This window comes from Microchirus variegatus (assembly GCF_963457635.1).
Source record: "Microchirus variegatus genome assembly, chromosome: 12".
NCBI lineage: Eukaryota > Metazoa > Chordata > Actinopteri > Pleuronectiformes > Soleidae > Microchirus > Microchirus variegatus.
In genome coordinates, this window is record NC_139813.1 from 16561544 (window position 1) to 16849901 (window position 288358).

Below are 288358 nucleotides of genomic sequence, written 5' to 3' on the forward strand. Positions count from 1 at the left end.
TCATTGTGAATTATACATACATGGTGATAGAATGTGAGGAGCACATACTCCACTAAGCACGCTCTGAATCAGGGGATGTTTGTATGCGGAGAAATAATAATAAACCACGATTATTGGTTGTATGAATACTTTAAATTAAACTGCTACTGAGTCTCATGATGATAAAAACTAATAAGGAACTGATGGTTTTTTCCCCATTGTTTTGTGAACCATGTTGAGTTTTCACGCTGCAGAATAAACAGTATCATTATGATGCATTTCAAAAACTCTGCTGGAACACAGTTCTACTTTTAGTTCCTCACTTTGCTGCTATTATATATACATATATATATTATTAATTACCTACCTATTAATTACCTATATATGTATATTATTAATTACCTACACTCTGTTGTTTAATGTGAAGTATCGTGTTTTTCCACATTTTTATCCATGAAAACATTTTTTTTTTACTTGGAAATAAGTAATTCCTATGAATTTAATATATCAATGGTGGGTAAATGTATTTTAAGTTAATGCATGACAAGCAGAATTTGAGGAATTTAATGTGAATTGACTTTCTCACATCGATTAAAGTAGTATTTTATACTTTAATCAAATATGTCTGCCCCTTAAATCTCACAGAATGTACAAATGCAACCAAAGAAAAAGACAATAACATATTTTATGTTGTACTGAAAATATCAGCTTCACACTATATTTGTCCTTATTCAAAATTCAGTCTCCTCACTAATAAATAATCAAAGCAGCTGCTCTGGATTGATGATTCTGGAGCCTGTTTACTTTGCTGCTGCGGTGTGATTTGTATGTTTCAGAGCCACTGTGCTCCAGAGTCAGGATGTGCTGGCACAGCGCTTTAGGTGATGCCCTTTAACGCGCTCTATCTTATCATCCCAGCATCACCTCCTATTCAAACCAGAGTCTGATTGAGCCGGGCGATGTTGTTTGGGTCTTACATTGGGAATAGTTTACAGGAGCACCGTCACTAATTTGTGAAGTGAGGTATTACAGAGGAGACAATTAGACGGGGATTCGATTAAAGTATAGAGGCTCGGGTGCTGACAGTCAAGAGAAGGCTTTCAAATGTCATACCAATTAATCTATCCAGCCATCAAACAATATTCTGGAAACAAAGTCAGGGGGGGCGATCAATCCGCATCACTTTTCTCCTTACCGGGTTATGGGAAAATTGATTTGTCAAACAAAGCATTTTGGAAGCAGTGCATGGACTTGTTCGGGATCCATTAGCCTCCATTGAGCATTTTGTTTAACATAGGATTTTCATCACAGAGAAAATGCAGTGTCCTCAATAACGTGAGCTCCAACTTTACGATTTTAGATTTCTTTGTTCCTGCCTGTAGGAAGGAAGCTTTGGAAAGTGCTGATGAGGAGTGAGAAGGACAAACTTCTAATGCATTCGAAAATATGAGGCTGTAGTAGCACAGTTTCCTGTGCTGTGTGTACTGTGTGTTCTGGAGAATCGATTAAAAGGCTATACGTATATTACTAACACACCACACAATTGAATGATAATGATAATGAGTCTCACCCCTCCCTTCCAGTCAACACCAGGCATTAGTCCCTACCGCACGCTGTGGTCTTATCCTGCCATCTTCTACAGCGTGGCTGGGCTGTACCATGAATTCCCTCTGCAGTGTATTGTTCTAAGGCAGAACTGTATCACATTGTGCCCGTCATGCTGTTTTAGAGGGGAGAGAGCTTCCTCTATGGGATTTCCTCACCCCCATCCCCTGATAATGTATCTCTCCCTAAAGGCTAGGCCTCCGTGACCTTGTCTTATTCATCGAGGGCGTCTTAAGCGAAAGAACTGAATCCTGAATGGGCCATTTCCCCTCTTTTAACACCCCTTTAATGTCATCAGTGAAATATGAAGTCATTAGGCGATATTAAAACACTGCTGACAAACTAATTAACGGGAGACATTAAACAGGACGGGCTTGATTAATCCGCTTTAACGATTCTTTTTAAGTGGTTCTGGTCAAAATTAATACAGATTTAATGGTGATCTTAAGACAAAAATACTCTTATGTGTATCAGGCCTCAAGGGCAACCAAAAGTCACTGGTCTTTTACCTCCCACTGTTGTCCCTCCCACCCTGCCCTCTCTGTTTCTATACGCCACAAAAACACAAAATCTTTTCAAACACACTGAACTCACACAGATGATCTCACACAAAAACTACTAAGATTACATATACTGTACGTCAAATACTTGACACTTGATCAAAAATGGTGTAAATATGCTTTTTGTGTATTGTTGTCCTATGACATCACTGACAAATTGTAATCTCTAAGAAATACTGTATATTTAGAGTTTAATTCATAAAGAATGTTGTTATGGCTGTTGTTGTTGCAGTCAAGCCTTTGTGAGCGGTGCACACATGTCTTTGTGAATGTCTCCCTCTTGTGGTAAAAGCATGGACCCAGTGGGGTAATGTACTCTGGAGTATGTTTTGATTTGACACTTTTCCTCAATAATATTATCACATTGTTTTATAGAGGTTTTAATGTATGACTTGCAGAAATGTATAATTTGTAGTAGAAGTAGTAGTGGCAGAAGTATGAGTTATTTATTGATTGGTTGGTTTTTATTATTTTTGATGGTGTTATTGTTTATCATTATCAAAAAGAAGAAACGGCAACAACAGGGTCCAACAATGTTTATGGGAATCACAGTCAAATCTCATACAAGGTTATAAATGGAAAACGTTCGTTTTCCAAATTTAAATGTTTTTCTTCCCAGAAAACTGGATTTTTTTTAATGTAATTTTATTCAAGTAAAGCCTTGAGAAGAAAAAAAAGAAAGCCCCTCAATGGCATTCGACTGGAAAACAAAGAATTAACATTATTCATCATAACATATTTAATAACACTGTCTAAATCATTGACTACAACATAAATACATTGAAAAATATACTTTTTCCTTTTATATTATTTTTTTTATTGTGGGTATTATGAAGAAACTGCGAAACGATGTTTACAACTTGGATGTATTTTTGTTGTTTATTAGACCGGATATTAGTTTAAAAAAAAAAAAAAGGAAAAAAACTACAGCCAGCGGAAGCAGTAGCCACACGTACGTGTGACGTATTTCCGCCGTTGCCTCGGTCCTTCGCCGACGTCGTGATGTTAGAATGTTTGTGTTACACATTTATAAGACTTAATTTAATTTGTCTTTGAAGATATTCATTTCCGGGGGTGATTTGTATCATCTTTATCTAGCGTGACCAGGTTCTGTCGGGACATGAAAACGTAGCTGTCAGTTATAGCTAGGTCGTCGTTGTGTGTGTTAGCTCCGGTGTTAGCCACTCGGGCCCGGTCGTCTGTATGTGAGCACAAAGGCCGAGCACAGCGCCTCACTGTCCAACAATGTATCCCTCCTGGGGAAACTATGGTGGGCCCCAGTCCCAAAACTTCAGTGGACCCGGGCCTCGTAAACAATCTGGTGCCGGCCCAGCACCGGGTTTCGGCGGCTTCGAGGCTCCGTCCAGTGGCTCGCTGTTCTCCAGCCTGCAGGAACAGCACCTCCAGCAGATGCAGCAGCTACAGATGCTACACCAGAAACAGCTCCAGTCTGTGTTACATCACGGAAACAACGCCGGGGCGTACGGCTATTCGGGCCAGCAGTGGCAGCCTGAGGGCCCGGGACATTTAGACAGTACAGCTGGAGCTCAGACCTTCTTCAACCCAGACGAGACTCAGGCGAATAGAGCCCCCCCTGCTCACCCTCCTCCTGGTCATCCTCCTCCTGCACATCCTCCTGCTCACCCTCCTCCTGCACATCCACCTGCTCATCCTCCTGCTCACCCTCCTCCTGCACATCCTCCTCCTGCACATCCTCCTGCTCATGCTCCTCCACCACCACCTCAACCGCTCATCCCCGAACCACAACCATGCCCTCCCCCTCCAGAGCCACAGAGCAACAATGCCCCCGAACCTCCAGAGACAAACAAGAAGGATCCTTCCTCCAAAGAAGAAGACAAATCCGTATCCCTGCAGGTAATGTCCTGCACCAGTTAATTCTGACTGTGATCATTTTAACAATGAGGCTCTACCGATAGACTGAACCTGAGCCCATCACTACCCTCATGAAACATTTCTGTTAAATGCAGGGCTATCATGCTTGTGTTGCTTAGTCAACTACCATTTATGCAATCTCGTATTGTTTGCAGACAGCATATGAAATAGAGTAAAAACAAATGTGTAGAGCAAAACAACTTAATTTATAAACCACTTATCAAGATGAATTCTAGGAGTTTGATGCAAATCGGAAAAGCGGTCATAGCATTTAAAGCAAAACGAAAGAAACCAAAAACACAAGGTTATTCACGTGCTTTTTCTGACCCTCACATTTTGTGGTTGTTTCATCCAGGAACAACAGCAACTTTGGTACAAACAGCACCTTCTGAATCTGCAGAAGTTGAAGCAAGAGAAAGCCAAGCAGAATCAAAAAGAGAGTGAAGGGGCAGTGGCTCCATCCCCTGGCCAGGCAGTTCCTCCTCCACCATCAGAACCTCAAAAAAATGCACCACCTCCACCTCCACCAAGCGAGGAGCCCCCAGTACCTCCTCCACTACCTGATGAATTGAGGGTAAGCATTCATAACATTAGAGGGACGTTTATACAAGGATGTCAAACCTGTCTTGGTCAGATATTTTTTTCTGATGTTAAGCTTGAAAGTCTCAAGCATCAATGGGATGTGAACGCTACAAAAATGAAGCTACATATTATTCAGTAAAACTGGAAATAAAACTAGGTCATATATGCGTATTTATTGGCCTTTGCCAGCTCTGGTTCATTCAGAGTCAATTATAGTAAAAGCAGCTGATCAGTGCCAGTACCTCCAACCCATTATGGTAGTGTACCATTACATAGTTAAGCCCAAATGTGTGTTTGTACAGTAAAACAAATGACTCTTTGAAAATAATTTGTTGTTCTTCTTTTATGGGGTTTCAATGTTTTGTTTTGTTTTTCGTTTTAAACGCAGCAGTTTCTTTTTGACAGTTAATCCAAAAAGCTCCCTTCAAAATCGGTTTTGAATATTCCATACAGATTCTATTGTCATTGAATGTAAAAATTGTTTACATGGTTTGTATGAATTTTCAGAATGAAAAAGTAGGAAAACCACCTACATTAGCAGATGCAGTAAGTCAACTACTTACTCTCCCATCATCATGCTGATAATTTACCCTCAATTCTTGGAATAGCTTCCATGTCATGCATGAGAATCCCATTGAATTCTGGCATGTTCTTCTTTACATTTCTAATTGTGGTTGGTGATTATAATCCATTAAATATATGATCATGATGTGTTGCTGCATATTCCTGGTGAGGGTTACAGAAATTAAAGTAATTAGCAATTAATCTTTAAAGCAGTAAAGCGTCATTGTCCAGGCCTGTTCAAACAAATGTTAATTGAATTACTGTGTAAAATGTTATCACAAAGTCCTTCCATCTCAAAAATGTGTTGTCCCTTCCATCACAAAATGCTCTATGATATGTCAAAAACATTCTTTGTGAGTTACAAGCCGTGCTTTACTTAAATCTTGCCTTGTTTCTTTTCAGCCTGAAGTCATGGAGGACCCAGTAGAGGCTGCACGCCTCCAACAGTTACAAGTGGCAGCAGCACAGTGGCAGCAGGTTCAACAGCAGAGAGTGGGCTTACAATATCAGACTCTCATGCAACACCATGAGAAGCTGCAGCACATCCTGGAACAATACCAACAGCTGATTCAACAACCAGCAGATCTTCAGGTAGGTTAATCATTGTTTGACAGCTGCTATCAGTCTGGTTTCTCCTCGGAGATGGACCTGACCTGTACATGAACTGCAAGGAGAAAGTAAAGAATTGTTTGACTAGTTGAACCAAAAGAGAGTTGCTACAGCTGGGCTCTTCAAAACATGCAACATCTAGGAGTCCCATAATTTCTAGTATTTTCTTCTCTACGTGTAACCTGTTTATAATAATCCTATTGCAAGAATTAATGGGATCCTTTCTCTGATGTTGTTTGTTGCAGTCGATGTCTACTGAATTGCAGCTGAGACACTATGAAACGCAACAGCAGCAGTTCACACCTTTATTTCAAGACTGGGAGCGCTCATTTGCCCTGTGGTTTGAGCAGTTCCAGACCTATCCCCACAAAGACCAATTGCAGGACTATGAACTACAATGGAAGCAGTGGCAGGAGCAAATGAATGCCACCAATGCCCACCTTCATGAAAGGAAGGCCACTCTGACTGCTATGGTGCCGTTTGCCTCAGGCCAGTATAATAGTGGGATGACTGGACAATATGGCCAGTTCCCTGGGCAAGATTTGCATCTGCACCAGCAGTCAATAAACTCGGGTGTACAGCATCCTACAGGTGCTCTTGGTCCCGGATCTCAAGGTCCACCGCCAGCTGGGTTTGGGCCAAATTCAGAGTCAGAGTCACCTGCTGGACCACCTGTGAAAGGAGTTGGCCCTGCTGGCAACACAGAAAGACCGCCAGGTCCTCCCTCTGTTCCACCACCAAGTTTCAACAATGTTCAAGGTCCAAGGTTAGTGAGGATTTTTTGCAACTTATAAAATTGAGTTTGCATGGAGTTTGCATGTTGACCCCATGTGTGCATGGATTCTAGTTTCTCCGGTTTCCTCCCGCAGTAAAACACTTGCAGATTTGGGGATTAGGCAAATTGTTCACTAAATTGACCATCGGTGTGAGAGTGGATGGTTGTTTCTCTGTGTGGTCCTGTGATGGACTGGTGACCTATCAAGGGTGTACCCCGCCTATTGCACAATGTCAGCTGGGATTAGAACCAGCGCCTCCATGACCATCATGTGGAGGATAAAGGAGATGAATGAATTAATGACTGGCTGATTAATTTGAAGTCAAATTCAATCAATATACCACATTGTCCCCCACATGCTATGATCATTATAATTTCTTAAACTTAAACATATTAATATGCATATAAACTTTGCTAACTTTTTGGTATTAATATGTCATTGTGGAATGGGAGCTTTTTAATGGGCCTGTGACTAGAGTGCATAGTAAAATCGCATTTCATATTTCAGGCTTGCATTTTATGTTGCTGTTACTGAGTCTAATTGAAGACAATTTAGCACCATAACTGACGTTTTCTTGTTGTTTCTGTTCATCTCAGTGGAAACAACCAGAGATTTGACCAACCGCAGCAGCGCTTTGATGGTCCCCCAAGGTTTGATCAACCACAGCAGCGTTTTGAGGGTCCCCCAAGGTTTGACCAACCACAGCAGCGCTTTGATGGTCCACCAAGGTTTGACCAACCACAGCAGCGCTTTGGTGGTCCACCAAGGTTTGACCAACCACAGCAGCGCTTTGATGGTCCACCAAGGTTTGACCAACCACAGCAGCGCTTTGATGGTCCTCCAAGGTTTGACCAACCACAGCAACGCTTTGATGGTCCTCCAAGGTTTGACCAACCACAGCAGCACTTTGATGGTCCTCCAAGGTTCAACCAGCCACAGCAGCGTTTTGATGGTCCCCCAAGATTTGACCAACCACAGCAACGTTTTGATGGTCCTCCTAGATTTGACCAACCTCGACAGCGTTTTGATGGTCCTAGATTTGACCAACCACGACATCGATTTGATGGCCCCCCTAGATTTGATCAACCACGGCAGCGTTTTGATGGCCCCCCTAGATTTGATCAACCACGGCAGCGTTTTGATGGTCCCCCTAGATTTGAACAACCTCGACTTGGGCAGCAGCCTAGGTTTGAACAACCTCTAAGGCACCCTGGCCCTCCCCCTCATTTTGAACGCCCACCTTTACCCCAGCAAAAACAACAGGGCCCTCAACCAAAAACAGAAATGTCCATTAAACCGACCATGGACCCAAAGACTGGCGGAAATTCGGATGTGCAACCAAAGCTTGTAGAGGAAAAAAATGATTCCAGGCCAGATAATAAGGACCTGATAGAGGACAACTCGCTTGGAGAAGAAGGATTTTTTGTCCAAAATGACCCCATTCCCCAGACCTTAAAGACAACACAGGAAGCTAAGAATTCAGATTCCAATGCTCCTGATAAAAGTGAAAATACTAATCCTCTTAACAAAAAGCCTCCAGCCTCTGATACTGTGGCACTGCAAACTATGCCTGCAGATAAGCCAGACAAACCATTGATAAACAACAAAGCCCCAATGGTTCCAAAGCCCCCGGGAATCAAACAGGAGCCACAAACATCTGACCAAACGCTGTCAAGACAAGATCCTCCAAAGCCTATTCCTGGAAGGGGGCGAGGACAGCCCAATGTGCCTACTGAAATGTGTGGGAGAGGTCGTGGGCTGAGGGGGCGTGGAAATTTCAGCGGACCAAACATGGTCCCGCATGTGGAGGTGAAGGATGAAATGTCCTATAATTGTATACCACCTGAAGAGGACTTGGGAATGCCGGAAGACCAGCAAGAATGTCACTGGGAAGATCCTTCATGTGAGGAGTATGGTTTGGAGGAATCTGAGGTGCCCCCTGAAGAAATGTGGATGCCAGAACAAAATTACTTCCCGACAGAGGATGAATATTATGAGGAACCAATTGGGGGACCAGCTATGGGGAGAGGATACCACCCAATGATGAGAGGAGGACCCCCAATGATGAGAGGGAGACCCCCAATGATGAGAGGTGGACCACCAATGATGAGAGGTGGACCCCCAATGATGAGAGGTGGACCCCCAATGATGAGAGGTGGACCCCCAATGATGAGAGGAGGTCCACCAATGGGTAGAGGAGGACCACCTATGTCTAGAGGGGGCCCCCCAATGGGTAGAGGAGGTCCACCAATGGGTAGAGGAGGTCCACCAATGGGAAGAGGAGGTCCACCAATGGGTAGAGGAGGTCCACCAATGGGTAGAGGAGGTCCCCCGATGGGTAGAGGAGGGCCACCTATGGGAAGAGGTGAACCAGTTGACATGCACTGGGAAGAATCTGCTGAATATTTTGAAGAAGGTGACCCTTACTGGGACGAGGGGAGACCTTTAATGAGAGGAATGAGACCTCCATTTCCACCTGGCCGAGGACGCCCCCCACGTGGTCATCCTGGTTTCATGCTCCAAGGTCGAGGGCGCCCTCCTCATCCAGCACATGGGCCAGTGGATCATGTAATGGACACCAATGATGAGGAAACTGATCCAACAGGACGTCCCATGTACCATGGACTAGATCCGCACAGCCATCCATTGCATCCTGATGTAGAAAGAGGTAGGCATCGTGTGCCACCACCAAACTATAATATGGAGTCTATGGAGGGGCCTTTTTATGAAGACAATATGGAGATAGAGGGAGGATGGGAACCAACACATGACAGGGGTCCCCCCTTGCCTCCACATGAGATAATGGATCGGGGAGGAATGAGAAGGAGACCTGTGGGTCGAGGAATGGCAAGAGGGATGTGGCGGTCAGGTCCAGGTCATGAAGAATTTGAAGAGGGCTATAAAGAGGATTTTGTGGAGGATTATGGTCATGGAGAAGATGGCCAACGCTGGCGGCCACCACGGGATTATCCTCCTGATGACTTTCAACATGATGCCAAGAGCTATGACTCTGAAAGGGACAGAGACGGTGCTCTTCCTGAGAGGGACTATGCCCCACGCATACCTCCACCAGAACCTTACAGAGATGGCCGTTGGCGAGAGGAGCGGGAAAGAGATAGATATGATGAGCGTGACAGGGCAAGAGGAGAGCTGAGAATCCGTGAATACCCTCCCTCAGAATGGGATAGGTCTTCAAGACCACCTCCAGATAGAGAGTATCCTCCTGACTATGAAGATCGCAGACCTCGATATGATGAGCACAGGGAAGCGCCTCCTTTGGAAAAACTTCCACCATCACTCCCAGCTGCATCTGTCAAAAACATACCAGAAAGTTCAGTTGAACCATCACAAGAAACAATTGCAGGAAATGTACTTGCTCTATCCCAACGTCAGCATGAGATCATTTTGAAAGCTGCTCAAGAGCTTAAGCTTATAAGGTAATTTTTAGACTTTCAGCTCAAATTAATGCATCAATGTTTAAGGGAACTTCCATTCCATACTTCTACCATCTTCCACCGTATGAGGATTCCGTCATCTTTCTTTCTTTTGGCATTACAGGGAAATGCAGGAGGTGAAGACCCCTGATCCTAAACCACAGCCTGCAAACACTGACATGTTGCCCGAGCTTCCTGCTGGTCTTCTTGGTTTGGAGATACCAGCAGACATCAGGAATGTTTTGAAGGTAAATGATTTTTACTCATATTTAATTATCTTTGCCTCATTTGTAGTAGCACCATTTTATAATTAAATGTTAGATCCATATTCTAACTAATCTTTTGTCCTCAGGGCATGAGTGCAGCAGCACAGACCGCTACACCTGAATCTGTATCTTGGGATTCAAAGCCTGGTGCCACAGATTACAAGCCAGTCCTCCCTGCTGCACCTATAGCTTCGGTGATGCCAAAGACTGTGGATTACGGGCATGGACATGGTATGTGCCTTCAAACAAACAAACAAAACATTTTAAGTTTACAGAAGTTGCTGATATTAATACTCATTTCAGAACCTGGTGCCACTGTTGAGCGGATGTCTTATGGTGAAAGAATCGTGCTGAGGCCTGACCCATTGCCATCAGACAGGGGTTATGAAAAAGGTTAGTTTCAGTATCGTAAAGCTTTTTCTCTCCTCAATTAGATCTTTCCTCTTCCTGACACCTACCATATCATTTCGCTGATGTTTTTTTTTTTCAATTCTCCTCCCAGAACCTCTTGGTCTTAGAGATCCATACAGCAGAGACCTATATTATGAAAGACGATCAGACCCTTACATGGACCGCAGAGAGTACAGTAGAGAGAGGGAGTTGTACAGAGAAAAACACCCCTCTGAATATGAAAGAGAGAGACATGAGAGGGACCGCTATCCTCCAAGAGAAAGAGACAACAGGTAAAATGTTTCTTCTCCTTTTTCCAAACACTCGGGAAGTGCACTGCTTCCAAACACATGTGATATCATTTTCTGTTTGTCTGTTCTTGATTCAAGCACACAGTCCGTGGTTGAAGAAAGGTACTTTATCACATTGTGTCAAACATTGTGATTAGTCATGAGTGTTTGCCAGCATGAAACAAGAAATTTGGTTGAGGTGACTGACATTGACATTTCTCCAATGCACAGATCTCCACTGGCATCTTCTCTGCGCTCGGGATACAGGGAGAGAGAGTGGGATCCTCGGGACCGCGACCGAAGTGGCAGCCGTGATCGAGAGGATCATTATGGAAGGTCTAGCTATGATAGACCTTCATATGAGCGTGCTGGACTTGAGCGCAGTGGGCCTGAGCGTTACAGCCATAGCTCCTCGCCCTTTGGTATGTTCCACCCTACATCTCTTAAACAAGTATTCACAAACCACAGCTGTTGGGAAGAATTTCATCACACTTCTCACACTTCCTCACAAGATACAATCAAAATTCAATGTCTATATACATACAGTGGACAGAAGAAGTTACCCAGAAGATCGAGGGCCTCCTATTGCACCACCTCTACCACCTCCGCCTCAGCCTCCCCCAAGAGTTGAGAAGAAGCCAGAAATCAAGAATATTGACGATATCCTCAAACTACCTGGCAGATCATCTCGACCTGAACGGGTAGGGTAGCCCAATAATGAATGCATTTTATTGTTGTTTTATGTTATATTGAGTGCTCATATAAGGCATTTATTTTAACAGATTGTCATTATAATGCGAGGACTTCCAGGAAGTGGGAAAAGCCATGTTGCAAAGCTTATACGGGTGAGTGGAATTATACCAACAACTACTAACAATATTCTTATCGTCCTTTACGAGACCTGTAAATGCAACAAATCAAATAGAAATATGAAAAAATATATGTGTTATATCAATATTGATATATTAATATTCAGGACAAGGAAGTGGATTGTGGTGGTGCCCCGCCGAGAGTTCTTGTTTTGGATGACTATTTTATGACGGAGGTCGAGAAAGTTGTGAAAGACCCTGACACGGGCAGGAGAGTCAAAACCAAGGTGAGTCTAAAATACACCAATAACAAACTTTAACTGACGAGAACATTTGGTTGAAATTAATTGCTGCGATTTCTAATGAATAATCTAAGACAAACATTTGATTTGCAGGTTCTTGAGTACGAGTATGAGCCAGAGATGGAAGAGACCTACAGGAGCAGCATGCTGAAGACCTTTAAGAAAACACTGGATGATGGCTTTTTCCCCTTCATCATTTTAGACTCTGTAAATGACCGGGTCAAACATTTTGATCAGTTTTGGAGTGCAGCCAAAACGAAAGGTTTTGAAGTAAGTTGTGTTCATGAATGGTTCAGAAAAATGTTATTCCCAGTTGGCCCTGTGCTTAAGTTTCTTTTTCAATTAAAGGTATATCTGGCGGAAATCACTGCAGACACTCAGACCTGTGCAAAGAGGAATGTCCATGGACGCAAACATAAGGAAATAACGAAGGTGTGCAAGATTGGTTGGCTTTCCTGGAATGTCCTTTAAAAACTTGTGTAGGAAGAGATCATGCACTAATGTAGTTTTGTACACAGATGTCCAACAGCTGGGAGCATTCACCGCGTCATATGGTGCGCTTGGATGTCCGGTCCTTGCTTCAGGATGCTGCTATTGAGGAGGTGATGTCTCCAATATGGGATAAAAACATTATTGTCCGTGATTATTAACTGAGATAAAACTAACATGTTTTTGTTATTAGGTTGAAATGGAAGACTTCAATCCTGATGATGAGCCCAAGGAACCCAAGAGAGAGGAGGAAGAAGAGAGTGATCTGGTAGGACATGAGATTTTTTACTTAATTAAGACATAGTTGTCAGTCTTTTAATTATATTGTTTGTTTTATTGACCAGGTGTTTTTTTACACCAATTAAACAGACAAGATAGGTGAAATTCATGAAAAATCATAGGTTAAATATTTATGGTTTATTCTCTATGTTTACAATCACTACAAAACATAACAAACAAAATAATTGTACAAAATGAGATCACAGCCACCACAGTCAAATAACCAACATTTGTTGGTCAAAACATTCTAATACTTAGTCCATTGTGATAAGTCCCATGGTTATGAAATCATAACAAAACACTAAAGCTATAAATGAAATGACAAATTCCTCCTCATAAACATTGTTTAATTTAAAGGTCTCCTTCAGTGGTAAGTCATATGTAAAAGTTGACTCAGTTCATAAAAGAATCAAAACCTATATGTATCCTATGGTTCAACCTAACCTTAAAGGGGATTCTCCCCATGTGTAATACACAGACAATATCTTCAGTTTGTGACCATGACTTTTCATTTCGTTAAGAAAACATGAGAGAAAGCTGAAGAAACAACGGGTTATCTGTTCTTTCACCGACCACCTATCTGTGTAACAGATATATAACAAATATTAAATATTCTCAGTGACATTGATTCAAATTTTGTATCAACAATGGAATGGATTTCCTACTTGACACTGGTGCCTGTCTATGCCACAATAACAGTTGGCAGTGAATGTAAACACACAAAAAGTTTCTCATTCTTAATGTCATGTTTTTCCCTTCTTATTTAACCATTAAGTGTGATATTAATACGCAGTCCAAAAAATAATTAATAGTGAGTTGAAGTTAAAAACTGAAGTCTTTTTTCAACCGTTCTTCTTCATACCAAAACACTTTACACAGACATTTACAGACATTTGCTCCTCATACTTTACATTACTTTTGAGAAATTCAAAAGTTCAAGATTGCATGGGAGCCTCAAGTTCCCATAGAGTTTAATATGGTTCTGCAGTAGGAAGTATTGCTTATTGCTTCATATTGACATACTCGATCACTCTATCGTTTGGTTTCCCTAAGTGGTAGAACTAAATGCACGTTATTAGTGATTAAAAAATTATTTAACATATTAAAATTGATCATACAGTATTATCTGATGGAAATATCAATAGAACTGAAATGCCTTTAGATTTATTTATTAGTGCTGTCAAACGTTACCGCGTCAATTTTAACGCACATTGCGTTTCCATGACGACTGTCATGTTTACGTGACTCCCGATTGTTAAAATGAGTCTCTAAAGTAACGCTAAACTTTAAAAACAGAGGCACACATACGCAGTAAACGGGTACGCTGGTTATTTGTAGCACTCCTCTTTTCCTTTAATAAACAGACCGCTCCAGTTCGACTGTAGGCACGCTAACGGCGCTAAAAGGAGCTAATGCAGCTAACGGAGCTAACTGGTAAACGGTGCCTGGACTCCGGTGACGCGGTACGCAAACATGACGTCATGCGCTTCTATTTCCAGTCAGTCATCATGGAAACGTGTCATGTGTTAACCTTTTGCACAGCACTATTATTTACTCAAGATAACCAGACACATATAAGCTTTTTTCGGGTCTATGAATGAAGTAAGTGACCTACTTTGTTTTTTAGGTCAGGTCATACTCTCTGAGCTGCTATGCATTTCCGCATGTATGTACACGGCCAGATTCCATTTATACTAAAATCGAGGGACCGCTATCAGTCTAGTGTTCCACACATGCACGCTCAGTCTTACTTTTCTATGTCCTTGTATTTTGAGCACTGATTTGTATTTGTGTGGGTACCTGCAGACCTCAACACACAATCTCAAGCAGGTTTCCATGGTGACCATCTGTTGTTTCTTTTGAGCATTACGAGACCAATGTGCAGATGACAAAATCTGTATTGCACGGAGCCTATCGCACCACTGCGAATGTGGAACGTATGACCTGGGTCTTCAGTTATCCAATTCAGACCTGCAGTTTTACACAGTGCATGCTTCCTTTTCTCCCAGCCCCCAGGTTTATTTTGTTTTTTAAGCCTACCCAAACTTTAACCCAAACTCTGTCTGAACTGCAGGTCGACAACTGCTGCATTGCAGATTTGCAGATAAATGGCACTGGGTTTGACTTGGAAGTCGACCAGGCTTTTTTATTGCTGTCTTTGCATTTTCAAATATAGCCTCAAAAAACATCATGGCAGTTCTAAACTTGTATTATCCCAAACAGCAAAATACCAGTGAACCTCAGTAAAAATTAGGCTTTTCTTATAGTCAAATTTTGTTGTCCTGAATCCCTTTGCTCCCTCCTTTGTTGTAATCCTTCCCAACAATGAGAAAATTGTTTTTAGTGAAGTCAAGTGATTTACAACAAAAGAGGAGTGTGAATGGTTGTGATTTATCATGTATACTCGCAAAACAAGATGCAATATCTTAGCCACTTCAGAGATCACTGTTTTGGCTGCGGGAATTAATGCAAACATGTTTTCAGTGTCATTAAACAACAGATAATACAGTAAGATATCAGTACACTTATCATAAGTAATCATATACCAGGGTACTTGCAATAATATACAATCAAATTAAGAAGAGATCCTTCCACTCACAACAAGAACACACAAGCTATATCTAAAGTATTAGTTTGATAAACATACTAAATATCTAATTGTTGTTCTATATGTATATATAACAAAACCCTACACTACTTGACGGAAAGTGTAGTGGTATTATATCATGCTAATTTGCTGAAGTACCACCATTCCTCACCAAAGCATCAATGTAATGCCCATTATCTTTAATTATTTTTCTTAATTTCATTAAAATGAGATGATGTGGTGGCCACACACCAGATTTATGTACTATTTTACTGCAGTGTATTGAGTGTCTGTCTTCGGGAAAGTCACTTTGATAATTTGAGCAGACCTTGGCAGTTAAAGCAACAGCCTTTACAATCCAGCTTTGTTAAACTTGGATTAACCCAGTGCAGATGCTGCTTAGAGTTGGATTTCTGCAGTTTACCTTTATTATGCTTACACCTTTTTGCATTGTTGACCCACATGTGCATAATCGCATGTATGTATTGCATAATCTAATATAATACTGTTGTATCCAGTAGATTTTTATCCCTTCGAAACACTGTTATAAAAAGACTGTTTGTGACTTGGCTTACTGCTTCACTTATCATATATATAAAGTGTTACCATTCAGCAACTGCACTTCCTGAGCAGCACAACTGCCATGTCACATATGTTCTCTGCTACAGTAGTGTCTGAGTGTGATGGTATAAAAAGTGCTATTCCTGTCATGTGTGCGCTGTTGTGTCCAGCTCATGGACTGTCCTTATACTGAAGTTCCACCTTTTTCCTCATATCAAGCAACATGTTAAAAAAATAAACTAATACAGTTGTCTGGAAAATCACAGTAAAGACAGACGGCGATTCCTCCGTTTATTGTAAGAAATAATTGACAACACATGTTTACAGGTGTGCAGTGCTTGAACGTTTTGCAAAACGTCAAAATGGCAAATGACTATAATAGCTAGTTATTACATATAAATATTCTGCAGCATACAGGCAATTAAAATGTACTGCCATATTTAATTTAATTTAATTATACACTTTCTTACATACATGGTGTCTTAAAACTTGTTTTAATGGTTGGCCAGTACCTTGATATTGTGATTTTCAAAAGTAGATTAAAACACTGTCCAGAGCTTATCTCAAAATTACAGTTTTAAAAATACACTTTTATATTGCAGTTTTCTTTGATTGTGTGAGAAACTATCATGAATAGTCAAAAACTCACTAAAACCTGACTGAGTTAAATTAGAAGTGGATAAATGAACCTAAATTCTTTAACACCCATTGAATAATGAGTTGAACCGTAATCTCATGATAAAGAAGAACTATAGATGCAACCCTCACTTTTTATCTTTGCTTGTAGCCCCTGTGCTCTGGCACATGATTAAAGTTTTTGTTTCACAGCCCAGACTGCGTTCAAATGATTTATCAGATTCCTTATACAAACAGTAGTTCAGCTGGAATTAAAATGTGCCAATTCTCATTCTCATATAACTTATGACTCTTATGTTACTTTGCTCTCATAAATTAAGCATACATGTATCCAAGATGACCTCTTTGTTGACACTCTTCCCTCCATTTAGTTGATTACGAATATATTGTATTGTAGTTAATCAATATAAAGCATATCTTAATCCAAAAAATGTACTCGAAGAATTAAATAGGGTGTTTTTACTTAAAAATTGGCTAATGAAGCTTAACAGTGGAGGGTTGGTTGGCTTTTTAACAAAAGCACATGCTGTGCATTTTGTTTTAAGATTTCAGCAAACCTTTGAGCAGCAGTTTTGCTTTTAATACTGTTATTTGAATAAATAAAGAGGTCATAATGCTAATGAAAGTGCCTCACTATGATCATAAGCTCCCATGCAAACTTCATATTCAGAGCTTGAACGACGGCTACTTTTGCTTTTTAAAGTCTTTGACCTTTTTAAAGGACGAAACAGAGGTTGTGTTGCCAAACACAGAGCACAGCTGTTGTTCCTTCTTACTTTCCTTTATTTATGTGACCAAGAACAAAGGCTCGCTCTGAGCACATTTATCTGAACTTGCATAAAGGTTTATTTTTGTATGTTACACTAACCGGATAATCTCTTTCTCTCTATGGACGTGTTTCTCAGTTGTCTCTGTCTTTTTTACCTCTAATAAACCAGTCTCCTCTCGTTTCAGCCAACCACTTTCCCTTACCATCTCTCCTCCCCCTCCCTGTATCACCCATACGTTTAACCATTGCAGTGTTTCTTTGTATAATATAGGGCTACATTCCAAAAAGTAAATGGGAGATGGATACATCCGAGGCAAAACTAGGTGGGTATTTCTATTTTAGTTTGTTTTTTATACTTACTTAGGTGTAATGGAGCATGATATTTGTCGTAAAAGCTACTTTGTTTCTATTTTTTATCTAATTATTTATGTGAGTTATGTTCTGTTGTGTGCATGATTCACTAATGGACAATTAGGAGAGACGGTCCATCAGTGAATCGCATATTGATTACTGTTTGCCAGATTTCACCTCCACTACATTGACCTGAACCTACATTGTTCACGTTGTTCTAGATTAAGACTTTTCACATTCATCAATTTGTTAAACCTTTTTAAGGCAAATGGGTGGAATGTGCACCTCCTATGCCCTTCTTATTCCCAGTATGTGTCCACAAACAAACATTTTCATGTCTTCAATTTCCATGCTGGGCAAATGCAATGATGTGGTTGTACTTGGTTGCCAGATATTGGCACATTTGGATTTATAGATTTTTATTTTGAGTGAGAACCAGCTAAAATGGATAAAGCCAATTTCCTAAATGTGGCTTTTTATGAAATGTCAACATGAGAAAGCTTCTTTTATTGGAGGGCAGAATAGACCTGAGCTGTAATCTTCGATTTAAACAGACAAGTTGGACGGTCTTGGTAGCGGTGGGAAGAGGAAACGTGAAAGTGATAACGCGGCAGACCTGGATGACTATCTTCAGCTGCCAGACGACTATGCCACGCGCATGTCCCAACCAGGAAAGAAACGGGTAAATTGGCTACAAAGATTTAGACCACAAAATATCTAGTGCACTGTTGTTGCGTGTAATATTAATTGCTGACTAATGCGACAGATTTACCTAAAATTATGGCAATTCATTAGCTCACACCCTGGTTGGATCGCCCTTTTCTTTAGGTTCGATGGGCCGATCTTGAAGAGCAGAAAGAGGCAGATCGAAAGCGCGCTATTGGCTTTGTTGTGGGTCAAACTGACTGGGAGAGAATCACGGACGAGAGTGGTCAGCTGGCACAAAGAGCTCTCAACCGCACCAAGTATTTCTAAGAAGAAGAAAGTCTTCTAGCCCTTTTTTTGCTTCTTTGAAAGGTAGGTTTATCATTCCTCTTTTTAACTGTTAGGATTGCCATAATGTTACCGAGTCATCATATTTGTGTATAACAAATAGAATCAATACCCACTTGTAATGAGCTGAAGAGGACATGTTTGAGGATTTTCCTTACGACATGCCCTCTGTCAAAATATACATCCAACTGTTCAGTTCAGAATTATAATATAAAAGATCCTGCAAAAGTTTTGGTTAATCCCTTCTCGGAATTTTTCAGTGAGCCTTTGTCTTCAAATATGTTTAAATGTTTAAATTGATGCATACTTTTTTTAATTACTCATTTTAAAACGCATGTATTGACTTTTTAAAGTTCTTTAGATAAATTTGCCTCAATGTACCTGGATTCAAAAGACTTAAATCTTTCTTATATAACATAAAGCCTACAAGTAAATTGCATTAATTCCTTTCACAAATCTGTCTTTGGCCAAATTATCAGTGGTTTATTTTCTTTTCTGCAGGCGCCCAGAATGTGAAATGTGTCCCCGAAGCTCGAGACTCATCAGGGCGACAACTCCAATATATATATCAATTTCTGAATTAGTCATGGAGAAGGATACGGTTTAATATTTTCCACTTCATTTTAAAAAGACACTCTGAATTTTCCAATTTATCCTTGACTACTTCTGATGATATATCCTGTTTTCAGTCATGTTTTTTTTGTTTATTTTGTTTTATATTGTTCATGTTTTATTTGCTGTTTACCTGTAGCACTGTTTCTTAGTCAATGCTTACTTGGAAAAAAGACAATAAAACCTTTTACAAAAATCATCAATTCGGGGGGGAAATCTTCCTGGAGGCTGTCATCTGCACATCATCATCAGAAGCTCCAAAAATGAGATTTCACAGCTCAGTAAGAGCTTAGTAAAATACTTCTATCACTCTTGGATTAACTTTTTGTCATCATAGTGCAGCTGATATGTGATGATGCTCTTTGTTGTTGTTGTTTTTTAAATGTTCTCATCCTTTATATTTTGCATAGTTTTCTTTTTCTAGTAAAATAAACTTATACGTTAAAACATTTGACAACAATGTTAAGCTAATGATTTGAATTCAGTTTGACTTGTTGTGGTATTTTCATTGGCTCTGCTTGTGTGGATTTGCATTTGTCTGTCTGAGTATGGAGTGTACTGCAAGTACACAATTACAAAACTACCTCGCTCCTGTGTCCTAAAAATGTCCAAATATTATCACATCAAATCATTTTTGTTGATTAACAAATATGAGTGATGAACCTTCCCAGGGTTTCTGGGCATTAAAAGAAACCTTTAAAAGATACATTATCACAAAACAACTAGGAGATGCAGTGGTTAAAGATCCAGTGAGTAAGGATTTGTGAGAATGTAGATCAGAGGTGTAAAAATCATTTCTGTTCGGGGGCCCAAATGCAGCGCAATTTGATCTCAACTGGGCCGGACCAGTAAAATAATAGTATAATAACCTATGAATAACAACAACTCTGAAATGTTTTCCCCTTTTACATTCAATGAATGAGTAAAAAAAACTGCAATTTCAACAATATTATGCCTAAATTTACCATTTACACATCATGCTGGTAGTATTTCAACAACAAGTTAATTATGCGGGCCGGATCAGACTCTCTGGCGGGCTTGAAGAAGTTCTGGCCCACGGGCCGTATGTTTGACACCCCCGGTGTATATTGTAACAAACCGTTGGTTTACTGCTCACCCCTTTCTTTCCTAAGCATGTCGTTGAACTATGGTGGTCATCTCAAACAGACGACATGTCATTCTTCTTGGGTTACGCAGAAAGCTTATGCTCCAAAAAGCCAAACGCAAGCTCTGGCTAATCTTTCTATTCTTGCTGCTCTAGCAACATGACAGGTCCAAAGGCCCCTCCCCCCAAGTCCATGTTAAAGACTTATTCTAAAGCAATGAAAACCAAACAAGGTTATACACTCATAGGAATATATTTATTGGCAGTAAATTCAATTTTTGCCAATAAACTGCACTCATTGTTACACACTGGAACTGGTTTTCTCAATGGCACATTGTAGCTGCTTTTCATGACAAGAATTGTCTCTTCATTTTGATGACCAAATGTCTCCTTTTGATTCAGTTTTGTAAATGTTGGCTTTTACCTTCAAAGTTAAAAATGTGATCTAGAACTGCCTAGTCTGTTAAATGTACAGTCGCATATTTAATGTATTTGAAATAAGATATTTTGCACAAGAAAAAACTGGGTTTTTTTATACTGGAAGAGTTTTTTGAAGTAGTGTTGGAAACCCCATTTTGACCTGGCATCATGAATGATCTGATCACATGCAGATCATTCCAAGAACAGGTCTGAAATGACCTAATCCATCATGATTTATTCAAGCTGATCAACACATTTAGAAGTTGTTTACGAAAGCATGTGACCAGATTTCTAAGATTGTGTGAATGCTCTCAATCATCACGTTAGAGACCGCCTCCTCAGCTGATGTCCTCAGTTTCAGATTTGATTAGATTTTTTTTAACACTAATCAGATCAGCTAATACAGTCATTTGTAGCCACTGCCAAAATTTTCACACTGATGGTGACATGATTTTCTTTTTCCATTCCGTTAAAATTTCATGTTACAGCAGCGTGTGTTGAGTCACTCAAGCTCCTCTCGTCTTTCTTTCTCTCGGTCATTCGCACACACATACTAACATTAACGTCAGTCTTGTTTAAAAAACACTTGTGATGTCATAATTACATTATTATGACACTGAATATTTCAATCAAATGCAGTAAGAAGCCAGAATGGATACGTTTTAATGCCAGGATCGATGTTCTTACCAGGTCTGAGTGGGGCCTTGATTGCAAATGCGTTTGTGCATGTTGCAGATAAATGGTAATGTAGATTGGTAATATAATTGTATCGCATTGTATGGAAATATATTGTGCTTTCATTTGTCAAATAAATTTTACATCTACATCCTTTGCACTTTGGAATCGGAGCATCCAGAATGATCACACTTCAGTCATTTTGACCCAGCATTTCAACTCTGAAGACAAAGCAAGGATCATGAGTTATGAGAAAATGCGGCTGATGAAGACCCTGATGACCCCAGGGACAACCAACCCACTCCACCATGACTGAGAAGCTGAATGAATGGATCCATATGGTGAGTAAAGAAGAGATCAAGAAATTCCATTTTAACTGTTACATCTGTGAACATATTACAGTTAATGATAATTCTCTTAATGAATTAATCTATTTTGTTTTTTACATACCTTGTATATACAATGACAACAATGTTCTCTGTTAAATATTAAAGAAATTTTTCCTGATGTGTGTTAACCTTACTTTTTCTGTTTCACGTTTTTCCACATTGTACAGTTAAACAATTAAACACAATATGTATTATTGCTATATTATATGGTTGATATAGCAAAAATACATGTACCAGTCTATGTCTATGGATATGCTATACTTAGCCATTGTACTGCCACATGTATGGTGACTCCAGATGTGCAGACATTCACTTCATTCTTCACCTAACAAAACAAAATAGTTTCTTCACCAATGCTTGAAGAAGTCCATGTTCTTTTTGGCCTTTATCTGGACTGATGATGACTCTTGAATTCAGTTGGTACATCTCCGTCCAGTTTACAGATCACCTTGTAAATCGCTTTCTTCCAGGATGGATCGTGATCTTTGCCCATTGAAATTGCAACGTAGAACTCTCTCAGTGTAATTTCGGCAACCTCAACAAATCTGTCAGGGACCTTTAAGTTCAATGGAGAAAAAAAAAAAAAAAAACCTCGACATTAAACCTTTTGTCTGTTTTTGTATTGTATCTAATATTCCAGATTTGCATTATATCTTAAGGTAGAATTAGACCTGATTAATGTCTGACACCTTACTGCAAACATCCTCTTTTTTTTTTTACTTAGAATTATGCTCAGCTGAACTCTCTGGTCTGGGCACTTTCAAAAAGCAGAAAAAGGCGTACGGTTGTCTTGAATACCTAATAAATAAGCATATAGCTATTAAAATAGTTGATGGAATGGAAAAAGGATTTGACCAAATAAGCATCAATAAAACTAATCTTTTCTTCACTTCTGACTTGATCAGATAAACATTTTTTCTTTAGTTAATACTAATATTAACTCATTCTCTTTTGGACAATCCTTGTATTCAGATGCCACATTTGCCACACGGACAAATTGCTGACGGGTTGTTGGCCTTTTTTAGCTGCAGTGTGATTCATTTAGGCGAATTTAATCAATATAAAATCACAACAAGATGCTGAATTATTGATGTTTACACTTATTCAGTCTGTCTAATGCAGTTGCATTAATTAAATTTTAATGGTTACTCAAACAGCATGGAAAATACATTTTTAGGGTGGCATTAAATGTACAAGTTGTTGCTTTTGTCTCCAGTAATATTTTAACTTAAGATGGCATCTCGTATCCTAAAAGAAGAGAAGAGCAAATTCTCTAACATGGCAACCACATGGATTTAATGTATAGCTTTTAAATGTTGTGATTTGAAACAAAGAAAAACCATTCCTTGTACCTGTTCTGTTCTCTTATATGAACACACCACAAAATAAGTGTAATCTCTTTGATTTGACAACAGTCGGCTGTGCAGAAGTGACTCACTAATCACACAAAAAGAATATCAAAACACTTTGACACAACAGTGGCAGTGATTGTGCAGAACAAATCATTAAATGTCGGCTGAATTTAAAAAAATATATAATTTCACTCTCATCTCTGCCCTTTCATCACTGCTCCTCTGTTGCTTTTGTCAAATATCTATTGTAGAGCATTTTTTCCTTACATGCCCTTCATTTAATAAATTATTTTCAGTTGTACATAGATTTTTGGAGCAAGTTCAACAAACATGTAATTAAATGTGTCACAATGCACGACTTCACATACTTTAGAAGACGATTGGGAAAATGCTGTAGTTAAACTATACTACTTCTGTAATATTTGAAGCCATGTCTTGAACCTTGGTATTAGTCTAGATTTTATAATATTAAGGCAGATGAGCATTATAGAAATTGTCGACATGGTAAACACTTAAAGCTCGATTAAAAATGAATCCCTATATCTTTTTATCGTCATTCTTTTGAACATGGAATTCAGATTTAATTAGAGATGTAATTTACCGTGGAAACTGCTGTTTGAACGTGTTCTCGTTGTTACATGAACTTGCTTGTATACTTGTCACACGATCAGTCAGTCTGTCATTTAAATATACTTCAGAGAGTGTCAACAATAATGTACCTGTATGTATAAAACAGGCGTTTTGGATTGCATTGGACTGTACAAGTGTGCCTCAAAAATTGGTGATCATTATATGTTTAACATTGGAGGAAATACAAGAGGATGTATTTAACATGAAAATGTATTTAACTGTAGTTGAGAAAAGTTCAGGGGAAAAAAATACTGATCTTTATATGACTGAAAGACCTCAATGAGAGGTTAACTTAAACTTAATGACATCTAATTCATCTAATTATAGGTTTGTTAATCATCAATTTTCCTCTGTCTTAATTCGTTTTGGACCTACTGAAATTCCAGTGTTTAAAGAAGCAGAATACACAAAGCAAAAAGTATATGGGTCAATTGTGTTACTTTTTCTGAGAGTGTTTGGTATTTTTAGCCCATAATAATAATACATTAGTTGTGTGATTGAGTCCTGGCTATGAGTAAATATATCTATTGTGATGGCTCTTTAACTCCTTTGGATGATATATTATCTTGGAATTTCCTGCACGCATTAACACATCTAAAATAACGTAGCCGACATTGTTGACACGCGCAGGAACTCTGGCTATGGAGAAGCATGGATTTACGTTCTTTTTTTAGCTCTTCACTTGAGACAATTCACTGAAGTAGTTCACGATGTACTAGGTTGTGGCCGTATTATACACCGTGTGACCTACGATGTAATAGATTGTTCATTAACTTCAGGGAGATAAAGGATTGACTGATCAAAGTCCAGGATGTTCCCTGCTGTTCATCACACTGTGAAATGGCACAAAAATGAATAACCGTGTACATTCAGAACAACACTAATCACCTCACCTGGAAGTCATTGGCTTTGTTGTAGTGCATGTTGAGAGCTCTGAAAAGTTCTGATTCTCTTCCCACTGTCAGATCTCTCACGTCGGCCACTCCCTCCACGAGCGCATGGCGAGCAAACTTCTCGATCTGGATGTAGTAGAACTCCCTGAAGTTGCTGAACCACTTGATGAGCTGAGAGGTGATGCAGCGCGTGAACTGAGGAGGTAACAAAAACAGGTAACTGGGGTTGATTAAATGTAAAAAAGATTACATATATATATTGTATTATTTCTCCGTCTTTTTACATTTCACAGAATGTGTAACTCTGTTGACCAATAAAATACAGAAATTATGAAAATCTTTTGCATTTTTTTCACACTTTACTGCTCAAGATTGGAAGTATTTAATCACCTGCACGTCATGGAAACACGTCTTCAGGACCAGTGAGCTCGGGTAGCGAGTGTAAAAGAACATGAGCTTTGCTTTCTTCAAGTGGTTTGTAGTCAGACCCTCCTAAAATGCACCAGTGTTAAGGATGAAACATAATGAAATGTTTTGGGGGTAATGAGTGATCTGAGGTCATATTTCCTTTACGTGACCATGTGGATTATTTTATCTTTAAAAGAGGTAACATGAAGAAGCACAGGCTTTATTGATAGCACATACCTGATGAAATAAAAAGGATAAAATATTTAAATACACTAATGTGAGAAACTGGTAGAGGATACGTTCAGCATGTATGGGTTATTCTTCACCACGCCGCCAGACTCGATCTTGACACGAGGGAAGCACAGGCTTCCATAAAGCACTGGATCCACAGTGGCAGTGTGCGGGCTCCTCGCACGTCTGGAGTTGACCTTTGGTTTCACTTTGACTGAAGTCCACTGTGTGTCAAACATCTCAGAATTTGCTTGGACAACCTCAGAGGATCCCAGACGGGGAGTGTTGTGGTTCTTCTGCAGCGGCTGGTTGTCATGACTGAACGGCTCGTGGGGATAATGAGGAGCTCTCGATCTGGGTCGAACGATAGGCTCAGATCTTTCCAGTCTTGGCTTTTGCACAACCAGTGACAGAGCCTCAGATTGAACATCTGGTGTCTGCACCTTTTTTGGTGCCGTCTGCAGAAGAGGCACACTTTTAAAGACCGAGTCAACACTCCTGCTCACAGCTCTGGACAGTTCGTACTTTAAAACATCTGCCATGAGCTTTACTCTCTCCGGTTTGGATTGGAAAATATTCATGAGCTTCCCCTTCCTCCAGCTTGGATATTTCTGACTCTCAAAGTCAAATGAGTCTGTAAAAGCATCTTTTGGAGACATGTCAGGAGAAATATTCCAGGTGGGGTATTTCTCTGCCACATGGTAAAACCTTGTCCTGAGCTGTCGCAGGTGCTGCTGTCTTCTCTGGCTGTGACCTGTGCTGCTTCTTGCCATGTTCCCCTCACGTAGAGGCCGTTCTGGATTCCTCTCGTCCTCCTTCGGGTGTTCTGTCTTCTCATACTGTGGTGTCAACGCATCTGTGTTGTGCATACCAGGAGAGCTCGTCATGCCTTTGATGATATTTTCGACTCTGGCTCGCTTTGCTTGGTGGCCACTGCTTAGATTCCAGTCGTGATGACCGCAGGAACTGGATGCAGGAGATGGGTGCCTTCTTGTGGAGCTGTCTCTGGATGGGTTGACCTCAACTGGGCTGGAACTGAAGAAAATTGAATCAGCTTCACCTCCGCTGTAATAATCACTCCCCGTGAGCATTTTTGCGTCCTTGTCGTCTCGGTGAGGAGTCACAGAAACATTTGATGCACCTGAATTTGAATGCACAGGATCGGGTTGAAAAGAATGGAGATGCTCGGCAGTGATGCTGGTCGAATACATGCCTTTACAAACAAAACGAAGACAGCAAATGGGCAAATATAACCTCAGGTGTTAAATAATAATAATAAAAACAATTAAATGACAATGCTCCAGGAATCTTTGTTAATGTCATGATAGCAACTGTCAGTCTGCAAGTACTTAAATTGCATTTCAAATCAGTATACAAATTTTTCCTTTATTTTTTTATATTTAGAATTAAATACTACAAATTGTAAGTTGTAGTTCAGATATTAAAGATATTTGCTGCTCACCTGTTGGAAAGGAACCAGGTCTTGAACTTGCAGCAGGAGGGAAAGGGCAGGACTATTTGTACTGGTCTCACTGAAGGGTCCAGGGGGGGTGTGGTCAAATATAATACATCAACCAATCCCATTCCCACCTGCCATAAAATAACATTAATTTTAATATTAAACTGGAGCAGCTCACTGTTGACGACCGCGGTGAGAAAACTTTTTTTCCCCTAATAAATTATTGTTTAATTCGTTTTATTGTTTTATCATGTTGAAATTTCCCTTTTAATTCAGTATATTCGCGATATTTGACAGTTTCTAGTTCATGGTGAACATTTTTTTTTGCTCCCGCAGCTCGGTACTTCTAACCTCCCCCTGCCAGCCTGCCACAGTGGTTCCTTCCACTTGGACCGCCCACACACTTGGGAGCGGCGCGAGCTTCCGTGGACTGTACGTACAGCTTCTCCGCTACAGGCTTCAGCCGACAGCTACCGTCATGTTAGCACGAACCAGAGGTGTGTACCGGACGCTCGGCCGTTCCGTGTCAGCGGTTAGCCAGGTAGGTCCAAGGAGGGCGGGGCAACACCACCACCACTGAGCTGTGGTAACACACACTGTTCATGTTCATTTGTATGTCTGTTATGTTCTGTAGTGCTGACATTAGCTTGTTGAGTAGCAGGGCCTCGGCTAACAAGGACAAAACACACTGACAGCTTCACACTGAACTTCGGGTCTGTCGCGAGCTAGAAGCGGTGTCCTGTTAACTATCTGACTGTTGGAAATGAAGTTAAACTTTAAAATATCTAAACGAATAAAACACTGCACGCAATCTCATAGTTGGCCTGCAAGTCAGAATAAACTTGCTAAGCGAGTCGACATTCTGTTCTGTTGTCTGTAGCTATAATCTTTGTTTTAGTTATTGTACTGCTTCAGTGACAGTGACCGGTTAATGACGTGTATGTTAAGTGCTGGCTTTTCTCTCAGGTGTTTAACTGTCTACTTATTACTGTGAGCAGGTTAAAAAACAAGCTGAAACAATTTTCTTTACTTTTCCCTGCTTCACATGGAGCCTATTGTGTCAGTGTTGTCAACTGTATAAACACAGGCAAATTCAGTCAGCACACCCTTGCAATTTAATACAACTGTCCCACATTAAACTTTATTTCATGGAGAATCCAAAGCCCATTTAAGTGTCTTTAAATACCGAAGAACATTTAAGTTTCAGTTCTATTTGATGTGTTAAAGCCCAGCCTTGCTCATATAAAATGTGATACAACAATTACACAGATCGAGATTCAACTTTGAGATGTAGCTGTTTAGATGCATTTTAATAATAGTACACGGTAAGGTCTTTTGGATTAGACTGCATCAGTTTGATTGAAATAAACAGAACTGAGCATGCAAAACCTCTCAGTTTCCCACAGATTCAGTACAGTACCCTATCTTGCAAGATTAATATTTGTTTTTTATCTTTTTCATCATGTATTTATATCTGAATCCCCTCCTTAATCAAGTTATCTTCTTCTTTGGTGTTTTATAGCAGTTGGCCTCTGTAATGCTGCATTCATGCCTCTTTCCAAATCAAATTATCTCCTCCTTGGCCCATAATCAATATCCCCAGAAAATTGCATCTTTGTCGGTCCTTGACTTTTTTAATTGTGTGCTGCTCTCACTAAGAATGTCCAAAAATGGCAAAAACATGACCTCCTTGGCAGCTTCTGAGTGTAACTTGAGCTGTAACTAATAACTAGATAAGCTGAATGTTTTGAATTGCATCTTCTTTTAGCCAAGTCCCTCAAGAACATACACACAAGATAACTAAAAATCAAAGAATAACTACTCGAGCAACACTTCGAAAAAGTTGCAAGAAGACAAATAGAAAAATATAGCTAACTATTATGGTACACGTGATCCTTCATGGTGTGGTATACGTTTCCCTGTTCTTTGATTCATTGTGTATGATTAGTGCTTAACTGACAGCTCCACCCTTTTCTGGCATCCCTTTGTCACAAGCAGCTATACATATAAAAAAAAAGAAGTAAAAGAGCAGCCAGAACAAGATGGGCCCTGCCCTCAATACCCACATGCATAACTCATACAGTCTCACAACACACAGATATTCAGTAGCCCTCACCAGTCTTCCTCTCCTTAATTTGAAAATACACTATTGTTCATCACATTGTCTAGACTAAAGACATTTAATGTTAGAAAAGTTTAGTTTTTACATCTATAGACAAAGACTAGTGCATATAAGACAAATAGGTTTATGTAAGAGTCCTTGCCCCTTGACTCAAAACAATAAGTCAGACTCAAAAATAGTTTACCTGAGGTTTAAAATAACCCAGATTTTGATGTATTTTTTTATAGTGACCAAACCAGACTTATTTTCTCTCTTATTTACTCTTTTCAGGCAAATAATGTTCTACTGCGGCAAAGTGTATCAGGTAAGTGTGCTTCCACACTAACCACACTGACTGTTTCTTCAGCAGGGTAAAACTGTAGTACATTATTTGTTTTTCTTTTTCAATTCAAACATTGTCAAATGAGTCCAAACAAATCTCCACATGGCTTTCTTTGTTTTGGTCAGTGTAGTTGTTGTGTGTTAGTGTCAGGAAGTGATGCATTTTATGTTAAGACGGACGGTCTGTCTCAGTTGAAGCTGGAAGTACAGATTGTGTTGATTTTCTTTCTTTTCCTCTTTTTTCACCTCTCAGGGATCTCTGTCTGCAATCGACCACTTTACAGATATTCTCAGCTGTAAGTCAACACTCCAGTTTTGATGGGTTTTTTCAAGTGTTCCAGTAAACACTTGATCTTTAACAGAGCATTGTCTGAGGCATTTTTCTTTTTATCATAATTGTGCTTTTTACCTCCACTGTCATATTAGCTTATACTGCATGTGAATTATTCTTATTTGTATTTGTTTTTCTGTACTTTATGTAATTGTAAAATAATTATCCTTTTATTCTTCTTTATTAGATAAGATTAGACACAAGAAGAGAATACATTGAGCTTTAATAAACTATATTTTGCTTCATCACTAAAGTAATGTGTAAAATTGCTAATATATTTATGTAATTAAGTGATGTTTTTCTTGTCCCTTTTTAGATGTGAATTTTCATCATCAGCAAATGTCTTCCACATCAGATACTTCAAGACATCTGCTGTTCATAGTATGTACTGCAACAGCTCTCTGTGTTTGTAACTTGAACTCTGCAAAGTGTTTTGACTCATAGTAACAACAGTTGTTCTTTTCTCTGTGCAGGGGATGAAGTGGTCACAGTCAACACTCCTGCATTTGCAGAATCTGTTTCAGAGGGAGATGTGAGGTGGGAAAAAGGTGTGTATTTACATGTTAAATAAAATGCAGTATCTGAGTACATTTACGTTAATAAATAATACAAAAGATGAAAATAATCATGTTTCTGCAAATTAAAAACACTCTTGCTTGTGTTTTAGCTGTGGGGGACTCGGTGGCGGAAGATGAGTTGGTGTGTGAAATTGAGACTGACAAGGTAGGAATAAAAAAACCAAAATCAACCGTATCATTTGTACATATTTAACATTATGGAGGAACACGACATAGAACTTGTGCACTTTGTACTCCTAGACCTCAGTACCAGTCCCTTCTCCAGCAGCTGGTGTAATTGAGGAACTGCTGGTGCCAGATGGCGGGAAGGTAGAAGGAGGAACCCCCCTCTTCAAGCTCCGGAAAGGAGGTGTGCTCATCTGAACATCACTCATCACGTATTTATACTTTAGTATATGAACTAGAAGGTTTAAGGTTTAAGTTTTCACTTTGCTGGTGTTGGTCCATACTATTAACAACACAAATAGCCCATTATGAGTGCACGTGCAAGGGATTTGACTCTAGTTTTTCCATTTCTCTGTATTTGCACATAAAGAGACAGGAACAAGTAGTGTAGTATTTGTGACTTGGAAGAATCAAGATACACAATTGAAAGCGTATTATTTTCTGAAAGCTGAGTGAACACACTGAAGCAATTTGCATGTTTGGTGAATCATTCATACCGTTAAATTCATACCACATTTGTCCGTCTGTCTTCTCTTCTCAGCTGTTGCTGCTGCCAAAGCTGCTCCCTCCGCAGCTCCAGAGGCACAAGCTGCTCCTCCTCCACCACCACCACCACCTCCAGCTTCAACCACCACATCCATGCCTGCAGCGCCACCACAGGCTGTCCCAACAAAGCCTGGTGTGTTTCCCTCCAATTAATTTGAAGTAGAACTACTCCCTGCAAGTTTATTCTGACTTGGAGGCTAACTATAAGATTACATGCAGCACTACTGAAGCATTTATTCATTATCACAAAGTGATAGTGTCTGGAATCTGGACAAATTTATAATGACATTTAATTCGTTCTAATTCATTCAAAACCCCCCACCCACCCCTGTGTGCGCATGTTACCACCATCACCGATCCTCAAATATTCCACAAAAGTCACGGTTTTCTTTGCTTAATGAATGATTCGAATAATTGTTAGATTATTAATGACATACAGTAATATAGTGGGATGAGATAAACACTCCACTCTGAGCCCTCTGACTCTCCGCTCTTTATCTAAATTGTAATTATGTTGTCCTCGCTGCTGCATATCGCGTTCGTACATGTAATAACAGTTAGAAATATTAATTCCACGTTTGAAATAAATGTGAATTCATAACAAAAAGTGATAGCCCTAATATATAACCGCTGATGTGACTAGTTCTGGATAAATTCAGAAGTAAAATTTGAGGCCAGTTGAGTCGTTTGAGAGCATAGCAATACTCTCCATATAGTAATGACAAAAAGCCCATAGAGTATGAGTCTAACATGGATATAAAATGCTCACTTATTTACCAAATAAAACCTTAGTGAATCCCAGTATAATTTGTTTCTCCCTCTTTTTCTTAGTTTCTGCTGTCAAGGCTATGACTGCACCTCCAGCACCAGCTCCTCCTACAGCAGGAGGCAGAGGAGAAAACAGGGTAACACACACACACACACACACACACACACCAGGAATAATTAATTTTCATAATATCATAATAGAACACCATTGTTGAGCTGATGATTGACAGACCTTTACTTTTTTTTTTTTTTTCCTCCTCCTGTGCAGGTGAAAATGAACCGTATGAGGTTGAGGATCGCCCAGAGACTGAAGGAGGCTCAGGACACCTGTGCTATGCTGACCACCTTCAATGAGGTGGACATGAGGTGAGATACAGTAGCTTTTTAAAGGGGGAATATAATGCAAAATCAACTCTTTATACCTTTAAATCCTTATATTTGGGACTCTGGAGGTCCTATCAGTCAGCAAAGTGTGAAAAGAGATGACTGTTTCTGTGGTCCTCCTCAGTCTAAGTACAGGAGATAAAACACACGATGTTGACTTCCGTGCTCATTGGGACGATACAATGCGCTAAATTCCTGGAATTGTTATCTCGCGGAGCCCGTTTTGTCCATAAAACACGCGAGAGTGCTGGCCAGGGCAACAGTATCTGAAAACAAGTCCACGAAATCTGCGAAACGTTCTATTCTTGGCTCCACAGTGCAGCACAGAGTCCTACACAAACCTCCAGCATGTTATATATGACAGCAATGTGCATGCTAGAGCCTGCAAATGATCACGTTTCCAAATGCTAACTGTTGTTAGCTCCTAGTAGAATCTGTGACTAATGTAATTTCCTGTCCCTTTCGTTCGTTTAACTTGACCTACTTGACCTCACTAAATGTTTCCTTCAGCAACATTCAGGAAATGAGGAAGACCTATAAGGACGCTTTCTTGAAGAAGCACAACACCAAACTGGGTTTTATGTCGCCGTTTGTAAAGGCAGCAGCACACGCTCTGATGGACCAACCTGCTGTCAATGCTGGTGAGACGATTGAAATGACCTACAATTATTACTTGTATTGCAAATGGTCAAAGATTTCCATTTGTATATTTAACATGTTCTTAATGGTTTTTCTTGACAGTCATTGATGATACAACTAAAGAGATAATATACAGGGAGTATGTGGACATTAGTGTTGCTGTGGCAACGCCAAAGGTACAACATTTGAGTTTAAACGTCACATTCGTGTGTAAAACCTATTGCTATAAAATGCTGAGTTTGTCAATTTCCGTTTTCAGGGTCTTGTCGTACCAGTGATCCGTAACGTTGAGACAATGAACTTTGCTGACATTGAGATGGCTATTACAGCACTGGGGGAAAAGGTAAACACGCTTGTGTGCTATAGATGATAACCACCATCTTACTTTCTTTTAGAGGGAAAACAAGGAAAAATAATTGTGTTTTGCACTTCAGGCTCGTAAAAATGAGCTTGCTATCGAAGACATGGACGGAGGCACTTTCACCATCAGCAATGGTGGTGTGTTTGGCTCTATGTTTGGTACACCCATCATCAACCCTCCCCAGTCTGCCATCCTGGGCATGCATGGCATCTTTGAGCGACCTGTTGCCATCAACGGAAAGGTAAGAAAACAGTGTTTTATTTACTGGGGAAACCAAAGTTTAGAGAGAGAGACTCGGATGAGGTATGAAATGTAGCTTTTCATGTTGTTGTATTCAACTTATTAAAACTCCCAATTGGCAGGATCACAAGAAATGTAGCTGACTGAGGAGTTCCATCACACACTTTGATAAAGATGAAGATAAATGTTTGTCAAAACAGCATGATAATACAATTCTGCAGTGCTACAGAAATTTAAGCCTTGGCTCTTCAGATGAGAAAATGTGTTTTGTTAACAAACTAAAAAAAAGGTAATTTCTTATGAATTTGATATGTTTTTGGGGGGTAAGTGTGAATCTTATCACAATTGCAATATCTCTCAAAATAATTGTTATATTCATGTTTTTTCTGCCATATTATGCAGCTCTAATCACCAGGTTGTTGCATATTAACAGTTTGGGGTTGAGATTCTTTGACGAGATGAGTTTGACAGACCATTCTTTGGTCTCTGGAACACTGTTGATATTTACCTGTATTATATTGTATTGATTGTACGTCTCTTTTTAAGTCTCTTTTGGACTAATTTCCTGTTTTTTGGGGTTTCTTTGCAGCATAGGTGGTAGTTGCCAATGCTGTTATAGCAACCTATCCACTGAAAGGATGTGTACATGTTGCTTAGTAAAATAGGAAATAGGAGCCAGTCCCTCTCATGTCATCCCAAACATTTTATGCTCTAAGGTTATTATGAAATGTTCTCTAAATGAACATTCTCAAACATCAGTAAGTAATGAAACTACTTTGTGTTTTGGCAGGTCGAGATCCGGCCTATGATGTACGTGGCGTTGACGTACGACCACCGGCTCGTCGACGGCAGGGAAGCTGTTACTTTCTTGCGCAAGATCAAAGCCGTGGTGGAAGATCCCCGAGTGCTGCTTCTGGACATGTGATGTTTCTTCCACCACATTACTCAGATGCATAAAAAATGAACTCCACACCACAAAACACGCACAAGTCACACCAAACCTGCCACCACACAACTGTTTGTTTTTTTTCCTCTGTGTTACAGGGGATACTATGCTTGCATTTTAACACAGCATTCAATTTAAAGTGCCCATCTAGTATTTAACCAACAAAACAAAAAAAGACAACTTCTTGTCTTTTGTAATTGTTTTGCTACAGGCAAGTCACACAGGTGTTTTATAACATCCATGTGCTCTTCAGGTATGAAGCGGTAGATAAACTCTTGCTGCGTCCTTGACACTTGAAATGTAAGTGGCTTTTCCCGGCAACATTTGGCTGCAAGTGAACGGTCTACCCCAGTAGGTCTACCTCGTTAGTTTGTCCTTCCTCCTCCTGGCCACTTTTTCCACAGCCGGGCGGAGCACAAGCTCGCTCCGATGAATTCAAGATGTTTTAATGTTAACACAGGAGTGAAAAAAAAATGTCCTTGGGTTTGCTGCTGGTCATTGTTACCAGCTACAGTCTGGAAAAAGGGATCAGGAAACTGGGATTTTGAGCAGAACAGATGTTTGTCGGTGCTGTGCCTTGAAATCCATGATGAGCGTCTGCTTGCAGGTCACCAAGTTCAGTTATATTTGTCTTTTATACGCTACAATCTTGTTTTTAAACTTTCCTTTCTGTTGTCCAGCCATTGGAGTCCAATCATGTTGATCAATTCTGATAATCTCTTTGTAAAATTTACATTCATTCACGGTTGGTTTTTTTGCGATAATCTTTTGGGGCAGTGTTCTGGGTGGAGATTCAAAGAAGCGCACAATTTGCTTGCACATTTTTATTGTCATTGTGCTATCCTATATATAATATACTTGTATTTAAAGAAACATCTCAAGCCTTTTTATGTAATAAAACCTGTCTCGCATATGTCCATCATGACTTTGACTATACGTGATGTGTCGCTGCCATCTGAAGCGATACTCAAAAATCACACGTTTGTGGCAGGGCACGTCTTCATGGTTGATCTTGGCTACAGCATTTTATCTCATGCCAAATCTGTTTTTGCTACCAAACTCTCCACAGCAGATGAATTGTGTGCCAGAGGCCAATCTTCAAAGCCTCATTAGTCGGCCTCCTGTTCGCCTCTTGAGAAGCTCCAAATAATGTGATCATCTCTGACAAAGTCTTGAGGGTTGCTTTGCCCTTTATACCACTTCACAGACACGGGCTCGAGTGTGTGCAGCTGTGTATGATGCCCCTTCACTATTTCTGTTTACTTTAATAATCACGGCGCACAATGGGATCCTAATGTACGTCTTTGTTTCTCTGCCAGCACCTACACAAATGTCTGAACAACACTGTTTGGAGCAAAAACACAGAATTCATTATGAAAACACAAAAAAGCCCAAACATTAGATTACCATGAGAATACTGGAGGTCCTAATGGGCCTGAATACAGCAAACAATGATACAAGGGTTCCTGTAATTTAATTATTTACTTTTATTACCGCTCAAGATTCCATTAGCGCTTTCGAGATCATGCTAATTGGCAGCGTGTGCCAGGAGGTGCATAGATATCTGAAGGGCTTGTTGGCAGGTTTTTTGTTTCGTCTTCAAATTTTGGCGAAATCTGTGAATTTCCAATTGGACTGCTCAATAAGATGTGGGTTTTAAGTCTTTGTGTCCATTCACATGAAAGATGGCCCTATTAGAAATTGGCAGCTAGCTGTTTGTTTTCATTAAGCCACATCAGAGGGATAATTTACCTAAATTATTCTGTTATTTTTTTTCTGTCTTTTAAATACGCCAATTATATCAATGTCATTATATAAAGCATTGTTGTTGTTTTTTTGTAGTGCAGTTGGTAGAAAAGTGTTGAGAGTAGATGAAAGCATGACTAACAGCTGGAATTCTACATTTATAAGACTTAAAAAGTTGAATGCAGCCTATTGTCTTTTTTTTTTTTAGTATAAAAAGGCTTTTGAGTACTTTTTTTGAGTAGAACATCTTCATATGTTTGCCAAGCGCAGAACTGTCATGCACATACAAACTTATTCTAAAAGCCTCCAGCCTCAATCACATTTTCTGTGTTTTTTTCCCATTTTTTGCCTTTTACTTAAGATTTATGTGTATATGTTTTCAATGACATGCATAAAAATGAAATATTAGTTGTTACAGAAGTAGTCCGAGACGTTGTAGTATGCACATCATGACGTGTGTGTGTTTGCTCTTGTCACAATTTACAGTGTGAAAAAATGTAAATGACGGTTGTTATCTTTAAAAGATGGGACCTCGTGTAAAAGGTTTGTAAGATGCTATGTTAGAGATATTTCCATCTTTTACAAGTTACAGTTTCAAGACCACAAACAAACAGTGTGTGGGATCTTAGGTTGTTCTGTGGGAAATTATCCTTTTGTTTTACAAGTTATAGTTAAAGCTATATTTTTAAATAAAAAAAGAAATATTTGAAAGTATTGTAATCTGTAGGCCTTGAAACTGTTGTGATAGACGGACCGCAAAATGTCTTCAGGCCTCTGGAAGTCGGTTGACTGGAAGACATTAAGGTTAACGTCACTTTATTAATCTCTGTGGGTAAATTTTGTCCTTCTCCTACTTAGGAACCTTCCTAGACCTTAGGAGCAGCTACTCCGCGACAGCGCCCAGCGACCAACTCCAGATTAAATGTCGGCAGCGTTACCGGAACACGGGAGAAACCAGCTCATGCAACATCTAAACTCGACACAGAAAGGTCCTGGGACCTTCAACGTCCCGGTAACATCAAGGAAAAACAGAATGATTGACCACATGTTGTAGACATCATTGTTGTGAAAATTCTCTGCTGCTGGTCAAGAATGAAATGGAGAAATTCTGACCGCCGACAAGTTTTATTTTCTTTGCAAGGAAAAGGTCAATCTTCACAGGAGTGATCCTAGCTGGAGAAAGATCCAGAGCATAGTGAGCTCTCCACATTTATACTTGAGCAATTCCCCTTTCGCATTCCTCCAATAGACAAGAAGTCTACCTTTCCAGGCGGTGTTTTCACACCTCTTTGTCTACTGTAGGTATCGGGGAGCCGACTCCTTGTGGATGTTGTAGGAAGGTGTCAGTTCAGGCTAGATCCTAGTTACACAATAGACAAAAGGACCTGGTATTCTGTGTTGGGCAGGTATAGGGTGATGGGCAGTTGAAGCTCTGAGACAGAAATTGAATTTACCATTACATTCACAGACCATTTGGATTAGGACTCCCTGCCTGAGACGTACAGAGGTGATGGTGGACATGACCTGGAAGCAGTGAAGGTAATGAAGCACCAACAATTCGGACGATAGTTTGCTCACAGTGAGTCACCACTGCAACACATCATCATCATCATCAGTGTAGTGACTTTAAAGTTAATCATTGAACAGGGACTTTACAGTCTGTCAGCTTTTGTTACCACGTGTTGATCAACACCTGTACCTGATGATATCTCTTATGTCTCTTAACATAAACATGTGCTTAAACTGATAATGCAAAGCTCTTCCCGGGCTCACAAGTGACAATTAGACAATTCATTAGCAGCCCCTTAATAATCCCACTGTGCCTAAGTAATGCTGCGTGTGCATATTCATTAATGTGCCGTTTTTCCTTTACAGGCCATTTCATTCATAACCGGTGTGGCTGAACACAACCAGCTTGCATCTGGCCCTATTCTTCCCTCTCCTCCCCGGTCCTTTGATATGGAAGCAGCTCTCTCTCTTTTTCTTCCTCCTCTTGTTCTGTTGTCATACCAGAAGATTATTTTTGGACGGAGCAAATGAGGTTCAGGACCCCCAAGGATCGACGCGCTGAGGTGGGTGCAGCTGGTCGGTGTCAGAGGTTCAAGTGTTCACACTGGACAGAGGTGGTAGCTGTAGTAGTAACAGTACGTTTACCGTCAATACAGCTGTGTACACTGTACATGGTCAAGCAAAACACCATTTATGATTATATTTATTTTATTATTAACTGCATTTAGCAGCACCTGCTAACTTAAGAAGCAACAAACATTCTCTTGTACATGATATGTGCTAATGTCCACTTCAATTTAGACACATTTCTGACCGATGTGCGTTGATTTTTTAAGTATTGTCTCAAGAAATGTTTTACTACTTTCTGTTATGTTGATTTTATCCAGCACCAAAGTGGCAATTCAGGTTGGATGTTTGTCCCTGTGCATACTTATGTCTCAAGAAATAATGTGAAGAAGTTTTAGGTTAAAGCTGAAGTGTGTAACTTTTAAACCTACCAAATTGGCATTGTCAGATTATGCTGCGTTCCAAAGCCCATCCAAACAAATGGGATGTGGGACTTATCCTACCTGAATTGTACTAGCTCCTACTTCAAAGCGTTCCAGCAATTGAAGTCAAATGTTAGAAAACATGGACGATCGCGGTGCTTTCGATTTATGTTTGAAGAGGCATTTTGACTGTCAGCAATTCAGTCTACTTACATGAACAAGCAAGCCGTATATGTAAAAGCCATACATATAACGTCATGAGTATACTTTTACCGTAGCCCTACATATCTTCATGCTAACGGATAACGACAACATAATTTCAAATTCTGGAACGCAGCATAAGTTCCACACGGTATGGTAAAGACCCCGGTCAGGCTTGTGTTTCGTACAGTAACTTTACTTCGTAGGCGTGGTGTGCGCTGTGCCTGATGGCCGCCTCAGTGAGATACGTAGTGTGATGTCAAACGCGACAACAACGGAGGACAACGGAGCTGCTCAGTTTGTGGCTGTTTAGATCAAGACGTCACACTAGATCACGGGCGTTGAAGAAACACCGGTCGCAGGGGAGTAACACATTTTTGTCGCTCATACAGCTGTCGACTGTCGTAGGTCTAGCTCCTCCAGTACCATACCATTACGCTGTTACCCAAAAGGAATGGTAGCGAAAAACTGGAACTGTAGGGGCCAGATATTTTGGTACTATTCCTTATGGAAATGCAAAACAGTTTAATGCCGAACCATTCCACTCTGGAAACACTCCTTCTGTGTTTCAGGAGTTACATACTGGAGCTTTAAGGAGGTAAAAAAAATCATTTGGTACTGGTTTAGCTGCAGTAATTTACACACACACAAAACAATAGTGATAATCCAATACATAGAGTTGTGTTGGATCACAGCAGTTGGAGAAAACAAGAATGTTCCCGTCCACAGACAGGGCCTGCAGGTACAGCTCAGCGTGGGTCGACAGGCTTCTTTGTTGTAGCATCTGAAACAAAGTGAGACGAAACTGAAAACAAATGATGTGGGGAAAAAATGCAAATGAGACCTGATTTGTTCAGGGTTACAGTGGAAAACTACTTAAAACAGAATGTAATACCTGTATCTGCCTCATGATTGTAGAGATGAGAATTGTTATGTAGAAAGGAGAAAATGTGATATACAGTACGTGGTATATAACTCTAATGTGACATTTGTCATAGGTGCTTCTGCATGTACCTCAAGGAGAAGAGGTGAGGTGATACATCTGTTGTTTCTGAATATTGTATCAATTTTTACCATCTGACTGCAGATCATCGCTCCATCTCCACATCACTGTCCTGCTCTTGACCCTGGGTGGACCTCCGTCTCGACACATACCTGCTGCTCCTCCTCGATGTCCTCATCAATCACATCCATCACAATAAAGCTGCTGCTGCACACGGAGGTGAGTTTGACTGCGACACTGTTGCAGAAATATAGCATGAAGCGGCTTTTATGTACAAGTTAAATGGTTTCAGATTTTTACAGTGTTAACTTTACTGAGACACTTTTATGAATGAGGCAACTGTGTGAGCGTCAACCGCAAGTCTTGCAGTTCACAAAACCTCCAGTAGATGGAGGTGTTGGCTGTAAATTGTCTTATAACTTTGGTACATACACTGCATTAACAGGCCCTGTTTATTGACACAGTGTATAATAAAAAAAATATAATAAAATATGACTATAACAGTAATAATAATACAATAGTAGAATGTTCTCACAGCAAACCTCCAAAGGTGAAGTCTTTTACACTATTTGTTTTTTCGCTCTTTTTTTCTCGTTTAACTTATTTATTACCTTGTTTGTCTGAAATATAAATGTTAAAAAGTGTGTGTGGGGGGGGGGAGGATTTTGCCAAGTACAAAGTGTGAAATTAAGTTGTTTATAAAGGCCATCCCCTCCGCCCTTGTGCGGTGACACTTTTTCCACTGTCCAAAACTTAAATGTCAGTGTGGTGAAAACGAGGTGCTGCTGTTCCTCCTTTGACAACAATGTCACTGGTGTTGTATCACATTACAGTGCTAAATCTTATGTAACAAGCAATTATACCACACGGGAATGGGAAGTCGAGGAGAAGCACTAACTTTAATTTCAATCTTGAATAAGCAGGATTAAAATAAATGTGGAAAAGTGTGACTTAAATAAGAGGCAGTGGCTGTTTGCTCTGTCTGCAGATGGAAGATAATGCGTTTCTGATGCTGAGCTCTGAACAAAGATGAATGACTTTTTTTAAATGAGCGGCTGTTTGGCTCGGCTGTGACGGATGACGATTGCATAACTGCTGTCGTTTAATACTCGTTTAGTGTCACAACTTAAGAGGAACCAGTAAAATTACGTTGATTTCAAAGGAGGAACTGGCAGAAAGATGAGGGTGAAAGATGACACAAGGCGTGTAGTTTGTTGTAGTTAGAAAATAAACTTTATACCATTCATGATAACAGAGTCATACATAGCAGATAAAGGTCAAGAAGAGACAGTGAAATACTGCTCAGCTGTAGAGATTCCTGCTTGTTTTCTCAGCTGTTTGACAGCACGACATGACTGGAAGAGGACTGACAAGACGAATCACATCAAGTGATTGACGAGCATTTTTTTTCCATATATGTTTATGTATACAAAGCCGTATAAAACAAGTACAACAATGGACAGACAACAAGTCCAAAAAACAAGGGTGTAAACATTTTTCGTGTATATGTGCTTTTTCATGACGCCAGCGTCACCACAAATCGGATCAACCGGTATCTGCCATCGTCAAGGCAGGGTATAGAAATCAACATTACCAAAACTAAAAAAACAAAAAAACTCCACTCCTTCTATTGCGTATTGTATCCTAAAAGCTCTAGGCCTGTATATTTCGACTAGCATACAAAGGAAAAAACCTGCAGAGCCTCTGCACTGAAACACTGCCGTTTAACTCAGGGCTTTTGTAACAGAGCACCGTGTTGGTATTCGTGCGTTTCCTCAGTGTTGTTTCCAGTTGTACTCCGTGGTATACATTGGTCCCTTTTTTATGTAGAGATGGTTGATGTAACAGCGAGGCACAGTGCATTAAGTGTAACCAAAAACCCTTAATGTGGAGATGAAACTGGATCATTCCAGTGGTTCAATGCACAGAGCCAGCTCTTGTAGCAGTGCTGAGGATGCCCTACAACCCCAGGTCCTTGGGCAGAGTCTCCAAGAGTCTCCAGCTTGGAGCTCAAGTGCTTTTCTAGAAATGTATTGCCAGTTCGATTTTCATTTAAATGGCTGCTGTGGTGGTACTGGTTTGGCTTTCAGGGACTTTCCCTGTTTCACTTGGTGTCGGCGGACAGCTGCTCCAGCAGAGGGTTGGCCTCACTCTCGGGTGTTTTGACGCTGTCGGTCCTCACGATGCAGGTGGGCCGGTGTAGATTGAGCATCACCATTAGCTGCTGCCTCTCCATTCGGAGCTCCTCGATCTGGGCCTTCAGGTCCGAGTTCACCATCTCCAGACGCTCCGATTCCTGGACAGACATGTTGAATTAGAAGTTGCTACTGGAGTAAATTCAACACAGACATTTTTGTAGCAGCATGGCTTTCTGGTCTGCATGGACGTTTAACCAGGCTTGCATCAGCCACATTCTGGTCACTTGGAATATGCCTGACTGTCTTTAACATGAGTCAGCAGCTCTGGTTTACTTTTAGTCATAAACTCACTCTCTGAAGGAAGTCGGTCCGTTCCTTCTTTTTGTTTCGGCATCTCGCTGCTGCTACTTTGTTTTTCTCTCGTCTCCGTTTCCTCCTTTCTTCATCTTCATCCATCTAAAAAAAACAGACAACAAAGACATTTTATAACTATTGTGTATCTGAAAGGAGTTGCAAACCTATTAATCAATAATTGTTTTTAAAATTAAAGTTATCTGATGACAAGCTGAGACACATTTCAACTACAAACAGGTTAATCAACTGTCAAACATTAATTTGATTCATTAGAAAAACAGTTTACCGAGTAAATGGCAACAGAGGAGAATAAATCATACCACTTCTGACATTAAATGCATTCCCATTTCCTCCCATACCAGGCATTTCAAGTGATATATTTTTTAGTCTCCTTTCTGACAGGAAAATTTCCTAAAATCCATCTTAATGGGTGGTTTAAAAAAAAAGAAGTCCTGAACATATTACCCTGCCCTCTGAGCTGATATACACACACCCTATATCGGCATCATCTCCCCCTTTTTTTCCCTCACCTCTGTCTTGATGGCGAGTGGCCTCTTCCCCAGCCTCCCTAAGAAATGCAGCGGGGACAACATGGTACCCAGTTGGCGGAAGTCGGCCAGCTTAAGCTGATCGGTGAGCGTGGTGGCCGAGATGCCTGCCAGTGGGCCCAGGCTGGGCAGGGAGCCCGCCGCCATCGAAGGGTCAGGTATCTGTCCTGGCATCATGTCCGACACGGCCACCACCGCCGCTGTGGAGAGAAAGGGAGAGAGGAAGAAGAGAGATTAGAAACATTAATAGTACACCTTTTTAAATGAGACAATGTCACTTTTTTGTGTCTGGTACTGATATTACAACCTTGAGAATCTACCGATATTAGTCCAATACAGTCATTTTAGACCATTTATGAACTATGAAGCCGTTAACAACACATCTGTGCCGAGTCATATCAAAGACATAATTCTCCAACTGTGTAACAAATATTGAAAAAGGAGAAATAAACAGCTCAAACAGGCTATACACTGTCTGTGCATAGTGAATCATGCAATATATATATTAAATTTTTATCTGCCACATACCTATTCCCATCCCTGGCCAAAAGCAGTCCTAATCTAAAGCTAGGAAAAATAACATATGAATTTCATCTTGAAGAAATTATACATACTTATGAGTAGTATAGTTTTGGCCAATAAACCCCCTTTAAACTGTGGATTAAATGTACAAGTAATCGTGAACACCTGGTACCAAAGATCTTTGATGCTTAGATGAGTCACACAAATATACCGCTCCTCCGTTATCATATTGCATCCATCTTTTATCAGTTTTTGATCTTTTAGTATTGAAGTGCCTCCAAAAAAAAATTATTGATTTCTTTTTCCATCCTTGTCAAGAAATGTCTTTCTAATTACAAGTTGCAGTTTCCAAGAATGCGTTCGAACGTTGACAGCTTTGACAGCTGTGTTATCTTCTTAGTCAGCAGCCAGCGAAGGAAACACTCGCTTAAATCTGTCAGCAGCCACACACTCATCTTTGTAGCTCCACATGCAACAAGAAGCTGTGATAAGTCTGATGTGAGCATATGAACAGAGGGATATCTCCCACACGCACGCTTCTGATGACTAACCCGGTGGGTTTTCATTCTGAGTGGTCGTTCTGTTCTGGCGAAAAAGGGATTCAAAGGATATCAAACACATTTGTGTCAAAACAGAGCGGGCTACACTCATACATTCCTCCTCCACCGCCACCTCTTTCAACAATTTGGGGGTAGTTTAGAGGGTTTGACCACAGCTCTTTTTAATGCAATCAGGGAGGAATGAGGGGCAGAGCGGGGAAAAGGGAGAACTTGTACAGGCCTAAAGGAAGTGGCTGGAGAATTAAGATTTCTCTCTAATTACTGGAAGACCAATAGCTGGAAAACTTCTGATGGCCAAATAAAAAACAAATGTTACAGACAGGAACCGTGTAACATGAGCCGACTCTACCCTGCCCATCCCTGCAATCTGTGCAGAGAGGCAGTGAGAATTTTATAAAGTCTGACCAAAAAAAACATACCGTCTGATAGCTGCAAAGAAAAATTAACAATAATACATTTTTTGTTTATTACGTAAATAAGTTAAGTGTGGACAAGACAAGGGTCAGTACTGTCTGACAAAAACACTGGGGTCAAATCTGTTTGTCTGACTGACGCAACTTTGGCACAGTGACCCACGGTCAGCTAGGATTACTCACCAAACGCAAAGAAAAAAAACAATATCAGTGTAACTTCTATTCTAACAACTTAATTCACGTTTGCTTGCGGAGCATTTGGCTGAACGTGAACTTCTACAGGATGGGCAGAATCTGAACAAAGCCTCTCTTATATGAAACCAACAAAGACGTGTATTGTGAGGTGAATACAGCTGAATTTGCTGGTGGGTGACGAGCTGACTGTATTGTAAGTTATACAGTTTTTTGTTCTTTGCTACTGTTTTTTTATTATTATTTTCCAGACGCTAAAAAAAAACTCTTTTACAAAAGCCATAGAAGAGGTAATGAAAAAAAAGCATGGTTATGTAACTCTATTCTAATATACTCCACCCTGCTCATGGGCTGGTCTCAAAATGTCTGGGCTTTACTGTTGTGCATGGTAGAGAAGAATTGGCTCACTTTTTGGCAAGAAGAAATCACTTCTCACTGTCACTAGTGTTGCGGAGGTGCTGCTTTAAATTGCTTGTATTGTATGACCTACATTACAACTCATTATGAAACTGTTGGCAAGTCTGAAGCAGATGCACAACAGTTATTTTTGTGTATCTCTGACATTCCTGTATTAATTATATAAAATTTAAGTTGCATTACATCTAAAGAAAAGATGCAGTAGTGTGGTCAATTGTTTTTGAGTTGCATCTCCATACTATTCTTAACCTGTTACTACTACCTTCAGTCTGCATGATTTATTCACTCCAAGGACAAGTTGGTGTGTGGAGCCAGTGTCCAATGAGGCATTTTATTATTTAAATCCCCACAGCCCCCTCCCTCTCTTCCTCTTTCTCTCCCTCCCTCTCTCCCACTGTATATATACTCCCATTTACTCTGCACTTGGCAGCAGTCTGTTGTTTTTGCTGGAGAGGAAAAGAACAAGACAGCCCTGGTTAAAAGTCCCTCTCAGACAAAATTCACTCTCCAAAATTCCCAGGAGTAGTGTAGGAATGAAAGGTGCCAAGACCTTCTCGTTCTGTGGACAGGCTATTGAAAAAACAAGGCAAACCATATGGAAACAGGAGTAATGACTATTCTAATAGCCTGGCAATAGCACACGTTGTAGGACTGAACTGATTAAGTCTTCGATGAAGCGGCAGCTTCCATAGACGTACAAGAGACGTACATGTGCTTCACTGCATCCAACAAGTGCAACGACCTCTATATATTTTACGTTGCTCACCAATAACTGTGGTGGAATTTGAAAGATCATCCAAAACTAACCCTTTGGCCAGAACACGGGCACAGGAACTGAAGCAGCCCATTAGGAATGACTGAGCCAATTGCTTTCAGAGCCAAAATGGAGTCCAATATCCAAGCTGGCCAGACACTGGTGGACTGGTTTACAGACTGGGATTAAAGCTCTGTCCTTGACAAACACGCTTTTGATGGAAAGTGACACTGCAAAAACAAGTCAACTCAGGAGTAATCCTAAGTTATGTCTATTGGATCTACTTGCTTTCAGTACATTGTAACTGAACCCTGCACAGTCAGACATATTGCAAGGGGAAGACCCCATTCCTCCCGACCGCTTGTTGAAACATGCAGCCGAGTCCAGACCTCGCCACACACACACACACTTGAGTTCATAAACCTCATATTTGCCTGTATGACATCAGATCACATCAATCAAAAAAGAAAACACAGTAGTTTTGCTAACAGCCTCCTAAACAAAGGTGACGTGTGAAGCAACATGCCCCATCATTTATGAGACAAAAAAATCATGACGCCACTTCAGACAATTTATAGTCGTCTTGTAAACTAAGATAACAGACCGCCTCGCTGTGGAGGTGAGTGTGTATTTTAAGTTTAATAAGCTTGCTTTATGTTCCGTCTCCTCCCTCTCTTTTAACCTGCCACACAAGCATCTGAAAATCCCCCTCGCAAATCCAACACCCCGCGAAGCCTCGAGTCATGAAACCCCGCAGAAGTCGTATCTGTGTAACACAGGGAGAGTTTGCGTGTTGATAGATGCCTCGCAGGGTGTAATTACATCCAAAAGCGTGAGTCGAAAGTGATTTGTAACATTTCTTTTTCAAAAGTGGGGAATTTCTCCCTTTTTATCTGTCAGCCACAGCCTGCAGCCGAGGATTAGTGGCCCGAGCGTTTGATGATGCAACACCGTTACTGTGCTTCTGCAGTCGAGCAGAAAAGCCAGTGCCACCGCTTTTTTAGGCCCACACTAGCCTCAAACAAAGACACCTTCACAGCGCAGCAGCAGCAGCAGCAGTGTGGGCACCCCCAGCCCTCTCAGGACTGACGGAGACGAGACGAGCTCAAGCCAAGGGCGGGGAGCATAAATGTCATATATTAGTAGTGAAATATAGGACTGTACTCAATGCAGGTTCTGGCTTCTGCCCAAGACTAATCTAACTGCATGTGAGCCGCGGATAACTAGAGGTGTGTGTGAAGAGAGAGTGGACATGTGGGGGTTTCCTTTAGGTGAATGTCGAGGCAATCAGTAAGTGTGTGTGTATATATATATATAAAACATATATATAATCCTCTGTTTTCATTGCTTGCATACTGTATCTGTCCTCAGCTAGACAAAATGTGTCCATTTCCTGAGTGATTCCTGAAAGCAATTAACTGTGCTGAGGAATTTGGCCCCTTTAGTGAATGCCAGCAGCATGACTAGAGGGTCTATTATCCTCATCCCCTATGGAGACAGTGAATGAGAGGTTTGGGGGGGGTAGATGGGGTTTTCAAAGGCCACTAATTATCTTTATATACTGTTGCTTTTTTAAAAAGGAGCCCACAAATGGCTAAAGTCTACATGCGCTGTAATTTTGATGACTGAAAGCAGAAGTCTTGAAGCATTTTCTGGCTACTTTTTTCTTTCCCTGAGAACTTCTTTTGTGCAGCATTTTCTGCTCAACTTTAACTCGCTGGATCGTAACATTACAGGAAAAACATGCACACTTTCCAAGATGCTATTTGGCAACTTTTTGTCAAGGTACTTTAAGTGTGATTTTGGACTAATCAGCCCACACACTGAGGAATATCTTGCTAAACTCTTGCAAAAAAAGCCTCTCCAGATTTAACTCTACACGAGTTCTGCAAAATGAACAATGAGCAGGGAGACTAGGGCCAAGGCACACTCTCTCAAACTTTGGCCAAGGTCTCGGCGATCATCATTACCGTCTGCGTTCAGTCAGGCTGTGTGTTGATTTACACTCTTTCGTAATCCTCGGAGGAAACCAGGAGGGAGTTGGCACTGACTTTCCTTGAGGACAGGTCAGTCCAAATATCAACATTCCTCCAACCTCTAATTATATTTTCATTGGAGTGACAAGACAGAACACGGGCATGTAAACAGAGGAGACACCATCATGCCGACTGTTGTTCTGATCACACTCTGGTTACTTCTGGTCATTAAACCCAAGGGTGACTGTGCGTGGGAGTGGAAGTGATTATCACAACAGAAAAAAACAAATCTTTTAATTTTAACTTTCGTTTCTCTTTTTGGCCTTTCTTATAGTCTCAACAGCTGCTGCAGGGGGAAGGACGCCTTTGAAATTACACTTGTGGAGATCAGAGAAAGCTTCCCAAAGCAATTCAACACAATTGTGGACATTTAACCTTGCATTGTTGTCAATGATGATGATCGAGCTTAATTTGCCCTCAATTACAGTCTGGATGTCTCAGCTGTGAGCAGAGCTGGAGTGTCTCGTTTGTTCCTGTGTAGTTAAAGCAGGAAGTTTAACTGCTGTTGCATTTACTGTCAACTTAGGCCTAGAAAATGAGAACTTTCAGGAGGGGGGAAATGCAAACACAAAGCACCTGCGTATATGCACAAAGCATGAGGACTGTGGCTGCCTTCATTCAAATATTACTATGTGATCCTTGGCTGTCTTCCTGCTTGGCTTGCTTTATGCCATTCAAACCGTCAAACATCTATGTTCTCCGTTTGGGTGGTCCTGGGTGAATTACTATAATTTTACTATACGTCTCCATGTTATAAATCAGGATTAAAGATTGGCTTGGAGGCATGGAGATGACTGGATGAGATTTGGCTTGTCTCAGATGTGGATTTGATGAATTAAAAACACAGACAAATCCATTTAAAATGCATGTTAACTTATGTCTACGACAAAATCCAAATGCCTGACAATGAGACATTAAAATTAGTCAAACAAGTACAGCGAATCAGATTTAATTCCCCCTGTTGATGCAATCACCTTCATTATGCAACATGTGGTTGTCACTTTAATGCTGATTCATACTTTGTACACTGATATTTCCTCATCGGGCCCACGTCAAGCACACACTTGCTCTGATTTAAACAAGCTCCCGTACTCTGAGTTCAACTCTTTTGTTGCTCTCGAAGTTTGCAAGCTAAAGGTTGATGAAACGTTGTGCTGGCTGTCATGGAGTGCCTAAGCTGTTTTTGTGCAAACAGAAAATTGGCTTAAAGTCCAAAAAGAAATTCACGAAATCTGGAAAACATAACTATGTGTAGGCGTTTGAAAAAGAAACTTTGACTTCTTCTCTCGGTTACACCTTTGGACATTTGGGTGTTTGCTTCTACATCTAGGCTATCTTGACACGCTGTTTTTACAAACCATGTGGAAAGGCTTATGGGGACTACAATGTGAGACAGATAATGTGATACCCACGGCAGTGAATAGCTGCTCCACAGCGTTAGTATCACTGAGCCTCGCTGTTGCATAGTTGGCTTGCTCGCCTGCAATGCGTCTGCTGTCTATTCAGCATGGTGGGGTGCAGCTTGGCAACTCCGGCTCTCCAGAGACACACTGGAAGGCATTTCTACTTAAAATAAACCCTGTGCGCCCACGTCCAGCCTCTCAGCCCCTGTCAGCCCTGTGCTGCTTGTCGGCTCGCCAGCCCTTCCCCATTAATCCACTGCAGCGTTCCGTTTATGCAGAAACGATCCTACGGATGTGCCTGGGCAGGCGTTGGGGCATTTAAACCGTCTGCAGCGCACGCTTGTTCACTTACACACACGCAGGCACAGATCAAGGCACAAAGGAAACACACACACACACACATATATATATATATATAAAGATCACTCAAATAGTTTCCCCTGTGTGGTATGTCGCTGTGTGAGCAAGCCCTGCACCAGCTCACTTTATAGGAAAACTCTGAACCTATGAACTTGCAAATCACAAACCCACACACCTGCACACGAGCCACCCCGCTTGTCATACTTCCCATTCCATGGCTGGCATTTAACCTCCATGCCGACTAGGGCAGATAGCTGGATGGAACTATGATGTAGTTACTGTTACACAGTAAAACATAAATCTTTCAAAAAGGAGTCTGATGTGGACAAGGGGACGATATTTTCAGTCTCAACACAACAACTTACTTTTGCTGTGATGGGGCTTAATACTGGTTTCTGTCTATGTGATTAAATCCATATGCTAGTCCTGCACACACAGAGGGACAGAGAGAAAGAGGTTCCCTTTTCTAGTATTGATAAAAAATGCAGTTAAATATACTGAGCATGAGCCATGATGCGACAGGCCAAAGCAAAGATTACAAATATAAGTGCGGCTGGGCGCACATTCCTGGATAAACTCGCAGGCTTCCAAGTACGTCACACTTCATTTACATCACTTGTATAACGGAGATGTGAATGAATTCAAGGCTATGCAAAGACACTCCAGAGAGAATCAAAACTGTTGTTCAAATGCACAGTACTTACTCAGAGAAAACTGCTCAGTCGTCTTCTGTCAATGATGCAACTGTGTTTGGACGCTGTGCAAAGGTAGAGAGATCATTCAGGTGAGAGATCTTATCAGTATCCACAATCCACAATAATTATTGGTTGGGTTATCAGAAAAAAAAAAAAAAAGCCGTAGTTCCAATTTGTGTTGTGTATTATTATTATTTTTTAAGTTTTAAATAATTTTTGTTTTTCTCTAGAAAATGTAAACAAAACACCTGTTGTGCATGCAAGTGCATTCAAGACACCCAAGAAAACTTCACAGTCAGCAGTTAATACAGGTATTATTAATTATAATAACAGACTAATAATAATCACAAACTGCTCAAATAATCTTTCAAGCCATACCCATGCGAAATCCAATATATTTGCCAAGTCATGTTGTAAATCTGGTAACTCCTTGCATGTTCTTTATATTGCAGAGGAATGCAAAGTTTTGAGCTAAATTTGAAGCTTTGGACTGAGGTGCATGATATGGATGAAGGAGCCGAATATAACGATAACACGGTTAGTTTATGTGGCATCACTCCACAGCTGTCACCAAGTTCACTTCACTTGTTTCGTTGAAACTGAAACTATAAATCACTGCAGGTTCAGTGTAATTTGGCGAACCAGCACCATCAACACCAGCATTGGCTTAGCAAGCAGTTAACTGCTTCAAAACCACAGAAAGTGACGCGTGTAGTGTTACACAACTGTCTCCACGGGGCAAACCGACACTTCTCCTGTTTAGCAACAACCGACATGAGAGAATGTCGGGATGAAAATACCTCCAGTCCGACACAAGCTGGAGAGTTAAAACTCAGCTAACGGCTCTGTAAATAACGAGCACTGAGGCGACAGTTGCTACAACAGTTGTAACAACACTGTACTTATCCAACTAACGCCATTCAAACCGCGGCAAGAGCACCGGGGAAACTGTACAAAGTAGTCGGAAAAACGCCGTCTATATTTGTGTTAAATGGCACACATGTGTGAAGTCTGTACAGCGTGGTGACAAAAGCGCCCAAAATTATGCAAATATATAAATATGTTGAAGAGCCTGTAGCAATGTTAGGCTAACAACTAGCACCAAAAACACAGAAATGACACAGCATTAGCAGCACACCGTCAAGTTGTTTACACTCGCACCATTTTTACCTGTTAGGCGTCCAAAGTCCGCAGCGGTGATGCGGGGCAGTGCGGGAGTCAGGAGTCTGGTGGAGGTTTGGGGACTAACCGGAGTCGTTGCATCAGCCCGTTTAAGTACCCGAGAGCTGAGGAATGCGGAAGCGCTGTCCCAGACGTAAGCAAGGGCGCGAGACAACACAGGCTTGTTTGCCCCGCCCCCTAGCAACCAGAAAACATACACAACAGACTGTGTGCGACAGGAAGGTTTAATGAGCGAGACGCAGACAAACAAACATACGTAAACGAGGCAATAAATAAATAAAGTTATGGATACAAACAAACGAGTTCACTCTTCCTCTCACCTGCAGGTGTTTGATCATTAAACACAGGGTGTGTGTGTGTGTGTGAGAGAGTACTTGTATTTATATCCTTTTGAGGTCCAAACAATGTACTAACCTATCTTTGTGAGGACATTTTGTTTATTTTTTTATTGATTAAATAAATTAGAAGTGCTTTTTCAAGGTTAGGGTTAGAATTGGGTTTAGGGTTACGCACAGTTGTAATGGTAAAAGTTAGAGGAAGGGACTATAGGCAGGGTTGGAATTATAATCTGATCTTTGTGGGGTCTCATTATATTCAGTACATTGCAAAAACAAATTCATTGTCATTCAATAGCGATATTTCAGTTTGGAGAACAAACTGCTTAAAGTCTATGTTTTGAACGTGGATGGAGCAGCTCTTAACATAGCTTTCCACTCCAAAACGCAGTTTGACGGCATAAACACCTCTTGTCCCTGCCCGGCTGGGCGTTGCTGGTGTACTCAGACAAACACTCCCTCAGTCAGGTCTGGTAGTATTTCTTGACAGAGCCTGTTTTTAGATGGACGGTGCAGGAAACAAAAAATATCACATTGTTTCTGTTCAGGTGCAGTAAAGTTTTAGTTTGTACAAAAGGTGGAAAGTGACATATTTCACAACATCTTTAATTCATTTTAGGAGAATCCTGTGCAACAGAAATATCAGTTTTACCTTTAAATTTACCTCCACATCCTCCTCCCAATGTAATCATTTCTTGCACTCAGGGAACTACAGGGAACTTGATCACATTTTAAATGAATTCTTTACCTTGTTTTAGCTGTTTTAGCTTATTTATACAGTGTCTTTGTATACGTTGTATGCTGTACTTGTAGTATTAGAGAAATACCTGGTGGAAAGGATAAAGTATATTTGATTAATTTAGCCGCTTGATGGATCCTGACCCCCAGATACAGAACCAGTGATGTGGAGGGTTCTCACACTGCAGCACATGCTGTTATTTATTATTATTTATTATAGTTTCCTGTGTTAGATTAGCTTATGGATAATTATTTCAGTAAAAGGAAGGATGTGGTTTGGGGTCTGGTCACTTACAGGAGGTGTTTATCTTGTTAAATAAGCTTTTAAAACCCAAGTGAATCAGCGAAATATCAGTTTGACCGAAGTCCTGTTCAATGTGGACTCGGTTGCAAGTCTTAGATCATTCATCTCATATCAAGCCACTTCCTTGGTAGGGATATGGAAAAATGCAATAAAATTTCTTACCAGCCACTACTCTTCCACTGCTCTCTTATAAATGAAAATATATATATATATATATAATAAAAAAGGGAATAACCTCAGTTCCCTTTTTGCAATGTAGAGATAAGTCATCACTTCCTGTTTTCTCGATGAAGAGTGCAGAATAAAAACTCTTATATATATTAGTGTTACAACTGTTATTGTTGCTGTTAAGCCCAGTATTAAATGCACTTATGTGCCTTTGTTTTCCATCCTGTTCTTCAGCTTCCTTTTGTCCCTGTGGACGTTTGTACAGATTCATCCCAAATGTTTATTACGCAGCGTTCTTTATCCCAGACAGACAGCATCTTATTATTCCAGCTGCTACAGAATATGCATATTTTAAGCTGCAGGACATTTTCTTACACACTTCTTGTACATTACAGTGTTGTTCTTAAAATGTAAGAACTACAACTCACATTTGCACAAAAACATAATTTGTCTGGTGGTTTCAGAGACTTCCACAAAAAAAACCTGATGTGAATGCCTTCTTCCTGCTGCCTCCCTCTAGTGTGGACAGACCTAACTGCATCCTGTTGTACTGCTCATATTGTATAAAGTTGTTATGTTTTTGCAAAGAAGGCAAATTATCTCTCACGATTTACATCTTACAACATATTATTTACCTCTATATCAAAGGTTAAACATGCAGCCTATAATATAATATAATATATAACATCTTCCTTAATTAAATGTTTGCTAGCAATATTCTTATAATAGTAACAATAAGACATTTACACTTGTAACTATGGCATTATTACACTATTATTATACACTATTTAAGATGATTTAATGACAATTATCCATGTCATTATTTACACCATTATCGATCGATTTCTCTCTTTTTGTGCAGCGTAAATGTTTTATTATGAAGTCTACACCATGCCTTATCGAAAAATAAACGCTTTAATTTTGAAATTCTGTCAAATATCATCATGAATGTGACTTTTTATCTGTAGGTCGGATCCCTCTTGACCTCTCATTGGCCTCCGGGGTCGTTACCTTAACCCAATCCCTCTCACAAACTCACACCATCACGTAAGCTATTACATTTATATTCATGACAGCTTATACAGACATTCATTTATTCTCTTTAGAAGACTTAAAAACAACCTTTGGTAAGGTAAAGCCCAGTAGTGTTTTGGTCTCACAGTAAAGTTAATTTTATTGTAATGTTTAGGTCTGTAAATGGCTCTAATACATTATTTTGGTACCTTAAAAAAACAGAATTTGCAATGCAATACTAAGAATTGTTGTAATTTTGCAGTAAAAGTTAATTCTCCTGTGCTTTCTCCTTTATTTTCTCTGTACTATATTGTTACCATTAGTCCTGGTGTGGTTTTGCACAATGCTCCCTCAACTGTTCCACCAAGAACAAGCAGCCAACTTATTAAAGGCTCACCAAAATACCCTAACTCCTTTTTTTAGATTCTAATTTGGTTCTGCTGTGATTTATGTCTCGCATATGAGGAGGTGGGGGGGGGGGGGGTTACTGGTGCGTCACAGTCACTCTTAACAAAGATGACAAATGTGAGAGGAGACGTTTTTGGGGTTAATAAAGCAGAACTGAACCGGCGGGCAGACAGATTTCACAAAAGCGTCTGTGATTAAGACGAGACGGACGTTTTCCCCCCTCTGCAGGTGTAGAGTTTCAGCCCAGTTTCCTCTCAGACATCACTCTGAGCGTGGACACACACGGTGCAGGTCCGTGGCCCTGCCAGCAACAATAAACCATCATAATAATAATAATGAAAATAACACTGTGAAAAAGTCATACAAGTCTGAAGAAGCATTCAGAGCATGCACATTTGCTTTGTATGAGTATGTTGTAATACACAGACATGACTGGACCTATCACTGTTTTCCTCCGTTTGGTAAATGCTCACAATCACTCATTTCAGCTCGTATATATCCGCTTTCATTTTGTCTGTTCTGCTACCAGTTCTGCGGAACGCCTCGGCTTCAAAAAAAAAAAAAAAAAGAAAACCTCTAAACTGGTGTTTCCAGCAGCTGCCCCAAATGATGAATGGAGAGGAAGAGCAATTTGAGGTTTTACAGCTTTTCCAAAACTGTGCACAGTTCTCGGTGTGTGGGCACCAGGGGAAAAAAATAAATAATGTAACACTTAGAATGCATTTTGGTGTAGTGTGCATGTGTGCCTCTAACAGCTATCTACAGTCTTTGACACCAGTCTCACTGGCTGTAGTCGCCTCACCCATCACTGTGAAGTTTATGCTAATGCCTCCATGTCTCCCCTGTCTGTAAGACGCTACACCAGGGGTCACCAACGTGGTGCCCGTGGGCACCTGGTAGCCCGCGGGCAGCCAATACGGTGCCCGCGGGCTCGGTTCACTTCACCTCACTTGCATGTATCCGTATGATCGCTCAGTAAAATATCTTTGATATTGTTTATAAAAACTGGTAATCGTTAGGAGTAAGCACTGGAATTAATGTGTATGCAGTTGAATGCATAATATTAATCATTTAAATGGTAAACAAACAAAAAAATATTATATGGTAGCCCTCCATATTATTCTTTACCCTTAAGGTAGCTCTCTGTCTCAAAAAGGTTGGTGATACCTGCGCTACACACACTGGATGACTCTGGTCTTTAAGGCTCTTCTCGGCTTGGTTCCTGCTTATTTAAGCACTTTTCTTCAGAGAACCAGAAGCCACTACGCCTTGCGTTCAAATGACATTTTGCACTTGTCTGCTCCACGTGTTCGGACCGAAATGGGGAAAAAAAACTTTCAGTTTCTCTGCCCCCGCTGCTTGGAATACTCTCCAAACTGAACTTAAAATGCCAGCTTTTATTTCATTAGGAGCTTTCCACTCCATCTTAAGACAGACAACAGAAATCCTTTGAACAGAGTCTATGTTCTTAAATTGTTACTGCAATCACAACTCCTGCACTTTATGTTTATCTCGTTGCACTTTTATATTTCAATGTTTTGTTTTGTAAATGTTGCATTTCCTGCTTCTTATTTAACTATTGATGTGTGCTGCTGCCTTTCTTGGCCAGGTCACCCTTGCGAAAGAGATCTTGAGCTCAATGGGTCTTTTATCTGGTTAAATAAAGGTTAAAATATAAAATAATAATAATGTAACACTTATAATGCATTTTGGTGTGTTTTTGCACCAGAAAACCATAGATCTGTTCAATAACTTTCTTTAGAGGTAGTTAAATAAGCATGATGACACATTACTGGTAGAAGGCTGAATTTAATAGTTCTGTGCCATTTTTTTTAAAATAACCTGGTATATATATGTTACAAACAGTAAATGTACATAATACGGAGTTCTTTCTGAAGTTTTCTGCTTGTATATATGCATATATTTATATATATTTTATGCATATATATATATATATTTTTTTTATATTTAGTATTTTTCTTTATGTATATTTATACTATTTTTAATACCATTTCTTTTCTACTTTATGCTGGTATTTTTTGAGTGGACAGCAAAGTAAGAATTTCATTGTACAGGAAAATGTGTTTCTTTACTGTGCATACATGTGACACTTTGAATCTTGAATCATGCATACAAGTATAGTAGTTAATATTTTAATAGTAGTACTCCATCGTCTTTTAAATCTATAACACAGTAAAGGGAAGCTTCACTTAAAAATGTTTTAAAAAATCAAGTCACAAATCAAATACTACACATGTCAGAAACAGGTTCAGCTTATCATTTCCACACAATCAACCGGATTAAAAACCTGTAGATTTCAAAAGTATTATCCAACATCCTTCACAGATTTTGGGGAAATACCCAGTGAAGCATCCAGACACAAATCCTGACTCATCATATCCCGTCTTTATGAACACAATACTTTTTTTTTTCTTCTTTCCACTGTTCCATTTAATCTTTCCTTCCTTCTCCTTTTTCTTCTTCTCTCCAGTTCATCTCAGACAGTTGTAGATCACGTCAAAGTGCGTCTGCTGAACCGTAAAAAAGACGGATGCTATGATACAGGGCCCGGCATGTTTCCGTTTTGGCAATAACATTTGGAAATCGTCTATTACTACAGAGCGATACTTCCCATTTTATGACTACTACCATTCAAGAGTCAATGGAAATTCATATTTTAGTTCACAGTTTGTTCAGCAGAATGTCTAACATTTATACGTGCGTGACAGATGTCTCCTCAATGCATCTGTAAAGAGTCTCCTCTTTACACAGTATATGTTAGAAAATAGTGGCTAAAAGCATGGGATAAAAATACAATCTTGTAGTTGTACAGAGTGAAAACCTTCATTCTAAATTACAGCAGTGGTGACGCATGGAAGTCATAGTTAGCATAACTCCCACACCGCTGTCTTTGGTTTAATCGCTGCGTCTTTACCTCGATGCAAAATAAATCCAGTAGAAAAGCTCTGACGAAATGAAATGAAGAAGGAGCTGTGAGGCTGCACCTGTCTGTGCTCTAACTCTAACTCAGAGAAAGTGGCTGAAATTGAGATTTGGAGTGACCAAACACTATGTAGAAACTAACAAAAAAGACACTTTTTGAACTTGCAATGTCCAAAATGTAAAGTTGGAACTTAACTTTTCAGAGATTGTATAGCGAGAGAGAGCTGAACTGTAGATTAACCAGCTCTGTGTTTGCGTACAGTCTGATTTTAAACGGGTGAAAATGTTGCTTCTCTACATGTTTGTCGAACAGGAACTATGATATCAATGCTTTTACGATGATATTCTGCACAAACACTGACGGACAGTCCAAAAACATTGGGCACTTTAAATGGACTGTACTCTTAGAAATAAGGGCTGAGGAAATAGTTTTTCCTTTGCTTTTTCTTGGTGCGTACCTTAAAGGGTTAAACGAAAGAGGTAGAAACCTCCGGGAGAACCACAGGTGAGGGATCCACTCCCTGGACGGACAGTCGTGCAGTAGATGTTACCCAAAACATACATTACACACTTTGTATAAATACAGTAAAGAGTTAAAAGTCTTTAAATGCAGGATCCATCTGGATCATTCGGTTTGAATGGTTGACTCTGTACGTTGTGTGTACCCGTGACTCTCAATTTTTGTTTATAAAGCACATGGATGGACCAAAGTGCAGAACCCAAGATATAAAAGCAACCATAAAAAGATTAACAACACGTAAAAGACAATAAAGGATCAACCAATAAACTTTGAATGAATGAATGAATGTATGAATGGTGTGTTTCCTCCAGTGGACACACCCCCAGCATTTCAGGGCAGATTGTACATGATTTAAAACCTCATTTTTAACTACACTGCAGAGATATTTTTATCACTTTACACAGTCTTTAATGGACTGAGGCTGAATCTGACCACAGAAATCAGTTGTGACTTTAAACCTCCCTCCCTTCTTCATCCTCATCTTCCTCTCACAACAACAGTAGACTGTCAGTTACTATGCCAGCCCCTCCTCCTCCTCCTCCTCCTGATCCTGTTTCCATTTGAGTAAAAGCTCCCCGGGTTACTGTGTTCGCACCGTGACAAATGGATTCGTCATTTGATTCATCTATGGCTATAAAAAGTAAATTTTCCTCGCGCGAAGAATTGCAGTTTTATATTTGTTAATGGTATGATAGTATAAATATAGAGCACCACCAGCTCACAAGATCGTGGTGTTTTTTTGTGTGTTTCCCCCCCCCCTCCTCCTCTGCTGTATCACGGGGTGGTGCCACGTCCAGCTGATATCATCACCATCTCTGGCACCGGCACAAGATTGTTCTCTCGTTGCATTATTGCGAGTGAGGTGACCCAGAGCTCCCACACACCCCCGTATGACGTTGATTTATCCATGTAAATATAACACTTTCCTGGGAATATCACGGCGAGCAGGAAACGGAGCGGTCAGGGGTGGGGGGAGGGATGAGATAAGAGAGGTGGAAAACACTAAGCAAACAACAAATAACAGAAGAATGGAGCGTAACCATGCAATGTGAGACATATTACAGGCTGCTGGTGTTTCTAAGGGCGAGAGTAAAGGTAGAGTTACCTCAGCTGTGAAACATCGCCGCAGGGAAGGAGTTCAGGAGCTTGATGTGTTTTGTTAGTGTTTGACGTTCCAGTGAAACGAGGTCAGACATTTCTTTATTAGATCATAACCTACAAACCTTTCATCCAAATCCTTCTTTCACTTTCTGAATGAAGCTACTGATCGTTATCTTCGTAGCTTTGATAACTGGGAACAACTAAGTCACTTATTTGGCATAAGAGCCTCCTTATTTACAGACAAAACACACAGTTGTGCTGTTCTCTGACACTGGATGATGCAAGATCTCAACAATTTATGAAATAATAACAACAATGAAGAGAAATGTGTAAGATATCCTACCCTCCAGAGAGTGAAATATCATAAATAAAATGTATTTACAATATATGTCCAAATATTATTTTACAAGTGATAAAATCCAATGAATTTGTGACAGAAGGTTAGAAAAATATTTTTTTTTTTTAAAAATAGCTCAACATTCTGCGACTCAATTTAATCATTTTTAAAATATAATAAATGCATTCGCCAGTGTTGTAATTAAGATAATGAGTAAAAATACAACACTGACAGCTGTGTCTCGTATTCTGATATATGTGATATACTTTTAAAATATTATTACTTTAATGAAAGTAACTTTTTACTTCTGAACAAACAACACATTTTACTGACTTCATTTGACTTATTCAGCTTTACAATTATTTTAAATTTGATTTTAATGTTTGATTAGATTGATAAAACAAAATGGGTTGTTGTTGGTTAAGCAGTGATCTTATTATAATTCAAATTATTTCCTATTAATTTGAAAAAAAAAAAGATTTTCCCTTAAATAAAGTATGTTACTTTGACTTAAAGGGACATTTGATGAATATTTCCATTTGATTGAATTATTCAGCCACAACAAAAAAAGAGAACATGGATAAAACATAAAATACACGCATATCTTATCTATATCAGTCAGAGAAACCGAGCACGGATAATTCCTCGAGCACCAGAGGCGATCCATCTCGTACCTCTGCTCGAAATAACAATAATAATAATAATAAAAGAACTCTTGACCCTGAGCTCGCTGTGGCTTGATGTTTGGTTGTGAACAACTCAGTATGTGACATTTTACAACTCTGAAACAGGCCGTGGAGATGAGACGCCTCACGCTGCTGCTGCACAGAGACTGAAGCCAGAAGACATCAGAGCTGTTGACAGGTCCATCCATCATCGCTCTAAAAGAGGTACACACACAGCTATTCTTCTTAGGACACTGCATCTGTACACTGTCTTAAGACTAAAAGGTGCATTATGTAATAAATAAGGAATAATATACTCAGGAATAATGTTCATATAACAAACTGAACTCACCAACAACAACAGTACAGACAAAATATTTGCTTTTTTTTTTTTTTTTGCAGACTGCAAATCATGTTTCTGTTTTGAAATCATGTTTTGACATGTGGCGCCACCTACCGCCATCTACCAATCATTGCAGTCAGTAGAGTCTCAGCTGCCGAGCAACCACGGGTTGAACCAGTTACGTCAGAAAACGAAACCTAAAAGACCTCTGTATTTTGAATTTGAATGTAGTAACTGTTTTTGGCAACATTCTTACATATGGCACCTTTAACCTTATTAACCCATAACCAGGTAATAATTAACCCTTCAGCCCTCATATATGAGGTTCTCACTCACCAGGTTTTGGTCTCCATGAGGATTCTGGTCCTGACAAGATAAAAGTCATACTTGAGTAAAAGTATCTGAGCAGAAAATGACTTTGGTAGATGTTAAGGTCACTTTTTATTATATTACTTACGTAAAAAGTCTTAAATTATATGACATTTACTGTAAATATCTAAAGTTAAGATTGAGTCATGGTGGTTCCGTGGTAGGGCGAGGCATTCAACTGGAAGGTTGACGGTTCAATTCCCAGCTCCGCTTGTTTCATATATGTCTCTGAGCAAGACACTTCACCCCATGTTGAAGTGTGTGAATGGGTGAATGATAAAACTATAGTATAAGCAGCTCATCAAGACTAGAAAAGCTCTATATAAACACAGACCATAACAGCAACTCTTCTTCTTCTGATTTTATTTGGTAGTAACGAGCAACAAAGACAGTTAGAGGAAATGTAGCGGAGTAAAAGTTGCTAGAACTATAAATAACAAAGTAAAGTGCAGATATGTGAATTTTGTACATGGTAAAGTATTTGTAAGCGGTAGCAAACACAAGTACACCATAACGGTCATTTAAACCACAACAATGTCAACTGAGGCTGTCAGAGAAGCTGAGTTTAATTATAAATAATAAGTTTTATGGGGCTTGTAGTGTGCAATTTGACGTGTGATCAGTTAAACCGTTTATACTGACAAACTGTATTGTGGTTAACTGTCTGCGCTAATATGAGTCAGCAACTCCACTCTTGTGTTTCCAGTTGTACACAGGATTTTGCAATGTGCTGTTTAAGTTTCCCGAGTATAATTGTGTATATTACTACCACACGCAGTACACATGTATTCTAAACGAATTAGGGATCGTAGGAAAGTGTTATTGAGGTTAGGTTGCGGTATTACACGAAATATAAGATGATTTTCTATCATCGGGATGAGTGTTTGTGTGTGTGTGTGTTTTATCCGTGCTTTAGTGCAGTTTATTGTTATTACTTTATTTATTTATTTATTTATTTTACTTTTATTTTAACAGGTAAATATTGATAATAAGTCAAGGGAGAATTTAATATCTTGACTATTTCAACTAAATACATTTGACATCTTAAAAGCTTCATTTTCCAGCATAATAAAAGCACATTTCAGCTTTTACTCAACTCTAAATTCACTATGATCATATTAAGAATTCTTATGTTATGTTTCATTATATTATATTATATTGTTTTATGTCAAAATCCATATAAGAATGCCACTCATGTCACTCATGAGTGGACTTGCTGTCTTTTCCTCGCTCTGTAGCTCCCCCTACAGACGACCACAGAGACTGCACTTCTCTCAGTCACTTCAAATAATACAACTGTAACCCACTGTGCTGGATGTGGTTACAAGGGGTGCGCCCCCTGCTGTGTTGTTTTCGATGCTACAATCACACCGGCTGTGGCGGTCGCTTGTGTGTGTTCCGGTAAAGCTGTCATTGGCCTTGGTTAGATTACACATTTAGACCCCGTTCTCACCAGGCACGGCACGGCACCATGGATACAGCCATGCGCGTCCTCGTCGTCTCGGTTTCTCTCCCGCTCGCTCGGCGCTGCTTCGACACTTTCCGGTAACCCTTCTCCGGCCCCGCCCAGCCCCGAAAAAAATATGACAACCGTCGCCGTGGCAACAAAACAACTGCAGTTACCCAAACATGGTCAACGGAAGTGCGACGAAAGGCACTCGCGTGTTGACGTCACGCACAGAACGCACTGTGCTGCTGCTGCTGCCGCCGCTGCTGCTGTAGTGGGATCGGATTCCCTTGGAGCCGAAATCGAGCAATGAATAAATAATTAAGCCGCTGTTTGTTTGAGCGGCTGCTCCCACTCATTCTAAACACGACTCCGTCCTCCGTGGGTGAAACTTTACGTTGGTTTTTTTTTTTTGCGTAACGCTGCGTCCTAAAAATAGACACAGTGACACCTGCAGAGAGCTGAAATAATCTGTCACGCACGTCACACAATCTTCATTCACATGCACCAGACTCAACTGATCTGGATCGTTTTCATCAAGAGTCATAAAACATTAGGTTCACTTATTACGCACTGATTTCATAATGCAGTGTTTTTTAGGTCTGGTGTACAGTTTAGTAGGTTATATGATTTAGTGCCGTCTGAGATTAAAGGTGCAATACGTACATTTTGATGATTTTTGTTGGAATTATTCTACCTCTGGTTGGTCTTCATGTGATATTATTTGTACTCTGCATCATATATATATGTATATGTATATGTATATGTATATGTATATGTATATGTATATGTATATGTATATGTATATATATATGTATATGTATATATATGTGTATGTATATGTATATGGCCAGATTCTAATCTGGCCTTTCCGTCAATCGTGGGTGCTTCCGCAATGTATTGGCCAAATTATCCTGTAGTGTGTGGGATTAACAGATGCGATTTTAACATCCCATCAGATTCTTCCTGATTTCAAATTGTAAGTATTCAACATGATGTTTACGACCGAACAGAGATTGGGGGTCGTGAGCAGAACCCATCAATAACAAATCAGAGGGAGTCGACCAGGAAGCGTATGTTGCGTACTTCGTGATTCCGTCTACGACTTCAGCCACACTTTTTTTGTGTGTTTCTCAACACAAAAAAACATTGCACACACCCAACAGCTCTGAACTGACGACAGTCCGCCTCCATGTCTGTTTATATTCTGAAGTCACGTTATATCACGCGCGTTTCTGTGAGATCCCTCATCCCTGAATCCTCGTCCCTGAAACAATTTGAGTGTGCGGTCCTGCGTCTTGACTTGATCGTCTAGTCTGTGCTTTCTCTGGACTAAAACATAAACAATTGGTGACAACATTCTTTGTGTTTGTGGTCCCCCACGTTTTTAAAATCAAGTTTGAAAATCCTCTCGTGTGGGCGCAGGCTTAAAAGTGCAGAATAGCTGTAGGGGCAATAACTTCTTGTACTTCTTGGGCTCCTTTTTTTGTTTTTGTAGTCGTACTCCAACCTATTTGCAGCCATCTTGCTTGACTGTGTTTGATGTTGGTATGAGAGCTTAAAGCTGCTATACTCAGATATGTGAAGAACTGTGGCCATTTTGTGTCATTTGACAGTTGTTTATATTTAAAAGTTATGCACTATATTCTCCGGGTTTCCTCCCACAGCCCAAAAACATGCAGATTTGTGGATTAAGCGAATTAGACACTCTAAATTGACCGTAGGTGTAAGTGTGGATGGTTGTTTGTGTCTGTGATGGACTGGTGACCTGACTGGGATCAACACCAGTGTTCCCTGCGACCCTCATGTGGAGGATAAAGCAACAGAAGATAAGTGAGTGAGTTTTGCACTGCACTTTTAAATATGGCCAATGTGAACCCAGAGGTTCAAAAGTGTCCTGTTACAACCTGCTACTTTAATTTATCTTTGATGCTAACATAATCCACTGTTTCATAGGTTATTTCCACCTTAAATGGACTTGTGAAGCCTGTTGACGTTTGATTAACTCATAATTCTTGAACAAACTACAACACATTGTATGCATTTGTCTCACTTTATTTCCAGCATAATACAATTTTTGCATCGGATCTTTTTTATTATTATTATTAGTAAAAAAATAAACTATGTCGTAAAATACATCTTGATAAAATACACAATATGACGTTTCTTTTTTTTTAAAGAAAATATGAAGATACAGCAACATATGCTACACATGTTTAACCCTTCTTCTTCTTCTTTTTTATTACAACACAACTTTTTCAACACACACAGTAGGTTATTGAGCATGACTGAACTTCACATCACATTGTTTTTATTTGGAAAAACTCAGAGCGACATGTAATTTGCATGCATTTTTGACACCAGCACATAGTCTCGTCTCACTGCAGCAGCAGCAGCGTGGAAGAAATCACAGAACATTTGTGTCGTACGCACACAATCTTTGACGTTCGGGGGTTTGCACAACACCAAAAACTCACACTACGAAAAGGTTACTTGAGTCATATTTTGCTGGCTGGTTGTGATGCATTGACAGTACCGTTGCATAACGCTCGCCTCCCCATTCACAAGGCCAGCAGAGTGGGAGAGTTAAGACTATCTTTCATTAACTCAGATGCTCCCAGGCTGCCTTTGAGGCTCTCGCAGCCCTCAGCCAAGCCATCAATCTCTGCGTAATTAAAGGAAAACACTGTGCGGTAATTGCTACAAGTGGGGCTGGAAGACATGACCGGTGTGCTCAGAGACTCAAGGTCGTTCGCCACGGACTTGTACAGGGTTTCCCAGTCTGAGAGACACAGGGGGCCGCTCAGGTCCACGTCGGGGACGGACGCCGGCGCCTCAGAGGTCACCGCCATCTCCAGGCTGGGCACCAGGTCGTCCAGGTCGTCTCCTCTCAAGTCCTCCAGGTCGTCGTCCTCCGCGCTCGAACACAGGAGGATGTTGGAGTTCCCCAAAATGGCTGCGGCAGGAAAACAAGGGACCTCATCCATGTCTTGGCCAATCAGGGTTTCTTCGACAGTTGTAGTGCCCCCTGGTGTTTTTCCGTCCTCTATAATGGACAGCAGCTGTGGGGAGGTCGGGGGATCCTGCAGCATTGTGTTGACGCCATCTTCAATATCCTCCTCCTCCTCCTCGACGTCAACATCGTCATCGTCGCTATTTGCAGGGAGCTTACAGGAGGGTTTGTGGGAGGCTAAGACCTGCTCCAGTCTCTCCTTCTCCTTCAGCAGCTCTGAAATCTCCGCGTGGAGGACGGACTTCTCCTCCTCGAGCTGGTCGGTTTCCTGATGTGCAGGAGGAAGGAGAGAAAAGAGTGAAAACAATGCTGCTGCTGCTGCTGCTGCACTGTCATCTCTGCTGTGCAGGGGTGTGCACACACATTTAATTCAGGGGGCCTGAGTAAAGAAGGGCACCATGCAATATATGCACACCCTCATGCAGAAGAGTCTACAATTTTCCTGTTTTTCACTGCAACTTAAATGCAATTTCAAGCATCTTAAACCTCATGATCCCTGCCTCCTGTTGTCAGTGGCTTATCCTAAGTGGCATAGTCTACACTGCTTTTCCGTATTTGCTGGTGTTAAAGGGCAGTTTCACCAATTCCCCCCCCCCCCCCCACTTGGTCAAATGAAGAATAGACTTAAAAAATCATTACGATGCTGCTTTGTCTGTATAGGGCTTTTATTTTCTTTGAAGGAAGTGACTTTGACGTTGACTTTGTCTCTCTCAACTTCCTCTGTTGTTGTGAGAAAGAGACACATATCTCAGATCCACTGTCTGGTGACACATTTATCTCTGGAAATTAGAAAAACATTTTTTTTTTTTTGGTGAAGTGGCCCTTTAATGTCATATTTGTGTTCCATCCACCTGCCAACATGCAAATGACTATATTTACATCCCTTAAACACATGAATCAGTGCAGGTGTGTGTGTCATGTGTGATGGTATGAAGTCACACACACATGCTATGACAGTCATGTGACCGCGCGCGTGCCGCTGTGTGAGTGTTTTTTCCCTCTCGGATTCTGTCAAACTCGACACTTACAGCTTGTAGCGTGTCTATCAGGTCCCTCCGTCTGTTACGACACTTGGCTGCAGCGATCTTGTTCCTCTCCCTCCTGATCCTCCGCCGCTCCTCCTCCTCTCTGGAAGACTGGAATCAATCACAGAATAGTAGTCTATTAAAGGCGCATTTCTGCTGAGTCGAGCCACATCAGCACTTGGCTTTTTCTTCTTTTTTTTAATCCAAGCGAACAATGTCGCCTGCCAAAGGAAAAACGCTGTTGCAGACACACACACACACACACACAATCTGGGCTCAATGCTGCTGCGCCACAGTGTCGAGCCTGCAGCAGCGTGAACGCGCGTTTTATGCAACTCTCCGTCCGTCACACACACTCACGCGCGCACACACGGGGGTCGTTACTCTAACACTAATTATGACTCAAGGCACCAATTAGACAGTTGACGCTCCCTGCAGCCACTTACACTACTTTAATTTTACCTTAACTGTACAAACACCTGTTCAAATATCGCGATACTACAAACTAATTCAGATTGATTGGTTTACTTGGTTACTGTCATATTTTTTGCCTTTAGAATTATTTTTTTTTTACCCTTTACCCTGTTTTGTATTCTATCATTATCTTTGATAGCTGTTTACATATTTTAATGTGGTATGTGAATCTATATTCTGACAGTTATAAGGTGCCGGAAACTGCGCGTTTTCCATGTTCCTATTATGATTGCACACTGTGTTCTTATTTCTATTGGTATTTATTTATGATGACATGCTTCCATTTGTATTGTCAGTTTGTTTTTCCCCCCAGTTAACGCACATCTTATTTATATTTCCTCTCCCTCACCCTTGTTTGTTTGTTTGTTTCATACCTGCTCCCTCTGTGCTTTCCTGCTGGAGGACTTCGCCTTGTTTGCACCTGAAGGCTGTGGAGGAGGTGGAGGTGGTGTGCACCGCGTCTTGGTCCTGGCACGAGCCGGTGACGGAGAGACGGATGTGATGACTGTCGGCTGCACCATCCACCTCAGATCAGGCGAGGTGGAGACTGTCGTCACGGTCGGAACAAAGGGGTCTTCTGCTGCACTGGTGTCACTGTCCTGGAGGACACGAGACAAAAAACACATGTGATGTTAAGAATGCATGCGACCTTTAGCTGCAAATCATGGTAAAAAAAAAAAAAATCAATACAGGCTGTGCATTTTTAAAATCCTTATCAACCATCATCATCATCATCATCACTCTAAATGAAAGGTCACAGACATGCAGTGTAATATTTTCTGCATTATGTGTTCATTTTTGAATGAACCTCTTCAAGATTTAAATGCTGTCTGTAAAAAAATGCACATGGATTAATTAACAATGCATGGATTATCCTGCAGGACGTGATTCCGTGTGAATTATCATATGCTGGATGCTGGGCTGCTGCTCCTGTGTACCTTGACGCTGCTGCTGTCCACTGATGATGAAAGCCATTGGGGAGGATGCAGGCTGCAGCCGGGGGTGTCCCCGCCAGGCGATGCTGTGCTGCAGCTGGACGATGAGTCGAACTCAGAGCTGGAGTCAGGATGCATGTTGTCATCTAAAATTTAAACAAAAATAAAATCACTGCATACGAGGTGTGTTTTTCTTTTCTTTTTTTTAAATCAAATTCGAAAGAAAAAGCAGACTTGTATTCCATTTGCCGGGTTCATGGAAGATAACTGTTCACATATAGTGAGGCCCGCCTTTTATAGTGAGCTGGAATTTTATGAATGAAATCTGTGTGGTGAGACTGAACCATTTCACAGAGGGAGGGAGGGGGGAAGGTGGAGGGGGACGGGGATGCAAGGAGGTGTTTTCCACTCTGACATTTAAAAATCTTAGTGGAGGGCGAATGTCCATGTTTAGAAGACGGTGTTTTTTGGAGGGGTTTGAAAACGCGTTTAATCCACGCAAATGTGAAAAGAGCGCGCCCGCGCGTGAAGCGACACCCCCCGTCTGCGAGAGGTGCCCACGGCCGTGAATGAACGACGTCACGTCATGTATGCAGCATCTGCATCATACATCATGTTCCCTCTTCATGTGCACGGTGTGTGCGCGAGACACATGTCAATCGTGTTGGCAGAAATGTCCTTGCGCGAGACAAGGTTGTTATTATCCATTCATTCATATACATACATATATAAATATATATGGTAATAATATACATTTTGAAACGTTGTCCCCAGGGTTAGTTCAGCACTTCATTTTCCCCGCTTATGAAACAGTGTCGATGGATGATATCACAGCTACGATACAATTCACCCACTCATCATTTGTCATGATGATGATTTGATTCGTGCACACATCTCTCATCACATCGCACAGTCAATGTAGTGATAACGACATCCCACTACTTTTCACCTGTCTCTGCATATGATGAGGACTTCAGCAACAGAACTGTCGTTGGAGAGAAGCAGCCAATCGTCAGAATGGACCAGTCGAGCCATATATGGTGTTTCCGGGGAAAGAATGTGGCGATGGGGGGCGCTTCGGAGCACAGAAGGACGGTAGACTGTGTGTGTGTGCATGTGTGTGCGTGCGTGTATGCGTGTGTGTATGTGTGTGTGTGTCCCACTCCCCCCCTCCCTCCCTCACTCATTCACATATCAGTCACAAAAGAAAGTGAAACGCGCAAGAAGCTCGTGTGTGTGTGTGTGTGCCTGGTATTCCTTGTTCTTGTGGGGACCTAAAGTTGTTCATACAGTCACATTCTGGGGACTTGTCTTCCTTATGGGGGACAAAAAAAGATCAAGTCCCAAGATCATGTAAATTACTACATTTTAAGGTGTTTTAAAGAGAGGTTGAGGTCAGGATTAGAATTAGGTCAGTAGTGATTGAGATTAGAGTTCCTCTCCGAACTAATGTCAGTCAATGCAATGTTCTCTGAAGTTATGGTGTGTGTGTGCACGTGAGTCCCACTCACCCCCTCCCTCACTCATTCACACATCAGTCATGAAGAAAGTGAAACGTGTGTGTGTGTGTCTGGTATTACTCATGTTGTGGGGACCTAAACAGTCAAATTATGTAAAATGTAGTTATTTTTGTCATGGGGACTTGATCTTTTTGACCCCATAAGAAAGACAAGTCCCCATGACATCAATAACTACATTTTTGGGTGAGGGCATGTTTTAAAGTTGCTAAGGTCAGGGTTAAGTTAAATTTAAGGTTAAGGTTAGGATTATAGGATTAGGCCAGTAGTGATTAAGATTAGAGTGAGTCTCCAGGAAATGAATGCAACTCAATGCAGTGTCCTCTGAAGTAATGGAAACCAGTGTGTGTGTGTGTGATAGTCGACACATGAGACTATTGTTGAAACATAAAGGAGGACAAACCCTGCACTTAACCCGCATCTGCTACTTATAAAATAATATGATATGATAATAATAATATATCATCATATGCAATTACTGCTTTTCTATAAGTGCACCCTTAACTGTTTGCTTCTGTTTCCCACTCACAGCCGATGCACTTTCTTTATTATGCAAGCATTATTTTTTGCATGGCATTAATCGTCTCCTCTATGAGAAAAAAGTGGGTGAAATTGTTATATTTAGGTCTCGGGTGACGTCACAGATCCACTGAAGTGAAAGCAGTGGATCTGTGAATAGAGGGGGGGGGGGGCTGTGTTCAGAGGGGCTGCGTTCCCCTCTGCTTCCCGGCAGTCTCTGCCCCCCCCCCCCTCTCTCTGAGCTCGTTTACTGGCACATCATTATGGTCAACTCTGCTGCTGCTGCTGCTGCTGCTGCTGCTGAGAGCTTCAAGGCGGTGGGTGGTGGTGTTGGTGCGGGGGTCAAAGGTCGGACATAACTGCAGACAGCAGCTCAAAGCCTTGTTGTTTTCATCAGAGCAACTTGAGCGTGAACGCGCACAAACTGCAGGTTTATTTTTAGCCTCAGTGACGTCAGTGTTCAAAGTTCATGTAAAACAGGTACATGGATTTAACGTCACAGCTAGGATGGCTTGTGTTAACATAATTATAATATGCATTTTAATAGCCTCAAGATTAAATAAATATAAAGTTAATCCATAGAATAAATAGACAGTATAGAGGAGGAACAAGTTAATCAAATAGAAATTGTTATTGATTCTTATTTACAGAGCACTATAGGACTTTTGAATGATCTCCACTTTATGGCATTCTGTTTATTTATTTGCCTGTAATCGTGATTGTAATGTTTATAATTTCCATCTAAATTTATGATTTTATCTTTGTTTTGAAGCAGTTTTACTTTGTTCCCATTCATTCCATTTTAAACTGATATTGTCACAAAACTGTTAGCTGTAATATGTACATATTATTTTTATCTTTTTAGTCTTAAATCCCATTTAAACATGTAGTAAAAGCTGCATTAACTGTTAGATATCTGTGTTGATTGCAATGTTATTTTAGGGTTTTGTCTTCTCTGTTTTAATTCCAACTGAGACCGTTTTGAAACAACAGCTGAAACCTGTTGTGTCACTTGTGTGTTATCTGTTTTGGTAGTTTTACCCTGTACAGAAATGCACTATAGAAAGAAAACAAAATTATCCTGCTAAGTACTTTGCAAAATACAAATGACAACAGATAAAACAGGCAACATACAGGTCACAAACATCAGCAGAATAAATAAAAGTGTCCATTTTAATTCAGCTTTAGACCATTTACCAGAACATGAAACCATGTTAGAAATGCAGAATTAAAAATTGGATTTAAAAAAAAACAGAAAAACTTCTTCTCTAGGTCTCTGTACATATGCACTTTTTAAAACCCAGTGTATTCTGTTGATTCCTGCATCCTAACAACTTAAAAACACACTTTGTTCAGGACACACAGTTCAGGTCAGAGTCGCTGCTGGTTGGCTGCTGCTGCTCCTGCCAACCACTCAAACACAATAATCAAACAACCCAGAAGACACCGCTGTGGTTGTTTGGTGTCCTCTTTCACTGCACACACACACACACACGGGGTTGCTGACTCCACGGAGAGAGTATCTGTCTGACAGGAGCTCTCACTCTGACGCTGTTTCCCCACACCCAGATGTTTCGGGGGGTTGACGCGGGAGTGTCGTTTTACGTTGTTGAGTGGCCCGTCGTCACAACACAGACGATCTTCGTTGCCATGCAAATTAAGCACGTCACTGACGCGAAGGGGTGGAGTGTTGCCACGGCAACCAGGAATGTTAAACAAAACACCAGCGCGGGAATCAAGACACGCCCCTTTAACCTACTTTGAAGAACTTTCACACAGTGACACAATGACAGGCAATTTATCACCTTTATTAACGACACATTGACACAATTTCATTTAAAAATAGTTTGTAGGTGTTGTGTTTTTAAAATAGAAATGTACACATTAAGTGAGATTGTGGAATATTCACATTATGTCTGTCTTTCTTGGACATTGTATGTATGTATTTATATATTTATTTATTTATTTATTTGTCTGTTTATTTAACAGGGACAGTGCACAGCTCTTAGCTGTTGGAGATGTAAATAATAAAAATAAAATGATATTTCAATTCACCTCACTTTGTCTGGGTAACCAGAATTAGCTACTAGCTAAATTTCATTTGTAGTCCCTGGGCAGGCAAGCACACAAAAAAAACAAAAAAAAAACAAATACAAAAATAACACAGTTTCATACTCTTAAACCACAATACAACACAACAACAGAAATAATAAACCACAATGTTCAGATACAACACTAAAAAGATTACACAAATAGTGAGTTCAATGTTTGAATGTATATAGTGTTCTATGCATTCAAAACATTAAAATAATCAATTAAAATCTGCAGCAAATACAACTACAAACAAAATGGTGAATGTGCACTCACTTCAATAAATAGCACTTAAAATGAATCAAGTGTAATTGTAAATATACAGTTAGCAACTTATCTAAAGCCAATTGTCTATATGTGTGGATATGAATTAAGGTTGTTTATATTGTAAAAGCCACTGAGTAATCCAGGTAAACAATAACAAGAGCAGCTGCATGTCATTTGTAAAGGTTTGAGGTTTGAGGATTCCCTCTCCCACACAGAGGGAAACACCTCTGGGGACAAGTCTGAACACTCACACAACAGTGTGTGGAAAAGTACACTTCACAAACCAGTTATCAGCTTGTTCTGCAGCCCAAACACACCCTTAACCCAATTGCGCACATCAAGGTACGATGAGTGCCTGGAGGCACAGTGCACACGTAAGTGTGTCTGCACTGACATGCAGACGTGGTGTGTGTTTGCACACAGTTGTGCTGCATGGTGTGATAATGAACATTCCTTTGTGTCCTGCCAATAATAATAAAAAAAAGAAGATGTGATATTAGATAAAGGAGAATTTTACTTGAAAAATAAGGTTATTTATTACAGTAAAAACCTTTACCTATACACATACACATACACATACACACATCCTATATTTTAGGCTACAGCTTGTTCAGATTGAAATGTGCATTTTGTCAAATCAGCATCTTTAAATCTTCAATGGTGCTTGGGATTTAGGATTTTTACTCAATATTTAGTCAATTATTAATTAAAAACTATTTATTTATTATATGTGAAAATGTAATGTGTTTGTTATACTATAGTGTGTGTCTTGGAAAGGGGGCTGTGTGTGTGTTATGGTGTCACATTTTATGTCGTATAATAAGATTTCTAATAAAGTTTGACTGAACTGAATGTTTGAAAGTCACTAAACTGCAGTAAAGAATAAAAATATTAAAATAAAATATGAATTCACATATTAAATTGAAACCCCATATTTCAGTGAAGATATCAAACATAATGGATAAAGGTGGATGATAATAAAAAGAACATGTTTACAAAATAACAGTGTAGCAGTTCATTATGTTTATTTGTTTGTTAAACTTGGTTCAAAATGTTCAACTTTATTGAGTGTGTGTGTGGGATGAGCTTTTGTTGACCGTTATAACACTTTATTCACTTTTCACAGCAGCCCTGTGTGTGTGTGTGTTTGTTGTCTTACATAACGTCATGTCGTTGTTCGCCAAACTCGGAATGTGCGCTTCCCAGCAGAGCCCGCCCCTTTTACAGGATGCACCATATTAGGAATATGACGTACTGGGGATCCCGTTTCTGGAATATTCCATTCCTTCAGGGGTAGAAAACACGATTAAAATGGGACTTTTCGCGGCGAAACGACACACAAACACGCCGCGAGTTACATTTCTGGTGTGTTTTTTGACATTGTAGCGGCAAAAGTTTACGGCGTTAGTCGTTTTAAAGTCGCTTTTCTCAGTGTTTTCCCCTCCCTCGGTGTCGCGCGCGAGGAGCACTCCCCCCTGTGACGTCACAGAGCCGGTCTTCTCACAGGCTATATAAGCGCAGCGTGTTTCCTGAACTGGCAGTCAAACTTTGAGTGAACTCACAGAGCAACAACAAGAGAGAGAACAGAGCGGCGGCAGCAGCGAGCACTTAGCAACTCACAGACCTACCGAAGGGGATTTTACTCAAGTTCAAACACACCCTGACAGTAGAGTTTGCTTGGACCAGTTTTCTTCTTCTTCTTCTCCTTTTGCTTCCGTCTTCTTGGGAACGATGATGTTCACCGGCTTCAACGCGGAGTGTGATTCCTCCTCCCGCTGCAGCACCGCGTCCCCGTCCGCGGACACTGTGGGATATTACCCATCACCAGCGGGCTCTTACTCCAGCATGGGCTCTCCTCAGTCTCAGGTACGTCCACTGAAAATTCTCCTTTATTTCCTTATATATATATATTATAATTTAAGATGTAGTTGTTTGCCATGCAACTACATAACAAGAAGTTTGTGAATGATATGACAGTTTGCAATTGTTATTGGTCTTCAGCTAAATGACTTTATCTGTAAATGTAGATAACAAAGGTGCTATAACGACACTGAAGCAGAAACTATCAAAAACAAGCGAGTAAAATAATGTGTGCACGGTGACCTGCAGTGTGAGGCAGTTTTCATTCATCCACCTGGAAACTCAATAGAGAGTGAAACGTCATAGCTGACATCAGAGGGATATTTTTAAATCGGCCAGCTTTTTATAGTCCCTCTCTGCTTCATTCATTCACACACATCCCCGCAGTGCTGCACACTCTCTCTTTTTTTTTTTTTAAGTTTACCAAATGCACTAACGGTCTCCCTTCTTTGCTTCATTCCCCTCCAGGATTTCACAGACCTGACAGTATCAAGTGCCTCGTTCATCCCCACCGTCACGGCCATCTCCACAAGCCCGGACCTGCAGTGGATGGTCCAGCCTCTCATCTCCTCGGTGGCCCCCTCTCACAGAGCTCACCCCTACACCTCCAGCCCGAGTCCTGCCTACACCAGACCGACCATGAGGTCTGCAGCATCCAAGGGTCACGGCTCGACCAAGAGAGGCAGAGCGGAACAGGTAATTGCTAACTCAATGGTGTAACTACAAAGTCTTAACCCGAACAAGTTCCTTCTTGCCGTGTCGCATGTCACAGAGCTCGAGTCTTAACTGTTGCCCTGTTTTATTGCAGGTTTCAAATGAGGAGGACGAGAAGAGAAAGGTTCGCAGAGAGAGGAATAAACAGGCTGCAGCAAAATGCCGCAACAGGAGGCGAGAGCTTACCGACACTCTGCAAGCTGTAAGTACCCTATTGATTTATCATTATTCATCAACACGTATTTATCACCAAGACGGAAAGCAATGCAACCCAACAGCCAAGTTAACGCTTTCTCTTTCTCTGACAATTTTCAGGAAACGGATCAGCTGGAGGATGAGAAGTCCAACCTTCAGAATGATATTGCCAATCTTATGAAGGAGAAGGAGAGGCTGGAGTTCATCCTGGCTGCCCATCAGCCCATCTGCAAAATCCCCTCAGAGCTGGACACGGACTTCCCCGTCATCTCCATCTCTCCTCCCCGGTCCTTCCTCAGCACCGGGGTGTCTTCCTCAACACAGACCTCCATCACCTCAATCACGTCAGGCCAGCCAACATTCACCTCCACCTCCAACTCCATCTTCTCCAGCAGCAGCATCAGCAGCAGCTCCATCCTGCCCAGCGCCACCGTCTCCAACAGCACGGTGAAGCTGGCGGACCTGGACGCCTCGGTCCTGGAGGAGTCTCTGGACCTGATGGCCAAGACGGAGATGGAGACGGCGCGGTCGGTGCCCGAGGTGGACCTGTCCAACTCTCTGTACACGGTGCAGGACTGGGAGCCTCTTCACAACTCGGCCAACAGCGGCGACTTCGAGCCTCTGTGCACGCCCGTGGTGACCTGCACCCCTTCCTGCACCACCTACACGTCCTCGTTTGTGTTCAGCTTCCCCGAGGCGGAGACCTTCCCCACATGTGGCGTCGCCCACAGGAGAGGAAGCAGCAGCAATGACCAGTCGTCCGACTCCCTCAGCTCACCGACCCTGCTGGCCCTTTAAAGACTCTTCCAAAAGAACAATTATACTTCCGACCAAGCACGTCTATCTCAACGTATGAGACGGACGTGCAGATCATAGGGCTATGGAATGGACAAAATGATTTGCCTTTTATCTATACTTGCCTATTACACCGATGTAGCAAGTTAAAAAGCATGTTTTAACTAATACCACCTAGTGATTAAGTTTAATTAAGTTAATATATGATTTAAATGGTGCTAGACGAGAAACATTGTTGTAGTGTTGATGTGTGTTCAGAGCAATAGCTATTATTATTATTATTATTATTGATCCAGTTTGTTTTCTGGTTGATGGAAATTTGAGAGTAATATGTGAGTGAAACCCTTTGTGAAAATAACAAAACAAAAAAACAATAACTGATGTGCTTTTTTTGTCTTAACCATGGTCTGAGTGGTCTATCTTTAGTATATGAAGTTTTCTGTGAAAACATTAGTGCTTTTAATTTATGAAATGTTCAATTTATTTTTTTACACAGAGAGTAACGATGAATGTTGTTTGTAAGAGATGTAAATAATAAAAAAAATATAGTGATATTTAAATTCACCTCACTTTGTCTGGCCCTTATATGTGCATCTCACACACACACACATGCGTGCATTCTATATGTGTAAATTATACTGAAATTATAACACATAATTAAAACTGTGGCTAAAATTAGTCTCTATAAGGAATAGACGTTTTTTTCCTTGCACCTCCACTGGCTCTATTTATTTTCCGTCTGTTGCCAAGGATAACTCAACGTCAGGGCTCTGACGTCAGTGCGTTCTTTCCATTTTTTTTTCTTTCTGCAATCCCAGCGCGGTGACGTAGACACTTCCATGCCCATATATGGAGCAGTAAGCGGGCTGTTGTCTGGCTGTGTTGTTGGAGGGAGCGGACGTGCAATCGCAGTAAGACAGAGAGACACCGCTTTTGCTTCATCTTGAGTTTTTCCTCCGTGTCTGGTTTGTGTGACATTTCTCTGCTGCACAGACGAAATAAATGTGATTGTTTTTTTTTTTTTGATATCACGTCGCTGCATGACGACTGTTTCTCTCACGGTGACACTGAACCTCACAGACGTGGGTTTCATTCTGTCTGTGGTCTCTCGGTCGGTTTCACTTCACACTCTGCAAAAATGTCACTTATTCACGTGATTTACAACACAGAGAAGGAACTCCTCAGAAATGACTGGTTTAAAGCACACATATTTGCTGCACTATGGACCTGACCTTCATTATTAGCACTTATTGGAAGTGGACCTGCAGATAGCTGGAGGTGATCGAGATTGGTTTTCTCTTACATCTCTTATTTCTCTACAGTAAACCCACAGCTGATGGGAAGCACAGTCAGACAGGCAACATCAACATGTCTGTTTATGTAATAAGGATACAGATCTAACTTGGAATATCATAAGAACATAATTCACAAATGTCTTATTATTATTTTTCATTGGTTCCTAATACAGATTGACTACTAATTCTAGATGTCACTTTATTAGGTACATGGTGTCAGGAGTGCTACACGTCTGCTGCTGTCTGCAGTCCTGCAAAAACAGGTTGAAACAAGTGGTGAGTTACTCTCCCAGAGAACAGCTGTTGGCTGGATATTCTCTTTTTTATTCTCTATAAATCTGTCTGTGGAAAAAACTGCCATGTTCAGAGTCACTGACATCACCTTTGCCCCCCCATTCTGACGCTGAGATATTTGTGTTAAGCCACATGTGTCAAACTCAAGGCCCGGGGGCCAGATGTGGCCCGCCACGTCATTTTATGTGGCCCGCGATTGATTTAATTGGTCTTAAAAATCTGTGTTAAAATAGGTCTATGCTGCTTGAAGGAGTGCGTTGACCATAATTTTCCCACAATGCATGGCGACTGCGTTACCCGCAAAGTGACGGCACCGCCACTAGATCGCAGTGTGTCATTGTACATGCATCATGTGACGAGTGAAATAAGTAATAAATACAGAAAGTTATTTAGCAATATGCTAAAGTAGTTACCTTTATTTTACATTATATTTGTTTACATTTATTCTGTATGACAGTTACATCTGGCCCTTTGAGGATAACCATTACGCTGATGTGGCCCTCAGTGAAAATGAGTTTGACACCCCTGTGTTAAGCTGTGGAACAGGTGTACCTAATAAAGTGGCTGGTGAATGTCATTGCCAATTTCCGTCTTCTTCATTATCATCACCTTTTATTGCAATTAAAAATTGTATTTACTTCAAAATAAATGCATGTAAAGGGGGTTCCTGTGCGTCTTCAGCTCTGTACAGTACACACTCATGTAATCCTGTTCTGACAGGAAATGGTTAGTTCGATGACTTCTCTTTAAAACATGAAGACATCACAGAGACCGTAATTTGATTTCAAATCAATAATTTCATCATGGAATTTTTGGGTTTTATTCAAGTGGATGTTCCAGTACTGCATTATTTGGCAGCATTGACAGAAAACCGTGCCAATTATGCAACAGGGCATTTGTTACGCATCTGTTTTTTCCCCCCCAAAAAAATCCTCCCGCTCCCTTATATTTGTCATTCTTTCACCTCGCTTGCTCATTCCACCTTTTATCAATATTGCCCCACTTAAAGTGTCACTGGAAAGCACATTGCCTAATGGTTTTACACAGGAAGTGCGTAGCATGCTTGTGTGTGTGTGTGTGTGTGTATACGTGCGTGCACATGTGGGACACTGAATGGAAGACTACTCTCTCACATTGAGTGAAATATGCTGACGTTTGTGCCACTCCAGTCTGAACACACCCTTGTGTGCAACACGCGGCCAAGATATCAGCAGTGGTTGTGTCACTTCCTGTCGGCCTCCTCTTCCACAGTGAACTTATCGCAAATCAAAAAGATGAAAACACATTTTATACAGTTTAAAGAACTCAAGTTGCACCTTTCCAGCGTCCTCCCCATTTCACAACAACGCTTGGATTATGTTTCCGCAAAAAAGCGTCTTGTTTTGTCACTGCTTACGTGGTTGCATAACCGCTGAATTCTCAGTATCTATCTGTTTTCCTTTGCACTCAAGCACACAGCTCCCTTTCCCTCAATTAAGCCCCTAAGTGCGACCATGCAGCTCCCTAATAATGCCGTCTATTAATACCTTTCTGCCGGGCCTCAGGGAGCTGGGGTAGCAGCAGAAATAGCAGGTGCCTATTGCTTCTTTTAACATCAGCATCAACAGCAGTAAAATTAGACCACTATGACGCCAACCTGCGTCGATGCTGCGACCCAGGGGAGGAACCAGGCAAGCGTTCGCCTGATCGAGAAAGAGAGGAGGAAACGAGAGCGAGAGGAGGAGTGGGAGGACAAGATGAAAATGATGAGTGTATGAGGATAGCAGGGGAGGGAGAGGCAGACAGAGATCCCTCCCTGGGTTTAATTGTGAGCACAGTGATGATGAAACAGCCGAGTTCGCCTCAGTGCCACGACAACAAGGAATCGGTGTGGCTTGGCTCCACATTCAGAGAAACTCTTCCCATGATACCTTTTCTTTTGTCAAAAAAAAAAAAGGATACAGGAGTCTAAAGAAAGAACGATTGTTTGAAGTGTCTTTCTTTTTTTTGCCCCCCTGTGACAGAGCGTTTGTCTGAGCGACAGAGTGATACAGATATTCAGTGGTGCATCTACAATTATGGCAAATTATATTTAATTAAGCACACGCTGTTCCCCCGTGTGTGTCTGTGTGTTCTATCACACATGTCTGCTCCAATACAGACACAAAACAGATCTATAAATGCAAGGAATGTCTGTCTGTCTATCTGTCTGTCTGTCTGCAACGGCTTCAGACTTGGCACGTTACATGCTGAAGTAGGTGTGGGCAACAGTGTTTTTCCAGAGGGCCACGCAACACAGAAGTGAAGCAAGTGAAGGGACACAATACAAAATGCTGTAAAAATACAATCTTTTTTTTGTGACTTAAAGTTAAGTCACGAGTTGAATGTTGAAATGTTTGGTCTGTGTTTGCAGTAACTCTGTCTCACCATATCAGACTCTGAGCAGATTTTGATGTCCGCTCTTGGTTAAAAACGCGACATTCCGTGGGCGTTTTTCTGTTGTTTTTTTTTATTTTATTTTATTCCATCGTCACAACTGCTAAATGAGAAAAGCACTCGGAGAGCGCAGACCTCCACCAAGGCAGCTCAGTGCCTACAAAATACAGCCTGCCGGCGCGCCTGGGTCAGACAGCGAGTGTTGTAACCAATGATAACGTTAGGGTCAGACAGCGAGCGTTGTAACCAGTGATAGCGTCTACGGATCATGCCCCAAAATTGAATCACTTGTTCCTGGTCCCATTTCCTGAAAATTTCATCCAAATCCGTCCGTGACTCGTTAGTTAGCAGTTATGTTTCTAACTAACAGACAGACAAACTCCAGCAAAACCTCCTTGGCAGAGGTCAAATATCACAACTGTAGATCTGTCACGTGAGCTGAGCAAGAGTCAACTCAAGGTTTACCCATGACGATGCGGCGGGCCGGATAAAACTGGTTCACGGGCCAGATCAGGCCCCAGGGCTGTATGTTGCCCATCCATCCATCATCTATATACCTACATAGGGCGATAGGTGGGGTTACACCCTGGACAGTTGCATGTTGCCCATGTGCCTGCTAAAAGCATCACTTGTGTGCAGTGCCAGTGTGAACGTTTGGATAAGACAATGAGAAAACAGATATCAGTAGAAATGTGGCACAGTGGTATAGTGGGATTCCGTGGGGTTTCTTATGGGGTCTCCAGTTTCCTCCCATGTATGAATGTTCGCCACTTTCGGTCAGGTCGATCCCTTGTGGCAGGTGATCGACCCTCCATCTGACCTCGCAATTTAAGGTTGAGTAATGATAATAAAGATCCCTTTAACTTTCCTTCCTTTAAAATGTGATAGATACATAGTTAAAAGAGCTATCTGTCATTGAGTGTGTCTACATGCACAACGATTATTATCTGTTTTTTGTAGTTAACTGGTTATTCAAATGCTCATGCAAATGGAATAAACCAATATTCATTGTCGGTTTATTGCCGTTTTTGAATAACCTGTTTAACACACCTAGGATTCTTAAAATTTCCTGATTTTTTCGAGACATTTATACACCTTAAACGGTTTCTTTCAGTTACCCGATCATTGCCAGTAATGTTTTTCTTTTTATTGTGCATTGTGTAAACGCACTCAGTGTCTTAAAATGTCAATATCTCTACTTATGTGTGATGTAATGACAACAGTGACCATTCAAACTAACAAAAAACCCACAAACAGGCACAGGTTGAACAGACAATGCACTAGTGTGTTGCTGAACCAGGAGACGAGGTGGGGCTCGTACGATGAAATTCATTTTACAATGGCTCGTTTGTGCGCAACGGTGTATGACAAATCAAAGACGGCGTGTGTTATTAATCAGCTTTGTATTTGCAATTTCAGTAGAAGTGATAACAATAAAGTGCAGCCCACAGACAGACGGACAGACAGATGTCAGCTGAAGGGCGTGTATCCACGTGCGTGCATGCTCATTTAAGGGCATCTGTAATGTAGGACGCTCATAAATTACACACAATTCTGAACCAGAGCCCAGAGGTGACGAAAAGGTTAGTTAATCAATTGCCGCTTTATTGAACCAGATTTCCAAGTAGCTCACTGTCTGTGTCAACCCTTGAATTATTTAATCTGCAATTATGCTGCCCTTGAAAAGGAAGGGAAGCAATGTCTGAATAAAGCGAGTAATACTGAATGAGAAGGTGTGACATTCATAAATGAATGTATGTGGAAAATGTTAATTAGCCGTTTATGAATATTACGTTTTTGGCCTTAAAGCTCTGTACCATGGAGGTGGAGTGTGTAACGTACTATTCTTAGACGTTATTTGACGCACTAAGCTACAGTACTTGAGGGATTTCTCTATCCAATAATTACTGTTCACTTAGTGCCAGACTCCCCACTCAGCCGCATGTTCGCGTCTCATAGGATCAGCAACAAGGATGTTTCCCTGGAAACAGGACAGCTCTGTCATAAGTAATTGGGTAATCCTTGAGCTGCTGACAGAAAAATAATAGCTTTTGGGATTTTTCAGAGCACTCCCAGCCAGTATGGAGTATGATATGTCTGTTTGATAATCTGGATTTGCCGTTCACGTGCTATCGCAGAAATATTAGCTATGAATCTAATCGTGAGCTAATCGCGAGCAGTTATATGAAAATATATGATTTCTAATCTTATCAAAGCATTATTTACACGACTTCAGTCTCAGCGGGCCATAAAAAGCCACATGACAGCCTATATATTTAGTCATAAAGATCCTGGCTGCATTACTAATGATAATTCATAATAATATGAGTCAAGAACCTGCGTTTAAAAAGTATCTTCCAACGCTAATTCAACTCTGAAGCCCTTGATCAATCTGACCACCTTCACACAAGTCTTTCCACATTGTGATTTTTTGACTGGTCTGGCCGATTTGACCTACGAGATGGCCTTAGGTCCCAAGTGCGCTGTATGTAAATGAGTGGGAAACTTTGATCGCAATGTTAGGTAGTGCAATAAGTGTCCATGCGTTAAGAAATGTGTAAAATGCATTGAGATAAGAACCTGTGGCTGCAGGGTAAGTAGGAAGGTAGGTCAATCATGAAAGCCAGTCAGTTGGTGAGTTGGTAGGTATTTAGGAAGGTTTGTGGTTAGTAAGGTAATCAGTTGGTCTGTCTGACCAGAGGCGATTCTAGAGTCTGTAGGGGCCCTAAGCAAGAATTCCCAACCAGTGTTCATCGCCATTATGTTATAATGTAAATGTAAAGAACAATAAAATACTGTAAATAGCTTTTAAAAAACATATATAAACTGAGTAAAAAAAATATGCATTACACTGTCAATAATCCTCTTCATTTTCCAACATTCCAACAGCAGAACGATAACTTCACACAGGTTAACCTGAGGTGGGGCCCCTTTAGGTAGGTTTCCTTCTGAGATGTCATTGCAAATCGCCCATTGTTGTTTAAGGGGGACAGGGAGGTGGCTGGTTACTGCACATTTCAGTAAAAACAGCCCTTGGGCTCCAAGTGTCGGCCCCTATCGGCTCGGGGCCCCAAGCAGTTGCCTGCCTTGTCTGTTCACAAACTGCGCCTCTGTGTCTGACAGTTGGTAAGTAGTCAGGTAGGTTGGTAGGTAATCAGTTAGAAGATAGGTTGAACAGTCGGTAGGTAGGTAATCATTACGTAGGTAGTTTTATCGGTTGGTCCAATGGTCAGTAAGTAGGAAGGTAGGTTGAACGATCAGTAGGTAGATAATTAGGAAGGTCTGTGGTTAAGTGGATAATCAGTAGCGAGCTAGGTAGGTGGGTCAGTGGGCAGGTAATCAATAGGTAGGTAGGTTTATCAGTCGGACCGCCTGACAGTAAGTAGGTAATCAGCAGAAATGTAGGTCGATTGATTACCTAATCAATAGTAGGTGGGTCGCTCATAGGTTGTTCTGTCAGTCTGCAGGTAGGTAATCACTAAATACATTTATTTCTTCACAGCTATACAAAGAAAAAAACACAAGTGATGACATTTTAGTTGTTTTAGTTATTTGCGGAAAAGTACAAAGCAAGTACAAAGCTTTGATCACAGTGCACCACTGGCAGGGAGGTGCTACCTACCATACAAATAATTCGACCTCATCATAACCTCATTGGGAGAGTGAGAATCCTGTCTTTACACGCAGTTTTACCTCCAGGCCAGTGGCGGCGCTGGAGTGCCCAGTCAGACCGGTTGTGTGAGTTGGAGCTCGGGATAAGCCTGTGGGCTGGCACGGTCTGGTTGGTTGAGGGGCAGCCATGGCTCGACTCGCTGCGCTACTGCTGTTACCGGTTCTTATTGAATCTGTATTTTCCATCTCTTTCTTTTTACCGGTAAACTCAAGAAAGTGTTTACGGGAGGAGATCCACAAAGACGTCCTGGTCACGGGAGAGTATGAAATCACCGAACAGGCGAACACAAAAACTAATCTGAAGGTGAGCACTCAACCTGCGGCTAAAGCTGCAGCTAACAGTCTGGTCTGGTTTGGTTTGTGTCGAAGTCGAATTTACTTCACTGTGTGGGCGTTTGTTTAGCCAAGGCAGCAGACACACATGAAATGTGCCTTTATTATCACACATATTGGTCAATGTTCGGCTGTAATTTGGGACAAATGCGTTAGCATATGATGGCTAACGTAGGCCCCGGAAAAACTCGTCTTCCTGGTTTAGCTAGCTAATCGGCCAGCTAACGGATGCGTTAACATCAATATTTAGTGTATTTAAAAGTCTTGTCGACATTTTGACACAAAGTCAGACTTCTCTGTCACCGACGAAGGCTTGTTTGTGTCACTGATTGTGCGTGTAGTATTCACAGCTGTGTGTTATGTTCATGTGAAACAAGACCATCTGTTCGGCTTTGCTGCTGTTACACGTCAGTCTTAAACCTCCATTCAGTTGGCAGTCGCACGCTAGCCGCATTAGCACATTAGCCTTCTGCAGTAGTGTGCTATTTCTGCTCAGTGTTTTATTTGAAAATAATAACACATATATTGTATAACTTCGTGAACCATTCAGGGGAGTTAACTCTAACATTCCCAGCAGGCCAGTACGTTTATTAGTTTCAAAGGTTAGCAACGCAGTTTCAATGTCGTAACAGCTATCAAATAACAACATCAATGGTTTGACAGAATTGTACTATTGTATTTATTTTAATAATTTTATCTGCGTATTTTTGTCTTATTCACTACAGTTCCTCGGTGTTGTTAGTTGTTATTTTATTTTAAGTAGGGCTGGATGAAATGTCTGTAAAGGCAGTTAATTGTGGCTTTTAACTTTTAGTAAATGATAGACAGAAACGTCTTACACTGTATGACACTGGAGGCAACATTTTCATATCATTCTGTAATACAAAACCTCTCTTTTTTTGCTGTTGAAGTAAAATAATGTCACAATATATATTGTTTTAGGCACCAGCTGTTACTACTGACTATTGATGTTTCCCTTTACAGTTGGTTGTGATGTGTGTTTAACCCATAAAACTCGTCTAGTAGCTTGGTATGTAAACTTCACTGAACCATAATTTAAATTTTTGTAAAGCAGCAAATCCTCATTTAAGATGCTTGAACCTGTCTGTTAAACAAACATCTTAGGCTTTTATCTCCTCCCACAAAATATTAAAATTGTGAAAGAAGAGTGCCACGTGTGCCAGCATCTTTCGAGTCATTCTTAGAAAGCTGATTTATTTTATTTTTAATTTACAGCTGTCATAGGGAATCACATTTTTTGGGTCAGGACAATAGTTTGCAATACCTATTAGAAATAGTTTGCATTTTTTGGTCATTAATTACTTATTAATTATATTCTTTGACTTTGTAGATCACAGATTCCTCCAGTCACACGCTTTACTCTAAGGAAGATGCAACAAAAGGAAAGTTTGCGTTCACCACAGAGGACTACGACATGTTTGAGGTGTGCTTTGAAAGCAAATCACCTTTGGGTAAGTGTGTGACTCATCACTCATACAGACATTAAGTTGCACTTATTCAAAGAACCTTTCTTTGTAAGAGGCAAATCACTGAAACATGTACATAAATTGATTAACAATGTGCTGTCTTTTTTGGCATGCATATGAATGTCAATTAATTACTTCAATAAGCTCTTGAAAAAGACCATGTTTACAGATGGGGTTGCCAAAAACCAAATTTCTATTTCAGGTGGTTTTATTTGATGTTAAAAGCTCTGCACTTTTTAATCAGGGACTGGACGAGTGCCTGACCAGCTGGTCAATCTGGACATGAAGCATGGTGTGGAAGCCAAAAACTATGAAGAGGTAAGTTAAAGCTGCATGTATGCCTTTGTAGATTGACATATTATGTAGAGAAAGTCTTCTTCTAGCTTCTTTGCTGCAGATGCAGGACAGTGGTCTTGGAGCAGGAGTTTTACGTCATATGTTCATTTAAAAGTCTTAAAAATAAGGCAGGCACATTTTCCAGAGAGCTCAATTGAATATGCAAAACCTTCACCCAGCATTTTTGACTAAATCAAATGAACAAATCAGTTTGTGCTGTCAAAAACTTTTTCTGAACCAATGTGTTTTGTTCACTAAACTATTGTTCCTAAAAGAAACAATGCGGATACATTTAGCTGTTCCAGTGGCGTTACCAGGAGTAAATTATGTAAAATTTAGAAAGGATAGAATTAATGGCTGTGGTCCATCATTTAGTATCTCACCATATAAGGTCACACTGCTGTGCATCATTACTTCGTAGGTCTTCTACAACTTGGCTGTCTTGGCCAACACTTCATTAGAAGTGATAAAGTCTGTTAGCTGAGAATTGCCCCTCTTTCCACACATGGTGCACTGAACGTGATGTTCCGTTTATGCTGTGTGTACGTGGGTGGATATTGAGTGCGACGTGAGATGGTTGTGTCTGTCGGTGGGCAGAAAGATGTGCATATTAACCTTTGTAGAGGGGTGTGTTAATTTGAGCATGTTTGCCAGTTGTGTTTTTGTTTTTTAATTCACTGGATACCTGCACCTGGTTGGTTTTGAGAATGTGTACTTGGCTGAAGCTAGAATCCAGTTTTTCTTCACTGTTTGCTCACCAGGGTCTGGTAGATTTTACTATGCAATATCTATGATGCCATTTGCACAATTCAACGCTCGGTGTCCTTACTTACAATTCATTAACTACATGAATCATAGAGCTTATTCTCTTCGCAATAAACTGCTGCTTAAAGTAACAGAACGTCACTCGGACTATGTGAGAACGGTTGCCGTCATTAATAATTTGCGCCACACCAGAGTTTTATTGAAGATCTTACCAAATGTGATGCAGCTACTTCACAGTTCATAGAGACTCTTTCACCTGTTTACACAAGATAAGTGCATGGCCAAACACAGGTGGTGTAAACTCAAGGCGTTCACATGGCTAAGACTGACATCTGCTGGGCAAACTTTAGAACTACACTGCTTCAATTGTGTTGTTGAAGCAGTGGAAATGTTACCTCATTTCCTTAAGGTTTTTTTTTTTCTGGCATCGCATTCAAGAGGATTTAGTGGCCTCTGTTTTGTCTCCACAGATCGCCAAGGTGGAGAAGCTGAAGCCTCTTGAGGTTGAGCTGAGGCGACTGGAGGACTTGTCGGAGTCCATTGTCAATGACTTTGCTTACATGAAGAAGAGAGAGGAGGAGATGCGGGACACTAATGGTAAGAAGATGAGGCATAATCTAAATAACCACAAGAAGTAAATTGATAAGGCCGATTATGCAGGCCTGGGTCATTGTTTCCTTGTTCCATGTACACAAAGAGCTACTATTTGTTTCTATATGCACATACAAACTAAAATAAAAACTTATGCTCTAAGCAGGCCTGTTGCATTCTATTCCAGTAGCGTATATTTCTCTCCAGGAATTTTCCCTTATTTATCCTTGGTTTCTTTGAGTGATTGGTTGTATGCATGTCAATAATGACAGATCTCCTCATATAACCCCAATCAAGCATCTTTAGTTAGTGTTGTGCTACAGGGAACATGTTCGTTAAATGTGTGACTAGTTTGTGTTGTCACAAAATGTGAAGGTGCTCGCAGATATGGGTGGATGATGACTGTAACGCCACATGGACCATAGTGGACATGTAGGCAAAGGAAAATATGACCCAGGCCATACGCAGCAGGTTTTAGTGATGTAATGTTTCAGATTTATTACCAGTTTCCCCTTCTAACATTCTTTGTTTCACCACTTTCCAGAGTCCACCAACACACGTGTGCTGTACTTCAGCATATTCTCCATGTGTTGTCTCATTGGACTGGCTACATGGCAGGTCTTCTACCTGAGGCGCTTCTTCAAGGCAAAGAAGCTGATCGAGTAAAGTGGCTCATAGCTCTTTTCCTTTTGAAGAAACTACTTGCTGGTCAGCCAACACATCCCAACATCCACCCTCCTTGGAAGAGCTTCAGCTAACAACAGCAAGTGGGGCTGAGGGGTTCAAATTCTAGTTTTCGCAGCTGTAAGAGAGTACCAAGGTTGACCTCTGAAGAAAAAAAAAAGATTCACCTGCTTATTTTGGCGTTTGAAACATGAAAAGCGCTGTAGAGGGAAATGAACTGTGAGACATATGTCAGTGAATTGCTGAGATATGTCTCTCTCCCACAGTACTTCACATTTCTCTCTGCACTGTTTATAATGTTGCAGCTCACTGAATAAGAACGTGTTCCTTCAATCAGTTGAACAGTGATTATTTTTGTGCTTAGTTTGAATGGATGTGCCATGAGTGAATGTATTCTCACCCTTCTGTTGATGTACACATTCTTTGCCAAGCAAGTGAAGATGAAGGCTGTTTTGAAAAAGTGGTTTGTCACTTTGAGAAAATTGGAAACCACTGCACATCTGTATTTATGTCGCTTAATTTGCGTCCCTATTTTGGTTGCTAAATTTAACAGTGTCTTTATTTTGTTTTCTTATTGTAAATGCAATTTAGTTGCTTCTTCAGCTATATTTTTGGGGGGTTGTAAGTCTGCGTGATATTCTCTTGCAAGTTAGGTCACTTCTATTCACTCTAGTTTTCTCTTTAATTTTTCGCCATGGCAGCACTTTGCCGCATCATCTGTCATGATTTGATTTCTGTGAGCAAGTTTATTTTCTTTCCTTGCAGACTGCAGTGGTGCTTTCGACTGGAAGTGTAAAGTAGGCTTTCCCAAAATCTATTCAGTTATGCACTACTTTTCTTTACACACTGGTGAAATTTAACTTCAAAATTACAGTACTTCTTGATCCATTAAGTGTGCTTGTGTTTGTGGAAAAATACTTATGAGGCTTGGGTTACATGAGCGTGAGGGGAGTTGCTAATATTCCGATTGTTTTGGACTGGGGTTAATTAAGGCATCTGTCGTGGGTACATTTTTAAAGAGGAACATGCGCTATGTGCGCAATCAGTGATTTTTATGTTAACTGATACATTTTGTAAATTTATGTTGGGCTTTTATTCAATAAAATATTGGATGAATTTATTAGTTATGCGTAGTCGACACATTTCTTGCATGTGGATGCTATTTTTGGTCTATGGGCAATTGTGGACTTGCCCATGTGATTGCATGTGTTTTATGAAAAAAAAAGATACATTTACGTTCAGAAGAAAAACCTTTTGTGTGGAGAAGCAAAATTTGTTTTTTAGTAAGTGTATATAATCAGTATGATTAAAATCTTCAGTGTTTAATCTATTAATTTTCCACAAGATTATATATTTCACCTGTAATTTAAAGATCAATTTGTCCTGAAGAATGATCGACAGTTTACATGAAGCTTTTATTAGCAGCAATATCTAGAAAGTATATTCAAACCCCTGAAGCAACAAGAGCTAGTGTCTGAAGTTTATGAATGATATCGTCCTGATTAGAACTCACAATGCGATTATTTACATTATCAGAGTAATCGTAAAATGGTGGGGTTTGAATAATTGAATATGTGTGACGTTAAAATGACAAAACTTAAATATTCGAACACAAAATGTTAAATTGTTTTCTCACTGACACCGGAAGCATGATGCAACATGTCCGGAAACGCTCGACCAATCAAATGAGTATGCTGCCCATTCACCCGGAAGTGCCTCAGAAGTCCTTCCGCAAATAAACATTCGCATGGTGGAGGCTGTGGAGTAGTTTAATCTTTCTCTACAACAACCATCATGCCCGGTCCAGACAAAGAAATAGACCTGACGGAGAGAATCGAGGCGTTTCTCTCCGACCTGAAGCGTGGAGGCAGCGGGTCAGGACCGCTGCGGGGCTCGGCAGAGACAGCCAGAGAAACGACAGCTCTGCTCCGCAGAATCACCGCACAGGCCCGATGGAGCAGCGCAGGTGCGTTATGCTAGTAGTAGTAGTAAAAGCTTCACATGTGTAAGTTCTTACTACTAAGACGGACATGGTGTCCTGTTGTCTTCTGAAACTGCTGCTACAGCTGCTTAGCATGTCACGAGACGCTTTGAACCCTTCAGAACGTTCACAGAGGTTTGGTTAAAAAAAAATACTGTTGTTTATTGTCAGAACATGTCTGAAATGTGTCTTTGTTTCGAAACAAAACTACAGACGTTAAACGTTTCAGACACCCGCGAACCACAGACATAAACACATTATAAGATGAGCAGAATATGGTGTTAACGGCTCCTTAACGTTCCATGTTTAGTCTAACCCTTTTAAACTGTCAAACTCTAACTCCGGCCGGATAATAATAGTCTGTGTTTATGTTTCAGGACATGTATCAGGGTCATAGGCAACTTAGCCAGTTAAACATGTAATTGTGGTCAGATGATTCATAACGTTTTTTTTAACTGACCTACAAAAAAAAATAGTTTACATGAATGATTATCAGTCAAATTTAGACATAGAGCAGTTGTTTGGGACTCCTATCTCCATTTTGGTTCAACAGCAACCATTTTGGTTCAACCCAACGTTGTTTTCTACAGATATGCTGTATGTAAAAAGAGAGAGGGTATAAGTCCATCTAAGCTCCACAATGACCCCTCATAGTCCCAAGATTGATATTAGGTTAAACCAGATGAGGAAGAATCAAATAAATTGACATGTGAATATGAGTAAACCATCCTGGGTTGAATTAGCATAACCATTTCTATCAACTAAGTTTCACTATATTGTTTTTATTCTTTAGGTGATCTGATGGAAATAATCCGTAAAGAGGGGAGAAGAATGTCTGCAGCCCAGCCATCAGAGACCACAGTTGGGAACATGATCAGACGAGTCCTGAAGATCATCAGAGAGGAATATGCCAGGTAATTGATCAGCTGTTGCAACTGTGCTGATGACGTCATCGATTATTCCTTTACTCTTTTGCTGTAATCCAAATAGTTTGAATTAATCCCATTGCCTGTTTTCGATAAAAATGTGTTTTACGTGGGTATGATTTGGCTCAGTTTGCTGTTTGTGTTTCCTTAAGATCTCGAGGCAGGAGTGAGGAGGCAGACCAGCAGGAATCCCTTCACAAGCTGCTCACCTCTGGAGGACTCAGCGAGGACAACTTCAGACAGCATTTTGCTGCCCTCAAAGCTAATGTCATCGAGGCCATAAATGAGCTGCTGACTGAGCTGGGTACATTATTTAAAAGAAACAAAATACAACTTGCCATATTTGTAAATACAAGGTAGGGTAGGCCAGGCTTTTGGCATTATTGATCAGTAAAAAGCATAATGTAATTCATTTGACCTCATTTGAGATGGAAGGGTTTATCTCGTGATCTCAAAATGTGAATAATCTGACTGAACAATCTAATGTTTTTTCCAATGGTCCTGCCTTCTGCATCTTTAAATGCAAACAACTCACTGAATTAATTTGTCCATTTACGGAGTTTTCTTTTCCTCCCCACATCATTTGCATTTCCAGAGGGAACAACTGACAACATTGCCATGCAGGCCCTGGAGCACATCCACTCTAATGAAGTCATCATGACGATCGGTCGCTCCCGCACCGTGGAGGCCTTCCTCAAAGACGCCGCGCGCAAACGCAAGTTTCACGTCATTGTGGCGGAGTGTGCCCCCTTCTGCCAGGTACCCAAAGAGAAGAAATGTGTCTTTTTTTTAAAGTAATTTTTATGTTAGCAAGACTTTAAAATTAGATAAAGTTGTTATAAATAAGATCTTGTGTTTCCTATTGACCAGGGGCATGAAATGGCCACCAGTCTCTCCAAATCTGGCATTGAGACGACCGTCATCGCAGATGCTGCCATATTTGCGATCATGTCCCGTGTTAATAAGGTAAACGGCACCACAAAAAAAGATTGGAAATGCTAGCATTCAGACTACAAGACAAAGAGACGTAATATCCAGAATTTTGTGCACCAATGGAAAAGTTCTTGATGGCACGCTCAGCGAAAGAAGAATTAAATTTGTTAGATTAATATTAATTTTGGATACACAAGGGTTAATCAGAGTGGTCGTGATCATTTCAGGTCATCATCGGGACACAGACAGTCCTAGCTAACGGAGGTCTCAGGGCCGTCAACGGCACTCACACACTGGCTCTCGCGGCCAAGCACCATTCAACGCCTCTGATTGTTTGCGCTCCCATGTTCAAGCTCTCGCCTCAGGTAAGAAGACAAAGTCTGCCGAGTCTCAGTCCTATCACTTCCATTGGGAACAAATATTGACGGGAATGATTGTGTGTCCTCAGTTCCCAAATGAAGAGGACACTTTCCACAAGTTTGTCTCTCCACAAGAGGTGCTTCCTTTCACTGAAGGTAACATACACACCGAATAAATACATTAAAACATACTTAATCCTATGAGTTACTCACATTTTACCATTCGTTTTCAAGGTGAGATTCTCTCCAAGGTGAACGTGCACTGTCCGGTGTTTGATTACGTGCCGCCTGAGCTCATCACGCTCTTCATCTCCAACATCGGAGGACACGCTCCGTCATATATCTACCGACTGATGAGCGAACTTTACCATCCAGAAGACCACGAACTTTAACCAGGTTCATTCACAAATAAATTAAATAAATCTCCATGAGACTGGGAGTCCTCTTTATATTTATAACCTGATACCTGTTCTATAGGGATCGTTGGTTGGACGATTGTATTCATGGATTTAATTAAACTTTCATAGTGTGATTTATAGATCTCCTCTACTTTACACCTTTTGCATGTAAGTAGATCGATATTAAAAAAAATGACCCACGTCTGGGGGTTGACAATATGTACTCATACACTGTCGTAGCCCTGACTTTGTCAAAGAGGAAACATCTAAGAAAAGTTATGGTAGTTTATCTGACCTTTGAATATTCATTACACATACTATTACACATATATTCTTTAGCAAAGTTAAATGTTGTAGTTTTATGTAGTTTGTTTTAGAAAGACAAGCAGATAAGATGTTTTAGCTGCCACTAATAGTTAATATGTCAATTATCTTGATTAATCACTTGTTTGGACAATGAAATATTAAAAAAGGTTGGTTGGTTTTTCCCAAACCTTGATGATTTTCTTTGGCACCACATTCGCCTCCGGTTCTCTTTAAGTTTCCGTTCCACCTTAAAAAGTGCAAGTTTCAGCCACTGGGTGGCGAGCTATTCTGCAGAGCAGTGCTGATCACACAGCTGTTGATATGGGGGTGTTTTTTGTTTTTTTTTGGTTAAAAAAACTTGCCGGCACATACAGGTGCATATACATACTATAGATAAAAATATGCTGGTGCATACTTGTATTTATTAAACAACACAAAAATTAAACACTTTAGAAGAACAGCATTCAATAATATTTAGTATCATTACTAATATTGATATGTTTTTAGTTCTGTGAGGGGAAGATTGTTGATATAAATTGTTACAATGTTATTGATATAACACTGTGGAAATTTGGAGAAAATCCATTTCAAAAATCAACATTTTGATGATTTTGTTGCAACAATTGCTGATTTTGCAGTGCCACCTAATGGCCAAATATTATCTGATTATTTATTGCCTTCTCACCTTTCCAGTGATGCCCCATATGTCCATATTTACTGTCGAATTTTGGAGAAAATCCATTTCAAGCATCATAATTTTGACTCTTTTATTGCAACAATTGTTGAATTTGCAGTGCCACCTAATGGACAAATAAGGTTTCCTGTTGAAGGTCTCACCTGATTCACATACTAGACCTTCTCACCTTTCCAGTGATGCCCCATATGTCCATATTTACTGTGGAATTTTGGAGAAAATCCACTTCAAAAATCATAATTTTGATACTTATATTGCAACAATTGCATGATCTAGGGGGTGGATTGTCCTCATGTTGGTCACTGCCTGATGTGCCACACGCAAATCTACTGGCTTAACATGATCTTGTATGGGCCATTTCTAGACTTTTCCTCACCGATGTTGTACTGTGACAAATTTGAGGGCACCTTTCCCACTTATATTGACCTAACATCAAATGCTTGACCTCTTTAGAAGGCTTCTTAGGTGATGTGACGGCCATAACATTTTTTATATAAAAGAAAAACTTATTTTGAAACATAAAACGTATTAATGGGGTGGTCATTTTATTATTAAATGTAATTGAGACAATTAAGATTAATTTGACAATGTAAATCACTGGACATATTGTAAAAAATTGTCATGCATGGATTTCCAAGACTCCAAGCTGTCCAATCGTGAATAATATCACTATGCTCCATAACAATATGCTGTATACAACTGACCATGTTGGACAGTGATGGGAGAGGGCGTTAGGCGTGCTGTGGGGGGCACAATGTCCTTCTCGGCAAGTCCTTCCACTTGGGAGCTATATTGCAAAGCACTTTGGACACTTATCGGGTAACTATTTCGGGCAGAACTGTGCATGTGCAGTGCATCATTTTTGAAATAGATTTTCTCCAAAATTCCACAGTAAATATTGACATATGGGGCATCACTGGAAAGGTGAGAAGGTCTAGTATGTGAATCAGGTGAGACATTCAACGGGACACCTGATTTGTCCATTAGGTGGCACTGCAAAGTCAGCAATTGTTGCAATAAAAGTATAAAAATTATGATTTTTGAAGCGAATTTTCTCCAAAATTCCACAGTAAATGTGGCTATATGGAGCATCACTGGAAAGTTGAGAAGCTGTAGTATGTGAATCAGGTGAAACATTCAACGGGAAACCTTATTTGTCCATTAGGTGGCAGTGCAAAGTCAGCAACTGTTGCAATAAAAGAGTCAAAATTATGATTTTTGAAGTGGATTTTCTCCAAAATTCCACAGTAAATGTGGCTATATGGAGCATCACTGGAAAGTTGAGAAGCTGTAGTATGTGAATCAGGTGAAACATTCAACGGGAAACCTTATTTGGCCATTAGGTGGCAGTGCAAAGTCAGCAATTGTTGCAATAAAAGTATCAAAATGATGATTTTTGAAGTGGATTTTCTCCAAAATTCCACAGTAAATGTGGCTATATGGAGCATCACTGGAAAGTTGAGAAGCTGTAGTATGTGAATCAGGTGAAACATTCAACGGGAAACCTTATTTGTCCATTAGGTGGCAGTGCAAAGTCAGCAACTGTTGCAATAAAAGAGTCAAAATTATGATTTTTGAAGTGGATTTTCTCCAAAATTCCACAGTAAATGTGGCTATATGGAGCATCACTGGAAAGTTGAGAAGCTGTAGTATGTGAATCAGGTGAAAAATTCAACGGGAAACCTTATTTGGCCATTAGGTGGCAGTGCAAAGTCAGCAATTGTTGCAATAAAAGTATCAAAATGATGATTTTTGAAGTGGATTTTCTCCAAAATTCCACAGTAAATGTGGCTATATGGAGCATCACTGGAAAGTTGAGAAGCTGTAGTATGTGAATCAGGTGAAACATTCAACGGGAAACTTTATTTGGCCATTAGGTGGCACTGCAAAGTCAGCAACTGTTGCAATAAAAGTGTCAAAATGATGATTTTTGAAGTGGATTTTCTCCAAAAGTCTCCAGTAAATATGGACATATGGGGCATCACTGGAAAGGTGAGAAGCTGTAGTATGTGAATCAGGTGAGACCTTCAACGGGAAACCTGTGATGCGGCCCAGCCTCACCCAGACTCTAACTCATGCAGCCCCCAGGCAAATTGAGTTTGAGACCCCTGATCTATATGTAATATCACGTGTGTCCACCGGGGGGCAGGTTTAACAGTTGAACAGCCGTGAATTAATTCATCTACGCGTAATATCACGTTTGTCCACCGGAGGGCAGCTGTAACATCTGAGCAGCCGTGAATCAATTCATCTACACGTAATATCACGTGTGTCCACCGGAGGGCAGTTTTAAGAGTTGAGCAACTGTGAATTAATTATCCCTCGACTTGGAATCAATCTACTTGTATATGTAAGATTGAACAGTTGAGCAGCAGTAATATTACGTTTGTCCACCGGAGGGCAGTGTCAACTTTTGAGTAGCAATACTATCACATTTGTCCACCGGATGGCAGTTTAGATACAACTATTTTTGGAATCTTCCACTTCCTGTTTGTCATTCAGAACTTCCGCGCACGCAGGTGCAGGAGGAGACACCCGGAAGGACGAGGAGCAGCGGTGACAAACATGTGGTGGTAACTGCTGCTGAAAAATGATTGTTTGTAATGTTGAAGACATACTTTATACTATGACGCTGACCGTGACCGTTTTGTTTAGGAAGCTGTCGTTTCGTGTCGGCCAAAGCCAAGAGTTCCCGGATGTTCTGCTGGAGAAGCCACGCTGGATGAAGAAGACGAGCCGCCATGAAGACTCGGTGAGCGGCTTCTTTTACCACGCTGAGACATCATATCAATGTAGTTTCTACCCATTTATATTGATTAATTCTATTTTAAAAAAAAACAAAAAACAGACTGTATTACGTAGACATATTCTGATAATTCTGAAAATTAACTCGATTCAAATGTAATGTAAGTCTATGAGAAAATTAGCTACTTCTCATTTGATTAAAATGTAATTTAAGCTCTTAAATATAACGTGATGATAATTTTAATCCATTTTAGTAAGATAACAGATCAGTGTCTTCTCATATGAATCCTGATTTGTCTAAATAACAGCTAATATTGTCCACTTTTAAAATAAACCTTCTGTGGGGAAAAAAAAACAACAAATGTATTTTAAAATATTTACTTGCTCTAATTTTATCAGTGACCTGTCAATAGAATGACTAGAATTATTATGTCTTAAACTTTTAACTGCATTAAAGATATTACTCTCTTAATCTCCTCAAATAAACTTTAAATTCCTGTTTTTATTAATAGCTAAAACTAATTGGTCGTCTTTGTCACTAGAGACTTTGAATTCTCCTGCTCAACTTGCCAAATAAAATGATTAAGCTAATCTTTCTGTATAGTATCTTTATATTTTAAATAACTGAATTGTCACTTTGTACAATGTGTGTCCAAATAAAAAAATCTTAATTATACTATGTTTCTATCACGTTTTTTTATATATAATTTTACAACAATCAAACATAATAATGTCGTCTTTTGAAAACCGTGCTGCTTTTTTCGTGCAGTTTCTATAATATAAATAAACCCAGTGTTCACAAAATAAATGTAAAACGAATATAATATTGGGTTGTTAAAGGAGTACAATTTTGGAAATGCATAAAATCATTATGTAATTATACAATCTTGCATACAAAAAAAATCAAAAATTCGTTTAAAAAAAAATGCTACTTTAATCCCATGCTCATCATAAAAATAGATTTACTTTAACTGATTATTAGACCAAAACTAAATATTATAATTTCTTCAGTGACCTATGTTAAGATTTCAATCAATAATCATTGAGTAATTTAACAGTAAACTGTTAATGTAAAGAGTGAAAATAAAGTTACAGCATTAAATAAAGTGTACTGTCTATTTATTAAACGATCTAATCAAGTCCCTTTAGGATCTATTTTTAGACCAATTTATTTTTCCAACTCAGATTAATTCAAAATAACCACACAATTACATTGCCCATAATGTCAGTGTGTCTCAGAAGGTGAAGACCACCTCTCTCTCTCAGCCAAAGAAAATACTCAAAGTTAACTGCAAACTAACACTTGTACATTTTCAGCAGCTCTGTCAGTGACGGTGTTTGAGTCTTAAACTTATCACTGAAGAGAACTTCTTTAATGATAAGTGCAAGTCTCCACTGTCTCTGCAGTTGTGTCACTGATTACTGACAGAGCTGCTGAACATGTTTCTGTGACAATTGTTAGCTGTTAACTTAGCATTTTATTTTGGCTGAGACAGATTTGTTATATTGTTTATACTTTGTCAGATTTGACTTTAACTCTAGATTTAATCTTGTTAATGTCTAACTTAGTTCAGCAGCTCCTGTGATAGTCTTGTTTGTTATAATCATTGTCTGTGCAGCTCGTGTCGCTCTACATTTATACTTAGTAATTTTTTTTTTTCCATGTTTTAATGTGTTTAACTTTACTTCATTCAGCAGCTTCTCTGGTTGTTGTACTTTGTTAACATTTTTTTGTCCTTAGCTCCAGTGTTAACTGGTTCATTGAATGTACTAGTAAATTTGTTTTACTTCTTCTGTTTCTTATAATAAAGATACACATGAAAAAAAAAAAAGTATGCTTGGAACATTTTTGAGAAAATGTATAGTTCAAGTTTTTATTTTGAAACAACAATCCCTGCATTGCACTATCTAAACGCATGTTTCTCTCTGGACAATGAGCGCTCAAGGGATTCTTGAACACTCTTCCAAATGGCAGCAAATAAAGCAACAAAACTGAAGTTCTTGCAAGAGTCCATCTTCGTTCTGGAAGACAAAGCACAACAACTTCAACACAAACACCACAGAAGTGGTGACATGCTGCAAGACAACATACTCACATGATGGTGCAGTTGTCTCTTCAAGGAGATTCTGGTTTCTCAGCCAAGTGGAGCATCATCTCAACAGCATCCTGCAGAACACAAGACACCAAGTTACACAGAAGATAAATGGACACTTGTTTAGCAGAACACTAATAAAGATTGTCCATGTGAGACACAATGACAGTCAACATAAGGCTGGGTATTCACAATAATTTGGATTGTGGCTAACAGGAAGGACACGCGGACTATAGCAGTGAAGACGCAACATAAGTCACTAACCCTACAAAACACATCTAGGTAATTTAAACCAAACTTTTAGTCAGATACTCCCAATTTAGTAAGGGCACAATGGAAGACCTTTAAAAATTACATCTTCAGGTGTTAGCCTACAGCATTAGCACAAGTATTTAAAGATCAAGGTTTTGCAGATTAGCAGCTTGTTGCATGAATGACTCAAATCTAACAGCCCTTTTGGATTGTGGGTAACAGGAAGGACACGACTATAGTGGTTAAAAGACGCAACATAAGTCACTCTAACTTGGGGACATGGGCAATTTCTAAATCAGTTAAAGTTAGACATGAGTCAAGGAGCTGTGACACTAAAGCAATGTAAACCCAACTTTTAGTCAGTTACTCCAAATTAAGCAAGGGGACAAAGAAGGAAGTTTATAAATGAAATCTTCAGATGTTAGCATCTTCCAAATTAGCAGCTTGTATGAATTGCATTTGTGGCCAACAGGAAGGACCATGCGAGTGAAAAAACCAATGCCAGATTGAATAAAAGCAAAATGCTTGACCTCAAATCAAACACCAACAAGTAACTTTGTTTAAATGCCTTTGAGCATATGTTTATTAAACACAACTGCAAACAGTTTCTGTGAAATGTACCTGAGGTGGTTCACATCCTGCATTACACCTTCAAACATTCCCAGAGTCTGAAGTAAAGACAAGAAAAAAGGGTCAAGCACATTTGTAAGAGGTCAATAAAGGAAAACTGCAGATTATAATCTGTCCTCTGGCATCATCTCGTGGTCAAACAGTGACGCTGGAGATTTACTTGCTTCTCTAGCAGATTGTCCAAGCTTCCACTGCTGCAGGAAGTCAGGAATCCTGAAAAAAAAGAAGTTTATGAGAATAAAGAGCAAGAGGAGAATGTGAAATTTAAAGAACATTAAATGGTTAAGGGAAACATTTAAGTCACTAGTCAAGGCAGCACTGGCTTAATGCATGTGTGCCATGATGTTAAACAACAACATTTCTCTATAGAAAATGGTGCAGGTACTAAGTTTAAGATGCCATTATCCCCATTTGCTACAATTGGTGTGAGCAAGTGAGCACATTTGAGGATGTGGTTACAAAAAAAAAAAATGACCTGATGTAAGTCTGCTGCAGGAACTCAGGATGGAGCTTCTGTTCCTTGTCCGAGTGACTCTGAACAGGAAGTGATGCTGACTACGGGCAGAAGCGGAATAAGAAGAACCAGAAGTGAAGAGGCTGGATTCAGGCCGTGTGTGATGACTTTTTCCTTCACCTGGTGATGAATAATGATGCAAGTTAATGGCAAAACGCACAAATGGAATTCCACTAGTTTTCTTTTTCTAAAAGTCATTATCTACTGAAGACAATAGATATCCTGCAGAAGACGAGACACCAAGTTGGACATAAATTACAAATGGACCCTTGCTTAGCAGTACACCAATAAATATTAGGGTAATTTAAACCCAATTCATGAAGACACAATGCATCTGCAGTCAAACAAATTTGACATTAGCACAAGTATTTAAAGATCAAGGTCTTCCAAATTAGCAGCTTGTTGCATGAATCCTAAAGCCTTTTTGGATTGTGGGTAACAGGAAGGTCACAAGTCACTCCTACTTGAGGACAATATCTAAAGCACTGAAAGTTAGACATGGGCATCAAGGAGATGCAAAACTAAAGCTTGATACACATCAAGGCAATTTAAACCAAACTTTTAGTCAGTTACTCTAGGTTTAAGCAAGGGGACAATGGAAGACATGCAAAAATGACATTAGCCTACAACATTAGAACAAGTTTTCATGGCTCCATGTCTTCGGAATGAGTCCGATAGCTTTTTTGTAATGTGGCTAACAGGAAGGACACAAGGACTATAGTAGTGAAGAGAAGACTACAGCGTGAGAGAATTTACTCCAAATTAAGCAGGAGAGGATGGAAGAAATTTAAAAAACATCTCCAGATGTCACCAACATGAGAAGTATTCAAAGCTCAACATCTTACAAATTAGCAGCTTGTTGCATGAATGTGGCCAACAGGAAGCACTACGGTAGTGAGTGGAAAAAATAGAGTCCAGATTAAATAAAAGCAAAATGCTTCACCTCAAATCAAACAAGTAACTTAGTTTAAATGCCTTTGAGCATATGTTTATTCGACACAACTGCAAACAGTTTCCATGAAATGTACCTGTGCAGATTACTTGAAGGGGTTGACTTCCTGCATGACTCCTTCAGACATCCCCAGAGTCTGAAATAAAGACGAAAGGGTCAAGCACATTTGTATAAGTCCAATAAAAGGAAATCACAAGATTAAAGTCCACCCTCTGGCGCCATCTTGTGGCGAAACAGAAGAGATAGTGGATGGGGATTAACCTGCTTCTCTGGCAGATTGTGGACAAAAGCTTCCACTGCTGCAGGAAGTCGCACACAGGCCAGAATCCTGGAAAAGAAATGCACGTAAAAAAAAAAAAAACCGAGCAAGGGGGAATATAACATTTAGAAAAAAAAAAAAAAAAAAATCAGTCTTGCAGCTCGTACCTCCGGCTGCATGGACTTCAATGGATGTACTTTCTAAGAAGCGGCCGGTCTGCAGGCCGTGAGTCATGGCGTCTTCTTTCACCTGGTGATGAATAATGATGCAAGTTAACGGGGAAAAAAACCCCACACGTACACAAAAGGAATTCCACTAGTTTTCTATCAAAAGTCATTATCTACACACTTCCTTCGTGTGTCTCGGTGTTACCGCTGGAACCTACAAATGGATGAAAACAAAAGTTTAGTGAAAGGTGGGAATCTTTCGCAAATGTCAATGAGACGAATTGTTCAGCTTGATCCAACGGAGCCGGAACAAGTCCTAGATACAAGGGTTTTGGAAAGAGAGTCACTTATTAAAGCGTTAGTTCACAAAAATGGCAGAAAGTTGAACGGGGTTTGGTTTCTGGCACTCACCGAACAGACATCACGGCGGGTGGATGAGCAGTATTTCAGCCGCAGAGTCTGTTAAAAAAAAAAAAAAGGGAGAAAAAAAACAAAGACACGTTAGAAAGAAACAACGCGTTCAAATGTGAACAAGATTAAAGACAAAAGGATCGACTGAGCGTTTTTACTTCACCTTCAGTTCAGGCTCAGCTTCTCAGGTGGTGATTCACTGAGGTTCAGCGGAGAATGAAGCATTTGAAGGAGTTGGCTTATACACACACACACACACACACACACACACACACACACACACACACACACACACACACACACACACACACACACACACATGTGTCAGTGGTTGGCCTAATCACCTGCTCATTTACGTCACCTGTGATACCTGGCTGCTGGGGGGCGTGGTCTCTGCTCCACGTGACCTCGCGTGCTTCTCTTTTTAAAACAGTCGTTTTTGTCTTTCATACTAAAACTACTTGTAAACAACAATATAAACTCTAACTCCTATCACTATATTTAAAATGTATATGTTGTTGTTTAAATAGTTCATTCACTGTGTAGAAAGTATAATACTTTTTATTCCGCTGCTTCCAAAATACAGCTTTTGAAATGTATGTTGTCAGTTTACAGTGATGTTCATCTGAGAAATGAGAAATAAACAAACACAAAGTCACATTTAAACATCGATTACAAATGGTTTTAATTCAACACTGCAAAACCCACATTAACGCTGTCTCTGCTGGACTTTGATCACTTTTTATGGAGAAATTTGACATAAAAAAGATGGAATTATTTTTATCTATTGAAATTATTCAGTTTTAATCATTTCTTTCTTATGTGAAGCAGAGAAACCAGAAACTATTAATTTGTTATAGAGCTTCTTTTAATTATGTAAAAAAGGACAAACTGATTATCAAAAATTATTAGTAATTAATCTCTAAATGGTTGCAGCCTCACGCTGTTACTTCAAAAGTACAACCTGTTTTTCAATGTAGGTTTGCATGTAAGTATATTACAGCATTTTGAGAACTGCTATGAAGCCTTGAGTGGTTTGAGTAGTACCCTGCTCTAATCTTTACTTTGCACTTTTTATCATGATTTCTCAGTCTGATTTTTTGATTTGATGACAGTTAAATTGTGCAAGTTCAGTTGCTGATATCTACTCTTGATAATCTTGACATATTGTGACCACTAACAGCAAATACTCACTAAATAGCCTAACTTGAAATAATACACTGATTGCAAGATCATACAAGTTTGGTAGTGGTTGATGTTGTAGCTGTTGTCCTCCAGGTGGGGGCGCAGTAGGAGCAGCATAACTACAGCTTTGTGTGGGTTTAGTTGAATCATAATGTAAAGCATGAGAGATGAAGGAGTGTGATATAAAGACGTGATAATGATGTGTGTGTCTGTGTGTGTTGACAGTTGTGTAGTGATGTGTGTAAAAAGACTGTGTCTCGCTGTATTACTCAGGCTGCTCTCCAGTGTCTATTCACGGGCGCGATCCCACTACTGAGCGGCACGGGGGCTTTGACCTGCTCCGTTTCCGGCCTGGGTCGGTGCACCCCTCCTTAGACGACCTGGTGATCCCGGGCTCCCCCAGGAGAACCATATCGATACCGAACTTAGTGCGGACACCCACTCGACATAGTCCACTGAAGCTCAGAACTCCTGAGCTCAAACGATCCGACAGACTCAGCCTCCCGGTAACTTGGATTACAGGCGCGCGCCACCGCACCCGGCGACTACACTACTGTTTCGCAGAGTTTTTAAATCTTACCTAAAAATGAAATGAAATGAAATGTCTCACATATGCATGTTTGATTGGGAAAATTCAGCTTTGAGAGGCCATAAAAACAAAATCTCTAAAGCTACACAGTCAAAAATGTCTTATTAGCAGTATGCTAGTAGTCATAAACGTCCTAAACACAACCTAGTCAGTCTTGTGCAGAATTTATGGCAATTTTAGTTTTTATGATATTTCAAATGCGATACTTTTCTGAGTAAAGAGTGAGAATATGGGACTTTTCATTTCAAATTTCTCAAAAACTCTACAGTAAAAATGTCTGACTTGCTGTATGCTAGTAGCCATAAATGTCCTGAACACAACCTAGCGTCAGATAGCTTGACCTCAAATTGAGGTCATAAACGACACATTTGACAAAAACGACATACTATACTATGTCGTCCAAAATGTTTAGACATTTTTTTTGGTCCAAAATTTGACAAAAACGACATACTACACACTTTATGTCAATATAGTCCTTGTGTTAACACAAACAGTGTGTAACATTTAGGTGAAAATGTGTTACTTTAGCAGAAATTGAGGATAAAATAATTATACTTAGAAGATACTTAAACACATTACTTCTCAAATGCCGTCACTTTGGCGGAATATTCATACAAACAAATACATTTGATTTTCAAGTTGCTATAGATATGTATTTGAATCACACACCTTGCTCAGTCGATGATGACGTCACCACAGTCAGATTTAAAATCTCTGTGAAACAGTGGTGTTGTCGCCGGGTGCGGTGGCGCGCGCCTGTAATCCAAGTTACCGGGAGGCTGAGTCTGTCGGATCGTTTGAGCTCAGGGGTTCTGAGCTTCAGTGGACTATGTCGAGTGGGTGTCCGCACTAAGTTCGGTATCGATATGGTTCTCCTGGGGGAGCCCGGGATCACCAGGTCGTCTAAGGAGGGGTGCACCGACCCAGGCCGGAAACGGAGCAGGTCAAAGCCCCCGTGCCGCTCAGTAGTGGGATCGCGCCCGTGAATAGACACTGGAGAGCAGCCTGAGTAATACAGCGAGACACAGTCTTTTTACACACATCATTACACAACTGTCAACACACACAGACACACACATCATTATCACGTCTTTATATCACACACATTCATCTATTATGCTTTACATTATGATTCAATTAAACCTACACAAAGCTGCAGATCTGCTGCTCCTACAGCGCCTCCACCTGGACGAATCAACACCAACTCTCTTATCACTGCTCCTCCTGTCCTGCAGGGGGAAGCAAACCACTCACTCAAACAATGGCTTCCTGTTACTCAAACCAGTGTTTTCGGCTACGTTTACACTAACACGGGTATTTAAAAAAAAAAAAAAAAAACGGAGTCTTTCCCATGCGTTTGTGCCTTTCGTTTACACACAAACAGCGATTTCACCTCTGAAAACGATTCTTTCTAAAAACTCCGGCAAAAGTGGAGATTTTGGAAAACTCCGTTTTCACGTTTGCATGTAAATGGAAAAAAACTGAGAAAAAATCTATGCTCCAAAAATGCGACCTTTTTACATTTGGTTATGATCATTTGTACATGTTTGTATTTGCAAATACAGCTCTTATATTACGTAGAGGAGCAGAGACGTGTTAGGGCTCGGAGGTGAGCCAGACCGCGTCGCCGTCAGCATCGCCGGTTTAGGGTCAGACCTGGGCGGACTGCTGTGTGGTGGGAGAACTTTGAGAATGAGGTTATTGTCCCGGAGGAGTGGCGTGACAATTTTAGGATGTTGCGATCATCGCTGCTGTCACTCTTTCACTTGTATAGTTACGTCCATGCATCAAGGGTGAGAGGTCAGTCGTTGCTGTGGTTGTCGATGAGGATTCTGATTGGCTTGTATGACTTTCTCCACCTTCCTACACTGCCGCCCACAGGCTTGCCGTAGTTATGATGGCTCTCGACAGCTTATTTATGCGGGTTAATATAAACGGATACTTTTTAGAAAACGATGATGTGTGCACAAAGTTATTTTGGAAAACGGAAGGAAGAAAATATCTGTTTATAAAAATATATAGCTAGTGTAAACGTAGCCTTAATGCTGATGTTTTGGTTCTTGTGAAAGTGCAGCAAGTGTTTAAAAAAACCAAAAAAACACAAGTGTTTGTGCAGCTGCTCTTCTGAGGACACTGCACTGAACATTTATATGGACATCATAAGAAAACATTATCCTACCACTTATTGTCTAAACTCAACCTAAGACTTAACACAATTCACATCTGAACCTTTTCCTCAGGAATGAGTTTCTGACTCATTAGGACCAGGCTTTGGTCTCCATGAGGACTACTGGTCCTGACAAGGTCAGTATTTATGCCAGAAATTGTCCTTAAAAGATAACAAATACAAATACAAGTACACATACAGACAGTCTCCTCTAATTACAGTTTCTTTAATTTGATTTACTCTACTGGTGATGAAGTGAACAGCTGATCCAGTGTCTCTGCCTCCACAGTTATAAACAATATTCTTTGAGATGGAGATTATCTATTTAAACTCGGATTAAAAATCTGGGTTTATTTAATGTGTCAGATATGTTGTCACTTCTCCCTCTGTTACAGTAAAGTGGTTCAGTACAGTGTTGGAGCAGGTGGTGTAGTAGCTGTTGTCCTCCAGGTGGAGGCGCAGTAGGAGCAGCAGATCTGCAGCTTTGTGTAGGTTTAGTTGAATCATAATGTAAAGCATGAGAGATGAAGGAGTGTGATATAAAGACGTGATAATGATGTGTGTGTCTGTGTGTGTTGACAGTTGTGTAGTGATGTGTGTAAAAAGACTGTGTCTCGCTGTATTACTCAGGCTGTTCTCCAGTGTCTATTCACGGGCGCGATCCCACTACTGAGCGGCACGGGGGCTTTGACCTGCTCCGTTTCCGGCCTGGGTCGGTGCACCCCTCCTTAGACGACCTGGAGATCCCGGGCTCCCCCAGGAGAACCATATCGATACCGAACTTAGTGCGGACACCCACTCGACATAGTCCACTGAAGCTCAGACCTCCTGAGCTCAAACGATCCGACAGACTCAGCCTCCCGGTAACTTGGATTACAGGCGCGCGCCGCCGCACCCGGCGACTACACTACTGTTTCACAGAGACTTTAAATCTGACCTGGTGGATAACAAAAACTGCATCGCTCTCTTTATCTCACCTACATACACATGCATCAGTTATTTAACATTACACAACAAATTATTGACATTTTAATGTGACAATAACATGAAAATAAAAGAGTCAATTTCAAATGAAATATTATCTTCTCTGATCGTAGAATAGTGATACTTATTCACTATTATATGACTTCTAATGGTGGCCTAATAGACTATGACAACACTGTACTAATGAATTGTTAACGTGTTGTGTAATGTTAAATAACTGATGCATGTGTGTGGGAGAGAGAAATAGAGACATGCAGTTTTTGTTTTCCGCCACTAGATAACGCTGTCGGGTACTCTGCCACGACGTCACACTAGGTAAGATTTAAAAACTCTGCGAAACAGTAGTGTAGTCGCCGGGTGCGGTGGCGCGCGCCTGTAATCCAAGTTACCGGGAGGCTGAGTCTGTCGGATCGTTTGAGCTCAGGAGTTCTGAGCTTCAGTGGACTATGTCGAGTGGGTGTCCGCACTAAGTTCGGTATCGATATGGTTCTCCTGGGGGAGCCCGGGATCTCCAGGTCGTCTAAGGAGGGGTGCACCGACCCAGGCCGGAAACGGAGCAGGTCAAAGCCCCCGTGCCGCTCAGTAGTGGGATCGCGCCCGTGAATAGACACTGGAGAGCAGCCTGAGTAATACAGCGAGACACAGTCTTTTTACACACATCACTACACAACTGTCAACACACACAGACACACACATCATTATCACGTCTTTATATCAGACACCTTCATCTCTAATGCTTTACATTATGATTCAACTAAACCTACACAAAGCTGCAGTTATGCTGGTCCTACAGCGCCTCCACCTGGACGAATCAACACCAACTCTCTCAACACTGCTCCTCCTGTCCTGCAGGGGGAAGCAAACCACTCACTCAAACAATGGCTTCCTGTTACTCAAACCACTATTTAAATGCTGATGTGTTGGTTCTTGTGAAAGGAAACACACATGTGTGTGTGCAGCTGCTCTTCTGAGGACACTGCACTGAACATTCATATGGACACCATAAGCAGAACATTATCCTACCACTTATTGTCTAAACTCAACCTGAGTCTAAACACAATTTAAATCTGAACCATTTCCTCAGGAATGAGTTTCTGATTCATCCGAACCAGGTTTTGTCTCCATGAGGACTACTGGTCCTGACAAGGTCAGCGTTTATGCTAGAAATTGCCCTTAAGAGGTAACAAATACAAGAACACACAGTTTCCTCTAATGACAGTTGTTTTTTTGTTTGTTTGTTTTTTAACTCTACTGATGCTGAAGTGAACAGCTGATCCAGTGTCTCTGCCTCCACACATGTATATAGTTATACAGTTATAAACATTATTCTTTGAGATGGAGATTATCTATTTAAGCTTGGATTAAACAGTCTGGGTTCATTTAATGTGTGTCTGGTATGCTGTCACCTCTCCCTCTGTTACACTAAAGTGGTACATACAAAACACCTGGATTATTTTTGACAAATGCTCAAGTGAGTTTTCTCTCTGATAAAGTTTTTATTGCCAGTTTCTCTGCTCCAACACACCTGATTCAGATGATCATCAACGAACTCTGCAAAAGCCTCGTAATTAATAATTTGAATCAAGTGTTAGAGCAGGTGGTGTAGTAACTGTTGTCCTCCAGGTGGAGGCGCTGTAGGAGCAGCAGAGCTGCAGCATTGTATAGGTTTAGTTGAATCATAATGCAAAGCATTAGAGATGAATGTGTGATATAAAGACGTGATAATGATGTGTGTGTCTGTGTGTGTTGACAGTTGTGTAGTGATGTGTGTAAAAAGACTGTGTCTCGCTGTATTACTCAGGCTGCTCTCCAGTGTCTATTCACGGGCGCGATCCCACTACTGAGCGGCACGGGGGCTTTGACCTGCTCCGTTTCCGGCCTGGGTCGGTGCACCCCTCCTTAGACGACCTGGAGATCCCGGGCTCCCCCAGGAGAACCATATCGATACCGAACTTAGTGCGGACACCCACTCGACATAGTCCACTGAAGCTCAGAACTCCTGAGCTCAAACGATCCGACAGACTCAGCCTCCCGGTAACTTGGATTACAGGCGCGCGCCACCGCACCCGGCGACAGCACTGCTGTCTCAAAGATTTTTGACACATCTTGCTCAGGTGATGAGCAAGATGTGTCAAAACTCTTTGAGACAGCAGTGTTGTCGCCGGGTGCGGTGTGGTTCAAAAAAGTACATCCAGAATGTCTTTAACAGCACAGTAAATATAAATACATCCAGAAAACTCAGGAAATGTCTGCAGTATAGATAGATAGATAGATAGTTAGTTTGCCAACTAGCTACAGTATATAATTCACCAACTAGCGTAGACAGCTAATTTGCCAACTAGCTTGGATAGATAGATAGATAGATAGATAGATAGATAGATAGATAGATAGATAGATAGATAGATAGATAGATAGATAGATAGCATTGTCTTCTCTTAGGTAGCAGTCTTCTCTTAGCTAGCAATGTCACCTTTTAGCTAACTTTGATAGATAGATAGATAGCAATGTCTTCTCTTAGCTAGCAGTCTTATCTTAGCTAGCAATGCCACATTTTAACTAACTTTGATAGATAGATAGATAGATAGATAGATAGATAGATAGATAGATAGATAGATAGATAGATAGATAGATAGATAGATAGTTTGCCAACTAGCTACAGTATATAATTCACCAACTAGCGTAGACAGCTAATTTGCCAACTAACTTGGATAGATAGATAGATAGATAGATAGATAGATAGATAGATAGATAGATAGATAGATAGATAGATAGATGGACCATGTGAAGAGCTGCTACAGTCTCTAACAGAGAGAGAGAGAGAGTGCATTGTTCTCTGACCCAAATTTCCTGATGTGGAACTAGCAGAGACAAAAAGGTCACAGTGAATGGCTCCACTCTCTGGTCATGATCATGACATCACCCTACTGTTCTCACTGTTTATGTAGATTTCATGACAATTGCTGCTCAAGGAAAGAAAAGGAGAAACTGACACTTATCATGATGAAACAGGTACGTGGTTCAAATGTAATGTCAGTTAAAAGTCATTTTGAAAACTTCACACTTGTACACAACATTAAAACCAGTCATCTGTGCTATTGTTTTGGAGGAGTGGCGTTAAGTAGATTCTGATATCTTCACATCATATAATTTCACTAGCCACTTTATTAGCTACACCTGTCGAAGCAGTTGTGAACACACATATCTTTAGTCAGCTAATTACATAATTGTAAATGAATGCATTTTTAGATCTATAGATAAGTTCAAAACAACCTACTGCATTTCAAAAGTGTTTTTTTGTTTTTTGTTTTTGTTTTTACAGATAGCGATACAAAAAAAGGAGAAACTGTCCAGTGTGTGTCACTTCTCAGGGTGGAAAGGCTCCAAAGGACAGAAGAGAATCGATGCAACTCTTCACACTTTATTAGTAGTACTCTGTGCCCAATAAAGTGGCCGGTGAGTGTACATGTATTGTAAGGTAATTGCTTTAAAAAATTCTGTAATTGATTAATCGTAATTGTAATTGTTAATCGTAATTGATTTTGTCCACAAACCAAAAAGATTCAGTTTTAATGATTTCTTTGTTATGCGGAGCAATGAAACGAAGAGAATCTTCACATTTAAGAAGTAAAACAATCAGAAATCTTGTTTTAATCATGACTTCAAACCGATTAATCGATTATCAAAATAGTTGACGATTAATTTAGTTATAATTGTTTCAGCTCTATTGTGAACTATACTTTAAGTGAAATGCTTGTATTTTATGTGACTTTTAAAGAACAACTTTAGCATTTTTAGATAATAAAAGTCACCCTGAGGAACTCTTATAAAGATAGAGATAAACGTCACTTTAAATGGTCAGATATTTACTGTACTTTATGGATGAACAACTAATTTCTTAAATTTAAAATAAATGATGTCAACATTATTTTATATATACTCTACCTTTGTGATATTGATGCTGAAACTATATCATAATGAATATTGTACCATCCTCACACAGGTCCTGCCTACCTTTGTTTCCGTGTCTGTCTCCTGATACTCTCTTAGCCTGAACCTCACTTTTATCCTCCCTGCTCTGCCTTTGACCTCCAAACCTCAGAAGAACATTGTCCAGATGAGGCTCTTTTCTTTGGCCTCATCAGCATCTCAGACACATTTAGTGGCACCGTCACGTTCCACTGGTGATGTGTCTCAGCGAGGTGTCGCCTGTCATTTCTCTCTGCTCATGAGCTCATCTCGGTGTGTGGAGGAGTAGGAGGAGGAAGCAGCAGATAAATCTCACTGTGTTTTTCATCACGCTGACTTCATTCTTCACAGCGCTTTGATGGGACAGAGCAAACCTGGGTGGAGTCTGGAGATTTACGGCTGTCAGAAGTGTGCAGGCCATTAAAGCTCAGCAGCCTGTGCTAATGAACACTCAGCGCAATCACACACACACACACACACACACACACACACACACAGACAGGAGTACAGTATGTACCGAGCTCATCGATCCACTCGTGTCCTCAGAGACGTCTGAGCTGCAGTTTGACACAATTTGACAATGGAGCCTGAAAATTCATGCATTACACTTTTCCTTTATTAATTTGTGCACAATAGTCATTTTTTTCAAACAAGTTAAATGCATACTATATTGAAATTGGCTTTTTTTTCTTCATAAATATATATATATATATATATATATATATATGTGTTGTATATATATACAAAATAAAGACATCAATCAATCAATCAATGTTTTATTTTCACATTTTTTGGTAACACACTAACATAAAGATGCCTCTCTATCCCACCATCATACTAAAAGGAGTAGGTAACATTTACCTTCAAATAAATGTAATACCTTGAATTGAAAAAAATGTCGATTATTAATAAAAAAAAAAAGAGAGAGCGAGAAACAATAAGATATAAACAATCAATCATCAGACACAGTGAGACACTCTATACACTCTTAGAAATAAAAGTGCTAAGTAGAACCAGATAAGGTTTTTCGGCTTGTCCTCATAGGAGAACCCTTTTTGGCTCCAGGTAGAAAATCAGCCCTTGTAGAAGGAACCTTCTGGAACCTTTATTTATTATTATTTAAGATTGTAGATAAAGCATATAAAGGTAAGTTTCCAGAAAAAAAGGCCTATCATTAATGTCTATATAATAATTCAGCTTACACAATTCTACTGAGTTGCTTTTACAAAATGTTGAGTTTGCATGTTTTCCTTGTTTCGTGTGTGTGTGTGATTGTGTGTGAGTGGATGGTTGTTTGTCTCTTTGTGTCCCTGAGATGGACTGGTGCCCTGTCCAGGATGTCCCCCACCTTTTGCCCTATGTCAGCCAGGATTTGCACCAGTGACCCCCTGCGACCCCCATGTGATGTGGAGGATAAAGCAGTAGACGATGAGGCAGGAGACGCGTTTGGAAACAGATACAAGTTAGTACTACAACACACACACACACACTCTCTATCAGACACACAAATGCCATTGTAGCTCCCTTTGACTCCCCCTCCTTCACACACACACACACACACCCCTCCCCCGGGTATTGACGTGCCGCCGTCGGCCGGCCCCAGCTGCTGCACAGTGATGCAGAGCTCCAAACTGTGGCGTTTGTCATCAGTGTGCTGGCGTCTCATGGGACGGCAGTGGGACGAGTGTTGTAATTAGCGGGAAATGAGGCCAGCAGCAGGCTGCATGCTCCTGTAGGGGGGTGGGGGGGGGGCCCAGGGGACTTTGAGACACGTGTCTAACCTGTGGGACACTACCTGTGGCTGATTTTTTTTTTTTTTTTAATAACAATGAAAGTGAGATTGTTTGGAGAAAGTGCAGAGCAGAGAGTGGATATATCACTGTAATAAAAGGCTGTTTTTCATGGAAGGCAAATGCAAACATTGACACTTGCTTTAATCTTGTTAAGTCAAAATGTCTGCTGTGAAAAGGCTTATTGATCAGGGTGATAATAAACAAGGAGAAAAACTAATTCAAGGCTCATTGACTCACAAATTAATTATGGAAAATAGGGTTATTTTAGAGGGAAAAACATGCTTTGAACAGCTCAACTATTTTTTACTCTTACTTAATATGACGTATACTGTAAATCGTCATCAGTGACAGCAACATATGGAGAAAGAAGTAGTAAAATAAGGTTTTCTAAAGCACATGGATCGATGGAATTAAAGTTCCTTAAAATAAATCTATAAATAATATATATATAAAAAATAATGTAAAGTATAAGGCATAATGTTAATGTAGAAGGTGCTGTCAAAAATACCGCTTTATAATAATAGTTAATTCTAATAGAGCTAAAGCAATATGTTGTTTTTAAGATTAACAACAATTTTTTCAACCACGATTTATTATTATTATTACTATTATTATTATTTATTATTTTATTAAGGGAAGGAATTATATATAAAAAAACAGCATTCACCTTTAAAAATTATAATTTTAAATGTACAATAATATCTTTTAGTTACAAGACTTTGAAGATGCCACTTTGGACTGTATTTTTTAAATGACCTTTATGTGGTATTTTATAAAATAAATGGTTGGTCAAAATATATATATTATTAAATAAGTGAAAGTAATAATGCTTTTTTAAAACAAAATAAATCAATTGATGCAGATGTGTTTTTCTTTAAATAAATAACTAAATATTAATTGTCCCTGTATAGTTCAGGGACATTTAGTCTCATTTTATTTTAATGTCAAAACCGTTTCCTTCACTGTCAGCTAAAAATCACTAATATCTTTCTATAATATTTGTAATCAAAACTAAAAAAAATGCCAGTATTCTTGTGTCAGTTGTGTGTTTTTATGTCATATATTGTCATATATATACTTGTCTCATATGAGGATAAAGCTTCAGTAGTGAAGTTAGTGTAAATCTCCCTGTGACAATTCTGAAGGTCCCCACAAGTGACCTGTTTATGACAATGTGCACACACGTGTGTGTTTGTGTGTTTGTGTAAACGCGTGCGCTGGTGTGTGCAGGTGTATGACGGCTGCTTCTGCTCCATCTGCATGTGATGAGTAAAGCCATGAAATAGATCCAGCTGGAGATGAGCAGAGGAGCCCCGACGCCTCCTGGGAAATCATCCACACCTCCAGCCGCACACTGTCCACTTCTTTAGCACCCAAGAGAACTATCAATAAGTGGGTAATTGAATTTTAAGCACAAACACAGCCATCAAATGAGTGTTGATGTGCATGTGTGTGTATGTGAGTGTGTGAATGTGTGAGTTTGTGATGGGGGGGGTTTAGCTGTGTGAACATGGTGATGCTGTCATCTGGTCCTCAGGGGGGTTTGCACAGGAAGGATAAATGTTTAATCCATTAAATAACAATTACTGCCTGAAATGGTCCAGAGTGGCTGGTGGGGAGGAGAAAGAGGAGGGGGAGGCAACATGGCTGCTCAACTCACGTGTCAGTGAGATTAGTTCTTCATGGCACAAATCATTCTCTCTCTCTCACACACACACACACACACACACACACACACACACACACACACACACACACACGTTCATCAGACTGTAAAAATAACCAAGCTGTGTGAGTGGAAACATTCACTTTGCACTTTCTTTTTTACATGTTACAAACATGCAGTCGTCTTTGTTGACACTGTGGTCAGTGAGGTTTTTAACAGGTTTTATTCTAATCTACTTTATTCTATTTTTTTTCGCACAAAGGTATTATTTCTAATTCTTAATAATAATCTGTCTGACCGACCTGTGGTAATGCACCTATATGCAAATATGTAAGACTAATATTAACTAAATATATATTACGTATAAGTCACCTGTATTTATTTGTTTATTTAAAACACATTTTATTTGATTTAACAACATTTTGTCTGTTTGACAAGCTTGTTTTGACATGCACTTTTTTTTAGACCATCAACTACATTGAATTTCATTGAAACAGATTCTTTTTTTTTTGATGATGGTGATTTATTTTGAACATGAAACATTTACATGAAATATAAATTAACATAAAATTTAAATGAGTGAAAACTTGCACCAGTAATTGATATTTCATTGTATATATATTTTATACTTGATTCAACATATTATCATGACATATTAACATTACCGATATCATCGCATACACAATCATTGTTAAATAAATGTCTTTAATCAAACAATTTAAACTAAACTTGTTTAGTAAAGTTATTAATATTATCTGTAGCTTCACTAACCTTGGAATATAATCTAATCTACAAAAGATTGAAGGCCTGAGTGAAGTACAAACCCATATTTTTTTTATGTCTATGTTTTTTTTCTTTAGCTATTACCCTGCAATAATTTTAGTTTAGGACCTGACCACCAAGTGGCAGCAAGCAGAACACTTTCAGTTTATTTATTTTTCACTTCTTTTGAAATCACCCCGTGTAAAGCTGGATTAACACAATCCAAGAAATCCACTGCACTGAATTCACTTTGACTCATAACAACATTATTTTTAATCGTGACTTTAATTGATTTATGGTGAACTGTCCAGGTCACCTGATCATGTGACAGTGGAATCCTTCACACAGATGGTTTATTTAGTACGCCACTTGACCTTTGGTAACATCCGCACAGATTTGCGTTCGTTCATCAATATTCATCGTCACATGTGTGTTAAGTAGCCCATCAGTGCACGACACTCCTCTGTGTTTTGGAAAAACATATGTTTATTTGAAACTGGACGTTTTAAGTGTTTTATTACAAAAACTTGGTATAAGTCAGAGTGGAGACATTTAACGACACTGTGTCTGAACTCCTGCAGCTTGACTTGAGAGTTCAGAGTGAGAAGTGAACAGATGTTTGGAGAGATTAACTGCGTGTTCTGACTGTAAATGGAAAAAAAAAATCACTTTCTGCAGTGTGAGACGGAGGAAATGGAGTAGAAAACACACGTCTTAATTCAAAGAAAATCATGCAATGTCTTAATAGGTTAATTAAATATCTCAGACCGTCTTCTGAAAGGCACGTAGACCTGAACCTTGGTTCATTGATTCAGAGAATAATAATCCACCTGTAGAGAGAAGTTATTTGATTGTTTGTTTTCCCCCAAAACATCTTACGCCTGTAGGAGTTTTGCACACTGCTCAGCATATTCAAATAATTTAGTTAGATCTGCAGTCCCTGTGCTAGCAAACACACAATAAGAACATTATATAATATACATAAGAATACATTAAAAAAGAGTAGAAGACCCTCCAAAAAGGGTTCTCCTATGAGGATAAGCCGAAGAACCTTATATGGTTCGACTTAGCACTTTTATTTCTAAGAGTGTATTCTATACATAACAATGAATGAACAATGAAACACTTTTTCTAGCTTTACACACTTTTATACACTTTTTACAAGGCTTCTTCTCACATTCTATTTTTTTAAATGAGCTGTTCACTCGCTCACCAGAACCTACTTGCACAAAAATGTCTCATTTAGAATGAGCAGATCATGCAAAAGTTGTTGTTTTTTTATGAGTCAACTTCTCCGATTTTGCTGCACTAATTCTCAAAATTCTGCTTTTTTTTGTTTTTTTTTTGCTACCAGTAAGCACAATTTTGTCTTTTACCTCAGCAAAATGTGTTTAATTTCTCTTTGAATCAATGACATAAAAGCCCACATCTGAATCAAAACTTGAAATTGTAGGAAAGTTGTGTAGAGAATTTGTGTTTTTTTCTTTTGGAAAAAATGACAGTGAGACTTTGCTTTCCCTTGTATTTCACACACACACACACACACACACACACACACACACACACACACACACACACACACACACACACACACACACACACACACACGGCTCCGTGAACCCAGTGTGTCAGAATCTGAGTCGCTGAGTTGCACCCGTGATCCAAAGCGAGTTTGCTTGCTGTGGTTTTCTCATGCTGCTCACACAATGGCCTGTATATGGGAGCTGCCTGGTGGCATTGCTTAATTAGGCGAAGAGTTGATTCATTTGCACTAATTGACAGCTAATTAAAGGAGTGAGGGCGCATCAAACTGACGTCCCTCTGAACTGCGAGGCCTCGGGCTGCAGGGGGATGTTAGCGAGACGGAACGATCACATATTGAATCGTTTGAGAACCACCTGTCGTTACAAGTGGCCTCAAACATATGGATCAATGTGTGTGTGTTGGAGAGTTGAAACGACTCTGAGTTCAAACGAACTCGCTGCACGGTGCTACAGAGAAACAATATGCACTCATTGGCTGTTTTATGATGTACACAGGAAACTTAACCTCTGACCTCTGACCTTAACAAGGCATTTTCACCCAGAGAACTGACGCTGACTGGATGTTTTTCTCTTTTAAGGACCATTTTCAGTTCGAAATACAGCAGGCTGTGTGGACCAGGTCTTTGTGCCTTGGATGATGATATATTTGCATTAAAAAAAAAGCAGTTTAACAAGTTTTCAGTGAGCAAATTTAAATGAAATAATGTCACAGTTTGTTTGTTTGAATTTTTTTCTCCAGGTTCTCCAGTTTCCTCCCACAGTCCAAAAACATGCAGATTTTAGGGATCAGGCGAACTGGACGCTTTATGTTGACCTCAGGTGTGAGTGTGAGAGTGAATGGTTGTTTGTCTGTGATGGACTGTTGACCTGACCTGGGTGTACACTGCCTTTTACCCTATGTCAGTCGCGATTGGCACCAGCAAACCCTCAAGTGGAGGATAAAATAATTTGAGTTCAGTTTTTGGAAAAAATTGTCTTACTTTGTCAAAAAGTAGCCAGACACCTCACCACACTTCATTCAAACGTATCTAATAATGTATAATAAAAAAACCTAACTTTTGTTACTATAGGGCATTACATGCAAAACAATATGATTCAGTTTGAGCCAGGGGTAAACCATCAGGGTAAACATACGGCCCATGGGCCAGAACTGGCCCACTATAGATGGTCCAATCTGGCACGCAGGATGAATTTGTGAAAATTTCACAGTATGATTAGAATGTAATCATACTGTGAAATACTATATTTTTTCAGTTCAAGATACCTGTGACTAAATGTTTTGTGCCTCTCTAGATCCACTGTGTTTTGTAAGTTGTAATGCACATATGTAAATGTTAAACTTAGGCATAATATTGTGAAAATTGCACTTATTTTTCTCAAGAAATTTCAGGGGAAAACTTGGAGTTCTTGTTGTTTATAGGTTATGATGCTATTATTTCATGGTCTGGCCCACTTGAGATGAAACTGCACCGTATGCGGCCCCTGAACTGAAATGAGTTACACACTGATGTGCATATTCTAAGACACCTTTAACATTTCTACTTTTCTACTGATGTGTTTTCCACAGGTGCTGTAAATGTCTGCACACCTGAGAGCCGTCTTTGAACCACTGGATCACAGGTGAGGCTACATCATGTGTGTTATATTTCACTAAATGTGTGTTATTGTACATTTTAGTGTGTAAACAGTCATTAAAAAAATAAAGAAAATCTGTCATTACGGCTACATTATTGAAGCAGAATTTGGCCTTTGTGTGTTAAATTTCGTCCCAAACTAAGTTCTCTGTGAATCAATGACATCACGGCTGTTTATTAAAAAAAAAAGCCCAGCTGCTCCTCCTGCGTGTCTGCTCTCAGCGTATTGGCATGTCTCCAGCTTTTTGGGACACTGTCACAAGACATTACACCGGGCCTTCAGGTTCTCTGGGGTTTGAGGGGGCCAAACAGTGAAGGCCTTCAACAAGTCAACTCACATCTCTGTCTTCCTGCGGGACGAGGGCAACAGTCTCTGCAGGAGACCAGGAGTGGACTGTCTTTGGTGTCTGCTGGTGCAGCCCATGTGAATCAGAAAAGGACAATTAGGGGCTTATTAGGGTCTCGGGGAGATGAACCTCAGGGCGTCCACTCGCCTGCTCGGCCCCAGTTCTGAGTCGCTGCCATGGCTCAAAACAGTCAGAGGCATTGTCTCACCTAATTATGCTGAAACCAGGGGCCCCTTTTTGTGTAGCCACTGCCATGCCTGTCCGATTCCCTTCTCCTGGCCTGACTGCGAGTCCCTGTCCACTCTGGAAGTTTGCTAATTAGACAAGAAATGGGCTCAAGTAATTATGTCAATTCTCGTTACAAGTAAGCACACGGAAGAATATTATTTTGTCAAGAAAGTTTTGGTGCCGTGAGGTGGGAGGAGGGGACTCTCTTTTTCTTTCCCAAGTTTCCCAAAGTTTCCTTCTCATTACGCCAAACAAACACATCTGCACATGCAACAGAGGGAAATGTGACGCACACAAGTCAGAGTCCCCGGCAAAACTTCAGAGCACAAAATAGATGCACTCATACAGAAATGGAGACTATAGAACGGCAATAGCATGAAGTTATTGCCCTAATTAATGCTTTGTGCCCGCAGAGCAAACTGTTTTGTGGCACATTGTTGGGACCGTGAGAGCCTTTTGTTTCTTCAACCCTTAATAGGATGTTTTGATCAACGGCTGTTTGGTGACCCAGCTCTTCTTCCTCAAAAAAAAAAAAAAAGTCCTGGGAAACGCAATTAGCTGGATTAGCGGAGCCATTTCTGCAGCCGCAAAAGAAAGGCACAGAGAGATAGATCAGACATGCAGCGACACATGAAAGTGCTCAGACATTTTGCAGAAATATGACTGACCCACAATGAAATATCTATTATTTTTTTAATGCATATTTGATAGGATACGACTGGACACTGTTGAGTGAGAGTTCATAGTTTGATTCTTGCACATAACTTATGTTGTTTAGTCTGTGATTATTGATTGATGACGTGTGACAGGACTTTTTTTTTTAGTCATGTAGGTGTTTTCTAAACAGGTCATTGTTCACCAGTCTTGTATACTGTAAAGGATACTTGAGTAAAAGTACAAGTAAGAAGTTGAAGTCACTTTTTATAATATTACTTAAGTAAAAGTCTTAAAGTATATGACATTACTGAAGTATCGAAAGTTATTTTCTGATGTAAAATGTACTTTTAAACTATAAAAAAGTGAGGAGTAAGGATTAAGCCATGGTGGCTCAGTGGAACCGGAAGGTTGTGGGTTCAATTCAAATGTGTCCTTGAGCAAGACATTTAACCCCATGTTGCAGCGTGTGAATGGTTATGAAAGATGTGAGAATGGCAAAACTGTAGTGTAAAGCAGCTCATCAGGACTAGAAAAGCTCTATATAAATACGGACCAACTCTTCTTCTTCTGATTTTATTTGGTAGTAACGAGTAACAAAGATAGTTAGAAGAAATGTAGTAAAAATAATAGTTGCTAAAAATACAAAGTATTTATTTGCATTTCAACACTGCTGTGCACACAATCTGACAGCAAAAGAACAGATTTTTGATCAAATATTCTGGGGATGTTGATTATGGCAAGGAATAAAATGTTGAGATTTTGGTGATGAGCAATGTGGAAATTGAGCAGCATGTTTGTTTTTTGTTGTTTTTTTGTATAGACCAGGGGTGTCAAACCCATGGTCTGCAGGCCAGAACCGGCCCACCAGAAGGTCCAATCTGGCCCAAAAAATTCACTTTATGATTAGAATCTAATCTAATCTTTATGATTATAATCTAATCATAAAGATTAGATCATAAAGTGAAATACTATATTTTTCCGTTCCAGATACCTGTGACATGAATGCTGTGTGCATTTATGTGATCTGTAAGTTGTAATGCTCATGTGTCAATGGTGAATTAAGCATAATATTGTTGAATCTGCACTTATTTTTCTTTTTGTTGGTGTTTGTTAGTGTAAAAGAAAACCAGGTCAGTTTCCCCTGTTGGAACATGGTACATCCAAATGCTGTGTATGTAGAACAGGTCTTTATTCACCTTAAATTATATTGTTTCTAATGATGCTGAATGTAAATGTTAGTAATTTTACCCTCGTTTAAGTTTTATTTTCACACACATAAATGCTTAATACTTATATTCAATTTATAGCAACATTTTCTGATAATTTTTCCTTTCTCTTTTCACCCCTCCTCTCTGCAGTGTTAGAGCAACATGACGCGCTGCATGCAGGGACAACAGAGAAGCCTCTATTTGACCTGCGCGTCTCCTGATCACAGCTCAGATTACAAACCTGCTGCACTAAATCTGACCATCAGTGACAGCCTGACGCACGGGTGCCAAAGGCTCCCGCGGGAGCCACCTCTTTATTTATTTATTCATCACCACATGTCGTCGCATTGATGAAGACAGTCGCCCAATATCTCCGCTTCCATCGCGCGCGTCCTCTCGCTCTCATCTCCATAAACTCTCCAGCGCGTAATTATCGGCTCCAGCTGTCCAAAAGTGTGCCGCACATTACGTCCGAACCATTGGGGGAACGCGCAATAATTGAATAATGGCTGATTATGGAGGATGAGATTTTGTGGAGAGACATCAGAGATGCTTCACTTCACATTCCGCCGGGTTAAGAGTGTGATGCTCTGCTCGAGGTGAAGTGGTTTTTTTCCTCTCTCACGTCTTCACTGACTTCACTCTCACTTTCACACATCGGATTGATGCGCTAGGGCAGATTCAGTCTCTGCGCCATTCGTTACCAAAACCTCCCGCAAAAAAACCCACAGTTGAGCCACAGGAAACAAATCTGCTGCTTCACTGTGCGCCGGCATTTTGTGTCTGTGTTTGTCTCGTGTCTGTAATCACGTCCCCGGTGTGTCCTAAATACACTGAAGTGGGACAATGTATTCTTTATCATGTGACCCGTCAAAGATTGGGGGGGGGGGGGGGGGGAGAGAGAGAAAAAAGGCTTAATAGCCTATCAACAGATGCGCAGACTGTCCGCAAAGACAAAACGTTTAGTGCGCAAACCTAATTAGAATATGCAAATCGTGTGTTGAGTTATACGGGCCGTTTGGGGAGGGAAACTGTTCTGGTAACGGAAGCTGGTTGATTGATTCATTAACAGAGAAATTGGCTAACGTGAGTTTATAAGGTTTTCTGTTAATATGATCAATTAAATGTCTGTTTTTATTTATTTATATTTATAATGACGTGATTGTAAGACAGGAAATAATAAGCATATTTACGTATATTATATACTGGTGGTGATTCTGTGAAAAAGGGTATTTTATTGACGCTTATTATGGGTTTTAAGCAACTTTATCAGCTGCATTATATATATATATTAATAATATTTGATTATTTTGCCTGTGTCGTTTGTTTTCCACTATATATTATTATTATTATTATTATACATCAAACCTGTCCTTCAGTGCAGACACGCGAGCCATAGATTACACTGATTTAATTCGTGTTGAGAGATTAATCTGTCTGATTTAATCTAGGCCATGTGAGTGAATGGAGTTGCGGTGAAAGTATAATCTCCCGGTGCTTTTGTGCGCATCAGTTTTAGCACACACGTTCGCATGAAGGTCGCGCCTTAAATTTCATCGAATTGAGGGGGAAAATAACTGTAAACAAAAGCATTTTCCTTCTAAAAACAAAGCAAAAAGTCATCATACTAATTATTACTTGTCAACAACAAAAAAACAAACACAACCTCAGAGATGCAGCGACAAAAAGGTAAAAGTGTCTTTATGCCTGTGCTTTTGTCTCCTTCGATGGTCAGATGTTTGCTTTGTGCTCAGATATAACAGACATAACAGGCTGATGGAAACTTGAGCGTGTTCTGTCTCCTCTCCTGTGATTGGCTGACGCCTGTTGCCTGTTGAATAAAAAGCAGAGCAGGGGATGAAGAGGAGCATCAGTGTGTCACTGCACCGGGAACTCTTGCTTTCCTGTTATTTTTTTTTGTCTGCATCAGCAGGGGTGAAAAAGTGAATTCACTCAGTCATGACAGGGAAGGAGGGAACTGTGCTTTCAGACTCTGAGAATGAACAGAAACCAGCTTCTCAAATCAGTGTAAACCACGGACTCCACCACCATCATCACCATCATCAGCACCAACACCTGCACCACCAGCAGCCTCCGGGCTGGAAGATGCCCCCCACTGTGCACCGACGCACAGGCTTCGGGATCCAGGAGCTGCTCGGCCTCAACAAGGAGCCTCCTGTAGCTGTGGCACCGCGGCGGCCGCTGGAGGCTCTGCCGCACAGAGCTCACCTCCTGGCCGCGCGGTCGGCCCTCGGCCACGGAGGACTCGGGGTCGGAGTGGGTTTTCTGGGACCAGAGGGAATACACTCGTTTTACGCTCAGCCCGCTTTTCTGGAGCAGGTGCTGTCAGAGGCGCAGAACGTGCACCTGCAGCCGCTGCACAGAGGCGCGCACATGGAGGCGCAGATGGATGCGCAGCACTCCGCCAGCTCCGGTGAGTGTGTGGAATTTACCGTAGGCCTCGAGTAACTTACGTGTGTTTTTTTTTTTTGACGCAAGTGTGTGAGAATAAATGCAGTAAATGAACAGTTTTTTCTTAATGAACGCATTCGTGTGAAAATGTCAAAGCTTTATTGTGATGATATAACTCTGACTCAAATTATATATAAGGAGAAAAAATAGTTTATTTCGTTTAAAATACATGTTTTATTTATTTCATAAAGCCTTTGTTTCCAGAATAACAAAAAGCCTGTTGAATTGAGCCTTGCAAAAAATTGACAATTAAAGTAAATTATTTCGATTTCGTAAATTTCCTAGAAACGTTTTAAGAGTAATATTACTAATATTTTTTGGATAAATGTGCTCAATGCAAATGTTTTTTATTGTTTTATATTTTCGCCTGAGTATTACACGATGCTATTATCCCTATTATCATTAATTTGTATCATTATTGTTGTTGTTGTCCAAATCAATATAATGTATGTGTATAGCGTCAAATAACAAAATACGCTATTGTTGTTGTTGTTGTTGATGAATTCGTTCGTTGTTGTTTTCCTCGCAGATTCCGATGACATGAGTCTCTCCTCCGGTGACCAGAAATTCTCCAAATCCTCCTCAAATCAGAGCAAGAAAAGAAAGAAAAGACGACACAGGTAAAAACAAACAAAAAAAAACAAAAAAACCCAAGTAGATTACATTTTTAAGACAATCAGTACAGACTGTTTTTATTTTATCAGTGATAAAATAAAAACAACACATTCCTGTAATTTCCCTTGTGTGTATCTTTAATGTTCTTATGTTAGTTTGATTTGAAAAAGAGGTTCAGCTTCAATATTGAAATTCATCTTCTAATGCTGAGCCAAAAATATGATTTAGTACGTTCAAAAAAGCAAAAAAAGCTTTTTTATTTATTTATTAGTTTTTTAATAAAACAAAATAATTAAAAAAATGTTAATACCTCTACAGTTTTTGTTCCTGTGTTACCTCAATAAAACATGTACTCCTTTTACAAAGCGAAAAATTGTGTTATTTTATATTTTTAGTTTGAAATAACAATCAACACATGGAGGTGAAAATAATCTAATTTGTAATAAGGTAAACAAAGGAAATAATCATTTTAATAATGTGTGTTTTATAAAATAAAATCTCGATTTCTTATTGTACAAGGTTTTGATTTTATTTCAAATTCAGAGCTGATGATCTTTGATGAGTTTTTATTGTATTATTAAAAAATTGTGATAGTATTAATTATTAATTATACACATTAATGTAAATATTCTGTGTTTTTTCTTCTCTCTGTGCAGAACCATTTTCACGTCGTATCAGCTGGAGGAGCTGGAGAAATCTTTTAATGACGCTCACTATCCTGATGTTTACGCTCGAGAGATGCTCTCCATGAAGACTGAGCTGCCCGAGGACAGAATACAGGTGTGTGTGTGTGTATGTGTGAAATATATAGTCCAATCCAACTTTATTTATAAAGAAAACAAATCTGAAACAAAATCATACATCAGAGGTTAATTAAATAATAAAAACACAGAAACCCAAGACCTAAAATAACTAAAAATAAACAATAAAACAGACAGTAAACAGACAGAAAATACTCTAGAAAATATAGAAACAACACAAATAAAAACACGTTGTAGAATAATAATTAAAAGCCAAAAGAGGAGGGTTTTAATATTTGTTTTAAAAATGGACAGTGAAGCAGTCAAACATATGTCATGTAAATGTAAATATGTAGTGCTGTCAGTACATATTATTGTGTATTGTGTATATCCAGTATAGTGCATATACATAGTGTGTGTATATATATATGTATAATTTATAATTTTATCTTATTTGTTTCTATGCACAGTTTTTTTTTTAAATAATATTTTGTATTTTTCTCTGTATATTGAGCTGCTGGAACCCCTTACCCCACTGTGGGACAGTAAAAAGCTATCTTATCTTAGTGCTAAAGATAGAATAATTTAAAATTACAAATACATGAACAAATAAAATAGTATATAGGCATTATTGCACTTATGAGCTATTGCACTGATGCTTCCATTGCCAAAAATTGCTAAAGAAAATTTTAAAAAGGCTGAAAAATCCTTATTTTTTAAAAGGAAAAATGTCTGTATGTAGTTGATGCATCAAAGTAAGAATCGCACAAAGTGGTACAGACAGATTTACACACACGCATGCACGCACACACACATAGGAAGTATTGAGGCAGACAGACAGGTGGAGCCTTCGGTCATTTGCTCCATCATCATCTTCATCATCATCCTCACCCTCACAAAACCTCCTGCTCTCACATTAGCAGCCAATCCACCCTCGCAGTGTAATTAGTTAATTGAGGAGAGCTTATCCCCTCCCTCCCTGTGAGAGATCCGGGGGCCGCAGCCCTGAAAATGAAATGATAACTACACAGAAATGAATAAGCAGAGGTCAGTGTGTGAGCGGGAGTCTCTGCCTGGCTGCTACCAGCATTTTAATTTCCCAAGATATTTGAGCTCCTGTCTCCCATCGATCGGGCTTGGAAATTAACTTATTTTTCAATCAGCCTCCTCGCCCCCGGGGTCACCTTTTGCAGGAGACACACACACACACATGCACACGCACACACACACACACACACACACACACATTTGCTGTCAGAGAGCATGATTGCTCATCTGAGGCTCAGGTTTTTTATGAGATGGAGGTTATCATCAGATCTACCTGAATAGCTTCCTCGGCTCGGCTTTGATCGTTTTTAATTCCAGGTCTGAAAAACACACATTCACGCACACACACACACACACACATACACATACACACACTCCGAGACACTCTGTGCAATCTCATCCAGCTTCCTCGGCCATTTTAGGATGCTCATTTTTTTTCCCTCCCCTGTTTTCCCCTCATCCATATTCACAAGCATGCTGAGGCTGTTACAGGCTCTGGCATGGTGGAAATCAATTTAGGCACTTGAGGAGCATGGAGGAGAGACACGCACACACACACCACACACACACACACACACACACACACACACACACACACACACACACACACACACACACACACACACACACAGAGAGAGAGAGAGCAATGGGAGAGAGAAAAACATTTAAATGACATACTGCACTCTTAGAAATAAAAGTGCTAAGTAGAACCATATAAGGTTCTTCAGCTTGTCCTCATAGGGAGAATCCTTTTTGGCTCCAGGTAGAACCTTTTTATAAAGGGGTTTTTAAAAGGTTCTCTGGATCAAAATGGTTCTTACTGGAAACATTAGTGTTACCAAGAACCCTTGAAAAGGGGAAAGGGTTTGTCAAGTGTTCTCTCAAATTTGCTTTTAAAATCCAAACCAGTCTTGTTTGAAATTACCAGTAGATGTCATGATTTAACTGGTACTAGAAGGATCCAGTCACACGGTGCAAACACTATAAGGAGTACAAGGAAGTTAGAAAGTTAATCCTTCATCTGGGTTTTACAATATTATATCGGAGCGTTCCTCCACACAGATCTAAACCTCCTCCGTTTGAATAATAATTCACTTTATACTTCTCATGAAACACCACAGCTGCTCCTTCTGTCATAAACATAAATCTTCAAAGTTGCATACTGAATTATATAGTTTGCAAAGTAGTTGTGGATTCTTTCTGCACAGTTGAAGAAAATGCAAGGTTCACTGTACCTAGAAACCTAGAAAATGTAAAACCTTAACTGACCCCTTTATATATATATATCATATATATATATATGTATATATATATATACGTATATATATATATATATATATATATATATATATATATATATATATATATATATATATATATATATACATATATATAATATAGATATAAAGATACAATTACACTTGCAAGTTAGAGTTCATAATGCTAATAATGGATAACCTGTGTTCTTAGATACATTTTGAAAGGATTTAATGATCAAATCAAAAACAAAAGATAAAAACAAAAAAGAGACTAAACTTGCACAATTAGAACAGCTAGTAACTTAAAACAAGTAACAAAAAATTTTTGGAAAAACAGTAGTAAAAAGAGTAACAAAAAATAACAGTACAAACAAATTACACAAATCTCCACAAATACGCCAAAAAAAAAATAAAAAAAAAATAGCACATTTATTGCAAACATTTCTACCAGAGACGATTTGTTTTGTAAAAATGGAAATAAAGATGAAGGATTAAACCTGTCTGGTGATTATATTGAGTGAGGGAATTATATATGAAGAAGGGATTAAATGATGAAGGTAAGGATGTAGGCACACATGTTAATACGTTAAAATGTAGTTTATAAAGATTGGAGGGACTCGTATTTTCCCAAACAATACTATTAATATTATAACAATAACTAAATCAGAGAATAATATAATGTTGATAAAGAAGAGATAACTTCATAGTTTGCTGATGATCTCATAGCTTTATTATAATTGGAAATCTATGTGATTTTTCCAGTTCAATTTCTTGTCAACAAGGAAATCTACTAAATGAGTAAGAGAGACTATAGTGAGATCTTTTCTCTCTCTGCTAAGATTTTGACATCATCTCAATCAACTTTCCTGCACATATTATGAAATTGGACTTAGTAATATTCGATTTCAAGATCAAAAATGGAAGAATTTAGCTACATTCTCTATTGTTTGCATAGGATTATGCTTCAAAATGTTCATGCATATAAAAGGCTTATTAACCAGTGACATTTCTGCCAATAAAACCACTCAAATCCTCAAATCCTTTATTTCTTCTTCTTGTGCAGGTGTGGTTTCAGAACCGCAGAGCTAAGTGGAGGAAGAAGGAGAAGTGCTGGGGTCGCAGCAGCGTCATGGCCGAGTACGGCCTGTACGGAGCCATGGTGCGACACTCCATCCCTCTGCCCGACTCCATCCTCAAGTCGGCCAAGGAGGGCGTGACGGAGTCGTACGCTCCGTGGTTACTAGGTGAGCTGTCACACACTCACTCACTGACAAACGTGGTGATGAATAAAAGAGAGCTATTGTCCTCAGTGTCACCTGCACTTTGGCCACAATGACACTTAAAGTTATTTGTTTTATATGTTATCGTTTTATAGAAGCAAACACACGCAGAGCTGCAGAATAAGATCTTGAATGTGTAATTCACCGGCTACAGTCTGATTTAGAAAGATCCGTGTTTCGAAACCTAGCGTGTCGTGGTTTTAAAATCTCCCTGATCCTCTGGAGTAAGAGTTGTTTGTAATCCCTTTACTCAAGAAGTGTTGGCCCACACTTTTACTAAAAGAAAACTAAAAGTTTAGTTTCTTAGTCAGCTTCACACACTGCTCCTGTGTAAGAACATGCTACGGTGACAAAAGGGGGGAGTTTTGACGTTAAGCCCCCGGCTCATGATCGGAGCCAGTAAAAGTGTCTGTGTGTCAATAAAAGGCAGCAGTCGATCGAGCGATAATCCCACTTCATCAGGACAGATTAGACCAAATCTCCTCTCTCACCTCATGTCAATTGATTATCTGAAATCAATTAGGTGACTCTAATTGAATAAGTTGCCCCTCCCTCTTTATTCTCTGACATACACTTTATTTTATTGTTAAGAGGCTCAGTAGCACAAAAATGTCACACTTGTGACCAAATTAATTAAGATTACTGTTTATTTTAAACATTAATGTACCCATTTTAATCATTAAATCGCTGTAAAGGTTTGTCTTTGAAAGCGTCCTTGTCCTTGTCCTACATTTGTTTTTAGTTCATTTCAATCTTATTTAAAAGCAGTATACACACATTTTTTTTAATTAACTGAACCTTAATTATTCCATTATTTATACATGTGTTAGCTTTTGGAGAGTGCTGCTGTTAAAGGGTGCAGAATAAATGAAAAGGAATGAGTCAGAGTTGTACAATCTTAGAAATAAGGGTTCCAAAAGGGTTCTTCTACAAGGACTGAGGTTCTACCTGGAACCACTTGCTTCTGAAAAACCCTTTTCCTAGGAAACGTTTTTTCAAGGGTTCTTGGTAACACTAATGGTTCCAGTAAGAACCATTTTGATCCAGAGAACCCTTTAAAACCCTTTTCCTGAATAAGGGGTTTTGAAGGGGTTCTTGGTGGAACCCTCCAAAAGGGTTCTCTTATGAGGACAAGCTGAAGAACCTTATATGGTTCTACTTAGCACTTTTATTTCTAAGCGTGTAGACCAAACACATATAAGGACAAAAATATCATGTCTTTCTATGTGTTTGGGCTACACGTGTAAATATATATATATTTATTTTAGCTAATTTTATCCTTATTTAAAAGGTGCCAAATTGCACAGCTTTTGATTAACTGAACCTTAATGATTCCATTAAAATGTATGATTAAAATCCTCTTTATATAATAGATTTATTACAGGATTTTAAAGCTGTTTCCCTTTCTGCAGTGTGTTTACTGTTAAAGGGTACAGGATAAAATGAAAAGGACACAATGTGAGGACAAAAACTACCACATCCTTTGTTTATAATTTTCAAGGCCCGACTAAAAAACACCCGTCTCGTTCCTTTAGGTATGCACAAGAAGTCGGTCGACCCCTCGCACACTTCTCCAGGAAAGCCCGGTTGCACGAGTCCCCACACACCACCACCACAACCACCGTCATCGCATGAAAAACCAGTGGACAAGGTGATGGAGGACAAGGACGAGGAACGCGCGGAACACACCGACGGCCCGGAGATTTCCCGAGAGGAGCTGAGAGAGAACAGTATCGCCGTGCTGCGAGCGAAGGCGCAGCAACACAGCGCCCAGATGCTCTCGAACAGAACAAACGTCCACGTCACGCATAAAGAAGAAGAAGAAGACGATCAGGAGACGGAACAGGACACGGCGGAGGAGGAGGAGACGAGAGACTGAGCGAGGAACGGGATTCAGACTGAATGAGTTTAACCTCAGTGGAGGTCACACAAGGTGAACTCATACTGTAGTTTTAAAGCTGCAGTTTAAATGTAATCATTATATATATATATATAAAAACATATATATCCTGAGTTAACCTGACAGGAGACATAAGAGGCTGTTGTTTATGACTTGTTTCTTCTGCTAGTAGAAGTATTTGTACAGATAAACCACCTCAATAATACTCTGTATGTGGTATCAAAAGTGTGTTGTCATTCGATATCAAACATGCAGCATGTACATCAACACCGTTTATAAGATTTTTTTAATCAATAACCAACCACAAAGACTCTGTTTGGTTGCACTGAAGCTCGTCACTGACCTTTGACCTCTCCTCCACCGCGACAATTTGGACAAGCGAGACGTCTCCTTTCAGTCCCGCTCTTTCACTAAACGTGATGTAAAGACTTAATAAATATAATGTCCGATCGCTTAAAAAGAAAAGAAGAAGAAACGACTGTACAAATGTGTAAAATATCACGTCGATCATCTACGTCTGTCCTTGTATAAATGTAACTGTAGCTCTATTAAAAATTAATATTTAAAGTCTTCATGCTCTCAGAAAAAAAGTGTTCTTATTGTCATCGTGGGAATCTCAGCGCTTTAATGTTCAGTTTAGTGACATCTACTGGTGAGACTGTAGATAGCGCTGTCAAACTCGGTGTGGTCCGCCACTTACTGTTTTTAGTATTTATAGATACATTTTAGGTCATATTTTTTTATTGTGAACTATATATTGTTCTGTCACAAAACTAACACTTTTATTCTGAAATTGTGCTAAATAGCGTCACAAATGTCATTATTGCTATAACATGATGACACATTGAGCTCATGTTACCCTCCCCTAAAGGCCTCACTTTAATTTACTACCCTCTTAAGTCATTAAGGACAAAACTGTCCACTTCCAAAAACTGTGATAAAATATTACAGATTAATATATTTTTTGCCTTTGCTTTTTTTTGTGTGGCATAAATCTCTTTAAAAACTTCAGTCCTGCTCTAAACAAACAACATTGTTGATTATTTGATGTCGCTGTTGATATATTTTTTTAAATAACAAAGAATCAGTAGTTATTTTCATAAAAAAAATATTAGCATAATGTAATGAATCTGGCATTGAAAGGGTTCAAATCCTCAAAATGATTGGGTTTTGAGCAGGGCTGAAGTTTTTAAAGAGATTTATGCGTGAAAAAAAAATGAATCTGTAACGTTAAAGTGGACATTTTTGTCCTCTAATGACTTAAGAGTGTGGTATTTTTTGCCAGTGTTCTATTGATCTATTGATCTATTGGAAAAAGACAAGAAATTGTGCCATATGCACTAACTCAGCAACAATGATGGCCAGTTAAAGAGGAACAATTTGCCCAATTGGACAAAATCTGTCCAGAATGAAGCCTGAGGGTTAAACCTGTAAACTGTAAACTGTGAAATGAGGGATTATAAACCCTCTCACTTTAGTATTTGCAGATTGCAACAAACAAAGGACTCTTATGTTCACCCTTCGAATTCTCAGGTGTATCAGGAAATGATGGCGGACTTACTCGACAGAATGCCTTTCATCATTGTTTACACTCCGGTTGTTTTCTATCATTTATGAGCTGCTGTAAAAAAAATCATGAGTGCGTAATAGTGCGGCCTACGTGAGGCTACGTCCTTGAATGAATTACATAAACGGCTTATTGTAAAGCTATAAAATTCTCTGAGTATTTAAAATATGAAACACCTTCTCTGGCTATAGTTTGTTGCTGCAGTTTAAGGCTGCTGTAGAAATATGGCTCTTGCATAAGGAGCATATAAAAACCTTGGCCCCCAATCAATTTCATACTAAATATCAAGTTATAATGAGTTATTTCTGCATGATTTTTAAAAATGAATAGATAGATCCATCCATTTTCTACCGCTTTATCCTCCACATGAGGGAGGTCATACGTCCTGGGCAGGTCTCCAGTCTCTCACACTCACGGTCAATTTAGAGCACATGTGTCAGACTCAAGGCCCGGGGGGCCAGATGTGGCCTGCCACGTCATTTTATGTGGCCCACGAGTGATTAAATGGTCTTAAAAATCTGTGTTAAAATAGGTCTATGCTGCTTTAAGGCGTGCGTTGACCATAAACTACATTTCCCACAATGCATGGCGTATGCGTTACCCGCAAAGTGACGGCATCACCATCGCGGACCGGGTTACATCTATAATGCATCATATTTGTTACTTGAATAAGTAATAAATGCAGAAGGTTATTTATTGAGTGTCCATATGTCCCATAATGCATGTTTTTGGACTGGTTGGAGGAAGCCGGAGAATCCGGGTCTTCTTGCTGCTAACCACTACATGAAATTATCTTGACTGCCCCCTACTGACCAAACTGGAAACTCAGTGCCCCCATTTGACCTCCAGACTCCTGTTCTCATGCGACCAAACAATTATATATTTATTTATTATTATTTTGATGAGAATAAACCCTGTACCTTTAAACACGTGTATGGTAAGTGTATTTTTAATCGTGACCCTTGTCCCAGAAAGACTCAGCCAATCGCAGGTTTACTTTCACTTTCAAAACGGGATGAATAAACAGATGCTGATCCACTTTCACAGTGACGGGAAAACTGTCGACACACACACGGTTTTGTCCCTGCCCTTTAACTCCACACTCCCTCCCTCTTTCATCCGCGGAGTTTCCAACTTTTCATCTGCCTTTAAGATGAGCAGTGAAACTTCCCGAATTGCCTCAAGTGACCCATCGTCTGTTGCGTAAAAGCCTCAGATCGCTCCGTGCGCTCGCAGCAGCAGCAGCAGCAGCACCACCCAGTCACCATGTCGCTCATTTCCTTCGGTAGTCGCGTCTTTAGGTCTTATTATTTACACGTTTTGGGTCGAAGGGGATGCAGCACAGCGGCGTTCATGCCGGAGGCTGCGGGCTTCGACGGAGTTTCGAGCCGCTCCGCCCTGCACGAGTTCTCCGTGTCCAACAGCGAGACTTTCTGGGCCGCGTTAGCGCGCCACAGACTCAGCTGGATGAGCCCGTTCCACACGGTCCACGACTGCGACCTGAGCCGGGGCAGGATCCGCTGGTTCGAGGGAGGGAAGCTGAACGTGTCCGGTAAGTTTCACGTCACGGTTTTTTGTTTTGCTTTGCTTTGTTTTGTTTGGATGCGTTTACGGCAAGTGACTGGAATGTCGGAAACGGTGCGCGCTCATCAGATCAGCGTCACCATTTTGGATCAAATTTCCACAACACCCCCACCTCCCTCTCTCCCTCTCTCCCTTACTGTTAATCTATGTGTGTGTGTGTGTGTGTGTGTGTTTTTCTTTCTTCATGGAAACAAACAGTGAACTGCCTGGACCGTCACGTGCAAACATGTCCCGAGAAGGTGGCACTGATCTGGGAGAAGGATGAGCCAGGGTCAGAGGTTAAAGTCACCTACAGGTTAGCACCTCTGTGTGTTTGTGTGTGTTTGTGAGGACCAAAATAAACTCTTAGATCATAGGATGTGTGGACACTTTTGGGAAGTGAGGTCATCAGCAGGTTAAAGGTTTCTCTGGGTTAAGGTTAGATTGAGGTTTAGGTCAAAGGCTTAGGCGTGTAGTTGTGATGGTGCAGGTTCTGATAAGAGGATAGTGAATGTATGTTGTCATGGGTGTTCTCAGTCAATTGTGCATGTCCCTAAAACATGTACCTGAGTGAAGATCACTGATTAGATTAGATTAGATTACACTCGGTCAGATGTAAAGAGGGACAAGTACAAAATAGGACTAGAATAAGCAATACAATAAATACAATAGATGTTATAATACAAATGTAAGTGAAAATGTACACTGTATACTTATGAACAACAGAATGAAGCATACAAAGTGTCATACCACAGACGTAATGCATGTATATATTTATTTGACATGGAAAAACACATATAAATGTATAGTAACACTATAACCTGTCTTCAAACTGTCCAAAATCAGCTTTTAAAATGAAATAAAACACCAAGATCCTATAATATTGCGTCACTTTTATTCTCTCTCTACAGGCAGCTGCTGGAGATGACATGTCGCCTGGGCAACCTGTTGAGGCGGCGCGGCGTGAAGAAGGGCGACTGTGTCACCATCTACATGCCGCCTTGCCCTCTGGCCGTGGCGTCCATGTTGGCGTGCACGCGCGTCGGCGCGGCCCACAACGTGGTGTTCGCTGGGTTCAGCGCCGAGTCGCTTTCGGAGAGAATCAGAGACGGTAAGAACGCAAATGAGTCTCAAACTCAAATGACCCTGAGGGGCCACATGAGCATCAAGTCTGGTCAGTAGGGGGCGGTCAAGTGAAGAAAAGTACAACTGTGTGGGGAGAAAAAAACACCTGTTAAGTCAGGGTGCAGGTTATTAGCTAAAAATTATATCACAATATTACAACATGAAGCAACATTTGAGACGATATTTTACATACTTTCAAAATTATAGAATTTGTTTTTTGAAGGGCCGTGAGCTTCACCCAATTTTATTCTGGGATTATACAGTATATTCTGATAATGTAATACATTATTATTTGTTTTTTTTCCACATTAGTTTTATTAGATTTTTTGATTTTACACTGTCACACATGCTATTGTCCTTCTTTAAGATCCATATGTGTCACAGAACACTTCAGTAGGAAGCCAACCAGGAAATTAGAACATATTGAGTTACCACTAGTGGGCGACTCCGCCGATTTGCAGTGTCTATTTATATTTCAGTTTACATTCTCCATGCGTGTGTGAGTTTTCTCCAGGTTCTCAGGTTTCCTCCCATAGTCCAAAAATATGCAGAGGTGAATTGGACGCTCTAAATTTACCGTAGGTGCGAATGTGAGAGTTGAGAGGTTGTGTCCATCTCTGTATTTTAGCTGGGATTGTCTCATGTACCCTCATGTGGAGACTAAAGCAGTAGACAGTGTATAAATGTACATTTTCCTGACGTGTTAATGTTCTCAATAACTAGATCCGTCTCCTTTGGGAGCACTTTGTGCCAGTTTTGTAAGTTGTGTTCCCATTTGGATGAAAATAGGTGTTAAAATGCTGTCACTTATGTTTTCAAATTCAAAACTCAAGGCTTGAAAATACTTGAAAGTAAACCTGGCATTTGTATTTGGAAATAAAAAAAAGAGTTGAGTCCAACACAGAACCCACTGACTTTAATGTACATCATATTTCCAGCACAGTCCAGCATCGTCATCACAGTCAATCAGGGCGTCAGAGGTGGTAAGCTCATTCCACTGAAGAAGACGGTTGACTCCGCGGTCCAGAGCTGCCCCAACGTACGGCACGTGTTTGTTGGCATGAGGACAGAGAATCCGGTTGTCATGACGGAAAGAGACGTTGACATGGAGGAGGTGAGAGATCAGAAAACCGTGTGTGTGTGTGTGTGTGTCTGTGACGCGCATATCTCGCTGACTGTTTATCAGATTTTGGAGATGGGTTGAGCATGGCCCGATGGTGTGCATCCTCCTTTTTCAGAGTCATTTTCGCTGAATTATAACACTGCACTTGCGCTGATTTAATCACACTACACCAGCACTTGGCAAACCTGTTTCCAAAGGTAAGTTAGCGAGGCTATGAGGCTAACATAATACAAACACTGTGCAACCTTATTAGGCACAAAGCAAACTTTTTACTTTTCGATTAGCATTAGCGTAGCTAGCTGTTTTGTGACTGTCAGCCACACCAGTTTAAAATGTAAAAAATTGCATTGTGCCTAATGAGGTTGCACAGTGTTTACATTATGTTAGCCTTTACGTTCCTTATCATGCATTACCATAACTGAAAAATCTTCTTCAGCTCCCACTAAAGGAATACATACTTTAGGGTGACCATATTTTGATTTCCAAAAAGAGGACACTCGGCCCCACCTTGAGACACAAATTCAGACAGGCTTCTCAGAGGTTTATGAACATGCTTTATTATGCCTCAATGGTGCAAAATGAACTTCTGTAATGAAATCAAATCAAATATGTAACTACCTGTAATAACCTGTAACAAAATAATAGCTCTCTTTTCAAATAAATAAATAATATGAAAATATGACCTCTTCTGTGTTAGAAAATCCAGCTTTAAATATCTCTTCAAGGTAATAAGATAAATAATAAATTAAAACAGTCTCACAAAGATACTAACCTAACTCAGTCAACTTTGCAGAAGAACTCTCACCTCGCACAGCTTTTTTATGTTTTTCAGTATCCATGTGAGCTTTGAGATCTCCAGAACCTTTATTAGAAACTGAAACATATGTGCCAGCTTTGCACACAGTGCACTCCCACCGGTCCCGACCGGGACGGTACGTGGGAAAGTTTTTTTGTAGTTCATCTGTGAAGCTGCACTTACGCTTCGGCATTTTGTGTGCAATGCTGCTCCGCTGTCTGCTCTGTTGCCGCTGTCTGTTCTGTTTCCTGTGCATGTGCACGTCGCGGAGCCGCCCACAAAGCAGCCTCTCTGGAATTACGTCACACAACAAAAGAGGTACCGTAGTATTTGTATGCAAAGCGCCGGTCAATTTAAGTACACGCTTGATGGTTCGATGAAAAACAGCGAACCCCGGACATTTTCATGAATTTATAAAACCCCCCCGGATGCCCCGGACAGGACGTAAAAAGTGGACATGTCCGGGCAAAAGAGGACGTTTGGTCACCCTAACATACTTCCTACGGCCACTGCACTAGTACCTTAAAATTGAAAAAAGTATTTATTCTGCAGTTACTGTCTCTAAAAATAGTCCCATTGTATCTTTGCAGGAGATGCAGAAGGAGGACACGGTGTGTGAGCCAGCTGCCATGGATAGCGAGGACGTTCTGTTCATGCTTTACACATCGGGCAGCACGGGGAAGCCCAAAGGACTCGTCCACACACAGGCTGGATATCTGCTGTACGCTGCCGTCACACACAGGGTGAGTCAGAGAGTGTGTGCATGCGGAGTTTAATGTGTCAGCAGAGGAGCTGAAGTGTGGGAGTGGCTCACCAACTGTCAAGGAAACACCTGTGTGTTCACTGGAAATTACACACACTCACTCACACACTGGGACGATTGCTCCATAGAGAAAATCTCCAAGTGTGCACAGACATGTTGATCCTCTGTATTTAGCCATCAGTAAAGTTTGAGTGTGTTATTGTCTGAAAACTCAATTTTGTTCCACAAGCAATCTCTGATCTTAAGTGTTTTTTGTTTAATGTGATCATCATGTCATCTCTTCCACTTCCTGTCCCCAGTATGTCTTCGGCTATAGCGACGGAGACGTGTTCGGCTGTGTGGCAGATATCGGCTGGATAACGGGACACAGTTACGCTGTGTACGGGCCGCTGGCCAACGGTGGAACAACTGTTCTGTTTGAGAGCACTCCCATTTACCCTGACCCAGGTACATGCATGCATGAATGAAGGAGTCAGACAGTTTGGTAAATAAATAATCAAAGCTGGTGCTGTTTTGTTTCCACTACGCCAAAGGTGTTCATTCTAGTTAGAAGCTATAATGGTATCATCATTTTTAATGTAAGTGTAAAGTGTCAGAGTTAACTCCTTCAAGTCTCTGTCTCCATTGCTCTCTGTCTATGTAAAGCTGTTTATAGTTGAACTTTAACTCAACCTCACCCTCCAACACTAAAACCTAGTTTATGTATAAACAGAAGCCTGTCGTCAAACCTTGTAATGATGAAGGCGAAACGTCTTTCAACAACACTGCAGAGGGTTCAACGCCCGATGTTTATATGAAAATCCTTTGGGTCAGATTGTTTTTTTTTTTGGTTCCTAACATAATCTGTGTTTGTTCACAGGCAGATACTGGGAGATGGTTCAGAGGCTGAAGATTAACCAGTTTTACGGGGCTCCCACAGCGATACGACTGCTGCTCAAATACGGAGACCAGTGGGTGCAAAAATACGACCGCTCCAGCCTCAAAACTCTGGGCACTGGTAAGCCAAACACAAACAGTGTCACCACATATGAGCCACTGCACACCGTGCACCATATTTCTGTGCTGGTGTTTTCATCTAGGTTTTTTAAAATACAAATCCTTCAGTCTACAGACTATACTAACTGCATATACTATGTACTCAGAAGGTCCCAGAGGAATTTCTCTCCTGTAAGAACATGCACATGAGTGCACAGGCATGCACGCACACCCTGGCATCCAATTATGCTATATATGATATGTTCAGTTAATGCCAAAAAGTAGGGGTTATTTGTCAAATTTTGGATGACATACTATGCTGTGACTTTTTTTTATCAAATCTGTCAGAAAAGTCATACTATACCATGTCGTCCAAAATTTGACCAAAAAGTCATGCTATATAGTATGTGGTCCAAATTTTGTCAAGAAAGTCATACTATAAAGCATGTAGTCCAAAATTTTTCCTAAAAGTCATACTATAGCATGTCGTCCAAAATCTGTCAAAAAAATCATACTATAGCGTGTCGCCCAAAATTTCACCAAAAAGTCATACAATAGCATGTCGTCCAAATTTGTCAAAAAAGTCATACTAAAGCATGTCGTCCAAAATTTGACCAAAATGTCATGCTATACAATGTCGTACGTCATACTATACTATATCGTCCAAAATCTGACAATTTTTTTGAAAAAAATTTTTTTGGTACAAAACTTGACAAAAACGTCATACTATACTATGTACTACATCATACTATACTATGTGGTCCAAAATTGGGGCAGGTTGGGTACTCTACCATATGAGCTAAACGCAATGTCTTACTATACTATGTCGTCGACCTCAATGTCATACTACACTATTTAGTCCAAAATATGACAATTTTTTTGGAAAAAAAGAAATTTGGTCCAAAATTTCACAAAAACGCCATACTATACTATGTCGTCGACCTCAATGTCATACTACACTATTTCGTCCAAAATCTGACCATTTTTTTGAAAAAAAATGTTTGGGCCAAAATTTGACAAAAACGTCATACTATACTATGTCGTCCAAAATCAAACTTTTTAAAAAAAATTTTTTAGCCCAAAATGTGACAAAAACGTCAAACTATACTATGTCGTCGATCTCAATGTCAAACTACACTACTTCGTCCAAAATCTGACCATTTTTTGGAAAAAAACTTTTTGGTCCAAAATTTGACAAAAACGTCATACTATACTATGTCGTCCAAAATTGGAAACATTTTTGAATTTTTTTTTTTACCCCAAAATGTGACCAAAACATCATACTATACTATGTCGTCGACCTCAATGTCATACTACACTACTTCATTCAAAATCTGACCATTTTTTCCAAAAAAAACATTTTGGTCCAAAATTTGACAAAAACGACATACTATGTGGTCCAAAATCGAAAAAAAAAGAAATTGACATTTTTTTCATACTACACTTTTTCGTCCAAAATCTGAATTTTTTTTGGGAAAAAAACTTTTTGTCCAAAATTTGACAAAAACGACATACTATACTATGTCGTCCAAAATCTGACAATTTTTTTGAAAACCATTTTTTTGGTCCAAAACTTGACAAAAACGTCATACTATACTATGTAGTACGTCATACTATACCATATCTCCAAAATGTGACAATTTTTGGAGAAAAAAATTTGGTCCAAAATTTGACAAAAACGACATACTACTATGTTGTCCAAAATCGGACAATTTTTTTGGTCCAAAACTTGACAAAAACGTCATACTATACCAGGGGTCTGCAACCTTTAGGATGAAAAGAGCCATTTTGTCGTCTCTCCACCCAAATAAAATTCATTTGGAGCCACAAAAAACACACAAGATGGAGATAATACCACGTATAAAGTTTATTATACAGACAAACTATACACAATAGTAATAGTCTCTTTCATTTATGACATTTAAGAACTACAACATGTTCAGTTTATACCCAACCTCTTGTACCCGTAGACCTGGTTCTTCCATTGTTTCATTGTTTGTGGCAAACTAAAGAAATTAAAATGGACCCACTTTGAAATAAATGAAGCAAATATTTGGATTGTATGTTGTTCATGCTCGAGAAAAAGGCATGTGGATCCAAAGATGGACAGGACGCATCCAAACATGTACCGAATATTGAATTTTACGTCGATGTTGGATGTGATGCACAACATATTAAAATACTTTTATTTGTCGCCTTGATCTCTAAAGCTACAAGGAGCCACTGCAGAGTGGCTGAAGAGCCACATGTGGCTCTAGAGCCGCAGGTTGCAGACCCCTGTACTATACTATGTAGTACGTCATACTATACTATGTCTCCAAAATGTGACCATTTTTGGAGAAAAAAATTTGGTCCGAAATTTGACAAAAACGACATACTATACTATGTCGTCCAAAATCTGAAATTTTTTTTGAAAACCATTTTTTTGGTCCAAAACTTGACAAAAAGTCAAACTATACTATGTAGTACGTCATACTATACGATGTCTCCAAAATGTGACCATTTTTGGAGAAAAAAATTTGGTCCGAAATTTGACAAAAACGACATATTATACTATGTCGTCCAAAATCTGACAATTTTTTTGAAAACCATTTTTTTGGTCCAAAACTTGACAAAAAGTCAAACTATACTATGTAGTACGTCATACTATACCATATCTCCAAAATGTGACCATTTTTGGAGAAAACTAATTTGGTCCAAAATTTGACAAAAACGACATACTATACTATGTCGTCCAAAATCTGACAATTTTTTTGAAAACCATTTTTTTGGTCCAAAACTTGACAAAAAGTCAAACTATACTATGTAGTACGTCATACTATACCATATCTCCAAAATGTGACCATTTTTGGAGAAAAAAAACTTTGGTCCAAAATTTGACAAAAACGACATTCTATACTATGTCGTCCAATATCGGAAAAAAATTTTAATATTTTTTTTTAGCCCAAAATGTGACCAAAATGTCATACTATACTATGTCGTCGACCTCAATGTCATACTACACTATTTCGTCCAAAATCTGACAATTTTTTGGAAAAAAACATTTTGGTCCAAAATTTGTCAAAAACGACATACTATACTATGTCGTCCAAAATCGGAATTTTTTTTTTTTTCCCCAAAATGTGACCAAAATGTCATACTATACTATGTCGTCGACCTCAATGTCATACTACACTATTACGTCCAAAATGTGACCATTTTTGGAGAAAACTAATTTGGTCCAAAATTTGACAAAAACGTCATACTATACTATGTTGTCCAAAATCGGAAACATTTTTGAAAAATCTTTTTTTACCCCAATATGTGACCAAAACATCATACTATACTATGTCGTCGATCTCAATGTCATACTACACTACTTCGTTCAAAATCTGACAATTTTTTCCAAAAAAAACAGTTTGGTCCAAAATTTGACAAAAACGACATACTATACTATGTCGTCCAAAATCGAGAAAAAAAAAGGACATTTTTTTTAGCCCAAAATGTGACTAAGACATCATACTATACTATGTCGTCCAATATCGGAAAAAAATTTTAATATTTTTTTTTAGCCCAAAATGTGACCAAAATGTCATACTATACTATGTCGTCGACCTCAATGTCATACTACACTATTTCGTCCAAAATCTGACAATTTTTTGGAAAAAAACATTTTGGTCCAAAATTTGTCAAAAACGACATACTATACTATGTCGTCCAAAATCTGAATTTTTTTTTTTTTCCCCAAAATGTGACCAAAATGTCATACTATACTATGTCGTCGACCTCAATGTCATACTACACTATTACGTCCAAAATGTGACCATTTTTGGAGAAAACTAATTTGGTCCAAAATTTGACAAAAACGTCATACTATACTATGTTGTCCAAAATCGGAAACATTTTTGAAAAATCTTTTTTTACCCCAATATGTGACCAAAACATCATACTATACTATGTCGTCGATCTCAATGTCATACTACACTACTTCGTTCAAAATCTGACAATTTTTTCCAAAAAAAACAGTTTGGTCCAAAATTTGACAAAAACGACATACTATACTATGTCGTCCAAAATCGAGAAAAAAAAAGGACATTTTTTTTAGCCCAAAATGTGACTAAGACATCATACTATACTATGTCGTCGACCTCAATGTCAGACTACACTATTTCGTCCAAAATCTGACCATATTTTTGAAAAAAAAATTTGGTCCAAAATTTGACAACAAAGTCATACTATACTGTGTCGTCCAAAATTCGGAAATATTTTTTCAGGGTGTTTTTGTCTTTTTAGTGGACAGTTTTGTGGTGAGAGACAGCAGGCAAAGAGTCATACTATAATATGTAGTACGTCATACTATACCATATCTCCAAAATGTGACCATTTTTGGAGAAAACAAATTTGGTCCAAAATTTGACAAAAACGACATACTATACTATGTCGTCCAAAATCTGACAATTTTTTTGAAAACCATTTTTTTGGCCCAAAACTTGCCAATACTTCATACTATACTATGTAGTACGTAATTCTATACTATGTCTCCAAAATCTGACCATTTTTTGGGAAAAAAACATTTTGGTCCAAAATTTGACAAAAATGACATACTATGTCGTCCAAAATCAGAATTTTTTTTTTTTGCCCAAAATGTGACCAAAATGTCATACTATACTATGTCGTCGACCTCAATGTCATATTACACTACTTCGTCCAAAATCTGACCATTTTTTGGAAAAAAAAGTGTTGGTCAAAAACTTGACAAAAACGACATACTATACTATGTCGTCCAAAATGGAAAAAAAATGTAATATATTTTTTTAGCCCAAAATGTGACCAAAACGTCATACTATACTATGTCGTCGACGTCAATCTCATACTACACTATTTCGTCCAAAATCTGATCATTTTTTGGGAAAAAAACTTTTTGTCCAAAATTTGACAAAAACGACATACTATACTATGTCGTCCAAAATCTGACAATTTTTTTGAAAACCATTTTTTTGGCCCAAAACTTGCCAATACGTCATACTATACTATGTAGTACGTCATTCTATACTATGTCTCCAAAATGTGACCATTTTTGGAGAACAAAATGTTGGTCCAAAATTTGACAAAAACGACATACTATACTATGTCATCCAAAATCGAAAAAAAAATGAATTGAATTTTTTTTTAGCCCAAAATGTGACCAAGACATCATACTATACTATGTCGTCGACCTCAATGTCATATTACACTTCTTCGTCCAAAATCTGACCATTTTTTGTAAAAAAAATTAATTTGGTCCAAAATTTGACAAAAACGACATACTATACTATGTCGTCCAAAATCGAAAAAAAAATAAATTGAAAGTTTTTTTTAGCCCAAAATGTGACCAAGACATTATACTATACTATGTCGTCGACCTCAATGTCATATTACACTACTTCGTCCAAAATCTGACCATTTTTTGGAAAAAAACATTTTGGTCCAAAATTTGACAAAAACGTCATACTATACTATGTCGTCCAAAATCTGACAAATTTTTTGAAAACCATTATTTTGGTCCAAAACTTGACAAAAACGTCATACTATACTATGCAGTACATCATACTATACCATATCTCCAAAATGTGACCATTTTTGGAGAAAACTAATTTGGTCCAAAATTTGACAAAAACGACATACTATACTATGTCGTCCAAAATCTGACAATTTTTTTGAAAACCATTTTTTTGGTCCAAAACTTGACAAAAACGTCATACTATACTATGCAGTACATCATACTATACCATATCTCCAAAATGTGACAATTTTTGGAGAAAACTAATTTGGTCCAAATTTTGACAAAAACGACATACTATACTATGTCGTCCAAAATTGGGAAACATTTTTTCAGGGCGTTTTTGCCTTTTTAGTGGACAGTTTTGTGGTGAGAGACAGCAGGCAAAGAGGTGGGGAATTACATGCAGAAAAGATCGCTACGTGTGGGATTTGAACCAGTTTCGCCAAGAGCAACTACATTCTCAACACATGGGGCAGGTTGAGTGCTCTACCATCTGAGCTAAACACAAAGTGATACTCAGCATGTCATCGACGTCAATTTTATACTACACTATTTCGTCGAAAATCTGACCATTTTTTGGGAAAAAAACTTTTTGTTCAAAATTTGACAAAAACGACATACTATACTATGTTGTCCAAAATCGGACAATTATTTTGAAAACCATTTTTTTGGCCCAAAACTTGACAAAAACGTCATACTATAATATGTAGTACGTCATACTATACCATATCTCCAAAATGTGACCATTTTTGGAGAAAACAAATTTGGTCCAAAATTTGACAAAAACGACATACTATACTATGTCGTCCAAAATCTGACAATTTTTTTGAAAACCATTTTTTTGGCCCAAAACTTGCCAATACTTCATACTATACTATGTAGTACGTAATTCTATACTATGTCTCCAAAATGTGACCATTTTTGGAGAAAAAAATTTGGTCCAAAATTTGACAAAAACGACATACTATACTATGTCGTCCAAAATCTGACAATTTTTTTGAAAACCATTTTTTTGGTCCAAAACTTGACAAAAACGTCATACTATAATATGTAGTACGTCATACTATACCATATCTCCAAAATGTGACCATTTTTGGAGAAAACAAATTTGGTCCAAAATTTGACAAAAACGACATACTATACTATGTCGTCCAAAATCTGACAATTTTTTTGAAAACCATTTTTTTGGTCCAAAACTTGACAAAAACTTCATACTATACTATGTAGTACATCATACTATACTATGTCTCCAAAATGTGACCATTTTTGGAGAAAAAAATTTGGTCCAAAATTTGACAAAAACGACATACTATACTATGTCGTCCAAAATCTGACAATTTTTTTGAAAACCATTTTTTTGGTCCAAAACTTGCCAATACTTCATACTATACTATGTAGTACGTAATTCTATACTATGTCTCCAAAATGTGACCATTTTTGGAGAAAACTAATGTGGTCCAAAATTTGACAAAAACGACATACTATACTATGTCGTCCAAAATCTGACAATTTTATTGAAAACCATTTTTTTGGTCCAAAACTTGACAAAAACGTCATACTATACTATGTAGTACGTCTTACTATACTATGTCTCCAAAATGTGACCATTTTTGGAGAAAAAAATTTGGTCCAAAATTTGACAAAAACGACATACTATACTATGTCGTCCAAAATCTGACAATTTTTTTGAAAACCATTTTTTTGGTCCAAAACTTGCCAATACTTCATACTATACTATGTAGTACGTAATTCTATACTATGTCTCCAAAATGTGACCATTTTTGGAGAAAACTAATGTGGTCCAAAATTTGACAAAAACGACATACTATACTATGTCGTCCAAAATCTGACAATTTTTTTGAAAACCATTTTTTTGGTCCAAAACTTGACAAAAACGTCATACTATACTATGTAGTACGTCTTACTATACTATGTCTCCAAAATGTGACCATTTTTGGAGAAAAAAATTTGGTCCAAAATTTGACAAAAACGACATACTATACTATGTCGTCCAAAATCTGACAATTTTTTTGAAAACCATTTTTTTGGTCCAAAACTTGCCAATACTTCATACTATACTATGTAGTACGTAATTCTATACTATGTCTCCAAAATGTGACCATTTTTGGAGAAAACTAATGTGGTCCAAAATTTGACAAAAACGACATACTATACTATGTCGTCCAAAATCTGACAATTTTTTTGAAAACCATTTTTTTGGTCCAAAACTTGACAAAAACGTCATACTATACTATGTAGTACGTCTTACTATACTATGTCTCCAAAATGTGACCATTTTTGGAGAAAAAAATTTGGTCCAAAATTTGACAAAAACGACATACTATACTATGTCGTCCAAAATCTGACAATTTTTTTGAAAACCATTTTTTTGGTCCAAAACTTGACAAAAACGTCATACTATACTATGCAGTACATCATACTATACCATATCTCCAATATGTGACAATTTTTGGAGAAAACTAATTTGGTCCAAATTTTGACAAAAACGACATACTATACTATGTCATCCAAAATCGAAAAAAAAATAAATTGAAATTTTTTTTAGCCCAAAATATGACCAAGACATCATACTATACTATGTCGTCGACCTCAATGTCATATTACACTACTTCGTCCAAAATCTGACCATTTTTTGGAAAAAAATTAATTTGGTCCAAAATTTGACAAAAACGACATACTATACTATGTCGTCCAAAATCGAAAAAAAATAAATTGAAATTTTTTTTAGCCCAAAATGTGACCAAGACATTATACTATACTATGTCGTCGACCTCAATGTCATATTACACTACTTCGTCCAAAATCTGACCATTTTTTGAAAACCATTATTTTGGTCCAAAACTTGACAAAAACGTCATACTATACTATGCAGTACATCATACTATACCATATCTCCAAAATGTGACCATTTTTGGAGAAAACTAATTTGGTCCAAAATTTGACAAAAACGACATACTATACTATGTCGTCCAAAATCTGACAATTTTTTTGAAAACCATTTTTTTGGCCCAAAACTTGCCAATACGTCATACTATACTATGTAGTACGTCATTCTATACTATGTCTCCAAAATGTGACCATTTTTGGAGAAAACAAATTTGGTCCAAAATTTGACAAAAACGACATACTATACTATGTCGTCCAAAATCGAAAAAAAATAAATTGAAATTTTTTTTAGCCCAAAATGTGACCAAGACATTATACTATACTATGTCGTCGACCTCAATGTCATATTACACTACTTCGTCCAAAATCTGACCATTTTTTGGAAAAAAACATTTTGGTCCAAAATTTGACAAAAACGTCATACTATACTATGTCGTCCAAAATCTGACAATTTTTTTGAAGACCATCATTTTGGTCCAAAACTTGACAAAAACGTCATACTATACTATGCAGTACATCATACTATACCATATCTCCAAAATGTGACCATTTTTGGAGAAAACTAATTTGGTCCAAAATTTGACAAAAACGACATACTATACTATGTCGTCCAAAATCTGACAATTTTTTTTGAAAACCATTTTTTTGGTCCAAAACTTGACAAAAACGTCATACTATACTATGAAGTACGTCATACTATACTATGTCTCCAAAATGTGACCATTTTTGGAGAAAAAAATATGGTCCAAAATTTGACAAAAACGACATACTATACTATGTCATCCAAAATCGAAAAAAAAATAAATTGAATTTTTTTTTAGCCCAAAATGTGACCAAGACATCATACTATACTATGTCGTCGACCTCAATGTCATATTACACTACTTCGTCCAAAATCTGACCATTTTTTGTAAAAAAATTAATTTGGTCCAAAATTTGACAAAAACGACATACTATACTATGTCGTCCAAAATCGAAAAAAAAATAAATTGAAATTTTTTTTAGCCCAAAATGTGACCATTTTTTGGAAAAAAAAATTTTGGTCCAAAATTTGACAAAAACGTCATACTATACTATGTCGTCCAAAATCGGACAATTTTTTTGAAAACCATTATTTTGGTCCAAAACTTGACAAAAACGTCATACTATACTATGCAGTACATCATACTAAACCATATCTCCAAAATGTGACCATTTTTGGAGAAAACTAATTTGGTCCAAAATTTGACAAAAACGACATACTATACTATGTCGTCCAAAATTGGGAAACATTTTTTCAGGGCGTTTTTGCCTTTTTAGTGGACAGTTTTGTGGTGAGAGACAGCAGGCAAAGAGGTGGGGAATTACATGCAGAAAAGGTCGCTACGTGTGGGATTTGAACCAGTTTCGCAGAGAGCAACTACATTCTCAACACATGGGGCAGGTTGAGTGCTCTACCATCTGAGCTAAACACAAAGTGATACTCAGCATGTCATCGACGTCAATTTCATACGACACTATTTCGTCGAAAATCTGACCATTTTTTGGGAAAAAAACTTTTTGTTCAAAATTTGACAAAAACGACATACTATACTATGTCGTCCAAAATCGAAAAAAAATAAATTGAAATTTTTTTTAGCCCAAAATGTGACCAAGACATTATACTATACTATGTCGTCGACCTCAATGTCATATTACACTACTTCGTCCAAAATCTGACCATTTTTTTGAAAACCATCATTTTGGTCCAAAACTTGACAAAAACGTCATACTATACTATGCAGTACATCATACTATACCATATCTCCAAAATGTGACCATTTTTGGAGAAAACTAATTTGGTCCAAAATTTGACAAAAACGACATACTATACTATGTCGTCCAAAATCTGACAATTTTTTTTGAAAACCATTTTTTTGGTCCAAAACTTGACAAAAACGTCATACTATACTATGTAGTACGTCATACTATACTATGTCTCCAAAATGTGACCATTTTTGGAGAAAAAAATATGGTCCAAAATTTGACAAAAACGACATACTATACTATGTCATCCAAAATCGAAAAAAAAATAAATTGAATTTTTTTTTAGCCCAAAATGTGACCAAGACATCATACTATACTATGTCGTCGACCTCAATGTCATATTACACTACTTCGTCCAAAATCTGACCATTTTTTGTAAAAAAATTAATTTGGTCCAAAATTTGACAAAAACGACATACTATACTATGTCGTCCAAAATCGAAAAAAAAATAAATTGAAATTTTTTTTAGCCCAAAATGTGACCAAGACATTATACTATACTATGTCGTCGACCTCAATGTCATATTACACTTCTTCATCCAAAATCTGACCATTTTTTGGAAAAAAACATTTTGGTCCAAAATTTGACAAAAACGTCATACTATACTATGTCGTCCAAAATCGGACAATTTTTTTGAAAACCATTATTTTGGTCCAAAACTTGACAAAAACGTCATACTATACTATGCAGTACATCATACTATACCATATCTCCAAAATGTGACCATTTTTGGAGAAAACTAATTTGGTCCAAAATTTGACAAAAACGACATACTATACTATGTCGTCCAAAATTGGGAAACATTTTTTCAGGGCGTTTTTGCCTTTTTAGTGGACAGTTTTGTGGTGAGAGACAGCAGGCAAAGAGGTGGGGAATTACATGCAGAAAAGGTCGCTACGTGTGGGATTTGAACCAGTTTCGCCGAGAGCAAGTACATTCTCAACACATGGGGCAGGTTGAGTGCTCTACCATCTGAGCTAAACACAAAGTGATACTCAGCATGTCATCGACGTCAATTTCATACTACACTATTTCGTCGAAAATCTGACCATTTTTTGGGAAAAAAACTTTTTGTTCAAAATTTGACAGAAACGACATACTATACTATGTCGTCCAAAATCTGACAATTTTTTTGAAAACCATTTTTTTGGCCCAAAACTTGCCAATACGTCATACTATACTATGTAGTACATCATTCTATACTATGTCTCCAAAATGTGACCATTTTTGGAGAAAAAAATGTTGGTCCAAAATTTGACAAAAACGACATACTATACTATGTCGTCCAAAATCTGACAATTTTTTTGAAAACCATTTTTTTTTTTTTGCCCAAAATGTGACCAAAATGTCACACTATACTATGTCGTCGACCTCAATGTCATACAACACTATTTGGTCCAAAATCTGACATTTTTTTTGAAAAAAAACTTTTGGTCCTAAATTTGACAAAAACGTCATATATATATATACTATGTCGTCCAAAATCGAAAAAAAAAGGACATTTTTTTTAGCCCAAAATGTGACCAAAACATCATACTATACCATGTCGTCGACCTCAATGTCATATTACACTACTTCGTCCAAAATCTGACAATTTTTTGGAAAAAAAAATGTTGGTCCAAAATTTGACAAAAACGACATACTATACTATGTCGTCCAAAATCGAAAAAAAAATAAATTGAATTTTTTTTTAGCCCAAAATGTGACCAAAACGTCATACTATACTATGTCGTCGACCTCAATGTCATATTACACTACTTCGTCCAAAATCTGACCATTTTTTGGAAAAAAACATTTTGGTCCAAAATTTGACAGCAACGTCATACTATACTATGTCGTCCAAAATTGGGAAACATTTTTTAGGGCGTTTTTGCCTTTTTAGTGGACAGTTTTGTGGTGAGAGACAGCAGGCAAAGAGGTGGGGAATTACATGCAGAAAAGATCACTACGTGTGGGATTTGAACCAGTTTCACCAAGAGCAACTACATTCTCAACACTTGGGGCAGGTTTAGTGCTCTACCATCTGAGCTAAACACAAAGTGATACTCAGTGTGTCGTCGACGTCAATTTCATACTACACTATTTCGTCCAAAATCTGACCATTTTTTGGGAAAAAAACTTTTGGTCCAAAATTTGACAAAAACGTCATACTATACTATGTCGTCCAATATTGAAAAAAAAAGGACATTTTTTTTAGCCCAAAATGTGACCAAAACATCATACTATACTATGTTGTTGACCTCAATGTCATACTACACTATTTCATCCAAAATCTGACCATCTTTTGGAAAAAAAACTTTTTGTCCAAAATTTGACAAAAACGACATACTATACTATGTCGTCCAAAATCGGAAAAAAAAATTTTTTTTTTAGCCGAAATGTGACCAAAATGTCATACTATACTATGTCATCGACCTCAATGTCATATTACACTACTTCGTTTTTGGTCCAAAATTTGACAAAAACGACATACTATATATACTATGTCGTCCAAAATCGAAAAAAAAAAAAAAAAAATTTTAGCCCAAAATTTGACCAAAAAGTCATGCCATGGCATGTCGTCCAAAATTTGACCAAAAAGTCATATTATAGCATGTCATCCAAAATGTTTCCAAAAAGTCATACTATATAGCATGTCGTCAATTTTTTTTCCTAAAAGTCATACTATAGCATGTCGTCCAAAATTTTACAAATTTGACCAAAACGTCATACTATAGCATGTCTTCCAAAATGTGAAAAAAATGTCATACTTTTGAGAAAAATTGAGTAATAGCCAATTCAGTGTGACACTTTATAACATTATAAGAACTTTTTCTGGGCACTGTTATGACATACCGCATTATAACGTTTTAACGTTTTTGACTTAGCATTGTTTATTCATCGTAATATGTCTTTAGGCAGTTTTATACTGCACTGTTGGCCTGTTCCCATCAGTGGAATTCATTCATTTAATCAAGTCGAGAAAAACAATGTATGACAAAATCAAATCAGTGAAGCTATTGTTGCCCCTTTTTTTTGCAGTGGGTGAGCCCATCAACACTGAAGCGTGGCAGTGGTACTACAGAGTGGTTGGAGGCGAACGGTGTCCTGTTGTTGACACCTGGTGGCAAACAGGTAACTGTGGACACGCTGGTGTTTTACTCTGTAAGCAACAGGAGACATTTTTCACCAATTAAAAAAAAAATATTACACATCATATCTTTGAATAACTAATTAGTAACTTAACTTAATTACTAACTTTTGGTTGTTAGTGCATTGAAGCAGTTGGGCAAACAGAGCAATGTGTGAATGTTTACTCTTTTATCATATTCTAATGTTTGCACTTCACTCTTGACCTCTAAAGTACACTGTGTCCGATACTGTTATCTATACCATGTGTAATGTGGAGCGCGGTTCACTTCACTCGTTTATATATCATCTGGACTCACTGGAGTCAAGCGGGGTATATTATTTTAGGGTTTTTAACTCACACCACATAGACGTGTTTTATTTTCTTTGTCAAATACTCAGATTGCCAGTTGGATTCGTTTTGACTGCAGAAAGCAGCTGCTATAACTGTGGCTGCCAAAAGAGCCACGTCACAAAGTGGATAAACAGCAATGTGGCTCTATGAACATGAGTTGTTTCTCTGCAGCCTGTGGCTCAGCTTTCTCTCAGACCAAAGGTCATCTTGACTTTCTTATTTAGTCGACACAGAAAAAGTGTTTTTGTTATTTCCTGCAACTCATTCATGATTGTATAATAAGAAACCAGTTGGAAGAACAAACGTTTAAACTATGCAAATAAACTATGTACTTATTGTGCTACAGGGACAGTATGTTTGCAGTAATTACCATGGGTGTGACAGGACATACTCGCACCTTTAAAACCACCACTATTCGTCTTCTACAGCAGATAAATGAGAGACAAACAGCATGTTGGAAAGCAGTTTCTGAGGGAGAACACAGGACAGATTAGCACTGACCAAATGGCACAAAACGGCATTAATTACCATAAAAACGATATAATTCATTGACGCTATTTAAACATCATGAGAAACGAGAATTACTCTCAACAGATATGACCCAAATGCCCCGGTGCCAGTTAAAAGGATTATGTTGTTATTTTTTATCTAAGTGGACCAGTTTGTGGCAGTGTTCATGAATGTCATTTGGTTAATCTGGGAGCGAGTAGCCTGTTTAGAGGGGAAATTAGATTTGGGTTTTAAAGCTGCAGCAGTGGGCGTGATCCCAGGGAAAGAAAGAAAGAATGAACTACACATGCACACGAACATGACCCTTAAAGGAGCCACAGCACTCTTACAACATGGGATTTTGTGTCATGTGACCTTCATGTCCTTCCTTCACACTCAGGTGAACCTAACGTCCTTAAATATTTAATGACAGGTGTCCATTCAACTGTCAAAGAGCCAATACCACCAGTTAGTCACAACTAAAGAAGTCTTTAACGTAACTAAAAGAAAGTCCATTTGTCTATAAGTTTGTGGAATTATTGATAATTAAAGAAAAATCGGCCTTTTGCACCTTTAACTCTTTAAGGTACTACTCAACTATTTGGTCGACCACACTTTAAGTCACTATATCTCATTGAAAAATGCATCAAGCTGAACTCACTAACACTTAAAGTGACTCGTTCTGAATGTTGTACTTTATGAATTATGCAAACCAGGTTTATTATGAATAGACGTCTCAACCATTTGGTAGAGGCCTGTATCTGAAACACTGTATGGTAAAAAGAAAAAAATATAAAAAAAAAATATATATATATATATATATATTGTCGTTATTGTAATCATAAGTAAATAAATAGAATAATAAATAAATAATAAACTAATAAAAAAATGCAAAGAAATAATTTTTCCTTTGCTTGAGCAAACACTCACTTACAGTTGAACTGAACTGGACGACAGTTGCTGGTTGCCATTGTGGATCATCTGTTTGTGTGTCCTACTTTGTAATGAGTCCCCTCTGGTGTTACCAGCACTGTTGTCACTGACAACAACACCAGGCAGATTTACTTTCCCTGAGGCAAAAAAAAAACAAACAAATTAAATTAACTAGTTATGTCTGTCAATTAATCGACAGTACACATTGGTAATTTGAATAAGAGAGGTTTTCTTTTTTTAATTTGACCTTATTTTTTATTTTGTTTGATATTTTTTAGTCATGTGTATGTATAAGCTCTATTCTCACTCACTCACAAAGACTGCAGAGTGCCCTTATTATTTTTTTGTTATAAAGCCCATATATATGTAGTATATTGTTGTTGTACACACAGCACTGTGTATATTTAATCTGGCTTATTTTTTATTTTTTTTTTCTCTCTCCCGCGTTCTCAGAGACAGGTGGCATCTGCATCGCCCCGAGGCCGTCAGAACCAGACGCGGAGATTATTCCGGGGATGGCTATGAGACCGTTCTTTGGCATAAAGCCAGTGCTCATGGACAGTGAGGTACGGCAGCGCGCTCATCCCCTGCATATGTGTGCGATGGCTGCCCGTGAGGAAAGGGTCAGATTAGGATTATAAACTAGTCACCAGCTGGGTCACTTTTGATAGCCACTCTGCTCTCACTCACCAGTGCCAAACCCCTCCCTCTTTTTAAAATCTGTCCTGCTGCTTTGTGCTTATTACAGAGACACAGATTCACAGTGTTGTCCACAGACAGTCTTAGATGACCTCTGACCTCTAGGGACATCGGTATCAGTCAGATATTAGTCAAAATCACTGGATCATCTATTGGACAGAAGAAAATGTCAAATCTGACTGTACAAATGTAAATAGAAATCAGCAAGTCATGTTTGGGCCGTTTATTACAACAATATCTGTTACACAGTTTCTTACTTGCAGTATTTAATCTGGTCAATAAACAACTTGATTTCCACTCCAGGGCAAAGTTGTGACGTCCAACGACAGGACCGGAGCTCTGTGCATAGCTCAGCCTTGGCCCGGAATGGCCCGGACCATTCACAACGACCACGAGCGGTTCAAAGAGACCTACTGTCAGCAATATCCCGGTACGGTGGTATAACGTTTTACGTGTACGCAGATCCTCACCTGTGGAGCCTCTTGGCGTTTCTCTCGTGGTTGACTTCTTGATTTCTTCTCACGTCAGGTTATTTCGCTACGGGTGATGGAGCCCATCGAACCAAGGAGGGATATTACCAGATCACTGGGCGACTCGATGATGTCATCAACGTGAGCGGGCACAGGATTGGGACAGCGGAGATCGAGGATGTAGTGGTGAGTGGTCGGTGTAAACAGCTGGTCTAATTTAACAGCATTGATAATTAGATAATTAACGTCCTTTGTATGTTTCTGTAATGGTTAAAGGGCAGGTTTACCAATTTTTTTTCCCACTTGGTCAAATGAAAAGTAAAGTTAAAATCATTATGATGCTGCTGTTTTAATTCACACATTATTACAGAGATTAAATTAAGCTCTTTTTACTCATATAATATGACAGAAATGGTATAGAGGAGTGTTGGGCTTTTATTTTCTTTTAAGGAAGTGACTTTGACGTCAACTTTCTGTCAGTTTTATAAATTTTTTACAATCCCAACTTCCTCTGTTGTTGTGGGAATGATTTGAATAACACATTTATCTCAGGAAATTATTTTTAAAAAAACAGTATTATTTTTGGGTGGAGGGGCCCTTTAATACAACAGTATGTAGACACTCTTTAATAAAAATGACATTTTAAATGCTAAAATATAATTATTAGCGTTATGCATGATTTTTCTATTTTACGGTTTTACAAAAAAAAACAAAAAACAGAAAAAATAGTAAATCACATCATTATTTATTGATTACGATGTCAAATTATAGTTAATCAAAATCAGTTTTAGTGGTTGAATGTTATGCTGGATTAATTTCTGACTTCTCTGCTCAGCTCGGTGAAAATGTGGCTATAAAAAATGTGAATTCAGTTTGTTATTTGCCAAATAAATAACAATAACATTTTCAGTTTTAAACAAGCTTTTGAAAAGAGTTCTAAAATATGAATGTTTTCTCGTTCTTTTATGACAGATGGTCTAATAAACGCGTTATACACTGTGCATAGTTTTAACAGGATTAAGAGTGATTTAAGGTCGTTGCTTTGTGTTTGAAACAAAGAGACATAATCTTATTAGTTAGAATTTCCATGTGAATCTTTTAAAATTGATAACAATGGATGATGGTGGTTTGTTTGAACAGAACCAGTGTCCAGCAGTGGCTGAATCTGCCGTCATAGGATACTCGCACGACATCAAAGGAGAAGGTGAGAAACACGTTGTTATGGTTTTCAGGAAGTGGATTTCTCTTCGTGAGAAGGATTGCGCAAAAACTGCTGAACCAGTTTCTTAGAACTTGGTTGGAGGGTGTGTTTTATGGCCTTAGAAGTTAACATTTAGCAGCACATGACTTTTACTAACTTTATGAAATGTGGCTTAACTCAACATGTTCTTTTCAAGAAATAATGCAGAGATCATTTGTTTTTTTAAAAAAACAGGCATTTATAGAGTGATAATCAGGGTTCATACACCTTTTCCAATGACAAATCCATTATTTTCCAGTATCTTTCAGCTACATATATAAAGGGATATAGACAGAACATAACAAACATGATTATTTTGCTTTCTTAAATCACATTAAATGCCACAATCAAACATACAAATGAGGTGCCATATTCATTCAGACTCAAAGTGTTTAGTTTAGCTACTGTGAGAGAAATAAAAATCACTATTTCAAGCATTTTATGCACTTAATCTAAAGATTAAACTCAAACCTTGGAAGCGCAACAAAAAAATCAAAGCACATTCAAGGATTTCTAACACATGTACAAACCCAGGGTAATAGTTTTCAATCACACATTAAGGCGTCTTTGAGCTTTATTTAAAGCTCTGTACAAATATAACATTATTATACACGTTGCTCACAGGTCTTGGTGAGAATCTAACAGCAGATTTTTCCCCGTTTCATTGCTCTGGCAGGCGTTTACACCTTCGCGGTGCTAAAAAAGAGCGTAGAGACCGAAGAGGTGGACCTGTCCAAGCAACTCAAAGACCTGGTCTCTCAAAAGATCGCCAAGTACGCGAGTCCAGACTGCATCCAGGTATTTATTTCTCTTAACATCTTTTTTTGGGTTTGTTATTACACTTGAACTTTAACGATTGCCTTAAAATGGGAAGATTTTAGATTAATGTTGGTGGCCAATCCCAATCTGATGTGCTGTACATACTATGTAGAGACAGACATTTAATAGCAACTTCCAGTATTTTAACTTTTAAGTCTCTCTCTCTCTGTCACAGTTCGTCCAGCGTCTGCCTAAGACACGCTCCGGGAAGATTATGCGACGGGTGCTGCGCAAGGTCGTGGAGGGCGACACGCGTGGCCTGGGAGACCTGAGCACACTCGATGACCCCACAGTCATTCAGGAGATCATCCAGAGTCACAACAAACACTTCCGCAAACAGTAACCGCACTCCTTTCTCTCTCTAAAGCAGGGGTCACCAACCTTTTTGAGACAGAGAGCTACCTTAAGGGTAAAAAATAATATGGAGGGCTACCATATAATATTTTTTTGTTTGTTTACCATTTAAATGATTAATATTATGCATTAAACTGCATACACATTCATTCCAGTGCTTACTCCTAACGATTACCAGTTTTTATAAACAATATCAAAGATATTTTACTGAGCGATCATATGGATACATGCAAGTGAGGTGAAGTGAAGTGAGCCCGCGGGCACCGTATTGGCTGCCTGCGGGCTACCAGGTGCCCGCGGGCACCACGTTGGTGACCCCTGCTCTAAAGTCTTAAAGAACCAAGTGGAAAAAAAACTGCTCTCCGTTTCACTTAAAAACAGATTGTTTTTATTGCACAAATGAAGTTTTTTTTAACAAATCAAGTATTTTTAACGTATTGTCCTTAGATGTTCCTCTGCTCTCACACAAAGCCATTGTCTTTTTTTTTATAACACAAACTCACATTACACAGCCTACTGTGCAATAAACCACTGTGATTTTTACAACGCACTTGAGATTTACTGAGTCATGACTTTTCTATCCTTCACTGACCTCACACTGACTGTTGCCCACTGCCGCTATCTGCTAGTTAACATACTGCACTTAACCCTTCCTTTATCTCTGAGTCTATAATTGCATTCCACAGAATCTTCCACACCCATTTATTTTCCTTTCACCAAAACCAACAAGGGATATAACGTTGTTCCCTTTAAATACCTGTGGATATGAATACATTCATAAATAAAAACAAACAATCTTAAGAAACTGAGGAATACAGGAGTGTTTACTGTCTTTCTCGTCTTGCCACATGTCCTGGATTTCATAGAAATGATCACAGGGTTTCATCTTTGTGGTTGAGGCTGCTGCTGCTGCCTCCTTTTAACCGGGTTAACTCCCATTGGCCGCCTCCACACAGTTTCAACTGGACATCGTGGTACTGTTAGAAAACAAACAAAGACTTTAATCTCAGAGTAAGTGTAAATCATCAGTGCAAAACTGGGACATGGGACATGTATGTTTTTAAGACACCTGATCGGGGACAAACATTAATCTACCTTCTCCAGGCTGCTGCGGTGGCCCAGGCTGATCAAAGTCATACCAAGCTGCTTACAGGTCTTGTACAGTTGTGCCTCTGCTTCCTCTGTCAAAGCACTGGTGGCCTCATCCAACACTGCAAAGGAAAACAAATGCAAACAATGGATAAACATGGAAAGCAAATGTGCAAAATGAGAAACAGCGGGTTGGATTAGCTCCAGTCTTGTGCGTCAGAATCAGTTTTAAAACACACCTGCGTATTTGGGCTGCAGGTAGAAAAGTCGTGCAAAGCAGAGACGCTGCATTTCACCCGGAGACAGAACGTCATACCTGTGGAGAGAATGTGGCTTTTACGCTGCACAGTAACACACTACAGTCACTCACTGTCATACTTTTTTTTACCCTTCTTCTTAATGCTCTTACCAGTTCCAGTCAACATTTTCATCCAGCCCGCCTGTGCGCTTCAAGAGACTGGACTGAAAAAACACAAACATGATGACACGTCACTGTAAAACAGATGTGCATTGATTTGTTAATGCAGTACGATGTGAAATAAAGTCACTCACCACTCCAGCTAATTCCAGGAATTGTATAATTCTGTCATCGTCTACTAACCCTGATAAAGCAAATTTGCAGCATGAATGTCGCTCACTCAGATTAAGAACAATTTCAGTCATTTTAAAAAAGCAGCACTGATTCAAAGTTGCAGATAAAATCCAGATTCGAAACGTCAATCCCTCATACTGGTATGTATCACAATTGCATCCTTAATTTGTTTAAAATCCACTTTTTTCACTAAAGATGCACAAGATCTCATGTTGGTGCCACCAGAATGAATACAAATAAAAAGTTTATTTGGCTACCTGATACAGGGTAAATATCCTTCAGTGGGTAGATGACCTATTGGAAAAGATTATATATCAGCATTTGTACAACAACCATAGCATTTGCAATTCTTTTTTTATAGGAAAATGACATGACAGAGAGAGTGACCTGTTCACGCAGAGTGCCATCGGTCAGGTACGGTTTCTGAGGCAGGAAGAGAGTTCCTCTAGGGCCGAAACACGTCGTCATCTGGACAAAACCTGAAGAAGACACAGAGACAGTGTCATAAATCTACATGTCTACAGATATAATATATATTAGTTATAATGTCTTTTTTGCAGTAATCAATTCCCATGTCTCATGGTGAAGGATATAGGAGTTCTGCCGTCTCTTTTCCCCAGAAAACAATCTAGATTTCCTTATCTTTATCGTCTTTATCTAATCTTCCATACATTTATTCCAGAGTCAGGGGTTACATTCGCTCACCGCTGTCTGCCTCCCAGAGTCGGTTAAGGACCCTGAGCAGGGACGTTTTGCCCGTGCCTGTGTTCCCCACCACCAGCAGATGAGTTCCCTGACTGATTTTCAGACTGAGCTCTTCCACCAGCAACTGATCTGAGTAAGGGGATTTATATGAAAGATGGTCCAGGATGAAGGCAGTGTCCACTGGGCCGGCGTGGATGTTGAAGTCACTGTGAGGAGAGATGAAATGAATGGAAATAATACACTTTTGGAGGGCGGTATCTAGATTTATCTTTATAGTAATCTAATCTTATGTACATTATCTTACAGGGCAAAGAACTATACATGGTAAAAAAGACATCTGAAACCACGTTACCACGAGACCTTAGAAGCACATGGATTTAACACAGCCAATCAGCAGAGATCCAGCTATGTCACAGAAAGTGTCATCGCGAAATTTGACCAATCTGCAACACTTGAAACTTTAGTGCAGTTCCGAAGGCAAAAAAGCACTGTCTCATGACTCAGTCTTCTCCTGCATCTATGATAATAGCTCAGGAACTAATGATGGTAAGCAGGGAAACATCTTAAACATGCAGGACAGGGATCCCCGAAGACCAGGATTGGGAAACACTGTTCCAATATGTTCTATTATGTAATAAAATAATGTTCCCTTCATTTTATTTGTGTTTTTCTTGTATTCTTCAGAGGTGCATGGACCTTGATTTTTCTACATGACAAGTAAAGGGTTAAAATGTCGCCATTTTTTGTGTGTGATTTGTGTCAAATTCACACGCTAACCTGTCAAAGTCATAGCTTTCTCCTGATGCCGGGTCATAGTCACACTGCGTGCGTAGGATGTCGTCCATCACCTCCCTCATCTCCCCGATCCTGACACACACACACGCACACACACACATTCAGAGACAGAGTGGAGGGTGGCATGCACCAATGCTGCTGTCCTATCTGTCCTCCTGGAGTTCAGTGTGTGTGTGTGTGTGTGTGTGTGTGTGTGTTACCTGTGTGTGTATCCAGCCACGTCTGATAAAGTGGTTGACAGGTCTATTAGCTGTGTGAAGCCATTAATTAAGTAGATGCAAACAAAGGCGTTCTGAACATGATCAAGGACAGGGAGAACCAGAGCAGAGAGAAAACACAATACATAATCATTAACATCAAAGTACACTCGGAGAGTTTAATACTTGTTAATGATTTGCTTCTGTGTGAGCTGTAAAGCTACTATATTAAACTCTGAAGATATTTAAAAGGGAAATCTTAGTCCAACAGAAGGAATTTGAGCTCAGGATGTACACTTCATGTTTTGTAGGCCTTTGCTGCCACCTAGTGGTTACATCAGCAACATACTCACATTTATTGTGACAGTCTGTAATGGAAACTTTCTGTGACCCAAGTCAATTAATTATGCGCATAAAAGGAGTCATTGTTGCACATCTTCAGTAGCATGTGTCAACATTTATTTTTTAGATGTAGCACGAACTTTCCATCGTGTTGGCTTCCTGAAGTAATTTCATCGTCGATCACATGACTTCCTTCATTTGCAGTTCCCATTTTCAAAACATTTCTTCATGTCAGGCGCTTGTGAGTCTGTTCATCTTGTCAACAGAGCAAACTAAACTAAACTAGAGCTTATTTATTTAAGATTACCAAGGAAAGACGCTCACCTTACTGATGAGAGCGCTGAGCTCACCAGGACTGAGTCCATCATAGATACCAGTGAAGATGGGAATGGCGATTATAATGTAGCTGAGAAATCCTCCCAGGTAGTCGAACGTGTTCACTCCGACTGAAAGATTTGAGTTCACGGTTTAAATCTCTACATGTGTGAACAATGCATTACACTGTAAGAAGGTGTGTGTGTGTGTGTGGGATTATCTTACTATAGAGCCACAGTTCTTTATTTATCAGACTTGTTTGTGTTTGTAACAGCGCCTGCAGTCTTCGATTGGTCCTCATGTGCTCCACTTTACCAGCTCTAAAAACACAGAGAAGCAACATTAACAGCTTTGAATCACATAATCTGTGTGATCTGATGTGTCAGAAGTACTCACATAGACACAAATGTTTATTTCAATCACAGGAAAGCAGATTTCCTGCTTAAAAATCTGTGTCACCGTTTCGCTGCACACAATCACGTCCGTACCTGTAAAAAGCTGCCGACTCTGCGTTGACACGGATTTGCATGTGTTTAAATCTGAAATAGGGAAAACATAACACACACACAGTTCTTTTAACTTACAGTTGTATAAACATGAGACGGGTAAAATTACAAAAGGTCGAGCATGCAAGCCAACACATATCCTGTGTTGTTTCCTAAGAGGCAAAAGCCTCTGGGCCAAAGTCTACACTCACTTCCTCTTTACAAAAGAAAGGGGTTTCCTTGATATGACCTGGAAAGATTCTGCATCAAATAAAGCTGAAAAAACATCAAACCTTTCTGTTAAAGTTCAGAGAAAAGTCATTTTGACTGGCCCGGTTAACTAAAACACACTGAGTAGCTACGACTTCAACTTTACCTGAAGTCTCCCTCCAGTTTTTCTTGCTCAAACAGAGTGGACACAATCGGCCCCATGAGGATTTTATTGGCAATGGTTCCAATCACAAAGTAGCCAAAGATGCTCACGGGACCAATCCAGCCAGTGCTGAAAAAGACCAGTGTTATCAACACAAAGTTTAAAAGAAAGAGAATTACATTCAAACAGCAGTACTAGAGCATACAATGAAGAACCCCATATATAAAAGAAATTAGTGGTAAAGTAGTTTTTGCTTTTACGTAACCAGAAGAACACAAGAGACACTTGGGGACTCTCGTTTCAAGCTTTTTCCACTTACTGTCTCTTGTTTCATAAAAGGGAAAACATACTAATAACCTACTTTTATTATTTCCTCAATTATCTCCCAGTGTTTCACCTGCATGAGCTTCACATGAGCAAATGTTGAAAACACAATACGCACAGACCCACCTGTAAAAGCAGTGGTACGAGTAGTAAGTCAGCGTGAATGGTGAGATGATCAAGCGGCTAGCCATGGTGCTCATCTGCTTACACAGCCTCTCTGCATCCTGACTGATCCGCTGATCCCTGCAAACCAAAACAACACCACTGCGTAATCATCTTTCATACTCTGATATGTGAAATTATCCAATTACAGAGGGGAAACAAAGCACTAGTTGTATCAACAACTTACGGGTTGTCTATGTCCCCTCTTAAAACATTAATCGTGTAATAGACTCTGCCCTGGAAATACGCTGTATGGAGGCTCTCGGTTAGCGTCTTCCTCCAGCTGACATACATCCGATTGCAAATGTACTGGTCGATACTTTTCAGCTGGGAGAGAGAAAAAAATGGGGAAAAAAATATTTGAGAGAGGAAAAAGCAGCAGCAGAGATGCAATAAAACAGAAAGTAAACAGTAGTTTCTATGACAGCAATTAGGTAAATATAAACAGTGTGCGTAATATGCATTTCAGAATAAGGTCACGGTTATCAAGTTCAAAATCCAACTACACAAAACGGAAAGTGTGAAGGCTATAAAATGAAGAAGCTGGGTCATCCTAACCTGATAAAGATGCTACTGCCAGTTATAGCAGCAATCTTAAGTCCATTTTAAACACAGACAATAAATCAGCTCCTGACATTAATCATAGTAAAAGTGTTGCCGTGGCAACAATCTGCTCAGTAGTAAACAAGTTCTGAATATAGCATTGTATTCATAATATCAGGAGAGTAGGTCGTCTGTAGGTCTGCTGTGTCCACTTACTGTGGAGTTGAGCAAGATGAGGACCATGGCTTTGCCCACCAGGCTGCTGAAGCCTGAGTAATCTTTGTCTGCCAGCACATTGTAGAAGTGACTGGGGAGGACACCCACCTGGTAAATGATCAGCTGCTCTGATGACAGCAAAAGAGAAGTGTTAGCGCATTTTTCAGATGCAGCTCAAGCAGAGACTTGTGAAGCAGCAGATCAGCAGATAAAAAACATAACATTCTAATGATAGAAGATGAAGCAGGAGGCTTGGATTTTGGTTGGAATGACTCATTTTGCACTTTGGCAGCTACAAGAGGTGAAAAGATTGTGAAACTATGACCTAAACTGTGATATAAACATCTACAGGCTTCTATCACAACACATGACAAAGGAAAATTAAACATCTGCCGATGCTGCAGATGCAGCCTGGAGAGCTGCCATTACTTTACAAATTAAACAAAAGTAATTTCTCATTTTAAAAGTAACTCCACAATAACCTATACATAATAAAATTATAATCAGCAGCTGTTTTATTACCTGTCAGCGTGACAACAAGCAGCGTCCCAAACATCAGCACACTTTGACTGCTCCATGATGGGAACAGGACCTTCTGGATGTTGCAGAACCTCTGAACAAACTTCCAGTCCAATTTTGGTCTGACGTTACACATTAAACACACAGAGACAAATAAAGGCATATGTGAAAAAAGAAAACAACTACATTTAAAACAACACAATGTAGATTTTGTTGCATGTGCTGTCACTGTAGCAAACACGCCAGGATAAAATCTGATTTTTCTCATCTTTACCTTGCCGTTGCTTGACTATCATCATTTATTATGTTCCCAAAAGCGGCTCCATTCTCCGTGTTACAAGTCAGTGATCCATCAAAATAACTTTAAAACTGTTATTTTAAGGTGAGAAAAGAGGTGGACACTGTTGCTTTAAATCTTATTGTGATTCTGCGATGATTCATTTGCATCAGTCACTCAGTCACACAAACCCACACACGCACCAACCTTTAACCAGTATCCCAATTGGGAATTGGAATTGAGAGATTCTTTGTAAGTAATTTGTAAACAAGCTTAGGCTAGCAGCCTTTTTCTCCCAGAAGTTACAAAAATAAACTTATATAAACTTAGGCATAACCTTTAACCAGTATCCCATCCCAATTGGGAATTGGAATTGAGAGATTCTTTGTAACTTTGAAACTTGAGAGAATATATTGATATTGGGTATCAAATTAACCAGCATAATCTGGGCTACAAGACTGTATGAACCTAGTTTAAATCTGACAAACACAGCTCAAATAACAACTAAATTGCTTATTACATGTCAAACTTTGTACGGAAGTGCTGCTTCAACCCACTTGCTGCATTTCTGGATCGAACACTCTGACACTTTGTCCAAAACACACTCCATACAAGCAGTCTACGACAAAGCATTATGGAGAAAAAAGCCAAAGAATAAAGACAATAAAAATCGGTTTACCGAACGACAACTGTAAAACAGCTCTTAACTTTGATGTTTATCCGTGAAAAATAGATTTTTCAGTGAAAACAATGTGCTCTCTCGTCAGTCGGACTCCCTGTGTTACAGTCAAAACATCGTGGTTGCAGACTGCAGAGATATGCTCATTTCATTATGAGTGTGCAATTTTCCAGCAGAGACCTACAAAATAGGCTTAGAACTTAAATAATTCATCCACTGCATTCTTACTGCCTGTTTTTTTCTGTCCTTTGTTACCAACACGATGGAGATTATGTTTAGCCAGCATTTGTGTCGGCATAACTCAAAATATTAAGAACAGACTGCGAAATGACTTGGTGGTGATCCAAATTCGGTGTTTTTCTAAAACAACTGTTACCCTTGCAAGATAGGGGAGTTTTCAACATGTTTGCTCATAACATTACTAAAAATGCCATGGAATAGTAAGTGGTTTGTATTTATAAAGTGTTTTTTTTAAGTCTTGATGACCACTCAAAGCTGCTTTACATTACAGTTTATAACACCTAGACTTGTATATAACTCTGTGTTACTATGCCATTTTGTTCAAATGTGGATTAAGATCCAGATGTGAAGCATGGGAAACTTATTTTTTACTTATTTTAGCACCACTGCTTTCAAATGTGATAAACAATCTAAGGTACATTTTGTACTGACACTGTGGGAGACTGAGCAACATTAGAGTATACGTTTTATTAATGCTTTCTTAATGCAAACAATATTGTTATTATTGTTAGGAACAATTACTACTATTATAATGACTGACCTGTCACTTAGTGATATATGGTGTTAATTTCTGCCTCTTATCACCACAAATATTTACTTTAGGGAGATTTTAATGTGTTACTGTTTGAGGCTGACGCAGAGCACTGAACACTGTTTACACAATAAAAACACACAAAAAAACCTGCTTTTACTTGAATTACAAAAGGACCCACACAGAGTTTAACTGTTAATATGAACAAGCTTCACGTTCCATTAGTATAATATTACAATATTACCTTTTTGACCTTCTGCCATCTGACTTTTCCAGACGAGGCATCAGCTCAGCATGCGTTTCTCTGACCCGATGATGATGCTGCTGAGCACCAACTTGTAAACAGCTAGTCAAGCTAACTCTCAGACTAACGCGTGATTTCACCGCGGGTTCACAGGTAAACAGAGGTTAGCGAGAAGAAGAACGAAAAACACAACCTCCCTTATTCCTCTGACGGCGTCTTAACGTAGCGTGTTAACATGAACTTTGTTTAACTATCGTCTGTCTTGTGACTTCTCTGCCAAACGAGGTCCAAATGTTTTGAACGCGTGAAAGTAAAAGTCCCGGACTTCCGGGTTCGTGTACGAAGGTTTTCAAAATAAAAGTGTTTTGTTTTGTATGCGCATGCGTGAACTGATTGAGCTGGATGTGAACCACTAGTACCACTACTACAAATAATAATAATTATTAATAATTATTCTATCCATAGAGTGCATATTAAGATACAGAAAGACACTCCACTAATCACTAAATTACACATTACACATATATAAACATTATTTGGCTCACACATTATTTACTCCTCTAAAACCACATGTAAACACAGTGTATACTGTATACATACCAGAGCAATTCAAAAACACCAGAGACAGTAGTACAAAATACTATTTGGACAAACTGGATGTCATAATTTGCGTGTCATTTTATTCAGTCACGCATACATTCTAACTGTGTTTTAGAATATCAGACATTTTAGAAATCAAATAAGTGAGTCAATATTTCTCATCATGAGTGAATGTGAGGGTGAGTGAGTGCTGCTGACCTCTGTGAATTCTTTAGATTTAGAAAAAAAAAGAGGTTCAAGAGTCCAACAGAGGTTCGTTCGTCCACATGTAGATCATTGTATGTCCACTTTATGTGGATTACAAAGCAGATACAAATCTGAAACCTTATCTGAGTTGCTCAAAGGTTGAGCTCGACACCGGCGTGCTGTGTCGGGAGAAAAGGCATTCAACTTTGTCTGCACAGCATACTCTATCTTACTACTGACCCTCTGTGTTGTGAGATACTAAAACAACGTTAAACATGGATCTGATTGTGCTATAATTAGACACTTATCGCTTACAAACACACTATTCATGTGAAATTTGCTTACAACTTGCTGATGTAACTATTAAAAATCATTCAAAGTCATCTTTTAAAAACAAACAATAGATCACTTTGATTTAGTTATAATTATTGATAACTCACTGATGGAATCGAATATAGTTTTTAAGTCTAAAGAAAATCAAAAAGCAGTTTTAATTCTCACATTACATTATTCAAAAAATAATACAAATATCCATTTAAATTTTAAATACTTTATTTTTTAACATATTTTTTCAGATACACTTCTTGCATAACAAATACAGGGAGTTAATGGCAATATTAGGTCTATAAATATCCATGATATGAGAGCTCTGGCATTCATCTTCTGACATGAGCATTAAACAATTAATAAATTACAGAAAATAAATCATTTTCCACATTTAGACGAGAACAAGAGTCAGTGTTTTTAACTGAAACGTCTCAGAGTTTCATCGCGATATATTTCAATATTTCAGCCCAAGATTATCATCATGATGATAAAATAAATTATCAAAAATATTTGTTTTTCTTCGTTCTGTTCTGCTAAATTCTTCGTTTTAGTCTAAAGAGCACTTAATTTTCCTTTTTGCGCCAAAAACGACAAACTGTTTTTGTGGTGCAAGAAATACACAAAGAGAAGGCAACGTAATAATGCTGATTATGGACACGGAAAAACTGCACAACAAAGAGGAAAAGTCTTCAGGTTTCAAACCGAGATCACAGACTACCCTGACATCCATCAGTTTAAATACTGTCGTATTCATCCCAAGCTGTGTATTTGTAAAACAAATCAAATTATAACTATTCATGGTTTGGTTTATTCTTAACATCTGGGATTCTTCAAAAAAACCAAAAAAAAACACCACCATTATATGTTTCACTTATATGATAGAAATGTACAACAGGGTTTTTTTTCCCTCACTGATGAAAACAAGCATCAATACAGTACATCCGACAGATTCTGTATTCAAAGTTCCAGTTAACACTTACATGTGTTGAGAACAGGAGAATCCTGACAACAAATCTCATGAAAAGGTCAAAATCAAACCCATTTACATTCTGATTTCCTCCAGTTTTTGACGCTAAGCTCCAGACCCGCTGGTTCAAACTGAAGATGCAGATAAAACACGATACGATACGAAATTAATACTTTTTCAAAAATTATTTCACAAAAGCGTGAAGTGATTCAAACTTTAGTCTACAAACATGAACTATTTAAAATTAAGAATAAAAGCATGTTTAATACATATAATTTTAATACTACTGAGGCTGCAATAATCAATAAATTATTAAGTGTTGGGATTGATTTATCTTGCTCTTATATGACAATAAAGTGGTTATCTTTGGTTTGTAGAAGGTCATTTCTGCATTTTAGTGAGTGAAAACCTGCAGCCCTAAACAATACATTCCTGTTTCACAATGTAAAATTTAGTCACTGGACATTCTCAAGGATGCACGTATACATTAAAAAGGATAATAACAAAAGGAACAATGTTAAGTATCCTGCTTGTTTGCCTTTTAACACTTTCTGTAACTGCAAAGACAAGTCTTTGTCTCTCGACTCTTACTAAATAAATGCAAAAAAAAAAGAATACTAAACTAAATAGAGTGGTTGTTTTTTGTGTGCCTCATTCATGTACTGTATTTGAATAGTTTTTGGACAACAGTGAAGCTACTTCTTTAAAGTAGGATATGCTCATACTGATTATGATCTGTTCATGGGATTTGTGAACTAACCCTTTAAATGTCAGAGAATGTATCTGCATGTAACTAAGTGCTGTTTGCGAACATGTCAGCAGTACGACGCAACACAAGCTCAGGCAAGGTTCAGGATCCCAAAGAGGAGAGGCACCACAACGACACAGCTAAAACCCACAACACTGTAGACGATGTAACGGTACGGCAGCTCCACTTTCATGTGCTGCCTCGCCCGTCTCACGTCGTCCGTGGGCAGCCCGAACAGTCGACACAAGAAGGGAATAGTCACTCCCTTCATTGCCATTCTCGTGACAAGGAGGACAGCGACTCCTAAGAGGAAGCGCAGCACGGAGCGGAGCACCACGCCAGCGGTGATCGGTGGGAACGTCAGAGGGAGCGAGGACATCGGCGGGTCCAGCAGCAGCCCCAGCTGATAGTTCACATGAGTAGCCAGAGCCGCTCCGGCTCCGGTACCCAGAGCCTGAGCCGTATCGCCGCGAGAGGTGCTCCAGGAATCCAGGGAGAAAGCCACCAGTCCGAGGCTCACGTGCGACAAGATGATCACCAGCGGAGCGTAGTGGCTCATCATGTAGAAGGTGTCGATCTTATCCAAGATCGGATGGAAGAAGGCGAGAATGAGAAGGCTGTACAGGAATCCAGTGACGACCTCCTGTAACAGAGAAACAGCATGATGAAGTTGAGTGTGTGTGTGTGTGTGTGTGTCTGTTATCGTAAATGAGTTTTCTAGTTTAGTTTATTTCGGGCATGTCAGTTAGATCAATACTCATCACACATCATCTTAGTTTAATTCATACAATACACATGGCCTGAGTCTGGAATTGTTGCCTGGCATGTCACAACGTCACAAAGTGATCATTTCAGCAGTTTGATTATTAACTTGGATGGTGTTTTTTCTTTATTCATCCATCTCTTCTGCAGCTTTCGCCGCGCTTAGCTTGGCCATGTCCTCTCGGTTTGTAGCTACGTCCGCTCGCATCCTTGCCACGCACTCGCGAATTGCGGAGATGTCAGAGAGTTTTCTGCCAAGGAGGTGGAGTAAATAGATAATTTTCTGCAATAACTACCACATTTACTTCATCCACTAAGCCCTTTGCATGTGTGGTGCAGCAGTGAAAAGAGTCCCCCCCTCCCATCAAACAGTGTTTTGCTGCGCCCCACTCTGTTTTTCCATATACAGGTCTTACAGAAAAATGTATATCATAAAAAATATAAAAATGCAATTTCTCAGCCAAATATTGTAATTATACGACATATGTTTTCAAGTCAAGCTTCAGTTCAATATTCACTATGTTATCGAATGAAAACAAAATGAAGCATTGCCCCATGAGATACTGTCCATTCAAGAACCTACAGGTCTGAATTTTTAAATCGTATAACAACATAAAAATAGGATGATACAATTCCAGCCTTTTCTTTTGATTATTTGTTCAACCCTAGTATAAACTCAAAAAATATATTTTTAAAGGGACATTTTTTAAAAAGTAAGGTAACAGACAGCATCACCATTCTGCAAGTAATTCCATTCTCACACACACTCTGCCGTTTCCACCCAGTAGGTGACACTATACAACCCTTTTCACCCAGGTATTCCACTCAAGTGGTGACTGTTATTGTCGTCATGGAAAGCACTCTCTCACTCTCTCTCTCTAACACCATGCAGTCTGTTCACTGAAACACGTGTTCTGAGGATGTGGAGCATAAACAGTGTCAACAATATCTACTAACACCAGTTGCCAGGCCACTGAATCTAATCTAACCTTATCTATGTTTATTAGCTCTGTGTACGGATAATTATCATTCATGAGATACGCTTCATTCAAAAAAAACTCCTGAATTTGCACAATACTTTACCCTGTTTTTTTTTTTTGTTACAGAAGTGCCGATTGACTTCTTCACCTCTTTTTAAGAGTCTCTGAGTTTAACATTCTAGACCTGAACAATTCATACAACCTAGTTTTGCATTTCCCAGACACATAATAACTCATCTGACACATCTCTCTCACAGAAATGTAATATACATTATAATATATATATATACAATAACTGGAGTCATTATTTAACATAATGAAGGCGTAAGAGGCCTTTTGTTTCCAGGCCTTTTGTGGCAGCTACACTACAGTGTTTTGTACACTAATTTCATATCCCAGAGAGGGGATTACTTATTTGATACTGCTTTATTAAAATTCTTACCAGAATGGAATGCATCCCCATGTAGACTCTGCTCACACAGACCAGGACACTCCAGCTGAGAGCAACACAAAGACCAAACAGGAACGAGTACTGTGGATGAAAAAAAAGAGAAAACAGAGATTAGAAAATAACTAGTTTATAAAATAAAACCTCATACAATATCTCAATAAATGCACCCTTGGAAGTATTAGAATTAAAAAAAAAAACCTTGACCGTGCATAGTTCCTTCTCGCTGATATTCTTTGAAGGAGTTCATACAAAGGTCAGTGTGGAAAGATGGTGTCTCTGGGGGCAGTTTATGATCTGCATCTTATCTCGCGTAACCTTCAGTAACCACATTTTGTTTCTTAATGTCTTCAGGCCTCGAGGTCGTGACTCTGCAGGGAACTTGATGACAGCGCGAGAGAGTTCAGACTCCACAAACAGTTCACTTCTCTTCGTTTGTACAGTGCACAGCAACATTATAAAAACAAAAACCTCTGAGGTGCTGAGCTCTTCTTCCCCGATATTGGCCCCCTTGGTTTGTCTCTTTTAACCTCAGCCTGATTTGGTCATGCTATGTCATTTAAATGACAGATTTACTACCACAAGTACCACAATACCTAACAGGAATGAAGAAGAAAAAGAGGAGAATACATCATACAGTTCCATGACCTGTATTTCAACCTCAACCATTCCACGATCAGTATCAGCTGATATATCTAATACAGACAGGGCCGTGTGGCACCTCTAGGTTGATTAGGCAGGGGGAAAAGTTATACAAATTTCTTTCCAAAAATGTAAATCCTGATGTCTGGAAGACTGCAGTCCCCTTACTAAAAAAGGTGGTGACCCCACCATGCTGAATTATTACATCCCAATTTCCAGGCTTTGCATTCTAGCAAAGTTTCTCAAAAGGCTGGTGAATGATCAAATCAAGGACTATCTGAGTTCAAACAACAGTCTATCTTCTCACCAGTCTGGTTTTTAGAAAGCTTTGGATTCCATGAATTACTGTGCTGCACTTTTCATTGATTTGTCCAAGGCATGTGACACACGTTGATCATGAGATCTATGTCAGATAGAGGCCTGTCAGACCAAGCTGTTGGTTGGTTCTCAAATTATCTCTCCAAACAAGCAATGCATGCAGCTCAGTGGTCTTTCTTCCAGCCTTCTTAACATTACTAAAGGTGTGCCACAGGGTTCAGTCTAAGTTCCCACTCTTTTTTCTATCTATGTCAAAATACAAATGTATCTGTACATCTGCAGTGCATGCACTCTTGAAAATGAGACCCCATGTCTCAATGAGGAAACCTAAATAAATAAAGTAAAATAAATAAATAAAACGCATTTTCGTTTTCATCGACGTGTCTGACATTTCCTCAGCAATTTACCAACACAGACATTTTTCACTCAAGTCACAAGTTAGTGATGCAGGCAGCAGATGTACCAGTTGCTTATCTGTGGAGTTTATCCATTTCCTACACGGGTGGTAGAGAATTCAGCTCTTCCATGAGTCACAACATATCAAACAAGGTTCGTTGCTTTGAACTCTGACCTGGATAAAAAATCTTCTGTCTCTCTGTTCTTCAGAAGTACAATAACCATCCTAACCACATTTAATTCAACTTGAACCTGAAAAGAAAAACATGAAAACTGGAGGGAGAAATCTATTTCTCTTCCTCAGACTTTAATTTCTAAAAAAAACAAAAGAAGCATTCTTTAGCATTTACTCTTTCCCGTTTATTGTTTGAACCAATCCTGTAATCACAATAGTCTCTTAATAAACAAAGCCATTTTTCTGTTCCTCTCTTGTTCTTTCCTGGCACACCCTGCATCCTGCTTTAATGGAGGGAAGTTAGCTTTAAACCACTCTAAGCACCAGCTGCAAACGTAAACTGCATCTTATATGTATCCATTTAATATCGTCTTACTACATTTAGCCTCCGCTTGTGTGCTTCAAACAAGCCATGTGCAAAATGGATTAAGCAGGAATGTTAAAGCAGTCAGCGATGGTTAAATCCTTAGGCCAAAGTAAAAACAAAAAGACAAGTGAATCATATTAAAACGTAAATAAGAAGACAATGTGAATATAAATGTACCAGACTATAACGCTGTAATAACACATTTCCTTTTTCCACTGCGTGCATTTCCTGACACAACAAACTCGAGTGAACCCCAACACATCCTTTAACTCCCACTTCCTCAAACTCCAGACGTTTTGTGCATGCATTCTTCATTTGAGTAAATATCAGAAAACACCCAAATATATTGAATTAACCAACAGTACAATTTCGATATTAACAAATATCAGGCTAATCAAGTCACTACTAACAGATTATTAATAGTGGAACGAGTAAGAATTATTTGCAGATGATTGCTGTGTGGATACATGATTTTCTCCTGATGACTGATAACATTAAAAAACTGCTCAAATGAAACATGAAAGATCCAGAGCATGAGAGCTAGTATGAGTAATGCAGAATCCACAGCTGCTGAGCTTAGAGGTGCATTCAATGAACATTGTAAAATCATGTTTCAAAGCGTCATTATTCTACTATGGTGTATGTCAGGGGTCTGCAACCTGTGGCTCTTCATAAATATTTTTTTTCTTTTATACCTAAATACTGCAAATATCTATAAAACATATTACATGATGTCATCTTCATTTTATGTGTCAATAGGTTTTGCAGCTCCAGATTAATTATATCTGGGGGAAAGGGGGTCAAAAATGGCTCTGATTCTCGAGTCCACACCATCACCTGCATCCAAACATGAGAAGAACTGAGTAGAACTGAGTAAAAGTGATCATGAGACATGAGACTCACCTGCCACCGTCCATAGGTCAGCATGAAGAGGCAGAAGGGTATGGCTGTCCCGGTCATGGCGTGTGTGGAGGGCATGCTGTACTCTGAGTTGTAGAAGACCTCCACCTTGACCACAGGCGGGGACGCCGGCCGGGACCAGCGGACCATGTCCTTGGTGGACTGTCCCACGAACAGGTTCCAGGCCCAGACCACGATGAGCCTCCTGCTGACGAGGGCGTCGATGTTCCAGAAGACGAAGGGAAAGAAGACGATGAAGAACATCTCGTTGCCCAACTCGGTCCCAAACGTGAACAGGTAGAAGAGGAACTTGTTGTGGATGAGGAATTCCTGACCCACATCTCCGGTCAGGGAGTTCCTCCGGAGGGGTTTGGATCTGGCGGCGTCTGGGTCGACGTCCGCTGCCGCCGATGGAGCGTCAGGGTCGGCTGTAGCATCACCCAGCGTCCCGTTAACCTGCGATGCAGCTGCGGCATCCCCGGCTCTTCCATTACCGACACTGACATCCGCGCTGCGGATCCTCTTCTTCAGCCCGGGGCAGTCCTGGTCCGTGTGTCCCGCCTGCGGCTTCAGCGATTTGTCCGTAAAAGTCCCTTTAACGCCGCACAAACGCTGAAACCTCGCTACATGACACGGCTCCTGGAGATAATTGCACACGTTTACGAACGTCTTCACTACGCCGTCGTTCGCCATGGCTTCAAAGCAGCGGTTAGTTTAAAACATACAACGGTGCTGTCTAAAGATGGAGTTCATGTTCGTCGGTGGAAATGAGAAGAGGGAGAAACGCAGCTCGGCGGCTCGATGTCTTTCTCTTTTACCGGGATATAAACACCGCGGTGACACGAGTCTCCACCTCCAGCTGCCGGTGAATGTTCTCAAAACACACACGCTGTACAATAAGCTGTGGACGGCAGCATCCAAAGTCCATAAAAGTTAACCATTACTTTACAGTTAGTCCACAGATAATAAATAATAGTCTCCACCACAACCGCTGCCTCTGCCAGGCCTGACTCTTCTTCTACTATTGGGCGAACATAATAGTGCAGTACCGCCACCTAGTGGACCGGAGTGTACACTTACCAGAAAATGATATTAATTTGTTTATTTATTTGTACCTTTCTATGGAGGACAAAACCTGACATATCAATAAATAAATAAATACAGGAAAACATACATTTATTTATGTATTTATTCCTGTATTTATTTATTTATTTATTTATTGATATGTCAGGTCTCGTCCTCAATACCTTTCATGAAAGTGCACAATAGTACAATATGATATTATTATTATCTTTTAAGTATCTTACCAGAAAATGAATTCGGTAGAAGTAGTAGTTGACGTCTCTTTTTTTTAATAATATTACTTAAGTAAAAGTATATGATATTTGATACATATTTTTTATTTTTCTAAGGATAACTTCTAAAACAAAACGTAGAATCAAAACATGTACATATTTTATAAAAAACAACTACTGAGAACGTAATATAATACATTATATGTTTGAACTAGTTGTTAAAGGTAACAGATCATTGTATCTTTCCATGTGACTATGGATTTATGATAAGAAGATGAATTATGCAAACCTCAGAGTTGTTTTGTCTAATGAAGGTACACACATTTTGCCAGAAAGGACAGAACCAGATTAAATGCACAATAGTTTCACTGTATTTAAATCTTTCTTTTTAGTTGAATAGCATTAATTAACAAGCTTAAACGTAATTCACTTAACTTTGTTTGTGATTAACGATTAAGTATAGGAGCCATGATACATCATCATCATCATCCACAATCTGATTCCAGTAATCAGCCATGGTGTAGAATAACATAATGATATCCTTCATCTTGTTGTTCTTGTGTGACTCAACACTCTTAATCTGGGAAATTATGACAAATCTGAAATATCATTGTTATCAAATTTTAAGAAATAATAAAGAAATACATTTTAAAACAATACGACAACGTTATTGTCGTAAATGAATGAATGAAATTATGAATTTATATATATAAAAAAAGATTTAAGTGAGAGGTAGAGAACACTTATTCTTTGCTTGTGATATAGTTCAGAATTAATGGGAAGCTCTTCACTACTGGCTGTCTCCCAAGTCCATAAATATCGATTTATTTTCCTTCCAAAATATTCAGACGGGAGTAATAAAAACAAACTTCTGATATTTTATCTCATTGTAACAGAATATGACATACTGAAGTGTCTTAGAAAGAAAATTCATGCTAAAAAAAAATGATGTACACCACTTTTTTCCCATTTTTCTTTTCATAAACTTTTCCTTCAGAGATAAATGTATATGTTTACATGTATATTTCCTTGTATGTGTTTGTGTAGTTCCCCTTGTTGAATATGACTGACATGATGTCTTTAATACTTGAGGTGTGATTTTATTATGCTGGTAAAAAAAAAAATATCTGCGGAATCTGCAAGTACCACCCCCTACTGGAGATGAATTGAATTACACACATACAACCCCAATAACCAATCGATGAATAAAGGACTCAAAGGATGTGTTCAAACATCATAGAGAGAATTTTGGTCTGACCATTAAACTTGACTCTATACTAACAATGTGATTTTATTATTTATCAATTTCTTTTCTCATTGGCCACTTTATTAGGTACACAGGACACGTCTTCTCCATTCTGATGCTCAGCTATAGCTTCTCATGTTCGTTCATGCAAGAATATTGAACAGAAATAGCACAACAGCTCATTAAATGCAGGTTTGGGAAGCTGGAAATAAAAAATACCAGAAAAATACAGGGAAACCAGCAGTGTATCCTTCAAAATAAAAGAGGCATCAGCAACATTATACATTATACTGATGAATTGATTGACTTTATCATTTTATTAGAGATTATATACTGTGCAGAAATAAGTGAGTCACATAATAATTAAATCAAAACCAGAACCTTACCTATACTCAAAAAAGTGGCCCGTTCAGAGAAAAAAGCTTTTATTTTTTAACCGGAACATGCCCTGGATGATGCTGCGAACTTGACGCGAGCGGACCAGGCTTCTGCGCTCATCATCACACCCGACGAGGGAGAGTTACCGTCAGCATCATCACCGAGTGTGCACCGAGTCTGTGTCCCGATCCCTCACCATGCATGGGGGCAAGAGAGGACTGGTGGCTCCGCAGAACACTTTCCTGGAGAATATCGTCCGACGCTCGAGTGGTGAGTTTTATTTTTTTTTAGAAAGAAAGATGTGTTTAAGTGCATGTTTATTTTGAATATTATACTCCACTTATCACTCCCTGCTGGGATGATTAATTTATGCTTTAATGTCATTAATGTCCTTGTTATTTCCTATTTTTTTTAATACAACTAATTTAATCATGCACCTAACAATGTATATTATGTGCACTGATTAATTGTCATTAATCCCAGGATTAAATATATATAATAGCCAATTTTCATTGTTAAAAATAGTTTTTTTTAGTAGCTGAATCCTTTCTTTTTTTATTTTAGTGGTTGTATATTAAACTTTATTAATGATGAGTCAGCTACACATTGTGGCATTTGCCTCTGTTTTATTAAGTAGGGTATTGTACTGTGATATTTTAACTTGTCTCAGCAAAACAGGCAACAAAAGGGGGGTGAAAAAAAAAACTTGGCCGATTCACTATGTATTGTCTTTTTATGGGAAGCAGCGGGTTGTATCCCCACGAGAGTGACCCATGTGCACGTCAGCGACACTGACACTATTAACCTTAATCACGTATTCAGAGCAGATTTTGGTTTGGTGAAATCGACCACTTAGTCGTACATTTGGAGATGAACATGCAGATGCTCGAACGCTGACAGCTTCGGCATCTTCGTGCTCTCTGGAGACTGCAGCGTCTGCAAACTGTTGGAAAAACCGGAGAACTTTGCAGCTTCTCATGTATATTTAAACAGCATTAGGAGTGGAACATCAACATTTCATCAACAACTATTTCTGCCCACTGACCCGTCTGATTAGCACTGTTCATTTAAATATTAATGGCTTCTCCTTTACGTTATTGTTAAAAACACACACCTGCAGTACAGGCACAAAACAACTTAATTTGTCACTACTACACTCGCTCTCCAGGTAGAGACGTAGACAAATTTCCCTGTGCTCTTTTTTGCTGCAGAGACCAGTTTTCTGTTGGGAAATGCGCAGATCGTGGAGTGGCCTGTTGTGTACAGCAACGATGGATTCTGCAAGCTGTCTGGTTACCACAGAGCTGAGGTCATGCACAGGAGCAGCACGTGCAAGTGAGACAGGGGGTTTTCTATTTTAACGACCTCTGCAGAGAAGCTGGGAATATGTGTGACTAATCCACAAACTTTTTTTATATTCCCTCTTACTTTGCAGTTTCATGTACGGGGACCTGACTGATAAGAAGACGATAGACAAAATCAGACAAACCTTTGACAGCTACGAGTCCACTTTCTCTGAGGTGCTGCTCTATACGAAGAATCGTGAGTATCCCTATATAGTATCACTGTATAAATACACGAGCAAGCGTTCCTTGCACGTCTCAATTCTGGTCATTTCCTGCAGGAACACCAATATGGCTTTACATGCAGGTGGCACCCATTAGGAATGAAAAAGACAAGGTGGTGCTGTTCCTCTGTACCTTCAGAGACATTACGCTCTTTAAACAGCCCATCGAAGATGAATCAGCGAAAGGTGAGACTCGTGTCATGCTTAAACATACCTTAACATACAAAGAGGATGTTCCCCGTCAGAAAAATACTGCTTTTACACAGAGAAAATAAAGATATGGGACTGATGGCAGTGAAATTATACACCATGAAGGATCTATGTGCCACTCAAACATTATCTTTAACTCGGGGGCAATTTCTGCTCATGAAAAGCACCTTAAAGTCTGCATTCTATATGCTTTCATGTAGTACCAGATAAAGTGCAAATAGAGTGCAAGTATCCGCCATTCCCTGCCATTTCCTACAGTGTCAATATTCTCCACAATCTACTCTAATCTAATACAAACTCACAAGGTTAGCAATAGTTCAGATCATCACCACAATCTAACAATTTCCTCCTTAGTCCATAACTTACTTCCACAAAAAATTCCATCGCAAATATGCACTTACAGACAAATGTGGCCCAAAACAATGGAGGTGCTACTGTATATACTTAGCTCTGAGATACATTTTAAGCCCACGGGAAACAGTAGATTAAGTATTTTTATACCAGCAATGTGTTTTTCCAGTTGTTCTACAACTCTGTATTTCCTGTGTAACATTCTGTCTTTCCATGTATGAGCAGGATGGACAAAGCTCGCCAGACTGACGCGGGTTCTGACCAACAACCGCAACCTGGTGCAGCAGTTAGCGCCAATAAGCAAGACCGAGGTCAGCCACAAGCCCTCCAGACTGGCTGAGGTGAGGCAGGACGTTGGGGTTTTTTTTCACGAAAAGGCTAAAAGAAAATAGCCACTGTCGTGTCTTGCGATATTATTGTATTGCTGATTTTTCATTCAGCGTTTATTAAAGGTGCATTATGTAATAAATCTAAAGCAACTGGCCATAAAATCCTCCTAATATGTCACAGAGACTCAGGAATAATGTTCATATAACAAACTGAACTCACCAACAACAACAGTACAGACAAAATATTTGCATTAAAAAAGATATTTGCAGACTGCAAATCATGTTTATGTTTTGAAATCATGTTTTGGCATGTGGCGCCACCTACTGCCGTCTACCAATCAATGCAGTCAGTAGAGTCTCAGCTGCCGAGCAACCACGGGTTGCCAGTTATGTCAGAAAACGAAACCTAAAAGACCTCTGTATATTGAATTAGAATGTAGTAATCGTTTTTGGCCACATTCTTACGTATGGCACCTTTACATTTAACAATTTAATTGAGTAAAATTGGGGCCACACAGTTGGTGTCGTGGTTTGCACTCTTGCCTTTGCAGCAAGAAGACCCAATTTTGTGACTCCACTTGGTACAAGGAAGTTTCTGCTGTGTGTGGTGGGTTTCCACAGTCCAAAAACATGTAGATTTGGGGATGAGGCAAATTGGACACTCTGAATTGACTGTAGGAGTGAGTGTCCTTGTGATGGACTGGTGACCTGTCCAGTGTGTATCCTGTCTTTAGCCCTATGTCAGGGTCAGTGTCAGGGTTAGGGTTAGGGTTAGCGTGACCCTTGGTACCATTGGACGGATTAAGAAAAATTGTGATAGTTAAATTGTTATCTCTTGGAAATGTCCACCTATTCAAACTGAAAATGTTACAGAAACGGCAGTGAAACTAGTCAGAAAGTCTAGAGATCTCTGATCTAGAAAGCATTGATGATACTCCTGGTGCAAGAACACAGTTCCTGGATGAATATTAACATTCCTTCTCAATGAAAGGCTCTGCAGCTGGGGTCAGACATTCTCCCGCAGTACAAACAAGAAGCGCCCAAGACGCCGCCGCACATCATCCTCCATTACTGCACCTTCAAGACCACGTGGGACTGGGTCATCCTCATTCTCACCTTCTACACCGCCATCATGGTGCCCTACAACGTCTCCTTCAAGACCAAGCAGAACAACCTGGCCTGGCTGGTGGTGGACAGCGTCGTGGACGTCATCTTCCTGATCGACATCGTGCTGAACTTTCACACCACCTTCGTCGGCCCTGCGGGAGAAGTCATTTCGGACGCCAAGCTGATACGTATGAACTACCTGAAGACGTGGTTCGTCATCGACCTGCTCTCCTGTCTGCCCTATGACATCATCAACGCGTTTGAGAACGTCGACGAGGTGAGTGGACGTTATGTCGCTGGTTCGATGACAAGTGACAAGTTTTAATCGTACTTGTTCTGTGTAATTATCTCTGTGAAGGACGTCATCACGTCTGCATCTCCAGCGAGTCATGTGCGCGAGACTTCCAGTTTCCACAGAAATACCACACGGCTAGAAGACTCTGTTCTCCCAGTAAGAGAATGCATGTTTTTCTTTTTAATAGTATCGCTTGGTCCATAGAATGTCCAAAAATGTTGATCAGTGTTTACCAAACCTGGAAATGATAATGTTCTCAAATGTCTTGTTTTGTCCACAAACCAAATCTATTCAGTTTTCATGATTTCTTGCTTATATGGAGCAGAGAAACCAGAGAATATTCACATTTAAGAAGCTGAAAAATCAGAGTATCAAAGTAGTTGTTGTCAATTGCCCTAGTTTATATATAAAAACATATATATTTATGTGAAATAGGATCATTTCCTTTCTTACTAAGAGTCTAATGTGAATATACTACCCATGTGTTTAAATATGATTTTCTTTCATTAGAGTAGACTTGTTTTTATTCAAATGTTATAAGTTAAAACTATACTGGCAGCGATATGTAACAAAGTAGAACTGACAGCAACATTTATTTTGATAAACAAGGAAACATTAATCATTTAGTTTTAAAAGTATGTCGGATGAAGTGTCTTTCCCTGTTTTGTTTCTTTTTAAAGGCTTAACAGTCAGATCCAAACTTCTGAGAAACAACAAAAAAAGTAAAAAAAAAAGTACCAAATCATGCTTTTCTGCTCAAAGGAAACATAACTTGAGTCTTACACTGAAAGCTCATTATTAATAATACACTTACAGGTACATGAGCAATAGAACTAAATTATTTAAACATATAGACAGTTTGTCTCACTGCAGACTGATGGTTACCTAAAGTCTTTGAGATGATTACCCAGCTTCATATATATTAAGACAATTTAATTTAGAAATTCCATAGGGTTTACATTGTTATTCTTGCCACTTTAAGTCTAAATTTATACAACAATTACACTGCAGGAAGTAGCTGAGAGCAGTAATGTTGAAATATACCTTTAAAGGTGCATTATGTAATAAATCTAAAGCAACTGGCCATAAAATCCTCCTAATATGTCACAGAGACTCAGGAATAATGTTCATATAACAAACTGAACTCACCAACAACAACAGTACAGACAAAATATTTGCATTAAAAAAATATTTTGCAGACTGCAAATCATTTTGAAATCAGGTTTTGGCATGTGGCGCCACCTACCGCCATCTACCAATCATTGCAGTCAGTAGAGTCTCAGCTGCCGAGCAACCACGGGTTGCCAGTTACGTCAGAAAACGAAACCTAAATAAAAGACCTCTGTATTTTGAATTTGAATGTAGTAACCGTTTTTGGCCACATTCTTACATATGGCACCTTTAATTAAGCAGTGATTTTCTGAACCTATAAGACTGTGTGCTTCCACAGGGCCTCAGCAGCCTCTTCAGCTCCCTGAAGGTGATCCGCCTGCTCCGGTTGGGTCGCGTGGCCCGTAAGCTGGACCACTACCTGGAGTACGGAGCGGCCGTCCTGGTCCTGCTGGTGTGCGTGTTCGGCCTGGTGGCTCACTGGCTCGCCTGCATCTGGTACAGCATCGGCGACTACGAGGTCATCGACGAGGCCACCAACACCATCAAGACGGACAGCTGGCTCTACCAGCTGGCGATGAGCATCGGTACACCGTACCGCTACAACACCAGTGGCACCGGCCAGTGGGAAGGTGGACCCAACAAGGACACGCTGTACATCTCGTCTCTGTACTTCACCATGACCAGCCTCACCACCATCGGGTTCGGCAACATCGCGCCAACCACTGACGGGGAGAAGATCTTCTCCGTGGCCATGATGATGGTGGGCTGTACGTACGCATGCTTCACTTATTTATTCAACACGCTTTGACATGTTTTAGCAGGAAATGCTGCACAGTTCAGTTCAGTCAGGACACTCTGAAGCTAAGTGGAACTCAGCCGTCATTAATCGGATTATTTACACCTGTAATTTGTTAGTTCTCCCTTCACAAAAACGTCAGACGGGCATTTTTCCGAACCATTCTGAAAAGCTTCGTTGCCTTTTGTTTCCGCGGATTTCACGTGTAAGGAAACGGCAAATGATCTTACATAACAACCAGTGTCGTTCTAACAGCGCTCTTCTCAGCATCAGCGGGGTTTAATGAAGCAGTAAGTGGAGATAGTGGAAGGACAAATGCATCTCATTCAGATACAGATACTTTCCGGTGTTCTTCTCACAATCCCCCCCAAAAAATAAGGGATTTTACACTTATACAAACATACTCTGACAATAAACTATCTTAAATGCCACACACTGGACCTGTAACTGTGGTTTTAGCCAAGTCCAGCTAATGGGTCACCACTATATCATAAAGGTGACCACATGAGGTGTGTGGCTAATTGCAAAAAAGCTAGGTGGGAATCACCTCACGATACAATACACAACACATGGTCCACGATACCAATAATATCACGATACAACGACTCAATATATTGCAGGACAATCATATAAGCAGTACATCATGATTTCTGTCTTACTAAACGTCCGTGAAAAGTTAAAAGTGCAGGATTTCTCATATTTTATTCGCAATACAGACAACAAAGTGCATAAAGTCTATGTATTGAATGTGGATGGAGCATCTTTCTCCGCTGTAAACTCCCTCCTCTTCGGCCAGGTAACTTTGACGCCCGTCGACTGAAACTGGCAGGGACTGTTTACTTAAGAGCGCCTTCATTTGTTCATTTAAATATCGCCCTAGCGTACTGATTATCGTATTGTGCGAAGAAGGACGACGATACATTCACCAAAATCACATTTCAATTCATTCTTCAATAGTGTGTTCATCCTGTGGTGCTGTTTTCATCATTCATTCATTCATTCCATGTCAGGAGCAGAAACAATCTGGATACCTTGACTTTGCATGCGAGAGGAGAACATGTGGTCCATAGTGCTGGTGGCTATGAAGCAGCTGCTGTGAAGCAACATATGGAACAAAAGGCTGAAGAGATTCCTGAGAATCATCCACAGTCACATTCAACACAACCTGCAGTACAGCAGCTACTTTTTAATGATGTGTGTGTGTGTGTGTGTGTGTGTGTGTGTGTGTGTGTGTGTGTGTGTGTGTGTGTGTGTGTGTGTGTGTGTGTGTGTGTGTGTGTGGTGCAGCAGACGTCAGCACAGTTACAGTCTTTTCCCCTTTTTTAAAAAGGTCCACTGTCTAAGGATTAATGAGATTGTATCTTCTATCTCCTCACTTGTGTTAGGGAACTACTACGGTGGCCTTCACCGACCAGAAAGGATGTCCTTGGTTGTTTTGAGCAATTATACATTTAAACAAACATACATCACATAAACCCTCCCAGATATTACATTTAAATCATAATTACCAACATAAAACAGCACAAAAATCCAGATAATACACCAACACTGAAATTAGGCTTGAATGATTTTAAATAAATGATCTTATTCTTGACTGAAATAGAGATATGATCGGCGATATCAGTGGTTTAAGGTCTCGTCTTTGTCGACATGTTTGGTGTGGAGTCATCGTCACTATCCTGAGTCTCATCTATGAGTTCATTCGCTGAAATGATTCCGCCCGTGCTCTGCCCTTTGATGGTTCATGCACAACTGGAGTGGGTAAAAATAAACCTTATTTAAATATACATTAATCGCAATGTAATATTATGACGTGTGTGGCTTTGATTTCAGATCCTGCTGTTCTGAGAATATGAACTCAGAAGTGACGCAGTGTTACAGCATGTTGTGTAACATTACATATATATATATTCAGAAACAGACTCTTTAAATAGTCTTTACCTGTAATAGATATAGAAATGTCTCATTATTGGTATTTTGTATTCATTTGTTTTCACATACAAAAAGAGGGATTAAAATATACAATATAGCTTATACACCCAATATACCCAGAAAACCCTCTCTGGGCTTAAAACGAGGGTACAAAATGGCAACCCTAACCCAATACATTACATACTTCTGTGTTAAATTAAATATTTACGTTAAATTTAAGGGTTGTGGATCATGTGAGTATCGTATTGCTTCATACCTACTTAAATATATATACATTTACAATGTTGTTATGAGGGATAAACGATGTTATCTGCACGATATCGGCAGATATTGACTTTACAATTTATTATCGGATATCGTCAAAACACGCCATGATTCACCGATATGACTAATGACTCTAATAGTTGGCTGAAAAAGCTGCTACCTCCTTGACTTCTATGATAGCGCCCCCTATCATATGTTTTTGCCGGAGTTTGTCTGTCTGTTAGCAACATAACTCGAAAAGTCGTGGACGGATTTGGATGAAATTTTCTGGAAATGTCCGCAATGAGACAAGGAATGAGTGATTAAATTTTGGGCGTGATCCATAAATGCTTTTTCTAACGATATTTTGTGGGAGGTCTGTGCTCTCCGAGTGCTTTTATAGTTGTGCAACTCTTTTTTGCACAATTAAGATATTTTATATCCAAATCTGCTGCGACATATGTATGAAAAATATGACGTTTATTTCACGACAGAAGAGACTAAATGACCTCTGCAGTTGGGCCAAAGGGAATATATACTGTACATATCGGTATCAGTTATCAGCAAAAAGTCCAATATCGTGCACCCATTGTTATTATAAGACTAACAAATATGGCTGTTGTGTTATTATGGTCTGTATAACAGTAACATTGTGATACACAACATACGTCTCGGCCTCATTTTAAAGCGACGACGTGAGCTCCTTCAGAAACAGAAATATCTCTTTCATCAGCTGTTCCGTCGGTTACAGTAAGAGCTTCACCTTTAGCGTCACTGCCTCCACTGTCAGCCCTTCGCTTACACGAACACCACAGCACGACTCGCCTTCACGCGCTGACCTTTGACCCACTCCTCTGAAACAGCATGTGAGCAGTGAGGGAAACGCAATGTGACAGCCGCGCTTCAAGGTTTCGTACTCGGCAAAAGAAACACCCATTATTCTGGTGGCGTCTCCGTCTCAAAGATCACTCCGTCACGCCGAAGTGTCCCGTTCAATTACGGCCCACGAATCTCCTGCTACAGATACAGTCGTTATGTGAGAGGATGGGGAAAAACGGCAGAGTTTGCCCGCGGGCCGGAGTGTAGTAAATGAACAATGAGCCATCACGTTAAAGTATCCTAACCTCTGTGATCCTGCTGTGACGACCGGAGACGCCTCTTTCCTCTTGAGCGAGTAAAAACGTCATGATAAGCGATGCTGACTGACTCTTTGAGGTCAGCGCAGCGCTGCAGAGCACGACTCACACTGAGGAAATGTACATTATGAATCATCATAGTATCGAGTCTCAGTCCACTCACATGTGCTTATGTACAGTATGTTTTCGCTTTTAAGAAAACAACACTGTCAACTGTAGTGTGTTATTACAATCAAGTATATAACAATGTTTTATAAATGCATTTTTACAAAAATGTTTCTCAGTATTAGCTGACACTTTTTCCAAATAAGTAAGTTTTTGCTATAATTAAAGAGAAATTGATTGGATTTTAATTGTCTAAACAATATATAGATTAAGGAATTGTGAAAAAAATATGTTTTTTTATATATTTCATTACAATACAAGACCAAAATGATCACATGGGGATAATTGTAATAGAGAGGTAATGTTATGGTTATACCAATATTATTGTAAAAATTATAGTAAACTATGCTGTAATAAAAAGTATTCTCTAGGTAATAATGTTGTAATGAAAATTACAATAAACTACCAAGATTAACACAATAAGATTACCATTATATTATTTACACATAACAAAATTATCATCTTATTACCATATTCTGAATATACTGTAATTCAAAGTATACACTGTTTTTCTTTTGGTCCATTTGGCAATGGTGGATCAGTGGTAGAACGAGTCGTCTTTTAACTTGAAGGTTGCAGGTTTGATTCCCGACTCTGCTAATCTACGTGCTTGGGCAGCGTGTGAATGTGTATGAAAGTATGAGAGAATAGGTGTGCATGCGAAAATAGTAGTGTGAAGGGGGTTTGAGTCGTCATCAAGACTAGAAAAGTGCTATATAAATACAGAATTTGCCATTTTAAAGGGATTAAAAAAAACTTGAATTGATCATAAATCATTTGGTTAAAACATTTCAATTTGGTAAAAAAAAAATATATATATATGGATATTTTAATGGTTTGAGTTTCAAACCAGTATTTCTTTTCATTATTGTTTTCAATATTCAAGTTGAACTTTAAATCAAATACTTAAGTCCTTTCTAAGTCAATCTCAAATGCACGTGATCCATTAAAAAGCTCAACACTTGTGTTACCATTTACCCAACAGTTAACCCAACAAACGTGAGCTTAAATACCTGAGTAGTATTTGTAATAGAAACACTTTTTGTTAACCAAAGTTACTCCCTGCCTGTTGTGTTTACAGCGCTGCTGTACGCGACCATCTTCGGAAACGTCACCACCATCTTCCAGCAGATGTACACCAACACAAACCGCTACCACGAGATGCTCAACAACGTGCGCGACTTCCTCAAACTTTACCAGGTTCCCAAAGGCCTGAGCGAGAGAGTCATGGACTTCATCGTCTCCACGTGGGCCATGTCCAAGGGCATTGACACGGACAAGGTCAGTGAGAGCCTAGTATTAATAGTGAGTAGTGATAGTAGTAGTAGTAAAATGTTTTTTTAAGTGGCTAAAAAGCAAAGCAAATAAAACATTATCAGCATTTTTATGATCATTGTAAATGCATTCTTAGAGGATTATTACAATGAGGGTGAAAGGTAAGAATGAGGTCTTCATCCCTATCATTTCGAACAATCTCATGGTGTTCAGTGTCAGTGAGGAGCCAAAGGTCAAAGGTCAGAACACGAGATTAAAAAGCACTCGTTGACACTCGCAGTGTTCGTGGAAAGTTTGCTGGTCTATTCTAGTTCACGCTGCTGCGCGGAGTAACATCATTATGTTAAAACAACCGAGCGCAGCTGGTGTTATTGCTGTGCTGAGGGCTTAAAGACATAATATGTAAGATTTATGCTTCAAAACATCCAAAAACAACAAGGCTAATGCTACGTATTTTGTTCATTAGTGGACTTTTGTTCGCCACAATGTTTCCGACACTCTTTAAATCCACAGACATCAGTGAGAGGAAGGAAATATTTACTGCTACTAGTTTACCAGTCTTGTTTTGCCTTGATTTTATTGTGCGTGTTTGTCACTAATGGACCATGATTACTCACTGATGTTTGCTGTGTGTTCTAACGCTGACGCTATTCCCGTAAAACACACGAAAACACACACAGAGGAATGAAATGATCCAACGAGACGACAATCACTGTGATCCCACTCGTCATCAAACTAAAAAAAAAAAAGTATCGTTGTTATTTGTTATTTAAAAAAAACTCATCCACATAAATGTGTCTTTATAATGTGTATTTAATAATACACTCAGCCATAATTGCCGACCACTGAAACGACTCATGCCACATCAAGATATAGCAGCCAGAGTAGATGATTGTTTTTTTCTTGTTTATTTGAAATTGAAAAGCACCACAAGTCACTTTTTCCTCTCTTTTTCTCTTTAAAAACAGGATTTTTTTCTGACCTAAAACATTATGTTCTCCCTGATTCTGTGTTTTTGTTGCACAGAAATCAGCAGCTTGCTGACTGATGCTGCCTTCAGGTGCTATCGGAAAGATGATTACTTGATGCTATTACTGCGTTACGTTCAAGTGTTATTTTGTTATTGGAGAGAAATTAAAAAATGGTCGACACACTGTTCACCCTGATCTGCTTCTTGGGTAAAACCAAATAGTAATGGCATGGTTTAAGTCGCTAAACATTAGCTGAGCTTCTATGCCTTTTATTTAATATTATGTCCAGCACTGTGGTTGTTTTAAAGTGCTTTACAAATAAAGTTGGATTGGATTGGATTAGATCTCCACACGGGAACTCGTGTATCAAAATTATCTTACAATTTCCCACCGGAAATCACGACGTGAGGGAGCTTTTGGCACGTCAGTTTGAAAGTGTGTAAGAAATAATACAATATGGAAGATTATTTAAAGCATTTGGAAACTTCAGTTGGGAATAATCTTCTCTAAGTTTTTCGACTCATGTCTCTGTGATGTGCTGTGATGGGCCCTTTTACGCAGCAACCATTTTGATCTGTCACATGGAAAATCGGGTGCACATTGCATTAAATGAATGATGGCTGAGTTCCATTTCGCTTCCTCAGCACCCTGACGTTTCTGTCTTGTCTCCTCCAGGTCCTCTCCATCTGTCCCAAAGACATGCGAGCGGACATCTGCGTCCACCTGAACAGGCAGGTGTTCAACGACCACCCGGCCTTCCGTCTGGCCAGCGACGGCTGCCTGCGCTCCCTCGCCGTGGAGTTCCAGACCACTCACTGTGCACCCGGCGACCTCATCTTCCACATCGGCGAGAGCGTGGACACCCTCTGCTTCGTCGTGTCGGGTTCACTGGAGGTTATCCAGGACGACGAGGTCATCGCAATATTGGGTAAGGCAACGCAACCTTGTGACTTAGAGGGGGGGGTCAACTTTTATCTGCGCCTGCTAGTAAAGATAGACGTGGAGCGAAGGTTTCATGAGTGCATGACCTGACCTTCGTTCAAAAAGGTCATCATTCAACTTTACCTACTCGACCTAATTGTCTCAATCCCTTTACACAGACTCGTGATAAATTATGTTTTTTATTCTCGTCCAGGTAAAGGCGACGTGTTCGGAGATGCGTTCTGGAAAGAGAGCACGCAGTCCCGCGCGTGCGCTAACGTCCGAGCGCTGACCTACTGCGACCTGCACGTCATCAGGAGGGAAGCTCTGATGAGGGTGCTGGAGTTTTACACGGCCTTCGCCAACACCTTCTCCCGCAACCTCATACTCACCTGCAATCTACGAAAACGGGTAACGGTAAACTTAACTTACACTTAACCTGAAGCTGCAGTACACACGTTTTGTTGGTGAGGTTATTATTCTGCCTTTATGTATAGGGCTGTCAAGGGTCTGACTGAGGGAGCGTTTGTGTGTATACACCAGCAGTGCTGGAGTGGGCGGGGCCAAGCAGAATTTCTCCTGACAAACTGCTGAATTACAAGGTTTTTTTGAGCAGAGGAATTAACTTCTGATTCTATTTGTGAGCACTTCTTTGTTGTGTTAATAGTTAGCACAGTGCTATTTTCTGTCTGTGTTGCCTTAAAACAAACGACTTCCTGTGTGCAGCGAGGGAATATTGCAGAGCAACACAAGATCTAAATTGAGAATCGCAGAGATAGAGAGAGAGCGTCATGTGGAGCTGAACTTATTTGACCGTGGTTTTAATGTAACTGAACTAATTGGGTTGATATTTAAAAGTTACGTACTACAGCTTTAAAGGTCGAAGCGGATAAATGAGGAAGTGGGAGAAACCAGATACGCCGGAAACGTTTATAAAATTAAACTAAAGACACAATATTTAAAGCCCGTAGTAGAAAACAGATTTAAATCATGACAAATTAGCAACTTAATTGATTTATTAAAATTGTAAATCGGGACATTTGATCTGTTAAAAGCTGCAGACACAACAATAAAGAACAAAATGGAGACGTCACTGATTTTCATTATAAACAAAATGTGCTGAGAGTATTTTTTCAGTCCAAATTAAGACCCTACTTAATATTTGATAAAGCTCTTTAATGCCATACATATTAATCCCATTAAGGCACTAAGATGCTCTGCGATGCAGCCTTGAGAGGAGGTTGCTCGTATACAGTACACATATATATATATATATATATTACTGTAATACTTATCCTGTGGGAGCAACATTACATCAATTCTTAATGCATGTTTGCTTTAAACTCAGCCTGGCACATGTGATTTGTTGTGCTCCGTGTTCTCAGATGAAAGATTACAGCTGCAGTAGATTTGAAACAAGCTTCTTTTATGGATTAAAACACTTTTTTATATATATAGAAGCAAGAAACTTATTGATTTTAATACAATTGAATATATGTAGACGAATATGACACACTATTGCAGAAATATATAGGTCACTGCTTTATAATTAATATATAGTATTTAAAATAATTGTCTTGTTTGTTGCAGCTCCGGGAGAAAAGGTCTCGTGTGATCATTTGCAGAGTACATACATGTGCTGTGACAGACAAATTTAAAGCAAATTGTGGCCCAAATGTTCAAATATTTATGGCTTTTTACATAAAAATGTATTCAATGAAAAAGAAAGACATGAATTATTAACACGAGCAGCTTTAGAAATTGTTCATGCCTGCACAGGTTTAAGATTTAAACCTGAGCTCTTATGTAATTCAGCTCAATCTCTGCAACTAAACCGCACATGGACGCAGATTATAGGGGTTTGCTTCTTTGCATTTTTTAAAAATATCCCTACAATAAGTACCAGAAAGCAATTCTTTATTTATTCTTGACTTAGTTCTGAACTTTAAGTAGTCGTTTGTGCAAATTTCTTGCTCGTGGGCACCTCAGACAACCTGGATTAAGATCATAGTTTCTCAGTTCCGCATGAATCAAAACGACGTACAGTAAGTTTGATAAAAGAACAGGACTGGACCCTGTGCTTCTTACGAGTGATTCAATGATGATGTCTGTGAAGAGGCATCAGGAGTTGAGAAATAACCAAAACAACCTACATCTACATTAATCTGGAGAATCCATCATCCAATCAATAGAGGAGGTGGACTTAGACTCCAACTATCGGCCTCCTACAATACTTCTTCAGTAGTTCAGTAGCGACTGGACTTTGACCCTCTCATCTGAGAGGCTTCTTCAGTTCAGACTAACCACTTAGCACAGGTGAACTTCAGGTGACCTTCGTGACCTACTTGAAACGTGGTCCAGGGGTGAACGACCTGCATCGATTCTTTAGACATGTCTTCAGAGGCTAATACCTGGATTTCTCCACCAGTTATTCAAAAGTGAAGAAACCTCTTGGATGAAATCATAAAATTACACCAGTTCTTACACTCTTAGAAATAAGGGTTCCAAATGTGTTCTTCTACAAGGGCTGATGTTCTACCTGGAACCATTTGTTTTTCAAGGGTTCTTGGTTACACAAATGGTTCCAGTAAGAACCATTTTGATCCAGAGAACCCTTTAAAACCCCTTTCCTGAATAAGAGGGTTCTTGGTAACACTAAGGTACCAAAAAGCAAAAAGGGTTCTCCTATGAGGACAAGCCGAAGAACCTTATATGGTTCTACTAAGCACTTTTATTCCTAGAGTGTTTTTGCTGAATGCATTGTTCTAAACGGCAATGACTTCGTCTCTCATTAACGACAGCGATTCAAAAAGTTGTTTTTTTTTTGTTTTTTTTTAGCAATGTCCGAGTGAGAGAGTAAAGTGAGATGCTGAGAAGTTGTGACAACTTTTCTGGTCTCTGTGCTCACAAACCCTTCGGGCGCCGCCATCGCTCTATGATATTCCATTATTGCTCCATTAAGTGTTTCCTCCCCGGTGCATTGCTGCTTTCAAGTCTTAAATATTTCATCATACATAGCAGGACTTTATCGTTAGCCTTGCTTCAAGGATGCATTACATGTTCATATAACATATATATGTATATCTTCTTGCAGATCATCTTCAGGAAGATTGCAGACGTGAAGAGGGAGCAGGAGCGTCAGAGGAGCGAGGTGACCCTCTATATCCCTGACGACCACCCGGTGAGGAAGCTCTTCCACAGGTTCAGGCAGCAGAGAGACGCTCAGACACCGACCGAGGTTCAGACTTACCTGGATCATAACTGTGTGCAGGTGGAGCCTCAGCAGCATCACAACCACCACCACCACGCTGACTCAAACTCTTACACACAGTGTCAGACTGTGTCCTCTCAGGTTCAGGAGTTTAGCTCCATTGCAGGAGGAGGTGAAAAGTCAGAGCAGAGCTGCACAGAAGAGGCAGAGGAGTCCTTATCGAGGCCTCGCGCAGCAGATCCACTATGTGAGATTGTTCACAGCCCTGTAGAGAGCAGCGCTGCAGGTGCAGAGGTAGGTGGTGCCAGTGGTGTCTCCACCACCAGGAGCAGAGGTTCTCGAGGTTGGGCCAAGTTTAGAAACCCCACTCCTGCTGCTCCTGCACCTCCTGCTGTCCAGCAACAACAGCTGACTCAGAAACCAGAGGAGTGGCCCAAATGTTCCCAGTCTTCAGAGCAGTTAGGAGCTGCCAACAACTCAGAGGAAGGTGGAGAGATGGAGAAAAGTCAAGGTGAAGGAGGAGGAGGAGGAGGAGAAGCAGGCGAAGAAACAAGTGCCTTGCACAAAACGGACTCCTGTGACAGCGGCATCACAAAAAGCGACCTGCGACTCGACCGAGCCGGAGCCTCGAGGAACTCCTTCGAGAGGAGCCCGATGGAGAGGCACCTGTTCGAGCACAGCGACAGCGAGCTCTCTCTGAAACAGGCTTTTCTCCAGCCGCTGTCTGAGCAGGCGCTGCTGCAGGCGACGCTGCACGAAGCCAAGCAGGAGCTGAAAGGAGACATTCAGACCGTGAGCAGCCGGCTGTCGGTGCTCGAGTCTCAGGTGAGCGAGATCCTCAGGCTGCTGTCGATAAAACGGAGACTCTCGCTGCCGCCGACGTCTTCTCCGAAGCCGAGGTTCAGAGGGCACGACTCAGTCGCGGCCTCCAGGTCTGTCGCACTGAAAACAGATGACGGGCCCTTTTGAATACTGAATATCCTGATATGAAAAGTGATGCATGTCCTGCTGGACTCTGGCCTGCCAAAGAAACTTGCATTAAGCACAAGCTGCATGCACAAATCCCTTTCATGTCACCGTCCGCACTGCAATAACCCAGGGATTTTTCTAACTCTTTGACTTGTGAGACACTTTTATGGTCATTTGTACGCTGCATTTCATTAAAAACAACACTAAGTCTGGGCAAGGTTTCTGATCTGGAGGATCCAGGTGAAGTGGTGACACCTGGCTGCAGGAACCAGGACACACGCTCAGAGTCTCACACTGACTGTGGATTATCCAGAGTCTAGAGAATTTGCAGAGAGACTTGTGAGGACATTAACGCACTCAAGGCTACATTTCCTTAAAAGCAACACAAAGTCTGGGTCTGGTCTGGAGGATCCAGGTGAAGTGGTGACACCTGGCTGCAGGAACCAGGACACTCTCAGAGTCTCACACTGACTGTGGATTATCCAATGTGGACATTAAAGCACTCTACACTATAGTTTTGTCATTCACTCTTTGCAGATATTTTTTTAATCACACATCTATGTTGGTACACATGCTCCCTGGTGGTCTAGTGGTTAGGATTCAGGTTCGGATTGGGGTTTGATTCCCGGTCTGGAACTTACTTTGGCCAGGAACTTGGCTTGTAACCAAATGGTTGCCTATTTGAGTCTTCATCAGGTCAAAAATGCAATGTTCTAGGATGGTTTCTAGTAGATGATGAGTTAAATGCAGAGAAGAAATTTCCCCCACAGAACTGATAAAGGACTTATTTATTTATTTATTTTACCCATTCATATTCTGCCATCAGGGAGCAACTTGTGGGTTAAGAATCAAACCCCCTGAACTTCCATTTGGAAGACGACCTGCTCTACCACTGAGCCACGGCTGCACACATACTGTATGACGACAACCCACACAATCCTGTACTGTCCACAATGAAGATTGCAGGTCCTCTAAAAAGTTCCTGGTACTTTGTGGTGGAAATGCAGCTTTGGTCAAAACATCTTTGTCGCTGAGGTGAAGTCATTATTTTGTCGTGTTCACCTGACTTAACGTTCATAAACAGTGTTTTCAGTGGGTCATTTGTCAGGTATGTAAATATGTGCCTTACAATATGGAGCCTCATCGAGTCAAAGAACATGGAATGAAAAAGTGGAGGATAATTATTGTGTTATTTTTTAAAAACCATGCCTCATTGTTGTCGTTTATGATCTCCTCTGTTTAGGCTTCATTCCCATGCATGCTCAATAGGAATGCAATAATGTCATGATTTTGTCAATTCTCCTTAAACTTAAATATGAATATTTCCACTCCTTCTTATATTCTTGCCTCTTGCTCAGGTATGTTTTTTCTTTCCAGTGTTTGTGACTTTATGTTTGGCTGCGAATCATTTAAGGTTTAAAACACACATTTCTATGCAAAATCCCAATGAACTCAATGAACTACAAACACTTTTGTTGAGATTGAACAACGGGCAAAGGAAGACGTCGTAGAAGTGAGCGTAAAACCCTCGTCTGTTAGGATGTAAAAGCATGTGACTGTCAGCTGATGATAAGGCAATATATTTATTTTTATTATACAACCGTGCATGCATCCAACGATGAACCTGTCGACAATGACATTAATATTGAAACTGATGCCTGGTTACAATCTGTTTTTTTAATCTGTTGTTATGCAACATAAAAGTCGTTTATGTTTCCTGTTTGTGTTTGTTACAGTGAGCATGAACACGTGGCTTCACTATTAGTAAAAGAAATAGGTCACTTTTTGTGTAGGGAATTTGTTTTTTGTACACAAAATTGTATTTAATAACTAAAACAAAAAGGACATGGCTTTTTGTGTCTGATTTTAATGTTTTTTTGTAATTGAGGAGGAAAACACAGCTCAGGAGTATAAATACTAGATACTCATAAAACTGAAGTAGAAAAAAAGCATCTGGACACTCAGTCTGTACAAAAATCTCTTGTTAATGCAAGCTTTCATTAATCAAGTCAGATGGTTTCTTTTTGCACAGACGGAGCGAGTTGATGTTTTCCTTCTTCCACAGTGAAGGGCATCTTTTAAATTAATGTTCAAAAAGCATAATATTTACCCCAATAACCTCCATGTCATGTGACACACTACATTCTAAACCAACCACAGTTGTCGTAGCATAGAGCATGAGCACATGAAGACATGTCTCTTTTTTCTGGTGTTTCCATATATACACACATATACATATATACCTTTGTGTTTCAACAAGTCAAATTTAAGGCAAAAAAAAAGAATGAAGCTTATTAAGGAAAGTCCCGGAATTACTTGCAAAGTAAATTCTATTTATTAATTTATTAATAACACAACTACACAGAACTCTGTGAGTAACAAGTGCAATGTTGCATCACAGTATCAACTCACATATTTATGCTGGACAGGGCTGCAATTAACGCCTGTGCTATATTACAAGGTAACATTTAAATCTAAAACTTTCCCCTAAAATGAAATAACAGTAACCAAACTTTATAACTCTATTAACTTTTAATTTCAAAACTATATTTATTGTCGTTTTAGACCCCTTTTTCACAGATATTATCAGATATGCATAGGGACAAGCAGAGGAGAACAATTTTATTTTGCACTAATATTGAATATTAGTACTAATTAGTTCATAGCAGTAACAATAACCAGAGTCTGAATCTGGGCTAAAATGCTGGAAATGTAGGAGGGATGACTTCTATTTAGTAGCAGATTCTGACCACTAGATGGAGCTATGAGCCTTTTTGCTGTGAGAGCCTTGGCAGTTCAAACACAGGAAGATTCTTTATTTTTTCTTTATTTATTCCTATTCACACTTGATGATTTAAACACAAACACTCAGAAAAAAACAGTTTTCTCCCATTTATTTTTATCAGGTCATTGTACAAGGAAAAGGCGATATTTAAATTATAAAAGTTCAGTGAAGGGTCTGACGCTGTGTGGACTCACACACACACACACGTTTTAGTGTGGTGTGAATTCAGCCAGCAGCACTCAGGAAACATGTTTCATCTATTAAAACACAAACAATAAAGAGGGGGACACTCCCTTCAGAGGGGCAAACGGGTATATTGCTTTGATTGGGTACGGTTTTAATGGCATTAAGCATAGTAAATATGAATTCTTATGTGCGTGTATAACAAGCACACGACCTTATATATAGATATATGTGTCATTTATGAGACGAGTGTCCACACTTGTTGAGAAATTGCAGATTAGGCCCAGGCCTATGAGAGTACCCACTCAACAATTAAAATCAACAGAGTTAAGGCCAGCTCTTAACAAGAAACAAAAAAAAAAAAAAGAAAATTAAAATAAAACATACAGATTTATAAATGCTGCATGTCAATAATAATAATAATAATAATAATAATGACCAAAGAAAACCTCTGCTTCTGCATCGCTTTGCTGTCAAACTACATCTGTTTCAGGATGCAGTGTCTTAGAAAGCGTCAGGAGGAAGTTCAGATTCAGTCTTTCTACAAAAATGTTCACGTCACTTGGACAACACGGGCGCGTGAGCGCTCTTTCTCTCTCAATCTATGAAATACAGTCTGTACAAAATGGCCCCTTGTGTTTTTTCCAACGGAATCGTCTTCCTGTTTGGATCGAGCATCAAGTCCTGAAGGAGTCTAAAAGCTGCACAATAAGCTCTGTGCGTAAGAATCTGACGTACAAAAACAAACAAAAAGAAGAAGAAGAAGCACAGAACGCGTCCTGTCAAAAGACCATGACCATCATTTACACCTGAAACAAATCACGACATCTTGATCCTGCTCAACGACTTCTTAGAAACATTTCATTTGACCAGCCCGACCCTACAGCAGGAATTATAGGATTTATTTGGTCGTTAATGAGAGTTTTTGGCTTCTGCTTCGCTTAACGTCATAATCTTAAGAAGATGAAAGGTCCAAATGTGTTTGTGCTATGTGTGTGTGGCTCTGCCGCCATGATGCAAGGCCATGGTTCATTCAGGCGGAGCTGGTGCGGGAGTGAAGGAGGAGGAGGAATGTGGATGTCACTTTGACCCAGAGTGAAGCTATAGATGAGCAGGGCTGAGGAGGAGAGGGAGCTGAGTGAAACATTGGACCATGAGCTCAGTCTCAGCTTTAGAAGTTGAGCTTTGTGACCGGTCGCTCTCTACTCGAGTCTGTGCTCTGGTTGTTGATGCGCTTGCGGTTGCGCTTCATCTTGGATAAGTCCTTGTCGAACACCTCTCCGGACCGCAGCGCGGAAACCAAGTCGTCGAACTCGCCGCCGTCGTCCTCCCCGTTCGCCTTTGCCTTCCGGGCCTTTCTTTCCCGCTCTCTCTGTTCTTTGAGCTGGTGACGGAAAGGTAAAAAAAACAGCAAGTTTACAAAAAATTAAAGTCTGAATAAATAACTTCTGTTGCTTTGTGAGATGTGAGATATACTTGAAACAGTACCTATCTATCTATAATGGTGATCAGCTGTTCGGGATAAACTTTCAAATGTAAACGTCCAGAAAGCATTTTTAAAAACGGCAAAAACTGCAAGAATTTATATTTCAATGGGAACTTCTACAGCTTTTTTTCCTCTGCTGTTCCCCTTCACATCAAAACAACACATAAATCATGTTCCAGTTCTCTCCAAACAGGCAAAACAGCAGGCTGAACACACAGTCTGGTACTGTCTGTACCAAACTGACTCTGCATGAGTGCCTCATCCACTTAACCACAAAACCCACACTACCTCTTTACAGAGAGGAAGAGATGCTGCAGAATTGATAAATATTTCCCTAATTAACATATTTAATGCTAAGCTAATAGCAGCAGCTCCCTGTGTGCTGTACGTGAAAAAGACAGTAAATATGACAAAATATATTACACTAACGTTCTGTGTGAGTGATGTTGTACAGCCATCACAACAACAGTAACACAAACAGGTGATTTTCTCGCAATTATGAACTGATTATTCGACATTTCAGATCTTCTACTTAGTGTTTGGTAACAGCTGAGGTTTCTCTCGAAAACAGCAGATCACAAACCTGGGCCTCCAGCTTCGCCCTGCGCTCCTCCTCTTCTTTGCGCTTCCGCATGTTCTCGTTCTCCTGCTGAGCCTCGGCGAACGACTGCAGGAACTGGTCGAAGATGCCGAAGAACTCATCTGGTTGCATCTTACTGGCATCTTCACCAAAGTGCTTTACTGCCCTGAGGAACTGTGGCACCAAAGGGGGGGAGGGAAGGATGGTGGGGGGCAAACACGGGGGAGGGACGCAGGGGATCAGATTTACAGCAGAACCACGTTTAACTCCATCTTTAACTGCTTTACCGGAGACTCATTAGGTCCCAGCTCTTTGAAATCAGAGCAGTAGTCGGGCTTTGAAGCCCATGTTAACACAGATATGACCAGCTCTTGATTATAGCTGAGGCCCAGAGACTGGAGCCAGAGCTCAAATTAAGACAACGTGTTTGTTGGTTACTTTTCACAGCAAGTAAAAGTAAAAAAAAAAAGGACAACATCCAGATGTGAGGTCGTGCTGGGAAGATATACCTTCAAAGAGACGGGCGTTAACTGCTGTCAGTGACACGGAGGTTATTGATTTGTCATCACTTTTTTTCCATAGGATATGATTTCAGAAATGCGTCTTTTCGCAACTTTTTTGGTGTTTTCCATTAAAAGTCACACTTTTATTCATCAAAAGAGTTGCAAAATGAATAGAGAATATAGTCAAGACATTGACAAGATTAGAAATAAAGATTTGTATCCAAAATAATAATTTTGCCCTTTCGTCAAAGAACCAGCAAAACTGTTTTCAGCTGTGCTAACATCATTGCACAAGAGTTTTCTAATCATCCAATAACCTTCTAACAGGATTAGCAAACACAATGTACCATTAGAACACTGGAGAGATGGTTGCTGGAAATGAGCCTCTACACACCCATGCGCATATTCCAATAAACCAGACGTTTGCAGCTAGAATAGTTGTTTACCACATTAACAATGTATAGATTCATTTAATGTTATATTCATTAAAAAAAGTGCTTTTCCTTCAAAAATAAGGACATTTCTAAGTGACCCCAAACTTTTGAAAGGCAGTGTATGAACACACACACACAACCACCAAATGCAAGATGTTTACAGGGTTTCTCTGGTTCCCAACCATGAGTACAGACGACCACTGTAAACTCAAATATTTAACGAGGCGACACTGTAAATGATTGGCAGAGACTAATGGTTGCCATGTGACCAGCTCAGCACTGGGGTCAGTGCAACGTGCTCACACATTATGGTGCAAAATAACATGTTCCAGATAGAAACCCCTTCCTGCCACACACACCAATAAAAGTGGACAGAGTCATAAATCTGAATTCAGCGTGTCACACTGTCCACGAGAAGGTGAACAGGCTCAGGTTTCTCGCAATAAAAAGACAATTTGACCATCTGCAAATCTGCGTTTGGTACTGTGCTTCACGTTAGCAGAGGGGAGGAATGATTTTCTCAAGCGCTGCACATGCTTAAAATTGATTCACAAAGCGTTCATAAAATGACATGTTAACTTAGTGGGCAGGTGTGATCAAAGCCCCCTGACATCAGGACACAGTGAGGCGCACAATGCGCATAAAATGCAGAACAGAGTCGCGTAAAACAATTCCCAGGCTGCTGCTGCCTCTGTTTCTGCTTTTCACTCTTTCACTGTGCAAAAGACAACAAGCAGCGTGACCAATAAAGTGTCAGCGGCGCTGCAGCAGGAAGCCCAAAACCTTCACTCCCGCTGTTAGCTTTCCTAGAAAAGGTGACTGATGAGGTCAACAAGGCGCGTAAGAAACAGCTGCGCGGAGAGGAAATGGGACGCAAGCTTTCATCGTCGGCAGTGCTCGGGGTTGAGTTCGCTTTTCCTTGTTTTAAAAAGTTTGACTTACCAGCTCTTTGGCCTCAGTGAGAGAGTCCTCCACGTCGGAGAAGCTGAAGCTGGCCACGGTGATGAACTGACTCACCACAGACACAAATTTGTCGCCCAGCTCCTGCGGTCGCTTCTTCTGGTATTCCAGCTCCTACGTAAAGTAAAGGGCGAGAATCAAGAAGCGGGGAAATTGAAAGGAAAGCTGCACCAGACCTGCTCTAAATACTGCGCGCCTGCATGACCAATAAGAAAACATGTTCCGTGTTATTGAATAAACGTTTGGAACTCACGCTCTCGACGCTCTTCAAGCCGCTGCGCATGTTGCCAATGTCTTTTTCCAGTTCTGTCATGCTGCAAAAACACAGAAAGGAAGGTGAACATGCAAGGTTTTATGGTTTAAACGATGTCACCTGCAGAGCAAGTGAGGCCCAGGAGGAGCAATTTTATTTTACATTCTCATTTCTACTTCTAATCACCTATTCTTCAGATGAAAACACATTTCGCCATTTCAGACGTTTCAAGCTCCTGTATGAGCCCTGTGATAAAAAGGTCGGTAACACTTTAGATTAGGGAACACATATTCACCATTAACTAGGCCCTTACTAACATATATAAGTAGCATACTAGCCCTTTATTAGTAATCACTAGTGCAGTGCTCGTAGGAAGTATGTATTCCTATAGTGGGAGCTGAAGAATATTTTTCAGTTATGGTAATGCATGATAAGGAACATAAAGGCTAACATAACACAAACACTGTTTTGTATTTGTTAGCCTATGCTGATGCTAATCGAAAATTTAAAAATATGCGTTGTGCCTAATGAGGTTGCACAGTGTTTGTATTACGTTAGCCCTACGCAAATGCTAATCGTTAGCTTACCTTTGGAAACAGGTTCGCCAAGTTAGCCGCAAAGTAGTAGCATGTATTGTGTTGGTGAATAGACACCGACTTCGTAGAAACAGACAGTGCAGCTGCTGCGAATGAGCTGCTGCCTGCGTGGTGTAGCGTGATAAATCAGCGAAAGTGCAGCGTGATAAATCAGCGATAATTAAAATTCAAGGATCAAGGATGCACACCATCGGGCTATGCTCAACCCATATCCAAAGTCTTCGGGCGATCGGTCAGAGAGATATGCCCATCACAGACAGACACATAGACAAAACTGGCTTTATAGAGAGATTAAGCACATATTAACATCTTATTTTACATAACGTGCTAGTATGCTTACTTATATACATGTTAGTAAGCACCTAGTTAATGGTGAATATGTGTTCCCTAATCTAAAGTGTATAAGACTGATATCCATCATGTCATCGCTTCACCTACTTGACTTTGGCTGCTTCTGAGATGCTCTGCAGGTCGTTCTGGAACATCAGGACTTTGGGATATTTCTTCTCCAGAATAGTGATCATGTAGTGCAGTAGAGTGATGTTTCTACAGAAACAGATGCGAAGGGAAAAAAAAAACAAAAAAACTCTGAACTGGGACTAAACGTGTCAAGTGTACAATATATTGCTTTTATCATGCGGCTTCAGATACAAATAACCACATGGCGGTTTTGTAAATATCACACTCTCCGTTCCAGATGTGCTCCAGGTTTATATTTCATACGCTCTTTCCACAATTTTCCTCGAGAGGGTGTTTCTTACTTGTCGATACTGGACTTGGTGTCGGCGATCTTGTTGAGTGAAGACATCTTGAAGCCGTAAGCGTTTCCTCTCTGACCCTTGTTCATGTAGTTTCCAAAGGCCAGCACCACCTCCAGCAGCTGCTTCAGGTTTCTGCTGTGTAAGATCTCCTTACAGGCCTTTGTCAGAGCTAAAACACACAGAAGATGGCTGTTAATAATGGATCTCATCGAGTATTTGCATTTGTATGTTTTGAATGTCTGAAAAGATGAAAACTACAAAGAGAAGATATATATAAATAGACAAAAATACAGGGGAAAAAACTGAATATAGTAGCTTAAATAATCATATTCATGGTGTGCTAGACTATTCCCACCTTCAACTTTGGGTTTAATCTCAGCGATCCTCTCTGCAAACTTCTTCTTGATGTACAAAGACTGCAGCCGCTGCTGGTAGTGGTTTATTCTGGACAGGAGATGGAAAATGTGTGTCAGGGAGTACAAGAATAGACATCAATATAAATTATAAACAGGGAAATCCACAAATTTAGACAAGAAAAAAAAAGCCACAAATATGAACACTGAGCCCGAGCAGAGTGAAACAAACGCTACCTAAAAGACACACACACAGGTTTGGTTGTAGCTATGAATCTTATTTTTTGGCGTGCACTGCAACTAATTATTATCAAAGTGACATGTGTCCACCAGCCCTTTCTCTCTCTCACACATACACACAAAAAGTAAATTATTAAACATAAAACAACTTAAGTGTATTTCTACTATCAGTGTAAATCAGTGTAATGTGGGAAAGTCTTTCATGTTGGGGCTGGTCTTAGTGTTTACGCACTCAGTGGCCGACTGTGACATTGTTCCCTCTGTTCTTTTTTATCTCATGGGACCTTTGTTGACAAAACTGCACGTCAAACGCTGTAATTACATCACTGATTTTATTTATTCGCAAACACAATTTGGAAAGAGTGATTTTTTCAAAAAAATCCCCATTGTTCCCAGCCAAGTGAGAAAAAAAAAACATGTGTCATTTACTTAATCTGCTATGACTCAGAGGAAACAATGGCTGTTGTGTGTGAGAATGCTGCAGCGATGCGAGTAGTTACCATACCTGCTCATCTCGTAGAGGAAACGGTCGGGTTTCGCCATCCTGTCGAGCTCGTGTTTGTGCTCCTCCAGCAGATCGACGTCGCTCTTCTCTGGGACGAACTTCAGCAGCTGATGGAACGAGAACGAAAAAAAACTCTAAACACATTCGTTTCCAATTCATCTGAACTTGTTTTTGGTTAGGAACAGTGGGAGGAATTTATCAGGATGGCGTCTCAATCTGTTTAAATATCTGTTCATATCGTAACTGGTCTGAATCTCCGCTAACATGCTACTACTAGACATTTGCTGACACTTCAATGAAAGAAAAAAATATCCCTGTACCAAACATCCAATAAACAGATTTATGACAAAATCAATGTGAACTGGTATGCAGTCCTTTGAAAAACATAATGAAAACAGTCTGTAAGGAATAAACATGTCTTCTGTTTTTTTAGAGCAGTGTCTGCTTTCATCATTGTGTTAACCTTTGCATGCACACGAGATATTCAGATTAACATGTTTACATACACAGTTACGTAACCTGGTTACTATAAACAGAATCAGAATACTTTATTAATAACTGGAGGGAAATTAGGTTTTGTAACAAATATACACAGTAGATCATCAAAAGTCTGTCCAACACTAACAAATTGAAATGTCCAAATATATAGTTGAGACATTTTCTGACAAAGTGTATATGTAACAATAAACAATCTAAATTTGACAAGCTTGGTTCACTTGTGTTAAAGGAAGTGTTGACAGTCTCAACGTTCAGTAGTAGAGTACAAATACTATTGTGAGTTTTCCTTATTTTCAATTTCCCCGTCTCAAATCCTGTGTTTGTGTACATGTAAAAAGTCCAATAAATTCCAATAAATCTACCAGGCGAAATAATAATTTTCTTCTAATCATCTGGCCCCATTTCTCAGGCATGGAATCTTATTGTGCTTTTCCACTACATGGTCACGGTTGACTCTACACGGTTTGGTTGGTATTTCCATTACAATAGGAGGATCTCCTCAATGTGGGCGGAGCCATCACTGCACGGCTGCATGAAACTGTCCTGACTTCGTTTTACGCCCGACACACACAAACTAGTGACTTGTAAAGCCGCCATTTTTGATATACTGACTCATTAAATTAAGTTTATTGTTCGGTACTTGGATTTCAGCAGTGCTGTTGCTAAGTATACCAGACTCCTCTGTTAAATGATGAGATTTCCTTGCTAAATGTTGGAGATTAATGCACCTTCTCAGGATTTTTAATCACCAGGTTTCTAATTTTCACAACTTTTTTTTTTAGAAATCATTAAATGCTTGTCCAACTGGTACCTGCTCCAGCATGTCTTTGGGAAGGTCCTCCTGTTCGTCCATGGTTAAAATGGCTCTCTTCATCTCCTCATTTGAAAGCTTCAGCCTACAGAACACAAGTGAGTGCACACGTATCATAACCCATCATCTGTGAACGATTTCCTTTCGAATCAAAGTGCTCGTAATGACGCTTCTAACTCACCTCGAAAGGAGGATGTTACAGTTTTGTGCTCGACGGCCATCGATGACCGACAGCTCCTTGACTTTCTTCGAGCTCAGCGTGTCGTCCTCTGCCTCTTTCTGAGGACAAAATCAAAGATGTTAGAGGGAACAATGCAGTCATCATAACACTTTTTCTCTTTTTGAAGATTTACTTTCTGTAAGGACTAACGAAGACGCCCTCAGATCCCAAAGAAGAAAACAAGAGGCTTCAAAAACTTGGCCAACATTAAAGTTATTACAGACATGAACAACAGATGTTGACTTAAACAAAAGTCTAATATATTCTGTTGGACAAAACAAAACAAGGTTTCAAAGGAACATGCGGCTTAAAGTACAACAGGACATCACGTAAAACATAACATCAAAGTCACTGAGTCCAAACGGAGCGACACAGACTCCACATTGTGTGTCTACTGTGGTGGAAGTGCACTCACCTGTTTGCTGTTATTGATCGTAAAGAAGTCCTAAAATGCAGGCAAGAAGCAGGGAAGATGTAAGCACTCATTAGAATAAGTAAAGCAGTTACGTGCTTGCAGCCCATCAACAACAAACAGCAAATGAATCAGAGATCACTCAGCACTCAGAAGACAATGAATGAATGAATCCGTCAGTAATGAAGTGAGCGGCAGTGAGACATGAGTGGCTGTACAGATGATCAATACGTGCTAAATGCTCACATGCTGTGCACATAAGAATTAAAGGGGACATATTATACCCTATTTTTCCAAGTTAACCTAGTTCCCATATATAATGAACATGTCTGTGACATGCTTTGGTCAAAATATAAAATAAAGATGAAGCACCACAGCAGTTCCATCACCCTGCCAAAACAGTCCTGTTGAGAATGCTGTTTAGTAGTATCTCTTTAGGTCCACCTTAAAACAAAGTAAAACAAAACTTAAGGGACAGGAAATGACATCCGCCACAGAGGCTACTGGGAGCTAACAGCAGTTAGCATTTGGAAAAGTGATAATTTGCAGGCTCTAGCAGGCACATTGCCATCATATATAACATGTATCCACTGGACAGATAAATCCTCTGAGGCTGGAAGTTTGCGTAGGACTCTGTGCTGCACTGTGGAGCCAAGAATAGAACTTTTCGTGGACCTCACGGACTTACGGTTTTCGGATACCGTTGCCCTCGCCAGCACTCTCGCTTGTTTTAAGGACAAAGCGGAGCTCTGCGAGACAACAATTACAGGAATTTGGCGCATTATGACACCCCAATGAGCGCAGAAGTCAACATGGCGTGTTTCATCTTCTGTACTTAACTAACTTACTTCTGTACTGTAACATGAGTGAGTCATCTTTTTTCACACTTTGCCCACTGATAGAGCCTCCAGAGTCCCAAATATAAGGATTTAAAGGATTCAAAAGTTGATTTTGTATAATATGTCCCCTTTACGTGAATCAACTTTGTATTACTTGCATTTTTCAAAACTACTGGTGTTTTTACTTTCAGCCTCTCGTGCGAATTTGACATGCTCATGATCATGTTTAGAACACTTGTGTTGTAAACCATGCTGGGAAAAACAAAAGGGCTGTTGACATCTCATTATAATGTAGATAGAACTCAATAAATGAAAAGCAAAGTGAAGCCACTAGAAAGAAACAGCAACATTCTGAGCAGCTCATCTCATTTCATCACATTGCAAAACAATTGAAAGAACAAAAAAGCTTTCTGAATAATTTAAGCTTGAAAAGTTTTGCAACTATTTATAAACTCCCTAAATCTGTCCAATGATGTGTCCCTGGCTGCTTTTAAGCCTGATTTAGTTTTTCCTTTGTACATTTTGGCCCATTTCTCTCTCCCTTCTTCAACTATGCCGAAGAAACCAAAAAGTTGCAAAACAGAAGAAATTGTAGAAAATCTGAAGGGAAACCTAATCATCCATAAATCCTTAAAAGTAAGCCAGCTGAGCCCTAAGCTGCCACCCCACAGCTGCAGTCTACCCCACGCCCCCTGCTCTCTCTGACACTGGGAGGAAACAACTAATGAACAGCCTCATCCTCAGTACCTGCTGCCTCTGATAGGCTGAGAAGGTCTTTTCAAGATCATCCAGATCCAGGATTTTAAAGACCTTGCCGTCGTCAACATCCATCCACACAGTTCCCTCCAGTTTGTTCTGAGCAGAAGAAAATAAAATTTAATATATACACTCAAAGCATCAGAATCTCCATGTGTCTCCACTTCACTTCACTCACTTCAGCTAACTTGGACCAGTTGAAGGATTTGAGCGGATGGGACGGCTGAGGAATGTTCTTCTGTTTCATGGACAGCCCCAGTGGTGCTCCTGGTGGTGGAGGGATGCCACCGATGGGCGGGCGTCCAGGAGGAGGTGGAGGGCCGCCTGGAGGAGGTGGCGGAGGAGGCGGAGGAGGCATCATACCTCCTCCGGGGGGAGGAGGAGGCGGGGGAGGAGGACACAGACCTCCAAAAGCTGGCATGGGTGGAGGAGGCAGGGGACCGCCGGGGGGACCGGGGAGGAGGGGAGGGCCTCCAGGAACGACAGCTGCCTGTCTCTGCAGAGGGAAAAGAGAGAGAGAGAAAGAGAGAATATGCAATGACACTGTCGTGTTTAATGGTTCCCATTTTTTAATTTCTAACTTTTGGAGTAATATTCATGTTCATGTACACAACTTCATTATAAAGTGAAGAATGAGAAGCACGACGTACAGTGCTGAGTTCGTGCAGTCGAGCTGTGAGTTCGGCCACTTGCTGCTTGACGCTCTTGTGCTCCGTGCTCTCCTTCTCCAACTTCTCTTTCATCTTGTTGAGCGTCTGCATCATGTCCTCCTTCTCCTGCGTCTTTGCGTCACACTCGCGCTCCTTCTTCTCAAACTTCTGTTGCAGCTCGTGGTGTTCTGTGAAGCAGGACGACTCGATGAGCTCAAATCGTGCCTCATTTGACTGTAAAGGTGTTGGGGGGTGATTTTGTTATCTCACTCACCTTTTCTCATTTTCTCTGCCTGCTCTTTCCACTGTTTGACTTCATTTTCATTGACCAGCCTGCAGAGATATCGATCCACGTTATGAACTGCAGTATCTAGAACAACTCATTGGCCTCTGAGTGCATGCACTAATTTATTGTGGGAAACCTGAGGACTTACATCCGGACAACATTCTTCACGTTAAAATTCTCCAGTGGTGTGACATCGGGATCATGACCTTTGTCGTTCTGCAGGACCATCTGCTGGACGATGCGATCCAACAGCAGCCAGTACTGCACCGTGTTACCACTTCTCTTGTCTGCAGATGAGAATCATAAACAGAAAAGAAGCACACGTTTCTTATTAGTATCCTGGCACAAGTTGTTTCTCTTCCCCTTGCTGTTATCATATTAATTTCTCAGAAACGACTGACTGGGATTAAATCCACACTGGCCGTTTGATCATGATGAAATACAAAAAATTGACGTGTTAAGACATTTTCCAAAATGACACGCATACATGTAAGGGCTAAAGAGCAGCACGGTGATAAAAGGTGACACCAAAAACACACACGTGTTAGATTTTCAAGGACACGTCCTGTCCTGGGATAACCTGAATACATGGTAAACACATCCTATTATTATTCTTCACCAAGGTATCTGCAGATGATAAATGTTCCATATCATATTGAGTAATGATATTTGGATTCCTTGCTCTGCTTAAGTTTGCAGTAGATTTACTCCTAACACTCATGATGTCACACTTGACTGTCTCAACACAGTAACTCAAAAAAAATTGTGAAGCCAGAAGAGGAAGAGGGGAGCATCCAGGAGAACACTGCTACTGCAGCTGCTACGCTTCTGTTTACAGAAGACAGTAATATTTTTTAATCAGAATTCATGTACTGAAAGAGCAACAAAACAAAAATAAACATGAACCAACAACAGTCAGACTCAATTCAAGTTGGCCTGGAATGTGCTTATCCAATTTCTGGACCTACTAATCTGAACAAAGTCAATATACTAATCTTTTTGGCTGAAGGTACATTTTACTGTTTGCATGTTAAAAAGGTTTGTGGCCCTCGGGGAAAATCCCATGTTGCATTGATTTTTTTTGGAAGAGAGAAAGTAAATATAAATACAGCAGTATTGTGACCATCACTCACGTGGCATGAGGAGACAGTGATGCAGGACAGACATAAAGTGCGGGTATGCGTCCGTGTGGTTCATCTTCTTGCGGATGAGATCAAAAACTTGGGTGGCACTCTTGGTATCTATATGTACCTATATGACGAGAGGGAGGACAACAACAAACCAATTAATGCAACCAGGAAAAATAACAAAACTCATGATGATGCACGAGTCAGGTCGGGACATGTTTTGTTTGGCTCACTTACCGACTCAAATCGTTTTGACAAAGCCAGCTCATCCTCATTCCGCAGCATTTCAAAGTAGTCTAAATGTCTGAGAGGGTCCGAGTGACAAAGGGAATTAAAAGAGATTATGTTTATTTTCCATCACAAGATCTGATTTCATTCACATCAAACGGAAAATACGGAATGACTATTAAACCTTTTACGATATTTAAAGATATTGAACATTTAATGGATCTTTATGTTTAGATAAACATTCTGATCTGGTTCTGATCACTCTCACCTATCTAATGTTGAGTTTTCATGGGAACGAAGCTTGTCGATCACAGGTTGGATGCCCAGCATAAGAAACTCATATCGGAGGTGGATACGGAATTCCAAACTTGTCTGGTTTTTTTTCAGAAAAGGTAAAAAAAAACAAAAAAAAAAACAATGTGGTGGTTAAGTACAGACAACACTGTGAGACAAAGTATGACTTTGTAGTGTGTTAACACTGGTAGAGTGCACTATAACTCACCTCTCCAGCTCCTTGACTCAGCACAGCATTAATAAAGGACATGATGGCTGTTTTCAGGTTGACCTCATCTCTGTATCGCCCTGTACTCCGGTCCAGATCATTTATAAGTGTCTGAAGGACGACAAGTCATTACAGTTGTTAAATTACTGTGCACTAACCGGCGAAAACTCTAAAACAACATCTATGCACTTGGCTTTCTTTCACCCACCTGGAAGCGCGTCCTCTCGCAGGCAAATCGCTGGTAATGTAGCATGGACTCCAGTATTTTTTTGTGCCCGCCAGGCACTAGACACACGGCACCCATGATCTCCAGCACTGCCACCTTGGTCTTTATGTTCTCTGTAGCCAGGCTCTGGGCGATGATGTTGATGCTCTCAGAGTGTGAGAGGACGTGCGCGCGGCCCTGGGAGTTGTTCATCAGGGCTTTGATGCACCCGATTAGAGAGGTGTGGATCTGCGACTCTGTCGTCTCGTAGTCCATGCTCTTCAGGAAGTTCAGGATGCACGTCAGGCCGTCCAGGTCGATGAAGCGAGTCACGAACCTGAGTGCAGAGGAGCCACAGAGTGGAGGTCATCCTGGTTCTACTTACACGACTGGCTTCATTGAGGAATATAATTGAATTACAAAAATATGTTTGTACATATAGAGTATGTACACTACCATGCAAAGGTTTGGAGTCACTTAGAAATGTCCTTATTTTTTAAGGAAAAGCACTTTTTTTTAAATGAATATAACATTAAATGAATGAGAAATACACTCTATACATTGTTAATGTGTTAAACAACTATTCTAGCTGCAAATGTCTAGTTTTTAATGGAATATGTACATAGGTGTATGTAGATAGGCCCATTTCCAGCAACCATCTCTCCAGTGTTCTAATGGTACATTGGGTTTGCTAATCACGTTAGAAGGCTATTGGATGATTAGAAAACCCTTGAAAACCCTTGTGCAATGATTTTAGCACGGCTGAAAACAGTTTTGCTGGTTCTTGGATGATAGGGCAAAATTATTATTTTGAATAAAAATCATCATTTCTAATCTTGTCAATGTTTTGACTATATTTTCTATTCAATTTGCAACTCAACAACAAAATACAAAAAAATTGTTTAGGTGACCCCAAACTTTTGAGCAGTAGTGTACGATAAATCAGAATAATTTTGCTTATGAAGTCTAGTGAAAAGCTCAGAATCCCAAAATGGAAATGAAACCTTCCCTTCGTCTGCTTTGACGTACACACATCAATGAAACATCAACACGGCGATGACCTTTACGGCTGCTCAATTCTTAAAGGAACTAATTTACATAAGGTTGTGTAGAATTGAAGAGAGTGACAGACAAGGTCAGAGGCCATTCAAATGTAAAAGGACAGAGAGAGGAGAATTGATTGTTATTTTCTGTGCACCTCATTGGTTGTGTCCTCAGGGCCGTCTTCAAGCTTTCTATGGTCTTGTTCCTCTCCTCCTCCTCTTCTTTCTCCAGAGCGAGAAGAGTCTTTCTCTGTGGAACAAAAGAGTAAACAATATTAAGATTAAGTCAATTTGACTTCAAAGGAGTACAATAATGTATATTTACTGCTGTTATTGTGTTATTTTATCTTATAATATAACTAGTAATATAATATAATAAGTACTTTTCATAGCCCTTTATATAGAAGCAGATTGTATATATGTTACAATCTAGAATCCTTGACTTTGACAAAAAAAGGAAAAATTCTTAAATGAGAGGGGAAGGGGGGAGCAAAACAAGAAGGCCAAAAAAGTCCATGTTATTACTTACAGCTGCCATTGAATTGAGCTGATCAATGTAGAACTCAGGCCAACTAGTTGCACTTTTGTTTTCCTCTTGTTCCTGAAAATCAGAGAAAGACAAAGAATGAAATGAGGCACTGTGTTTCACATAAGCACTGCATTTACACGGTGATAAAGGAAGGAAGAACATGACATGTGTTCAGAAACAAAAACGTGGCTGTGTCTTATGCACATCAACAGTTCATGATGAAAATGTTCCACGATCACATGAAGTCACATGAAGTGGTTGTGTTTTTGTGTCACATGTTTCACAGCAAACACACACTGAGGACTAAATGGCCAGAAAAGATGAAAATGGAGCATGAAGTCGAAGTAGGGTGACACAGATATCCTGCCTATTTTCATCCTGCGGCACTTTTAAGAGGTGGCATGAAAAGGGAGCACAGCTGCTTGGTAAAATCTTGAGATTAGCAAATGTACGTTAAAACTGCAGATTAGGGACGGTCTGATTTATGCTGGGATTAACTTCCTGACAGGCATGTTTGTGTTACAAGTGAAAAACAACTGCAAGACATTCTCTTAGATGATTTAATTCTCAATCTCAAAGGGAACACTGAGGGGAGAATGGCTTGGTCGTGAACTTGGCTTGTACATTAAAGGCCCCCAGGCTTTCATTTCAGCTCTTGCTCCATTAAGCACAAGCGAGCTGCGGCCATCAGAAACTAATTGGGCTGCAGTTAATAATGTTGCCTGCACAGACTTGGCTGTTCCTGCAGAAACTGCAGACCTTGGCCGGTCTGTGGGGATCATGCAGCGACAGGAAGGCCTGCTGTTCCACTCACAACCAGTGCCAGCTTGACCATGCAGGCGCTGGAAGAAGTTCAGTCCATCGGTGGAACAGACACCAGAGATGGGACCACTTCCTTTTGAAACTTCCAACTTGGAAGTGAGCTGCCTTCAAACACTGTCAGTTTATTTAGAGATATGCCTGAGGGAGAAAAGATGGGAGGGTATTTCCGGGAATTTCTTTTTCCCCATATTTGAGAAAGTGAAGATCAAAGAGGAAACCAGGATTAGTCTCGGTTATTTGAGAGTAACAGCACAGTGTCTTTGAAAGACAGGCTCTGTCTGTTTGATAAAATCTGATCTTCTCCTTGGCTAATGATGCATCTTAGAAGACAGTGAAGAAGAAGCAGGAAGAAGATTGATTCTCTGCAGGATGATTTCATCCGCTCAGGTGCACGGCCAACGCAACTCTGAGGGGACCGAATCACCAAGAAACAGCTTTAAAAAAAGTGCACACTCATCAATTGTGAGGTTGGAGCGCCCTGATGATGACCCCACCTTCCTCCTTGTCGTCCCCCCTGACTCGCTTTCAAAAGCTGCACCTGTGTAAGTGAAGCCTTCCTGTTTGCTTTGGACAGGCGACCACTTCCTTTGTCTCTCCTCTTCCACACACAGACCCTTCCTCCCTGATCGCCAATGGTGAGTTTGTATCTGTCTGGTTCGGGGCCAGAGCCTGCTGCCGAGTCAGCAACTCTACTCGTTGATGGTGTACATTAAAATTATGCAAAGCAACTTCAGAGCTAAAGTGAAACATCTCTGCATGTTCTCCTGAGGCTGAACAAAAGCAAACTTTCCAGTGCATTATGAGGCCACTCAGCAGAAACAGGAACCTGGGCTGTTTCCATTTCAACTTTTTTGTTTCTATCACTTACTGAGTTGAAAATACGTACAGTGCATCAGTATTAAAAATGTAATTTGTAAAGTGCAGTCATTGATTGCTTGACTAGATATAAAAATATGACAAATACACCAAAATAGTTCAAATAAGTTAATAAAGATAAATATTTCCTATTTTGCCAAAGTATGCAGAGCAGATTGTTCTAAAACTGAATGTTTTTAATAGTTATGCAGGAGAGGGCTTAATAAACTTAGCATGGCGTCTGGAAAAAAGCAAGACAAAGCCTGGCTCTATTCAAAAGATAAGAAAATCCAGCCTCAATTTTTTTTATTAAATAAAATGATAAATGCACATTTTCAGAGTGTGTAAGAGGGATTTTTTTTTTTAACTAAAAGGCATGCAGCACATATGCAGCTGTGTTTGCTGAGGATTTGTACTGTACAATGACACACCAACCTCTCATCCATCAGACTAAATCCTGCTGCTCCATGTGCCAAGTTTATGACCGGATTTTGGAAGAGATTCATTAATCTGTATGTCTGCATAATAATGAGAACAGGATATCCTACACACTCAAATCTATGGCCTTGAGAAACGCTGCTACAAGAAATGTCAGGTGATATTCAACATGAGGGAAACTAAACAAGACCAGGCGTCCGTGTTTTCCTGCGAGCAGAGGATGTGTTCGTATGCAGGGAAAGGAGGAACAGCTGACAGATCTTTCATCGGGGAGAGGAGCCATAGTGAAATATGACACTGTCACAGAGCGGTGGAGAATGTTATGGCTACACAAATGCTTTGATGAAACAGGTATTAATATCTACAAGCAGAAACCAGGAGATCAAAATGCCCTCACTTTGGTGGGACAATTGAGAAAGACCTTATTGTCTGAAAGAAAACACACTCTTCTGAGTCATAAGACACAAGAAACTGCATTTGAATTCTGCAGATCTGTAATACATTAAAGCACAGCCTTCCCTGTTAGAGGATTTTGTGATGGAACAGGCTGCGTTTAGGCTTTGTTGTACTCCGTCCACTCCATACATGCCTGTTTTTATAGGGTATGCACTGAGTGAAACATGAACCCAAGTGAAGTAAGTTAGTTATTCATGCTACAGCTTTGATCAGGTTGTAAAACCTTCAATGTTGTGAAGGAGAACGTGAGTCTAATTTTGGAGATGCACAGATAAAGACTGGATCATAAAGCTCATCAATCTACAAGACTCTTATGTTGTCTGGTGCAATGGTTTGCTTTGAAATATTAGGTTATTTCTGTCAAAAATCAGGTTTGATAGCACCACATCTTCATATTAATGTTGATACTTTATATGTTTTTATTTACTTATACTTTATTTAACAACAAAAAACGTGTTGGGCAAAATGTTACTGACACCATTAGACCATGTGAGAACCTGTCTTTACGCAGTACGGCTGTGTATTGACAAGAACCTGGTGATATGACACATATCCCAAAACGGGTGGTAATATACATATATCAATATATTTGGGATTATATATACATACATATAATTTTCTCTGTCAAATGAAATGAGTGGAGGCAAAGAGTCAATGTCCGAAAGTGTGCTGCCAACTAGTAATCGGAGGCCTAAATACAGCATTTCAAAGAATCTATACAGTAATACGCAATGCAATATCACAATATTTAGGGTATCAATATTTTATTTCACCACTGCAGTGCAGTACTATTAAGACCTAGTAATATTATTGCAGTTGGAAGCAGAAAGAGCAATGAATAACAGTCGCTTGTGGCAAGATATTTGCAACCTTCTACTTCTAGAAATCATCATGGATTATGGTATAAAACATTACTCTGCAGTGCAGTTTACTCTCTGTGATTCTTTCAAATCCAACCTTGATTTAAGAACCTTCACAGAAACCAGTGGATATGACTTCACTCAATGTCATCAGCGTAAAGTCACCGCGTATACATCTTTCATAAAAGATGAAAACAAAAAGCATTCCAAGGATACAGTTTGCAGACAACACACTCATGCTCGGACCTGTCGTAAACAGCGATGCAGATTTTTGTGGTGTGTGTTCCGGAACACACACACCTTTGCGTATCAACAAACCTGTTATGCTAACTTGTCAACAGGGGATATCAGTGTTCAGGAAATGCAACCCCTCTTGTGGTGAGTGATGATGGGACTTTGACAGAAAAGCTTTTTACCTTCTTTTTGCTGCAGTAGATCTGCCATTTCTTCTCTGCCGGTAGGGCGAACATGGCTTCCCTGTGCTTCTCTGTCAGGTCAAGCTCATCCTGCAAAAACAGGGAGGAAATAACAGACAATATTTAAGGAAATATTCACAGTATAGTATTCATCCTCTAGTGTCATTCTCAAAACAGAGTTCACAAAGTAGAAACAAGCTTCATGAGCTAACGCGCTGCAAACTCCGAAATATCTACATAAATCTTTCCCTCAGAAAGCAAAAGCATGTGTCAAGAAAAGTTGCACCAAATCTCTGTTTTAACTTTGAGATGGGATTATGCTAACTCTCTTCAGGATCAATAGGATATCACCGGGTGCTCTCATTGCAAATTCAATATAACTCTGAATCAACTCAGATGTCCTGCAGGCTTTAGACATGTGAGTAATGGGAGAAAGAGAGGGAATGGCCTGTCTATACTCGACATGTGGTAACAAACATCTGGGAGCAACATGCATCTCAATGTACAACAGACATTTCACGAAAGGCACACCATGGGTGCTGTTGGGGAGTTGTTGCAAGACAAAAACATTTTGCATTTAAAACGCATCAGCAAATTTTAATTTGAGTTTTCTTCACTGGTTAAGTGGGTTCACAATAGCACAGAGACTTTTCTTTTGATCAAAATCCACAGATGATTGCACCTTATTGAACTCGGTGTGTAATGATTTGATTATGTGGGCCAGAAACACTAAATAGAAAATTGAGTTTTCAAACTTTCAGTCCACATTAGACAGTTATGGAGAAATAAGAGTCATGCGAATGATGGTAAAAGTTATGAAAAGGCTATTAAGCAATACAGTATGAAGGACAAGTCCAAAACTCTGGTCTAAAACTGGAGATTGGATTACCATTGTTGTGAAAGTTGCTAAATGTGTCATTATTACTGATAATGGGAATTGTCTTCTGAGAAGTTCTTTGCCATCAATTCTGGAAAGATCAATATCCGCAGTGATCAAATATCCTCAAACTGTTGCGTGAGCCATCGCTTTATTTCGTGAATTGGGTCCAGATACTCTCTTGTAAGCACTGAATGTGAAAATGACAAACGATTCATGTGTATATTTTAGTGTTCCTTCATATAATTAACGGTAATGATATTTTATAGTTTTATTTACACTGTAAATTGCTGTTAAGTAAATCTCAGGTTCAAAGGTCGGGTTTGTTTGATCGTAAAAAGTGCAGATGTCCACAACTTCTTCTTCCACAACTTCCAGCAAACCCATTCCAAATTATACACGCACATAACGGCTCATGCTGCGCGCAAAGAAAAAGCACGTGGCTGCTTTTATTTCAGTAAACAGAGCGACTGAAAGCCTCCTTGTCCACACACTCCGCTTACTCAATTATGTCGCCGTAACAGGCGGTAGACAAAAACAAGCAATTAGCAGATGGAGGAGTGCAGCGACATTAAGAGCTCCTGAATGAGGTCTATTGATGTGCAAAAATGTCATGCTTAGATTCCTGTGGCAACCATGGGAGAGAGGAAAATGGGGCCAGAAGAGACAGGAGAGCAAAACAAATTAGTAGTGACAATAAGATAGAGAAAGAATAGCAGACTGGCTGGTTTGCTAACAATGTAGAGTAAAGTGGGAGGAAGTAACAGTTCATTTGTGGATGTCTTGGAATGTGGCAGTGTAAACATCTCAGCGAGATTTAATTTATAAGACCTTTCATAACATTTTGAAATGTGGGTTATGGTCTAAACACATGGGTTGAGTTGTAGCAAAATGATGACAACATATTTTAGTGTTAATATGCATCTTCTTCATTTGTGCGGCAGGGATTTCCTATTTTAGATACTATTTAAAACAACAGGGAGGATAATTTAGTGATTAGAAATGCTGTTCTAAGTACAAAATATAATTAATTAACAGTTTAGTGATTACCCACTGCATTAGCTTCCTTATTACAAGTAGAACAGGCCAAGGAAAAGAGGAAAAAGTGTAGGGTTTATAAAAGGATAAGGCTGATAATATTCTTTATTTTTACTGCCATAAATAAACCAAAAAGCCAACAATGTCTTAGTGTGTCGCTCCTTTCTTTCCAGCTGTGTTCCTTCAGCCCCAATCCAAACACGATAAAATCAAAATCCTGTTTTTTCACATTTTAAATGAGCTCAATAACGTCCTTAAACAGCTAAATATAAAGTAAACAGTAGAAAATTGCTGCAGTTAACCCACATTTGGAGCTCCAGGGAGTATTTATGGTGACAGGAAGGTGCATGTGGGATAAATTTGAACTATAACTTTCAGGTGCACCATACCAGGGAGGTGTGAACATAGTTATCTTAGTACAACAACACAGCTCGGTCGCTCCATGTCACACTTTGGTTAATTTGTAATTTGGTTTAAATTAAATGAAAGTATGTATGTGTGCTTTTAATAGTGCTGATTATCTTACCACCAACTCAGAGAACATGCCATCCAGTTCATCGTATCCTGGCATGGGCAGTGCGGGCTCCATGGCCTGCAGGGCGAAGTCCTCCCGCAGCCTGTAAGTGATCTCCGGGTGATCGCTGCTGTTAAAACAGCAGAAGATGAAAGAGAGGCCGCCGCGCCCGCCGCCGCCGCGCTTCCGAGGAGCCATGGCTGACCGACGCTTCCACCTGGTTAGGTAGGGAGGGTGGGAGGCTCCCTCAGAGCCTCTTTACAGCCTCCTCCACCTCAGAGTTTGGCCTCCGTCAGAGAGCACTGCGGACACACAGTGAAGGGGAAACGATAAGTTTGCAACACAAACATAAACTGGTGTTCCCAAAATTCAATCACAGAAAGCAAAATTTGTCCCAGAGACGAATAAACAATAGAAAGTAATAAGGTCCATAAAGAAGATTTATTTTGATGGCATTAGTTGCAGAGTTGCTTTTCACGTAAAAGAAATTGAAGCTTACAAGCAATGACCTGGAGGTAAATTGTATCCTGCCATAGTGTAATTAGAAGAACATCAAACTTATCCAAGCCATGACACGTGGCCACTTACAACCTGAACCTCTGCTCTTGGTAATGGTTAACAATAATGACGGGTCATCATTTTTGAGGGGGAAAACGACAACAAACTGAATCGGTGAGGGCAAACATTGAGATATTTAATTATATCGTTCACTCAACAGTGTGGTGTAACGTTTGAAACGGAGACCATAATTTGGCAGGATTAGTCTGAGTCTCCAGACCTTTTCATCCCTCCTTGCCATTCAGCAAGGTCCTCTTAAAAACCTAACGAGTAATGATTAGTGCTTACAATGGCAGTGGCGAGGGGTGTGTCTGGCCTTTTGTTGCTTTCGCGAAAAGAGGAAACACAGTCCTCATTATAAAAGCCCTAAAGATGGTGGGGGGGAAGTAATGTGTATAAATGATATGACATGACGTTTTTCCTCCAGGCCGTCTGACACAAGAGACGTGATTACATATTTGGTTTGTTCTGCGACAGCTGTAATTTTACCAGCAATGCAGGCAATATGTGCAATCCTGTTGGACTCTTGCACCACCAACCCAGCCTCCATATTAAAGATAAAAATACATGGAGATCAGCTGTTGTAAAATAAACAGCATTGCTGAGGAGGGATAAGTACATTACAGAAGGTTTTGCCCCAATAGGTGAAGCACTAATGAGCCTGACATGATTTATATTTGTATTGTACACCTACAGATGCATTACAGACCCCTATCTGATTTCAAACGGGAACCATGTAGTATTTCTACTCTAATTTAACAGCTTCTGAATCATTGTGATGGTTAAATGGCTTGTTGTGTGGGGGGATTAAGGGCCGTCTCCACTCCACCCCCTTGAGTCTTTTAGAGGAAAACCAGCCTTGCAAGATCAGGGCTGTCGACCAGGATTCCTCAGATTTAGGAGGTCTCACGAGAAACACAAATTATTTTACGGCACCACACACACACATACCATGGCAGAGCAAGTGAAAAAGAAGCAGAGAAAATCGTTGCCGGAGGACGAGAGGAAGAGGAAACAACTGTGTGACCTAGCGAGGGGACCAGATCCAGATCACATGACAGCATGTCACGTATCGAGGGACGCACAGCCATCCTACAACTCCAGACGTATCAACTTGGCGTTATGTTTTCATAAGCTACCATTGGGGGAAATTAATAAATAAACATGTTATTAGTAAGTCATTTGTGCTTCAGAATTAGACGATGGACATTATTGATTCCAAAACTAGAAGGTCGCGCTAACCAGCAGCGTCTCAACTAAAACTACTGCAGTGCAGACTCCCAGAGCTACGAGCATGGATCCAGTTTAATGTTACAAGCCTCCCTCATCTTTTCAGGATACGTTGACCAGGGATCAGAACTCTACGTAGAATACATGGTCTCTGGTTACAGCGATCCACACGTTGACAGTGACAGCTTAGTTCGCCGCTAAACCTAAAACTAAGACGTTGGGACAAGCCATTTGTCGAAGAACACTATGGAAAACAAAAATCAGATTTGATTCATGACAAACAAGTTTGTACAAATACACAGTAAGAGAGGAGACAGATGTAGTGCGTGTAATCTGAGCTACTGGCTCAACTCCAAGCAAGAACAATGGATGGACATGATGATAATAAGTGCACTAGACTCCTCTGCTTGTTAGACAAATAAAGATGTGATGTCCAGACATCCACGAGGACACCGTTGTCAGCATGTCACAAAAACAGCACTTACAGTCTCTCTCTCCTCGCTGTGACCAGAGGTGCAACGCCAAGCATCATAAACCACAGAGAGGCCGTGATGCTGACCTGCAAGAATTTCTGGACGTCTCCTCTCCGCGACCGACAGCCCGCTGAACATAACCACGTTCACTTGACCTTTCCCAATATTTCCTACGAGTCCCAAGGCTTCGCCCAGAAAGAATGCATCATATGCAACATGATGCATTTCTAAATTCAACCCGGTCTGGTCGAGTCCCTCTTATTCACTGCACTCTTCAAAAAAGGGAAAATGAGGACATTTCCTAAGGCAAGTTTGTCTAAATAGAGTCAACCCATAAAAAGTAACTTTTGTGGTCTGGCTAAATAAAGCCTGATGCCATTACTGTCCTATTTCAGTCATTTCTTTGGTTCATCTGTTTCCTCTATCTAGCAACCATACTTTTTAACATGTGGTCATGATTTAAAGGCTGCCAGCAAAATCTAGAAATATTCATTAATTTTCACCAAAATAAATGCTTCAATTTTCCGACACCAGCAGACAAGAAAACACAATGGTAAGTTACCATTTAACAGCTTAATATTTTTTCCCCAAGGCAAGCTGGGGTTAAAAAAAAAAAGAAGTGGTGCAATCATATTACACATCAGGCACACATCCATTTTCATATTTTGACTGTTGGAGGCAAACAAACCAGTAAATTATCTGATCAAACTGTCTCCAGTAACGACAGCCATATTTATTTCATTACTAGATTAATGACACTTTTTCTAAATAAAGACAGCTTGTGTATAAATATATACATGACAAAGCTTATTGCATGAGCACGGACAGGGTGCGTCAGGTCTCTCTACAAACACACACCGCATATTTATTTTGACACATCCTTGACTTTTTCAAACAGACTACCAGAGGCCACGGCAGCAGCAGCCGTTTGGCATCACGCTCGCCATCTATTCTACAGTGAAGGGGAGAAGTGATTCAAAGCCCTCTTTGACCATATTAGTCCACAGAGCTGCCCATCGTTTCCATTTGCTCATGAAGCCATAAACTTTGTATATACCCCCGAGCCAGAGATGGACAGTGTTGGTCCCCGTCCAGCTACAGGAACCTGGACACCTGCGCCACAGTTCGACCATGTGGACAAGGAGGACAAGGGCAAGAGACAAGCTTAAGGTTTGAAAATTCTTTCAAACAATACAATTACATGATGTGAGAATTATTGTGTTAGACTGACTAAAACCAGACTTTTTTGTGCTAAGTTGAATTTCTAAAAAGACTCCGAATGGAGCTTGAAATGCTAACTAGCTGCCAGCTAAATCTGAAACAGCCTAATACTGACGAGCTGAAAGGGGGGATATCAATAAATCCATTGCCCACTAGTGCTCTCATACTGGGACAGGGATAATAGTCCAATTAAACAGCGGAGTCGAGGGGGCAACTAAAGCTCGATTTAATCGTGCTGCGTTCCAGAGCCCATCCAAACTTATCCTACCTCCAACTAGAAAAAGTGCACTGGAATGCCTGTCGAAGTGGGACCTCCTACTAGGGAATTCTGGGCTGATCGACCTACCCCGACTTCACCAAATAGAAGTCGGAGAATAATGGTGGCGCCCATGGAGTCACAATAGGCTATAAACTTTACTTTTCTGCATGTAGACTTGTTTTAGACACAGCAATTATATCACGTCTTTGTTGTTATCTGTTAGCATGAAGATATGTAGGGCTACGGTAAAAGTATACTCATGACGTTACATATCGATATGTATCGTTTTCACGGCTCGCTTGTGTATGTAAGTAGACTGAATTGCTGACAGTCAAAATGCCTCTTCACACATGCGATCGTCCATGTTTTCTCACATCTCGACTTCAATTGCTGAAACACTTTGAAGTAGGAGCTAGTACAATTCAGGTAGGATAAGCTCCACATCCCATTTGTTTGGATGGGCTCTGGAACGCACCATGAGCCCAAAGAAAACGTTGTGTTAGGGCTATAAATGTTAACCTGTCTGACAATAACCCTTAGTGGTTTTCCTGTCAGACGGTCAAGGTTGACAACATAACAGAGGCCTGTTGGAACAAGAGGACATTCCTCTCATATTCAGGTGAGTCTTGTGACCCTGAACAACACCCAGACAAGAACACCTTCCACCGCAACCTGCTCTAAAATAGGATGGAACACGGACCTCAAATCATGTCATCTGATGATGCAAAGTGAAGGGTTATTTCTAAACGTAAACAGTCTGCAAGATGTTGACGATAACACAACGCAACAGCTGCACTTTTCCATATTATATAGAAGAATGATGTTTATACCCAACACAAATTCATTCTTGGACAGCAGTGGAGAAACATCGTGGCTTGTGTAGGCTGCTGTTTACAGTACAAGGCAGATTCTTTACAACTTCTTTGATTCATAGACATGCAGTAATTAAACCGCCCGCCCATGTTCACTCAAACACTCCCCTCTTTGTCTGGAGGAAATTTCTCTTCTTGGATAGCTTTATTGTTTTCTTGCCCATGTGGTCTGGCGGGTGACCTGGCGCGAGTCCAGAGCGTAAAAAGAATCCCAGTGTTTGTAGAGCGAGTGTGAGCCTGAGTTTGGTGCCTGCCCCTAAGATCTGCCCCATCACGACCTGCTGAACTGTCAGGGTCTGCTGGAGAAAAGGCAGAAGTGGAGAGGAGCATCTCAAGCTAAACACAGGGACACGCTCACGTTACTCAACATGTGCGAAGAGTTATGGACAGAACAGAGATGGAGAATTCAAGTTGACCGAACATTTTTCTTCGAGCTGTCGTCTTCTACCTTTGCCAAGGTCTTCTTTATTTCACTTTTCAGTTTTATTTAGACTCCTCTGTTGTTCAAAATGGAGTGATACTTCACACCGTGGAAACAATGTGAGCTTCATTTATTATCTCTAATTGTCCAATAACTGTTCATCGCAGTGCCATTGTTGAAGGACATTTAAGGTGATGGTGTCCAAAAACTAATTTTAAACAAAAAAAATTGTTTTTCTTAAAATGCATCCATGTAATTATTTTGTCTGTCATTAAATAATAGCTAATTTATCAATACAAACAGATCAAAATCAAGCTGATGCTAATAACCCGACATGTGCCTGACTTGGAGTAGGAATTCAACCTTGGATAGAGAACACAGTGGACACTGGAGTATTGAAAACAGATGTGTGAAATACCTTCTTCTGCACCAGCTGGTATCTCTCAGCACTTTCTGGCTCTGAGATGTTCTTTTAATTTTTCTTTTGTAAATCTAAAGCTACTAATGGCCTTTATTACGGGTAATACTTTAATGGTGGTTGGGACAAGATACAGACAAGAAACAGCTCTGCCACGATTCTAACAAAGCAAAGAAGACGCGGCGCCAAAGGCAATGGTAGGAGCCATGAGTGAGAATGTGGGTACAAAGACACAGTTCTCAATGAGCCTGATCTATGATCGCTCTCTCTCTGGGGGAAGAACATGAAACAGAATATTATGGCACCAATATTTTTCATCCGTATGGCTCATTATTTCTCTAACCTTTAAATTAAATAAGCACTGCAACCATGGGCAACTACTGGGATATTTAGTGTATAGCTACAGCTGTGTTATAGACAGAGCAGAGGGGCATTTGGTGCATAGAATTGTAATCTTCTTTTCTGATTAAGGATTTGGAGAGGATCAGACTTGCAATTTGGTAATCATGTCATCACTGTACTTTCAATGCACAGCGTCTCAACAGTGTAAGTTGTGCAGTCCTTAGCTATTCCATTACACAGCTTTACACTGTTTCTCACACTGACAAAAAAAAAAAACTAAATGTCATTTAGCACAAAAGGTGCTTATATTAGAAAAAGCCGTGGGGGAGACAGTTCTAGTGTGGGGATTGCAGTGTGCTTCACTCAAGAGGCTTAGGGCTTTTTGGAAACCCCCTCGACTGTTGTGCACACAGCACTTGGTAATTTATTTTGGATCAATTTGGACAGCTGCAAACAAAAGGCCCAGGAGTCACACAGCGAAGGCTATTGGTCGTTCTTCCATCCAAACCCGCAGCCCGAGCCTGGACTGACCAGCTGAAAATCAATCAGCACCCCAGTGTTTGGACACTCAGTCCTTGCTTAACTTGTGAAACTCAAAACTGTTTCGAATTGAGAGCAGAATTAGTTCACTACCACAAAATATGCTACGAACACAAGTCAAGAACCGCAATCCCATCTCTCAATGCAGCTGTACCCTTGTGTCTTAATAAACTCTCGTCCCAAAAAAGAAAAACAAAATGCTACTGGTCAAAGTGAACAAAGTGAACTCATCCATCAATTATCCACGTTGCCTGGAAAAGTGCCTGTGTTTTCATGCTACAAATGTGTTTCAAATTGTCTGTTTAGCAATGATACAAATGGCACAGTGGTGCCTGATTGTCTTGCACAGCTGGGGAGCATGCATGGTGCTCCCTCTGCCAATTACTTAATGGCGCCCTAAGTACACATGAGTAAACACACAAGTAAACACATGCACACATGGATAAAAACACACATCAGAACATAACTTGGCCATGATTGAAATGCTGACTGGCAGGTTAAGAGGAGATTAAGATCAATCACGCCTTAGCTGTGGCCAGTCAGACAATCTGACAGGCGTCAAAAAAATGTCCTCTGTGTCACTGCAGCAGAGCCGATGTGTGTGGTTATGTGCATTTACATTACAGGATTGTGTGTCAAGATATGACAAAGGCATTGCCCTCTGGAGGTCACATGGTGGAGGGTGTTGTGATGGAGTGGCTCTCAGATTACAGGATTAACATACACAGATGTACAGAAAGGGGATTACAGCAAGGAGACAGACAATGGAAGATTTTATACCACCCACAAAAAAATATATTTGTGAACTGCATAAACTTCATCAAATCCTAAAGTTACTCAATAGTATTCACTTATTCATTTATCACGGTAAAGCAAAACATTCTGGTCCCACTTTCTTGGATGTAAGGATATATTGTTAGCGTCTGCTTTATATCATTTTAAACTCGACGTCTTTGGACTTCTCACAAAACAAACATCTACTGGGCCACAGAAAAATGTTGATGGACATTTTTGTCACACTTCACAGACTTAACAATTAATCAAACAAGTGGAATAACAGTCTGTTTTCAGTCAATTATTGTTGCATTGTAACGCTGCCCAACATCCAGATCATTTTGACAACTGGAAACATATTTAACATTTAATGAAGCCCTTTCCAAACCCAAACTTCTCTGTGTGCTCGAGATTACTTGTACACGCCATGCCATGCCCAAATAATACTGTGTGCTCAGCACAAACAGTGCAGTAACTGCTGTATCCTAATACAGGAAACTCTCATTAGCCTTGTCACAAAAGAGATAATCGAGTTGTTGTCCTCGTGGTATCATGGTCACAGTCTGTGGTGGAGGATTTGTTCAAGAACAGCCTCCCCTGTGTGTCTGTGGCCAGACCTGTTTTCAACCGACAATGTGAATTAATCTGGTCACAGATTGACATGAAACAGGAAAAGATATCGGAGATAAAAATCTGTGATACAGGTCGACTGACAGAGTGTGTTTGTTCGTCACACAACAACTGAATGTTCCATCAGTAGATTCTGTGATAAAATGAGTTGTTGGCGTGTTCAGCCCGGGAGGTCACTGCGCTATTTCATGAACAAAGGGCGACGCAAATGCTGACCGACAAATGTTTGTCAGTTAAGTTGCTTTGTTGCTTGGGAAAGATTCAATCACGAGTGGATCTAATTTGTGGTCCCTGCTAGCTTTTTACAAGCTTCTCTTCCCATAAGAGACGCCGCAATTTTCTTTATAAGGCTGGAAAAGGTCGGTTTAATGGCAGCCTCGCCATGTGTTGGGTTGTGATGTCATAAATTGCTGCATTTTTTTGCAGCAATTTATAGATTTTATAGATTAAATTCACACTTAAACTACAAAGACACTACTTGAATGATTTGGACAAATCTGCATCGGTCAACAATGGACTGTTCTAGACCTAGGAGTGTGCAGCTGAATTGTAGGGAGGACAGAGATTAAAAAGCAGGTTAAAAGACCGCTGCTCTTTTCCACAGGCAAGGTTGCTAAACTTGTTCTGCAGATAGACTCTCCAACCCCCCACTCTTAACATGTTAGCATTCTTCCTCGGGTCAACCCTTCAAGTGGAGGTTAGACTTGGGGCAAAGACACTCCTCAAACATGTGACATTATCCTTTCAATGCGTTGAGCTTATTCATCAGGGTTCAGCTTATTGGCTGTGTTCCAAAAACAATCATCACTCAGTATATATAAGCTTGAATGTTAGCGACGTGCCTGTTTAAAAGCAACAGCTTGATTGCTATGATCTGTAGTTTTCATGCAGGATCAAGTTCGAGTTATGAATCAATCTTTCTGTATCAGAAGATGCCAGAGCCTCTGATTCCTGTCACCATCATTCAGCATCAGGATTTTTGTTAATTTCTGAATGACGATATGTCTTTCTTTCAGACAATTTTCCAAAGATAAAATGGGAAATCAGTCAAAAGGTCTTTTAAGTAAGCGGTCTGTTAGAACATCATATAACGACTGTTTATAAGACAACAATTACAAAACCCACAGCCATTATTGTACTGTGCTAACGCGACTTAACTTGATGTTGACTGGTAACAACACAGTAATCCACTTATGATGGAAGAAAACAAGGATTCGCTGCATTTGCAAACATATCCACCTTCAAATATTTATACTCAATTTGGTATAATTGACAGTGGTTTAAAGTAATACTTGGGGAGATGTGCGTCGTTGGTGTCTGATTTCAGTACAACTAGCTACAGCAGTTTTAGCAAAATTATTCACTTGAAAGAAATTAGTGTAACATACAGTATATGGTGACCAGGACACTCCTTTGTTTGAACAGCCTGGGAAAACAGAAAACAATTGAGTCTTCACTTCACAAAAATCAAGTTTAGCTTCTTGGGACCAAAACATTTGCTCTGTGGCTGAAGCATAACATAACACAGAGAGCAGCTTAGGTGTGCCTGTGTGAAGGAATAACAAGGTGTATGGCTGAAAAAGCGTAGTACTGAAGAAAAGAGTATCCGACAGCAAGATAAAGCAGTGAAAATGCTTTAAATATAGTGCACACTTCAAGTGATTCTGCTTTTTTAATCCTCAGCTGTACATGACTCAGCTTCTGAACAAATACTCAAGCCTGCTGCATCTCCAACATCCAGTTTAAAAATTAATACATTTGAAAGATGCTGGGTGGTGTCAGCACAATGATCTGAAAGGACTGTATTGATTTTTTTCTCCCTAAAAAATTATTGACTGAGCTCCTCATTAAGCAGGACTCAGTAAGTCCTTGACTATTGCCGGTAAATCAGTAGATCAATCATCTGAGATCCAGTATATGTCCGCGCGTTAATCAACAAATAAACAGCGTGGACTTAAAAAGAAAAATCCACCATACGTCTTCATCATAATCTCTGCCTCAGTGCAGCAGAACAACAATCATTACACACTCGGGTCAACGGAGTTCAATCTAATATTAGTCACAAATGTACGTCTGTGTCCTCAATCAGACGAACTCTCAGATCATTAATAATGAGGTTGCAGGAGGACGATGTAACCTCTTCCAGGATACCCCAAGCTGCAGCCTGTCCTTCAAAGATCCCTACCTCTTCCTCAGTTGCTATGGTAACCAGGATGGTGGGTTGATCGTTGTGCAAACTGGGTGGGTTGGATGGTTTAATGTAAGCCCCTTCCGCTTGCACATTACCCTCCTTTTTTAATCTGCTCTGGATGTTTAAAGGGGAGAACATTCTAATTCAGTGGACAAAAACAAATTACAGAACCATTAAGGATTACAGGTCTGGCTTGCCGGCACTCAGAGCCAGCGTGAAATCCTGTCCTTTGAAACGTTAGATTGTATAGTATTTGCGGTGCACATATAGTAGATTACACGTGGTCTCGTGGGAGAAGGTGAGGAAGCGAGAGTGGAACGTGAGAAGGATGGGCAGCGACAGGAAATGAGCAAGGAGAATGAGCAGACCCTTCCATGCTCAAGGTGACTTTCCTTTTTCATTGACCTGATAATGTGCACTCCACCCCTCATCATGGAAAAAACTGTGCCATCCTCTCTCACACACTCACTTGACAGTGATAATGGGCTGTGCTCACCAGACCACAGAGAGAGGTGGGAAGTAGCAGCCTGCAACCTCACTCTGTGTGTATTTGTGTACGTGTGGGTGTGCGTTTGTGAACACATACTTCTACCACCACCTCATCCTGTCTTCCAGACCAGCCTTGTCATTACGGGGCATTCCCTGAATACAGAGGACAACTCTCTCACCAAGAAATCAGCCCCCGGGGCTCGGTCATAGCATCCCCGTCATGCTCCCCTCCCCCCACGGTTACTACGGCAACACCGTTTTCCACACCGACACCTCCTAATTAGACAGACATGACACAATCACCTACGTCTTGGTGAGAGGAATCCAGCCTGTGTCCTGGGGAGAGATAAAACAGACCTCCAGCCCAAACTCCCTTCATACACACACATACACACATACACACACGCGGACTGATATGATATCTGCCGGCCACATACAGTCCACATGCACACACATTCCAGTCGGCAGATAGCCGGTTCCTGCACTCCTTTCTCCTCACACTTTAATTTGATTACAGCGTACAACAGGAAGATTCATTGAGCTCTGTCTTACCCTGTCCAGAAGTGAGCTCGCCGCTGTTGCGCTCCGATCATTCCCCTTTATACCCTCAACTCACTGCCAGCTTTCTGCACTGTCGACAGAAACGACGCGATGCTCGTATGCAGCACGCAGCAGAGCATTCCCTGCGTTAGGTATGTAATCCATGCAGGTTCAAAGTTGCCTCTCCAGGTGGTTGGAGCAGCTAATAAGCACCTCTAATCCAAGAGGCTGTCAAAATCAAAGCAAAAAGGACAATCCCAGTTTGACAGAAGTTGTATTTGTCTGATAGCAGGAAGGCAAACGAGATGTGAACTCAGCCCTTCAGCATGAGCTCCTCTTTAGTGGTCTTTCAAACAGCCAGCTGACCGGCGAGGACTGCTCCTCGCTTTCTTTCTACTCCCTCCCTAACCTCCTCCTCTCTGCCTTTCTCTGCAGAATGCCGTGGGGGCAGAGGGGACAGACACAGATGTTACTGACTACAGACCACACCTCTTTTCAACACTCACAGCTCTAATAGGATGCAGCCAAGCGGTGGCCGCCGCCCAGCCCGCCCCCTCCCCCTGCACAGGCTTTGGACAACTCGTTTAGTGTTTGTTTGGAGAGGGCATGTTTGGAGAGCTGCAGGAGGGAAATAAAGCAAAAGTGTAAAATGTTTAAATGTGGACTCTGGAGGGGAGATCTTTGGGAGGCAGTGAAAGTCTGACAGAGGTTCAGAGGGAATGAAGTAATACTGTATGTGTAACATAAATGACCGTACAAACACTACAATCAATCATGTACCTTCAAGTTCCCCTGAATAAAATAAAGTAACTCCAGCACATTTTCTAACAGTGAAAAGAAATCATTCTTACAGTCTGGTAGTGACGATACTGAACATCCAGAGGATTTTAATCTAAACAATCCAAGACACTCCCACATGATTTACAGCACAAGCCTCACTCCTCTCTCCTGCATCGCAGCTAATTACTGCCTAACATCATCCAGAATCTATAAACATTGCAACACATTGCCTATTTTTTTGGACCGAAAAACACCCGTGCAATGAAAATGTGAAAAGAATTTGTTTTCTGTGCAGAAAGCTCATCAAATAAGCATCTCAATGGGAAGACATGTTTACAGCATCACAGCAATGTGGTCTTTTGTTGTGATTGTTGTGAGATTACCATGAAATCCTGTGACATAATAATGAAATAACCATTTAAATCAGATCTTTTATTTCATATAGGAGTCACACAATCTCACTAAATGAACAAACCTACTCTCCTTTCTCTCCTTAGGGTGTATTCACACAAAAAAGCAAAGTAATTATTATTTTGTCCATGAGCTCACACATGAGGTAAGAAAATCAGACATGTTCTCATAAGACAACAGAGGTCTCCTACCTCATTCAGGTGCCACAGGTTTCTATGCAGGTGTTGTCAAAATAAGTGTCATCTCACAGTCATTCATGTATTTCTTGTTCGTCACAGGTGAGTCAGGTGTTACTGATGGCTATTATACAGTTACAAGATGTCACAGAGCCCAAGGTATATTATTTCATTACTCAACCCTTGCATTGTCCAATTACTATAATAAGAAAATGTGGCAGACACACAGTGGCGTATCACATGGCCTGTTACTGAGACCGTAACTGAAAAAAGCCCCTGCCAAAAAGAAGTCACAACTCCAACCTCTCTCAGATAGCCGTATTCATTCAGCGTTAGAAATCCCCCAACAGCTGCCATCTGGAGGTGCCAGTGTGTACAGCTGCCTGCAGCTTTACACACAGCTTTCTGGACCGGTTCCAAGACACATTACATCTATCTGATAAAGAATCACGTGAAGCACTTTACATGTCCGTGTTATGATGCTGTACAGCAGCTTTGGCTAACAGTGTGTGAAAGTGTTTATCTTGACCGGGACTGGTGTTACAGACATCAGTGGCGAGCCACGCCGGTGCAGTCATGAATGGATAACAGTGGAGTCTGTACAGTGCTGGGGTAGCTGCCTCTGAAAAGAATGTCATGCAGCTGGAATAACAGACAGGTCCTGTTCCCATGGACAGCTTCTGTTCTGGTGGGACACAGGTTCCCCGTCAATAAAAGCCCAGGACTGTTGTTTTGGTGACCTTGAGGGGAACAGGTACATACAACTGATGGCAAAATAATTGTGCTGTATTTCTCTGTAGCATCAAAAGGTGACAAAGAGCAGTCTTTTGTCTGGAAGCCTAAAAAAATAGGATTCAACTGTGACATATTTGACCTGGGATACAGAACAGATCTGCATTGTGGGTCTGTTGCTTCGTTTGCTCACGTTGCATGCGGTAGACGTTGAGAAATGTTCAACGTTCTTTGCAGAAGCACAAGAGTCAGCCAATCAAAACACACAATGCAAGTATACCAGCAGACACTAGCCAATCAAAGTGATTTTATAGGTGTAGTTCAAAAGATTAGCAACATTAGCAACTGTTCTGCTACACGAGTACATTTTCAAACTAGTTGCAGATTGATCAACACTGATTGATCAATCGGCACTGATGAAATAGTGTAAAATGCATAATAACCTTTTAATTGGAGGGTCACCTGGATGGTTTTCTTAAAGACATGGTCTGTAGAGACATTGGAGCAGCAAACAAATGTTTATTACGACTACTCGCAGAGCGAAACTGAAGCAGAGTGTTTGCTTGAACCCTTTCTCCCCTCGTCGAACGTTTCTGTTAATTATTAAGCAAGACAGGGCAGACTCAAACTCAACTTTACCCTTTTCTATCTGGTTTTCAACAAGCAAAAATATGTTTCTGTTGCTGTGATGTAGGCTTTACGACACCGTCTTATGTACTGACCTAGAAAGAAGAAGGCAGCAATGCCAACAAACTAAAGACAAAGGATGACACAATGATGAAAAACAAATATGTAAATATAATTAACGCCATTTAAAGTTTGCCATTCAATCACAATGATAAACATAGCTATTCTGCAAACAGTACAAATTAGACACGAATTCAGTGACAAGTACACACTATAGTGAAACAAAGAAGCATGGAAATCTGATTGGCTGCAGACTATAGATGACCCTGACAAGTTCAGCTTCAATTACAAGCTTGTTGGCCAAGTTATAGAGAAAAATATCAACTACTTTGATGAGATGTTAAACATTCTGTTCATAGTGTGAAACATTGGGTCACTCAAAGCCACACGTACAGAAACTAGAGGGTGGAAAGTAACTGTTTTTGTCCATGTTAGAGGAGTTTGTGAAAATGAACACAAAGTTCAGCTCAATGCCAAGGATAAGCATACTCTCAGCTGAATCTTGAGTGACAGCCACTAAATAAAAAAACTGTTTCACCGACTGCTGTGAAGGAATGTGCAAAGGGGGGGAACGTTATATTATGGCTTGTATCATGTGGTGGAAGCCAACAGGGCTGCACCATACATATGTTTCATCCAGGGTGGGGCTGTATCCATAAATTCCTCCCATGTGGCCCTTCCCTGGTTGGAGACCCTAATGATCACAAATTAAATTCCAGGATTTAAAAAGGGTCCGACTGGTCTCTGCCCACCTTCTGGAAAGCTTCTAATTAACCTCCTGGAATAGAGGGGTCCATCCCAGAAGGGGTGCAATGCTGAATTTCTGCATCCACTTATCTCGACAACGCAGCCAAGCAACTGCAAACATGTTAAGGAATAGTGTGTGTGAAATGGACTGCATTTTACTAATGCTTTTCTAGTCAGCTGACCTCTCAAAGTGTATGTATGTATGTCACATTATCCCATTCATACAGTGATGACACAGCATCTGGAGCAGTTAGCGGTACCCACATGATGTTCTCTCACATGATCACATAGTGCTAACATGACGAAGCATATGACTTTACCAAGATTTACCACGTCCTTCTGTTCATACAGAAATAATGAGTGGGATGAATGAGAAATCATAACTCAAACCAAAACGTGTTAAATCTTAGTAGTTTCTTTGCTTCATATCGGAAAAAACAGCTGATCCACTAAGGGCTGAACAAGGAATTACTTACGATTCATATCCACCAAATCATTCAGATCCTCGTGATCCACCCTCTGACAGCCACTAATGTCACATTTTTTAAAACATATATTCATGATTCCTTTTATCACACCACTTATACTAGTGCAAATGTTTTTGAAATTTCCACACACCCCGACATCCAATCCTGGTTCTCATCAAATATATTCAGTTTTGCCAGGTCTGACGCATGTGCAAAGTTTAGTGAGTTTTCGTGCATGTTTCGTGCAAGGCCTCCAAAAAGGCAATTTACTTTATTAAAAATAAGTTTTTGCATTTCAATAAGGTCCTTATACAACTGATTGTATTGTATACACAAATGGAATGCATACATAGACATAGGAGTGTATACAATAGACATGCACAGACATTACCGAGCATTAAACGTCTTTCAACTCTTTTAACACTCAAACTGTAAATCCACCTCTGTCACATTAAAACCTGGAGAATTCTAGGCAACAAAGATAAAAGTAAAAGGTCTTCCTGGAAGAAGTGTTCAACACTGCTACAAAAAAATACTATAAAGCTGACACTGCAGCTGCAGTCAACGTGCTTGTAATGGATCGACCGAATTTGAGGGTTAAAAGCCTGCGGCTTAACTTGTTGATCCGTCCAGATGCAGGCAAAGCTGAGTGCAGTGAGAAATAAGTGGTTAAGGTTTTCGAGGCAGACAAACAAGAAAGAGGAGGTCGTATAATGAAACGGTATACTGTTGCAAAGGAGGAAGCATATAAACAGACAAACAAATCCAGTGACAAAACATTAATCCAACATAATCCCATCAGTATTCAGTCTCCTCTTTGAGTGAAGACAGCCTCACGCCACATTAGCTTATTTCACACACGGATGCTCTTAGCGTTAGTTCACCAGACTAAATCCATGAGAAAAGGTCCAAGGTCCTGGCCTTATCTTTGACCATCAACAAGGATGTGAGACAGTGACTGACTTACTGCCAGCCGGACGCATGACTAACACGGAGGCAAAGTCTAAAGAGAAACCAAACCAGGGAGCAGTACACAGGACCATCTTTGCATGACTGGATGACTGAGTTACAAGCTGCTTATCTCAAAGTGTGTCATAATCTCAGCAGAGGAAATGAACCTGAGACTCATCATGAGCCAAAACCAAAAATATTTATGTGAAGAAAATCTGATGAGGAGCAAAACAAGAGCGGTATTGCAATGAAATAAATAATACTGTATATCCACAACAGAAGCAGCAGAAAAAGGCATGTTTGTGGACATCAACACCTGCTGTTTAACAGGCTCAACCTGACAGCCTCTGCCCTGTGGCATCTGAGCCATCAACTGTGGAAGGTAAACATCTGGGACACAAACAACACCATGTTCAGGGCAGCAGTACACCACAACATGCAACACTGCTACTGTTTGGTTATTACGTATGCCAATATCACCGGAATATAGCATTTATTCTGCCTGAAAGGTAGTGTTGTCTCATGTTTATGTCAGTTATAAAGCCAGGGTGATGTTGTGTTCCATGTCACATCTGTGGTCCATGATGGCGAGTGTGCTATCTAAAAATCACACAATGGAGGAGTAGTTTTTCACATTTGTTTCACATAGCAAACCCTGCATAAGGAAGGGTTTCCTTAAACAACACAGCGGGATCCCTGTTTTTAAAGATACTGTAGATCAAAATGTAAAACACTCCCCAAAAAACAGTATTTTAAAGGTTAAAAAGTCTGATAGATGAACTAGTTGGTTTAATGAATCACAACACTGGTTAAAAAATATAACAAGTTAACTGTGAGGGAAAAAAAGAAATATGGACGTGGACAATAGTCGCCACTAAAAGCTGAAATGCAATCCCTCCCATAGAACATTTAACTGTTGACGCAGCTGGTTTCGTCTGACTACATGGCTGTTTTGACGGCTTCTCGACGGTAATGTTATCGCACAGATATGTTATACTGTGGGAACCTGCTCATTGTAGCAGCAACCGAAAACCTTGCCCAAAGCAGCAACGACGTGTTGTGATGCAAGCGGGAAGCTGCTGGCTTCAGCGACTTATTTCACGTAAACAAAAAACATTTTAGACCAGGAAAGACTCACGATGGCAGTTTCAATCTGTGACCAGGCTGCGACTCATTACCTCTGCCTTTCATGAGTTGTAGAAGTCACAATGTGCTTCACAACAGACCACAAAGAAACAAACGGTACCTTTTTCTTAACAATAATGAATTCAACAAATTCGATAAGAATCTGCATGACTGACATTACCGGCTCTACAGACGCCAACTGAGTTAACGGGAAATTGCATTACTATGGTAAAAATACCAATGACGTGATGAATGAGCTTCAGAGACATGCAAATCACACGGAGAGGGAACGTGATAAACCAGGACATGCATTTATTTACATACATTATGCATCTGAAATCAACACAACCTGCTCCATTCATGATAACGTCCAGAGAAACAAACTTTCACCAGCTCTTAACGCTTGCCTCAGCACTGCTGTCACTTTCTGAATTAATGAAATTGCATCAACCTTTGAATGAAAGAAGGATAAGATAAGCCTTAACATATTTTTCCATCCTTGCACTTCCCCTTGATAACTTGTCAGAACTTGAGCGTACTTTCTGGAGGGCAAGGCGGCGTTTTAAGAGCAGGATGAAGCACGCCATACTCATGCACTGTCTGCTGCTCAATCTGATATCCGTCAGCTGTTTCTACGGCTGTTAAACATGCAGTGGTTTAAGTCTGGAAAGGAAACATGGCTGGCATCTGACCTATTCCAACCACGGATATCAGTCAAACAGGATGCACAACGTGTTCTGCAAATCCAGATGAAATTCCTGAAAAGCACCGTCATGTCGTGTTAAGTGTCTGAAGTCATAATGAATCCTGCATTTTATCACGACTAAATGTTGCAGGTGAAGTCAAAACAAGTTTTTTATGTTGGCGTTAGAAATTTCAGGCGTTAAAAATATCAGTTACTTCCATTTGAGATTAACCGGATTAGAAATGATACATAAAATGCGTTTAAAATGGGGGGTGACTATGATCAGATAGCAATCTGATCTTGATGTGGACACAATACCAGATGTAAATGCATGTGGTGAAGAGCTATCCAATCGCTACCCAGTCACAGAAAATGCATTGTAATGCCAGTTGTAAAGGGGTCCTGAACTGCATTGTTAAATGGTTGAAATGTTGTATGGGCTTAGTAAGAAAGTGATGTGGGCATGATAAACGCCATAATCTCTGGTTAAAATACCCATTTAAGCCCAGGTTTATGGTTTTTGACCCCTGGGAATGAGTTTAATCAGCTTTCAATACTGGGTCAAATGATTCTGCAATGCACACAGGTTTTTACAACTTTGGATAGTATCGTTATAAGTTGGGATGCAAGCTGATTTATTCTTCATCTCCCCCATTCCTGCAAACCCCTGCATCACTTCTGGCACAATGCACACTCATTTATCAGCAGTAAGAGCCTAGATTTGTACAACCAGAGAAGAGTGCACCTTAGTAAAAGACATAAAAGCAGTGTAACACTGTCTCTGAGCTGTGCAGTTGTTTTTCTTCCTTGGACTAATTTTGTTTGTGGCGTATTTGTGATGTTGTAATTCAAGCACGGGTGAAATGTGGTGAAAAGAAACTCCACCAGAGTGCAGACAAACCACTGGAACTGGAACTGGGGGACAGTGTTAGTTGCCTTTTTAGCAAATCATGGATATACCTGCTAATTTTAGTGTGAAAGTGGCTTCAGTTACATTTGTATATAAAGTAGCAGCCTGAGTTAGGGTCAATCCAAACACTGAGAACCTATGCTGCCACTTTTTAACACATGAATAAATAAATTAAAAAGCATTGAGGTCCAACAGAACTAAAAACTCTAGCCCCTCTGTGTTGGGAGGTGACATTAATAATGCGACCGAGACAAAAGGGAAAAGAGGCGAGCAAAGATTGAAACATGAATCCCTTCTGGCCCATAAACTCCCCCACACCCTCCCAAACCAACATCTCCACCTCCCAACCCCTAACACACACACACACTCATGCAGGACAGAGCCCACATGCTCCCTTTGTTTGAACCGCAGCGTGTGGCTACACTCTTTCCACATCATACTGCTGGAGGCACACAAGTGATTAATTTCAGTGCTCATTGTCATCGTAATGCGAGGTTTGCTTCGGCTCTCCATGTCTGGCAAGGGAACAGTCACTTTCTAACTTTGTTAGCTACGACCGACTCTGCTCTTGAGCGGGAAAAGCAAAGGCAAGGCTATTAATTAAGATGCACACAAGCTGGAGAAAACGGAAGACTTTGAGTCAGAAACAAAACCAAACAAGTACTAAGTACTAAGGATAACGGGCACGCGGCCAGGAAAGACAATTTCCTTTTATTGAAAAGGTTAGGCTAAGGAAGAAGTTAGGTCCAGTGTGTTAAATTTAGTGACATCTAATGGTGAGACTTAGGTACTGCTCACTTCTACCTTTCCCACACACATCAGGGAACTTCGGCAGCCTTCATATACCAGAAAGGAAGTCATTCTTCCTCATTAGGGCTGCTGAAGTGGGCTCCGTAAAAGCAAAGCATGGGAAACTATTACTATATTTACATTTTTAAGCGATTACACACACAAACATTATTAGATGTGGCTAGTATATTCACTTTCTGCCCATAATCCCTCTTAAATGTCACACATCTTTTTTTTATTTACCACCAAGTAAATTTTACTAAAGTTATTTAATTATGTTTAATAGGAGATGACGTTTATTTCCGCAATATAATTGATTTATTGCTTACAGTTTACAAGATAAGTCTGATATTGTTAAGAAAGGTGAGGCGAATTCCCGAATAACACATCTGGATATAGAAATGAGTGCAACTAAAGCAGTAATGGTAAACATATAAAATTTTGTAGGATTTATACAGTCTCTCTTCCCTCTTTAAACTACCTCAATAAAGAAACTATGTTGGCAGGAATCTGGAACTAGCACAGCTTGTTCTGTGCTCTCGGGGGTACAACTGCAACAAGTTCAGATCGGCCCAAAAAAAAAATCATTTCATAGGTCACCCAGTTCCAGTTATAGAACCAAAGACTGCAGATCCAGGCTTGTTTTTCTAAAGGGAACCTGCTCTGTCACGATTCATGTAGGTTCTGACGTGCAACAACAGTCATGACATTTATGACAGTACAAAATAAAGGAAACGTTTGTGTTACACACATGTTCCACAGCTCCCATCCCTGACCTCTGACCCAGAAATAACAGAAAAGGTCAGTGCAGAAGAAGGCAAAAATTGTTGTTTTTGTCAGTCGCATAAGTCAGCCATGAAATGCTTGGTACGTAAAAGCTGCGAGAGGGACATACAGTATCACCACCTACCACAGCAGAGGCAGACACTTCATTCAATAAATCAATCCCACGCCGGTGCGTGTAAACTGGGACAAGGACAATAGTCCAGTTAAACGGCATAGTCAAGGTACAGCAGGGGAACAGACATCAACAGTGGTTTCACAGATGGACACAGATGCTGATGTACACAACAGTCCAACATGGCTCTTTGAATTTTATATCCGTATGAATTATGATGTGAAATGACACCAAATAAAAAAGGTGCAGAGATTATGACATTTCTCTCCATCAGCGTATGCTTTAGACCCCGCTCACATGATCTAATAGCTGTGATGCATATTTTATTGCCAGTAGCGAATTGGCTTGCTTTGAAGCACCCATTACTCACCTAGGGGTCTGAAAGCCATCAGCCTTCAGGCCGTTAATTACAGATCTGCCACCACTGAGTGGCTGAGCTGGAAACAGGGTGCACTGCTCTTTCACCTCCAAACAATCACTGGGGTCAGGAGTCAACGGTCTCGGGAGGGGACATGCAGTCACTGAGTGGGTCTCTAAAATCCTTAAAGGTTTAGCATATGTCATTTTGTTTTCACTATCAACTATGAAATGCACATGTCACAAATCACCCGGCATAACGAAAGTACTTAATTGAAGGTATCAGCTGCTGTATATTCAAAGTGAACCAGATTAAACAAGGCTAATTTAATGAAAACATAAATCAGTACCTCAGCAGCTATGATCCAGGGTTGGCCTCAGTGCCTTTTCTAGTTGAAGTAAGTCACCATGGTCCCGTTTCCCTAAACAATAGCCACATGGTATAACATGATTCGTCCTGAAATCATACCTCGGTTCTTTTATGCTCAAGTTCCATGTCTACAATTTCACTTAGTGTTTTATTTCACATGAAGCTGCTGGCCTCTGTTATAAAACCCAGCAGGAAGCTCTTTGATCACAAAGTCTTCTGGTTTAGTTTTTCACTGTGGTAAAAAAAAAATGTTTAGCAGGTGTCCATATAGCTCAAGATCAGGAGGTATGGTTTGTGTGTTCAGCTTTTTCAGAAACTGTAACAAGCTGCAAGGTTCACCAGCTCAGCCCCAAAGCAACCATCCTCAAAATGTGAGGTTGGGTCTTGGGTGGGGCCAACAAAAGGCTATATCGGCACCCAGCTGTCCCAACAGCAAGGACAAGTGCAAAGCCGGACCAGACTGGGGGCAGGGTGTGGCACGGCGGGGGTGCCATGGAGACGGAGCAGGCCTCAGCAGAGCAGGGATGCTAAATGAAGCTATTGTCTGGCCCAAGTGAAGCACACCGTACAAAGAATGGCACATTCAAACAGTCATACAGGCTTATTGTTGTGGCGGTGCGGCGGCGCTGCAGAGTCACAGTTCATCCTACAGGGTTCACTACTGCGCCTCAGCCAGAGAGGCTCAATATGAGAGAGTGAAGCTGTGACACGACTGGGAGGAACTTTGTTTTTTACAACCCTAAAACAATTTTAGGTCACATTATTGATACATATCAGTGACTGGGATAGTCAAACTGAAAACATTTGTTCTCTTGCAAACTCATTTACTGTTGAAGCTGATGCATCACACTCTGACATGGATCTAAAGAGAAGACTATAAGACGTTTTGGACATCAAGTAGAAATGAAACTATAAGTCAGTCCACCGGACAATTATCAGTAACAGTTTAAGGACATCAATTATTTCCATCTAGCTTCTCAATTGTGAATATCTAGAATTAGATAAACTGCAAAATATTATGAAAGCAGAGGAAATCACCTCAGGTTTTTTAACAATACCAGCTTTAGCTTGTAAACTGCATGCAATAAATCCATTTTACTGCAGAAGAAATTACATCTACTCTTGAACATAATTCAATTTAAGTTAAGAAAGAGCAAAGGTTTTAGTACATACTGGTCTATAACTGTAGTAAAGCGTTTACTTAAAGCAAAACATTTAGGATTTATTGGCAGAAATTGAATATACTACCCATATGTAATAATGTTTATATAAGTGAGCAGATTGCAAATAATTAGGGAAATTAACATCAGAGTCCTTTTAAAAAGGGTGTTTGACAGAGTCTTATGTGAGCAAGTGTAGTATGTAGAATAATATACTTATGTTACTATATCTGTACATGAATTCAGTTTAATATCCTGAAAATTGATTAGACTGTGTGTCTGTTCAAATTATCCAATTAAATACCTTAGAAATTAGGTATATCATATATCAAGTATATGGAAAAAATCTAAATGAAAGTGAAACACTTCTTTATACTATACTTATGTATTCAGAAAAATCACTGACAATAGAAATACTGCATTTACAACATTGCATTCATGGAGGACAGACAGGGTATTAAGATGTGACACATGAAGTGAGAGTCAATATTTAAACTCGTCACGCAACTATGGTATGTCACGTAGCTATGGTATGTACTGTATACAGTTCCAACTGGATTTGCCACCTTCTATAACCATTCCTTCACCGACAGTGACAATTCATACATTCATGACTCCAGGAAGCAAACATTCACTAAATGCTTAACTAAAATAATTACACATTTACGCGACACAGCCAATACAGGAACAGTGCATTTAAAAATCAAAATTTACATCCGTAATATGTCCCGGGACACTAACGGAAACTCATTGATGATTTGAAATCGTAAATAAGGATGTACACTTTCATTACTCCCACAAGAAAGGAAGTCATCAGAAGGCTGTGGCCGCAGCACCTGCCTCTGCACATTTACGCCACCACAACATCCAGAAACCACGCTGACATATGGTGGTCTTACAGGGGGCTCAGCTGTGTTACAACCACTCTTAAATGACACCCACCGTTAAAAAAATAATTAGTCAAACCTCCCCCCCAGGGTTGTTGTTGATGTCGTTTTCTCTTTCACTGTGCTGTGGTTAATATGAGCCAACCAGGGAAGCTGCTCTCTCTCTGTGTGTCTCTCTGTCTCTCTCTCTCCTGCTTTGTTGCCATTCCTGTGCAACTTAACACTCAGCTCATTAAGCCAATTCCCCAAGAGAGCTTCAGGAGTGTGCGCTGATGGACTGATGCTACTCCTCTTGCTTTGACTCCCTTTACAGTATAAATAAATAAAATACAGACATACAGTACCGGTCAAAAGTTTTAGAACAGCCCAATTTTTCCGTTTGTTATTGAAATTCAAGCCGTTCAAGTCCAATGAATAGCTTGAAATGGTACAAAGGTAAGTAGTGAACTGGGAGAAACTCTGACAGGAAGAGGTCTGGCAGACCCACACAGACAAGTTTCTGAGAGTCAACAGCTTGCATGATAGGCGGCTCACAGGACAACTGCGAAGAGACGACTTCGAGTTGCAGGTTTGAACGGTCAAGTTGCAGCAAGAAAGCCATGGCTAAGACGTCATTTTTTCTAACCTATAGCAGTTCACTACTTACAGTACCTTTGTACCATTTCAAGCTATTCATTGGACTTGAATAGATGGAATTTCAATAAAAAACTGAAAAATGAGGGTGTTCATGGTTTTTTTTTATTTAATTGATTCGCTTTTTTGCCTTTTAGTTGACCTTTGTTGCAATATTTCCCATGGTATCTCATGTTCATGCTTATTTTTTGAATCTATAACACAGTCAATATTGAACTGAAGCTCAACTTTAAATATTGCGATTACAAATATTCCCCTATTTGTTCACCCCTATCAAGCACTAAACAGGACACTTTGCCAGCTTTATGTATTGGCTCAGATGTGTTTGAGCCAAACTTGCTACAATTATAACCAACAATGAGATGATATGATAACATATGGTGAAACAAAGACCAACTTCCTCAAAATAATTGATGCAGTGGTATCATCTGGCATATAAGCAAACCTCCTTTGTTCTGCTTGGGACACTGGATGATTACAGATGCACTGGACAGATGGACGGACTGATGGCTATCACCCTTCATTTCATGTCAGGAAGATAACAATTACAATGCAGAACTGCAGAAATAATGAATGAGAGAGGAAAATAAAAATGACATGATGAGGAGGAATTAAATTAGAGGACTAATTTTGGACTATAAGTTGACTAGACTAACTAAATTGTCTAGTCTTTACCACCGTTATCATTTCAAGCTGTGGCAGTTTTCTGGAGACATCCGTAAACATGACTCGATGCCAGTGAATGGTAGAAACTAAGCCCGCCTACATTTATCATTATTAAAGCCAAACCTGCTGCCAATTAAAGTTTGAAGACGTCTACCAGCGCAAAACGAGCCAGAGTCATAAACCTGCGGGCGACTTTAACCACAGACAGAGTTTGTGTAATTATGCTTTCAACAGCACAGTGCATGTTCATGTCTGCAACAACAGCCACATCAACAGGAAAGTCACCTATGCAGCCGGAGGCTGTATTTTGGCAGAGGAAGAAGCAATGACATGAGGTGTCAACAGTAGTGCGTATGATTGCTGAAGATGACGCGGTTAACAGCTAGGTATGGGCAGAACTAACGTGCGACAGATACTTTTGTTTGTGTGCAAGTCAATGGGACATAAAAGGATGTTAAACTGTAGTACGTAATTTTTACATGCTACATTCACAGATAAAGGTCACTTCTTGGTGACAGTGGGAATGGAAGGGGAAACAGTATACTGTGTATTTGTTGTACATGTTTTTTTTTTCTTTTTTAAATAATGTCATTGCCCTTTGTTTACTGTGCCCTTTGAGTACTTTCTTTTCCTTCATTTAATTTATTCATGGGCTTCACACTGGTATAATAAGTAGCTGACACAGCTATCCCCCTCCACCTTATACACTCTGCAAAGGAGACGCAAGCCGAAACATTGCACACTGTACCATGGTGAACCGAATTGAACTGTAGGATTAAAATCCCTTGTGAAAGCATGCAGTTACAACACGGGAGTAATTATCTGCTATGTGCACATGCATATTCGGGAAAACAAGACACACAATTCACACGTCAGCAGCTGTCACCGCGCTGATCTGTAATCAGCCAACTCCCCCGTCTCGAGCATTCACAGTGTGGACAAAATAACAACATGGTACATCATGTAAGGCTTCTCCCATGTTTACACTGAAAACAAGAGCCTCCAGAGCACACCGCAGCAGTAAGCCCTCTCACAAGGCAGCAGCAAACCCATTACAAGCACATACAGGCCCCCTCAGTGATTTAGAGCATTTTAATTCTCGGGAATGCAAGCCTTCTCTGATAAGCACCTCACTGGGTATATACAGTAAGCCCAGCACTGGAACGATTACACGGCGATAATCTCTGTCTGACTGGCCTGCAACTCTGTGGCTTTCACAAGTGAGTCGCTCCCCTTCACAACAAAGCATCACAAGTGAATATGAACTCACAACAGGTGAAGAATCATGTGTCCGAAAGTTGCCACAGGCTCGCTGATTCACTGGACAATAAAAGCATCATCATACGCTCATAAAATGATTATTATACTGCGAATAGAAGGTCAAACAAATAATTGTTAGTCACCGTATGCCTCGTATTCCAAAATCAATCATGCCTTATGTAATACAGTCGTTCTCAAATGGGGGTCCGGGGACTTCTGGGGGACCAGAAGATGTTTCAAGGTCTTTTAACAGAAGTACTCTGTTCTGACACAGGTAAAATTTAAAAGCATTATGACCAAAAACATAACCACGATGAACAAGTTTTCAAATCAGTCAATATTGATAATTATCATAATAAATGTAATAGTCTCGAGTGAAAGTTGAAGAAACTAGTTAAATGTGGTTTTAAAAGACTTCATGGGCAGTAAACAGCACAAAAAAGATCTGAGGCGAAACATTTAATAGCAGTTATGGATTAATATTATCAATATATGGAACCTTGAAAATGATGTCACAATAAAATGATTGCTCAGGTCTATGCTGAGGCTAACAATGATTAAATTACAGCATAACTAAACATTGTTTGCACCTAGTGTAGATTAATAACAGATACAATGTTAGGATGTTTTACCTGTGATATTATTAATAATAATGATATAGTTTTTGACCATATCTCCCACTTTATTAACACACTTTAGCCTACACTGGAATAACGTTGCCCTTCGAACTTCTGAACACTTGTGTGACCACTCGAATTTTTCCCATGGGAACAAGAGTTCAGACAGTGGTTCCTCTTTTACCTCCTTGTTGTTATCAGGTGTGAGGACACGCTGGTGACCACACACACACACACACGCACACAAAACAAACAAAACAATGTGCAAAACACATGCAAATGTCACCAAACTACCGTCTGTAGCAGGTTTAGGCCACAAAGGCTAAAGCTTTAGCAAGAAAGAGAAGAGAAAAGACTGAAGCTATCGACGGCTGTTGCGTTGACTGTCCACACCGGTACGGAGGTCAACACCGACACCTACACCGCTTTTTATCGAGCGGCCCGGTGTCGCTGTGGTTGCTAACACCGCTGTGTTCGGCACATTTTGTTAAAAAAGACACGTCTGTTTCTTACCTCGCCTCGTTGACCATTTCTCTGCTGAACTGCGTCCACAAGTTCAACGGGTAAATAAAGTAAAAGCAGCGGAGAAAACACACGGTCTCTCTCCAGAGAAGCGATGATTCAATAGACTGGAGGATGGTCCGGGGCTGCTCGTGATGTCATTGGCTTACTAGAGCAGGCTTTGCGCGTGCGCGAAGATGTGTTACACGCAGTGCTTCATGGGTATTGTAGTGTCCAGTCCGTTACGGTCATTTTAGACCTTTCCATCTGTGAATTTGTCAAAAAACACATTTCAAAGACACAATTAACCAAATGTGTAACATATTCTTCTTCCTTAAAGAAGAAATAAACATCCGAAAACGTGACTCAGCTAAAAGTATGTTGCTGTTGCTTTTATTTACATTTTTAACATCTGTGCATAGTGAAGCATGAGATGTACTGTATTTAGGATATTTGTATTAGGGTTGCAACTTACTGATTGATCCGTTGATAATTTTCTCGATTAATCCAGTTCTTGTTTGGTCCATAACATGTCAGAAAAAGTGTTTCTCAAACTTGGGAATGATGATTTTAATTTAAGTATTTTGTCCACAAACCAAAATGGTTCCATTTTAATGATTCTTTTGTTATGTGGAGCAAAGAAACCAGAAACTATTCACATTTAACAAGCTGAAACAATCTGAGAAACACTTCTGAGAATTAAAATAGTTGTGGATTAATTTAGGAATTGATTTGCATCTGTATTTCGATATATCCAATCCAGTGACTGTAAACAGTATCGGCTCATCCCCACTATTATATATGACCAATAATGAAATTATTTGTGCAAAGTGTCTCCTCATCTTTACAGAAAACAATGATTTAACATTATACCCTAAAGTAGAACATCTGTGTAATATTTAACATTATAGTTTGACATCCTGATTTAGCTTTTCTTTCTCCATGTGTGGTCATGTCTTATATCTTTTGTACTGTACTGTATTACATTTCATATATTTGTAACTTTTGTGGTCATGTTCTTGACCAAAATGACAGACAATAAAAACATTAGTTGCAGCTCTACTCCACTGTCGTTGCTTTGGCTACAGCTGCATACATTTCACAGTGAAAAAGCTTTTAGTGGAAAGGTCACATGTTAATGAGGCAGGTATTATTTTTGTCTTAGTCATCAAATGTAACATGGCTATAAAGAAAAACAGTATACAGTGTCTCCATCTAGTGGCTACATAAGTGTAAACAAGTACTATCATGATTTTTAACACTGCATAAACCAAAACAATTGAAATTTAAATTGGCTCATATGGAAATGAATATTAGAGTGTGTATTGGAAATGTATATTTCAATAACTTTCAATAGATCTGAACCCGATTGGCCGAATGACAAGAATTTACCTACATTTTGCATGATATCGCTTGAAATAAAATTTTCTATGTGAGCAAAGTACAACCTCTAATCTGTCATATACATATTGCCCACCCCATTTACCTAAAATAAAATGTATGCAGCAGTGAATAACATGCACCCATTTTGCTGATAAGACACTGAAAGACATTCATCATGCCAGAGCTTCTGTTTTATTGTTCACATTTACAGAATTGGATGTGTCAGTACAGTGTTCATACAGAAAGCCCACTTGTCCGAACAGGAAACAGACATATTATGTACAGGTGTAAGTCTCGCTGAAGCCTGGTCCATGAGCACACTCTGCATACACACTCATTCACTCACTCACTCACGGCTCAGAACAAAGCTCATGGACTCTGGATGTGACAGATGACATGTGGAACAGTGGTCGGTGGAATGGTGTATACCTAAATTTCGGTTTTGTGTCTGAAGCCAATTTCAAAGTCTTCATTATCCATCAAGTGCTTACGACCACGACTTGTTCCGTTGCCTGAATTTCGAAATGCACCTTTTGTTTGTTTTTACTGCTCGAATGACGGCGATGCTGGTTGAGAATAAGAACGGAAAGATGATCACGAGTTCAGTGGTGAAACAGTGTCAGCAGCACCATGTCGGTCCTGAGATTTAAGCGTTTCTACTGGAGTTTGTCAACGCCGCAGAAAAACAAGTGCAGCGTCATGACCAGAGAGTTACTTGGCGGTTGTTAAGGAAAAAAAAAAGTTGAAATTGTTAAACTGGTAAAATTAACTTTGTCTGAAGATCGTGGAAAATAATCTGGCTTGATGATTCCAGTGCTTCTGAGGTGCAATATCAGTTAACTGCATTAAAAATGAACAAGGCATCTATAACATAAAAATCTTATCAGGCCTCAGAAATGAGTAAAAAATAAAGAAAATAATGGTGATAAAGGTGTATATAGACAAATAAAATGCTTGGAGTTACCCACAATCCTCTGTGGTTATTGATTCTTGTCTGCATCTACGTTGGAAAAAAATCATACAATTAAAGGTTGCCATCAAACTCAGTTTTACATATTATTCCTCAATTAAATATATATAATTCCCAAAATTAGAGACTTGAGGAATATGTTCTTCGTACAGACACATTGTCGGGGTATCTGGCAACCTTTATTGGTAATCTATACTGTGGCATTTGACCTATAACCAGATTACCAAAAAATATAAACTCCATTTTTTTAGAGTTTGATATATCTTGAAATATATTCCAGATAAAAATATTGTCAGAAGCCTTTCTTAAATGTATCCATGCTCTTGCTACACATTTTGAACGGATGACACTGAATAAACAAACATGAACTGTATCGAAGGTCATGAAAAGCGATGATTGTGAGCTGTGAATCTCTGTCTTTCATCTTTGCTTTGATACACTGGCTTTCTTTTCGACTGCTGTGTGTAAAGTCAATACTGGGGAGATTTACAAAGTCCTATTTCACAATATCCGTTTTCTGCTCCATTAAGAATATGGGAGCTGTTGATCATAACTGACAGCAATTCAGTTGATTATCTCGCACGTCAGCAATTCTGCTCAAGTGGATTTAAACGACTTCATCTATATCTTTGGTGGTTGGACAATATTCTGTGTTAGTGTGTCTTCATTCAGGGGGATCAAATTGGTATTAAAATCATTTAAATATATGATTTTACCAACACAAATCAGCAACTTCTCACCATTTACAGTGATTTTCCAGTGTCATATAGACCAGTGCCGTCATAGGTCTCATTAGGGAGGTGAAGATGACTGAATACTACAAGAAATACTGAGATGAGGGTTAGTGTTTAATTCTTCAAGTTGATGTCTGATACAGAGCTGACACTGAATCGGGGTAAAAATCAAGTTGGGGGAAATAAGTATGTGTGTATGTGTTCATGTGTGTGGAGTGCTTGTGGTTCAATGTGTGTGCGTCTATGCCTTAGTCGATGTAAATATGTGTGTTAAGAGTTCAGTGCCCATGGCTTCAGAGAAAAGGGGTTTTGTCAGAGGCACGGGGGCCAGGGGAGGTTATGGCCACAGGGAGAGGATGGAGCAGCCTGCTCCTTTGTTCTCTGCACTTGGTTTTGTCACTGGTCCAGTTGTTAGCCACAGGTCAGTGGAGTGAGACGCTACGCCAAGGAGCGCTGGCGAGGCTTGATCCTGGGATAGAGCTGCAGAGAAATCAAAGAGAAACAAGAAGAACGCGGCTTATTTGTTATTTTGGTGAGACAAATGAGTGTGATTTAAGCAGGGCAATAAACCAGATACATGTCATTTTGCAGATGAACTGCTTTTCAGTTTGCTGTCAAGCTTTTTCTCTCTCTAAGCTGGTGCATGCAAATATTTCAGATTCTTGTCCGAAAAGAAACACGACAACAATCAAATTGGGCCCTTTGCATGGCAATCATTTTTGACACGTCAAAGCAAAACAAACAAATAAACACTGAACTGTTCAGTTCATGTACGTGAGGAAAATGCGACAGTGAACCAGCACGCACCCTGAATCTGAGGAAGCTAAATGGAACTCAGCCATCATTAATTTGGTTATTTACACCTGTTATTTTACATTTGTTACTTGCCACAGTGGCTGCTGTGGAAAGGGACAGAACAATCAAATAAAATATTTTGTGGTTACCCCCAGCAGGTTGCGGGGCACGTAGCCCTCTTTGTCCTCGAGTCGTGCCCACCACCAATCAGTTTCACTGTCATCCTGTCGTCGCAGGATGGTGATGGCGTCCCCCTCGCTGAACGACAACTCGTCCTGGTTCTGGGCTTCGTAATCCCACAGAGTGTACACGGTACCCTTATTCATGACGCCCAACTTCTCTTGAACACCTGCACAAGAATAGAGACGGTTAAGGGTTCGATATCTACTGAGAGTATTCCCTGCTTGTTTTAAAGGAGACACATTAGACCCTATTTCTACAAGTTAACCTAGTTCTCTGGTGTCCTAATGAACATGTCTGTGACATGCTTTGGTCAATATACCTTAAGGATAAAGCACCATAGCAGTTCAATCACCCTGCCAAAACAGCCCTGTTCAGAATGCTCGATTTTGAGTGCCTGTCTCTTTAAATGCAAATGAGAAACAGGAAACTACGTCAGCGTCACTGAGGCTCCAGCAGCTAACAGCAGTTAGCATTTGGAAAAACGATAATTTACTCTAACTCTAGCCGGCACATTGCCGTCATATATAAAATGTATCCACTGGACACGTAAATCCTCTGAGGCTGGAAGTTTGTGTAGAACTCTGTGCTGCACTGTGTAGCCAAGAATAAATGTCTCATTGTGACATAGCAATGAGTGCAGAAGTCAACATTGCATGTTTTATCTCCTGTACACTTTGCCTTATCATAGAGCTTCAAGAGTCCCAAACATAAGTATTAAAATAGAAAGTATAGAGGCAGATTTGGTTAATCAAAAACTATTTGTTAATCCTGTAAGAGTAACAGGTTGTTTCTCACCATACAGAAACTGGGAGCACTGGATAAAGCCCTCTTCCATTTCTTCGCACTTATCTGCTGCCGTCTCCACATCACTGATGGTGCTGGCAAAGATGGCTGCACCCGACTCAACCAACAACTTGCAGAGATGAACACTGTTACAGGAGGCGGCACAGTGAAGCGGAGTCCTGGAAAACAAAGACAACAAAGTTATCATGTGACAAAACCCTGATGCTTTTTTTCAATTATTCTGTGTCATCATGCGGCTTAAACGTACCATCCATCACTGTCTGCAGCATTGACGTTCACACCAAAATCCAGCAGGAACTTGACTATGTGGTGATGTCCAGCACACACTGAATTGTGCAGCGGTGTGATGCCCTCATCGTTAGGAGTGCTTGGATTTGTCACCTGGAAAGAAAAAAAAAAGACAAGTGATTATTCTGGGTGCAAGAAGGCTTAATATACACAAAACCAATTCAACTTACCTCATAGATGATCCTCTGGACGAGGTCAAACTCTCCCTCCAAGGAGGCATCTAGCAGGAGGGCCAGCGGGTTGAACTTCACTCTGAAGCCGTGACCAGTTCGCTCAGAGTTTGGTTTCTTGAGGTTTGTGCGTTTCTCCTGTGACAATGGAGAGATAAAGCACTAGGTGTAAGGTATATTAAATAAATAACTTTATAAATAGAATAAAACAGTGAGTCTGTATATACAGGTCTTTACCAGTGGTTGAGAGGCCGCCATGCCGCTCTCCTCTGGAGTGCTGACCTCTGGCACAGGGCTGGGGAGCGACGGCTCAGAGGTTCCCACATTGTTGTTATTGTCGTCTTCTGGTTCCTCTTCCTCGGCTGGATCGTCCAGATCTTCCGGTGGTGGAGGCAGCGGGTCGTTGTCATTATCATCAGTAGATGGAGGTGGAGCCTCGGAGCCCAGCTCCTCTGTCCCCGGTGGTGGCGGTAGCGGCATCCCAGAGGGGAGGTTGCCATTGTCTGTATCAGCCACAGAATCACCCCCCGTATACGCGGGAGGATTAGCTGGCTGATAAAATGGTGTTCCACTACCTGCACCGTTGCCTCCTCCTGATCCACTGACTCCACTCCCCTCTATGCCTCCTGCTAGAGTGTTGAATCTCTGGTAGAGCAGTTTCTGAATGTTAGGTCCACTGGGGCCCTCTGGTTCTGTGATGGAGCTGCGCTTCTTGAGGGGCCTCGGAGCGTTGGCCAGCTTTTTACGCAGAACCTCGAGATCAGCATCACTTTGGTAGCGCATTGGGGAGTGTACCATGGGTGTTAGCTTTGTGGGGCTGAGTGGTCGCGGGATGTTCTCCACACTGGGAGGAGGCGCTGAGGGCTCTAGGTGCTGGAAGCCGTCGTGATCATCGATTTCTCCATCCACGGTGTCATTGCTGCCGGGTTGGCCTTGGAGCAGTGGGAAAGCCCCTCCTGCCTGAACGAAAGGCAAGGGCGAGGGAGGCGTCGAGTTGGAGTGGAGAACAGGCTTCCCATACACTAAAGACAAGGAATTAAAATGTCAATAGTCATTTATTTGTCAGGTCATCAGTAGTCTAATATGTCACAGAGCAAAATACCCGTTAGAAGAGGGTCAAAGTACATGATCATTTGACAAATTAAACACCACAAGCACACAAATTATTACTATATTGCAACAGCATTTGTAAAGGAATATTTCTGTACAAAAAGCTGTTGATTATTGTAACTATGGCAACAGTAAGACTAATGCAGCAGAAAAATCTCTGGAGGATCCGGGCGAGGGGGGGGCGGTGCCTGGCTTGAGCATGGAGGAAATGGGACACACACCCATTCACCCACTGTAATTCTCAGGAGTTTCACTCAGATATTAAAAGATTATACTCGGAAGCTGGCAGGGGAATCTCTGAAAAATCTCCACGATGACTTCTGCAGTCATTGGCACACACATACAGTCCGTCCCGACTTCATAGGTCGTCTAAGAGCAGATATAATACACTGTACGATTTCGTAAAAATAAGCTCTTACCTGCTTTGGAAGCAGGCTTGAATTGCTGGCTCTTTGGCGCTGCTTGTTGGAGATACATGTGATAGATGGAGCTGGAATTCATAGTGGGTGGACCTTTACGGGGCGACTGAGGTCGTGACCCTCTGTCTGGGATGAAGGGGCGTACTGCCACAGCTGGCGGCGGATCAAGCCGCTCACTTGGGCCGAGAGGGAAATGCGGAGAATTAGGCGGTAAGGTCGGACTTGGCGGTACAGAGATGCGTTGCTGGATCTGCTGGGAGGACGAGCCTGTGGAAGCGGGAGTGCGAGGCCAAGCAGGAGGTGGAGGGAGTGGTCGCGGAGGAGGTGGTACATCCTTTCTTCGCTCCAAGGTGCAGGCTGAGTTAGCAGAGGAGAGGTGGGAGCCGTAGGGAGGTGGCTGTGGCTTGGATATGGCGGGGGAAGAGACGACCATTTTGGGTTCTAGCACCTGTGAAGCAGCAGGAGACCACACAAAGAGTAAGCATTAAAAAGTAAAGTTATTTCAAGCAGAAGAAAAATGAGTCCTAAATAAGTAATCTATATTTATACATTATAATTAGAAAAAAAAAATTACCAACCTTTTCTGCACTTGGAGCGATGGGGGAGCTTGAGGGAGGGCTTTTGCCCTGGGTGTCGGTCCCAGAGTCTCTTCTTTCAGGAGGCTTTAGTGTTGTGTTTGTCTTTCCAACAGTCGGCCAACCAGTATCATTAGCTGCAGCACAAATGTGACTCAGTAAGTGTGTTGCCAAAGAGGGAAAAGGACCACATTTAATGACCGAGGGGATGCAAGAGGCATGAGTATTTTTTACAACTCAAGGTCGTGACAACGTACAGTATGTTCACCAGAACTAGGTCTAAATGGTTTTGACTTTTTCATCACCAAAAAGGGTCTAATTAAGTCCATTACAAACATTGTAACATCTGTATGTATCACATTGTACATACACACAGCATGTATATTTAGATATGTACCATTTTGACCTAGGATTGGTATTAAATGGAGGGTTCAGGATTTTGAGAAGCCTATCCTATTAACCAGAAACTACTGAGAGACTTCAAAACTTCCACTACTACTACCGACACAGCAATGTAATATTTTTCACAGAAATGGACACTTACTGTGCCATTCACAAGTTTCCCATATACACATTAATTCATTAAAATTTCCGAACTAACCCTAACCCAAGGTCCACATCAGTTGACGGATCACAAGATCTTGTTAATGTCTTTCCTAATTGTCCTACTTTTGAGTGTGAAGAAAATGTATGAAAGAAGACAACGACTCTACTGCAACTATTGATCAATAGGACAAAAATCCTGAGCCTTCACTTCACAACAATGATGACATGAATGTATTTGTGTTAGTATTTTTCTACTGTGACTACCTAACTGCCTACTTGATAAAATATCTACGAATTTACAGACAGCATGGACAGTGTGAAAAGAAAGTGGGTGGAAAAGGTAAGACAATTAAACAACAGCAATAGGTTTGGCAAATTTGACAGGAATTTGTTTTGTTTTGGTGGCGGCAACTCATCAGAAATCCAAAAAGCTCTGAGGAACATAATAGAATTTTAGATGAAAAATATTCTTTATAAGTCTTATTCCACATACTGTGCAATTGTTTTGTCTGAGATTAACACAGCAATATTGAAAGAGTTTTACCGACACTAGCCAGAGTCTAAAAAGAAAACAGCTTGATCTGGGTCTTCACAAATAGAAAAAAGGTGACTTCCAATGACATTTTAACATGTACAAGTTCAATTCCTTGTGCATCTTGGATGTTGTGACAATGGGGCATGAAGATTAAGGTTAGAGAAGCTGGGAATGTCATGAAGTTAGAAAAAAAAAAGCCCAAATATGGAGGACTGCTCTTATATGTGAAAAAGTATGAGGCACTGGAGTCATTGAACCTTCTCAGCAGTGTAGACACACACACACACACACAGGATCATCAGTGCTTTCTCATGTCTTTGTGGTGTGATGCCAAGTGTTATATATCTGCAGATGGCAGCAAAATGTGTGAAGATGGCAGTCAAATCTCTGACGACACACAACTAAATGTCAACATGTAGTCTCTCCAATTTGGGGAAAAAACATGGCTTCATGTTACAGAGGCAGGAGAGTTTAAGAAGTCTTCTCTACGTCAGTGACTGTTTAACAGGAACTCATCTCCTGCAGAGCAGTGCATCATTTTGTCTGAGATTGGTGTAGCAAATCATCAATGTTGCGTCACTTTACAACACGACTGGTTTTGTGGCATATGAAAACAGCAATTATGATGTAGTGTCCTGTAACCCGTGATTGGAAAGAACCCAGACTCACAGACTCTTCAAGAAACTAGCTATGAGCTTATCTGAAGTGGTTGTAATACGGAGTGAAAACTTGGGTTTTGCGGTCTGTGCATGCTGTGGATCCTGTGCTGCAATCGAGAGAGAAGGTTCACAAAGTGCCAACCCTCTGCCTATGTGGCACAGTGCACTCACGGGACGTGCCGTCAGAGCCAGTGGAGGCTCCAGGGCCTGGGTGTGATTCTGGAAGGGATGGGGTTACCGGGTCCACAACGATGTCTAAATCAGACACTTTCCAAGGGCCGGGAGGCTTTCGCGCACCGTCTACCCCAGGAAGAGTTACCCCCATACCCACACATGCCCACAGTGAAAGAGACATTACAAAAGACGAGACGGCAAAGACACATGAGAGAAGAGGACAGAGAAGGTAGGGAATCACAGTTCACACAACACAGGAAGAGAGTGAGGTTAGAAAGGAAGGAAAAAGAAATTGCAGAAAAAAGTCCAGTTGGAGAATTCACCAAAGAAGTCAAATGGGAAGGAAAAGGACAACAGCTAAAGCCCACAAAGGAATTTCAGTCACACAGTGTTCATGCAAGACATGTTGAATGTGTAGTTGTGCAAAATTCTTTATTTTGGGACCACGCGTACCCAAACTACTCTGTAACTGCAACAACTATCTTCTTATCCGTTGATTCTTAATTTCAGCTAACTTCAGGTTTCTGCTTTTTCTGACTATGAAAAGACAAGAGATATATATTTTTTTTAAATTTCACCTGAAATCCACTACTACAGTAACAGTTCACCTTTGTTATACTTCCTTCCATTTCAGGAAAAAAATGCATTTCCGATATAGTTTTATGGAACCAAACCAACCTGACTTAGTGCGGCCATGATTTGCTTGATTATTGACACTCAAAGTCTGGGGCTTCAGTGGCTCTGGTGGCATGGTGTAGCCTCCTTCCTGTCGGCCCGACAGAGGGACTTGTATGTACGGTCCAACGGCAGCAACACGGCCCAGAGTCCCAGGAGTTGGCTGAGGAGAGGGAGGCCCGTTTGCTCTGTTCAACTATTAAAAAAAAAGAAGAGTCAGAATAGTTTCAAACAATAGAAGTGGAAACCAATCAACAGAAAAGCCAGAAGAATTCTAATCATTCATTATACAACTTAGCAGTCTATAGGAAGTTCTTAAAGAGACAGGAGGTTTTATCAGAGGAGGAGGAAATGTGTTAAGTGGTCCTAGTCTTACAGGGAGGTTCTCTTTTTGACGTGCCTCAGCTTTTTTCTTGTAGAGGCGTTCCCGTAGCTCGCTAATGCGCTTGTCCATGAGCGTCACCTCCATGTTGCGCTTGTTCAGAATCTCCTTCTGCTGCTGCAGCTTGCTGTTTTGCTCCTGGTTCAACTTGTTTCGTATCTAGGGATGATAGACATGGATGCAGAAACATGTCAAGACTTAATAGAGGAACCTACAGATGAATTTGCTATATGTTGTTCTCCGTCGTACCTGAAGCTCCTGATAGAGTTTACGGAGCTCTAGGGCTGCAGCGCCAGTTACTTGGCTACCCAGAGTGGTCTGTATGCCGTTGAGCTTTCCTCTCCGCAGGTCCTCCAGTTGCACGCTAAGCTGCTCCACCCTCAACACAGCCCCTTGTAACTCTGCCTGCTTCTCTTGGAACAGGCTGCTAACTTGCTCAATCTCTGCAGCTGTGTTGGAGAACAATATAATCACATCAGGACTCTCATCTCACTGTAGGGTAACTGTTTTTAAATGATCAGGTTAGCCGATCATGTTTGCGATACGAGAAAAAGAGAACATAATATAAATATACGTACACAAGTTGCCATTGATGACCTTGCTGTAGTCCACCTGGCCTCTCATGGCCCGAATCTTCTTGAGCTTTGCCTCCTGGGTCTCAACACGTTCCTTTAGCCTCTGCAGCTTCTCGCCCTCTGAAACGGTTTGCTGCTGACGCCGCTCTTGCTGCTTCAGGTAACGCAAACGTTGCTCCTTCAGGGCATAAGTAAAGTGGTACAACGTTAAATCATACTACATTCAACAGTGCAAAGAGTTTGAAAATGTAAATCGAAAACACCAACATATAAACATTAAGCCAGCTTGGCTCCATCCTAACGCTTACAAGATATCAGACATATCTTACAAGTAGGCTTAATATTTATACTGAATACGCCAAGTGTACGTCTCAAGACTGTCTGAAGGATGAAGAAAGGGTCAAATGACTTCATCTCTCTACACCAACTGAGAATTGCTCCAGTTAATGTCCTAAAATAGGAGATGACAGGCCCAGGTTTCCAAATGACTGCAGGGCTTCAAGTGGGCCTACTTTTCAGACACCACAATATCATCGGATCAGCAGTGGGCTTCGTCTTCATGAGCGATCAGCTAAAGAGACTGACAGGAGAGACTGGCTGTGGGAAGGTTAGCTACCAAATACCAGCTAGAGATGTACTCTAGCTGGTATTTCAGAGAAATGTAGCATCCCTACTGTGTGTAATTATGCTCAATAACTGTTGTGCGTCTGTTAACACTGTTATTTAACACTGGCATGTACGTGCACATGTTGCTCCTTGCCTGATTTGTAGAGTCTGACAGACTGGGCAATCCCCACACTGTGACTCATATGGCGTCCCATGTCTTTCGTTATGCAATAATTTGCCCTATGTTTAAGGTCAAATTGGGGCTCTTCCGTTTCACAGCGGAGCGGCAGTAGTTTATTTTTCTGTCAAACAGAAAGACTTGAGGCTGTGCTCTGAAAATGACCTACTGTGTGGCATCCTAAAAATGACACCCTTTGGTATGTGTCAAGCAACACATTAAAGATGACAAGCTATGATTTGTGGCTTCAACAAATAGTCTGTGAAGTCTGTCACACAAGTTTCTGTGAGAATTTGACTTTTACGACTGGGATTGCTTTTAACTAGGGCTCTCAGCATTAATGGGTCAATTGTGATGAATTAAGGGCTGACCTTTGTATGCTTTTTTTATTTCATTAATTGCATCTAGCGCCTCATGCACCATTTTCATACATAGAGTGTCTCTGAAAAACAGCTGATTATTGTGAGCTGTAAGCAAGAAGGAAATTTCATATAAAGTAAATTCGAGACTGCAGATCCAATCCCTTATTGAGGCAGTGAATTAAATTAAAGTAAAAGAGGCTGCAGCTCTGCTGAGAGACGGTGAGGATTAATTCTGCTGCTTTCTGTGTCTCAAAACCACTCTTCCTATATCATTTTAGACTGTTTGCGTATACAAATGCTGTTGCATTATTAATTCTGAAGGAGACCTCAGGCTTATTGCACAGAAAAATGTAAAAAGTCAAGTTCTGCAAGTAACTGTCTTGCATTCATTTAATTCCAAATCAAAATACACCTCTAAGAGTTGCTTCACATTGTTATATGAACTTAAAAACTAAAGGCTTGCAAATGTAAATTTTAAACATGATAGAGATATGATTAATTGTGATTAACTATTGAAAACGTGCAATTAATCACCATTAAGAAAATCATTTATCTAATCTTTACAAATGCCAATGAGATCAAATCACTTAATGCCAAATTACAAAAATAAGACAAGATATTCATAGTAATGATTCATAAAAAAAACAGGATATTACCTTTGCAACAAGCATCTGCTGCTGAGCCTCTATTTGCTGCTGCTGTCGCGTTGCCATCTCCTGCAGCTCTGACAGTGTGAGCTCCACCCGCTGATTCCCGACCTACACACACACACACACACAGACACAGACACACACATACACACACACACAGGTCAAGAGAGGTCAAGGAATTACAAATCTGTGCAGTGTCCAGATACTGAGATCAGACTGATGCAGACAGAGGCAGACAAGGATTTGATGAAGAAAAACAAAATAAGACCTTATCTTCCTGATCTTAATAATTGTGTGATTGACTCAAGAGCAAGGTCTGCACAACCACAACCCTAAAAGACACAGTATATAGAGATATTTGTACATTTTTAAGACGGTGAGACGTGAGAAACATGTCAGGCATAAATCATTACTAAGGAATTACTGATGCATGATCCACGTTCCAGTGCAAAAGACAAGAGACATAACAGCAGTGAGAGTCAGACTGGCCTTTCCCCACATTATTACAATGAACATTATGATGGGAAAGTGATGAAACTCAAATCATCACCTAACATACTTCAGAGTTTCCTATAAGCAGCTGAATCCGACAACTTGATCAACTGGCTGAGTGAGCAATTACGTCAATCCTCCAAACTACAAAGAGTTAATGGTGAAACGCTCTGAGTATTTGGCCTTGAGGAAGTGTGCTCAAAAGCATTTTAACATTCTGAAATTAGTAAGAGGCTGAAGCACGAGTATGACGCAGAACACTTAAGATTCAGTTCTGGGATAATAAACATGACTTGCTGTTATTCAATGAGAAGAGGCGCACACTTCTGTGACTCATCTCGTCTGAATTAAAGAGGCTTCTTCCTGGGGATAATTTGCCTTGTGACGTGAGGCGACAGTCACAGCACAGCATCTCATATGATCTCAGAAGTCACGGCTGCACGACAATGTGTTCCCACCTGGCATTTGTTAAAGCAATTTAGGAATAAGAAAAGTCTGGGGAGACTCACTCCACCCACACCAAGATGGAGAGAGCAGGGGAAGCCACTGGCACATGAGAAGTGACAACTCACTCAAGGGAGAAACACGCACTCACAGAAACTCATGCATGCATGCACAAGAAGAGCGATTTGGAGAAACACCCAACTGAGCAGACAATGTTGAGAGAGAGAGACTTGCTGCCTTCAAATGGGGTTGTTTTCACCATGTTCATGAAAAAAAAACAGTACATATAAACAGCCCCCCCTGTCATATTTAAACCAAGGGGTGTGTTTGCTCTGCTGATGTTTAAAAAGGCGAGAGGGGCCAAGTTAATGAACTGTAATTTTCTTAAATGTTATAATGCGTCATCATGCATTTGCTATTCTTGTGTTATGCCACGTCTCCTAGCTTATATCAATAGCTTATGTGGCTACCTGACATTGGTGGTAATGTTCCTGTTGCCTAGCAGCAATGTCATCAACAATTAACAACTTGCATACTGTACACTCGACGACAGCCAAAATCAAAACCACAAGCTCAGCAGTTATTATACTCGGTTAATTGATTATGTCAAACTATAACAGATAATCATCGAGGTTCCCTTGAGGCACCTCTGCAGACGATCTGATCTGCTTGGTGGAGAGAGGGCATCTGGGGTTTGGGCAGCAGACCACGGAAAAGCCAGAGCAACGATTATCTTAGGACCTGTTACATCATCGCGCAGGCTGACTGATATAATCCTCTAAACCAGATAAAAAGAACACACTTGTACACAAATGAGCCGCAGCACTTGAGAGGTTAAGAGGAGCCAGAACTACAGCTGATTGCGTTTTTCCTCTTTGGAGTGAATGATTGCATGACAGTGTTGATAAATACACGCGCTCACTTATTATGGCATGGCATGGATTTTACTAGGTTACTGGCAGTGTTTGAAGACTTGGTAAAAATGCCCTCTACATAAATAAGAGGGTTTTTTTTTTTAGGATAAAGGGATTTTGGGATAAAGTAATGTCTTCTAGCTACTGTAGGGCTGCACTGCTATAATTTTTTTTTTTTTTTTAAACAACAACAAAACCTTTCCGTCGTCTGCTGGACTCTACCCTACACCCTTAAGGTGGAATTACTTGTGATTCCTCGACCGTAACACTTTGCTATTGTCAAATCTGGGACAGATGGCTGGAGAAAGAAAGGTTTCCATGCCAGAGGCAGCTCTTATCATAGTAGCTTCCCTCTCTTAGCACACATATCCTAAGGCTAGAGATGAACATGCACCATAATGGGTGTACCTGAAAATGAAACACTAAAAGAGGCTGGGCATGGTTAATTCCAGAAACTGTGAGGCTACTCTCAAACACCGGCTTAAAATAAAAATCATTATATCCACAGGCACAATGAGTCATTATTGTGCTACGCTATACAAAACTTGCATCATAACCCTAAACTACCAATGAAAAGAGAGGATCAGTTATTGCACTTCCATTCTATTTTAACAATATTTCAATAACGCTCATTTAGGCTCACCCCATTCTCATTGTGCTTCTCTCCAGTGTTCCCAGTTCTGCGACTCGTCTGATCCTGCGACTGCTGACTCCCTGCAAAAAGAAACAGTCACACCATCCCACACACACACACAGGACAGACAGGGCACATTCAGAGACAACAGCTGTATTAGTCTGTGAATACACTGACATGATTGCGAATGACAGATGGGTTTAAGAACTGGGACAAGCACTGCTGGGTGAAGCCACCGAACTTTAACTTGATGGAAAAATGAGAATGAATGATTTAAAACTTCACGAGAAAAATGCTAGAAACCTGGCCACAAAAAAAAAAAAAAAAGAATCCCAGGAAATCTCCATGGTAACATTGCTGCAAAAATGTGCTTTCTCATTCAAACTCTCGCTATATATACACACAGTATAGCAAACATTACACACACCAGGATCCTCACAAGTCTGTTTCGCTGCCACTTTAGGTGCATTTCTTCCACACATTATGCTGACATCAGGTAAATTCGGAGAAAAATTAATGCATCATGGCGAGTGTATGTTTCATTGATGGATTTTCAAGCTTGGGTGGAATTAAAACCTGGCTTTTTTTTTAATGTGGCTACACTCCATTCAGATACATAAAAGATTAGTGTTAATGCTGTGTATGTGTCAAGTCCTCCAACAAGCCTCATCGTGCATCAATTAAAACAATGATTTCTCAACATAGATAAAAGTTTCAACTCTTAATAACAAAAAGATTGAAGAGAGTATCTGCACCGACAAAAAAACAAACTAATCCCACATAGGGTTTGATTTTAGTAATAATAGTTTTGGTGTTACTGCGGCAAAAGCAGGAAAGTAAATACTCCCAAATACACCATGCACTCTTCTTCAGAATACAGTAGGTGGAGAGAAACTTCCACACATGGGATGCTAGGAGTGTACGCACCTTGATCGCTGCTCTCCGTTGGCGAATCTTCATGCCGGAGGAAGAACTTGACCTCTTGTTTGCGAGGACCCCATTTCTGCAGATGTTCATACATCATGTGCTCGAAGGGGATCGCTCGCTCTGTGGGAATGTAAAAGTCAGGGGGAAAGGGGAATAGTTTGATTAATTAGACCCATTTAAGCACAGTAAGCAATGATTTTGGTGTGGGTTGTTTCTCTATAGATTATCAAATCTGAGGTTTGTGAGTTAAATGCAGAGCATTTCTGTTGTTAAGGATCTTTCAATCAAAACAATAACAAGAGACCTAGTTTAATGACTTTAAGAAGCAAAAAAACTAAATGGTCCTCTACTTAAGGACACTACTCAACAAACTATAACATTAATCTAACCATTTTTAGGTAATTTAATGCAGAAATGTCACATAATACATCTTAGGTGGCTCTCTGCAGGCCCACACAAACACAGCAACATAGCAGCAAAGCTGGAGTGTGTGTGTACTGCTCTCTATTATCTGACAAAAACAGGAACAACATAAATCATGATCACATCCTCACATTTATCTGGGCAAAGGTTTGCCGTCATCTGCATTTGTGTCAGTTTCTGGATGATAGTTTCAGAGAAAAAAAGTTATTTTGGCATTTCAGGGGGAAAGTACGCTGTGGGCACAGAGCGGCTGAGAGACAAAGAGACGGAGACAAAGACAGAGAGGTTTTAGGGAGGTTTCAGTGGCCGGCAGCTGCATTGTCCAGCACCAGTGGAACGCGACTGCATAATGTGTGTTAGTAAAGCTCTGTGCTGGGATGTTGTTTTCCAGAGGAGTGGCATCTCAGCAGAAAACGCTGATAACACTGGGCTTGTCAGCAGCACGATGATGGTGATGGGCCCAAATTGTCTGGACCAAGTAGAATATGTCGAGACAGTGCTGCAAACCGTACCAAGAAATTTCTTCTTAAAGTAATTTCTGCGTTTAGCCTGATGGCAGCTGAATGTAATGGAAAAAAATTGATTTTTTGTTAATGCCTTCCTTCTCATGAGTGGCAAACTTTTGTCCTTATTTAAGGTTTCTATGTGATTTTTCTCCACTCCAGGTAGTCATGCATGGCCCTGCTTGGCTTTCTGAACTTTCTTTAATAGAGTGCTTGTTTTTACATTAATGAGGAAAGCTACAGGCTAGTGCTTTGTAAAATTGCATTCTTGTGCATGCACGTGAAGCACCAAGCTCAGCAATAATGGAGTTTCAGATTACTTCACCTTCACGGATTACTTGTGACACCCTGTTCTTTCTCTTATCATAGTACTGATTATTGTTTGCCACAGGAAAACAAAAGCCCTTGTTGTTCTGAAGTGGTTTTTTTTTTTTAGACTTTATTAACAGGCTCCACAACAAGCAGTACTGCTACATCTTGTTCTTACCGTTGCCTCTCCAGACCTCAGCCAGATGGCAGCCGCTCTCGCCGGGCTCTTTGCAGAACTCGACAACATCGCGGCAGGTCGTCTCGGGGGTGATGGGCACCTCAGTCACAGCCTGTTCCCCGTCGCTGAGGTACACTGTCAATATCATCTGAAAGACGACAACAACAACAGGAAAGTTTAAATAACATAATAAAGAAGACTCACCGGATGGTTTCTGAATAGTAATATAAAAGAAATGCCTAAAACATTTGCATTATACTGTACAATAGAACATTTGCTCTCCAGGTTTGTCTGCAAATTTGGAATGCTGGTGGATTCATGCCTGTGCCTGCCACATTACTGTGCCTGCTATAGTATTTAACATAAACAGTGAGGAAAGACATAGCAATGCAAGCCCTCACATGCTTTTGTCTGAACTTAAGCCAGCAGTAAAAGCTGAGACCATCTTTCTCGGGCCTCAAACAAGCTTCAAGACTTTCTTATCCTGTGGAGATAAGAGTAAAACTATCTCTCTTATTGATACCCTCCTCAAAGCAAGCGGCTAAATTGCAAAATGTAAAACTGAGGATGAATTTCATCATCACATGGGGATCTTACAAATATTTAGAGGAGTATAGATACGGCTCTGTGGGTTTCAATTCAAAAACTACTACCTGAAGATATCAAACTGTACAACACTACAAGTTCAAATATCTGCAGCTGTGGAGTACAGTAGTGTGACAAGGAAACACAGCAGTAGAATCTATGACCTTTGGACTAGTCTTTATGGCAGTGTCTGCATAGTTTGAGTCATTACTGTAAATACAAAGGGCTGAGATGACCATGAGATGACATTTTTAATCTAACCATAGCTGAGAGATTATTGTAGTAATTTGGAAATCAATGGCAATTAGTTGTAGCTTCGTACATTTGGTACAATTGTACTCAAATTATTTATTCCTTTGCAGGCATTTCAATTACAGGACCATAACTGCAAGAGCAAAACTTTTGCTGAGTCACTGTAAAATTAATGATTTCGGGTTTTTCACTGGCATTTAGTCAACATAATGACTATATGGGTTACTCCCTTTCAAGTAACTTGTACTGGAGGCATTAAAGATATGACAACATGAATATGTGTTAAATGCACACACGCAAAAGGGCAAAAAAGAAAAAAGGACATCACAAAACCCAGCCGGTCCAAACTGGAAAATAATGTATCCAAGAAGTCCAGCCCCACTGGTTTTAATGCTATAAGTAATAACAGCAATTTTAATTAAGGTTTTCAAATGGAAAAACTAAAACCTCTGCTTAGTTAGAATCAATAAATCATGGTTGAATAAAGCAAACACACAGGACAAAAGGAACAAAAGTGCTCCAAACACAGCTCAGATTTGACTTGCTCTAATCAGTAGAGTTTAGTCTTTCTCCTTTTTCTCATGCAATTTGGTTTGTGGAGGTTTGAGTATGAGCCAAGTTGACTGAGATGAGCAGTGTCCAGATTTTCATTGTTATCTTTGGCACAAACTACTCCAGGTGGTTGAGGTGTGCCTTCCTGTTTCATGTTAACAGGCTCACTACAGCGCTGTGTCACCACATCATAACAACAGGACTGTTAAAAGCTCACAGAATAAAGAGTGGGTAACATAAATGACACCAAACTTTGCGAGACGAAAAGAGGATTTTGGGTTCAGCAAAAATAAGGTTTCATCTAACCTGCTTTCTTGTAAATAACATTACATAATGACTCATATTGTTGAACTAAATGAATGAAAAATTAATCAAATGTGCAACAAAGAAGAAACACCTGCAAAAGGGCAAAACTCCAATCACAAGGCACACTGTGTAGAGTATTTACTGAATGACTCAAGGGTTTCAAGGTTGTTGTTGTTCACTCTTGTGGGACACGATGAATTTGTCAGAAACTACTTTGCTTAATGAAGAACAATGATTAAAAAGGAATAACCTGCATTATTTTACACACGCACGCCTCTGAAAGGCACTTCAATGCTACACAGTGACGTGCATAACTGTACATTTGATATGACCGTGAGGTGCCTTCGTAGTTCTATAAAGAACTGCCAGTGTGTGCCACCCTCATAAATAATAGGCCTTCACATTAGTCACCGAGGAACCTATGGATGATGACCACTGGACTTTCTCCCAGACAAAATGACTCATCGACGGTAACGATGCAACTCTGTGATTCACTGACATATTCTGCAGCAGCATAACTGAAACGATGCGATCACTTGTGCAAACTCCACACATCTGATTACGACACCAGAAGCCCAGTTCTGAAACTACCAAGGTTAAATGGTGCTAGAGACGAGGTAGAGGCAAATGTCATATATGTAGGCAGTGCAGCTGCACCATGCATCCAAAACATATCATCCATGAGCTCATGTTGTTTCTGCTCTTGTCCAGTTAGACTAGTTAATATTGGGACATGTGCACTGACAAAAATTTAAATGCTGAATATCAATTATGACCATAATTACTTTCTTAATCCCCAAGCAACACTGAAGCTCAGGCAGCTGCATAACAATACATAAAATATGCCAATGCAGTCAACATCAGCTTGCACACAGAGAAGACTGATGCTATTATTTGGAATTGTTCTGCTTTTATTTAATTTATATTATATATTCATTAAGCCGATATAAAAATAAAATAAAAAAACAAATATCCAGTCAAATTCATACATTAAATATCTTTGAAAACACACTGTAAATTCAGCACAAAATGACCACAGAGAACCCATACAGAACATTCTCAAGCAGAAAGTACTGGACCATATATATTCAAAGTGTGACAGTGCAGAAAAAAAACAACCAGAAACTCCACTGGTCCAGGTCACTGACCGCAGAAGAAATACGAACCGCCTTGACCAAGTTGCGTCTGCCCATACTCTTGGCTCTCTTGGCCGCCCTCCGTTTCCTCCTGATGTCCTTTTTGAGTGGCTGGTGGTGCTCCTTTACCCAAATGGGGCTCTCCTTGGAGAGGCTAACAAGGCCACGCAACACTAAAGTCACAAACCTCTTCATCATAGCAGCACCACCACTTTTTTGAAGACATGAGACTCAATAGTTACGACATCCCGAGCAGACCTCAGGAGCCAACAGCAGTGTGTGTGCGCCTTAGAAAAGGGCTGCGGAGGAGACTTGGGAGGAAAAAACACTTTCTGTATATTTCAGGGAGGGAGGGAGAGAGAGAGGAAGAGCTAGAGGGTAATAAAGAGAGTGAGAGGGAGAGAGGAAGGGAGGGAGTCACAGGGTAGTGGGTGGAGGGGTGGGCACCCACGAGTCCTTCTAGTGGCACTGAGTTGTGCCAATGGCTGCGAGATCGACAACTGCTTGCCAATGACCGTAGTTTGGCCATGGCTCAGACAGACAGACAGGCAGGTCAGGGCACCATCATGGAGATTTAAGTAAATCTGTCCACTGTATGTTGTCCAAACATGAGTGGAAACATACTTCAGCACCTCTCTTGTGTTTGAAGTATAACACTACGGTTGGCATCATCTGGAGAGAAGGGCATTTATCATTTAACATCTGAGTAGGATGCTTGACTGGCCTAATCTATAGATGATTGAAACAGTCATTTCCTCTAACCAGTCCCGTCACTCTTTCACTGACAAAATGAAATAGACAGATCTAATGGATTAAGTGCTTACAAGGAGCATTAAAACTGAAGTTTGAATTCCCTGCATGGAGGAACTTTCCTTAAAGAGTCCACAAAGGTCCAAAATGGACCTCTTAAATTAAAATAAATGAACAAATCATTTTGCCCAGGACAACGAGGGAAATTTGAACACAATAACCAGACACTGTGTAATCTTGTTAAGAGGGTGAGCATACAAATAGATTAATCACAGCAAATGTCCCATTCACAAGGACATGAGCAGGTTGTGGTTGGCATCATTAGTTACCACAAATACCACCCAAATATGCTAAAACACTGCCCATCAGGCTACAAAAAATGGCACTGAACTGTACGGAGGAGAAATGAGGGTTGGCTTTTTTTTCCCCCTACAAACACGAGGTTGACATTTTAAAAAATGCTCCAGGACTAAAAGTATGAGTCATTGGTGCTGCTATTGACCCAACAATCATTCCCTGCCATTACAATTACTCATTCTAACACAGGATTCATGCCGTTACATTTGCTTCTCTGTTCTTGAAAAGAACAAGACAAAACTTATCTGGACAAACCAGAATAATACGCATGAGATGACGGCATTATGAAAGCCTCATTAATAATGGATAATTACGTGTAAAAAGGACATGTGGAAGGCAGGAAACAGGTGTGTGGTGTTAAATAAGTCATTAACTGGCTCCATGTGTCTTCGGGGGGGGAAAAGACACAAGTATTAAATGAACTACATTTTACTTTTTAATAGCAAGTGTATTAACACTACTACTGTGGATGATTTGGGCAATGTCATTTTAAACCCATACACACCAAACTCTTCCAAAGCCGCACAAAGATGCATGGTTTACTTTTCCTGTAAGTCATGCTCTGCCAGCTCTACTGTGTGAGATTAATGTCACTTGACAATCTACTCAGCTCAGAAGTTCCCCTTAACAACAGAGCATTAGTTGATGCAGCCAGTCACACAGACCTAGATCTGCCCGTCTCTCATTGGCTGCTGAAATCACGCAAGAAATATATGCCGGGGTTGCCTATATGCACGACTGGCTCTTTGACTCTGATAGCCTGTCGGTGCCACGGGGTACAAACACACACTGGGGCAAATAATGATCCTGTGAACTTCATGGCAGCAGCAAATATTGAGTAGTCAAAAGATACTAATTGTGATTGTAGTTGTATGTACTTAAATGACAAAAAAACAAATGTGAATGTATTTTCCACTGACACAATCATTTTTATGAACTCAACTGGCCTGGGACTGAATCATCTCTTTTTTTTGACAACACCCGACAGAAGCTACTGTAAACTTATCCTGCTTAAAAGTTCACATTCCCTTCCCTGAAGGCCAATGGCACTGCAATCATGTTTCCCCACAGCCTCTCGTTGAATTCTCAGCTCTAAACATAACAAAAGACGCCCTGACAAAGCGCTGCTCGGGTAGAGTTGCCATTCAGGTGTTCTATTCTCTGATACATAGAGCGTCTTAAACAATGACACTGGGAAAAAAACAGAGGGAAAGTCGTTCTCGGCTGTACCCACTGCTTTAAATGTGGAGATCATTTTTTGTAATACCACACAAATTCATTGTTATTACAAGGCAAGTAGAAGGTATAAAGTTAACCTGTCCTATTTTTGAAATACAATATTGTCATTCTTCCAGTTTATCTGCTTGCATGTATAATCTTGTGAATTAAAAACATTATAATCCTTGTGCTAAAAGCATACAGATGACAAATCCCTCTTTATCAAGTGGTGAAAATTAATTGTTTATATGTCCCCACCCTCGTGTTTCAGTAAGTGTAAAAAGGCATGAAAAATGCAAGTCCTGCAGCCATGGACCCAGACAATCGCACAGATAAAATCATAGTAGATGAAGTTAAGCTTTCATGAACTGATCTCACTTGCACATTAGATTAGCGGAGAGCGACAGCGAGAAAGGCAAATGGACAGATAATCTTCCTTGCATTTGCTACGTTGTGTGTGACATCGACTGTCCGGGGGTTCAACCACATGACTGACGTGAAAGAAGAATCACAAATGACAAAGCTCACAACGGACAGTTTCCACCGTGCACACAGACAGCAGAACTGTGTACACATGTGGGCAATTCAACCGTTAGTTAATAATAACAATCAAACAATTGTTCAATTCGCCACATGCAATTGCAATGTTTCGGAAAACAGCTGACAGGCTAATGATGACAAACTTTCAACAGTGATATGAATAGAGAGACAAGATGCTAAAGATTGTATGTATTCCTTTAAATATATTTCTTGTGAAACATAAATATTGCAGATGCTGAGGAGGGAAAGGTACTTACTGATGTAAACCTTGCAAAATTATAAACATACGAGCAAACTAAGAGAGATTGTAATACACATTTAAGATGCATGTACAAATACAAGTACAAATAGTTTTAAGCTCGAGAAATACTCATTTTGACAAAGATTAGGCTATAGTGAGTGATGGTTGAGGCACATGCTCTGTATTACATTACACAAGAGTAAATAGGATAGTTTATTACTTTATTTATCGTCAAAATACTTAAAATGACTCAGTGTTAGGAGAACAGGAATTGTGTGCACTTACCGGCATCATATTGGCAGCTCTTGCAGGTCACAACAACGTGCATCCGGCAGGTTGGTTGGTGCTGTCCACCCACTTATTCTCAATGGCACCACAGCAGAGACCCCCACCTTGGTACTTATGGGTTCTGGCCGACTACACCAGTATGTAACAACCAACTGGGCCTAGGTCCTCTCTGTGAACCACAAAAGTGACTTTATATTAAGCAATAACAGGCGGACATTGTGAGGTATTTTGAAGCAGACTGGTCAAAGCAAAACGCCTGGTGTTCACAAGCGCAAAACGTCCATTTAAATGGCCCAGGCGTGGCTCCGTGCAGCTGCTGCTACAAACAAGCCGATGATTAGCTACTCACTGTCGGCTGGCAAAAGCGACGCCAAAGCGGCAGAAAATAAAAACACCATATAACGCCTGGTTGTTAGCAAATAGTGAAACATTAATAATACTCACCAATGTCAGAGACTAGTCATTGTTTCAGCGAGTAAATCCACGGCACTGTGCTGAGGACACGGAGCTAGCCGGGCCAGCTGTCAGCCAGCCAGCTAGTGTTACCTCCACTGGAGTGTTAGCTGCGTTAGCTGCTATCAGAGGCAGTAGCTAAAGGACGGTGCGAACGGAGAACTATCCGCTCTCCGTGGCTCCTTACGCTTTCTCTGGCTGCACATCGGCACCAGCTATCGATAGAGCGTGTTTCAAATAAACGAAAACGAATACATGTCCCAGCAAATTGTTGTGTCACTATCCCTTTTTCGGGCGCAGTGAATCGCAATGGGCACTGGCACAGGCAGGCTAGCGATGAAAATACAAATAGCTGTAATCCAGTTGTTGACGGAGGGAGGGGCGGGGCTACACCGTGACGGTAACGCGTCTGCGTAAGTAACCTGTCAAGAATCCAACATCACGTAAAGCTCCGGGGTAATCCCAGCTTTATTAAATTAAAGAAATTGAAGGGGGAAAAAAAGTATATTTTAGGTAATAGCACATATAAAACACATATCCAAGATGGGGTTGTCATTCAAAAGACATTGTAAACCTCTTCATATTAATATTCCACAAATCTAAATGATCAAAAACAACACATTTAAGATATTCTTAATTGATGTTCAATATAAATAATAAGAATGCATTTATTATAAGGGTGAATATTAATAATTACTTCAGGAAACAATGGCTTATGTTTCAATCACAAAATACATTGTTATGGCTGCATCTTATTATAATTATGCATTTTAAAAAAAACAGAATCAAAAACAGCCATGTAGGCATTAACATTAGAGGGTATATTATATATACACTATAGGTAGTGTATCAAAGTTTCAGAGTCTCTTTATGAATTTTTTTTTGACGCATGTGACGACTCTGTGAGTTTACAAGTTACAACAGTGACATCTAGTGTCAAACATAAGAAAGTGACAAGGATAAAGGACCAAATTATAGAAGTAAATGCTGAGTGAAGAAGGAATGAAGAAACCAGCATTTTATTAGAGTATTTAAGAAAAATGAACTGTCAATTAACATGAGCTCAAATCGAATCTTTAGCAGTATTTAACAGTAAATAATCAAATTAATGAAAACCCTTGTACCGATGTTTGTTTCAATCACGCCCATTAAGACCTCCAGTATTCTCATGCTAATTTAACGTTTGTGTTCTCATTATCAAATCTGTGTTTTCTGTCATCATTTAAATCAAGTCCGAGTCTGTGAAGAGGTAGAAAGACTGTCAAAGATGACCAACATGATTATTCTTAAGGCATTTTATTTAATATTATATACAGTACATATATTATTTTAACATTAAAATCAAGTTATGGCACAGGATATCAAACCCAGTAAGCAGCTTTTTCAAAGGATCTACTTCATAAACACAAAGAAACAAAATAGGTTTGTACATGAATGTGCAAAGTTCTTCGTTTACTCATGATAAAAAAAAGCACAATTAAATATCATCTCATTTATATGACTTTCAAACTGCTATACGTAGCATTAACTTAAAAGCCATAGTTCTTATATAACATTAGATAAATAACTGATATTAAAGCTAAATGACCAGTACTGACGTAAATATCAAACACCTTTAGTTTCACGTTATTTGACCCTGCCTTGAGTCTTCAGCTGAGACAGCACGTTGTCCACCTGCAACAGAAAAGGGAACTTATTTATAACATTTACAGCACAAAGCAAATGAATTTATTGATTCCCAGCGTGCAGTGATCCCAGAAACTGTTGCGACTCACCGTGATGAACCAGTGAGATTTCGGGCCGTAGTGCAGCTGTGACTTGAAGACCATCTGACTGGCTGGAGCCAGAGCGTGGAGGTGCAGGTGGGGGACGGAGGAGAATGGAGGCACATGAAAGCCCATCCTGCACAGATTGTCAACAACATGTGATCAATGTGTATTTGTAAAAGAAAGTAGTTCACAGCAGATGACAACAGCAACAATTAAAGACATGTAGAGCATGGTTTCTGCATTCAGGGGAGTGATTTACCTGACGTCGTCTAGGTCGCCGACTTTATTCTTCTGCAGCATTTCCATTCCCATTTGTTTCATCTGCTCCACTATCAACGAACAAATCACATCAATGTAAGTCATTCATATAAGAGATAATCAGTATGAAAACTACTAACCCTAAGTGTACAGTGTCATTTTTTTAAACTGAGAATTTCTATTCTATTCATCCAGTCATATTCAGTTACTACGCAATAATAATAACAGTAATCACAAGTTCACTGTGTTGCAGAGTTGTAGTACACTTATAGTCGGGGTAAAATGGAGTCATTACAAATGTGGATGTATTACCTAACAAAGTATTTTGTTGTAAATACAACTTTACATTAAATAATTTAAATCTCTTACTGGGGCAAAATTCATTTTATTGAGATATATATATATATATATATATATACATATATATATATATAAAAGCTCAAACTAATTCATCCATTTGATCCACTTCATGCGCTCATACTCAATTCTTATGTGGAAACACTTTATGGAACGGTTAAATAGACAATACAAGGTTATTACTGCTATAAATTATTTGAGCATGAAGAATTTGACCTAATTCTTCTTCATGTTTTGCTTTTATTTTAGCCAACTCTTTCATCCACAGGACTCCACCCATATTATAATGAGATCCATCTCATATTGAGTCCCTAAAATGAATGAAAGTGTGCCAAAGAATTAAAGAATTAATTAAAGAAAGACCACACAAGTGGCAAGTGGAGTTATTTTTTATTTATTTCTTGTAGATGTTTCCTTTTTTTAAACCTAATTGTTTGTTGTAGTGTTGTTTATATTCTTTGTTTATGAGTTAAAGTTAACGATCAGACTCCATCTTTACCTAGAGGGACGTCGTCCCCCCGCAGACTTTTACAGGTGTCAATGTGTCTCCTGGGGACGATGAGGTAGTGATGAGCAGCCCCCGGTTTCACGTCACGAAAACACACCAGCTGATCGTCCTGTTCCGGGACAGAGGTGGAGTCAGGAATGTTCATATGTTCATGTGTATCTGTCATTAACTGTCAGAAGAGCGTGTACTTACACTGAGCAGGATTTCTGTGTCCGTGTCGTTGTTTATTATCCGACAGAAATGACAGTCGTCCTCCTCAGACTCCATTATCGCCTTCTAAAGTTGTCTTTTGTCGGACTGTGAAATCATTTCTACAGTGACTCACTTACCGACATGGGCGTGGTCAGGGAACAGCGGCCAGGACAACCAGTCGAACACAGAGCACATTGTTGTAGTCGTACTGCTGCGTTTAAGAGAAACGCGTAAATTCGCACTTTGAAGCACTTGAACGCCACATAATATGTGGCGTTCAAGTGCTTCAAAAAACCCTGAAGTGTCATGTTTAAAGTATATTATACTTTAAACATGACACTTCAGGGTTTTTTGTTTTTTTAAACCATTACTCAAATGAAGTCTGACTTTATGGAAAATATATTTTAGCAGTAAGCATGACACAAACAGGAACTAAATTATAAACTTTTATTGTTGTTTTTTTGTTCATAATCCCCTTGTTATATTGTTCTCTATAAATATATTCATACAGTATAATATATTCGTACACTTAATACATTTTCAGATTATAACACTAGGATTTAGGCATCCTTATTTGCATGAAAACAGGTAAATAAATGAGTGCTGCAACGATTATTCGATTAATACTACTGAAGACTACTGAATTCATCGTCAATTATTTCGGTAGTCGAATAATCGGTTTGAGGGGTTTTATAATTAAAACAAGTTTCCTAACCTTAACCCAGAGATTCATTGATTGATCCTGGCTGCAGCTTTGTCTTGAAAGGCTATGACATGTAATCGGAGTTTAAAAAGTATTTTAAATATCTATCTATATAAATATATATAAATATATAGATATATAAATAAATTAATTTTAAGAGCCAGAATATTTCAACAACCATACAGTGCATCATTGCTAAAACGAGTCAGTCCCATCAGTGACCAGGACTTCATTCAAATACATATTTGCTTTTAAACTTTGCAGTGAAGTGCTGCAGTGGAGAAATATTCTTCAGCTGCTCCCGTAGACGTTGTTCCTGCATTGAAAAAAATAAATACTCAAATTACGTTGAGGACACACGGATGTTACATGTGTCAAAGTGGCTACATTTACATTATACAGTATTATCATTATTACTATGTTTAACTGGTGCTGCTACCATTGCTGCTGTTGCTTTTATTACAATTTCACCCGTAAACAGTGGCGAATTGCATTCTTTAAAATTGTCATTCAATTTAGCATTAAAGGTACAGTGTGTAAAACTAAAAATGGTGGCCTGCATAGAGCTGACCCGGCTTCTGATATAAAAATAAAAGTATCTTTCTGGAATAAAATATACCAAAAAAATAATGCAAAATCAGTACTCACTAAAATATAACTCTCGGTCTGTGGCATGAATTTGTAAATCATGAACCGTGAGATTTGGCTGCTGGGGGCGAGCACATGGAGGTGGAGGTGGTCTACTGAGATGTAGGGTGGTAGGTGGAATCCCAGGCTGTGGAGGCAAACACATGTGTGCCGTTATCAGCAAACTGTCAGGTATGACAGGTATGTCAAAGTACAGGTTTTTTTTTGGTAGATTTCAGAGAAGGAATGAGACACAAGCAGTTTCTGCTATTGACAAACTGAGTGTTTTTTATCCCCCAAAGTTTCAGGTTGTCAGTCATCCAGGTCATAGTCATCTTCAGGAGTTAGCTGGAGGCAACTGCACTTGCTTGAGTTAAATTGAAGTCCAGCTGCCTACAGCTGACTCTTGGACTACTGGGATTCAAGAAACAAAGCCACACACACACACACACACACACACACACACACACACACACACACACACACACACACACACACACACACACACTCACCTTATGTCATTCATATCTGTGAACCCTTGGTCACGCAGCACAGCTTTCCCCATCTCAGCCATTCCTTCAACTATTGGACACATGACTTGTCATTGATCTGTAAATGTCTGATTAGATGTAAAAAAAAAAAGAATATGTGCAGTTTAAGGCAGCACGAGTTAAAACACGAAAAAGAGAGGGACTGTGGTAGTTAGCAGCAGCAGTAAGAATCCTATTGTAACAGACAATAAACATAGTGGAAAATGTACTGTCAGAATTATTACGACCACAGTAATTGTGATTCACAATATTATCTTGATAATTATAAAAATCTGCTTGTGTATACAGATGCTTTTAATGTCTTTAATGTAAAATGTTGTAACCCTCTGTCTGTATTCTGTCTTCGTTTAGTGTGTATTTAAATAATTAACAACATTATAGCAACGCGGGTAAAATATTTTATTTGCAGTTGGTTCTGACACTGTAACTGACCGAGGCCGATGTGTTTTCTGTACAGAGAGCAGCAGCTGTGTATGTGTTCTCTGGGTATGACCAGGTAGTGGTGAGGAGCAGCTGGATCAATGTCCCTGAAACACACCATGTCCCGGTTCTGTGGAGACACACATATACACATTGCATTATGTCAATGAGTGGTAACACGATTGGGGGGCCGCCAGTTTGAGACCCCTGCTCTAGCCCCTTACCCTAACCTAATCCATCACACTTAAATGCCTAATCCTAACCTAACCAGGTTAATCCTCAAAGATAGGTTTTCTTGACAATTGGTCCACATGCGTGTGCACACACACACACACTGGTATGTGGAAATAGGGAAACACATTGACTTACATTCATTTATACAGTCTAAAAGTGTTATCCCTAAACTTAACTATAACCAGTTAATGCCTAATCTTAACCAACATTCAAATCTTAGTCTCAAACTTATCCAGTTCCTCAGAAATGAGGTTCTGCCTCATTAGGACTATGTTTTGGTCTCCATGAGAACTACAGGTGTTGACATTATTCAGTATTAATGCCAGAAAAAGTCCTGAATAAACAGATATAGTACACACACACAAGCTAAAATAAAGTACAGCATAGTTAGAGATATATTTTCAAACAGCACTTTATATGAGGATGTCAAACTCACATGACACAACTGTGACAATAACACATTTACATAATACTACGTCGAACAAGTCACGTCAAGATTCAAAGTGGGATACAATCTTCCGCAGTTTTCTTTCGCTTCCTGTTTAACACTACACCAACATGCTAGCGTCACTTCAGGTTTAAAGGTCTTTTTTTCTTTTCTTACCTTTGCAAGAATTTCCGTTTCTTCGTCTTTCTCGTTGGCAATCAAACAGAAAATACACGATTCAACCACGGACTCTTCAACAAGTGGCTTTGAATAACCTCTCGCCATGTTTTAGTAACTATTTTACAGATGCTAGTGTTTACTTCATCCACTGTCACTGTCAAAGATCGTCTATGTTTGCACAGATGGGCGACTCTGACGCTCAACTATAGGGAACGCACCCATGTAGGGAACTGAATCTCGCCGTGGGCGGACCAAATATGATATAATAAACAATTGTTAGGTAGGAATGTTTTGTAAGGAAGTCCCTTTCCGCCACATGGTGAAAAAAAGAATGCATAGTACTATAAGTCATCATATAATAACCCATACGCTAATTCATATTAACTATCTCATAAGTATCTCATTATTATGACTTAGCATCTCATAATTATGACTCAGCATCTCATAATTATGACTAAGCATCTCATAATTACAACATATCTCTGAAGATTATGATTCTCCAGCTTCTTAAATGTGAACACAAATGTAGTACATTTGGTTTGTGGACTAAACAATAAATGTTTCAGTGTTCTGGTGTCCCCAAACCCAAATCATCAACCCGTTTTAACCATTTTATGGGCCTAATCCATTGATTAAAAATAAATAAACAAGTAAAAATATCAACCAATGAATTGACTATGACAATAATCAATATACAAATACATCTATAAAAAACAAAACATCTCTTTTGAACCTGAACATGTTTTGTCATCCTGATCATCCTTCTGAATATTCAAAGTAGGAATTACCTGTAAACATCACTCTTACCATGTCACCATTAATGTTCAATATAATCCATATAACGTAGGAAATGAAAAATGGACAATTAAAAACACGAGCCATTATTATTTATGTATATATGGAACATTTATTTAAGTTTAAATGTGGTTGCAATAACAACACAATAAATAGATCCTTAGTGATATCACAGTACACAGCAGTTTTGGATTCACAAGAAATAATACTTTTAGAGCATTCACAGTAACAACACTGAAGGGCTACACACAATAGAGCTCATTTTCACATGAAGCGAGTAATTGGCAAAGGTGGACAAAATGACAGGGAGGCTATCGTTGTAACATGGGTGTCAGACGTCTGCATGTTCATGCACTACAAGCCTGTGTCACATACACATGATATAAACGAGAATCTCTTTTCTATGTTAGTAAATGTGAAGTTTTAGTAAGTGGCATGTCTTGAGTGCAAAAACTGATCTATTGCCCCCTTTTTTTTTCCATTTTTGAGTAAAGGCAGCTTTCCCATGTGTGCAGTGATGATTAAACATTCAGTAACAAAAGTTTATGTTAGAGATTACATTGGCCCACAATACAGCACGAACTGGTATTTAATTCCATAGTGCAAATTCACATCCTGTTCAAACTCTACTGGCTGCATGTCTCCAAACAATGACCAGATATAAAAAAAAAAAAAAAAAAAAAATTAAGGTGATATAAAATGAGTCATTGTGAGACATGAATTTAATGCCGAACAGACATTTCAAGTGCTTGAGTCCAATCACAAACAGAAATGCTTAGCAGTACACTTTTCTATAAAATCAGAACCATTATTATATGGTTATTTATAAAGACAGAATGCAAAAATAAATGTAAAAAATAAAATCTAAAATATTTTTATAAAACATGACAAACTAACCACAAATCAAACTAAAAAAAGAACATATTTGGTCATTGCAAATGTTTCCTGGCTTTAGCGCTTGTTTTTGGGATCATACGGGATATACTTGTGAAGAAATGCAATGAAACCCTTCTCACTGGCTACATTTAAAAATCCAGACAGCCTTTTGTAGAAGTGCAACACTTCTGTTGTAAACAATTACAGCATTTTCCTTATTAAAAACTAATTTTATAGTGGAGAAATTTCCAATTTCCTTCAAGTTTCAATTAAAAAAACAAACAAACAAAAAGGATAAAGCAAACCATCTATGGTATACAAGCCTGTACATTCCCAGAATCGTATCTATCGCCATCTCTGCACAAACCTACTGCAATTTGGGATTCATGTCACTCTAAGCAGACACTGAAAGTCAGCTTCCTGTTCCCTCACTCATCACAAGCTTATGGTGCTGAGGCAGTCTATAGTTGGCATGCTGTGAAAGCTGGTGCTGTTGTCGCATGTGTAAGGCAGCAAATAAACTAAGACAGCAGCGTTTTCACACACACTTGGTCTTTTAAAAGGAAGGATGAACCAAGCATTAAGTGGTCAAACTCCCTGCAGGTCAAACCCCACGTCAAAACAGATTGAACATTTCAAGCGCTGCTTTCAGTCGCCATGAAAACTCCACAGGCTGCTTTCTGTCTACTCTCACTGACCATGTAGCGTCATGGTGGGGGCAGTTAGGTTTGACTTCAAGTGGCGTCGTAACAGACTTGGCGGTGTCTGACATTGTCTGAGGTCGTGGAGCGGAGCATGAATGTAGAAATACCTCCAGCAGTCGCGCAGAGGGGAGGCTACTCGAAGGTCCAGACCTCCAGGCTGTGGATGCTGAAGTCCTGCTGAGTCGACAGAGGCTGGTTGTTGAAGGTGGCGCACTGGGTGGAGGCGCCTCGGTACAGCTCAGCGTCCAGCCACAGACCCAGCTGACCACTGCACAGAAGCAGGAGGGGAAACAATAAGAAATAATTGTTAATTATGTCATTAGAAACTGCAAGTTTGTTCTAAGAACCAGAAATGCAAGATCTTACCCCCCTCCTCCCATCTGCAGAGAATCTGTATTGCCTTTGACAAAGTACGAGTTCTCCCCTGTCCATCGGTACACCTGAAAAGGAACAGCACACAATGACTGAGTTTGCAAAATTCAGTTAAAAACCTTAAAAAAAGTCTTTTTTATAATCAACGCAGTACATACCTTGATTTCAGGGCAGAAGCTGTAGAGGAACGTTTCTCCTGTGCCGTAGCAGTGTTCGCTCACTCTGAAGGGATGAGTCGAGAAGGCCCCGAATATCTGCGGTAACATTTGAAATGTATTTAAGATAAATACGATGTCAAAGATGGTTTACATTCCAAGCAGAGTGGGGATGAATGCATTACCTGTTGAGATTCTCTAAAGTCATTGATCCCAGCAATATCACAAATGTACTGTCAAAATGTCAATAAACTTCAGTATCTACTCTAGTGTTCAAAAGTTTAGGGTCACTTGAAACGTCCTTATTTTTGAAGGAAAAGCATTTTCTTTCAATGGATATAACATTAAATGAATGAGAAATACACTCTATACATTGTTAATGTGGTAAACAACTATTCTAGCTGCAAATGTCTTTTGTAATATGTACATAGGTGTATAGAGGCCCATTTCCAGCAACCATCTCTCCAGTGTACTAATGGTACATTGTGTTTGCTAATCACATTAGAAGGCTATTGGATGATTAGAAAACCCTTGAAAACCCTTGTGCAATTATGTTAGCACAGCTGAAAATAGTTCTGCTGGTTATTATTTCTTATCTTGTCATGTCTTGACTATATTTCTATTCATTTTGCAACTCTTTTGATGAATAAAAGTGAGTTTTAATGGAAAATACATAAAAATAGCATAGGTGACCACAAACTTTTGAACGGTAGTGTACCCCTGGAGGTTTGGACTTCATACTAATGTAATAAATACATGCAAAAAAAGAAAATCCATGTGGACGACGTCTACCTGCTTGTCCATGTCTTTGATGACCAGCAGGACAGGACTGTCCACAGCTGCCAGGTTTCTGTACAGAGTCTTGAGGCTGGTGCCGTGCTTCACAGTGCTGTAGGCCAGTCTCCAGTGGTAACCCTGCACTCGCGCTGGCAGGCGACAAGCAAGCTGGGGGAGTAAACGGATTATAATCAGATTATGAAGCGCACTGGTCAATATCTATCAGTCAAATTTAAATTATTTACTGTCAGGAAGTGGGTGAATTAGTCTTTATTACTTTCTCAATGTGCGTGTCCTGCAGCAGGTCACTGGTGTCGCCGAGTATGGGCAGCGCATCCACAGACAGCTCTCCGTCATGGCTGCCAAAACTCTGACGACGCTTCGCCTCATCCAGGGTAATGATCTTAAAACAGGCAAATGGGATTAATCTGCGTCCATACCTAAACGACTAAAAACCAATCAGGAAGTAAATGCAGGTAACTGTGTCTTTGTTTGCAAAGTTCATCATTTTTGCCCATTTATATTGAAATGCAGCCCAACAATCTTCAAACTAAAATGAAAGCAGCAGTTTCCACCTCCTCTCACCTCCCAGCTGCAAGACGCAGGGTCGCTGAAGAAGTTATCGATCATGTCCAGCTCGTCTTTCTCCACCACAACAAAGCCCTGCTCTCGAGCCTCTTTTCCGTACACATCCGGAGACCACTGCACGAAGAATGCATACAGATGGTCCACCCTGGAACAAACACACATACAGTGAGTTAATATACTTAATAAAAGTAAGTGAACCCTTGGTAAATCTCACTTCTCATTCATTCATGCAGAAAACATACTTTTTTTCTTGTCACTGTATTTGAATTTTGTTATGAATGACATGGTCATGATCTCACCTTTCCTGTGGCACGGCAAACCAGTATTCTGGCTGTTTTCCACAGCCTCCGAAGGAGTGGGCGGGACTAAAGTTCATCCCAGTGGCAAAGGACTTCCTCATTGGCTTCCCCACTTTGAAGCAGAGGAACATCGGAGGGTTTTTACTCTTCTCCTCTGACGAAAATAGCATATCTACACAGAACAGAGAATCAAAGGTAAAGAAGCTGTTATTTTAATGACTTCCTGCCACAGCGTCATCTTTTGGTACTACTAGTCAGCAAAATCTACTCATGTATTCAATACCTCGTTTCCAATTTTTACCTTCTATCGGAGCCTGCATCCTCTCCATCAGCCACGACTTCACCTCTGCTTCATAGCTTTTCTTCCGTCTCTCCTCCTCACTCAGTTCATCGCCCTCTGCTGGTCTGTCCAAGCTTTGCATTTTGGGACTAGAGTTCCAAGGAGCCTCTGCAGCCTCGCTCAGATTCAACTTCCTGTTTTGGTCCACTGATGCGTGGATTCTCTCATGGTTCAGCAGCAGCTCCATGGTCCCTTTATGGTTGATATCTTTGGCTTTGGTTGCGTCTTGACTTGTGGGTTTCCCACGCGTCGCGTCGCCCCGCTTTTCAGTCTCTGAGTAGGATTGTATCGACTCTCCGTCCTCAATGGAGCTGTTCTGATTCACGCCTTCATCCTCTTCATCGTCCAGCTTCCCTTTTGTTCGATCGAGCTTCAACTTGAACTCAAAGTCTTCCTGGCCTGGAAAGCCTGGTGCCTGGAGCTTCAGTTTGTCCCTGCTGAAGGTGGTGGGAGCTCTGGAGAACGTTCCCTCTGCTTCCTCACTGCTTCCGTTGACAGTCGCCTCCAACTCTGTGAATCCCTCATCTGATGGAGACTGCTGTGTCAGCTCTGCCTCTGTACTCCCTGGTGTTGAGGAGATAAATAAAGCTTTTATTCCAGAGCTGCATCTAAAGCTCATCTTTATTCATAAAGACATTATAAATGTGTTTTTTCTACTGATGCTGGATAGTAAGAGGAATAAATTTTTAGAGCAATCATGCACAACTGTATATCCCCCCATCACCTAATGATACCAGACCGATTGACAAATTTGCTCCTATGGTCAAACTGATGTACTTTTTAAATTTACTTGTGGTAAATGAATACATAAATATTACTTTGCTTTATTTAAATCACATAAAAAAAGTTTTCTTATGCTATAAGCAACAAAAAGTATGGTTTGTAGCAGCAGAAGGATGAGAAATTGAAGAGAAAATGCGTTTTTAAGTAGACTTACGGAGCAAGTAAGGCCCAGATGGAGCGTTTTTTATCTTATACTTTTCCCTCTAATAAGCAAACTACTCATTTACATAGAAATAAAAATACAACCAAGCCCTTTTAGTACTTTTTAAACCTTGAAAACACAACATTAAATTCTAACATTACTGAAATGAATTCCAAAACCCCCGTACTGTATCACAAATCATGGATCTCACATTAACTACTTACAACTAAATCTATGAACACTTTTAGACTGTGGGTTTAATCTTAATCTGCACATAACTTAACTAGACCGACAGAAGATTTTCTTTTGGATCCCCAAATAAATTTGAAGGATTTTCCCAACCTATCAGTTAAGATGTGTTTGTAATAACATACATAGTAGAATATTAGTTGTTGCATTATGCACAAATGTTATCCCGTCAGGATTTATTTTGTGATTTGGATCAGGATGAATCCACCTTAAAAAGGTAGGTTAACCTAATAGAAAGTATGGGAAACACTGGGATAAACTACTTGCAATTCCACTTTTCTGGTTCACCCAAGAAGGCCATAAATAAGATAATAAAAAAGGTCAAGCACATTGTTAATGTCCACGCTGAATGACACGTTCTTACCAGTTTCAGACAGCGCTGATTCAATGTCATCCAGGACGATTTGCCGCTGTGGACCAAGAGCTTCATAGCGGCTGAAAGGGTTCAGGTCCTGCTCTGAGGGCAGCTGCTCCCACTCACCAGGCCTGTACACAGGACACAGATCCTGGGGTCGGTCTCTGTGGGGGTCACCAGGCAGCACACATACCGCACCGCAAACGAGGATGGGGATGAAGAGAGAAAAACAAAAAACAAGACAGTTCCAACGGAAATTAAGAATGACAAAAATGATAAAGAACTTAAAAGAAAAAAAAGCATAAGAACATGTGATGTAAAAGAGTATAAAAATTACTTAAATTAGGAAAAGGATGAAGACCAACTTAAAATGTAAGGTTACACATTACAAATAATTGGTAGACATGGTGAAGTGAAAAAGATGCTTAAGAAAATGAAATGGTTTGTATGAAACAATGTTATTGTAAGAAAAGAGAAACTGGAGGAAGGAACGAGGAAAAGAGGAGTAAGAAAAATGGGAAGGGAGCAAAACGAGGGGAAAAGGGGGCGGAGAACTCTTACGATGGCAGCGCGTCTTTGAGCTTCATGCGCGACACGTCGTTGTACAGCGCCACGGACACCACCTCCTCCATGGGGCAGATGAGGCCGTACTCCTCGCAGCCGTGCTCGATCACCAGCGGGTCGGACTTGTGGGGGTCAAACATGATGTTGTTGGGCGTCACGATCAGAACGCCTCCCACCACTCCCTAAAAGATTGAAATCACACACAGAGAGATTTCTGGTCAGAAACAACACACACACAAGAAGACTGGTAACTGTCACTTACAATCAATATTATAGTTCTACTACTTAAATAGTGTATGACTTTATTGATATATTATTTATTTTGAGTAAACGTCAGAATAGGGAAGGAAATACCAGAGTAATGTTAATGATGTTTTTCCAAATTCTAATATGTAACATGTCAATGTCAGTAATATGTCACTGAAGGACTTTAACGGTTACAGTTTGGTCAGTGATTAATTGATTAATCTGCAGAAATCCAAGTATTTGGAGCAACTACGACCGTGTTTAAAAAGCCATCTCACCATGCCGTCAGTGAAATATTTGCAGCTCATCTTGATGAACTTAACAGCAGACGGGCTCTCGTCCTCCGAGTTTGGGGAGAGCTCACGCCGGACGGATTTTGCTGACCTACAGTTTGAAAGGCCATCCTGATGGACGCAACAAAAACACACAAGAGATCAGAGATAGACATGATTCACTTGTTTTTCTGTGACACAATATCATTACACACTTGAAGTGAAATGTAACTTCAACTGAAAACTGACAGAAAGATAACAATATGATAAAATCTTGATATACGCTATGTAAGCAGCTGTCAGGATATGAGCCACTGTACTATAAGCAACACTCACGTGTGTTGGTTTCTTAGAGTCAATTGAGACCGTGGGATCAGAGGAACTAGGAGACTTTAAGTCAGTTTCTGACTGACTCACATCAGGGACAAACAGCTTCTGTAGTGGGGACAAACAACAAATGATCAGCAGGTTAAGTCGGGCTAAGTAAAGCGGAGAGTGAAGCAGCATCGCGCAGCGACGTCGTCGGCATCAGCGCTCTCACCTGACCAGGGTAAACGCTACGGGAAAAGAGCTTGTTCAGTTGGACCAGTTTGTTCGGCGTGATGTTGAACTTGAGAGCGATGCTGTTGAGGGAGTCGTTCGGTCCCACCTGAAAAGAGAGAGTCGCCTTCATGTCAGCTTGTTAAAAAAAAAATGTGCTACCAGTGTAGTGTAGTGTTACTCACAACGATCTCCACTGTCCCTGGTGGCCTCTTCTTCTCCCTTTTTGCCTTACTTTTACTGCCATTTTCTGAGAAAGGGAATAAAATGATTTATCATCAAACTTAACATAATAACATATGATGCACACAAAATTGAAAAGGTCATCAAACTTTGCAGTATTTACCAAGGTTGTGAGAAAAAATGTAATTAATTAAATGAGCAATAATTGGCTAATTGATAATAATAAGCGACCAAATCGGATTATTAAAACGTGGCTAAAATCAGCCTGGCTGATGTCAGACCAGTTCACCGTCAAGTGAGGTCAGTACAAAGACATTACGCAACAGATGACATAATGAATATGCCGTAGTTAACTTAAGAGAGCTTCGTGTAACTCGTTATCTCCCACACATGCACACACAAAAGCGCATGATGCACTCCCCGCTCTCAACTTTGTAGCAGACAAGGTCCACAGTCAGAGTTGTCTTCACGCCAAGAAGAGAAGCCATTAGCAAACTGCACCCTGCTGCCTTCTAACACTGCTGTCTCTGCCAATCAAACACAGGCCAGGACCATGAGTTTAGCTTTAGACAGCCACTCCCGACTCCTGCAGTGTGTCAATTACTGCAGAGACTGACCATCAAAGACAACACCAATATCCTCTTCTTCTTCTGGGTGTAATGCTGCCCTCCACAGTTCAAATCTGCAACATACCCGCCACGTTCATGAGAGTTTGAACTTTATCAGTGAATTTGAACTGGGCTGGGTGGCTGAGTATCATAATAGCTGCAACATTTGGAAAGAATGCTACTCTCTCTCAACATACACACAAAGCTCAATAAAAATAATGAAAATAGTTCCTTTTCACTTGTAAAAATCATATTTCAACTAAAGATTTATAGAATTTGCCAGTGCCTGTGCATTAACAAAAGAAACGACTCATGGTAACCGTGTGCTTTGTTAATAGAATGTCACATTAGCAATACAGGGACAAAGGTTATGCAACTTCCTGTGCAAACTGCTGAGATTGTTTCACATCTGGTGTCAGAGTCAAATCCCTGCAGCAGTACAGACACTGACGATAATAAAACGGCTACTGTAAACTGACAGTTGAAAAAAAAAAAAAGAAAAAAAAGGAAGTTACAGAGGATTAATTTGTTTTAAATGAAACCTTTAGGTGAAGATTAACTATAATTCATTATAATTATACACTGGCACATGAACATGACTGACTCCATTCTAATATTTGTGGGATTTCCTGAGTGATTCTTGTAGCAATGTCAAAGGTTTATTGGGAAATAAAGCAATGTTAATACAAATGTATTATTTAAATAAAGGTTTGGATTATTTCACACTCCCTTATAATAAACTGAAAACACAAAAGTGTGTGTGAAGGCAAACTGAAAAACTGCCCAGGTGGGATTGGCCCCCCCATGACCCCTAAAAAGCCATAAAGTGGTACTTGAGGTCTTTACCTGAGCCTGCAGGTGGTTTTACTGTTATTCTCTGCAGGTCCGCCCTCTTGTTGGCTTCACCTTCATTTGGGACGCCTGTACAGGAGATGATCGCCGGGTTCTGCTCGTTCACATTCTTGTCCGATTGGCTCTGCTTGAGCTGCCGCCGCCTCTTCAGCCTGAAGGGATCACAGAATAAAAAACAGATTTAAGTGAATTTTACAAAAAAGGTGTTGTGTCTTTAATCACACAAGTAGTTATACACAATAATAAGCATAGTTATAAGTAATTGTTATAAGTAAGTATTAGTGGTTATAAGTAAATATATATAGGTGTAAGTACAAGTTGCTATTTCTGCAAGTAAAAAACTTGAGATAGACTTGTGAAATCTTCTATTAACAGAGCATATAGCTTAAGTTAAACTATTTAGCTTTGCATATTGTGATCTACATTATTCTGAATAGTTGAACACTGGAGGGTTTTTCTACACAGTTATCATTTGGCGTGCATTTTTCCAAACTATAGTGATCTTTAATCACAAGGCAACAGTTGTTTATGCTTCGTGTCATGAGAAGCGAAACAGACACATTAATGAATTCGAAGTTGTTTCTGTGCTCAGAGATATAACACTGTTCCTTTTACTTTGCCGAGTCAGCTGTGACTGTCCTTTCTGCTTTTGGTTGATCCTTTATTATTATTATTATTATTAGGTAAGAGAATGATGTAATGGCATCTCCAGAGTCCAGACCCTGATGGGGTTCACCAAGGGGAAGGGGGGGCACTGCAATGCTTGCAGGAGAGCCACATGTTAGCGAACCACTTAGGAATAATGTGCTCTCCAAGAGATCCATTGAAATCTTAAGTGCGGATGTGAGCATGTTAAGGAAAAGATAAGGCTCTAACTGATTTATCTAATGCTGTGAGTGGTCGGGGTGGTGTTGCTCTGCTGCATAGCCCTGCACGACGCAAGAAAAATGAAAGAAGGGTCTGAAGTGTTCAAGTGCCTTTAACGGAAAAGAAAGTGTGGGTCGATAAGGCTGCAGACAGACAGACAAAGGCTGGGCCTCTCCCACAGCCTCAGGTCACTGTCCTCCTACTTCTTCTTACCCAATGCAGCACTGTGAATCTGCAGCATCTGTTTTGCTGTGAGGGGGGAATTTCTCAGTGTATCCCAGTCACTTTCTTGTTGTCTGTTCACAATTTAATCAACATTTTTTAGTCTCTTACCTTAACTTTTCCCAGCATGAATGAATACAAATAAGTTTAATAATGCACAAACTCAACACATAAAGAAGGTGAATCCAAGTTTTTTGGGGATTTAGTGAAAATGATTTTTTAAACCTTGAATCAACTATTTATTACGCTTTGCCTTGTTATGCAACACACTGATTGTTCTTTGTGTGCTTGTAATAAAAAGGTAAGCTGCAAATGATTTGCCCTACTACGATCAATGAAGCTGAATTCAAACATGAACCAGTTTTAAGTCGTCTCTTTTATGCATAAAATTAAGCTCAAAGTGCATATCAATACAAAATGTGTAAAACACATAAGAAATAAAGGTCTGTGAATTGATAACTACAAAATCAAACACACCCAATAGAACTAACATGCCTTGTGTGATGCACACACCACCAGGTTTCACGGTGAGAAACATGAGAAGAGACACTATTATTACCCACCATGTTTCAGTGTTTCGCGCATATTTTCTGACAAACACTTGCACGTCACATAAAGCTGTGATAAGTGAGATCGCCATGACGACAGTTTCTTTGTGTGCAGAGTGGCGCAGAGCACCAAAGCTCCTTCAGAGTTGCCGTGAGTCTCTTGGGGAAGCCTCAAGGCGTAAGGTGCGTCCATGCACCAGTCTGCTTCCGTCAAACCTACAGCTGCATCATATTGTTTTCAACGTCCAAAGCATAATCCCACTATACTCACTGCAGTACTACAAAGAACTGTTTTACTTGACTTTATAGTCTTTGATGTGATGTTCCGTGTCAAAAGGTCTCACTAAATGTACTGACTTTTTCCGTGTAGTAAAACAATAAACATAAAAACATGAAAAAAGTTCAATGGTTGCTTCATACTTTTTATTGACTCTGAGACCTTTACTCTTATTTTCCAGGATGTAAAACACCTCATGTGAAAGCAGTAGCTGCTTTTAGGAGATAAGACTCATTTCCTGTCTGTGGGAAAGGTCTGCATGGATTTTGTGTGCGTTGATCTCGCACCGTTGTGTTTTGCTGTTCGCCCCCGCAGCTTTCCACATTATCATTGCAGGACCGCACAAAGCCTCACATCCTATTAAAATCGAATAAACCGCCTATCTAATAATTAGAGGGTGCATGTGCTGTGCTGTGCTGCCATTACAAAGTCATGTTCCACCCCATGATGTATTATTTCTAACATAAGAAAAACACAAGACAAAAGACAGATTGCAGGTTTGCACCAGCCTGTCAGGGAAGCCTGAACAAGTAACCCGAGACATAATAGAAAGAATAAAGCCCATTAGGGCTGCATGAGCTCACAGCATCCATCACGGCTATAGTCAACATCTTGGCGAATATGCTGCAGTAGCAAAGTGCTTTTCAATACATCAACTCTTGTATCCGATTATGGTTGCAGCTATACTGGAGATGCTTTATTTATTTACAAAAATGGACGCCTGCTTTAAAGTATACATGAATACAAAGAGGACAGGTAAGGTTTGAATGAATCCAGCAGAACAAGAACAGTATTTTTAAGTCTGCTTAAGGCTTTTTTAAACACACTCAGCATTTTCATTACACTGAAGCCTACCACTTAATCCCCTTTATTCACTCAGCTCCCGGTCGTCTGTCTAATCACGCATTTCACTGTGACACACCTAATCTGTGAAGACGTCAGAGAGAGTGCTGCTCTTTGTTCTTAACCTGCCAATTTCCTTGTACAGTATATGCACCGTAGCTGTGACGGGCCTCTTTCTACACGCATTTCCAGACATCGCATTTCAGTCTGGTGCCAAAATCCAATTTTAAGGTCAAAAAAACTTTCCAGGGGGGTTTATTCATGCAAGAACTCTGACGCACAACGTATTTGAGGGGGTGAGAGCTGCTCAGAGTTGGGCGATTTTAAAAAAAAAAGAAAAGAAGAAAAGTGGGAATTGGTAATAGGTGAACGCACCGTGACAGAAACGCAACGAAAAAACACCATCGCAGAAATATTTTGGACTCCAACATGTGATCCATGTTCCAAGATGTCCTTGACCAAAACACAGCACTACAACACACCAAGCTTACTTTGATTTGACAGGTTAATTCCCTGAGCTTCATGGTATGAGGAAAAACTGGACCTGTACGAGCTGGAATTATGGTTTTATTTAACATTGAATACTTAATTGTGTAGATGTTATCCCCATCTGAAACAAAACTCTAAGAATACATGGCACAGCTTGAGAATGTAATCTTAGGAAAATATGTAATTTGTGATTTTGGACTGATTTGCCTCTACGTGGTCTACAAAAGCAATTGATGAAGTATTTAAAGTTATACGGTATGAAATGAGAGAGCCTATGATCTCGGCTACAGATCAGTTCAAAATTTAATACATACGAGACATTTAATCAAACACACTCTTACCTGGCAAAATATCCCGGCTTCCTGTCTCTCTTTTCCATCAGGCCAGGGTCCTAAACGTGCATGCACGAGACTGCATCCATACAAACATCCGCCACAAACGCACCCGATGACTCCCCCACTCAGTTGTCCAAGCCAAAAGGCACAAATTTGGGGAAGCTCACCACTCACGCTGTGATGTCACTCTTCTTTCTCGTCCTGCAGAGGAGAAAGGCAGGGGATTAGCGGACTCACCTGGGACCTCCTCACTCAGCAACACTCATTTGACTACAAAAGCCCAATAACTGATGGGAAAGCCTCATCAACCTGAGTGGAAGGTGATGAAAGCACTCAAAACAAGCAGACAGAGTCTGAGCAACAGAAAGGGAAATGCAGCATCTCCGCTGTAGAGCAAAGACACATCTGCTGCTCATTAATGCTGCTACAGTACACATGTGTTTGATTATGTAATGATGCTTCAACAGAACCGTCTCCCTAATGTAGGAGCCACAAAATGGTGGACTGTGGTTCCGATCCGGACCCTGTAAATCACCATGTGATGACACTCAGCCAATCACACCAGTGGATTCTGATGAGCTTTTGGACTGAAGTCAGCTCGTGAAGACACACACAGAGACGGATGAAGAGTTGAAGAAAGGAATGATTATGTTGAGAAAAGTAACTGCATTTGACATGTTATGACAAACTTTTTCATCAAAACAGACTTGTTAGTTAACAGCAAACTGCAATAAAGATGGGAAGGGAACTGCAGTGACCTCTGCATAGCAGAGAGGATTTAGTTTTCCATTATTTCTGGGATATGCTTCTGCTTCAAAACATGCTCTAGTGCAGGAGTCTCAAACTGGCGGCCCTCCAATCGATTACATGGCCCTCGACCTCACCGTCTTTTAAACACAGTGTGTAGCTGAGGCACAGCTGCCAGCGAGGTGATAGAATATATGTTTTCTAGCAATGTTTTTTATAACAGTAATAAGAAGACATTCAGTCATACTTATCCCATTATTAAATGCATCATATACAAGATTCAATTACATATATAAATACACTTGTTAGGGCCCGAGCCATGAATGGCAGTGGCCGAAACGGCTCCTGGTACGATTGTCCACACTATTATTTATGTAATTGAAAATAAATGTCTGTTTTTGTTATTAACACATTAATGTTGCATCATAAAAAGTATTACATGGCTGACTTGGTTTTTAGTAAATAAAACATGCTCCCTGATTAAAGCTTAAGATATTTAAGAAAGATCATTTTGAGGTTTGTTTTAGTCACAATAAGATACACAACAGCTCTATTATGAGTGAAATGCCAATTGATTTTTTTATGCTAACCCACACAATGATAACACATAAGCGATAAAAGGACCATACAAAATATCACAATAATTCCCAACACCCTAATAGAAAATACAAAGTCTGTCAATCAATCTGGCCACTTTTTCTTCCTGAGATTTGTCATTTGAATGAAAATCAAATACGTAAGCCTGTTTTACTTTCATGAGAAAGGAGGATTCATATTTCTTTATTTACAGACTCTTAAAAGCTACTGGCTATTGACACAATTTGCGTAAATTTCCCTCACCTTTGAAACCACTAATGTTGATGCACATATTTTATGTTGCACTGGATCATAAAGCTACTAATAATAGAGGATTCCCCGTGTGTACCCTTGCGAAATAAAATTAATACAGTGGATGTCAATATTCACAACGCCATGGCTACACTATCTGCTAACCGTACCAACGCGGGGTTAATGGACTTTAAACCTATGTCGAACACCATAAAGAACAGACAATTGGGCAACGGAAATGCATCCACATAGAGCCTCAAAATATTATACAACAGGTGAGTGGCCGCGGCGGACATAGTAGCCGTTTACCCCACCTAGCTAGCTACATTCTTCAGATTGCAGCATTTTGCTCAGAGGGAAGAAGCACCCACCACTGAGGAGACTTCTTCCAGCTTCTTCGCGGTGCAACAGCGACACAAACACCCAGCTGTGCTAATGTGACACCAGCCTGTGCCAGTTCCACAAAACCCGGCAAACACGGGCACCGCGGACAAGCTACAAACCTACCGTTGACTTCACCAGCTGATGCTAACGGTGCTAGCTATAGCCACTTTGTTTACACGACAATGGAAACCTGGTGAGGATGGTGAGGATATATTTACGCCGCCGTGGCTCTTACTTTAACGCATTGACGTTCGTGTTGTCTGAATTCAAGCTCACGCGAAATTCCGACGCGAAACGATGCATTTAAACGCCAACGTTCTGCATAAAA

The 288358-nt window shown here is 40.0% G+C and overlaps 17 protein-coding genes across 18 annotated transcripts; 8 read left to right on the forward strand and 9 right to left on the reverse strand.

Moving 5' to 3' along the window:
• Positions 1-3389: 3389 nt before the first annotated feature.
• Positions 3390-19569, forward strand: ylpm1 (YLP motif containing 1; the record flags this gene model as incomplete). The annotated part of the gene is made up of 22 exons (XM_083898549.1): positions 3390-4019; positions 4393-4611; positions 5586-5774; positions 6038-6558; positions 7165-10005; positions 10127-10250; positions 10355-10499; positions 10572-10661; positions 10771-10951; positions 11048-11071; positions 11180-11370; positions 11495-11649; positions 11731-11793; positions 11925-12044; positions 12153-12329; positions 12408-12491; positions 12578-12661; positions 12742-12816; positions 17652-17703; positions 18286-18413; positions 18560-18748; positions 19226-19569. The coding sequence occupies 21 exons, from the start codon at positions 3390-3392 to the stop codon at positions 18704-18706; spliced, it is 6240 nt and encodes a 2079-aa protein (XP_083754675.1). The 3' UTR covers positions 18707-18748; positions 19226-19569.
• A 2741-nt stretch (positions 19570-22310) lies between these two features.
• On the reverse strand, positions 22311-26530 carry LOC310934754 (prospero homeobox protein 2-like; the record flags this gene model as incomplete). Its single annotated transcript, XM_083898550.1, has 4 exons — positions 22311-22481; positions 24801-24995; positions 25191-25292; positions 25508-26530. The coding sequence occupies 4 exons, from the start codon at positions 26528-26530 to the stop codon at positions 22311-22313; spliced, it is 1491 nt and encodes a 496-aa protein (XP_083754676.1).
• Positions 26531-27336: 806 nt separating this feature from the next.
• Positions 27337-175922, forward strand: LOC310935259 (dihydrolipoyllysine-residue succinyltransferase component of 2-oxoglutarate dehydrogenase complex, mitochondrial-like). Of its 2 annotated transcripts, XR_014592982.1 has the most exons (16): positions 27337-27439; positions 29291-29324; positions 29595-29637; positions 29989-30053; positions 30146-30220; positions 30340-30395; positions 30491-30599; positions 30957-31094; positions 31793-31866; positions 31998-32095; positions 32624-32754; positions 32855-32928; positions 33012-33095; positions 33187-33354; positions 34144-36283; positions 175910-175922. XR_014592982.1 is itself a non-coding variant. In XM_083899117.1 (15 exons), the coding sequence occupies exons 1-15, from the start codon at positions 27377-27379 to the stop codon at positions 34276-34278; spliced, it is 1347 nt and encodes a 448-aa protein (XP_083755243.1). In that variant the 5' UTR covers positions 27337-27376; the 3' UTR covers positions 34279-36309. The 2 variants fall into 2 exon arrangements, 1 of the variants encoding a protein (XP_083755243.1); XM_083899117.1 differs by lacking the exon at positions 175910-175922 and having other exon boundaries at positions 34144-36309.
• On the reverse strand, positions 41038-51375 carry LOC310934516 (jun dimerization protein 2-like). Its single transcript, XM_083898255.1, has 5 exons — positions 51310-51375; positions 50149-50201; positions 42770-42987; positions 42237-42341; positions 41038-42043 (listed from the first exon to the last, which is right to left on the reverse strand). Exons 3-5 carry the CDS (start codon positions 42962-42964, stop codon positions 41852-41854), a joined length of 492 nt encoding a protein of 163 aa, XP_083754381.1. The 5' UTR covers positions 42965-42987; positions 50149-50201; positions 51310-51375; the 3' UTR covers positions 41038-41851.
• Positions 64179-67598, reverse strand: LOC310935032 (protein c-Fos-like; the record flags this gene model as incomplete). The annotated part of the gene is made up of 4 exons (XM_083898857.1): positions 64179-65294; positions 66055-66162; positions 66900-67124; positions 67464-67598. The coding sequence occupies 4 exons, from the start codon at positions 67596-67598 to the stop codon at positions 64575-64577; spliced, it is 1188 nt and encodes a 395-aa protein (XP_083754983.1). The 3' UTR covers positions 64179-64574.
• Positions 73447-75828, forward strand: fosab (v-fos FBJ murine osteosarcoma viral oncogene homolog Ab). Its single transcript, XM_083898303.1, has 4 exons — positions 73447-73720; positions 74183-74410; positions 74523-74630; positions 74744-75828. The coding sequence occupies exons 1-4, from the start codon at positions 73586-73588 to the stop codon at positions 75419-75421; spliced, it is 1149 nt and encodes a 382-aa protein (XP_083754429.1). The 5' UTR covers positions 73447-73585; the 3' UTR covers positions 75422-75828.
• tmed10 (transmembrane p24 trafficking protein 10) lies at positions 83182-88406 on the forward strand. The gene is made up of 5 exons (XM_083898312.1): positions 83182-83398; positions 84779-84899; positions 85159-85232; positions 86486-86612; positions 87151-88406. The coding sequence occupies exons 1-5, from the start codon at positions 83222-83224 to the stop codon at positions 87270-87272; spliced, it is 621 nt and encodes a 206-aa protein (XP_083754438.1). The 5' UTR covers positions 83182-83221; the 3' UTR covers positions 87273-88406.
• eif2b2 (eukaryotic translation initiation factor 2B, subunit 2 beta) lies at positions 89028-91933 on the forward strand. The gene is made up of 8 exons (XM_083898838.1): positions 89028-89256; positions 90065-90185; positions 90350-90501; positions 90793-90956; positions 91068-91163; positions 91358-91495; positions 91579-91645; positions 91724-91933. Exons 1-8 carry the CDS (start codon positions 89085-89087, stop codon positions 91879-91881), a joined length of 1068 nt encoding a protein of 355 aa, XP_083754964.1. The 5' UTR covers positions 89028-89084; the 3' UTR covers positions 91882-91933.
• Positions 121600-128932, forward strand: LOC310934755 (visual system homeobox 2-like; the record flags this gene model as incomplete). The annotated part of the gene is made up of 5 exons (XM_083898551.1): positions 121600-122074; positions 122642-122732; positions 123384-123507; positions 126837-127017; positions 128589-128932. The coding sequence occupies 5 exons, from the start codon at positions 121600-121602 to the stop codon at positions 128930-128932; spliced, it is 1215 nt and encodes a 404-aa protein (XP_083754677.1).
• Positions 131675-155787, forward strand: acss1 (acyl-CoA synthetase short chain family member 1). The gene is made up of 14 exons (XM_083899181.1): positions 131675-132072; positions 132303-132399; positions 132995-133194; positions 134147-134322; positions 135718-135870; positions 136190-136337; positions 136750-136887; positions 150101-150193; positions 152418-152530; positions 152967-153093; positions 153192-153319; positions 154274-154337; positions 155050-155171; positions 155368-155787. Exons 1-14 carry the CDS (start codon positions 131787-131789, stop codon positions 155533-155535), a joined length of 2013 nt encoding a protein of 670 aa, XP_083755307.1. The 5' UTR covers positions 131675-131786; the 3' UTR covers positions 155536-155787.
• On the reverse strand, positions 155800-164303 carry abcd4 (ATP-binding cassette, sub-family D (ALD), member 4). The gene is made up of 19 exons (XM_083899182.1): positions 164176-164303; positions 162207-162325; positions 161685-161812; positions 161113-161252; positions 160890-161006; positions 160443-160568; positions 160070-160120; positions 159807-159901; positions 159591-159712; positions 158928-159019; positions 158710-158799; positions 157933-158138; positions 157615-157706; positions 157485-157521; positions 157188-157237; positions 157045-157097; positions 156875-156951; positions 156642-156757; positions 155800-156523 (listed from the first exon to the last, which is right to left on the reverse strand). Exons 1-19 carry the CDS (start codon positions 164214-164216, stop codon positions 156419-156421), a joined length of 1857 nt encoding a protein of 618 aa, XP_083755308.1. The 5' UTR covers positions 164217-164303; the 3' UTR covers positions 155800-156418.
• On the reverse strand, positions 165577-172968 carry LOC310935296 (sphingosine-1-phosphate phosphatase 1-like). The gene is made up of 3 exons (XM_083899159.1): positions 171995-172968; positions 169188-169277; positions 165577-167646 (listed from the first exon to the last, which is right to left on the reverse strand). The coding sequence occupies exons 1-3, from the start codon at positions 172682-172684 to the stop codon at positions 167095-167097; spliced, it is 1332 nt and encodes a 443-aa protein (XP_083755285.1). The 5' UTR covers positions 172685-172968; the 3' UTR covers positions 165577-167094.
• LOC310935258 (voltage-gated delayed rectifier potassium channel KCNH5-like) lies at positions 175108-191501 on the forward strand (the record flags this gene model as incomplete). The annotated part of the gene is made up of 12 exons (XM_083899116.1): positions 175108-175180; positions 176122-176245; positions 176346-176452; positions 176535-176663; positions 177261-177379; positions 178359-178751; positions 178833-178925; positions 180220-180649; positions 185236-185435; positions 187076-187328; positions 187536-187732; positions 190416-191501. 12 exons carry the CDS (start codon positions 175108-175110, stop codon positions 191499-191501), a joined length of 3204 nt encoding a protein of 1067 aa, XP_083755242.1.
• Positions 191502-194520: 3019 nt separating this feature from the next.
• Positions 194521-215727, reverse strand: LOC310935240 (disheveled-associated activator of morphogenesis 1-A-like). The gene is made up of 25 exons (XM_083899097.1): positions 215535-215727; positions 213094-213183; positions 209247-209318; positions 208873-208967; positions 207678-208011; positions 207470-207580; positions 207236-207339; positions 206977-207043; positions 206746-206863; positions 205761-205899; positions 205601-205659; positions 205327-205514; positions 204855-205172; positions 204668-204775; positions 203085-203114; positions 202631-202728; positions 202450-202534; positions 201141-201247; positions 200398-200486; positions 200043-200211; positions 199720-199827; positions 198686-198746; positions 198415-198546; positions 196539-196709; positions 194521-195853 (listed from the first exon to the last, which is right to left on the reverse strand). Exons 1-25 carry the CDS (start codon positions 215718-215720, stop codon positions 195641-195643), a joined length of 3252 nt encoding a protein of 1083 aa, XP_083755223.1. The 5' UTR covers positions 215721-215727; the 3' UTR covers positions 194521-195640.
• Positions 215728-243867: 28140 nt separating this feature from the next.
• ppp1r13bb (protein phosphatase 1, regulatory subunit 13Bb) lies at positions 243868-266651 on the reverse strand. The gene is made up of 19 exons (XM_083898859.1): positions 266556-266651; positions 266109-266280; positions 259887-260034; positions 258474-258593; positions 257556-257626; positions 255069-255170; positions 253270-253444; positions 252941-253140; positions 252686-252850; positions 252313-252505; positions 251632-251760; positions 249724-249857; positions 249146-249593; positions 247854-248638; positions 247617-247754; positions 247406-247539; positions 247150-247316; positions 246321-246520; positions 243868-245856 (listed from the first exon to the last, which is right to left on the reverse strand). The coding sequence occupies exons 2-19, from the start codon at positions 266115-266117 to the stop codon at positions 245815-245817; spliced, it is 3360 nt and encodes a 1119-aa protein (XP_083754985.1). The 5' UTR covers positions 266118-266280; positions 266556-266651; the 3' UTR covers positions 243868-245814.
• Positions 266652-268190: 1539 nt separating this feature from the next.
• Positions 268191-272879, reverse strand: LOC310934756 (uncharacterized protein; the record flags this gene model as incomplete). The annotated part of the gene is made up of 10 exons (XM_083898552.1): positions 272788-272879; positions 271962-272079; positions 271491-271560; positions 271000-271126; positions 270593-270667; positions 269649-269732; positions 269448-269565; positions 268593-268662; positions 268340-268466; positions 268191-268238 (listed from the first exon to the last, which is right to left on the reverse strand). The coding sequence occupies exons 2-10, from the start codon at positions 272068-272070 to the stop codon at positions 268191-268193; spliced, it is 828 nt and encodes a 275-aa protein (XP_083754678.1). The 5' UTR covers positions 272071-272079; positions 272788-272879.
• Positions 272880-275297: 2418 nt separating this feature from the next.
• ncoa7b (nuclear receptor coactivator 7b) lies at positions 275298-286115 on the reverse strand (the record flags this gene model as incomplete). The annotated part of the gene is made up of 16 exons (XM_083899216.1): positions 275298-275433; positions 275532-275605; positions 275696-275791; positions 276485-276637; positions 276747-276872; positions 277055-277202; positions 277357-277528; positions 277658-278260; positions 279235-279389; positions 279787-279971; positions 280314-280439; positions 280644-280742; positions 280849-280956; positions 281033-281097; positions 282485-282642; positions 286078-286115. The coding sequence occupies 16 exons, from the start codon at positions 286113-286115 to the stop codon at positions 275298-275300; spliced, it is 2442 nt and encodes an 813-aa protein (XP_083755342.1).
• Between the last annotated feature and the right edge of the window lie 2243 nt (positions 286116-288358).

Coding starts and splice junctions, on each gene's coding strand:
- LOC310935259 (XM_083899117.1), top strand. CDS start 27,377: ATGTTAGCACGAACCAGAGGTGTGTACCGGACGCTCGGCCGTTCCGTG. Junction 32,096..32,623: donor TTCAATGAGGTGGACATGAG/GTGAGATACAGT, acceptor TGTTTCCTTCAG/CAACATTCAGGAAATGAGGA. Junction 32,755..32,854: donor CCAACCTGCTGTCAATGCTG/GTGAGACGATTG, acceptor TTTTCTTGACAG/TCATTGATGATACAACTAAA.
- LOC310934516 (XM_083898255.1), bottom strand. CDS start 42,964: ATGATGCCAGGACAGATACCTGACCCTTCGATGGCGGCGGGCTCCCTG. Junction 42,342..42,769: donor CACTCGCCATCAAGACAGAG/GTGAGGGAAAAA, acceptor TGTTTTTTTTAG/ATGGATGAAGATGAAGAAAG. Junction 42,044..42,236: donor GGACCGACTTCCTTCAGAGA/GTGAGTTTATGA, acceptor ATGTCTGTCCAG/GAATCGGAGCGTCTGGAGAT.
- fosab (XM_083898303.1), top strand. CDS start 73,586: ATGATGTTCACCGGCTTCAACGCGGAGTGTGATTCCTCCTCCCGCTGC. Junction 73,721..74,182: donor TGGGCTCTCCTCAGTCTCAG/GTACGTCCACTG, acceptor ATTCCCCTCCAG/GATTTCACAGACCTGACAGT. Junction 74,411..74,522: donor AGAGAGGCAGAGCGGAACAG/GTAATTGCTAAC, acceptor GTTTTATTGCAG/GTTTCAAATGAGGAGGACGA.
- tmed10 (XM_083898312.1), top strand. CDS start 83,222: ATGGCTCGACTCGCTGCGCTACTGCTGTTACCGGTTCTTATTGAATCT. Junction 83,399..84,778: donor ACACAAAAACTAATCTGAAG/GTGAGCACTCAA, acceptor TTGACTTTGTAG/ATCACAGATTCCTCCAGTCA. Junction 85,233..86,485: donor AAGCCAAAAACTATGAAGAG/GTAAGTTAAAGC, acceptor TTGTCTCCACAG/ATCGCCAAGGTGGAGAAGCT.
- eif2b2 (XM_083898838.1), top strand. CDS start 89,085: ATGCCCGGTCCAGACAAAGAAATAGACCTGACGGAGAGAATCGAGGCG. Junction 90,502..90,792: donor TGAGCTGCTGACTGAGCTGG/GTACATTATTTA, acceptor TTGCATTTCCAG/AGGGAACAACTGACAACATT. Junction 91,496..91,578: donor TGTTCAAGCTCTCGCCTCAG/GTAAGAAGACAA, acceptor GTGTGTCCTCAG/TTCCCAAATGAAGAGGACAC.
- acss1 (XM_083899181.1), top strand. CDS start 131,787: ATGTCGCTCATTTCCTTCGGTAGTCGCGTCTTTAGGTCTTATTATTTA. Junction 135,871..136,189: donor ACGCTGCCGTCACACACAGG/GTGAGTCAGAGA, acceptor TCCTGTCCCCAG/TATGTCTTCGGCTATAGCGA. Junction 154,338..155,049: donor GCACGACATCAAAGGAGAAG/GTGAGAAACACG, acceptor TTGCTCTGGCAG/GCGTTTACACCTTCGCGGTG.
- abcd4 (XM_083899182.1), bottom strand. CDS start 164,216: ATGCCTCGTCTGGAAAAGTCAGATGGCAGAAGGTCAAAAAG. Junction 157,522..157,614: donor ATGGCACTCTGCGTGAACAG/GTCACTCTCTCT, acceptor CTTTTCCAATAG/GTCATCTACCCACTGAAGGA. Junction 157,098..157,187: donor TCCTGGAATTAGCTGGAGTG/GTGAGTGACTTT, acceptor GTGTTTTTTCAG/TCCAGTCTCTTGAAGCGCAC.
- LOC310935296 (XM_083899159.1), bottom strand. CDS start 172,684: ATGGCGAACGACGGCGTAGTGAAGACGTTCGTAAACGTGTGCAATTAT. Junction 169,278..171,994: donor TGACCTATGGACGGTGGCAG/GTGAGTCTCATG, acceptor TTTCATCCACAG/TACTCGTTCCTGTTTGGTCT. Junction 167,647..169,187: donor TGGGGATGCATTCCATTCTG/GTAAGAATTTTA, acceptor TCTCTGTTACAG/GAGGTCGTCACTGGATTCCT.
- LOC310935240 (XM_083899097.1), bottom strand. CDS start 215,720: ATGGCTCCTCGGAAGCGCGGCGGCGGCGGGCGCGGCGGCCTCTCTTTC. Junction 201,248..202,449: donor CCAAAGACATGCTGGAGCAG/GTACCAGTTGGA, acceptor TCGTTCCATCAG/CTGCTGAAGTTCGTCCCAGA. Junction 196,710..198,414: donor TCACTGAGGCCAAAGAGCTG/GTAAGTCAAACT, acceptor TTGGTGCCACAG/TTCCTCAGGGCAGTAAAGCA.
- ppp1r13bb (XM_083898859.1), bottom strand. Junction 253,445..255,068: donor AGCAGATGCTTGTTGCAAAG/GTAATATCCTGT, acceptor TATGCCCTGAAG/GAGCAACGTTTGCGTTACCT. Junction 251,761..252,312: donor TCATGGCCGCACTAAGTCAG/GTTGGTTTGGTT, acceptor TTCCTGGGGTAG/ACGGTGCGCGAAAGCCTCCC.